Raw genomic sequence first — 288,358 nt, 5'->3', positions numbered from 1 at the left:
TAATCTCCGTACAGAAAAAAGGAAATGGGTTAAAACATGGCTTTCAGTGAGTCCTGGCCCTGCCCGCCTCCGCTATCAGCAGCACTATCTTCCAGTGATCCTTCTGGGCTACCTATTGTACTTCCCAGCTCTACAGCCTTTGGATTCTAGAGGTTCTCAAGGCATCTGAGGCTGTTTGAGTATTTAACCTCTTTTGTTTATGATATCCCTTCTTTCTGAAATCTTCTTGTCCAGTGGGCTTACTCCAATTTACTCTCCCAGCTCCTCCTTGATGGGACTCTCTAGCTCTGTCCTTCTACCACTTTAATTATACCTTGACCATAACCCTATTGCAGCACTCGGTCCAACTCTACTAAGAATATATTAGTCCAACAAATACATTCTGATTATATCCAATGTCTCAATTCAATAGCAGGTGCCAAAATTCTTTCTAAAAATCTCAGGTTTTAGTGTTTTATTTACATAAACTAATATGCTTTGTAAACAGAATAAGACTAAATCTCTTTGTAACACATTTAAGTGTACCTTTAGAAATAATAATTATTATTTATCTCATTAAAATATCAGCTATGCCCAGGATGTTTACCGCATAAGTTCTTATTCAATAGAAAATTTGTGAAATCTGTCCTTACACATTGAAAATGTACAATTTATGCTGAATAATTAAAATGGTTGTTTTTGCATGAAGGGAGGGAGCTGACACATGTAAAAACTTCTCAGTTTGTTCTTTCTAAGTCTCTTCATAATCCTCAAGTTCGTACAAACAGCCAATGGCAAACTGAACCTCGCACATCTTTTAATTATTTCAGAGAAGACACAAGACTCAGCTTAAATGACTCAAAACTATTACTGGCTTCAAAAACAAGCCTGTCTTCAGCAGTCATTAAAATAAGCACTATCTTATGTTCACGAGGACTAACAGACATCAAGGCAGGCTAATGAATATCAGAGTGTGAGTTTGATAAAAACCAGGTGGCAGCTCAAAAATCTATTTAAAATTCCCGACTTCTCCTTCCCATTTCCCTTTTTATTAGGTGTTTGTGGAGAAATACTGTCTACACAAAATTCTCAAGGATTGGGAAGTGGGGGGAAAAAAGAAGTCAATGATTAGGTGCTCAGAGTTTCTCAAAAAACATTCCGTTTCAACCTTGACCCAACCTACAAACACTACTGTTTGTTTCTCTTATTCAATAAAACCCCAACCAATTTGAAGAGTCTTTCCTCTTTTTTTTAGTTCTGATCTACCTACCTAGCTGGAAACTGAACTTTTATCAACAAAACTGATAACCATTTGAATGGAGCACTGGTACCAAACAACTGTGCAGTTTCCACAACTTAGGAAAACAGGACGAACGAATCAAATATTTTAACGTAAATAGCATAACTATAAAGCTATAACAATTCTGCTATTGCCTACAAATGAGTTCTTTAGTACACAATTTTGTTCTCTCCCTGCCCTAACCTTTCCTTTTAAATAATTGTATCCAGATTTGTTATCAGGAAATTCTTATCTTCCATTCTTGGTCCACGTGACTCAGGGAGGATTTGAACCCAGTCACCTGGCTTCAGAGATGGGCTTATAACCCAGGCCTAGCTAATGAGAATATTCTATCTCTTGGCCATAGTGGTTAGTTCATTGATAAGTATGTGACCCAGCCCCTAGAATCAAGATCATTCCTCAGACTTCTGTTAACTACTTGGAAAGTGAACAGAACTTTCTAATCAGATTGCCAACCTTAGCATACTATGTGCCTAGAACTTTTAAACCTCTTGCAGCCACCACACAGAAAGAACCATGAATGAAGCCAATGAGAAGGAAGAGAAGATAAATAAGGGGGAGGGCAGCTGCCTAGAGAGGGACGGAAGAAGGAAGAAGAAGAGAAAGAGATGGTTATGTCATTTTAGCTCCTAGATCAAGCCCTATCTGAATCTATCCTTGTATTTTTTAATTACAGGTCTTGATAAGTTACCTTTTCTTCTAATAAGTATCTGAATTTGTTTACTATCACTTGAAACTGAAAAATTCTTTTGAATACAAGCACTAGAAACAGAAACAGAAGATCAAATAAGCCAATTAAGTCAATGAACAATGTAGACTTATTCTGACAGATGCTTATCTCTTCCAGACCTAATTGCATAGATGGTCATAAAGAAATGAGTATAACTTGATAGATTTATGAGGACATTACCCAATAAGATTTTATAAGCCATGTAAAAATTTTGTGGATTATTTGAGTGTACTTAATAACTTGCAAAACTGGCCTGCATTTACATTTATTTATTTATGTCAGTTTTGAGCTAGAAAATAAAAATATAAGCTCAGTCAATGAAAAACACACAAGCCTTGATGCAACTATCTGGCAGTCCAGGTGACAGCATATCATATTCCTATTTTGTTTGTAAGAAACCAAGTTATGGCATTTTCTCTACATTTGTATTATGTTAATTTGGTCCTTGTCTTGCTGTGATGCTGCTATGCATATTAAAATGCAACACAGATAAAGTAAAATAAGAAAGGGTGTCTTCAGTGGGGAGGAGGAAGGAACAGAAAGTGAACAAATGGAGGCAGAATGATAGGCAATGAATCTGTTTTCACTCCCACACTTTTCTTCCACCGAGAACATTAATCTTATATTTTTACAGGTATTAATAAGAAATTTTATTTTGAAAATTTAAAGTAAATTTTAAAGTGCTAACTTTTGAGCATATTGAAATCTGTGCTTTTCTGACGATGAAAACAGTGAGATTCCATTCATTACATATTACATTATCTCTGGCAGTTTTTAGTACCGGAAATACTATTTTCAAATGAGAAACTGCATTGTTATGACACTAGACTTCTTTTTAAACAGGACCCACAACAAACAACAACAAAATATATGATATCATATATATATAATTGCTATTATATTTTTAGTATAATCTCTGTGTTTTTGAATTGAGGAGAGTAAAACATATGTAGAGCATAAGGATGGGTTCATAAAGAAAATGTCATGTTTTTCCTCAGGCATTTTCGGTTACCCGTCTATCTAATGGGGAGGTCTGGGATGTAAGAATAAAAAAAATAACAAAAAGCAGAAAATGAGAAACTTTCTTCCCCGGCCAGAATTAATTTCAAATCTATTTAGGCAGAGGACTTGGGAAAGCCAGTGAGTAATATAAATAAGGCTTCCTTGTGTTTAAATGTCAAAGATCATTTCTGGGTTTGGTCCTGGCGTGGTGTCTAAGGACTCCATCCCAAAAATATCACAAATTTTACCCACTTGCTTATTAATATTTTGTAAATGAACTAGAATAAAAGGTGGTAATCAAAAACCCAAATGCTTGAAATCAGTTTTGTAGGGGCAACAATTACTACTGATAACAGGGCCTAAGATTCGGTCACTGACGTTGGAAACAAAAGTGATTAGGAGAAAAAGAATTTTGAAGGTGAAATTAAGGAATTGGAAAATCAGTTAAATTTATTTCCTATGCAAAAGTTGAAATTTCTGAGAATGATGATGGCAACGGAGCAGAAAAGTAAAGCAGCAAGTGAGAGGCGAAAGTCATTAGGAGGGAGGATGAGTGGCTTATAGTCAGTAGATGAAAACAATTAAGAAGAGATAGTGGAGAAGAATGTTGTAGCTTCCGAAGAGCTAGGGTTTTGAAAGAGGAAGGAGATAGCTATAAAACAATGGAGAACCAAAGGCCATACCTATCCTACTGCCTGACCTTGAAATAAAGAGGTATAAGAGGAAAATTAGCTCCTCTTTGGTAGATTTTCCAAGGAAGCGGATGTCAGGAGGCTACCAAGTTTCAGTTAGTGGGTGAAGGGAATATTCAAAGAAGAGGCTGATGGTACAGAATGGCTTTGTTAATTACAGACTTGGAGTTCCAGAAGGTTTGGGGAGGAGGGAGGACAAGTGCGGGATTGGTTAGATTAGTGGGTAGAGGGTTCAGAGCTTTAGTGAAAGTGGGCAGCTCAGTGATAATAGACTGTTGGGCTTCTGATCAGAGATGTGAGACATGATAGTTCAGCCGGCAGCAGGGGGCTGCAGACGTGATTAGAGAGATGAGTTCTTGCCAATAAGAAGTCTAAATGAATCAACAGCCAACAGGTCATTATAATTTAGTTGCAATTGAATGAGCTTCTGAGATCTTATAATGGCAATCTCTCTTTCATTCTCTTCAAATTTCCTGAATTCACAATATGCCTTCAGTTCTGATTTATTCCAACTAAAGTTTATAGCATTGACTTTTAATCCTACCAAGGATTTTAATGTGCAATATAAAAGAATTTCTAGCAATACACTTATCTTATCTCCCTGAAGACATCTAGAGATCTTGCAAAGGTTAGATACCAGCACCAGCATGAAAATCGTCCTTATCCTTAGTATTCTTATGGGAGGAGAAGATAAATCCATAGAGGGCGCCTGGGTGGCTCAGATGGCTGGGCGTCTGCCTTCAGCTCAGGTCATGATCTCCAGGTCCTGGGATCGGTCCTGGGATGGAGCCACACATTGGGATCCCAGCTCAGCGGAGAGTCTGCTTCTCCCTCTCCCTCCCCCTCTCCCTCTCCCCCTGCTTGTACTCTCTCTGTCTCTATCAAATAAATAAATAAATTTTTTGAAAAAAATACTAAATCCATAGAGATAAAGTTTCCACCAAAGGTGTGGAGGGATATTTCATGACAGGAGCAAAGGGGTAGAGTGAAATTAGACTAATAGTGTTGGCACAGGCTCCTAGTAATAAGACAGACAAAAATCTTTGCTCAAAGGGCATATGTGTTTGACTCAGCCATCCAAATTTTCAGGAGTGTAGACCAAACATCAAGTACCCTGAGCAGCAACAACTTTAAGCTCCTGGTAACCAAGGAGTGACTGAACAAGAAGAAAATTCTGTCTTCAAGATTCACATTCCACACTTACTGACTTTTAAGCCTCCATTTACAAAAGGAAAAAAGCAATACCTTCTAGAACACACACATACACACACAAACACCCCAGATGTCACTGTTACCTCAAAGTTACATCACAAAGTTTTAGTCTCTGTTAGATCTGTGATTTGTGGTGTCCTCTCTGGGTTGTCTGTAAGATAGAAACAACATCTGTAAGTGAAGATGAGAATTTATGAGTTAATCTTTATTAGTATATTTAAAATTAGTTATAGGCGCTCCTGGGTGGCTCATTTGGCAAAGCATCCGACTCTTGATTTCAGCTCAATCATGATCTCAGCATTGTGAGATCGAGCCCAGTGTCAGGCTCTGCATTGGGTATGGAGCCTGCTTGAGATTCTCTCTCTCCCTCTCCCTCTGTCCCTCCTGCCCCCCCCTCTAAAATAAATAGATAGATGATAGATAGATGATAGATAGATAGATAGATAGATAGATAGATAGATAGATAGATGATAGATAGATAAAATTAGTTACAGAAGGGAAGTCCTAGAAATAAGTTAGTATTATTCCTGGAATATAGTTATTATATTATGATGGTAATTTTCTAGGAAGGATTTTATGAACTGAAATATAATAAATTTTTAATCAGCCTTTAGGGCTGTTTTCATATAAATATATTTACATTTTTCTTGAGTACCTGACCAAAGAAGTGGGCTTTTTCTAGTTTCTTCCCATGTTTCAGATATAGTTTACAGTAATAAATAGAAATAAAAGGTTTGAAGTCTTTTTTTGAGAGAGGGCAAGTCTTTTGCTTGCCCAGTGCTTAGACCATTTTATCCTTTTTTTGTAAATCTTAAGAAGCTCACTAAATGAAGTCCATTTTAAAAAGAAACTATTTAGAAATTACAATGTCAGGCCTAGGTCTGTTTCTATTTATTGTTAACCTGATATTAACAACTGTCATAATTAAAAGTTCACTTATCTGCTGTATTATTAATTTCAAGGCACCCCGCATCAATAACCTCATTTGATTCATAAAGCAGTACTCCAGATCAGCAGGGCAGGGCTTGTTATAATTTTCCTTTTATAGATGAGGAAACTGATTATTTTTTAAAGGTATAACTACTTCAAAAAGTTAAACCTGGAATTCAGATCATCCAAATTCAAACCTAGGACTTTTAATACTAAATCTTGTGACTTTGTCATGATAGTGACTAATTCATTGTATCTGTTATTCTTAAAAGCCTAAAGCTCGCATGGACACTATTCATTTCCCAGGGCTGTGGTAATAAATTACCACAAATTTGATGGCTTAAAAGGACATCAATTAGGGGCGCCTGGGTGGCTCAGTTGGTTAAGCGACTGCCTTCGGCTCAGGTCATGATCCTGGAGTCCCGGGATCGAGTCCCGCATCGGGCTCCCTGCTTGGCAGGGAGTCTGCTTCTCCCTCTGACCCTCCTCCCTCTCATGCTCTCTGTCTCTCATTCGCTCTCTCAAATAAATAAATAAAATCTTTAAAAAAAAAAAAAAAAAAAAAGGACATCAATTCATTCTCTCATAGTTCTGGAGGTCAGAAGTCCAAAATCAAGGTGTTACCAGGGCTGCACTCTTCTGAAGGCACTAAAGGAGAACTCTCCCTTGTCTCTCTCGGCTTCTAGGGGCTGTCAGCCTTCCTCACAGCTCTACCCCAGTCTCTGTTTCTGTCTTCACATGGCCTTCTGCTCTGGAGAACACCTTCTCCTCATCTCTTCTTATAAGGACACTTGCCATTGGATTTAGGACCTATCCTAATTCAGATGATCTCCTCATCTCCAGATCTTTAACCTAATTATATCTACAAAGGCCCTTTTTCCAAATACAGTCACATTCACACGTTCCAAGACATGGACATATCTTTTGGGGCACCACCATTCAACCAACTACTGATGCTTATCCCTAAATATCACTAAATTAAAATGGGACATATAGTGGTCCTATAAAATACCTGATAATTGTAATTGGAAAACGTTGAGTAACATGTTATAGTGTCTATTTAGAAAGTAAGTTGGAATCTGAAAAACTAGTAAAAGCCATTCACAAAAGTTATATTGAACCTTTTAAATACTTTAAAAATTTAATAAATATATAAAATTTGTCAGCTAGGATTATAATCATGCTTCTAATAACGAAGAAAAAAATGCTTATAGTAGTAGTTCAGAAACTAACTGATGAATGGCATTCCCATTCATCAAATCACAAAGTCAGGGTATTTGGCAGACATGACCTCTAATCCCTGATACCCAAATCTCCTTGCCTTCAGGACACATAAGATAAATATATATCCCTGCCTCTTAGAGTTAGGAGTGGCAGAAGTTACAATTGTCACATCCAGGAAGAAGAATTTTAATTACTGGCTCCCAATTCTGTACTTCACTTTGTCTCTGTTATAGCTATAGGAAAACCACATTGCTAAGACAGTACAACAAAGAGCCATCCCATGGAGGATTGTTCAGCTGCCCTGAGAGTTCTCTGGGTTCATAGTGCACTTTGCATGAAAGAGAAATAAATCTTTGTGTTTTAAGCTACTGAAATTTTGGGTTGTTTGTTAGTGTAGCCTAACCTAATCCATGCTGACTAAAACACTAATTTATACTAGGAATAGATGCTGCCATGACAAAAACTCTAAAATATGTGGCATAGGTTTAGTGTTGATCCTACAGGGGGTAGCAGGTGTGAATGGCCACCTCCTGTGGAGGCTAGAAGATGGAAACCAATCATATGCAGTGGCAAATCATTTGGTAATATTATCATCAATGATAATTTATAAGACAGATCTTATGCAAAAATATGTTGCTCTAGAAGAAAGATTAAATAGAAAATTAGAGTGTCTGCAGATTGATGTTAGCTGCAATTGGCAAGGTATCACAAAAAGATAAAAAGATGATCTCAGAGAAGAATAGACTGGTTTGCAATTAGGAGATTCCTCAAGAAGTTAAAAATAGAGCCACCCTACGACCCAGCAATTTCACTACTAGGTATTTATCCCAAGATACAAATGTAGTGATCCAAAGGGGCAACTTCACCCCAATGTTCATAGCAGCAATGTCCACAATAGCCAAACTGTGGAAGGAGCTGAGATGTCCGTCGACAGATGAACGGATAAAGAAGATGTGGTATACCACACACACACACACACACACACACACACACACACACACACACACACAGGAATATTACTCAGCCATCAAGAAGGATGAATACTTAAAATTTACACCAATGTGGATGGAACTGGAGGGTATTATGCTGAGTGAAATAAATCAATTGGAGAAAGATAATTATCATATAGTTTCACTCATATGTGGAATATAAGAAACAGCACAGAGGATTCATAGGGAAAGGGAGGGAAAACTGAATGGGAAGCAATCAGAGAGGAAGATAAACCATGAGAGATTCTTAACTCTGGGAAACAAACTGAGGGTTGTTGGAGGGGAAGTGGCTGGGGACATGGGGTAATTGGGTGATGGGCATTAAGGAGGGCACATGATGTGATAAGCACTGGGTATTATATGCAACTGATTAATTATTGAACACTACATCTGAAACTAATGATGTACTATATATTGGCTAATTGAATTTAAATATAAAGAAAGAAAGAATAAAGAAGTATGGGAATTAGTAGGATTAGAAAATGCTACTGCTTCTTAGAGTCTGTGCAAAACAGAAAAATGAAATCTAAATATTAAGCCTAGGGTAAAATCAAGGGATGGCTACCACACCATGTTTAAAACTGGAAACAGATTAAGTCATCTTAGAATAAAGATATGATTAAAAGTGGGGCACCCCATCTATCCTTTCAATTGGCCAAAATCTGTAAGGAAAGGAGACTGAAAATGTGACTCTCCTCCTGAACCGCGATAGACTTAATGGAAAAGCAACTGCAAATATGAAAGGGGGTGGGAAGGTTGGGGGGAGAGTTGAAAGAAGGTTCTTCTCCTTCCTCTTTTATAGAGGAAAAGGGAGAAAATAAGAAAGCAAATATTTCAGGAACCAAATCTCAAAAAAAAAAAAAAAAGAAAAAGAAACCTTGTGGGCATAGAATTGGTACATGGAACCATGTAGAATCAAATAGATAAGAAACCTATGAACCTTCTGAGAGAATTTCACTGCCAAAGGAATCCCATGACTGGACTCAAAGAGACTGTGGCTACTTATAACTTAAAATCACCCTTGACATGTATTGAATGGAGCACTCAGTGTTATGCGCAAGCAATGAATCATGGAACACTACATCAAAAACCAATGATGTAATGTATGGTGATTAACATAACATAATAAAATAAAAAAAACTAATGATGTATGGTGACTAACATAAAATAATAAAAGAAAAAGCAATAAATAATAAATAAACAAATAAAATCACCCTTGGTACCTAACACTTCTCAGGCAGGTAATGGGCTAAGAGAACTGCTTATTTCTCAATTCTTTATTCCTTATTTTCCCCAATGCCCATTATAGATGCGACAAAGAAGAATAAAGAAAGAACTGAGCTTTCAAGTGTGAAGTCACATGTCACCAAGAACAAGAGTCTGGGATCCCCCCTCAGGGAACAGAAGCCAGGCTTAACTGAGAACATTCCCCACCACTCAGTCTAAGGGGTCCTCACAATGACTGCCCATCAGCTTCTCTAAATTCCCACATTGAGTTTCAGTATCATCCTATTCCTTCAGAGTCTGTGGATTATGAAGGGAGAAAACAACTTTTCCTTTAAGTTTATATGTCTCCATACCAACAAGAGCCACATTCTTATCTGGGATCTCATGGACTCCATGCTGGATGAAGAGCTTTTGGATCATCTTTTGGAGGGCTTAAATGTAGGAATGGGGCAGAAGAGAGGAAAGAATACTTGATTATTGAAGGAGTGGTTGGTCTATGGCTGACTTTACAACTGTTTGTTAATACCAATTCCTTCTCCTTTCAAGTTCACGAGATAATTGTATTTGGCCCTGGAAGTTCAGGATAGCCCTATGACTTGCTTTGGCTAATTAAATGTGAGCAAAATGATGTTCGTCACATCTGAGTAGGAGTATTTAGTTGCAGGTACTTGACTCCCTAACTCCTGCTCCCTCTCATGACAATTCTGCAAGCACATATTGATAAAGAGTTTCCATATTAAAAAGCAAGTGGAGGAACACTGTTCTATAGGGTATCCCAGACCCATAGGATATTTACGTGAGAAAGTGTATCTGTTTTAAGCCACTGAGGTTTCTTTCTTTGTTGCTATAGCATTACTCAGCCCATCTCGACTAACCCAGGATCAATACTAAAATTTCAATAAATGTGTTCCTCAATTTGCTACTTGTTATTGAACTTATTTTTTTAAAACAGCTATTATATTTTGAAATAAAGTATCTAATAGATAATCTAAAAATTATAGCTTCATGCTGATACTCCATAATATGCTACATTATTTTATGCTTGGTTTATCTTTTCTTCAAAATAAAAGGGTAATTTTAACTATGTTAAGAGCATTCAAATAGTTTAATTTTTTAAAAAGATTGCATTCTAAATCCTTATATTAAATGACATTCCCTCTCAAAAAAAACCTAGATAAGAATAATCTTTTTGAGCTTTGTGTTTTTGTTTTAGTTTTTTTTTAGACTGACCATGCTTGGAACTTTAATGTCATTAGAGTCTACTTTTCAGCATGAATCAATCTACCTCAAACCCCAGGCATTTTACTTGATTTGGTGAGTGAAAAAGTTCCATAAACCAAGAAAATTACTTAGCAATAAAATATGTGAGAAACACTTTGACAGTTCTTCCTATCTTTTTTCCCCTAGCTATAAAATGCATTTCTTCTCCTCCCCAACTCTGCTGTCACTTTGAAAGCCATCCAATAAATTGGTCGTACCTATCATAGTTACCCGTAGGCAAAAAAGAGAAAAAGAGAGAGAGAGAGAGACATCGTTTCATGAATTGAGATTAGGGTACCTTTGCCAAAAGCCAATAAATTCCTTAAAGCCACATTAATACTTTCCAAAGCCGAATAAAAAATGCAAAGTTATCTTCTTATTAGTGTAGCTATTTGAAACAAACCCTCTGCAAATCCATTACTCTAAAAATGTCCTGTTGCCCAAAAGAGTAGATTCCATGAAGCCTTTGCTGACAAAGAAAACGCTCTGTAATATTGTTTGTCACATTTGCTTTTCTGCCTCTGTTTAGCTCAAGCCAAGAGACTAGGCAATTATCTGTTAGCTGATCTATGGTCCTAATCTGTGGTACATGTCTTAGTTATGGTTATATTTTCAGGCCATTTACCTGTGGGAGCCACCAGTCACTACCTGTTAATAAAGGTTTTCAAGATCCCCCAGCTTAGACCTGGACAGCTCCCAAAGGAAGGATATTTACACCTTTAAGGACAGCCTTACCTTGAAGGCTCACATATGGGTCACAAATGGCCAGGCGTGCACGTGTATACCAGGTCCAGTGTAGACCATACAAAATCATATACCAGCCCTTTGATTATGTACTGTCTTGTCCCTGTCTGGATGACTTTTCAGAAGCTGACAGAGCTTTTACAATTTAATTGGTGTTGACACCTTTTGAAGCCATGCCTTGAGGCACTAAGGGTCATTGGATGCTTTCTCTGTTTCTCTCCAATGCCTCCACTTGGCTACTTCACAGCCTGTGGTGCCTGGCTGGCCCCTGCACTTTTTATTCATGTTCATACTTGTTCTGGGTCCTGTTACAAGAGCCCTTGTTAAATGCCCAGCAGGCCGCAATGAATGGAGATTTTGACTATGTGGGATTTGAGGCCTCTGGCAATAATGGAGAATAAACTATAAATATAAAAGTATCCCTGTTGTGGACTGTGTTGTTATCACCAAAGATTTATTCCAGAGGACCTCAGACCTAAGGTACTTTCTGTGCATGCTCGTCTTACAATTAGGTTTCTGCTTTCCATGCTGGGGATTCTCTAACTATGACTCTTCCTCTATCATCATTCCCAATTTGGTACCTTCCTTCTCTTAGCAATGCTCCCTCCTAACAGTTGTTGGGATAGCATTACGATTCTGACTTGCCTTCTGACCTCATTACCTCAAAGTTTAAGGAAGAGACAAAAAGAATGAATCCTGCATTGTTTTCAGGCTCAATTCTGCAAAAGTGTCTTTTTGCCCCTGAACAGTCATGTTTATCAGGCAACTTTGTTCTTAGTTCCTAAGAGTGACAGGTTGAGTAACTGTCATCTTTTATAGCCTTGCTCAATTCTCTGTATTTAAAAAAAAAAATCAAGATTTCCAGTCACAGTTATCAACTGCCTATAAACTTGCAGGCTATCAAATATTTTTTCTTGTTCAAAAACCCCATTAAAAAATATTCTTACATATGGAAGGGTTAAGATCTCTGGAAAAGCTTTTTTTTCTCCCCACCATTAAATTTATATGGTCTACAGTGAATATAATAAATCAGACAGATGTTTGAATTTTTTAAAGTACATTAAAAAAAGACCATCAACTTATTAGGTTGCTGTTCTAGAAGACAAAACATATCAGAGAGACAAAGGGCATTCTGAAAATATTTGTATGGATGGTTACAGAAAATAACATGGATTAAACAAAGCACTACCTTAAATGTTCCTATTTTTACATAATATAATTCTACTGAATTTCAGGTCATTATAAAATCAATTAATAAGGAAATAAAAATAGGAATATCATCAGTAATCATTTTCTAGTGAACTGTGTAACTAATTTCCTCCAAATATGAACACATTTGAGGAAAGCTCAAATAGGCACGGACGGTTCTTGTTTAAAACCATATTTCTAGCACAAGATTTAGGTAAAGATCCTTTGTTTCAGCAAGAAATAATTAACTTTCTTTAAAACTAAAGAGACAGCTTTAAAAAAATGAGCTAAAAACATCAAAAAGGATTACTTAACTGGATGAGGAGACATTTGAAGGACAAGTTCATCTTTCCACCTGTGAAAAGCTCTTAAAACGAAAGATGACCTGCTGTTCTTCCAGCACACCAAAGCTGGGGGAAAATAAAACTGTTTCCAGTTATACGTAGTAACAAGGAGCAAAATTAAAAACAATTATGAACTTGCCAATAATGAGAAATAAATGGTATTTAAAATTACAGGACTGAAAATGGAGACAGGACTCAGGCTTTTAATTTTTTGCTAACTGTCAGATGTAGAGGGACAAGCAAGAATCATGTCTGCTCCTCTGTGTCAAGGGCCAGCGTTTCCACCGCCCGACCATGTCATTTGTAAATCCTGTGATTTGGAGAATGTACTCAATTCTTTTGAGGTGTGGGTAACTAGATAATATATGTGCCAGAATCTATGACATACCAAGGAAACAACAATTAGAATTTTATCAGATTTTTTTTGGTTTTGTTTTTGTGATCTATGTTGGTATTTTGAGACATAGCAAAATATTTTATCTTTTTATTACTGAAAGGAATCTCCAGAGAAAGAAAAGTGTTTCAAAATGCCAGGTATGGTATTATAAATAATGAAATACAGATTGATATTGAGAGAAATATACCATATCTGGAACAATAGAATAATGGATAAACAAAGCAAATCAATAGGACTTTCCTCTCTACTCCAGCATAAATAGCAGTGTGATGTTATTCATATATCCATTCCTCACATTCTTTTGAGTGCTTATTTGCATCCTGTGCTGGGAATATTAAGAGGAATAAGATATATATGATGTTCTTAAGCTTATACTTGAGTAAGCCCCTTCATCCTGGTTACCCCTACAGAGCCCCATATAGGTATCGATCAAAATAAATTACAACACTAGGGGCACCTGGGTGGCTCAGTTTGTTAAGCCTCTGATTCTTGATTTGGACTCAGGTCATGATGGAGACTTGCACTGGGCTCCACGCTGAGTGTGGCGTCTGCTTGAGATTCTCTCTCTCCCTCTGCTCCCCCGACCCCCGGACACTTGCACTCTCAAATAAATAAATAAATAAATAAATAACAACACTTTATTGACCTTATTTGCTTATTGATCTACCTCCTCACTAGACTGTAACATCCAGGGACAACAGAGGATGCTTTTATTCATCTTTGCATTCTTAAGCATTTTCACACTGACTAGTATTTAGTGGGCATTCAGTAAATGTATACGAAATGAATATTAATGAATGAAGGAGTGGATGAAAAAAATGAGAAGTAGGGATGACTCTATAGTTACTACGGTGAGTTACTCCTTTTTCAGATTTCAGAGAGGCCTTCTCTGACAGCACTAAACTGAACTCTGGTTACACGCCACCATGTAATTACTGTATGTATTTTCTACACTTACTTGTTTATTCCTTGTCCAAAAGTTGCATACCAGCAGGAACTTTGCCACTCTTGTTCCAACACCCAGCCAAATGCCTGTCATGTAGAGGGAGCTAAATCAATATGTGTTAAGTGATTTAATGGGTTGATTATGATATAAAGCAAGAATATGGGAGTACCTTTCAGAAGAAGAATTAGAAAGGACTCAGTTGGGGTATATAGGATTTGATACGAAAACTGCACAACAAGGTGAAGATATACCCTGCAAGTTGCTGTAAGATTTTGGGAGCCAGAGAAAAGGTCAAGGTTGGGAGTCTCAGATACAGATCTGGGAGTGCTCTCTGTTAGGTTCTGGACTTGTCTCAGAGCAGACATTAAATAAGTGTTTGTTGAAACGTTGTCGAGGGCAGAAATTCTTGAGAGAAAGGGATCAGGAGAGCAATGTTTTATTCCTCACTGTCACATTTCCTTTTATTACTGTAAAATTAATTAATTAATTAATTAATTAAGTGTAAAAATAAAAATCCAGATTAATAAGAATACAGAGAAAACTAAAGATACAGAAGAGGTGAAACTTTGCACCCAAACACTGAGTCAAGCTATGTGTATATATACAAGATATGCAACCAATCTTTAACAAAAAAATTGGGTCAACCTACTGGTTATTTTTAAATAATCACTGGTTATAATGAATGCCTTGATGGAATCTATTAAAACCACTATTTATTTGTGATTGTTTAACCTGTATTAACTTAGAGACCATCAGAATTCAGAGCATCTGGGCTGGCTTATATTCCTTCAGGGAAAGACCTTCACTCCACCCTGTCCTATGCCTTTATAGAGGTTTACAATAAGAAATGCCTTTTATGTTATTTTTGTAATATTATACTGAAGCTTATAAAATCATAGAGCAAGAAGGAAACTAAGAGACTACCTTGTGTAATGTCTTTATTTTGCAGGGTAAACATTTAAGCCAAGGGAGGAAAATAACCATTTTTATAAACTTTTCAATGTACTTTCTTTCTGTGTTAAAAAAATTAAAATCAAATGACTCAATAGATTTTCCCTTTGGATTTAGTTGCTAAAAACCTTAGAGCCACATTGTCCACACATGGTTCTTAAAATACTCTAGGCATGGTGTTTTCCTGATGAACTCTGCCCTATTTTTTAATGAAAACATTCATCCTAAATTGTGGCTTAATTCATAAACCACATCAATCCATTTCAAAAAGAAGGCAAGTCACTTAAAATAGTAATTATTTATTCAAAAGTGAATTACCATCATGTGCTCCGCTAATAGGGGCCATACTCTTAAAAAATATATTCTCTCCAAAATAATTAAGAATTATTCCAAATCAAGAACATCAACCAGAGAACAGCCAACCTATTCTTAGTGTCATATCTAAAAAGAATTTGGCTTCAAAGTTGTTGTAAATAGTGTGTGAGGAGAAAGGACACAGGAACATTTATTTCTGACAAATCCACATCATCCCATGGACCTCAAACATCCTGGATATCAACTGACAAGTTGAAAGAGAGTTCGATGTCCAGTTTTGGCTCTTTTACCCAACTTCTCTGACACAGTTTTCTTATCTTTAAAATGAGAGCAAAATAGAACTTATTCTTAAGTTTTCATGAAAATTCATAGGCTTTTAAACAATGTCAATAATAGTTATTATTATTATTATTATTATTATTCTGTATTAAGCCTCAACTACGCACAAGGCACTGAGGTTTAATAACCAGAAATAGTGTAAGTCCTTGACTTCAAAAGATAACACCTCCCAAAAAAACCATTAAGTTTACCTAAGAAGATGAGACTTTTGATTTTTTTAAAAATTAATAAATTTAGTTCAATGCTATTGTATCTCATTGCAATTGAGCTTTAGAGAGTGACATCACCAAGATGGCAACATAGGTTATTCCTGACTTCACTCCCCCTCACAAGAAGAATAACCAACAACTCTTCAAGAACAAGACGTTACTGAGAGAATCCTAGAACACGGTGTTAAGGCTGAAGCACTCCTCCTATACCACAGAGACCAAAACAGATTGCATTAGAATGGTAAGTGCAAGGGAGCCTGGGTGGCTCAGTAGGTTAAACATCGGACTTTTAGTTTTGGCTCAGGTCATGATCTCAGGGTCATGAGATCGAGCCCCGAGTCAGGCTCCATGCTCAGCAAGGTTGTCTGCGTGGGATTCTCTCTCTTCCTCTGCCCCTCCCCGCCAACCCTCACTTACACTTACTGTCTCTCTCACTCTCTCTCTCTTTCTAAAATAAATAAATCTTAAAAAAAAAAAAAAAAAGAAGGGTTAAGAGCAGCAGCTACCCCTTGACCACACTGACCATCCCCCAGTACAGGACAGTACTACTTGGACAGGTCTCCCCAGAGCTGCCAGTTACTCCAGTGGAAAAAGAGAACAGGGTGCGGGGCTGGGCAACCATCCTCCACTAGCACTGTGGGGTCACTTTGTGGGAGCCCCCACTTTGATCTTGCACCACAGGGATTGCAGAGGAATCTGTGGGGCTCAACCACTGGGAATCTGTGACAGAGAAGCTGGGTGGGACTTACCACAACCACACAAGGATCTTGGCAGACTGAATTCATACTTGCAGCGTCCAAGTAGTAATCCTAACCAGCAGTTTTGCTCATCTGCAAAACTAAGCCGGGGATGCAACTCATACCAGGGAACTTGGAGAGATGCAGATCTCTCTGATTCTGATCCTTAAATGAGGAGGTGTGCCAGCCCTACAGCCTTGTTTGTCATACCAGGCAAGGTGCTAAATCACAGCCCCAGCCACTGTGGGGGATGCCTTCCAGCCCCATCTCACCAGAAGGGCTGGTGACAACTCCTAGAAGCTGTGCCACTCCAGCAGAGAGGGGGGTAAACAGAGCTGATCACCCCCAGAGCAAAACCAGTACCAGTCATGGAGGTTCCATGCTAGGCACAGGTGGGAGATTAATTCATAGCAAAAATTGAGGGTAGGAGTTCAGTTGGTGGCTCAGGCAAATGGAGAGCCTCTTTGGGAAATGGAGAGCAGCTGGGAGCATTTCCTTCCCCTTCCCACGCAGGCAAGGGGGCTGAGACATAGCTCCCCCTACCGTGGAGAGCATCTTCTAGCCCAATCTGAGCAGAAGAGCTGGCAACAATTCCTGGAAACTCTGAGGCCCAACAGCGCTCAAGTGGAAAGAAGAGCAGACAGAACATTTTTGTCAAGAAGACAAAAGATAACAAAGGTGCACGGATGTGAAGAAAAGGGGACCCTTACACACTGTTGGTGGGATTATAAATTGGCATAGCCACTATGGAAATCAGTGTGGAGGATCCTTGAAAAATTAAAACTAGTACTACTCTATGATCCAGCAATTCCACTTCTGGGAACATATTCAACGGTAATGAAAACATTAAGTTGGAAAGGTATACGTGCCCCCATGTTCATAGCAGCATTATCTACAAGAGCCAAGACATGGAAGCAACCTCAGTGTCCGTCAGCGGATAAATGGATAAAGAGGTTGTGGCGTATACATACAATGGGATATTATTCAGCCATAAAAAAAAACGAGGAAATCCTACCATTTGTGACATGAATGGGCCTTGAAGACATTATGCTAAATGAAGTAAGTCAGACACAAAAAGGCAAATACTGTATAATCTCACTAATATTTGGAATCTAAAAAAACTACCACCACCACCACCACAATAAAAACACCAAACAAAAAAGAGATCAGATCTGTTTACGAGAGGTGTAGGGTGGGGGGAAGGGGAATTGGAGAAATGTGGTCAAAAGGCATAAACTTCCGGTTACAAGATAAATAAGTATTACGAATGTAATGTACAACATGATGACTAGAGCTAATATGGCTGCATGATGCATAAGAAAGTTAAGAGAGTAAATCCTAACAATTCTTATCATGAGAAATTTTTTTTTCCTTTCTTCACTTCTTTCTCTTCTTTATATTGTTTCTATATGAGGAGGGAGATGTAGCTGAACTTATTATGGTAATAATTTCACAACATATGTAAATAAACCATCATGCTATACACCTTAAACTTATACAATGATGCACGTCAATTATGTCTTTTTTTAAAAGATTTTATTTATTTATTTGACAGAGAGAGAGACAGCGAGAGAGGGAACACAAGTGAGGGAGAGGGAGAAGCAGGCTTCCTGCAGAGCAGGGAGCCCAATGCGGGGCTCTATCCCAGGACCCTGGGATCATGACCTGAGCCGAGGGCAGACGCTTAACGACTGAGCCACCCCAATTATGTCTTAATAACCTGGGAAAAATAAATATAAATTTATAAAAGTAATACCTACACTGTGCTAGAGTAGTTACAGTAGTTTCTTAAGAGAAGTGGAACTTAATAGGAATGTGATAGAGAATATTGAGCTATTATCTCACGACTCATTCATTATTTGCTGATTTTCCTTTATACTGGAGTTCTATTAATACTAAGGTAAACAAGTATTTGTTTCACTTAGTAGACACAAAATCAAAGATATTTTATTCTCTTTAATACACGTTAAAATTTTTGAAGTTTCATGATTAAAGATGTACTACTGTTCTACATTTCTAACTTTTAATTCTAATGTTTCTTTAAATAGTAAACACTTCTGATAGTAAATACTGTTTTTTTGTTTTTTTGTTTTTTTCATTAAAAGAGGTCACCTTCTGTAGTTACCATACTTCCCATGATGAAGTTCACACAACCTATAGCACCACAGCAGGTAGGGAACCTGCCTTACCCATAGAAATTACCTCCAGACAATCAGGTCAGAGATGGGTTCATGGGATTATTTAAATACGCCACATTAGTTAAGTTTTTAAAAAATGATAATTGAGTCCCTCATATGCCAGGGCAAGCTGTATATAAAATTAAAAACTTGATCTCATGGGGCTACATTCCAACAGCGAGCAAAAATGAATGAATGAATGAATGAATGAGTGTCATATCAAGTAGAGATAACTTCTAGAAAGAGGAATAAAGTAGGTGAGGGAACAGAGAGCCACGAGGAGGGGAACAGGTGCTAGAGAGAGAGAGATTTTCATTCCAGTAGTATGGTGACACAAGCCTGCAGACACACTGACAGAAGGCAGTAGGAAAAACTTAACAGAAGGTAAGTTAAGAACAAGCAAAAGTTACAAGGCAGTGGAAACAATGACTAAACAAAAGTAGAAGAGAGGATTCAGTTGATGGTTGACAGTAACAGAGATGTTCTCAGTCACTATAATGATTAGGATCGATTACCCCTTGATGCTAAGAGATGGTAAGATTAGGTCATAACATTATGGTGTAGCCAGACAGTTTCATTCTCCAAACCTGACTATGCAACTTTGATTGTAACCAGAATGTTCTTCCATTACTTGTGAAGCATAAATTCTGTGCTTATTAAGACTGTTTCCTGGGGTGCCTGGGTGGCTCAGTCAGTTTATCCTCTACCTTTGGCCTAGGTCATGATCCCAGGACCCTGGAATTGAGCTCTGCATAGGGTTCCCTGCTCAGTGGGAAGCCTGCTTCTCCCTCTCCCTCTGCCTCTTCCCTCCGCTCATGCTCTCTCTCTCAAATAAATAAATAAAATCTTTAAAAAAAAAAGACTGTTTCCTAGTCTTGTGAATCTTTCTCATGAATCAACCATTTTCATTGCCTAAGTATTTCCCTGTTCCTTGAAACTTGAAAAACTTCAAAACCTTGAGCTTTAAAGGCAAAAATGAGAGCAGATATTTTAACACAGCTAGCACGTGCTTCCTAATTCTCTTTTCCACTTTAAACGTCCATATACGCCCAATGTCCTCTTTGCAGAATTCTATTTATAAAATCTTCACTATCTAGTTATACTCTAATGTGTGTCATTTTTAAAAGGTAGAATATGATGGTAATATATATATTTTTTTAATATTTATTGAGTGCATCCTTCTTCTAACTCTTTTTCCTTAGCTTTTATGGTAGCCAGCCTCCAAGATAGCCCCCAATGATCAGTACCTTGTGGTACTCACACCCTTATTGAGACTCATTCCACATTGGACCAAGGTTGGTTTGTGTGATGAATAGCATATGGAAGAAGCAATGATCAATTTCTACAGAGTTCAGGCTTTAAGAGATTCCACTTTCAGTCTCGGGCTGTCTCACTTGTGCATTTTCTTTCTCATTCTCATCCTCTCTTTCCCTATCTCTCTCCTATCACATGCCATGGGGGAATCCAGCTACCAGATTGTGAGGTCATTCAGACCACCCCTGGAGAGGTTCACACAACAAGAAAAAAAAGCCTCCAAGGAACAATCAGTGAGGAACTGGGGCCTCTCCCTGAGATGGTTGCCATCCTGGCCAACATCTTGACTACCACCTTGTGAGAGACACTGAACCAAAACCACCCAGATAAGCAGCACCCAGATTCCTGACTCTCAGAAACTGTGTTGAGTGTTTACTGTGTTAAGCTGCTAAATTTTGGCTGTAATTTTTATATAGCATTAGAGAAGCAAAAGATAACTAATACAGCTACTATGACATATTTTCTTCTTATTCTCCACTTACCTCTCTAAATTCCATCTCAATCTTCTGTAAGTGTCCTCTTCCTTTGGGTATCATTTAAATGTTGATATTCAGCAGAAATATTGTCCCAGACTTCTCCTTTTCTTACTATTTCTGAAAGTCCCTATTTATACCCAAGACTTAGGGTCACTGATTCACTGATGGTTCCCAAATTTGTATTTCTGGTGATGATCCATTTTCTAACAACTGTCAACTAAGCATCTCCTCTTGGATGTCTCAAAGGCACATCAAACTCCATGGACCCTAAAACTAAACCTATTATTCTCTTCATACCTTTTCTATTTTTTTTTTTTCTTACATCAGATCTTAGAAGACAATTTATTTAGTGGCCCAAGTAGAAAACTTCCTCTTCCTCAGCATCCACTTTCAATCACTTTCTAAGTCACATAATTTCTAGCTTCATCATTTCACAATTCTGTCTCTTCATGTTCATCCTTAATACATTGGTTCAGGCATTATCTCTCTCTTATTTCCCTAGTTCTTTTCTTTACCCTAAAGCATTGATAGTCTTTCAAAACAAACTAGAGAAGTCACCATAGAAAAAAACAATTTGTGTATCAGTGAAAGACTAAGAATTGCCTAGAGGATACTAGCCAAGATTAGCTGATTCTAATTTTCCATTATCTTTAAATTACTTTTAAGCATTGTCAGTTTTAGATAACTGATAGATATACAAATTCTGGTCTATCTGGTAGTGATTCAATCGATTTCCCTTCTTCAGTGTAGAAAAGCCAGTTTTATCTCTGTTACACATTAATTTCAACATTCCTTTACTCCATATAAATTTGTGTTTCTTGGATTCATTCATAAATCAGTTTTAACATCTGCCTGGTTCCCTCATGAGTTAAATAAATTCTTAACATGTGTTCATTTTTAAACCTGTACAAGAGTCATGATTTTACTCTTTTTTTGAAAATTATCTTTTAACACCTCTGCTTAGATAGTGCCCCTAGTACAAATGGATCGAGTCCAAACTCCTTACTATAACCCATGGCCACTGACAAGCTGCTTCCTATTTAAATCCCCAGTCTTCTGTGCTGTCACTGCTACCCACAGCTTATGCTTCAGCAAAACTACTTGCTAAGTCTTGAACATTTTATGCTGTTTTACTGATATGACTTTTCCCACAGTATTCCTCTGCTTCTTGGTCTAGAAAATCCTGTAGGGGAGAAAATATTTTTCTCCAACCTCTTAGGGTCCCAGGCTGGGTCTGAAAATTAAACTGATTGACAAGAGAAGAGCATACAAATTTTAGTGAGTTTTTACATGTACATGGGAGACTTTACAAAAGAAGGAAAACCCAAAGAAATGACCAGATCAGGAAGCTTTTATAAATTTTAGACAAAGAAATAATATATCTGTGCAGAATTGACAAGACAAAGGGGTTTAGGCTAGGGTTCCTTAATGGTGAAGAGGTAACTAGGAAGATAAGGGTTAGTTTAACAAGGTCTGTTTATACCGATTTCCTAGCCCCCAATTCCCTGTCTCTGGTTATAAAAATGTCTTCCTTCCTCTTGATACATGGATGATCTTTTCACATGAGAGCTTTATGTCCTCTTTCAGGGAAGAAGTGGGAGGATGAGGAGGTCAGATTGACCTTCCGGCTTCTGATGTTCTCTCAGATTCTTTTAGCTTAAGATATTCAACATGCCAAGATGCCATGTATTAAATATGTGCTGAACCCCATCAATGCCTACTGCCCTGTCAAGCACTTCCCACCTCTAAGCAGAGACTAACTGCTTCCTATTTCATGCTCCATACACTCATTCTTTTATCATGCTCTATGGCATTGCTGTTTACAAATTTCTCAGTCTCAATAAAATACTTATACTCAGATTATGTTCAGTTTACCACAATAACCTCAGTTACCACTGTTTCAGTCAATAAAAGACTATTTATTGAACATCTGAGATATGTTAAGCCTATACAAAATGTGGTCACAGCATAATAAGTGAGAAATAGCCCTTGTCCCCAAGGAGGTCAGAGTTTAATTGGAGGCAGGACCCAAATCTCATGTTTGTAGTTAAATGATTATTAACGGCTATCAAATATAAAAATGTCCTGCCTTGTCTTTTTCTTTCTCTTAATTTCCCATTATCACTACAGTACCTTTCTAGCCTACACTAAGTAGCCATTTTTAATTGTTCCCCCAAGAGAGAAAAGACATCCTTTGCCTTAAGTAGATCATAGAAGCCCCAAGGCAAATACTTCCAAATTGGGTCTAGCCGCAAGTGGCTTTTGACAAACAAAAGAATGGGACTGCTTGTTTGAAGATTTGAGGAACCTGAACTATCTTGGCTCTCCCTTTCCTCACATCCAGTTCCAGAGAACTATAGATCCCCAGGGAACAGTTTGCTCAAATAATTAATCAATTAATTATTGGATGGATGGATGGATGGCGGATGGATGGATAGATGGATGAATGAATATGAGCCATTTGAGTGCTGGGCTATTACTTTGCATACTCTACAATATACCTCATTAGCCCAACTCAAAATATATTAGTTTCTATGGACCCATGACGTATTTCTGATTTTATGAGTTACAGTTAAATGAAACATCAAGATTTTGACGTGGGTTCTCCCGTCCCCAACCTCAACAAATGAATTAGTATTAGCCAGCCCATCTTCATTCTATACTTGTATGGTTCACTTAACTTTGTGTTTGACTGGTTGAATTTCACTTTATAACTTTCAATCAAGCCTAAGAATTTTAAAAAATATCTTCATTCCCTCATTTAATGTATCATAGGAAGTTGAGCTTCAGAATAAAGGCCATCTCTACAGCTTACTGTCTACATCAACGTAACTTTAAGACTCCAGGGATCTCTTGTTGAGAAAGAAGAGTTACAGATAACTCCTTTGCTGATTCCACAAACTTCCTAAAAATTCATCAGTTTTTGAATAGAAAGCATCAATGACAGTTTATATCCCAAAGCTCTTTGCCTCAAAGCTATGTCCACTAATCATAAGCTATTATGTTATTTCTCTGCATAGTTCTATCTAAGCCTCTACACAGAAAGACCTGCCTCAAACCAGACTTCAGCATCTCCATAAATGCCCCAATTTTACCCTCCCCTCTCTGAGAGAGTACTGATGCTCTCTCTGTCCCGGTAGTATTCTCTCTTACTGAGCAAAAATAAATTCAGCTTTGCTTCATCACAGATTGTTTTGGTGATATTTTATAGAACAAGAATTTGACACTTCAATCATGCATATAGCTTCTAGGGACACACATGGAACGAGAGAGAAAATGTTCACGTGCATAGATAGCTAGGTGAGCTGAATTATTTCTAATAGGGAGGAAAATCCTCTGCCAAGTCTCCTTCACACCCACAAACCAGCAGCGCTTACTCCCAGTTGTTCATTTTCCTTATAGTTGACAATCATGACTTCTTTTTTCTTTTTCTTTCTTTCTTTCTTTCCTTCTTTTTTTTTTCTTTTTTTGAGAGAGAGAGAGAGAGTGCACGAGGATAGGAGAGAGAATCTTAAGTAGGCTCCACGTTCAGCCCAGAGCCCGATGTGGGGATTGATCTCACAATCCTGAAATCATGACCTGAGCCAAATCAAGAGTCAGAGGCTTAGCCGACTGAGCCACCCAGGCACCCGACAATCATGATTTCTAAAGGATGCTCTAATTGTGGTTAAAAGCATTTACAAATGGTAGAATTTATCTATAAATGGATGAAATAACAATGTCTATTAATAATATCTACCTCTCAGGGTTGAACGAGGATTAGTTAATAGATGACAAGTGCTTAGAACAAGGCCAACACATAGCAGGTGCTTAATATATTATGTAAGAAGTATTCTATCTTTATTCAAATTAGTAACAAAAATATCGACTAGGACTAAATGAATACAAGCTTTTAGAGATGTTAGGAAAGGCTTCTCTAGTTTTATATAAATCTGTTAATCAACAAGCTTTCTGGTACAGTGTTCAACAAATTCCAAGTTCAACTATCATTTAGTTTATATTTCTCTAACTTATCTACAAAACCTATTATCTAAGCATATAAACATAATTATCTAAAGTATTTTCCTATTCTTAAGTGTAATAACCCTATCCAAAAAGGAAAAAAAAAGGAAACATGATTTGTGTTTAATTGAATTATTTTTATGTCTGCTGTCGCCTTGGAAAAATTTGGGGAAGACTGGAATGTGCTGTTAGCAAAAGGAAAAATTCAGGCAGTGGGTGAGGGGGTTGGCAGAACAAGAAGTCAGGGGCTGTGGGGCATGAGGATGGAGAAGAGTCTCCTTAAGGAGGTGTGAGGGGGTCTTCATGCAGAAGTGAAGAGTCACAAAGTCAAACTTAGGTAAATTAAGTAACTTAGCTTCTTTGCAAACACTGGAGATAGCATTTAGTTTGTCACTTTTTTTCTTTTATAAAATTTGGAGTTGGGAGAGAGACCCTAGATCAGCATTCCTCAGGGTTCTCATGTTTCTAAATCTGTCTGAAAGCCCAAAGGCAAGAGATCACCAGCCTGACCTATGGTTTTATGAGACTCACCTCACCATCCTGTGGCTGGGATTTCAGAATGGGCTTAATTTCCTCCTGGCTCTTGCAACTTTCACACAATCTCTGAAATTTACTTCCTTCAGGCTTAGTTTCCAAAAAGGATATTGAAGGAAAAATGTACAAAAAAATGCATGCAGAAAGTCCCAGGAAGTTCACAGTGCCTGCAAGAGTGAGGTGAATTACACATGCAAACCTGCAGTCTTTGTTGAGTCTCTCAAAAAATGTGACATTTCTAGTGGGATGCCACTATAATGATGACCTGCTTATTTTCATTTCATTATTGAGGCCTCAGCTGGAGCATAATGTTTATTGCTTATCTTTACTGTTATTTCTAGGCCTTAAGAAAAAGAAACTGTTTTCTTTTTACACAAAAGCTATCTCTAGAGTGCATATTGTGTTGTCTTTTCATAATGCTTTTTAAAAATACTGTAAGTATGAGCATAACACACTCAATCCATGAGAACCTTTCAACTCTCGAATGTGGAAATGTTTGTTAAGGCTATTATGGGTCCTACAAACACTCTTTTTTTTTATTACAAACACCTATTTTCACACAATTCCATGGCCCTTACAAATTAGGGAAATGAGTCTTTTAGTTACAAAATTATTCAAAGCTTTAAATTTAAAACACATGTAAGGTTATGGGGTTTGGTTTTTATTTACCCAAGGCAGAATGAAATTTTCTTGTCTGAAACATAAAGAAAACTTTTTCTCTCTATGTTTTTGAGGTTACTTGATGAACAGAAGTTATTCTGTTAACCATTTCCTGCTACCACTGAGGAAAATGTAAGCCAAAGAAGGAAGAGCAAGAAGAGAAAATGGAATAGAGAGAGGAGGAAGACCCAAAATCCAAGTATAATAAAAAGACTTTGAATATAGAAATGATACAGAATTCAAATCACAATGCAAAACAAATAAAGATACCTGTTTATGTTACTGTAGGTTGAGGATGGGGAGAATTCTCTTAACAATGTCACTGTGCAAAGCCATCATTTCTTATTGCAATTTGAGAAATAAATGCAATATGGCTTCCTCTTCTGCCTCATTTTTAAATAAAATCCTAATACAAGAATAATTGATCTGAGTACCAGAATGCCAGGTAGAAAATACAGACTATTGGATATATGTAACAAACAATACCCTCCTACCCAAATTCCTTAAGACAAGCACATTTTCCTCAAAAAATTAAATTGTTTCTAACTGTGCATTGTGAGTGTTTGAAAAGATACAAATAAAATGAAAAATAAAATTCCCTAGTTTCAAATACATTTATTCCAACCAAAAAAAGAATGAATTAAAATATTATAGTGTTAAATGCTAGGTTCGTAAATAGGAAAGAATCATTTGATGTTAACATTTTAACTTTTAAAAAAAGGAAACAGCCTACTTAAGCTTATTTGCCTTTAAAATTAAGTAAGTTTTTTCATCTTATTTGACCATAGTTTAATTTATTAAATCTGTATAGGCAGAGGAATAGTGCATCTGAGTCTGGCGTATTTGAAACATTACAGATTTTAGATGGATGGAATTTGATTCAGAGAAGTGCTACTCTAATCCTACAATGTAACTCTATGGAACCAACAAAACGAATAACTAATAAAAGCATGTATTAGCACTTATTCACACAGAGAGAAAGTATGAAATTTTTTGACTTGTATTTTCCAATTGCTTTATAGAAATTTTTCTTGTCTACAATTAAATTTAGATTTTACCAGCAGCATGAGAGAATGTCCATCTGCAACATACTTACCAACATTGAACATTATTGTTTCATTAATCCTTACCGGTTTAGGGGTGCCTGGGTGGCTCAGAGGGTTAGGCGACTGCCTTCGGCTCAGGTCATGATCCCAGGGTCCTGGGATCGAGTTCTGCATTGGGCTTCCTGCTCCGCAGGGGGTCTGCTTCTCCCTCATGTGCTCTCTCTCTCTCTCAAATAAATAAGTAAAATCTTTAAAAAAAAAATCCTTACTGGTTTAAATCCTTCCAATGGTGGTGTTGTAACTTTAATCTATAATTGTCCAATAAATACAAAGATAGCTATATAGAACTATTTTCTATTTATTTTTAGACTTTATTATGGCAAATTTAAAAAATATAGAAAAGTAGGAAGTACAGTGTATTAAACACAGTATATTCCAAATACTCATCACCTGGATTTAACAATTGTTAACACTTAGCCTTACTTTCTTCATCTATTTGTTTTACCTATAACAGATAAAATCTTTTTTCTTCAAAGCCATTTTCAACCCCCCCCCAAATTATAGTAATTTCCTAATGTAATCTAATGCACATACTCCATTTTCTCCAATTTCTCAAAAATGTCTCTTAATACTTGGTTTGTTCTGATCGGAATCCAAAGTCCACACATTCTGTTCATATGCCTCTTAAGCCTATAATAGACCATTTGAATTAATGCTTATTTGTTGAAAAAAACTGGTTCATTTGTCCCATAGTAATTCCCACAGTTCTGAATTTGGCCAATTATGTCCTCACGGTATTGTTTAACATGTTTCATTAGTCCCTATGTTGCTTGTAAACTATTCATTATATTTAAATCTTGATTAGATTCAGGCTGAACACTTTGGCAAAAATTACTTCAAAAATTGTGCTGTGTCGTGCATATATTGCATCACATCAGGATGTTTCTGTTGTCTGAGTGCTCCATTTTGAGTCCTTTATTTTTTTACTTTAGCTGCAATTCTTTTTTTTTTTTTAAAGATTTTATTTATTTATTTGACAGAGAGATAGAGCCAGAGAGCACAAGTGGAGAGAATGGCAGAGGGAGAGGGAGAAGCAGGCTCCCCACTTGAGCAGGGAGCCCAATGCGGGGCTCGATCCCAGGACCCTGGGATCATGACCTGAGCCGAAGGCAGACGCTTAACATCTGAGCCACCCAGGCGCCCCTTAGCTGCAATTCTTAATGCAAGTTGGTACAGCCACTTTGGAAAACAGTGAGGAGGTTCCTCAAAAAATTAAAAATAGAGCTACCCTATGACCCAGCAATTGCACTACTGGGTATTTACCCCAAAGACACAGATGTAGTGAAAAGAAGGGCCATATGCACCCCAATGTTCATAGCAGCAATGTCCGCAAAAGCCAAACTGGAAAGAGCCGAGATGTCCTTCAACAGACAAATGGATAAAGATGTGGTCCGTATATACAATGGAATATTACTCAGCCATCAGAAAGGATGAATAGCCAACTTTTGCATCGACGTGGATGGGACTGGAATAGATTAAGCCAAGTGAAATAAGTCAAGCAGAGAAAGTCAATTATCATATGGTTTCACTTATTTGTGGAACATAAGGAATAGCACGGAAGACATTAGGAGAAGGAAGGGAAAAATGAAGGGGGGGGAATCGGAGGGGGAGATGAACCATGAGAGACTATGGACTCTGAGAAACAAACTGAGGATTTTGGAGGGGAGGGGGGTGGGGGGATGGGTTAACCCGGTGATGGGTATTAAGGAGGACACATATTGCATGGAGCACTAGATGTTATACAAAAACAATGAATCATGGAACACTACATCAAAAACTAATGACCTACTGTATGGTGACTAACATAACATAATAAAAAAATAAAATTAAAAAAAAGAACATTCTCTTCTTAAATATTGTTTACACTGAAAAACAGCCCAAGGGAAAGGTAGTGCAAATGCTTGAAATTTTCCCTTTATTTATCATGTTTACTCTATAACTCCTATTTCAGCAAACACTAAACTCGACCAGTTAGATTTTATTTTGTTTTTGAGGATTATTGTGAATTCATACACTTTTATATATTTGATTTGATCAATCCTTTACAGGTATTTTTTGTCTTGGTGATGAAATTACCCATCTTTGGCCAGTGAGAGTCCTTTCAAGTTGGCTGTATGTCCTTTGTTTTGTACTATCTCAAATAGTTTGCATTATCCCAATAGTTTTTGATAGCTTCCTCACTATCAAGCGGCTTATTTTGTGTACGTTCTGTTCCTGGTTTGGAATCAGCCATTTTTCTGGGAATCCTTGGTTTCCTTTCATGGAAAATCATATTAAGGGATCACAATCTCTGCATTAGACATGTTTATTGCCATGATTTTGTTACTAATTATAGGTCTTTCAAAGTACAGAAATAAGAATGACATACTTTTGATAAAGATAAAAAGAAATCCTGAGTTCATTCTAATATTTTCAATTTGTATCAAGAATTATATTTTACTTGGGCGCCTGGGTGGCTCAGTTGGTTAAGCGACTGCCTTCAGCTCAGGTCATGATCCTGGAGTCCCGGGATCGAGTCCCGCATCGGGCTCCCTGCTCGGCGGGGAGTCTGCTTCTCCCTCTGACCCTCCCCCCTCTCATGCTCTCTCTCTATCTCATTCTCTCTCAAATGAATAAATAAAATCTTTAAAAAAAAAAAAAAAGAATTATATTTTACTTAACAACTGTATTTTATAATTGATCTTGTTTCTCTTATTCTGAAAACTATGATTCCTGAAAATATCACAATAATTATTTGTTTTATCATGATACGTATGTTTTCCAAAATAACAATATCAACACTACCACTAACCATAAGCCCTCTGACTACAATTTAAGACTTGTTGTTTTTCTTTTCTTTTGTCTTAGGTTTGTACAGTTAAAACACTGTTTTAAAGGGGTGCCTGGGTGGCTCAGTCGGTTAAGCGTCTGCCTTTGGCTCAGGTCATGATCCCGGGGTCCTGGGATCAAGCCCCATACCGGGCTCCCTGCTCCAGGGGAAACCTGCTTCTCCCTCTCCCACTCCTCCTGTGTGTGTTCCTGCTCTCGCTGTCAAATAAATAAATAAAATCTTTATAAATAAATAAATACTGTTTTAAAATAACTTGAAATAATTATTCTATGTGTAGTTATTTTAGCAACTTGCTATACAGTTAGGTTCATTTGCTACAACGGATTTTTGATTTGGAGGAAATTTTTTGGTTTTGATTTGATTGATTTGATTTTAACTCCATAAAACATTAAGTGGTTCCATACCCAAAGCAAGTACAAACAAAGTACAGAGAACTCTAGCTTGCTACTTTCTGTCTCTACATTCATAATCAGTTTTATTACTATTTGATTTATCATTTCATCTTTCCTTTTGAACTGCAGACAAAGAGATATACATATTCATATTTGCCCCCTCTTTTTACACAAACTACAGTATTCCATACAGTCTCTTCTGCTTCTAATAAATGTCTTTTTATAGTTGCATTGCTTGAGTTAGAATCCAAAGTCAGCAATTTCATTCCTAGGTATTTAGTCAAGGAATTATAAACATATGCTCACAGAAAGATTTCTACACAAGTGTTCTAGGCAGTGTCATTCATAATAGTCAAAAACTACAAACAACCCAAAAGTCCATCAACTAGTGAATGGATAAACTAACTGTGGCATATACATGGGATGGAATACTACCTAGCAGTAAAAGAAACAATCACTGATACATCCAATAATATGGACGGATCTCAGAAATATTTTGCTAAGTGAAATAAAAAAAAATAGCAGGGACACAAAAAAGATGCATATATATGGTCCCATTTACATAAAATTACAGAAAAGGCAAAACTCACCTGTCATATCAGGCAGCAGTTTGGGGCTGGGCACAGAGGAAAATGACTGCAAAGAGGCATGGAGAGCATTCGGGGGCAACGTACATTTTCCCTTGACTGCAATATTAGTTACACAAGTTTATACATGTGTCAAAACTCATCAAACGGTATAATTAGAATGTGTATATTTTCTGTAAATCATACCTCAACAAGTTAATTTTTAAAAAATGATTTTTACTGTGCTATTATTTGTATCATCCTGAAATATAAGCTAAAGAAAAAAAAATACTTTAATTCCATAAGGACACATCCACGATGGTTGAAGAGTGCAGATCTCTGATTATCTAGGTATGAGATAAACTTATTTGGAATAACTATGGAATTTTTCTTATAGGCAATCCCCCTAAATATTTTTATTTACAACTGAGCTTTTGAGCTTTTGGCAACACTGTGTGGCAGAACATTCAAGTTCACCTGAGAGTATAGACACGTTGTTGAACCCGTATTCTTTAGAATTCAGTTGAGTTAAGGATAAGATAAATATCTACTTATAAAAAAATATTAATAAAATGCACTAATTTCCCAGGTTAATCATATATTGCTATTTTGTATAGTTTATAATCGCTTGGGTCTTTTTTATGGAAAGAGAGAACGAAGAAATATTTATTGAACATCTATTTGGTAACACTTGGTTAAACATTGTAATGTTATGTATTCTCACAAAAACCCAGTATAGTATGTGATACCATCCTCATTATGTGTAAATACAGCATTATTATTTTATTTTCCAACTTTGAAGTTCCTAATAGCTTATTTTTTATCGCAGTACTTGATGTCCATTCCTATATAATCAGTTTTAATAAAAATGTTGGATAAGGGCCAGACCTAAAAGTAACCAAGACACTCAGCATAAGAATTCATTAATGCATTGAACCCATATTTCTATCGTTCACCAGTATGACTGGTAGTATAGTGCTGTGGTTAGAAGAATAGGTTCACGTTCAAATACTAGCTCTACCACTAACCAGCCATATCGCCTTGGGCAAGTCACTCAACATCTCCATGCCTCAGTTTCCTCATCTATAAAATGGGGAATATTTAATTTCAAAGCCACATACCTTGTAAGGCTTTTGTGAGGAGTTAAGAAAGTTAATAAGTGGAGTGCTTAAAATAATGCCGTAACAAACAGAAAACTACAATCATGAAAACAGACTCTGACACAGAGCCATGATCAAGGGAACAGATGTTGCCACTACAATGGGCATTTAAAGCAAAACACAGTGTTTTGTTTTTCTTTTTCTTTTTTTAAAAGGTTTTATTTATTTATTTGACAGAGAGAGAGAGAGACGGCGAGAGAGGGAACACAAGCAGGGGGAGTGGGAGAAGGAGAAGCAGGCTTCCCACTGAGCAGGGAGCCCGATGCGGGGCTCGATCCCAGGACCCTGGGATCATGACCTGAGCTGAAGGCAGACGCTTAACGACTGAGCCACTCAGGAGCCCCTTGTTTTGTTTTTTCATAAAAGTGATGGAACATCGTAAATGATAACAAGAAGGTAAGCCTTCAGCTCATATGCCTGAACGTTAGCTGTCTTTCCAACTTCTTCATTGACCCCAACATAGAAGATTACAGCATTTTTATCACAAAAATCTTATCACCGTGCTTCAGAAGCATAAGGGGTGCTTTTAGATTAATTCAGGTTTCTCCCATTTTTCTTCCCTGCAAAAATGTTCTGCTAAGCTCTCTGGAGCACTCCTACGTTGGCCTGGAGAAACTGCATTTTCAGATCTACTTCAAAGCTAAAGCTCATCAGAATCATTGGCACAGAAGTGATGAATCCTGAATCTAGGCAGCAGTTCTGAGAGCTTCGGTTTAGTTGGGTGGTGGGTAAACCAGACAGCATTTCACAGTTATTGTGACAGGTGACACAAAGGAAGAGCTAAACATAAGCTTTGCCAAGAGCAACTTCCAGCTGAGGTGCACTTAACAGAGTATCTACCAGCTTCACAGAGGAGGGAGGCTGTTTTGCCAAATAATTATAAGGCCTTGTTCACTCCAAATTATAAAGGTCTCAACAGAAGGCTTCAGCTGAGGTGAGCAGGTGTGTGTGTGTGTGTGTGTGTGTGTATGTTTGTCGGCACGCTTAGCAAGATCAAGAAACATGTGGGATAATTTGTACGTAAATTAAGTAATGTAGTTCTGATTATCTGACCAGATTATAGATGCAAGGATGAGGCAAAAGTCATACCCAAATGTAATTACTCAAAGGATCAGGTCCTAGAACTCTGTACAGACTTCCATCTCACTAAATAACTGACATTTGTATACACTGAATTTATAGAAATGATCTCTGCTGGACTACCCCAGAATCATGCTGTTGTTCTCCCAACTCTCCAATCTGTGGTTCTTAGCATTTATGGTTGACAATCTTACAGTAATACTGGCAATTGCTACTAGTATGGCTGAAAATCCAGGCAAACCCAGAAGTTCTTTATTCAACGGGCCCCCAGAAAGACAAGAGCTATTTCTCCAAACCTTGGTGTTAGTTACAATGACTGAGAACTTATTCAGATCAAAGCTGTGTGAAATAGGCAAAGTTTTCTGTTTTGAGATTATTCTCTTTCAGTGATTTTATTCTTCCTACTGTAGAATCATGACCCACTCATTTAAATGCCTTTATGCTACACCACCCATATGCTGAGTCTCTGGGGCTCTCTCCATGCCCCACTTTGGCTCCAGCATACCCTGCCTATTTCTCCCATTATTAAAACTTATCAACCATAATTTATATTCTATCACGATCCTTAAATGAATTTGCTGATCTGTAGAGAGAAATTTCACCCATTATATCATTCCGTGGCTGATAATATTTAATTTGCCACCTCTTAGGAGTAGTTGTGATTATACAAGTAGCTCCGGATGCTGAAAAATACAATGTCTTCATTATCAGCAACCTTTGGTAGAACTTACCTTGTGCTGGCCATTAAAAGATTTGAATGCATTTTCTCCATTTCTGAAAGATTTAGAAAATAGGATTTTCTTGTAGGACCAAGAATTTGAGGGCACAAGAGACTGGAGGGTACAAGAGACTGGAGACCATTAATCTGCTGGTGCGGGGCCAGAACTGGAACTAATGTGCTCTGGCGTCAGAGAAACATGGCGCGATGCCACCTACTGGAAGTCCACACAAACTCCTCAGGACTCTGTCATCTCCTCAAGAAGGTCTTGTGTGACCACCCTGCTTAAAAATTATAACCCCTACCAACCCTAGTCTCTTTCCTTGCTTTATTATTTTTCATAGTTTGCCAATATTAATTCCAAAAGTGAAATGATCTGAGACATTAACCTACTTTCACAGTATATATATATGCATACATATATATATATACACACACACACAGTATGCATATAATTGTAAGTGTGTGTGTGTGTGTGTGTGTGTACAGATTTATAAACACACACTAACAGAATAATAAGACCTGGATTCAAGACAAACTTTTACTTACTATATTTTTTGCCTTGCAGTTCCTGTAACAAATTATGATAAACTTGTTAATTTAAAACAATGGAATTTTATTCTTTCACAGCTTGGAGGACATGAATCCAAACTTGAGGTGTTGGCAGGGCCACGACCCCTCTGAAAGCTCTAGGGGAGAATGAGTTATCTGCTTCTTTCAGCTTCTGATGGCTCCAGGCATTCTATTTTGCAACCAGGTCACTCTAATCTCTGCTTCCACTCTAATCTCTAATCTCAGGTCACATTGCCTCCTGCCTTTCTCTGTGTGTCCTGTCTCTAAACTCCTTCTGCCTCTTTCTTGAAAGGATACCCGTGACTGCTTTTGAGCCCATCCAGGTAATCCTGGAGAAACTCCCCCTGTCGAGATCCTTAATTTAATTGCATCTCTTTCCATACAAGGTAATATTCACGGATCCCAGGATTAGGATGTGGACCTAGCATTTTAGGACATAGCATTCTACCCACTACACTCACAGAAGATGTTGTATTTGTTCCCCACAGGGAGACACAATTGGGTCTTCATGTCATTTCATGTATATTAGGGTTTGTTCCATAGAGGAAGTCAGGAATTATAAAAATGGGAGCTTATATAGGGCAGCAGGCACACCTACTCCCTCCTCCCCTTCAGAAATGGAGAGACAGCAATCTTTGCCCTGGAATGCAAACAAGTCCTCTGTGGAGAGCAAGAGGGAAGATTCTTAGGTTTATACTACCCTGAATTGTAAGCAAATGGGTCCAGGTTGGTTTCATTGTCCAAAGAATATAAATCAGTAGCTTCAAGGAGAGAAGATAAGTTGTTCTCTATCTCTCCAGAAGTCTCCATCTTCATAGTTGCTATTCCACCATGCATTTAAGCCAGGTTACCAGTAATTTTTGCTAAGAGTGCCCTGAGAGTACAGAAATGTGAAAATACTCATGGAGCATTGTTTCCTGACAGTTCATATTTAACACATTATATAGTTTATTATTGATCTTGTTTAAGATCTAACTAGAATATAACTACATGAGGGCAGGAGTCATGCCTGTTTTGTTCACTTCTGTGTTTCCAGAATCTAGTACTGTACTTGCAGCATACAACATGCTCAGTAATTTGTTCGGTGAATGAAAAAAGTATTGCAAATGCCCAAGAGAGGACCCTGAGTCTAAGTCACAAGTCAGCAGGTCTCCTGGAACCTTCATCTGTCTACACTAAGCCTCCAGGAGACAGCAACCTGACCACCACCAGGTGTATTCGTGTAAGGAAGCATTATGAAGAGGACAATGTTTACAACAGCTGTCATATAAAAAAATATTTTCTTCTTTCTTTTCTTTCCTAATGGGAGTATGAAAGAATGATTAATATACTCCCTAAAGCTACTATCCGCCTTTTGGGATTGTGTCTACTTAACCAGAAATATGGAAGAAAGTTGAGATTAGCTGAATAAATTAGGTTCCCATGCCCTTATTTTGTCATAATTTAGCATTATTATTAACCCCTATAATGTATGTCTGTTCTTTACCACCGGTGACATTTACCAAATAATTGTTATCTCCCAATTATATTGTTTTGAAAAGACAGGGTCTCCGGGGATGAATTTTCTTGATGGTATTTGTTTTGAACATATTGAGATTAGGGATCAAACGTCAGGTAGAAAGTGAATCAAGATTCCGTGAGAGCAACAGGAACCCTTCCAGTAGGTCTTATTCTACTCTGAATTTTACCAGTGAACACACAATCCTCTCTACTAAATCCCACTTCTAGGCATGACTTTGAGATTCTAAAAGACTGAACACCTATAGGCAGGGCCTGGTGACAGTTGTCAGGAGCTACAGGTAAGTCACTTCACTAATTCATTATATGCGTGCGTAGCACCATGTTCTGTTCTTCTCACAGCACTTACCACAGTAATAGTTCTATATGTACTTGTGAATATTTTCTTAAGTATGTCTTCCCAACTAAAACGTAAGCTCCACGAGGGCAAGGACTGTTTCTATTTTCCTATGATAGACCACATACATAGTACTATGCCTGGTGCATAACAGATGTTCAGAAAATATGCATCAGACAGAAGGAGAAAGATGGAAAGAAAAAAGGAAGGAAGGGAGAGAGGAAAGAAGGGAAGGAGGAAAGAAGAGACAGAGGAAAGAAAGAAGGAAGGAAAGGGGGAAGGAAGAAAGAGAGGGAAAGAGGAAGGAAAGAAGGGAGGGAGGGAAGGAGAAGAATCTTGTATGCCCCTATTGTCTTCTTGTCAGAGACAACTATAGCTAATTTCCTTTAAGTCCCAGAGATCTGCACCATTGCATGCTTTCTGTGGGTATTTGCTTCCTCGCCATGGCAAAATCTGGGTTAGAAATGTTGGATAGCTACCTAAAACTCTATCTAACAGGACCTCATAATCTGTCCCCCCATCCTATTGCACTGGCCTTCCTTTAAATCCAGGTATCCCAGCCTACAAGGTGAAGAAGGAGAGAAAGCCCATCTGCTCTATAAATTAAAAGTTCATAGCTTTTAACACTCGTGATTGATATAAATGCTGCAGTGAATAGGCTGAGGAATGTGGAAACATGGTTCGATTTCTTTTGCTACTCAGCAGCCAGGTCTTGCTATATTGTTCTTCCAGAAGTGTTCTTTGACGAATAGTACCCCAGTGATACTAGGGAGGCAATGGTAGCCCGAGCTGTAGAGGCAGTAGCCTGCCCTTCTAACTGGTTGATGGATCTACAAAGCCTGAGTGAGAGGGACCCAGGGTGGTAACTGCAGCCATCTTTCTCTTTTATGATTCCTCTTTCTTTTCATTAGGTTTGACATTTTTGAGATTGAGCTTTGTAACTAACTATTAGCCCAAGGCAAGGACTGGGAAAATGAGAATTTGCTGAGAAAGTGACCCCCATCCACAAACACGAAGTGTGAACCACTGTACTTATGACCTGCCATGAAAGGAACTCAAGCTTGGATTTATGGGCAGATATTGCAGTTGATTTGATAAAGTAAAATGAAACCAGCACCTTCTGCGCCTGCAGGCAGGCCTAGGGACTTTCCAAAAGAAATATTTCTATTATTTTTATCTTTTTGTGTTACAGGATTTGAAATGAAAGTCCGTGTCCACTCAGTATCCACAAAAGACTATCAGTGATGAGCTGGGAAAGTTGGATCATAATAAACAAGACAAGGAGAAAAACCAGCAAACTAAAGTTGCCTTGTGATGAGGCTGGGCTATGTATCACACAGTATGCTCATGCCATTTTCAACCCCTAATCAAGCTTAAGAACCCACCAAAGCAGTGTTCTGTCAAGAACAGATGTCTAGAAAGCAACCCATTTACCACTCAGGTGTCTATTTGTTTGTCTGGTTGGAGTCCTCATTCGTAATTGTTATCCTTCAGGTTTGAGAAAGACAGAATGACCCTGCTTCAGAGCTTTAGCTTCAGCTCAAAAGTTTTTCTCTTCAAACTACAGCAAACTACACACAGGGCTAACTCCGAGATAGAAAGAGCAACACCTTCATGGCGCCCGGGTGGCTCAGTCGGTTAAGCGTCTGCCTTCGGCCCAGGTCATGATTCCAGGGTCCTTGGATCGAGCCCCATGTTGGGCTCCCTGCTGAGCGGGGAGTCTGCTTCTCCCTCTCCCTCTACCTGCCACTCCCCCTGCTTGTATTTTCTCTCTCTCTCTAATAAAAAATAAAAAAATCTTTAAAAAAAAAGAAAGAAAGAAAGAAAGAGCAACAACACCTTCTCTCAAGAAATTCCCAGTAAAATTTCTTACTAAAACATTTTTAGCCATTACTTCCAGAGTAGGGGCGCACTTTTTTTCTACTTATTTTGTGAAGGGATAGAATTTCTGCACGTTAGACACTTTCCCCTCCTGCTCAGAAAAAACAAAAAAACAAAAAACCCCAAAGGGGTTGCTGCTGCCATGCCAAAAAAATCTAAAGGAAACAGCTGAAAACAAGAATTCCCAGCCCTGAGGGCCTGGGGCTCCGAGTGAACAAGAATGCAGTTTACTTTATTAAAATAAATTAATTAGCCTAATAAATGAGGGAAGAGGACAGAATGAGAAAGAGAATTTTCCCAGTTTAATGTGTCTATTCGGGCCCTGCGGGACATAGAGTCTATAAAAATTCTTAAGGGAATTAAAACACATGTGCACCAACTACGTGTTGTTTCCTTCCCCCACCAAAGGACCAGAAGTCTCCAGAATTTCATCCAAAACATTAATCTACAGAGAATCTCTTAGAAGAAATCAGTGATTTCTCCATTGTAGTGTTTCATTGTTTTTCTAAAAAAGCCGTAAAATGGGGCGCCTGGGTGGCTCAGATGGTTAAGCGTCTGCCTTCGGCTCGGGTCATGGTCCCGGGGTCCTGGGATCGAGCCCTGCATCGGGCTCCCTGCTCCGCGGGGAGCCTGCTTCTCCCTCTCCTTCTACTGCTCCCCCTGCTTGTGCTCTCTCGCTCTGTCAAATAAATAAATAAAATCTTTAAAAAAAAAAAAAAAAAAAAAAAAAAAAGCCGTAAAATATCCTTGTCAAGAATATTCCTTTAGACTTTAAAAAGTCTTTTTTCTCTCTAGAGAATTGTTTTGTCCTTTTTTTTTTCTTGGTATTAAAACCAACAAGTAGACACAAAAGCCTCAGACAAAATCTTTGAAAATGGTTAAGGACAAGTGTGTATTGAGACTAAGATCTGAGTGAGCTTAAAAATATTTTTAATTGAATGTGCTAATATCTTGGAAGTTTGGGTTATTGGGGGGAGAAAGGAGGTGGTCAGAATATTTATTCTCACATTTCTTATCAATAATTGTGGTAAACAGCCAATGAGATCCTTTTTATTTTATTTTTTAAAAGATTTAATTAATTTATTTGTTTGAAAGAGAGAGAGCAGGGGAGAGGGGCAGAGGGAATGAGTCTCAAGCAGACTCCCCACTGAGCATGGAGTCCCATGTGGGGCTAAATCTCACGACCCTAAGATCAAGAAGTCAAGACTGGATGCTCAACCAACTGAGCCACCCAGATGCTCCAATGAGATCCTTTTTAGATGAAAAAAATTATAAAATATTTTCAGTAATCAATGATTGATAAGTAATGTTTACTGAATACCTACATTACACAAACTCCTAGTTAGGCTTTAAAGAGTACATAAAGAGGGGCAAAAACAGTTCTTGCCTTCAACAAGTGTATAAACTAGTTAGTGGCTTAAAACTTCAACACACTGAAAAGTAACTTAATCTTTGCAGCAAATAATGTCAAGTAAGGCATATTAACAGTAAGTAGGATGACATGTCAAGAAGCACTCCTTCATGTGGACTGATCAACTGATCAAGGAAATGTTTTGTGTAGCAGTTGGAACTGAAGCTTGGTTTTAAAGGCAGAGTAGGCATAAGCTAGTGGGTGCTTTAGCTCTCTCTTTCTGTGTTAAAAAAAAAAAAAGAAATCCCATGACCTAGAAGATTAAAATAACAATGATGACTAAAAATAGCCTATAACTCTGAGGGTTGACTGGGCTCACATAGAACGTTCTGTTCCATTTAATGTCAGCTGGAGTTACTCACTCAGTTGCATTCAGCTGATCATCAGGCCGGGCTGAAAAATCCAAGAAGGCTTCCTTCACATGGCAAATATCTCAGTGCTTCCTCATGTGACCTCTCCACAGGGCTAGCTTGGACTTCCTCAAAATATGGTGGTCTCAGTCTCTTTATGGTACTCATGAGGATGACTTCTAAGAGTAAGGAGGTGAAAGCTGCCAGTCTGCTTGAAGGTCTAGTCCCAGAACAGGCACAGCCTTACTTTTGTCACATCCTGTGGTCAAAGAAAGCCACAAGACCATCCCAGACTCAAAGGGGGAGGAAATAGATTCTACTTCTTTATTGTTGGAGCAGACAAGGGGAAAGGCACGGATGACTCCAAATAGCTTTGGGGAGACTATTATAAGCAAATAGAAAAAGAGGAGATAGAATATAGATCCTCCCTTAGATAGTGACCTCTAAAACAAACAAACAAACAAAAAAACAAAACACACATTTTTTTTATTTTTAAGAGGTTTTCTATGTGTCTAGCAGTGTTACTTGTTACCCATAGAGAAAAAAAGAAATCTATTCCTTGGCACTAGAATTCAAACAGCTTTCCACCATTTTGTTGTTTTTGTGGTTTGGGGGTATTTTTCACACTGGTTCTTATTTCCAAATAAGGTACAGTATAAAAATAAGCAGAAAATAAGCCTTCACTCCTCAAGTAGAATCAAGACTACAACGGAGACTGTGTCTGGCACATAAAGATTATAGACGAGTAGAAAAAACAATGACATTCAGAACGCTACGCAGAGGACTAGAGACATATTTTATTCTTCAGGTAAGAACTTTCCTTTGAAGTTCAGTTGCTTTCCTTGCGAGTTCCAGTTACCCTAATTTAAGTAACATTTACATCCAAGTGCACGTGCCTACCAATTACCAAGAAGACACTGCTATGGTGATAAATCTAGATTATCAGCTCAATGGACAGAATTATGTCTCATATATTCTGCCCTGTACCTCCCCAATTCTCTGTAAATGTTTATTATTAATATAGATGCTGTTAGGGTTTTAAGGAGAAACAATAAATATTACTGGTTTCCCCACTTGAATTCTAAGTCAGTGCAACAGTAGACAAACAGTAATGCACAATGAAATAAAAATAGAAGCTTTATTATAGATGGAAACGGAGGCAGAAGATGTGGCTTCGGTCCACAGCAGTCCTAAGTTTGCTGACCCGGAGCTCGCCTGCCCAGGCTCGCACCTCCCTCAGGTGTGGGGCCTGCCCTCTGCAAGACATCCTGCATGGAAGACTAGACCAGACAGCAGTTTGCTGAGAAAGGTGGCCTCCTGGAAGGAGAGAAGAAGGCAGGGCTGAGTGATGCATGACTGCTTTCACCTACCAAACTGGCCGCTTTGCTCTCTTCTCCAGAGAGAAGTGGGTGAGAAGGCAGCGCAAGGCATTTAGAAAAATACCCTTCTTACAGAAGTGTGATGAATAGAGCTGAATTGTTCCCATGAACAGTTCCTTTAAATATATTATATATATTTAAAATATATTATATATAAACACACATATATACATAAATATATAAAATTATGGTAGAAATATACTATATATATAAACATGTAATATATATAATTATGGTAGAAATATGATATACACACATTTTGACCATCCAGAATCAAAGAGATGCTTATTGAGACCCTGACTTTCCATAGGTCACTTTCTTCCATTCCTTTTTTGAGTCAAGAAAAATCTCCAGAAGTTTTAAAATTTAGAGATAGCACCAAACGCACACACACAATGTAAAAATTAAAAGAAAAAAAAATGTGAATTAAGAGAAACTTCACAGTGGTCATCGCTCAATACAAAAAGCTGAGGGAAAATGCTAACAACCACACCTAGGCCTAACTGGAATTTGCAACATGGAGAGGAAGATAATATATGTGCTTGTAAGAGAGTAGGACTGGTTTGTAAAAATAAATAAATAAATAAATAAATAAATAAATAAATAAATAAAGCTTTTCTCTCACGAAGTTAAAACTAACAAAATAGTCCAAAGTTTCTACCCTTCGTCAAGATTGCAATTAACGTTCTTCAAAATCTCATCATTGATTTTTATAAACCAGTTTATCAGACCTTAAAAATCATGATTATTCAGCCCTCTGGATGCCACAAAGTAGAGTTTACAGGATTGAGAACCTCTGTCCGTCGAGCCCAATGACACAATCCCAAATTTACACCAGTTCCACTGTGGGATTTGAGCTGGTGGTTTTTCTTCTTTTCTTCTCAGGCTTAATGCTCATGTTCCCACTCTCAGAATTAACCTCTTAATGCCCGAGAATATACCGCGCTGTGGTCTGATCCTGCGTTTTACAGTCTGACAGATATTCATCTCCGGCTCACAGCTTGCAGGTGGGAGCCTCAGCCGAGGACCTTGGTGTCAAGAAATCAGCAGCTGCTCGTATATCACACTGGTCATTAGTGGAGGATCATTCTGGACCTTTGCCCACAGCACCTTGCTATGGCAGGAGAAGGGCTATAAAACCCTAGGCCCTGTCAGCCGTTGTCACTTAGGTGAGAATTTATCAGGTCTCCGAGTGCCCTCTGACTGGATTATTATGAATAATGAATGAAGCTTTATGCTACACTGAAGCATTAATAAGATGGGAATGACTGGGAGAAATTCCGAGCACCACAATCACGGTCGCTCTCCGGGTTAGCAAATCCGCAGCTGGTGGGCCTGCCCGATTGGGCCTCTGCTGAATCTGCGACTGAGAAGTGAAGTCCTCCTTTAATCACAGAGCCGAGCTTCACAGTCCGAGATCTAGCCTGTGGCTGGTAATAAAGAACCGGGCGTGAAGTTGTGTGTCCACCCTGTAAAAGTAGATGAAACAAATTTTAGATACCTTTACGAAAACAATTAGAATGTTTGATGTCAAGCATATGTTTTACTATCAACTTAAAGCAAGATTCTACTGTTGAAACAGAAGCCTTGTAGGAAATCTCTAATATATAAATGCAAGTGCCTTCCATGACGAAGATATTTGGGGTGTGGAGAGGAGAATTTACCCCTTTTCTAAATGGGGCTGGTCCTGCATGAGTCTCAGAAATACGTGGACTGAAATGAGGGAATGCTGAGGAAACAGAAGGACAAAGTGTGCCACTGATGTGATGGAAAACAATGTGTCTCAGCTATGTCTGAATAGAAATCATTTTCTAAAACCACGTGAGGGTTACGCGGTCCCTCCAGCAAAGCCAGCCTCAGAGCTGATACCTTCTCTAGGCTGTCGTGGCGATGGCAACTATTGCTAGACACTCCATTGACTTCCTTCTCGCCTTCCCAACTTTTACTAAAAAAATAAGGCCATCTGAGTATCTTTCTCAGAAAACATTGTTGGATTGAATGAGGTAAAGAACAACCTATGCTGTTTTGATTTTCCTTTTGAATCTCTTCCCCGGCTTCAAGGGCCAAGGACTAGACAATGTGTTTGTTGGTCTGTCTTCTTCAAGAGACTCACTGACCAGCTCCCACTGGATTCATTTCCATTCTTCAAACATCTTCTGAGCCCCTAAATTTTTCAGGACTGTGGGAAATTATTTTTTAGAAGACATTTCTTCTACATGAATGGACTGATACTTGAGAATAATATCCCTTTCTAAATGTACCAGGGGTAACCCAGACATTATACTTCAGTTCTCTAAGAAATTCTGTGACGAAGTTCCTCTTCCTAGTGATAAGAATAGGAGTTTCAAAGATGTAGGTCTACCTCAGGCTGTGTAGGTCCAGGGTGACCTGGAACATCCTCTCAACTTCTCTTGTCCTCAGCTACCGCATCGGTAAAATGAGGGAGGTAGAGATTACTTCTTAAACTCCATCCAGGTTAGAATTCTAGGACCCATTATTGACTTAGAGAGACTCAGAATACACGTACACCCCTGCTGTTATAGCCATGAGAAAGAAGAAGTCAGAGCCTAAAAAACATTAAAAAGTGGATCCCGAGGGAATCCTCCCCTGATCTTGGTACAAAGGAAGAAATCTATTCCCTGTTCATTCAGATGGATAGAAGTTATCAAGTATAATCACTTAACATCAACCTGACAACTTGTGCTCACCTTTCAATTCTGTTTTTACCCATGTAGATGGCGTTATTTTCCCCCCTCTTTTATTCCTAGACATTTTTTGTAGTCGAGAATTATAGAATCTTTAGAACTGGAATGGAATTTCTAGTTGGCCAAGTTTAATTTCCTCAAATTCTCTTTAATTTCCTCAAATTCTCTTCCTCTGAAAGCCTATCTGACACTCTAACCACCCCCAAGTGCTCTCTCTCTCTCCATTGATTGTATTACTTGTTTCATGTGTTAGGTAAGCTACATGGTGGCTTGGAGAATGCAATAGTCATGCATAAGACTTACCTTCCTAAGATTCCTCAAGACAGATGTTGTGTCTTAAATTTCGTTGAATTCTTCATAGACTCTAGCAGTGTCTTTCTCATCACGTTTATTGAATGATAATTTATTAAGTATTTATTGTGCGTCAGAAAATGTGATGGTTCTGGGCGCCTGGGTGGCTCAGTTGGTTAAGCGACTGCCTTCGGCTCAGGTCACGATCCTGGAGTCCCTGGATCGAGTCCCGCATCGGGCTCCCTGCTCGGCAGGGAGTCTGCTTCTCCCTCTGACCCTCCCCCCCTCTCATGTGCTCTCTCTCTCTCATTCTCTCTGTCTCAAATAAATAAATAAAATCTTTAAAAAAAAAGAAAATGTGATGGTTCTTACAGATACAAAGATGATTAGCACATATTTCTTGCCCTCACAGACTTCACAGTCTGGTAGATATTTAGTATTGAAGCACCGTGTTTGTTATGGCTTAGATGACAGCTTTGAGGGAAAGATGGAGCAATATAGATTGGATGCAAGAAGCATTAGTTAAGAAGCTAACAAGTTAAACTATCATATACAAAGGGCACTGAATAGTTACTGTGCCGATGTCAGTCTTAAAGTAGGTTCTCTGCATCATAGTGTTCTTGTCCCTGCTTCACTCATCATCACCTTTCATGATCTGGATGAAGATCTAGAGGGCATGCCTGTCAAATTTGTGGCTAAGAGTAATTGTCAGTTCCTTGAATTATTAAGTCATGATTCAAAAGGAACTTAAGTTGAAATGATGACCTGCATCTAGGAAAGTGAAATTCCCCAGCATGAAATAGGATCCTGGGTTTGAACACCCCAAACCACTTTTATGAAGGTAGAATAAGGAAATATGTTATATGTGTCCTCAGTGATAGCATGTTCAGTATGAAGCAATATATGGTTTTTAAGTCACCCCCGTATCTAGAAGAGACAATATCTTGCAACAGGAAACATGTATAATGTTAACTGAGGTGTAGGTGCCACAATTGATAAAGAGAAATATAGTTAAACAAGAATACACAGAGAGAAGGGGAACACAATAGTCAAAGTGACTCAAAATTATGTCATAAGAAGGGGTGCCTGGGTCGTTCAGTCGGTTAAAGTGTCTGCCTTCAGCTCAGGTCATGATCCCAGGGTCCTTGGGATCGAGTCCCACATTGGGCTCCCTGCTTCTCCCTCTCCCTCTGCCTCCCCCTGCTTGTGATCTCTCTCTATATATATCAAATAAATAAATAAAATCTTTTAAAAAAATTATGTCCTGGGCGCTTGGGTGGCTCAGTCATTAAGCGTCTGCCTTCGGCTCAGGTCATGATCCCAGGGTCCTGGGATCGAGTCCCACATCGGGCTCCCTGTTCGGCGGGAAGCCTGCTTCTCCCCCTCCCACTCCCCCGCTTCTGTTCCTGCTCTCGCTGTGTCTCTCTCTGTCAAATAAATAAATAAAATCTTTAAAAATAAAAAATAAAAAATAAAAAAAATTATGTCCTAAGAAGATGGAAGGGCCTAAGGTTGTTTTACCTGAAAAAGAATAGGAGTAGGGAACACGGCCATTGTCTTCAATTATTTGTAAGGCTTTGCAAGATGGATTAAAGTTACTCTGTGTAAACTAAATAGATGTTGGAAACTTCACAAAGATAAATTTCAGCTCAATATAAGAATGAATTTTCGGGGCGCCTGGGTGGCTCAGTCGTTAAGCGTCTGCCTTCGGCTCGGGTCATGATCCCAGGGTCCTGGGATTGAGCCCCGCATCGGTCTCCCTGCTCAGCGGGAAGCCTGCTTCTCCCTCTCCCACTCCCCCTGCTTCTGTTCCCTCTCTCGCTGTGTCTCTCTCTGTCAAATAAATAAATAAAAAATCTTTAAAAAAAAAAAAAAAAAGAATGAATTTTCAACCAACTCTCTAAATAGGCAGACCTGAGAGGTGGTAAATGTGGAAGAAAGAATTGAGGGAAACCCCAGCTCACCAGGGCCTCCAATCCCCAACCTTCTAACTACATATTACACAGTGAAACCACTCTAACTCTGTTTCAAGAGTGCCATGGATATTTTGTTTATGAGGGTGGGTTTTGTGTATCAGTTACAGATGAAGAAGCTGTTGGTGTTATTCAGAATGCATGATACCACATATGTGAAAATTTCACCTCCATACACCCCTTTGGAAGATGGCATGAGAAGGACCACTAGCTAAATATATTCTGAAAGTGAAGCCTAAGGTAAGAGCTGAGCTTAGTGCCCAAAGGGAAGTTTTCTGTAATTCTCCACAGAGAAGCAGAGAACGAGGAAGGGAAAGCAGTGGCCCCACATAGCCGAGTAGCCTGAGGTGGGGGAACAGACACCCCTCCCTCACCCAAGAAGACTCTGTGATCCCCGCACAAAAAGAACCCTTCCTTCACGGACACACTAAACTGACAGAGGCACCAAGTAAGCAGTTCTTTTTTTTTCCTTCCAGTTCTACCAGGAAATAATCAACATATAACACTGTATGGGTTTAAGGTGTACAGCATGATGGTTTCTCTTACCTCTGTCGTGAAATGATTACCACATGGGTTTAGTTAACGTTCATCCTCTCGTATAGATACAATAGAAAGGAAAGGAAAAAAAATTTCTCCTTGTGATGAGAACTCTTAGGGTTTGTTCCCTGAACACCTTTCCTGTCCAGCACACCCACGGTCATCATATTTCCATCCTAGTACTTACTTATCTTATAACTGGAAGCTTCTACCTTTGGCCACCTTGCTCCAATTCCCTCTCCTCCCAACCCCCAGCCCTCTGGTCACCACAAGTCAGAGCTCTGTTTCTATGAATGTAGTATGTTTTTGTTGTTGTTTTTAGATTCCACACACACGTGAGGTAGTACAATATTTGCCTTTCTCTGTCTGGCTTATTTCACTAGCATGATGCATTCACGGTCCATCCGTGTTGTTGCAAATGGTAGGATTTCCTTGTTTTTATGGCTAAATAATATTTTATTACATATAAACTATATCCACCACTTCTTTATCCATTCATCCCTTAGTGGACACAGGTGCTTCCATACCTTGGCTATTGTAAATAATGCTGCTATGAGTTATGGGGTGCACATATCATTTTGAGCTGGTGTTTTCATTTCCTTTGGATATATATCCAGAAGCGGAATTGCTGGATTATATGGTAGTTCTATTTTTAATTTTTTTGAGGAACTTCCATACTGTTTTCCATAGTGGCTGCACAACATAGCCAGTTCTAGTCCCTTCTCCTCATCACCACACACTCAGGGTCTAGAGAATACAAAAGAGGAGGAGAAACAAACAAACAAACAAACAAAAAGCATGCCTGGAGACTTTCAAACCTCAGTCTTTCCTCCCCAGAGAAAGCCTAAGGATTAAAAATGAGCTGCTACCAAAGAAAAGTTTAGGAACCAGCTAGTGGATTGAAACTGTGTCCAAATTGTAATTCAGTGAGTTCCCGCTCACCGGCAGCATTCACAGCGTCAGGAGGGCTTCGGGGAGACCTTGCCAAGGGGAGGGGACTCCAGCACCAGAGAGGGGCTAACCAGGGCAATCTTTCAGGCTCTTTCCAATTCTGAGATTCTGGGCTTGAAATGCACCCTGCAGTTCTGGCTGACAAGTTTCTGTTCTTCATGCTTCGGTCTCCATGAATATCTACAGGTCTAGGTAGGAATTTTTAAATGCTCAGCTAAGAAAAAAAAAGGTCCTTTTATTCACTCACTCAAGCTTCCTCGTCAAAATGAATCATACTTATGTGAGCAGGATTTTCTGATAATTGTGAGGAACTTGTGCAGCATAGATACTCCATGTGTGCACGTGTGTGCATGTGTGCAAGCCCATGCGCTCAGGCACATATGTTCTGTTGAAACATGTCTGCTCGGGCGGGGGAGGGGGGTCCTCCCACTGAGCCAACACAAGTTTGTTATGCAGAACATTGGCATTGGCAGAGTTTCATACCACCACTAAGCCATAATCTGCTTGGCAGGCATGAGGGAGGCCACAAAACCCCAAGGTTAATTGGGAACAAGACCGTAAACACTAGCTTCTCCCAGGACAAGCTTCATACTGAGAAGCTGTCCAAGGACATAGCCTACTTCAACTTTCATGGACAGAACTGCCATTTGAACCCTCAAAGGTAAAGACAAGCAATGTCAAGTTTATCAAGATTTTAAGAAAATTACATGGTCTTTTATTTTTAAGATGTTGAAAAGAATGTAGGGAGTTAGATGACAAATCACCTAGGATTCACAAACATGAGGGAAACATCTAGTCATGGAGCCACACACAGGCATTTCAGACCACCCTGAAATAGTTTTACATTCTGACATTTATAGGGTCTCCTTGCTCCTGAGGCTTGTTACACCCTTAATATGCAAACTTATGTTACTTCTGGGTGCAGGATTGACATCTTCATACTGCATTAGAGATACAGCTCACAAACAGGAGTCGGGAAATAAAGAATGAGTGTCGTACACCTAAGATCTTTTCAATTCACTACATGAATTTTACTTCAATAAGACTGTTAAAATGGAAAATAAAAAGGAGGAGGTGTGTGAGGGGAGGAAGGTATAGTTTGGGGTCAGAAAAGCATTAAACACAAGGAACATTTGGGGTCACAATAAACATGAAGGAAGATGATGACAGAGGTAAACCAGTGAATACCCTGATAAACAGAGTGAAGCTTTACTCAGGACTAAAGGAAAATGTTTGAACAGGAGAAAATGAAGAACAAAGATAAAAAAAAATGGGGAAATTAAAAACAATAGAGCCATGGAAAGATAAAAAATAGGTAATATATGAAAGAAGTTAAAAAGAAGTAGAACAAAATCATTTTAAAAAGTAAAAGAAATGTAAAATCCACCGTAATCAATGTTGCTGTCTTTGCCCCTAAGAGCTCAAACAAAGGAAGAAGAGATGCCCACAATTATTATTTATTCATGCCCCTTGCTTCAGTGGGGTTCTCCTGGCAAATTTCCAGCAGCTTTGCCATTTTGCAGACTATGGACTTCAGAGCGTAGCTGCTCTGAGGATTTGGCCCTATAATCTCCTTTAATGTTTCTGTTGCACCAAAAGGTCATTCTCAACTCAGATGTTCATAAAATTGACATGAGTTTGATGTCCCTTGGAGATCTGGAGCCAGGGCAGACAGGGGGATGCCCATGATGGAGATCATACTTTGGACGTAAAGAATTCCTTCAAGGGATTGTCATCTCCTAAGTTTTAATAATCGTGCTGCTACACCAGACCTACCTCTTCCATCTGACTATCTATGTCCTGCCACAAACCACAGTTTCAGTAGTAAGCCATAATGACTGATTTAGATAAAGCAGCACTCTCCCAGCCATGGTAATGGAGGATGCAGGCAGAAGTGGCAGGGCCCGTGTTAGGAACTTGAGGTATATTATAATTTCAACAATAACTTATGATGTCTCTCTGTCCCCAAAATCAGTGCCCTGTGACAATTTCCATTTATTAAGCCTCTGGTAGGTCCCAGGTCCTTTATATATATTATCTCTGATAGTTAGCCCAGCCTGTGAGTTATTAATATCCTCACCTTACATCTGAGGAAACAGTGTCTCAGAGGGCTTGATGTGTCTAAGAACATACAACTAGTGAACATTGTAAGTAGGCTCTGAACCTAGCTCTGAAGGAGGGCAATGCATTCACGCTTTTGATTTTGCCACATTGGTCAGATTAGTAAAAGTTATTTTACCCCTATTTCCAATCTTCTCTAGGCTAAATTAGAGTAGAGGATTTTAATAAGTTCAGGGTATTTTATTTTGTGCTGTGGTGTATCAGGTGCAGGAATAGAGACAGAAAGGAGAATGCAGAATTTTCTTCCTTTAAGAAGCTTACCAAAGGGGCGCCTGGGTGGCTCAGTCATTAAGCGTCTGCCTTCGGCTCAGGTCATGATCCCAGAGTCCTGGGATCGAGCCCCACATCAGGCTCCCTGCTCTGTGGGAAGCCTGCTTCTCCCTCTCCCATTCCCCCCACTTGTGTTCCCTCTCTCGCTGTGTCTCTGTCAAATAAATAAAATCCTTAAAAAAAAAAAAAAAAGAAGCTTACCATGAAATGAAGGAGGCAGACTCATAAGCAAAACTAAGGGTCCCAGCCCACTGGGGCTCTAGGAAGGGCTTCCCAGTCCTCCTGAAACTAATTCACACTGGCCCATTTAAATCCAGTAAGAATTATGTCTTGTTTTGTTTTGTTTTAATAAAAATTAAATAATTAATAAAATAAAGATTTAATAAAAATAAAAATTCTTTTTCAGGGAAATATTAAGGCTGAACCATTCTACCCAGTACTAGCCCTATCCCAAATAAGAAAGTTCACTTTGCAGATCCTTTTTCCAGGGCCACCGGGCCAGTTTCACGTAGTTCACTAGACTAAAGAACCTAAAATCTTACTAGTCTGCGTTTCTGTGATAGGAATGCATAGAGACTGGTCTTATTTCTCACATATGGAGACACAGGCAAGGCCATTAGATGGAGTCCTTATTTAGGCAGCCATAATTTCAACACCGCAGTGAGAGTCTTACTGAGTACTTCACTCCCATTTCTGTTTTTCCCCATATAATGTTACTGGCCAGGGACAGCCTTATACATGAGCAAAGTAGATGACTGCCCCATCGGGTTAAGACAAAGGGTGCCTGGGTGGGCCCTTACTCTAAACGTAGTTCTCTTCCTGGCTTATCTCAATGCCTAAAATGTCACCATTTTGGAGGAACAAGATATTTTTAATGACTTTTATTGTAAAACTAATGCACACTCACTGGGGAAAAAAATCAAACGTATAACTATGGAATAAAACACAAAGGTCCCCTTTTGCTGTCCTTACAACTCAAAACTCACAGGCATTTCCAAAGAAAATCATGAATGTAGATAAGTAGTTAGATAATTGTAAAAATGTACTCAATCCCCTGTTGATAGACATTTCATTTGTTTGTGATGTTTATGATTACAAAAAAGGTTGCAATTAATATCCCAACATATATATCCTTGGGCACATGTGGGAGCATTTCTGAAAGATAACTTCTTAAAAATTGCTGGGAGAATGTGCATTTTAAATGTTCACAGATACTTGTAGAAATTCTATAAACCAGGGAACTAAGTTATAGTAAATACACTGGAAATTAACTATATCGCAAAACCTTCTTCACTCGTGCTGCATCCCAGAAAGAAAAACTTGGGTACGTATTCATGAGCATACGTCATGCATTCAGATTACACCCATTAAATGTGTCCTGGAAGCAAACAAGAGTTGATCACTGTTGCTTTAAACCATTCTGAACCATTTGAGAGTAGGACCTCAAGACAGTGGGTCACAGAAAGTGTACCTGGGAGGCCAAGATGCATAGTATAGAGATGATGGATGGCATCAGAGGTCCAGGCACTAGAGAGCAGAGGTAGGCACCAAGAAAGGAGAGGAGATAACAAGAAGAAAACATGAAGGGAAGAGAGATAAGTACAATCCATTCACAAGATTACCTGGAACTGTTCGAAGCCATCTTCTTCGTATTTTCTCCATAATAGAGACTTCTCACAAGACAATGGAGTAGGGAGAAAGAATTAGACTGGAGGGGTTTGAAACCCATTGTCACAGGAGGAGAAAGTGAAAGTTCCAGAATAGTTGTCTCTGCTTTGTGAAAGAAGAGACAAAAAGTGCCTGGCCCCAGTGTTAGTTTCCTTCCTTTCCTCTCCTTCCTCCAAGGTTTCTGAGAGTCACAGTGAGAAATACCATGAACTGACACTCAAGTCTCTTCATGTCTTGTCCTTCTGACAGGTGGTGTAAGCCATAGGCCACTATCAAGTGTCTTGGCCTCATCTATAGCCACCCTCCCCTTTCTGGCATTTCTATACAGTGACTGCTAATCTCCTTTCCATTTCTGTACCTTTGCATATACTTTTCCCTGCACTGGGAATGCTCTTCGACTAATCCATTATCCCCCTTCTCTGGGCCAACAACCCTCATCCTTCAGGTTTAAACTTAAATGCCAGTCTTCTGGGATGCTGCCCTGATCCAACCCAGAGTTGTCTTCCCTGGTTTAAATATGTTCCATGTTCTTTTCATCCTAAACTCATTTGGCTTAAGTTGTTGATCTAAGAAAGTTATGCATGAGAGACCATTCTGTTCAGGAATGAGGGTCTGTCATGCCCTGAAACATCCCTGTGATTTATAATATATGAACTCTGTGTGAAAAAGGTAAATAAATTAAGGCAATTTGAAAACAGAGGGAAAACATACTGTGTATACAATTTATTGGTCACACAACCATGGGTATTATATTCTAATCCAATTTTAATTTCTAAAAATACTTGAATGACATGAGCAGAAACTGTCCTAAATATAACACACATACACACACACACACACACACACACACACACATCGAATATAATAAAATCACACTGGAGAAATAGTTTTTCTGCTTATGTACCTTTTAAAAATGAATTTGATTCTTTCAAATTCTTATTGGTGTAGTTAGGTAACTTGTCCTTTGTTAATATTTTTCATTTTTACTTTGATTCTTGCAAGCAATTTGCCGTTTATCAGTAACTTGAAGCCAAAATAATCTCTCTTGCTAAACTAGGAAAAGTTCGAACCACCCCAGTGAAAAGCAGAGATAGAGAAAAAGAGATATCAGTACAGTTCAGGCTGTTCTTGTGCATCAGATTAAAAGAATGGGCCATGCCTCTCCTTTGCAGAAAAGAGAAAGATGGTGCTGAGCAGAGGGCAATGAAAATTGCTGGGATAATTTCGCGGGTCCTCCTAAATTAGGATTATATAATGACTTAAAGTTTGTTTCCTGAAAAATTTTGAATGAGAACTCAGATGAACTCATCATCATAAGTAAATGGCAAAGTTTATTTCAAGCCAAATACAAATCAATTATTTTGGGGCTTTTCATAATTTAAGAAAACTCTGTACATTCTTCCTCTGCATTACTATGGAAAATCATGTCAGTTTAGGGTAGTAAAATTAAAAATCATTAGAGATGGTTGTCTTGCACATATTGTTTAAGTAGGAAATTGTCCTAAAAATTTAAATTCTCAATCATTCTCATGAGTTGGCTCACCTTTTCCCAAATAGAATCTGAGAGAGTTAATTAAAAAATACAATCAGCTAAAAAAAATAAACAGCTGAAAAAAGCTGGATGAAGAGAAAATGAGAGTAGAGAAATAGATGAAATTGGTATCATGAGTAATACGTGCTGTGAATCATGCATGTTCATATACAGTTTCCAGAATTACATTGGGAATTTGATTCTGAGCTCCCTAGCATCCAAAGCAAAGCTGCAACAGTTAAAATCTACCCAGCCATGCCACAGGATTGATTTTCCAAGGACTAAGAAAAATTCCTTCCCTGAATCTTCATAGAAAGGGACACTAGATACATGGTAACATCTTCCGCCATGTTTGGTACAGTGCCAGAATTCCATTCAGTAAAAGAACTTCACAAGGGCAAGTTCATGTCATCCCACCTGTAGCTTTCTAATAAACTAGGTGGATTCAAGGAAGAATTTTTAACTACCATGAATTAATAGACGGCATAACCTTTAGGCAAGCCACACAATGTCGCAACCAAACTTCTTAGCAATGGAAAAGAGTCAGCTCAAGGGTTTTTTGTTTTTGCTCTTTTTTTCCCAAGCTGAAACCTGAGTGTAGGCATTCCCTTTGCCGATTAATAGGAAATCCATGGGCTTTGACGATCATCCAAAGAGCAAGCAGGATTTTCATCATCTTTTTGTTAAAAATGCAGGTTCCTGACCTAAATATATGGAAGAAATGGCCACTCAGTTTCCACAGGTACCATCTACCTCATTGGATCAATTCTTAAAGATTTGCATGATGCATTCTCTGGCTGATAAATTACAACTGATTGTAGGTACCCACCATGCAAAGAAAACCATGTCAGATAACTTAGATCTGCAGATACAAGAAACAAAAATATGGTATTTTTAATGGTCTTTTCTGACCTCTCAGCACTTGGGAATTTTTCCTCCCATGTCCCCTAGGCATTTGCGCCTTGCCTACTACAGCATTTATTATACAGTATAATAAATAAATGTCTGTTCATTTTTCTGTTTGTATCCCAGGCAGGAACTATGTATGCTTTATTCACTTCTGTATCCCCTCAGGGCTTTGTCACATTGTAGGCACTCCTTAAGTATCTGTCAAATGAGTGAATAAATATCTCCTGGGCTAATTACAAAGATTAGAGTGAAATAATGTGAAAATGCATGGCACATAGTAGGAATTCAATAAATGTTTCTTTTCCTCAGTTTTCAGCAAAGGGAACTCGGGCAATTTTCCAACAAGAAGTTTTCCAAAGAGTCTAGAGGAAGGAGGGGCAGAATTGTCATCAAACATCTCTCTCATTTCACTATATTTTGCCTAAAAGTTTATCATGCCAGCATTGTATAGAGCTTTGGATTCAGATCTTGAATCTGGCTCAGTCAATATAGAGAAATGAATTGTTTAATTCTGCATTTTGTCATCTGTAAGATGTGAATGATATAGATACTTACTTATTTGAGTTATTATCCGAGAAATACATGAGATGCTGCATTTACAGTGCTTGGCACACAGCATGTCCTAAATGAATGTTGATCATCATTGTCTCTGTCCCCGTTTGGCACAACTGCCTCTACCTCTGTGGTCTCTCAGGCTGCCCCCCATCAGTCCCTGGACTAAGTATAGCATAGCCATTCCATCAGGAGTGCAGACATAGTCCAAAGATCCAATCCATAGCTCTTAGAGGTGGGAGCTTATATGTTTAGGAAGGGTACTGGGAAGGCTGAAGAGATGAAAATGCCTGGGCTTCTACTCATAAAGACAGGGTAAGAGCTAACAAAGGATACAAGAGTTGGAAAAAGGATAGCCCTAGTGAATTTCCTCTACACATCTGAGCCTTCCACAGACTCACGCTGTGCTTTATTCTCTGCCCCTCTTCTTAAAGAATACACGAAGAATGAAAACCCTCCTGTTTTTCCTAAAAAACCATGCACCCACACATAAGTGGTATTCTATACAAAATTAATGCCATGGACTTATTCACTCTCTTTTGTTAAAAGAATAAAGCATATATGTTAGAGCAAAGCATTTACAGTACTAACAAAATTCTGGCTTGAATAATCCATTTTCAGAAATATATTCATTCCATAAAGCAAGATACACTGAACCATTTGATCCCTGTTGTATTCATCTATTATCAGTCATGAAATCTGTCTCATACGGCAGCAACAAAGTATTTCTGAATGAAACAGAATGTTCTGGGGCATATGCTGGATGGAGAGACTAGAAGGCAGCTATGCTCACCACTATACCACCAGCTCCAGCCAGATGGAGAAATCGGATTCATCCTCACATTTAAAAGATGGAGTCAAAGTCCCCGGTACAGTGGGTCAGGGGCCACTCAAGTACTTGTGGGCAAGAGCAGTGACCATCCTCACAGGATCCAGCATAGTGCTTGCCACGTAGTTGGTCGTGCCTCTATATTTGTTATTTAACTAAACTGGTAATGAGGGAACAATGGACCTAGAAAAATGGAAATACATTGAGGACTCAAATCCAAACTCCTCATTTTATGCATGAGGAAGCTAAAATTTTTTGAGGTGACTTGCCTGAACTCACATTGTTAGGAAAGGCAGTCTTATGCATACAGTCTTTCGACCCCCACTTGGTGGAATAAAAGTGGACCTTCCACCTGGAACACATTCTTACCAAGAGATAGAGTCCTCCTAGTCTACGCTGGGCTTATCATCCTGTGTAGGAAAGTCTGTCCATGTTTCAGACTCAACATGTGCTCCTTGGTTCTACTTAAGTGTGTGTCTCTATGGCACCTGGCCAACCCCACTGCTCTATCTGTCTTTTGTGGGGATGAGGTCCTTTTGCAGCAGCACAAGAGCGATGTGAGCAGGCCAACAGCCCTACATTGGCTGCTGGGAGGGACCTGCTGCTCATGGGAAATCAATGCCCACTACCGATCGTGCTCTGTCTCTTCTCTAGGTGAGTAAAGTGTTGTTCTATCTAGTGCTCGACTGCACTGTATTTTCCTTGGCAATTGTGATTCCAAGATGCAGTGGGCAGAAGTGCTCAGACTTCTACTTCGGACAGTAGACAAGAGCTGCCACCTGCTCTGCATGCATAACTTACTGGTTTGCAGAATCCGATATGGTAGGTAGCTCCCTATGGTCGTTTCCTCCCAGTATTTATGCCTCTGTGCAGTCTCTTCCCTATGAGTATGGGCTGGACCCAGTGACTTGTTTCTAACACATAAAACACTTGCAAAAGTGATGGCATGTCGCTACTGAGATTGGTTTGCAAAAAAACTCTGGCTTCTGTTTTACCCACCTTGCTCTTCCTCTCTTGCTCTCTCACTTGACTCTGCTAGAAGCCAACTGGCATGTTGTGAGTTCCCTATGGAGAGACTTACGTGGAAACAGCCAGAGAGAACAGCCAGAGAGAAACTAAGGCCCTCAATTCAACAATTCATAAGGAATTGAATCTTGTCAACAACACACAAGTGACCTTAGAAGCAGATCTTCCCTAAGTCAGGACTTCAGATGAGACCACAGCCCAGGTCAAGATTTTGATTATAGCTATGGGAAAGACGATGAGAACAAGAATCCAGGTAAGATATGTGTGGACTCCTGACAGGCAAAAACCATGAGATCCTAAGTTTTTACTTTTTTATATCAGTAAGTTTTGGAGTAGTTTGTTATACCCACCATAGATGACTAGAACATCAGTATTAGGATTGGATCTGAGTGTTTTTCTGCTTCAACATAGACAAATTTGCTGATGATATTAAAAAAAAAAAAACTATCTTCTGAACATTATTTTCCCAGTTACTTCTATTTTTCTGTGTATTTTCCATTTATTTTAAAATTTCCTCTTTATGAAGTCAATCTGTGTATTTTACTACCAAGAGAGGTTTTTTTTTTTCTTTTACTTCTGTTGGCAAAGTTCAAGACCAGTCCTGTACTTTCAATTATAGACAATGGAAGCAAGGCACAGGATGCCAAAATGTGTATCCAGGGACCATTTTATTAGATACATGTCAGATACATCTAGCTTAGAACTCCATAAAGACTCAAACAAGCTGGAAAACAAGAAATAGAAAAGATCTAACATTTCACCCATAGGGTATATACCTCCTTCCTCATTTCCCATTGAAGCTGTGCTCTTCCTTATGTTTTCACCAGACCTTACATTTAGTCAAGTAGTTTGAGGCTTCCAGGTGGGGATTCTGGGTTTCCTCTCATTGATTTGTATCTAACCTTGGGCAAGTCTGTTAGCCTTGCTGTAACTCTTTTTTTCCTTCTCACAAGTAAAAATAATATATCTTGGGAGAGAATTTAGAAATCTTCGGAGAAAAATTATTGCTGAAAAAAAATCTGTTCAATTATCTTGCTAATTATATTATATTATATTATTACAGAAATTCATGACATTGTACTACTATGGTTATAGTCACATTCAATTGCTATATCAATTGACAGCCCCTACTAAATTTTTTGAAAAGATGAGAAGCTTCTTTTCCCTGTGTGTTCTGTATACTATTTACCACATTTTAACACAAAATGTATAAAAGCAGATTTTATCACTGACCATTATGTATCAATAAATTACATCAATTAAGAAGTTAGGATGTGTGATCATGATACATTTTTGACCAAGGTTGGCCCAGCCAAAAAAATTAGCATATTATTTTAATATTAATAAATAATAGTTGGGTTTTAGAATACTTATTGTTCAGATAATTCCAAAGTGACCCACTCCCTTCATCTATCATATTCTTTTGAAAAGTAAAGAAGTGGGGAATAAATGAAGTTTATTGTTGGAAAAGGAGATAAGAATAGATTTTAATTTGATTTTAAATACTTCAAAAAAGCAATTCTTGAAAAAGATCACCTCAGTTCATATAACCAATGTATTGACGTACAATATATCTGATTACATGGAACGTAATCACAACGCAATTTTATTTTCTCTTCCTCTGCCCCTTTAAAATGTATTCAGTGGAAATAGTTTTTTCTCTGTTCTCACTCATGACTTTTCTGGTCTATCTTGAGAAATAGAACAACCTACAATCACAAGTCAAAAGCACAGTCTTGATTAAGGCAAAAGTGTCCAGGCTCTGGTAATAATCATAACTTCATACTTGATATAAAGGAAAACTTTCCTCTTTCCAGGGTCCTAGATGTGGGTTTGGGTCCTACTGTGGGCCCGCCATTACTATAGAGGAAGGACATATGGTTCTTCCCTCTTTCTTGCTACCTCATTCCTACTAGTTGTTTCTGACCCATCCAGGGGCCGAGGAAAGGGAAGGAGAAGTAAAGGGGAGGCAGGATGTTCCTGACTGGGACTGTTAGAAGCTGCCTTGGTGCTCCCTGGGCTACTGTTGTCAAAGCGGACTTTCTCCCACAGTTCTTCTGAGTCCCCCTTGCTTTCCTGAGGCACAAGGCCCTGGTGCCAGAAGAGCATAGATGGACCCGTTTGACTGGCTGCTCCTAACATTCACTCTGTTTCACCTCTTCTGAGTCCCACACTGGGAAAGCCCTTTGAGGTAGGATCTCCTTCAAAAGGGACCTAACAATCAGGTTAAGAGTTCCCCATCTAGTCCCTGATATTCTCTCAGATTTAACCTGCTAAGGGAAGATCATGTTTGCACTCCCAGAGGCAGCCCTCAAATCTGTGATCACAGGTCCTTAGTGGGAGTCAAGCACCATTGTGCCCCCATGACTGCAAAAAACACATCCCACATTCTCCAAGTGGTCCCTTGAAGTCCCCTCACTAAGCTTGGTAAGCAGAGGGAAATGTCTCCTACCTTCCCCTTTGTCAGAAGACCTCAGAGCTCAGTTCCCTCTGAACAAGTTTTCTTTATAAAATCTTCATCAACCAAAACATTTTTACTCCCCTGGAATGGATGTGGGCCAAGAGTTGTGAAACTGTTTTTTAACCCAGTTCTTTAGAAGAAGTTGCATACTCACTTTGGAAAAATCATATATTGTAATTTGCTTCTTCATCAAAATTTCCAACTTAACATTCCTGATAGAATGAGCTGAACTCTAATGAAAAACTCGAGTGGTAAGGAGATCCATGATTCTATAAAACTCAGATGTTCTCACGTGTCCTTGGACATTGGAAGCTGCTCTACTGAGAACACACACATTGAAAAAGACATAAGGTTAGTACATACTTCTTTGAGCCGATTACAGGATAAACATAAAAATGCCCCCTTCTGACACTTTAGATACCAAGGTTCAGCCTCGGTCAAAATCTTATGGCTAAGTTATAAATTGCAGGAAAGCATTATTCTTGAAGCATTGACACAGCTTAAAAGGGAGCTGCTGAGCAGGGCAGTGGGAAAATAAGGAACACATCCAAAGCCATGCAAGAGTGATACGTATCTAACATTGGATTTTTAAAATTATAATGAATGCTTTACAGGCATCATATGTTGGCAGTCTCATTGCTAAAAAATACATCATTCAGGACATCATTTTAAGGCTGATTTAAGTAATCGTAAACGGGCTCTTGAGTGTTCCCATTATCCTGCTTAATAAACCACCTCAAAACTCAGTGGTTTAGACCACGAGCATTCATTGAATCATAATTCTATAAGCAAGGCTGGGCTCGGGAAGGAGTTTCTTCTTCTGGTCTAAGTCGTGGTCACTCATGTGGCTGTAGTCATCCAGTGGTTATAACTGGAAATACAAGATGGCCTCATTCACATGTCTGTCACCTTGGCTAGGGTGGTTGGAACAGCTGGCTATCTCTCTCTGTCCGCATGATCTCTGAAGCAGAGTGGCCAGAACTCCTTGTGTGGGAGCCTAAGTTTCCAAGAGAATATAGCTGGAAGCCACCAGGTCTCTGAAGGCCTCCACACAAAACTGGCACGTCCTCACTTTTACCACATTCTATTAGTGAATACAAGTCATAGTGCGAGCTCAGATTCCAGGGGATGGGAAATGGACTTTACATCTAGACGGGAAGAACTGCAGAGGATTATAGCCATCTTTATTCACCACTTGAGTTTTTAAAGAAAACAGTGGACTTTGTTATCTGTGGAAAATACTAGCATCAGTGTTGATGAATACTCTCTCTAAAATGCTGGCCAGCTGATGATCTCAGAAATCAATTTCAGCAGCATTTATCAGTAAAAAGGAGAGAGATGTTATACAAACATGGTGATAGTATGTGTGACACCTAAGGAAAAAAATAAAATACATACATAGGGAATAGCTAATACTGGAAGAGGCAAACAGTGCATTTCTAGCCATCTCCAACTCTGCTTTTCTTACACATTATCATTATCATCAAATATCCCAAGCTCCATCACCCTAGTAACAATATCCCACTAAGTCCTTAATCTCTCATTAATCCATCCTTCTATTCATCTGTCCACTGTGCTAGACCTCAGTGACATAAAAACAAACCACACACAGCCATGTCCTTCAAGAAACCCATAATTCTATAATTACAACAAAAGTTTAGGAGTGATGTAACAGAGATAAAAAGGGCTCTGTAGGGCCATGGTATTAGATTAGATTCCTAGAGTCCATAATACAGTCTTTTGAGAGATGAGTAGGAGTCTACTGGGCACGTAAAACACATACATAGTCAGGGAGGCAAGAAAAAATTTTAGTGCTCAGAAAACAGAGTAGTTCAGTGTGAAGGGAGGACATCGTATGTATAGGAAATAAATTGATGATAAGGCTAGAGATAGAAGCAGGATTTCATATGTCATTCTAGGAGACTGTATTTTAACCCATGTAGGTAAGGATGCACTGAACAGGAGAGCCCCTCCAAGCAACCTAGTTCTTGAGGTCATTTTCTTTCTTTCTTCTTCCTGAGGACCACCCGTCCTGGTGTCTCCCCCTCAGTGAATAACACTACAGACAGATGGTGTATTAAATGGTTCTCAATGCTATCAGTTGTCATTTAACTACTGCTCTTTAAAATCTTTTCCTAATTCTCAGTTTTAGATGATGGGGACGCTCTGACTATTCATGCACAGTGTGGGTTTACCTGGAGGCAGTTGTTACAATTATTAATGTCCCACATAGAACTGGAATCAGTGGAATGGAGGCAGAAAAAGTGAAAGAAGCAGATAAAATAGAGAGAAGGAGAGGGAAATGTGACATGCCTTAATGTCAAAGGCATAAAAATCAATTCCTTTGTTCTGCTCAGTGAAATACAGAGTTGGTTGTTTAACACCCCAGCAGAACAAACATAATGTGTGCAGTAAGAGTTAGTGAAGGGGTAATCGAGGAGGGCAATTCATAAAGACTAAAATGTAATTTACATTAATTAACATAAGCCATATCCGTCGTCTACCAACTATATCTCCGGCACATTAACAGACACGAGCCGTATGTATAGTGACAAATGAAATAGACTTGTTTCTGCTCTCTTGGTGCTTACCATTCTTCTCCCAATTGGCGTTTGATGGAAACCTTGGAATTCATTGTCAAGACCTGATTTTCTTACTAACAAAGTGAGAGGTAAGGAATGGCACTTTTCCTAGGGAACTTAAGAATTAACAAAATCTCCTCCTAACCTTGGATTGGCTGAGATGTTGTTAAGACTTACACATTGTCACTACATAGGGTTTTTCCTTTGTCTGGAATAGAAGACAATGACTTGACTAGGAGAAGGGAAAGTCAAGAAAACTATCATTGAAGGCTGGGACGGAATAAGGCTGAGGACTAAGGCTTCTCTTCTGTCCCCTATAGGAAAGAAAACTCACTCCGAGTGTTATGTAATTGCAGACCTAAACCTAAAGTACACAATGGCAAGATGAATGGGGTTGTTAGGGATGTACTCCTCTCTAGCACACATTATTCAATGGAAATTAAATACTATAAAGTTTCTCAGTCCAAGAAGTCTACAATTCTTCCCACTTCAAATGGAATTTAGAATCTAGTTTCAGTTTATTCTTTGGAACTCAGTTCCTAATTTAGGTACAGCTCATTGCCAAGACCTGTTTGCCCAGTGATTAAAGGTTAACTTTAGGGTAATGGTTCTAGAAAGCATCTTCCATTTCTAACCAAACTGCAGGAACCACAAAATTGGAAGCTCAATTCTGATGCTTTTTAAACATAGGTCCTGGGGATACTAGTTGGTTGAGAGCTTGAAGTGCAGGGCATCAATCAGTGGAATGTATTGAAGGACAGAGATGATCCTGAAAAACCACCCTCCTGGATCTTGATATCTAAATCAACACATGGGACTTAGCAGTCCCCTCAGAATTCTTCAGAATTCTCACCTGTAGGCTTCTCACCTCCTTTAGTTTATCCCACTCTGCTTGGATGTGGTCAGAGGGACATGTAGCTGCTTTTCAACCAGGCATTAAATATGAATAATCTATTCATTTTGGAAAGTTTGGGAACACAATGAGAATTTAATGACTCTGCTTAGATCAATTAAAATAAGACATTTTATAAGATTTTCATTTCTACTCCCAAGCTCTTTAATCTAGCCAATTTAGTATAGGACTCCACGCTGGAAGCCAAACTTGTAATTTGGAGGTAAGATGGGCTTTTCAATTTAAAGTCCCCCTCCTTCCCCCTTTTTTTATTACAGCCAAATGCAACATGCTGTTTTAAGATTCTCTGGATTATAAACATTTATGTCCAATCCTCTTTTAAAATTATTTTCTTTTCCAAACTTTAAGAGGCTAGACCTATTAAAAAGTTTAAAATTTCCTAAGTCTTAGTTTAGGAGGAAGAACAAAAATGGTTTCTACTATTCAACCTTTTGCATGTACAAATTCAAGGTTCTGTTTTTACAGAAGAACCTTTTTCCAAATTTATTTCCAGCTACTTTTGTTTTCCTTGAGGGACCTTTGAAACACTATATTGCTACTTTTCATGTTTTTTATTTGCCCTGTGGAACAATAAAAGCTCAAAGGTTCATAAATATGCATTCTGTAAATGTATTATGCTGACAAAGTGTTGCTCAGATAGCTGTTTTTGCCTTTGGGGAATGAATAAGTTTACAGCATGCTTAAAGAGAGAAAAGAAAAAAGAAGGAGAACAGAGGAAACGGAAAGAAGAGGAAGAGAGAAAACTGGAGATAAACATAAAAGAGGGAAAAGAAATGAGGGGGAAATTAAAGAGCTACAACAACAGATGAGGGGAAGAAGGAATCCATAGTGAATGAAAAATGCAAAAGCGAATTAAAGACCAAAGAGCAACCATATTTTATAAACGTTTTATAATGTCAAGGAAGAGAAAGAGATCTGTTTTTCTACCAAAGATCTGAAGTTGTTTTTTTTTTCCCCCTCAAAATGATTTGAACTGAGCAACACCCCATACCTATATTCTCATTTGTGTCAGGCTCTTCTTAAAATAAAATTTGAACACAAGGTTTTTGTCCTTATTAATTCTAATTCCCTCTGGAATGAATCTAGTTCTGCTTCATTCAACTCAAATTAGATAAACCATAGGTCTGATGATTATCAATATGCAAGGAATGGAAAGAGGAACACATTTCAATGACAGAAGTGAGAACACCTAAGTACACTAATCTCTAGTGAACTGTGCTAATGAGCATAAGTGCAGATATTAGTGAACTAAAGCTCTGATTTGGATTAAGTTAGTCAGGTGTAGAAATGATTATTGGTTAATCCTATGATAACAGTTTCTGCTCTCATAAGAATTAACTGTGCAATTTAGAAATTCTTTGCAATTTTGAAATAAAAAATTTTTATACAAAAAATTAATTAAGATTGGAAAGAAACGTGAACAAAATAACATTTTTAACTTAAAGGGGAAAAATGTCTAAGAAATAGTAAAATTACTGGGGAAGAAATTGACAAAATATTTCACTGGGCAGTCTCTAGCCCATCAGTAATTATTACCAACAGTTTTATGCCACAGACATTTTTATCACTGAAAATGATCAGTGAAAATATTGAAAAGTAGCTAGTATTCTTAATTTAGATTTTCAAAGATGAGCTAGTATTCTTAATTTAGATTTTCAAAGATAAATTGGCTAGATTAAAGAGCTTGGGAGTAGAAATGAAAATCTTATAAAATGTCTTATTTTAATTGATCTAAGCAGAGTCATTAAATTCTCATTGTGTTCCAAACTTTCCAAAATGAATAGATTATTCATATTTAATGCCTGGTTGAAAAGCAGCTACATGTCCCTCATCTTTGATTTAGATATCAAGATCCAATAAATACCTAAATTTAGATATTTAAAATTTTTTCACCCTCAGGACTAACCACCTATCATTTATCTACTTCACATCTTACTCCACCATGGGATTCTCACCATCATTGGCTGGGTAGAAGCTCCTTCCTGATCTAATGCCTTCAACGTGTTGCTTCCTCCAAGATTTCCTCAAAATCCCACAATTATGCAGTCAAAATGTTCTTTGATACTTTACAAAAGTTATTATTTTATTTGTGTTTCTTTTCATTTACTCAGTGGACATTGAGGGCCTGGCATCATATTCGGCTGTTCTCTGAGGAGTTTCTCATCACAGAGAGATGACACACTAAATATACAGGATGTGCTAAGTGCTTTGAGAGAGAGAAAGAGAGATCCAAAATGCAACCGGAAGTGCTTAATTCTGCCTGGGAGGAACATAGAGATGATGATATCTGAACTAGGCCTTAATGGTTCATCAAGCAGAGAAATGGGGTAGAGGCATGAACAAAGGCACCAAGACATAGAATATGTTCAAGGAGTGTGTAGGACAGAAGGCAGTTAGTAGGGCGCCTGGGTGGCTCAGTTGGTTAAGTGACTGCCTTCGGCTCAGGTCATGATCCTGGAGTCCCAGGATCGAGTCCCGCATCAGGCTCCCTGCTCGGCAGGGAGTCTGCTTCTCCCTCTGACCCTCCCCCCTCTCATGCTCTCTCTATCTCATTCTCTCTCTCAAATAAATAAATAAAATCTTAAAAAAAAAAAAAAAAGGAGGCAGTTAGTAATATGCTTAAAAGAATGAGGAGCAAGAGAGACAAGGCTGGGAAGGACATTTGAGAAAAACCCTATAAGCCAGGCTGAAAGCGGGCTTATCCTGTGGCTTTCAAAATTCTGATCACCAGGCAAAAAAGAAATTCTTAATATATGCAGCCCAGTATATATGCAGTAAGTACAGTAAAAGTTTCACAAAACAGAATGACAGAGGAGAGATGGTTTGGAAAATGGAAGAACTGGAATCAGGATGTCTGGGAAGCACAGTGGGTAAAATGGTCGGAGGAAGAGATCTAGAGTTAAAATAGTAAAAAAAAAAAAGCAGAGTGTTTCTTAATGTCATATTTGAAGAATTAATTCATACTAAGGGTTGGTGATTTGTTACATTGCTACTCCCGGGATTATTTCCATTTCAAAGTACGCTTTTAAGAAAGAGAATTGTTGGGCGCCTGGGTGGCTCAGTTGGTTAAGCGACTGCCTTCGGCTCAGGTCATGATCCTGGAGTCCCTGGATCGAGTCCCGCATCGGGCTCCCTGCTCAGCAGGGAGCCTGCTTCCCCCTCTGACTCTCCCCCCTCTCATGTGCTCTCTCTCTCTCATTCTCTCTGTCTCAAATAAATAAATAAAATCTTTAAAAAAAAAAAAAAAGAAAGAGAATTGTTAAGACAAAGGAATGACTCCTCAATAAGCGAGATAACTTGGGAGCACATCCTCCTGGATCTACTCAAAATTACTTCCTTAGGGGAGCCCAGGTGTGTGATCTGGGCTTGAGCTATGCACAGTTGGGGGTGGAGTGGCTGGTACTGGAAATAGGTATTTACAAGTAGGATGAAACCATGGTAATGCATGGTTTTCCCTCCCACCCACACCCCTCCTCCATCCCCCACCACCCCCCGGGGTTTTTCTCTAAAGAATCCATCTCTCCTGTGTTGGGGCAGAGGTCCCCCCTGACAAATTGTGAGTGTGAGTAATCTATCATCTCAATATTTTCAAACTGTGTGTGGAGTGAGGACTTGACTGAAGGAGGAAGACACCATCCTAGCATCTGTGTGTCAATTCTTTATCACCTTGTAAAAACTGTATAAATCCCATTAAAAGAATATGAAGAAAAAGATAGTCATTGTCTCTAACATCTCAATTATTTCCTCTTTTTTTTGAGTGGTAGTCAGAGGATATGTACAATTTGAATTCCTCTTTTCAGCACCTTAAACATTTCCGAGTTGCTGTATGAGCCTCATAGAATTGAAGCCAGAGGCATTTTCCAGTTTCCATTTACAAAGCATTTACGAATGTCCCCCATTTTTCTCAAACTCAGCTTTAAATGCACACATCCGTGCAAACCCCAATTTCCAAAGGAAGGAATAGATTTGAAATGGGAGACATACAATGCGATTCACCTAAAGTCTCTCAGAAAATTGGTTCTAGAATTTGAATTCGATGCCGTGTTCATATCACATCTTTCCAACTATAGTTCAAGGTTGAGCATTTTCTGCATGGCAGGTAAATAGAGATTTCAAACTAATGCTAAAGTCCATATGGACTAAATACAGTGGAAATTAATTCTTTATTATACTATTTCATCTCGTCTAAATGAGTATTTAGATCAAATGCGAATCCTCCTTGTCAAGCAAACAGCTCTCTTCTCTTCAGGATGCCAGTTTCTTCTTCAAAGGCCTTTTGTTTTATGGGGTCTTCGATATTTCTCCATTTCATCTCCATTTCATTCACATCCCATCCCCTAAGCCCAAATGACATTCCTTAACAGATGAGCCTTTTATTATAATTTTTTTCTTCTCTCTTACTTTGATTTCATCCCCTTTTACCTTTTTTCGTGCTTTCTGAAGAGAGCCATCCTCTTCTGAAGCAATTTCATCACACCACTGAGGCTTCTTTAAGGAAACTTTAAAAGCCAGCTTTCATGTGCTCCCCATCCACTGACCTCTAAGAACCCAACCAAATCAGCTACCGCTGTGGCTAAAAACAAATCAAAATAGGCCCCCGAGCAGATCTTATTTATTTTTTATATTTATTTATTTATGTGTTTTGCTTTGCATTTAGAAGTTGATTCCAAGAATTTTTCTTGATTCTAGGACAGTCCCGGGTATGGATATTGAAAGAAAATGTTACTAAATGAAGAAAAGAAAAAAAAAAAGTAAACTGTCACCCAGGATTCTATCAGCCAGGAATGTCTGTTAACAAGGATGTGCACATTTCTCAGTACACTGATAATCCATCCCATAATGATGGGTCTGAGCCAGTGCAAGTTCGCAGAAGACTGAGTAGTCAAAGATCATTACGTGCAACACAGTCTCACAAAGATGTTCTTAATTCCTTGAAAATTAGTTTTCCCTAGATCCTGTAGGTGAGAAATGTATATGATTTTATTGCCCACATATTCAGACACTTTTGTAAAAATCCAAAAATAGCAACAAAGAAAACATACCATGTATTGTGTGTGTACGGATTTACTCATTGACTCATTCATAAATTAAATGATTATGTTTATGTTAGTTTCATGCAAAGCTGTATATGCTCAAAGCTTTAAATGTAAAGCTCTCCATCCTTATTTCACCCTTATAATCTCATCTCTAGCACCAATAGTTTATTCTGTTCCCATAAACTTGGCAGGTTCTCTCTTATCTTCCACTGCCTACACCTTTATCAGCTCTGCCTGGAGCCCTGTTCTGCCACTTCTCCTTCTCTTGTAGGTTTTGCAGGCAGATTTCTACTTCTCCCTCATACCTCTGTCTCAACTAGGTTCCTTCATTAATACATTTTAAGTTTATACATTTTACGTTTATATATATATTTTTAACTGTATATGCATATATGCTATCCTCATCCTGTTGGAACTGAGATAGGTTTCACTGGGCTTCCTCTGTTATTCTTTTCCACTATGTATTTATATAATTATATAATATATGACCCACTGCATATTCATATAGTGATAGTGGCATTTTGAACTTCCCATTTACAAAGTATTTACCCATTCCCACCTCGGCCCACCATTTTCTCAAAACCAATCTTAAATTGACTCATCAGTTATAGGTATAACTTAGGTTTAAAAAAAAAAAATTCACACTAATCAGCAAAACTTATCCAGAGAATTGACATTGGTCTGCCATCAAAAGATTGCTGAATGAATGTACTTTTAGATATTTTAAGTAAAATTAAAGTTTTGTGTTGTACAGATTTTTTTTAATTTTTCCTCATATTAATTATTTTTTTCATTAATCAACAATCAGTGTTAATTGGATTAGATCAGAGGACTTCTTGCTATATTATTATTAATTAAGAAAATGAGAACCAAATAGCTTAAGGCGCTTGTCCAAGGATGTCATCTAGCATAAATGGGGCCAAAGCTCAGCCTCAAATCTCTATGGATCCAAAGCCAAAAGCTCTTTCTATTATGCCGCACTTTCTCTTGGTTTATAAAAACAACTTCGGCCAAGACTTACAGTAGCATGAACATAACTATTTCATCTTAATTCCTCTAAAAACACATTGATTTCTATAGGATTAATTCATGTGAACAAAATAAACCTAAGACCAATTTTCCAAAAGATAGCCTTCATTTACCACATAAAATTAAATTACTCTTAAAAAAAAACAAGGAAAGAAACCAACTGTTCTCCAGGTGCAATTGAATTTTCCCATTTGGCCATTTCTTTCTCATTTAGAAAATGTAAGCAGTCAATACAGAGCATAACTAAGCCCAACTATTGACCTCAACAGGTCGATATGGATGTTCAATATTAGTCAGACACAGCTCAGTTGTCAAATTTGCACTTGAGGAAAAGATTACTGTTTCAGTTCTTATTATTTATTCCAGGAACCAACTGATTCCCTATGGTCTTCTATGTAACCTATCTGTCATATTCAAAGCAAAGCTGCCTTCAAATGCAATATTGACCTTAGAGAGCAATCCTGTAGGACAGAGAAATTGTTCCTGGTCTGAGTATTTGTGCTTCAGCCACAGACTTATCCTAATCCTTGTCAATCACCTTGCTTTAGGGGACCAGATACATGCAATATACCAACCAGGCTACACAGCAGGGGGTCTGAGCCACAATAATGTAATCCTACATTTCCTACACTTATTATTTAATGAAATTTGACTATGCCTTTCATTCCAAAAGTCAGCAAATAATTGTAATATTCAAATGAAAAGACTATAGAAACTATTTAGATAGACCAATGAAAATGCATGCTCATCTTCGCGAAGCAGGAGGATGAAATTTCCTCTTCTACAGACATTAAATCTCTGGTGTGTAGCTCTGAGAGGAAGGCACCATGCATCTCTCTTTCCCCAGTTCACAAGCACAAACATGCACACAGGTACTCACTCAGGAAAACAACATCAAGGTGATGTACCTGCGCATGCCAAATAACACAGCGCAAATTACATGTTTTAAGAGAGAGTCATGACAGAAAACTATGCACGACAATGTGACTTACTCTACAAACTGTAATAGAAGAATTAAGTTTATTGTGCCAAATTTTGGAGAAGACAGGCAAGTTTGGGGAAGCATTCATGATGGAAAGAAAATATGGGTTCTAAGATATGTGTCCCCAGAGATCATCTCTTCCCATAGCCCTGCATGTAAAACTACCTGTCCTAAGTCTGCCTTCATCCTGGATCTCTCAGATACATCTGATGCTCACTGGCTGTTCCATCCCTTCCCATCAGAATGGGAAAAAAAAACAGGGAATGCCTCCCCAAATAAATCTCCATAATCTCAGGGTCTAAGTGTGACACTGGTTAGCTATTTCCACAGGATAGTTATGTAAAAATTAATAATAAAATAATCTCCTTGACGAGTTCAGCTGTGATTATGTGAAAGAATATTTGGCAACTAATTGATAAAGTGAAAACATGTCAGTTCATGCTCGTTAATGCCAGTTCATGAAGCCACAACGCCGTATGTTGGGTTTTTACTGGGCATCTAGTGTGTGCTGGTAATGAGATAGGACACAGCTCCAGGCCTCAAAGAGCTCCAAGTCTAATGCAAGTGGTACACATATAAATGTAGCATGATAGCGCAAAATAGGGGCATAAACAAGGTGGGAAAGTCAGGATACGCTTCAAGGAGGAAGAAAGGATTAAAATTAGATCTTAAAGAATAAGCAGAATTTGTCAATTGGAGAACAGATAAGAAGCACAGAGACAATTATTTGACTATGGACCTGAGAAACAAACAGGGTTTTGGAGGGGAGGGGGGAGGGGGGAGTGGTTGGCCCGGTGATGGGTATTAAGGAGGGCACGTACTTCGTGGAGCACTGGGTGTTATACGAAAACAATGGATCGTGGATCACTACATCAAAAACTAATGAGGTATTGTATGGTGACTAACATAACATAATAAAATTTTTAAAAAAGTGACAATTATTTGAAAAGACTTAGAGTAATGAAAAGGTTTGATAAGGTATGAAACAGTGGAATAGTGGTGAGGACTGACTGGTAAGAGAGAAGGTATAGGAAGGGGTGGGGAGAGAGAGGAAGGAAAGAAGGAAGGAAGGAAGGAAGGAAGGAAGGAAGGAAGGAAGGAAGGAAGGAAGGGAGGGAGGGAGGGAAAGAGTTGAGGCATAGTCTGAAAGGCCATATATACCAAATTGAGGAATCGAGTTAGACATTTATCCCAGAGCTTATGACAATGCAGCAGAAGTTTATAAGCTTGGGAGAAGGGGAGACATTATCAGATATGTTTGCTGAAGAGAGATCCCAACACCATGTTTAGCACTAACAAGGCACTCCAGATGTAGTTGATGATGGAAAAGGAATATGAAGTCTGTATGGGAGGGGAAATGCCCTGAAGAGAGACTAGTTTTACAATTATTGAACTACAGGTGGAAGAAATAAGGGCCTCCTATAGGCAGGAACTGGGCAAACTAGCAGGAGGGCCTGACCCAGCACATGTTAAAAAGTGTAACCGGCCCAACTAGTTTAGAGGTTGAATGTTAAGGAGAGAGGAAGAGAACTCCTGGATTTCATGTTTGTGGATGGCGTTACTTATAATGGGGAGAAGAAAGATAACAGAATGATCAAATTTCCATGAGAAAGTTTGTCACTATCCCTTTTATAATGCTATATGTATTTGTGAAATATCTTCAACGTGCCTCCCTGTAAGGTTTAAATTCCATGGATGCCATGACATATTGCTTGGTACAGACTAAGTGCTCAGTTCTATTTATAGAAGAGAGAAAGAAGGGATCGAGGGAGGATGGAAGGAAGGAGAAAGTTGAGAGATGGTAGTAGAGGTGGGTCTAGAGTTCAGGAGAGTAGTGCACAGGTCAGCAAATAGGATCATTCTCATAAAACCAAGACTTGATTTGAAAGCTATTGAATTAGTGCTGTTGAGTAAATGCAGCTTTAACTCCTCCATTCCAATATAGATTTTTGAAAATCAACAAATTTCTTCCTGGCTGAAGGGCATTTTTACATGTGCATATATATTTCCAGTGAAGTTGCATCTCCACCATTAATTTTTTTAAAGATTTATTTATTTATGAGAGAGAGAGAGTAGAGAGAGGGGAAGAGAGAGAATCTCAAGCAGACTCCCTGCTAAGCATGGAGCCTGCTGAGGGGCTTGATCCCACCACCCTGAGATCATGACCTGAGCTGAAACCAAGAGTTGGACGCCTAATGGATTGAGCCACCCAGGTGCCCTACAGGATTAATTTTTAAAGTACTATCTGTAACTGAAATAGATTCTATCTCAATTTTAAAGCATCTGGAAAATGAGTGACCAATTAATGTTTCCTTGCATTCCCATATGGAGAACTGCAATGTCCTCAGTAACACATTTTCACTGTCCCATATCAAATGATAAGATATAAGTATTCAGTAAACCGCAGACATTCTAACAGACACAATCTGAGAAATGAATCCCTGAAACTAAAGTTTTCAGGATCTACAACAAATGCACCCATACCATATTTAAGCAATAACCATCACTTGGCTAATTTGCTGCTTAAATATTGAGCTCATCTCTGATCATTTTGATACTGTTTTTACCAAGAATGTTTTAGAATAAGGATAGAAATTATTAGCATATCATAAGAAGAAACAAAGAAGGAAAAATTACACAGGGTAAGAAACACTCTGAATGTTTTTTAATACGTAGAGTCAAATATTCTTTTACACTTAACTCAATTTTGTCTTTAATATAGGCCCGACTTAATATGATATGACTGACGTACTCTCCTTATTTCATCTATTGTAATGTTCTTCAATCGCCCGAGCATTCCTTAATCAAAAGAAGAGTTCCTTACCACCCTTGGATATCAAAAGAGAAGGTTTCTATAGCTATTACTGAACCAAAGAATGATTTTTTGAAGAACCTAAGGTGAAACATTGAAAAATCCTTTTGGGATACATCTGAAAAATGCCACATGTGTGTTTCCTCCAAGTATCTGGTGCAATCCATCAAAAGACTAATAAAAACACAGGCCCACACTCACTTGATACACGTATTCATTTCTCCTATTCTCTCTCATTTTCTGTGTGGCTGCAGATCGACTAATCTTACTCATGCGGAGTATAGCAGAACTGGGTAAAAATGCCAGCCCTGATTAACGAGTCAGGTGAGGAAATGACCTCTGAAATGCTTTCATTTCAATAAACCTTTTATGCTAAGGAGCCAGGCCAGGGGAGGAGAGACATCGTCATGGTAGAGCAAAAGATATGTAACACACGAACAATAGTTACGATTTCCCGCATTGAGGCATGTCCTATCTGTGGCCATAATGTTACTAGGGGAAAGTTATTTAATTACTTTGTTCTGGAAACCCCAGCCTTTTTGGTTCAAAAGAAGGCATTTATAAAGACTACTTGGAATTAAGATAATTAGCACATATCTCATTATTCAAAAGCTCAATCCTGTGAGAATAAATAATTATAAAATTCAATTCAGAAATGACTAGACTTTTTTTTTAACTGTGGCTGGTGAACAGAGTCTTTTTTTTCTTTTCTTTTTAAGATGGAAACCTACCCATTTGAAAACAGAAGTTGTTAACTTGCTCCTTGAATTTAACATCTGGTAACATTTTCATCTTTTGCAAACTAGTAAAATGTTACAGTATTTTTGACAGTGAGAGTTCAGTGCCAGAAGAAATTTTATCAGTACAAAGAGACTACAAAATAGGTTTCTTACTGGGCCACAGGGTTTCTTAATCCTTATCTTACAACATAAAAAAAGCACTGCGGGGAAGGTGCTATGTGCCCATAATTTCTCTAGGAATTAATTTAGGGAGAACTTAATGGCAAAGAATGGGATACAACTATTCCCCTAGACTGCGTTAATGCGTGGAGTGAAGTCTGCTGTTGTTTGAATCTTTTAGTGCTTCAAAGATTTTATGAGCACTACCACTTTGGCGTAATCATTTCTCCCTCTTATTCTATCAATCGCATCTATCTTTTTTTGGAACACATTTATCATTCAGTGATTTGGTTTTGAAAACCACCTTATCCTCTATTACTGTGTGATATCCAAAGACAAACATATTACATATGACCAGCAAACTTTTAATATGGAAAAAAAAGGGGTGCACCTGGGTGGCTCAGTCGGTTAAGCATCTGTCTTAGGCTCAGGTCATGGTCCCGGGGTGCTGGGATCGAGCCCCCCATCGGGCTCCCTGCTCCGCGGGGAGCCTGCTTCTCCCTCTGCCTGCAGCTCCCCCTGCTCGTGCTCTCTCTCTCTCTGTCAAATAAATAAATAAAATCTTTTTAAAAAGAAAAATGAACACACGCGGGGACCACTGAGCAGAAAGCCATGTGAGAGTGCTCAGCTCCGTGCACACCGTGAATGAGTAGGAACGTGTGACAGCCCACGGAGCTGGTCGCAGAGGGGTGCTGGTGAGGAAGCACATGCTATGGATAGAAGCATCAGGCTGTAGATTCTGGTTACAGAGACTTGCTCCAGTCCTTTAAACTCTCTGAACCTTAATTTTCTCATCTGGAAACTGGGGAAATAAGATGTAGTCGTTAACATATTTTGTGAAAAGCAACTAGCAGAGAGCCTGGCAATAAGGCTCACCAACAGACGTTATTTGCGTTATTCCTGTAGGGGGCGCTGTCTGAAGCATAAATTGACAGGAACTATTTTAAAATACAGACCTGTACCCCTGAAACAAATAATGTTATATGTTAATAATAAAAAAAAATTTTTAAAATATCAGCCTCTTATGATTTTGAGCAGAAAGAAACTAGAAGTGCATGGGTGAGCACACACACACACACACACACACACAATGAGTTTATATTTGACCATAGTCATATAACATAAAAGTGAAACATTTGTCTATTCAATTTTTCAAAGTCTCTGTATACAAATAAATTATTCAGCAAGGACTTGGAAGCACAAATTATTTCTCTGAGGACAAGGAGGGTTATATCCAATAAATGTTCTGATTAAAAGGTTCTGGGCTAGGTCTGATTTGTCTGCGGTATTATAGAAACAACTTAGAGGGCAGAATGAAAAATGAAAAACTTAAAAATGTGCAGTTAGGTTTGTATTTACAATAGACAACAATCACAGGAACAAAGCGTGCCAAGAACTCACGTCACTAAGTTGGAGAATGGGGATAGATAAGGTTAAACTTATCTTCAGAATGTTGTAACAAAAACAAGACGGCTTGCATGGAAAGCTTTATCAAAACCATAGATCTATATAAATCCGCCTTTCATGTTACATCAATAAGAATGAAACTTCCCGGGGCGCCTGGGTGGCTCAGTCCGTTAAGCGTCTGCCTTCACCTCCGGTCATGATCCTGGGGTCCCAGAATCAAGCCTTGCATTGGGCTCCACGCTCAGCGGGGAGTGTGTTTCTCCCTCTCCCTCTGCCACTCCCCCACGTGCGCTCTCTCACTCTCACTCTCTCTCTGTCAGATAAATAAATAAATTCTTAAAAAAAAAAAAAAAAATGAAGGGCGCCTGGGTGGCTCAGTCGTTAAGCGTCTGCCTTCAGCTCAGGTCGTGATCCCGGGGTCCTGGGATCGAGCCCCACATCGGGCTCCCTGCTCGGTGGGAAGCCTGCTTCTCCCTCTCCCACTCCCCCTGCTTGTGTTCCCTCCCTTGCTGTGTCTCTCTCTGTCAAATAAATAAATAAAATCTTTAAAAAAAAATAAAAAATAAATCTAAAAAAAAAAGAATGAAACCACTCACTGATTTCACAACACAAAAGAGAAAACTATTTGTATGTCAAACATGAGGGAGGGAAGGGAATGCAAAAATAGCATTTTAGGCTGGGAAACTGAGGAATCCCTGCACCTGTGCTGTCCTTCATCAATAACCTCATTTTACAGAGAAGAAGCAGAGTATCGTGGTAAACGGCTTGGGAGGGACTCCCAGCTCAGCTCGTACATGTGTCATTTTTGGCAAGTTACTTACCCTCCTTGTGTGTCAGTCTCATAATTTATAAAATGGAGAAAATAATAGTATCCACCTCATGGGGTTTTACTAAGACTTAAGTGATTCGTAAAGCACTTAGGACAATATTCAGCCCAGGGTAGATTAGTTTTCTGTTAAAAAAATATTTTGAGTTGCATATCTAAATAAGAAATATTTGAACTCTTGCTAATAATAACTAAAATGTATTGACTGCTTGCCATGTGCCAAGTGCTAAAATAAGTCCCTCGTATAGGTTAATTTTTTTAATTCTTACAATACGTTTTTGAGGTAGGTACTCCTCAGATAAATGAGATAACAGGGTCTCATGGCTGATAAACTGTAGAACTCAGAGTCAACCCAGGCCATCTGGCTCCACATTCCCCATTTTTAATTAGAAAACATAATTATTCTCCCAAATACAGGAAGGAAATCTCATCATTAAAGGCAGAGGGGATTGGTTAATGATAAGTATCAAATGAGTTCTTAAACTGGCTTATTTTTACAATTAATCAAAATAAACTGAGACAACATCTTACATTGTCTTTAACTTAAAAGGAGTATGTGTGTTCTTAATTTGTCAGAGATCATTTATGTGAGTCCAAAATATATATCCAAACCCTTGCACTTCCACTATTGATTTAGTTCACTATAAACAGACAGAAAGAAAGTAGCCACATAGATTAACTGTGACCTAATTATGTTAGCCTTGTTCCCTACAGGAACTTTCCATCTTAATTATTAGCTCTATATTGGACTAAAAACAAACCCTTCTATCCTTTGTTATCCTCAAGCTGTGCTCTTGGAAATCCACAGATAATAGCTATCATTTACTGAAATCTATCATGTTCCATGTGCTACACTAGCCCAAGGCTTCCCAAACAACGTTTAGGTAAAAATATTCTATGGAATGTAATTAGGTGACCCGCAGGAAAAAAAAAAAAAAGTCCCACACAAAAACTTGATATGTTTACCTGTTAGCCAGGTTTCCTTCTTTAATGCACATTTTCTCAGAGCTATTAATATATTTGCCAGCATGTGTATTGTGAACCTCCAAGAAGGGGATTTAGTAAAGTAGTTTTTCCTACATTTATATGACCATAGAGACTTTAGTTGTTAGAGCTCAGATTTATATCTCCTGAAAGTAAGTGATCTCCAGAACATACTTTAGTATAATGGCACTTTAATATTATCTCTGTTTTACACATTACAATTTTCAAAGATAGGTAGTATTATCTCCATTATGCAACTGAAACTACAGCTAGAGATGTCCAATTACTTGGCTGAGGTTGTATTTATGATGTGCTGTGACAGGATTCAAACTCAGGTCTAACATGGTACAAATGGTTCTGCTCTTTCCATGTCCCCGTACTGCTTCCCCCACAAAGAAATGGAGCAACATGCTCCAGAAGGTCAGCTGCCTCCACGCTCCCCATCTTTCTCCCTCCCAGAACTTCCCGTTACCACCAGCATGAATCTGACATTTGCATGAAGAGAAAGAAAACTTATTTCCTTGATTCTTTCCTCCTTGTCTTCCTCACCCTCTAGGGGAAAATATGCCCCATAGATGTGAAATATGACTCTGAGATGGAAGATTTTAGAAAAAGTGAAATTTTGATCCACCAGAGCATGAGTTCAAAAATCCCTTTCAAAGACCACGAGGAGCCCCCAAGCCTCCCCCCTGGAGAAATTCAGGCCTTTTGTTGCCTGGTTGAATTATAACAGTCAGACCTTGCTATTAGTGGGGAGGTTGGGATGAGGCAGAATGCAATCTAATGTCACTTAGGAGCTCATAAATCATACATTTACCTTTCATAGTTGCAAGAATCCTATTTATCCCTATGGATATAGCATTTCCTTCCTTTGGATAAATAAAAGTAGCCCTTCTTTTTCCTCTAGCACATCAAGACTTCTTCTAATGAAATTGGACCCCTATTTCACACCACTCAAAAATAACTCAAAATGGATAACACTTAAACATAAGACCTGATAACATAAAACTCCTAGAAGAAGAAAATATTGGTCTTGGCATTGGTTTTTGGATATGACACTAAAAGCACAAACAGCAAAAGCAAAAATCATCAAATGGGACTACATCAAAGTCAAAAGTTCCTGCACAGCAAAAGAAACAATTAACAACATGAGAAGACAACCCATGGAATGAGAGAAAATTTTTGCAAACCATATGTTGGATAAGAGGTTAATATCCAAAATATATAAAGAACCAATTTAGTAACAAAAAAAAAAAAAAACAATACAAGTAAAAAGTGGGCAGAAGGACAAAATATAGATTATTCCGGAGAAGACATCCAAATGAGCAACAGACACATGAAAAGATGCTCAACATCACTAATCATCAGGAAATGTAAATTAAAACCACAATGAGATATCACCTCACACTTGTTAGAATGGCTATCATCACAAAGAAAAGGGACGGCAGATGCCAGGGAGGATGAAGGGAAAGGGAACTCATATACACTGTTGGTGGGAATGTAAATTAGTTCAACCACTGGGGAAAACAATGTGGAGTTCCTCAAAACATTAAAAATAGGTCTATCATACAATCTAGCAATTCTGTTTTGGGGTATATATCCAAAGGAAATGAAAATAGGATTTCAATGAGAAATATGCATTCCCATGTTTATCTCAACATTATGCACAGTAGCCAAGAGATGGAGACAACCCAAATACCCATCAGTGGATGAACGGATAAGAAAGATGTGGTACATACACATAATGGAATACTATTCAGACATGAGAAAGGAGGATATCCTCCCATCTGCAACAATGTGGATGGACCTTGAGCTAAATGAGGTAAGTCAGACAGAGAAAGACAAATATTGTATGATCTCACTTATATGTAGAATCTAAAAAAGTTAAACCTATAAAAACAGAGAGCAAAATGGTTACTGAGGGATGGAAGGCAGGGATAAGAGTCATGGTGTTTAAGGGGACAAACTTGTAATGAGTAGTACAGAAGGCGTAGAGATCTAATGCATGGTATAATATAAATATAGACAGTAATATTAAACTATAATGATGTAATGTGATAAATATTTTAACATCAGCAATGATATTACAATATATAAATGTATCAAAATAGCATGCTGTACCTTAAACTTGCACAATGTTACATGTTAAATTTATTCAATTTTTAGAAAGACTTTTTCTAATATGCTCGTAAGTGGACTGTTTATTGCATATACAAGAATCACATAATCAAGGTGCCTGGGTGGCTCAGTCGGTTGAGCGTCTGCCTTCGGCTCAGGTCATCAACCCGGGGTCCTGGGATCAAGCCCCGCATCAGGTTCCCTGCTCAACGGGGAGTCTGCTTATCCCTCTCCCTCTGCCCCTCCCCCCTGCTTGTTCTCTCTCTCCCTCCCTCTCTCTTAAATAAATAAATAAAATCTTAGTAAAAAAAGAATCACATAATCATTTCTTTCACTCTAATATCATCCAAACTTTTCTTCTTTCTACTACTTTCATTCACTCATTTAATACTATATTAGCAATGAATTTGTTGAGCTTGCATTGTGTACTTTACATATTTTTTCTAATCCTCACAACAACTCTACAAGATATATAAAAGAAAAGAATTTATTTATTTTTTTTTAAGATTTATTTATTTGACAGAGAGAGAGATAGCGAGACCAGGAACATAAGCAGGAGGAGTGGGAGAGGGAGAAGCAGGCTTCTTGCTGAGCAGGGAACCTGATGCGGGATTTGATCACGGGACCCTGCGATCATGACCTGAGCCAAAGGCATATGCTTAATGACTGAGCCACCCAGGCGCCCAAAAGAAAGGAATTTCTTAACCCTCTGAGTAAATTAGGATTTAACTTACTTGTGAAACATTTTTTTTAAGATTTAATACTTGTCTCTTCTACTCCAATTCTTGATTTTTGTGGTTGTTTATTACAGGAAAAAAAAACTTATAATAAAATACTTAAACAATTTGTAAAAATGAACAACACAGATTATTTTCATTAACGAAGCAAACCTTATGGTCATTTCCATGCATACAAGTAGTAGTATTCATTTCTAGGTAACTGGTATAAGGGCATGGAATTATTCAGAGTCTGAACCATCCACACAGTCCTAATTAAAAAGTATCCATCCCCTTCCGCTCCCTCTCAAGTTTTCATTGATGTATTTACTTCAGTCAAATCAATGCAGTCCTTTCTAAACTGCAAGGTAACAAGAACCAGACCCTAAACATTATGTAATAAAATAAATCATTTTCCCTTCTGTTTAGTTCTTGTCCCATGTGTCTGACATGGCTTCGCCATATAAGGAGGTGACACTTCTTGTTTTCCACCACTGATCTGTCCTCAGCTTCTGAAATTTTTGAGAGCAAAGCCTCTTGAAATTAGATTGGGAGTAAAGGCTGGGAAAACATTTAAACAACCAAACTAAGCACAGATCCGTTTCTCAAACTGCTCACTTTCAGGTTGCCATCTAAATATCTATGGCTTATAATACACAAAAGAATTAGGAAACAGAGTTTGCGCTCCCTTAAAGGTAAACACAAAATATTTTAAAATTTGTCCAACAAAAAAACAGTCCTATATTTGGGTGTTTGCACAGTAGTCAATCATTGTGTGAATATAATTAAAGGAGTACTTTCCATAAACACTATTGTCAACACCTATACATTCTGGTAACTAATAAACATTGCCCAAAGATACTTCTTTTTTCATTTGCTGATGTCAGCTTTGGGGAATAAAAGATGTCAGTCAGAATAGTGTTTGAACTTGCTTAAGTGGGTGGAGAGGGAAAGGGCTGGATTCAGCCACAGTTTGATGAAAGGTTGGAATATGCATTCTGGATTGTTCAGTTAAAAGAATGAATAAAAATAGTAAGGGTAAATGGCAGAAGGTAGAAATGAGAAGTACAGAAAGAAGCCATGAATTTCAACAAGGGATGTTGACAGCTCCCACTAAAGCTCTATATTTAATGAATAAATTCCTATACTCTTAGGATTTATAAGTCTTCAGGCAAAAATTTATTTTAAATAAATTCATGTCCAAATATATATATTTATTAACTAATGGTAATTATTTTTTATTTACCCAAGAAGACATGTGAGCCATTCATGGTAATCTCACTTTCAGTACATAACTGGTATGTTCCCTTTTTTTTTTTTTTTTTAAAGATTTTATTTATTTATTTATTTGACAGAAAGAGACACAGCGAGAGAGGGAACACAAGCAGGGGAAGTGGGAGAGGGAGAAGCAGGCTTCCCACTGAGCAGGGAGCCCGACGCGGGGCTCGATCCCAGGACCCTGGGATCATGACCTGAGCCAAAGGCAGACGCTTAACCGACCGAGCCACCCAGGCGCCCCATAACTGGTATGTTTTCAAACCCAGGAGAGATTTGTTGACATTATAACAACAGATTTGCAGAGGCGGCAACAACGCTCCCCAGGGCACACAAACCTCAAGAGTAAAATACTTTTCTTAGGGAAAAAAAAAATTCTGAAGATTGAGAATTTTCAAATGAAAACATGAGATATTCCTGTTTTTTCATTGGGAGAGATCCAGAAAAAAAAAAGAAAGAAAGAAAGAAATAGATAAAGGGTAGCGGAGGTGATGGGTAAGCAGTCAGAAAGGTAACTTTTGCTTTTTTATAGGATTTAGTAAAATTGCCAGGATGTCTACTCCAATTTTTCCTTCTTCTTCCTTTCACTTTCGAGCCAGATGGCATGGAGTGGTTGCGGGCATTTTTAGGGGAAGTTAAGGTGTTAATTACATTTAAAAGTTAAAAGTTAGGGGCGCCTGGGTGGCTCAGTCATTAAGCGTCTGCCTTCGGCTCAGGTCATGATCCCAGGGTCCTGGGATCGAGCCCCACATTGGGCTCCCTGCTCAGCGGGAAGCCTGCTTCTCCCTCTCCCACTCCCCCTGCTTGTGTTCCCTCTCTCGCTGTGTCTCTGTCAAATAAATAAAATCTTAAAAAAAAAAAAAGTTAAAAGTTAATTACATTTAATTTGGAGTATCAGTCTGGGTCAAATCAGGAGATAAAAATTACAGTAGTTTAAAGTGGGAAGACTTAATATAAAAAATTATTAAGAGCCCAAGTGGATTGGAGTGAAAAGAGATTGGCCAGTAAGAAAGAAAACTCTAAAAAATATAGGAATGGCAGATACAAGGAACCACCGCTACCCCAGGGCTGAGATGGAATGCCCAAGGAGGAGCCTTCCATAACTGAGGTCCAGACATTGCTGGAAAGGGCCTGGTCGTGGCGCCCTGTATGGCAGAGAATCACCATGGTGCCACATTGGCAGAACTTACAAGAAACTAACCCTCAAGAGTGCCAGGGAAGGCTGTTTATGGGAAAGAATCTTGCTGGAAGCACTCCACTATGAAACCCTCAGGGAGGGAAGCCATTAACTGCTGGGGGAGAATACTGAGGAAGCCTCTTACTGCTGGGTGTCGCTGGTCACTGTGCACGCAGGAGAGCTCCGGGAGCCTGATGGGCAGAGACCTTTGCACCGCAAGAGCTGAGCCCTGAGGAAACTGCCCAGGGAGCGTAACAGAAACAGGAAGCAAAACCCTCTCTTCCTATAATGTCTCTCCAGCACCCTCTACTGATGAAGTTTAATGTTGTGCCAGCTGGCGTCGGAAAAATAGAAACAAAGGGCCCAGATCCATTTTTATAAAGCAGGCAACTAATTTGGAGCTGAGAAGTAATAACTCAGTAACTAGCACAGTCAACCCCTTTGGCTGTTCAGCTTCTATATGCGCTCTCCTTTGCCCACGTATTTGAATTCCTGTGTATCAGCAAAACAACTTTGTATTTCCACCTAAAACAAGATATCTTATACATAAAGATGTTCTCACTCCTTCCTCAAAATAAGAACCACGGTCCCAACGGTCATAGTATCCATTTTTGCTGCCTATATTAATTATTGCTCATATTCAGTCCCAGTCCCAGTGCAAATTCCATTACCTAAAGACTAAACTATAAAATTGACATTCAGCAACCTGTATATAAAGTCAAAATGGAAAGGAGAAAAAAGAAAAAAAAAAATGATAGGTACCCGCACATACACATGCACATGTAAAGAAGAGAAAATCCAGAAAGCTGCTAGAGTCCTTGTTTCTGTACTTGTCCATGAGGTCGTAGTTGCTATCTCTGGCTTCTTTCTTCCGAATCTACTCTATATTTCCCTTGCCTTCAGCCAGAACCTCAGCTGTTCTGTGTTCATTACCTGGTGGAGTGATGCAAACCTTCCTTCCATAAAGGTCTGAGCACTTAGTTGCCCCACCTTTTTTTGGTTGCTCTGGTCTTCCAAGACCCCCGACTCTTGGGTATGGAAGTACTGAAGGCATCCCAGAGTCTCCTATGGATTCCAGAGTGCCCACAATCCCCCATTCTGTAGCAGCCACCTAAGTTGTCCTGGCTAAACGGGTATAATCCCTTTAGCTAGAAAATGAACCCATTCTTGTGTGCCTGTTAGTTCAATGCAGCAGGAGCCCCACATGGCCAGGCATCTATTTCACTTTCCAGTTCAGTGGCAGAATTGCTGTGTCCCCCGCCCCCCATGGAAGCATTTCCCTTTTGTGGACTAAGAGCTCTAGAGCAGCCGAGCTCCAGTTTCCTTCCTATCTACTCCAAACTGCCAGCGCTGTGAATGACTCCTTAGATGAGTTGAAGTAGCACATTCAGATGTGATATCCAGTGCCTCCAAGATCCAAAAAGGCTTCTGTTTGTCATAGATGGCCCAAGGTCCAGCAACTCGTTTTTCACTTTGGAGAGAATATCTTGGCATGCTCCAGACTATCAGACTCTTGGAAACTTTAACTGAGGTGGTGAGAGCCTGAACTTTGGTGGGGTTTCCACCCTCTCATTCACAGCTGTTTTAGTAAAGCATTTCAAGTATTTACTAATTCCTGCTCATCAAGTTCAACCAATAAAATGGTGTCAATAGAGTGGCCCAGGTGGTATTTTGTGGAGTGACTAGATATACTTATGTGGTTTTCAGTCACTTCCATGTTTATTTGGCTGTCTGACAATCATTCTTTTAAAAATGACTCTCAGGACTCACTGTGCCTCTTCACTAAATGTTGTGACACAAGGGTGCGTGGCCAAATACCACACAAAATGGGAATTGTGGCAACCAGTACTGGAAGTGAGTGAGCCGTGAGAGGTGAAGAAGCTACAAGGTGTAAAACACACAAGGGCAAGCTAATCTGTGGAGAAGTAGAGGATTCAGCTCTCATAAATTACTTAGTCACAACGGAAGTTCTCTTTATTATTTGATAATGAAGCATATACAATTATAAAGCACCATGCATAGTTTTTTTTCTTTTTGATGATATCAAAATGAAATAGAATCTGTAAGAATTCTTTTGTTCGTAGGGCACAGGCCTGTGACAGTATACACAGCAAAACATTTATCTGTGAAATCCCATGTTCTACGCATCTCATCTAACAATGATAGAGAAGTTTTACTAACGATGTAAGAAAAAAGACCAAATTATCTTTCTATTTTCTCAATTAGAATTGTGACAAATGTTTGTCATTTGAAGAGGAAAATCAAGAGTATCCAAGCAGCTAATTAATAAAAATAGTCTGGTTTTTCTGGATTTGTTGATGTCGGTGGTATTTGTCAACATTTTAAAATTTTGTATTTCCAAAAGGGCCAGTGTCATTATCCCCATGGAGTAATAGAATCCATACTGCCAATTCCAGAAAACATCAGGAGTTTGCTGGACGTTTGAACTCTGTTATTACAGAGCTGAATTATATCAACATCTTAAAGAGGAAAATGGGATGGAGACAACCGCAAATGGCAAAGCCAGCTGGCGGTGAAGAATGACTCAAGGAACTAAAGTTTACTATATTGCGTACATATTTGGAGCAGAATTTGATACAAGATTGTGTAGTTATGTTGCCTGGACTGGTTTTTACATTTTTAAAATACTTCAACTATCTTTTTGTTATTAATTGTGAAATTGGCACATATATAAAAAAATATACATTTGAAATTTGTCCTCCCAAATCACACAAATTTGTTTTATGGTAAAAAGATGTTCCCTCTGGAAATGTTTTTTGAAAAATTCCTAGGCTTCTCTTTGCCAAATAAAACTATTAAAATTTCAACAAAAAAAAATAAAAGAGAATTTTGTATTTCTTGTATGTTCTTCATTCAATTCTGGATACATATTCACTTTTGTGTTTAACTCTATATTGATAACTTTATACATTTCTATTTCAGTTTCCCTAAAGTATACAAGCTTCAGGCCCACCTAAACTTGGATGGACCCCTGAGATGAGACGAAGACTGGTCTTGTGACTTGCCAAATTAAATGTGATGTTTTAGTACTAACATACATTTAAAATCAAGCATTTTCTAGATAAGTATTTACATACTAATGCTTTTTTAAAAAAAAAATCCTAAAGCCACAGGAAAAACAAACAAACAAACAAAACAAAACCTAAAGCAAAAGAAGCAAATCTGAAACTTCTAATTGTTATGGAAATACAATGCTCCATCAACAAAACTATACTCTGCACTGAGACCAACTCACAAAAACAAAGATCTTAGATCTTGTTACAGTGCTGTGTTTATTAACAAGAGAATTTAAACTTCATTAAAATCTAAACTAAAAAAACTTGGGTTTTCAAGCCTCACCTCAGGGCCCCCATTTATAGATTTGCATACTATTATATTTTTTCCAGTAGGTGGCAGTAAAGAGTCTTGTTCGAAATCAATTAGTATATTATAACAATTTCTGACAGATGAAAAGAAAATGTCTTGAGGACAGGGATTCCTTTTTTTTGATATTGACAAAGGTGCTTATATAGGCTTGCAGTCATGCCAAATTGTTTCAGTTATATGAAAATTCTAACCTAAAACTCAGATGCAAATTTAACTCTATGACCTGGGAACTTGGAAAGCTACTCAAAGTTGGGGATTAATCTACCTCAGAACACCTGGGAGGAGGAGGAGCAGGGACACAAATTGGCAATAACGTAGTGTTTCTGCAGAAAGAATCTTGTAGCTTCCCTAGTTGGGGGGGTGGGGTGTATTTTTCTGGATCAAGTTAATAACTCTTGGAAAGACTAATCTGTTAAATTCTGATGGTTGATAGCTTTCAACCAACACATTGACTGAATAAGATTAAAAATATTCAAGACTATGTGATCTAACTGTGATATCAATTTGGACCTGCTATTGGTTTTATTTAAAGCTCTCATCTTCCTTTTCACATATATCTGATTATATATACACATAGAACGATATGGTCAGGAGATATATGGCTTAGAAACCCAGAATTTTCATATGCTAATAATGAATGCATGGTCCTATAAAAATCAGTGTTTGTATAGTATTATTGTAAAGCAATGGAGTAAGTACTGGGAGAACAGAAGAGTTAAAAACCAAAGCTGACAAACAGCAGGAATGGCTCACAGGTTGAGACTTAAGAGGCACAGTGCGGCTGAGAGCTTTGAGAATAACATCAAGTGGAAACAGGAACAAAATGATTTTGAATAGTGCAAAGGCTTACACATCAACCTTAACTAAAAGACCATGAATGGATATGCTGGCTCAGTTATTCTTTTAACTGGAGATTAATACAAGCTCCTCCATTATTTTAGCTGCAGAAGATACCAACATATTTGATAGAGCATTTGCGGGCCTGCAAGACTTGACAGATTAGACTAAAAAGTCTCATTTCAAACTAAAAAGCGTTATAATCCACATTGAAGATATTTGACAGGGGAGCACCTTTTTGTGAAGTCATTTTTCTTGTGTCTTAAAATTTAAGAATGGTACAAATTAGACTGTTTGTACTTAATTTTCATCTTTGGGAAACTTTAAGAGTTTAAAGAATCTATTTGCCATTGATTCAGTCTGTCAGTCAATAAAATAGACTTACTTCGGGGAATTCTCTGTTCTCTCCCTGCTCTTTTATGATTCTATACCACACAGGATTCTTAAACATCAAAAATATATTTTTTTCCTGAATAATCCACCCATTCCATTACTGTACTCTCATTATGCATACACAGTGTGAATTTTTGTTATTGTCTTTTTAGGATGTGGGGGGCGTGTGTGTGTTGGGGTTTTGGAGAGGGTTAGTTTCTTTTCTTTGGGTTATTTATTTGAAACAAGTGCTTTAGCCACATGTGAGATTTTACTAAATCAGCCTGACGTTGTGGTCATGAATAAACATCGCCTTCCAAAGACTACTACCTATTTAAGTGTGACCCCATCTCTCCCAACAAATAAAAAGTTATCCAATGTAAAATTACCTTAGATATGCTTACTTCATGAGTGCTCAGCAACCAAAGGGCAGTGAAGTTAGAAATATGAATGCAAGTGGCAAACTGTGTGCCATTGAACAGGGAAGGATCACGGATAAAACAGGAAAATAAAGATATTTGCAAAATATTTGAGATAGAGAATGATTTAATGAAGGGCTACTTACTAAAGGCAGCTGAGAGAGGGCTGGATCAAGGGGTTGCTCAGCATGCCAGAGCTCCAGAAAGGATTGTCTTAAAGGTATTTATCAGGATAGGAGAGTTGTCAATATCTGCTCAGTATGCAAATAACTGGACTATATGATATTTAAGGTTCTTTGTTTTGTTTTGTTTTTTTTAATTAAGGAGCTCCTTGGGATGCAAAATGGTCTATCTTAAAGGAAGAAGACATAAGGAGAGAGAAGTGGAGGACAGTAGAGACAGAGGAGAGCAGAAGATAGGGAAGAAAAGAGATCTGTAGCATGGACAGAAAATAGAACAAGTTATTGCCAGAGTCCAGCTCCAGCCGGGGTGGGTCTCTCGTAGGAAAGGACGGCGTTGGCGAATGAGGAGACACAGACACAGGGTCAGGTTGCAAGCATCTCCTCCTGACAGCCTTGGAGGAACTTTATTTATATGTTAGGATATTTTTGTTTTTCCAAATCTTAGATCATTTTCTGGATTACAGCCATAGCCTTCTTTCATTTTTCCTTTGTAATGATTAACATGACCTTTATTGATTTCTGCTTATTGGCTTTCGCTAAAACTAAAAAACAGTACGCAAAGAGAAAGGTGCTAGACAGAGCGTGACCGTCTTGTTATTTTTTTCTATAGAAACTAATTCTTCGTGGAATTAGTTTCATTATGATTGCTTAGATAGGCGTAACTAAGATGAGTAGTCACTTTATCATGAAACCCCAGAAATATTCCCACAATTATAAAGATTGCCATAAACAAAATGAAAGAGAAGAGCAGGAGCCAGCTGTGGAGTCTCCTGTTTTCAGGATCGTCCCCCATACTTGGACTTTGTCAAACAGCATGAGTAGCTTGGCTCGCGCCAAGTTATAGAGAGTGATGGGTCTATAAATTCTTGATTAATGTGTTAAATTGGGCTGAAAATAAGACCTGGCTTATAAATTATCTTCTTCTATTATCTTGAGATCGGCAACTAAGATCCACAAATGAAAGACACATCCTGAGATAAACACCAACAATTGGAGACAGATACCACTTCAAGGACGTGCTAAGAGCTTCGGAACTAGCCCTACTGCAGTCAACGCTCTTCGCAGCTCCCACCCTCATCTCTGAAATTCATAAGTGAATGGTTGAGGAAAGAAGGAAAGAACCACCTGAGTTACAGGTGTTCAGTCTGGTAGAGAATTCTGAGGCAGACAGGTGCTTCTCTTTTCCTCTCCCCCAAAGCACAAGAGAGCGATTGGGGAAAATTAGGATGTCTGCAAAAAGAAGAGATTGGCATTCTTTGTTGATTGGAATCATAATGGGTTTGTTCATCTGTGCCCTGCACTTACTTGAGCGAAGAAAATAAGAAAAGAGAATTAGAGAGAGAAAGAGTGGAGACGGAGCCTGGGCCAGCAGCTGATTAGCAGCCGGCACATTCTAGACAGTTCTATGAAGTGATCTTTCCATGGGTCAAGTGGACAACAAGGACAGCATCATGTCTTACAGGATCCCTGCCCTATCCATGAGGACTGTCGAGTCAGTGAAGAGCTCACCATAGTAGGGGACTCTGAGGTAGACCACCAGAGGCAGGCACTAGCTGGGAGTGTGGGGAAGTGGCATCAAATCTCCAAGGCTGTAAAATGTGGCAGTTGGTTTGCTCCGACAGGCCCCTGAGAAAGTCAGTATTTGGATGCTTGTCACCAGAAGCACATTTTTCATGAAGTTAATAAAGCTTTAGCTTCCAAAGTCTGCAAAGGGGCTGAATAATATATTAACAGAATCATGTGGGGCTCTTTTGTTTTGTTGTGTTGTTTTTTGTTTTTGCCAAACTTAACAAAAGTAGGATATTTCTGCAAGAAAATGTAAGGTTCATGAGCTAAATAAATGTTGGGATTAGGAGGAGAGAGCAGTTGAGGATGATGACATTTCTAGCTAAGAAAACTGCAAGAGATGTTGGCATTATTAAATGCTACAGAGATAAAAGGTAGAATGCTGGGTTTGGGAATATGACTAATGAGTTCACATTTGGATATGTTGACAAGTTTCTTTCATGTCAACTCATTTTCATTTATTGGTTTCCTCAGTCCTTGGTCCTACATCACCCCCATTGTTAATCTTTACTTACTAAACACACCCTCAGTGACTCGTGCTCAAAACTTAAGCAGAGAGTGGCCGAGGTGGGGGGGCAGTGCTGCATGACCGTAAACACTGGCTCAGTGTGCTAGAGGTGCTAAGGTTCCACCCGAGTATTTAGAAGTCTCATCTGAGTGGTTGGTTTTGTGCTTTGAGGATGCCGGTAATTGTCACCTCTTAGACATGAAAGATACAGCCATTCAGCAGTTGCTAAAGACCTATGTCATTTCTGTGCTCTTCTCCTACTGAAATACTACAGAACATAGTCACCCTCAGCGAATGGGAAAATGTTCATGGGTTGTCCCTAAGATTGAGTTTGGAGACGACTGTAGGAACTTCACCTGGACTTAGTCCCCAGAAAAATATATAGTAAAAATCTGAGAAGGGGGGGCAAGTTGACTGTGATCTGCTTGACCTATCTTAAAAGCAAACAAGTTTCTAGCTTAACCAGTGATATAACAGCTACTGGGCAGAGGGCTTGTGTTACCCTCACAACCAAACTGTGAATTAGGGATTTTTAATTCCCTATTTTAGAGATGAAGAAAATGAGGCTCAGAGAAATGACCCAAGCCAAATAGTTCAAGGTGGCAGGGAAAGAAGAAAAAGCCCAGCTTGTCCAATTCCAAAACCATGCTTTTTCCATGATAGCCTATTAGAAATGTTTAGCTGGTGCTAAAAAGGATGACATCCATATATTAGTAACACTTTGAGAGTATGGGTAACCATTTGAATCAAGTGCTTAATTTTTCTGATTAACCCTAGTTCTATAATAGTAACTCCTAACTATAAAAGTTTTACTCTGATTTTCCCATTGAACCTATTTATAAAGACCAGAGCATTTTGATAACACCTTTGGCATAGCACAATCATTAAAGAATGTACGTAAATTATTTTAAAGACATAATAGATCTCCAAGGACATTCTCATAGATTAAATGTCAGAGATGAAATATTGCATTTCAACTTCATAGGTCTTTTGGAGTAGATGTGAAGACAGTAATTGAGAGTCCTGTAAAGTGCAATTTATGATACTGCGATTCTGGAAGCCAGTCATTTTTAGTAACAATTTAACAAAACGTGTGATCTGACCCCGTAGAATTGACTCTGTCTCAGCCCCTGTCTCCTGATGATATCCCAAGCAATGAGATTACATTTGTAAATTTAAGGGGAGTGATGCCAATGAGCTTCATCACCGCAAAAGTCTCCATGCTTTACAAAAGGATATAATCTGTAGTGGAGTATTTGGCAAACCACTTGATCTCATTTCAAAACGAAAGGATTCTTTGGAGACATTGATGCTAAAAAATAAATGTGTCTGTAATAAGGGGTGGTTGACTTTGGCTTGTGGGCTGGTCTTCAGAATGCCAATCACCAGCATGGCACCTTAGATATAAATGGGTGAAATTATCAAAGAAGAAATAAGGTCCATTCCAGCCTCCTACCCAGCAAGGCAAAAGATGAATGCCTGTTTGCTCAACTTCTCTGTATTCAGAAATACATACACAAAGCCCAGTAGTCTCTGGGCAGCAGGTGATCTGTAAATTCCCTCGTCTGTTTGGTTCTGCTCTAAGAGCAGCCTTATTGAGCTCTGTGATATTGCTGTTTCACAATTTCCTATACTACTTCTTAGCTCTTCAAAGAATAAGGAAATCAATAAAGTTTCTTCTGTTTGTTTATTGCAATTTGGTATACAGTCACTTCAAAACCTCCTTTCCATGCTGGCTTTAACAGCTGAGGGAGGGTGGACGGGTAGAAAAGCATTTATTTCTTCAGGAGCTTCGTTATTTCTTTCCCTATTCCCTGTGGCTGAGTACAGGATGATTTAGCAACATAGCGCAGTGAGGGGGATGTCATGATGGGCTCTGACATTGCCTGCCTGGGATGAAGGCAAGGGCCTGAATCGCCGTGATCGCTGATCACACGGGAGAGAGGGTGTGCAAGCATCTCGACAACTGGACTGGTTTGCCAGCAAATCTTTGGCTCTCTTTTGGATTTGGGAAGATAGCATTTCTAGCAGTAACTTTTTATTTTTATATGTTGTCAGGTTATTCAACCAAATAAACAATCATTTTTGATTGTTGCTGAGGACTCTGCCAGCCTATGGCTAGCAGAAGCTTTAGAATAAAGGAACCACCAGAGCAAATGGCTACTGCTTATAAAACTAACCCCCTTTTTTTTTTTCCTGTAGGGTTAAGTTTTATGCCTAAGTCCCACTTGCCATTTTAATTTTAAAAATGTAAAATCTCATCCTCTGAGGAATTCTTTCTTTGGAAATAAATAAATATACTTGACTTTAACCTGAAGTTAATTTTTCATGAAGAATGGGGGCAGGAGGGAGAAACCATGGCCTTGCACCAGTAAATAAAAAATGAAGAGGGAGATGTTCTCCCGGAGAGAGACATGGCACTTCCTGCCAAAAAATCTGCTCCAATATTCAGTGTTGGCGGCTAGCAACATAAGGTTCTGTATCTTTGTGGGGACGGAGGCCGACTTACTATGCACCTGTCTCTAGCTACAAAAGGAAGACGGAAAAGGTTTTCTCCCTTACCAATAGTTCACCATAGTCATGTATAATTCGTAATTATATAACCTGTTTATGCTTTAACCAGCACCTAACCGTTTTCCTGAACTTCATCTTAATTCCTTAGCTAAGGTCTTCCAAAGCTTCACCCCCCTATCTCCGTGATTAGCACTTCTCCTAGGCAGGGACCCCAGGCTTCTAGTCAATAAAATAGTCAAGATTTCTGTCCTCCTGTCTCTGGACCTTTGTGTAGTTCAATTAAAATTAATGGGGGCGCCTGGGTGGCTCAGTTGGTTAAGCGACTGCCTTCGGCTCGGGTCATGATCCTGGAGTCCCTGGATCGAGTCCCGCATCGGGCTCCCTGCTCGGCAGGGAGTCTGCTTCTCCCTCTGACCCTCCCCCCTCTCATGTACTCGCTCTCTCTCATTCTCTCTCTCTCAAATAAATAAAATCTTAAAAAATAAAAAAAAATAAAAAAAAAAAATTAATGGTGCTTCTTCTGCCCGAAATCATATTCATTTCTCAAAATGCGCCATAACCCTTGAGGCTCAGTTCAGATGCTCTTTTTCATGAAGCATTCCCTGACCTTCTTAACAAGTTTCAATGATTATTTCCTCCTACACTTCTAAAGTTTTCATTTGACCCACTTTAAAACACACACATTCTTCCTTCTAATGTATATGATCAATGTATGATATCTCCTGTGGTTGAAAATAGATCCCTTGCCAATGATGCCATGCCTTACCCATTTTGGAAATGTCTATAATATCTAGAACTAATTTGGTCATAATGGGTTCTCAAAAAGTGTTGAATTTCATCTTATAAGAAACTTACTTACCCATGTATGTCACGGATTTAAAAAAAAAATGTGGTGGAAATACTGAACAGAGGGAGACTCTGTTTTAAAATTTACATTTTACTATAATCTAGGCATGGTGAGGCCAACAGATTAGACGATTCCTGTCATTGGAAAGATAATTTGTTACTCAAAGTTCCCAAGAGAAGGAGGCACTCTCCTGCAGCCCATCCCCCCCGAGCCCCCTTTTTTCAAAAACTGAAGCATACCATATACAGAAAAGAGCACTCATCCTGCATGTATCCAGCTCTATGAATTACCACAGGATGTATGCAAGGGCCACACACGGAAGCGCTGGGGGGCAGTGAGGGGTGAGGTTGGAATCCTGAGCAAGAAACTTATTCATGGCTTTTTCAGTAAAGATTGGAAGAGGCAGGGTAAACAGCTAAGCAGATTTAAGATTGGCTAGTTTCGGTAATTTCAGTAGGTATAGGGGTTGTCCCTAGTTGCCTGATATCTAACCAAGAGATGATTCGAGCAGGGAATGGTGACCCCAGAGTGTAAGAACCTGACAAGGATGTTTGGGGGGTTATGGGCTCTGGATTGGTTAGTTTGCATATGAAAGTCACCCTAGCTGATGAGTCATTTGCTATCTCTAAAAACTGGCTAGCAATAAAAGAGCAGTCTATCCAGGGTCAGCAAGACCCCAGATGTCAAAGTGTTGGAAATACAGAAACTGAAAAGGCACGACTCATTCAAGGTCTTCCCGCCCACTGGAACCTACTTCTTCTTCACAGACACCAATTGCCTATCTCCGTACCTCTCCATCTGCTTGTGAATAAGTATAGTTCAATAGTACCATCAGGAAAATATGTGTTTTTCCAAAGAATTTTGGTTAACTTAGATTTAGCCTTTTAGGTATCATGATACTCCTCTTATTTCAAAAACTGAAGCATACTGTCTACAGAAAAGAGCATTCATCCTGCACGTATCCAGCTCTATGAATTACCACAAGTAACGACATTTCTTTTTACTCTAACCATTTCATGAGACCCTTTTTGAAATACATCACACATTTTCTGTGAATGTTGCACCGTGCTTAGCGGGGGAGAGTCTAGTCCTAGAATGTCTGGGTTCAAATCCTGGCTCTGCTGCTTCCCATCTGTTACCATCAGGCATGACACTTAACCTCTCTGTTCACCTTTATCAATTTCCTCATATATAAAATGGGGATAATAACACCAGCGGCCTTGTAGGATTTCTGTGAGGAATAAATGTGCTTAGGACAGTCTCTGGCATATAATCAATCCTCAACAGTAATATTTGCTTTTATTATTACTGAGAAGTAGTACATAGAATAACGATCTAACTTTTCTTCACGACAATACGCAATGATGATAGAGACTCAAAAGATGTCTCCGGCTATAGCCTACTGTCCTTGTCTGATAGCTATGCTCTTGGAATTCTACTCGTGGCTTTCTGTAGACTTTATGTCTTTTTAATAAAGCCGGCTGTTTGTCAAAAATCCATTTTTGTTTCTTCTCATTTCTACGTCCTTAGTACCAAGAATAGAGCTTAGAATTTAATACCTACCCAACAAATATTTTTGAGAATAAACTCTTTCCTTGTTTTTGCCATTATACTTATGTCCAGCACCAAACGATAACATTTGCCGCTTGCAATCTGCTAAGGGCAGGAAAATGGAGTATCCCAAAGTGGGAAGGTCCACACATGAGCCTCAGCTTGTATACAGACATGTCCAAATACAACCAAAAATCTATTTTTCCAGTAAAAGAAAAAAAAATCTCACTGTCAGAAAAGGATGAATCAAACACAACAAATTGATCTATTTATTAAGCTTGACAGCATTTTTTTGTGTTTGTAACTTGATTCTGACCATGATCCAGTCTCATAGACTCATGTCAGTGTTCTACAGAGCTAAAAATAAATACCAGCAATGCTATTTACTCGAAACCCTGTACAATAGAGGCCAACAACACAGTCCTTTCACCACGTATAGCCCAAAATGGGGAGAGGGGGCCTTCTCTCTTTCCTCCACTTCTCTCCCATTTTGTCACACATCCCTTTGAAGCTCTGGCACTTGGAAGATTCTCCCCTATCCCCATTTATTGGTGATAGTGACCCTTAATGGTAGACCAGTGACCTGGTGGAGTAATGATGAACAGAGGCAGAGGTACACAGAAAAAGAGGGAGCAAGACTCATCAAAGCAAGGGATTCTTAGGAAGATTGGCAGAAATGCCCACTGGAAGTGGTGGTGTTCAGCTGAGGTGGTAAGTGTTGCTTAACTAATGGTTAGAAGTAGCTGACTGGATTTGGTGATGAAAATTAATGAGGTAGTCACAGGAATGTTTTTCACCTGACAAACACTGTGGTAGGTTCCCAAGGATGTCCATGCCCTAGTCCTTGGAACTTGTGAATATGTTATGTTACATGGTAAAAGAGACTTTGCAGATGTGAGTAAGATTAAGGAGCTTGAGATAGGGAGATTTTCTTGGATTATCCAGGTGGGTCCAATCTAATCACAAGTCCTTAAAAACAGACTTTCCCAGCTGCAGAGAGATGGCAGCATGAGAAGGACTCTATGTGCCATTTTGGGCTTTTAAAGATGGAGGAAGGAGCCACCCACCAAAAAAAGTAGGCAGTCACTAAAGAAGGAAAAAGAAGGAATCAGATTCTCCCCTAGAGCCTCCAGAATAACACAACCCACTGAGACCTCAATTTTAGACCCATGACATTCACATGAGACTGCTGATCTATAGGACTGTAAGATAATACATTTGTATTATTTAAACCACCAAGTTCGAGGTCATTTGCAGCAAACAATAAATGAATACAGTGTTTATGGAGTTCCATCTTGGACCAACATCAAACTAAATACTACAGCAACAACAGTGTACAAAGTATATTCAATTTCTGCCCTAATGAGGCTAGGGTCTAGTATTTGCAGGGTTCTAAACCCACTGATAAGTACAAATAAGTATAAGGTAGAGAAGGAGCATCTTGTTAAGGCACTTCTACCATATTACTATCTGTATTAAGTGTGCAAACCATGTTCTGAATTATAAGAATAAACAATTTCTGAATCAGCCTTTCCTACCTATAAATTGTGCTCTTGACAAAAATATACTGTATTGGTGTAAATAACTTCAGAATGTTTTACTACTGAGATAAAGTAGTACTCAAAAACTAATTTTTTTTTTTTTAGAGATTTATTTGAGAGAGAGAGAGAGCACAAGCAGGGGGAGCAGCAGAAGGGAGGGAGAAGCAGACTCCTCACTGATCAGGGAGCCCGATGTAGGGCTTGATCCCAGGACCCCAGGATCATGACCTGAGTCAAAGGCAGCCACTTAATCGACTTAGCCACCCAGGCATCCCTCAAAAACGAATTTTAAAAATGGTAAACAATTCTATAATATTGTTTAGTAAAAACTGCCAGAGGCAATGAGTGGGATGAATAGCCAACAATTAACTTGGCAGAGGTAGTAACAAGTGACATGTGGAATTAAATACAGATGACTGCCAATATTTGTCTAGTTTAGTTAATTGGTTATTCGTAAACCACTACAAAGAACTATAACTGCATATATACTTATAATACATTAATTGACTTCAGGTTACAAACAACTTAAGAAATGTTTATGTTTTCCATTGGATTTAATGCAAAATATTAAAGTGGATGATATTTCCTGAGAAATAAAATTCCTTCTTTTTTGGTTGTCACCAATAACTCACAGGAATGAAAGGTAGGTTACAATGGACAAAGATACTACTGCCTATTCATCTGTTAGCTGGAGAGACAAAAAAAAATTGAAATATCTGGTTATTTTTTATTTAACTTTTTGCTGAAGATTAGCATTCTCAACCATACCATGTCTCGTTGTAGACATGCATCCTGATTTATCCAAAGATAAATTTGAAAGGAGACAAAGGTCCTTATAGATGGTAAACTTTGGAGAATGAGCCTTCTGACTTTAATAAAAGACAATTTTGTTTCAAGGACAAGTACAGGAACCATTCTATATCAGCTCTCACTCTGATAATTTCTATAGACACTCTCTTCATGTAGGAATCCAACTTAGTTTCCAATTTCCAACCTTCCATGATGCCTCTCTGGTGTCCATGAGGATGTCTTAACCTCAATGTTATTGACATTTGGGGTAGGACAATTCTTTATTGTTAAGGGCTGTCCTGTGCATTACAATATTTAGCAGCATCTCTGGAATTTACCCACTCAATGCCAGTAGTATCTCCTCCCCACTCGCACCCCCACTCCTAGTTTTGACAATCAAAAATGTCTTTGAGACACTGCCAGTGCCCTCTGGGGGGGCAAAACCTTTGCAGGTGAGAATCACCAGCCTAAGTGATGACTAGTGATTAATGTAAACTAAAATAACAGAAAAATATCTTTGAAGGTATGAAGTCACTTTGTAATTCATGGTTGTACTTCCTGTTACTGACTTAGTGAATAAAAGAGCTTCCATTAGCAGAGCATGGGGGGATTTTCGCAGGGTTAACTTCCTAACGTATTGACCATTAATGTAGCGCAGACTGATCTTTCATTGCAATGATCAAAGTCTTTTATCTTCATAGCCAGAATTAAAATAAAACTTTAAAAATACTATAATTTCTAGGGGGAAAATACCATAATATTCTGTTAGCCACTCTCCCAAATCATTTTGTAGAATCCATTTTAGTTCAATCAAAGGACAGCCATGTATGACTTACACAGATAAAAACTGTAATTACATGAATATTGTATACATCAAGAATGACGATTCAAAACATCGCCAAACAGTAGGCACAGAGAGACGTAGAATGACCAAGTTTAATCCCTTGTAATGACATAGGTGGATGATTCAATTATGTGGGATGCCAGATGTGTGATATCACATAAAATGTCAAAGATACAGGAAATTCCATTTTTATTTTTATAAATTTACTTACAAAATGCTTAGTATCCAGGGAGGGAACAGTACGGGGCGGGGGGAGGAAAAAGCATTTCTAAAGGAACTGCTGAATTATATATCATTTCTATGCCTTCTATAACCAGAGCAACTTTGGAGTTTATTTACAACACATAAAGTTTATTTACAACACATAAAGACAAGGGTTTGAACAGTGGCTTGTGCCTGGTGTTTTAAAAGAAATATTATTAAAGAATCTCTGGGTTCTTTAAAAGGGGAATAACAGGGGCGCCTGGGTGGCTCAGTCGTTAAGCGTCTGCCTTCGGCTCAGGTCATGATCCCAGCGTCCTGGGATCGAGCCCTGCATCAGGCTCCCTGCTCCGCGGGAAGCCTGCTTCTCCCTCTCCCACTCCCCGTGCTTGTGTTCCTGCTCTCACTGTGTCTCTCTCTGTCAAATAAATAAATAAAATCTTTAAAAAAAATAAAAATAAAAATAAAAAAAATAAAAGGGGAATAACATATCCTGAAAAGGAAAAGTATCATCATATAAAATTTGAGTCTCTAAAATTTGGGTCTCTAAAGACACAAACCATTGAATCAACCTGCATAAAAAGCAAGAACTGACTTGTGCAGTTGAACCGGGTATGCCTGTGAAACATTACGGAGAAAATGTCTTTGGCTTATTTGAGCACATGATATATTCAGGAGAAAGGATAAAGTATATAAAGCTCAAGATAAGCTGACATAGTACTACCATTTTCATCTCGAGCTGTCCTATATTCACTGCAGTAAGATTAGTATCTAGATTTGTTTTCCTTACTGGAGTCTCACAGAACAATTTTGGGGAAGGTGTCTTTTATTTGAAATTTTACTGAAAGAAATTAGATTCCTAGACTGATGACTTAGCAGAGATCACGCTTTGCCATCAAATATACACAAAAAGGAGAACACGGTTTCTGTAATGATGTGGATACAATTTATGTTTGCTCATTTTACACCGCCAGCATTAAGCGTGGAATCCTACATTTTAAGGAATAGTGTGGTATGTTTAAAGAACACTAACCCCACTTCTAAAGAGCAAATACTTTTTGAATTCCTCATTTTTCAGTTACCAGGTGAATTCCTGTGGTTTAACCTATGGAAAGACCAGATCTTAGAGCACAATGCGCGCACGCACACACAAACACACACACAGACACGCACACCGAGACACGCACACACACACACACACACACACACACACAAGCTACATGTTCTTTTTGCCCTTAGGAGATTGAAATTTGATTTACCAAGCTAGTGGACAGGTTGGCAATTGAAATCAAACTGCTCTCTGCTTCTCAAAACACTAGGCATGAGGGTCATTTCTTCTGATTGGTTATCCCTGGAGAGAAGTAAAGAGCAGAGGGAGAAAATATTGTGGCCAAATGCACCTGAGCTAGCTGCTGGATCAATGGTCAGTATCAGCGGGGCTCTATTTAATGAAGCTTACACCAGTGTCACCGCCTTGCTGACAACAGTGGGTCGCTCTGGTGCCAACGCAGAGGAAGCGGAATCCATTGGAAGACAAAATAATTGCTTCATTTTGTGGTACAAAGATATAAATCTGATTTTTGTGTACATAAGAGCTAGCTTTAAATCCTTAACTGGAAGAGAGCCTTGCACAGAACACAGAGGAAAACATGACAGAAAGAGATTGTGCAAGGCTGTCTGGTCCACAGAACTCCGGGAGAATCGCTAAGAGAGCTTTATAGTCAAGTTGCTCTCAGACCGTCCACAAACACCCACCCAAAAGCATGCTGTCTCCGTTACAGAGAGAAAATCGTTGTTTTCGTTTGTGCTTTTCCGTGATAAAGTGTTTTGACAGATCAATAGAAGCAGGTAAAAACCCCACTGATGTGATTTACACCTAATGTAACTCATTACTGCCTCATTATTACGGGGGAGCCTCAGCAGGGCACGTCTCCCAAATGCTGTATCTGGTACACACTTGAGAGTAAAAAGGAAAATAGAAGTGACGGTCCTAACTCAGAATATCCGTGTCATGTTTAAATTTTCTTGAATTTCCTTGAATAGCCTTTGTGCTAGCAAGTAAAATTATGAGGCAGTTATGTCCTTTTAAAGACTTGTTTCTAAGTGTTGGTGAGATTAAAATTAAGGCATGATATCTCTGAAACGTTAACACAATGCAGCCTAAATTAAGGAATTCAGACGGTATCTCTAGCATGTATGCATATTTCAGGTTTCTACATCATAATCCACCTTACAGCTGATAAAAAATGCATTATGCTAGTTTTTAGGCAGTAGGATAAATCCATTCTTCACTAGACAACTGGCAAATAGCTAAAACAGACCTGTCTCCAAAGCAACCTCATTAAAATAAGTAAAATAGTAGAGAATCATACCTGTTTTTACAATCTTAGTGGAACAGAATGTGAACTCACGAAGGCACAATCAACACTTTAGAGCCATTGTCCTTTTAAATGAACCAATTCCCTGAAACTTTTATCAACTTCCCAATATTTTTTCCCAAGTCCCCCTTTTTCTTGTCTTCCTAAATTTTTTTCATGCATTGATTTTCCTCACAAATATTTGCTTTGAGTGTTTCATGGACTGGCGATGATTTTCTCCCACCACTTCCAGGCTCTGTGACCTTGGACAAGTCAACATTTTGAGCTTAATTTGATAATTTGTTAAAATTGAAGATAATATTGACAACTACTTAAGTAATTGAGACAATTAAAAAAAATTAAATAAGGGATGTGTCTGAGTATTACACTTAGCACTTAGAATATCCCTACCGAATACAAGTTAAATGTAAATACACTCCATTTTTTAATCTCTTTGATCACCATTAACAGAGATCTTCATGGAACGATAAAGAAATGCCTTATTGAGCTTTCTTCTCAATTCCCTGTTCCACTAGCTCAGTCTTAAAGCTACCACTTCTCCACCCCCAGGTCATTCATTAATCAAGTGCTGCATCCAACACACATATGTGAGCAGGCTTTCCTCCCTCCCAGGAGGCCACAAATAAGAGAAGGACAATAAAGAATAAAATAAGTGTCTTAACTCATCTATATTTTAGCTCTTTCATGCAACTCTGGATTTTTGCAGAAGATTCCTCTGTAGTCAACATGACAACATGAGACTTTGAGCAGAAGAACTAAAATAAAATCTGATTCAGTGACCTTGGGAAAACCCTTTATCTTGTCAGGGCCTCAGTTTTCTCAACTGCTAAATGGGGGCAATGACATCAAACTTGCTGGAATATTTTAAAAAATACACATAAATGAGTCCATGTATGTAAATATTCATTCCACGAGTATTTATTGGGTACTTACTATGTTCTAGGTGTTTTGCTAAGCACTGAGGATGTAGCAATAATCATGACAGACATTGCCTCAGCTAATTAGGGAGCTTATAACTTTGCATGAAAAGCAGACTCAAAATAATGACAGAATATTTCATTATAAGAGTGGCACATGCTATAAAAGAGAAACACGGTGTGTTAACAGAGTATATGCCAATGGTTAGGAATATCAGGAAAGGTTGGGTAAAACAAGGATTTGATTTCAGCCTCATTTTTAATACTTGATAAGAGCAAGGTATATAAGAAATGAATTTTATTTTTCTGGATCCAGGACTCATATAACCATTAAAATGGAGAAATGTCTCCTGATTTCTCAATTTACTCCATTTTTGTTAAAAAATGCATTATGACGTGCCTGCGTGGCTCAGTTAAGCTTCCGACTCTGATTTCCTCTCCAGTCATGATCTCAGGTGGTGAGACCAAGCCACACATCAGACTCTGCACTAGGCGGGGAGTCTGCTTCTCCCCCTCTCTCCCTCTGTCCCTCCCCCCACTCATGGGCGTGCGCTCTCTCTCTCTCTCTCTCTCAAATAAATAAATCTTTTAAAAAATAAGAAATAAAAAAATTAAAAAATGCATTGTTTAAATTGTCGATAGCATCAAATACATGCATGATGATTGAGGTATTCCAACATACATTTCAGGCTGTTGAGGATATGTAAGTAAATGATAAAGAAAAATATAAACATTGGCCAATAATATATATTCCTTATGCATTGTTAACCAGGCAAATTTGATTGGCAGAAGCTTTCAATATGTCATGCATTCATACATTTATCTATTGAAAAAGTATTAAGTGCCTCTCTGCCAGGTACTTCATCCCATCTTTAGCCAAAACAGCAGAGACATTTATTCTGTACACACTATTAATTACAAAGGAAAAAAGAATAACTTTATAATTAAGGTCACCAACTTAAGTGATGAAAGTTTGCACCAACAGTAATGGAAAAATTGGCATTCTTGCTTCCTGGCATGTTGTATGCAGATAAACTCGGCCTTGCTTCAGTAATATTCCATTTCATGAGAAAACATCAGGCAAACCCATATTGAAGGTCATTCAACAAAATAACTGGTTTGTACTTTTAAAAAATGCCAAGGTTATGAAAGATAAAGAACAGACTGAGGAACTGTTCTTACTGAAGGTGACTACAGAGGCATGACAACTAAATGCAACACTTACTGCTTAGATCCTGGATGAAAATTAAAAAAATAAATTCTGCTATAGAGAGCAATTGTCTGAAATTTGAATGTGATTTGTAGGTTAGATAATAGTAATGAATATTGCTTTCCTGATTATTATGGTTGTACTGTGATTATATAGGAGAGGGTCTTTTTTAGGAAAGCGACAAATATTTGGGGGCAATACGCATCATGTTTGCAACTTTCAGTTGGCTCAGAAAAAAATCTATATAGACATTTAAAAAGAAACTATAAAGCAATTGTGGCAAAATATTAATATCTGAGAAATCTGGGTGAAGAATTCTAAATTTGTACTAATCTTGCAATTTTTTTGTAAGTTTGAAATTATTTGCAAATTAAAAGTTAAAAAAAAGAGGTATAGACTCAACATAAAGTAAAAGTTATTTTAAGTAGGAAAAAATGTCCACGCTTTTGTACTGAACAAAAGAAAAATATAAAGAGGTATAAGAACTTAACTATATTGGCTTAACTGTCTTTGTTGTCCACACTCATATGGTAACCAAAGTTAGCTTAGTTTGTGTTCTTCCTCACCTTTCTCCATGTTCAAATAAATGTACACAAACATATACACCTTATAGTTTGTTTTTAAAGATTTATTTATTTTAGAGAGAGAGACAGAGACAGAGAGCATGCACACCAGAGGAAAGGCAGAGAGAGAAGAAGAGAATCTCAAGCAGACACCCGCTGAGCAAGGAGCCCGATGGAGGGCTCAATCCCAGTACCCTGAGATTGTGACCTGAGACGAAATTAAGAGTCAGTCGCTTAGCCAACCTTTCCTCTTTCATATATCAAGTTCACATAATACTTCTTTGTGTATTTGATCTTATTTTGTTCCACCATTCTATTCCCTTGTTCCTCTTCCTCTTAATACTGCTTAATTAAAGTATTGGTAAGTTTTAATACTTGGTAAGTCAAGAGCAGCATATTTTGTTTTAATGTTCTTGACTATTTTTATAGATTCATTTTTCCATATGCACTTTGACATCATTTTATCTGGTTCCAAAACATGTGAGATTCAAATAGACACTACATTCCTAATATTATAGAGTACTTGATTTTTATATGAAACTTCCCATCTGGAACACAGCCTCTTTTTCCATTTGTTCAGTATTTGCTTTGTGTTCTTCAACGAGATTTTATAATTTCCTTCATATATATTCTGTGTGTTTCTTGCTCAATTATTTCTAAGTATTTTATAATTCCTAATATAAATTTTTATATTACTGATTACATTACTATTATATTACTTTATATTACCCATTACTGATTATTGCAAATACAGAGAAAATATACATCTCTAAATCTACCTTGTATTACTCCATCCCAATTCACCCACTCTCATCTGTTGCTTCTCAGAGAGCCCAGCTAACTTCCCACAGGCCGGCAGGCTCTTCCCCTTGTTTGTTCTTTGGCTGACTCCTTTTCATCCTTTAGGTCATTTTACTTCAATGTCCTCTCCTCAGTATCTCTTTTCCTCCATAGCACCCATAACAATTTGCATTTATATATTTCTATTTCTGTAGATGTGTTTCTTCCTGACTTGATTTTAAATCCATGAAAACAAGAAACATTTTGCTCAAGACTATATATAGGATCTAATATTATGAGGATACACGGTAAACATTTGTGGGCTTAGTGGATAAATCCTCTCTTTCTTATCATATATACTCCCTGTCCCTTCAGTTTCTTCTCCACATGCTACCTCTCCTAATCTTCAAACCATTTTAAGTTCACTTTATCTTAAAACTTGAGCTATGACTCCTTCTGGTTACCTTCTATTTTTCCTTCATCTGCCATCATCATTCCTATTTTTACCCGAATTTGTTTTCCACTCCAGTCTCCTACTGAACCTGTATCACCATGACCTCCTCAGGAAGTCCAGGAGCCAGGTGTCAATCCCTATTACCTTCAACTTCGTCATTTATGGCAACTTGTAACTTAAAATTTTTCTTCTAGTTTAGCTTGTGTTTGCTTCTCTTATCCCCTTACTTGCCCTCGCCTCTCCTGATTTCTGCTGGTTTTGCATTTCTGCACAGTCCCCCTGAAGTGCTCAACTCCACTTACAGCATTAAAATGTCCATTTATTAATTCAACAAAAATAAGTTGAGTGACTACCAATAGGGCATTGTGTTAAGTGTTGGCATCACATTAAACAACACAGCAAGTACTTGTCCATCTAGAGTTTAGGTTCTAGTAGGGAGATCAAAAGTAAACAAAGAATCACACAAGCAATCATTTGGCTACATACAGTTGGGTTAAGTGCCAAAAGGAAAAGTACAGGATGTGGTCTGTGTGGCTCCTGAAAAAGTACATTTAATGTCAGTCATGAAAGATTGATAGGATTTTTTTTTTTTTTTCTAAACGGGAGAGCTATTTAAGCAATTTTATTGGCCCTAAGGTGAGAAAGAGCTCGGGATCTTTAAGAAACCATGCAGTGGCGCTAGAATGGAGAGAACAAAGCAAAAATAGATGAAGCTAGAGCCAGGGAAGACATACGTGTGTTCTTTTCTACACTACAACACTACACTGTAATAGTTCTGTTGAACAAGCACCCACTTGGTACCGGGCATCACATTCAGTCCTTTATAAAAGGTATTGTAATTCTCTTTAGAGTTAGGAATTTCTAGAGAAATTAAATAATCTATCCATAGGATTATGCTTCTAGAAAGGAGTGGAAAAGATTATCTTTATGCATTGTAACACGGTGAAAATAATTTACCTTTTTTTTTTTTTAAAGATTTTACTTATTTATTTGAGAGAGAGAGAGACAGCTAGAGAGGGAACACAAGCAGGGGGAGTAGGAGAGGGAGAAGCAGGCTCCTGGCCGAGCAGGGAGCCCAACGTGAGGCCCGACCTCAGGACCCTGGGATCATGACCTGAGCCGAGGGCAGACACTTAACGACTGAGCCACCCAGGTGCCCTGAAGATAATTTACTTCTAAAAAACCCCTGGTCACAAAGCCAAACTTTATAAAATTTCCTTTTACTTTATTTTTACCTCCTAAGGCTTAAAATTAGAGACCCAAGTGAACAAGAAATGGGTAAGAAAACTAGAAAGAAACTCCTTCAAATAAACCTCTCAAAGACAAGATACACATTGCAAACTTTTGCATCTTTCTCTGATAATTAATCTGATGAGTCTGTTTTAGTTCGTCGTTAATTGTATTAGAGACCTACATGTAATTAAAAATAGATAATGTAACAACTCCATGGAAGTTTTTTGATTAAGGGTTTTATTGCAGTTGTCATCCTTTTGTACCAATTCAGTGGTAAATATTGCTGCACCAATTAATAATACATTAAACATATATGCCCAGTACTGACTTTTTAAATTAACAAACATACTTTTGAAATAAAATTTGTAACTAGTCAAACACTTTCTTGTGGCTAAAATTTACTATTACTATGCGCACACGCGCGTGTGTGTGTGTGTGCGTGCATACACACAGTCAGACTAAAGGTTCTTTCATACAAATCACAGGTTACAAAATTAGCTTTTCTTCACCACAGTCTATTTGGAATGTGATCCTGATGTGAAAGATAACCCATCATTCTACCATCAGCCTGGAGGATTTTACCCCTAAAGATCTTTTAGCCTCAACATTTCCAGCTGTAGAAAGTAATTTTCACTTTTTATGTGAAAAGAGCATTCAAACTATTTCTAATATTGTTAGCAGCATATTACGGTGACAGGAATGGAATCTGTTGCCTAAATTTTGGACTTATAATTTTATAATTTGAGAAAATTTTTCTTATTCAAAGACAGAAAATGATGTGCTGAAGAAGAGCAGGAACATGTGAAGAGGTACCTTAGTTTAATGCATATTTATTAAACTACTTAGCATCTGTCAGAGCGCCATTATCACCCTCAACTGTTTCAATTCTTAGGCCTCTCCCAAAATGGTAAAGTCATGGAAATGAACAAGAACTGTTTCTTCTGTAGGTTAAATGTTAAGTGAAATAAACAACGGCCGACTTTAGGGGGGGGAAAAAATCACAGATACATAAAAATTTTATTGTACCCATTTTCTAATTTTATATTTTTATTTATATTAGGGTATTATACAATTTTCAAAGCTAACAACAGAATCTTTTTAGTATGTGTATCTGAAGCATAACAAAATAAAAGTATTTCACAAAAGAAGTCCATATTACAGTACTATTGAAATATGAGGCATAGGATAATTACGCATTTGTGGGTTATAACATAATACATTCATTTTAAAGAAAAAACATTTAATATGAATAACATTTTGGTTAAAATAAATATCATGTAAATGTTAACAGCGACACCTGAAGTATATTGATACAAGAAAGGTGTTTTGTAATAGGTACTATGTAAAATGGTAAAGCATTCATGAAATGGCTGTAATATCTTACTAAATTTACAATCATTGCACATTGTTGAGCACTTTATTTATATAGGAATACCCTTCATCCACCATTCCTAAACCTAAGCATACAAAACAAAGTTACCCCACATTTTCTTCTGGGGAACTGGTACCAATGTCTAAATAAGGTTTAGAATCACATGTACCTTTCATTTTACTGTTTCCTAATTCAATTCAAATGTTTTACTTAATCAGTACAAAATTTGCTTATAAACAGAAATATAGAGAGAATATTTCATAGGTGATTACAAAAAATTAAAACTTCCAATCATCTTCATAATTCTTTGAAATGATCTCATTCAAAATTAAAATTTGTTGTTTACACAGTGGTTTCCTCAGGAAAAAATATGAACACTTAGATAGGAAAAAGATACAATATCCAAAACAAAAAGTTTCCACATGTAGAAAATAATAATGGATTTCCCTGATCATTAAATTCTTCCCAGCTATTTCCTTCTAGCAGAGAGATGAACTGAAAAGAAAAGCTTAAATCTTTGCTTAAAAGTCACTGTGAGGGGTTAAGCAAATGAATTTTAGATTCATGTATTTTTAAAGATTGCAAGAAAAAGGGAGATTATCTGTTCCAACTACAGAACAATTTCCTCTCAATTATATTATAATAAGATGAACATATGACACTAATGGTCAACAAGAACAATTCTACTTGCTCATACTTCTGGAGACAAATCTATGGGTGCTCAGCGTAAAAGCTGTAAAGTAACTGGAATCTGGTAAAAACAATGTATCTGGCCCTCCACCCAGGTGCCTTCTGTCTATCCCAAGATAAAATTACCCTTCAGATACCATAACTGATTACATTCTGGAAGAAAAAACAGTTTATGCTTTTGCCCTTATAAAGTTTTACAAATGACTTGAAAGTACTCAAATGAGTGTAAGAAAAATACTTATATGAGAAGACGAAACCAGCAGTTACATCAGCTAAAGGTAGGTATTCTCCAAACATGAGGCTTTCACGCCGGCAGGATTATCCATCCCAGGGTTTTATAGGGTGGCGTGGCGTCCTTGAACGGTGACTGCCACTCGGCCTTTTGGCTTTCACAATTCTGTGAAGAACTGGTCACTTCAGGGAAGGCACTCAGGGAAAACGTCTCCACCACAGCATTTACTAAACTCGGCCTACTTCCTTAAACTAAATGAAGCGTTACCACCTCTGTCATCTTCATGCATGAATACAGTACTTTGCTTAAAAGCTTCTCCACAGAAATGTTATTCTTATAAAAATTCTGGCTGTGGTAATGGCCAGTTCCCATTGCTTTAAACATATTCTCAAGTTACAACCTTGTCAAATGCATTGAAACTGTGTCAACATTCACAGGTACAGTGCAACACACATCCTTTCTTCTCTCTAACAAGACAAAATACACGCATACAGGGTGGCCCAAATTTTAAAAAGTTAAAAAAAAGATGTTTTTAATCCAGGAAAAGTGTTGGTATACTAAATATTTTTTAAAGGGTACTATGTTCTCAGAAAATCTGAAACATAATGGATAAAATGCACATACAATATAAATAGGAAAGTAACTTGAAGAATACAAAAAAATTTCTGAAGGGGACCAATCGGAACTTCAATAAAATCTATGAATAAAAACATGCTTACACGATAGTGTGCAATTATGAAGAGAGAATTTAAATTTATAAAGAACTTGAAATATAGTACTACAAGATTATTCAAAGATTTTTCAAAAGTACAAACAATAATAAAAACACACACAAAAAAGCCTCGGGCAATGTGCAACTTCCAAAATTACTATCACACCAGCCAAACAAATCCTTAACCACTTTTTAAATGGATTCATTTATACCATTGTAATGCAAAGAGACTATCAGAGATATTAAAACAAGACAAAACAAAGCAAAGAACTCTTCAGTGTCTGACTCATATTTTGTCCCCCAATTTTTTCACATTTAAGAGTTGCATTTTGAATGTATAAGCTAAGAATTTTAAGTGTTTCTCAAATAGTTTATGTCTACATTTACCTTAAGAATTATATTTGAAAGCTACAATGCTAAGAACTAAAACACATACTTCAAACTTTTAAAAATAAAATAATCACAAAAGTTCACAATTGTGTTAATCTCAAATGTCCATAAATGATGAAAAAGCAAACAAGTCACATGTTCAGATACTTTTCCTCAGGTTACAAGTCTATCTTGATGAGTGCCAAGCTGCACCTTCAATATTTGGCACTGAGAGTCTATCTGAACACAATTTATCAGCAAAAAAAAAAAAAAAAAATCTAAATAATTCTAAAAACCTTTAGCCATTAAAAACCATTAAGTTTCATTTACTCTCCTAACATGCAATCTGACTATCCAAAGTCATTTGGGGTTTGCAAGAAGGCGACTTAAACTGGTACAAAATGAAGCTTATATGAAAACTGGTTAAGGATTCAAAGCACATTAGCTCTGAAAGATTCATCTTAACACCCAGACAAAAACAGGGAGGTATGATTTGCACAAAAATACTTTAAATTATTTTGGTTATGTTCTTCATGATCTTCCACCTATTTAGCTGCTTGCGGTGCACGCGTGCATCCTCTTGGCTACGTCATAAACATAGGTGATGTCTGGTCGCTTCTCTGGATCTGGGTTGATGCACATATTCACTAACTGTCGTAGCTACAGAGAAAGAAAATACAAAATGCTTTAAAAAACCATTTCAGTTAGTCATTAAAAATATTCTGACTAGATACAGATTTACAAGGAAAGTGCATTTTGTGACTAAATACCCATATGTGGAATTTGGGAATCAAAACAGATGAGCAGAGGGGAAAAAAAAGACAAATCAAGAAACAAACTCTTAACTACAGAGAATACTGACGGGGAGGTTGGTGGGGGGATGGGCAAAATCGGTGAGGGGGATTAAGGAGTGCACTTATGATGAGCACTGAGTAAGGTACAGAATTGTTGAATCACTACATTGTACACCTGAAACTAATATAACATTGTATGTTAACTATACTAGAATTAGAATGAAAAAACTTAAAAAAAAAAAGAATATATATGACTACTGTCAATGATTTTACAATTAGTTGAAAAGTCTAAGAAGTATGTATAGTCATTGGTTGAGTATTAATGTCAAGCAAAATGTAGTGTCTACAATCAGAGGCTTTAAAATGATTTTACTATTTTTCAAAGAAGTTTATCAGAAGACAGTAGTCATGAAGGACAACAGGTTTTTAACTCTAAGCCTCTAAATTAACTGTAGATATATTATACACATTTATTTGATCTAGAATGTACTACATTAGCCTTGATTGTAAGTTTAAATTTTCATAATTATATACACTATATCTATAGATCTAAGCTTATATGAGGCATCGGGTAGGTTAGCTATCATATGCACTTATCATAAACCATTTTATATAAATACAAAATGTTTTTATTAGTTTCATATTAAAGAAAAAGCACTCTTCTAAACTTAGAATAATAAATTATACGCAAGGTAAATTACAAATAGTATTCTAATACTCAACTGCATGAAGCAGTATTAGCATCTTCACTTTATAGATGAAAGAGCTGAAGCTTACTTATTTACATTACAGAAAATAAGCACACTTCAATAAATTAAAAAAGAAAAAATCCTTCCATCTAGTCCTAGAGCCACTGAGTAGAAGTATATGGAACTTCATTTTCAATTCCAACTGCCATCAGTTTATGACACTATGTGTCTTCGTAACACTGTATGTGGTCTTTCACAGATGATAAGCCAAATAAAGAGGAAGAGCCAAATTCTTTGGCTTTGTATGCATGTCTTGAGGAATAATTTAGATATTTTGAACACTTGCATTAATTCTTTCTGGCCAGTTATTAGCATGTAGTAAATGTTAATGGTAATATTATACCCACTGAGAGGGTCTGAGGATTTCAATTTATATTCCTTGCAAAGCAGCAGACAACAGCATTAAACATCCTTAAGGGGTACAACAATACACAAGGCATTTTATTATGGCGATCTAAGAGAAATTTAAATCAGAAAGAGGTTGGCATTTTACCCATTAAAATAAAAACAAATACATTCAATTATACACAATACAGAAAACAGGAGGAAAAGCATTTATAATGATACTTGTATTTAAAAAGATAATGTATTCTAACAGTCACCCAGTTGTCAGATATTTTGTTTAGAGATAAAAATGACAAAAGCAGCAGAAAAGATGACAGAAAAAGATAACTGTGGTACAAAAATTCATTCTATTTAACCAGAATACACATAGGTGTAATGGCAATTTTTGACTGAATAAAACTACCACATCCTTCAAACTGGTCCAGAAGCCTCATCTTTCCAGCCTAATAGGTCAGAATTGGGTGAAACTTCCAACCTACTGTAGCAAAGGGTCCTCAAGTTCTCCTGCCCAGAAAAGAAAGTGCCCAAGAGGGGCGCCTGGGTGGCTCAGTAGTTAAGCGTCTGCCTTCGGCTCAGGTTATGGTCCCTGGGTCCTGGGATCAAGCCCCGCATCGAGCCCCACATCGAGCCCCACATCGGGTTCCCTGCTCAGCGGGAAGCCTGCTTCTCCCTCCCCCACTCCCCCTGCTTGTGTTCCCTCTCTCGCTGTGTCTCTGTCAAATAAATAAAATCTTAAAAAAAATAAAATAAATAAAATTTAAAAAAAAGAAAGTGCCCAAGATTAAAGATAGCTGGATATAAATTTAGTTGAAGAGGACAAAGATTCTCTGGTTCTCCAAAGTGGAAGATGAGAACCAGATGTAGTAAAGAATACAGTAAATGGGGAGGGAGTGGGGATGGCACCTGAGCCGCTGCTTTATTAGCCCTCCTTCAGGACAGCCTTCCTAAGGACTGACAGGAGAGTCAGAACGCTACAGTAGACAGAACCAGAGCAATACCGCCTTTGCTTTTCCTCTTTCTTATGTGGTTCGATCTCCATCTGAAGTGTAGTTCATTGTGTCATAAAGATTTATCTTTTCCAGAGAAGTTTCTAACAAGTCACGTAGTATAAAATCATATACGATATAAAATATGCATACCTCAGTATATTTATGAATCAATCTGTTGATAAATTTTTTCCTAAATTATCTAATAAGCAAATTAATAAACTATGAAAATAAGATCCTTTAAAATTAAAATATGCTTGAGTAGCGATTCTCACTCATCTAGAGTAGAGCACTATGCTGGCATCTGAGGACACTGAGGGTAAATCAGGGTAAAGAACCGGCCCAGAAAGGAAGGCCTATTGTCCAGGATGGGATGTGAGAGAATGACTCATTTTCCTTCCTGACAATCTGACCCTATTTCCTTTCTACCTCTCCCTTCTCCATTCATTCATTCATTCATTCATTCAATAAAATCTTATTGAGCATTTATTATGTGCCAGACACTTTATTATAATGGTAGTAAGGATAAAGCAGTAAATGAAATCTACATGGCACCTGCCTTTGGACAGCTTACAATCTAGTGGGGGAAGAAGGACTGGCAAAGAAGCAAATGTGGGACTGAGGGAGACTGAGGAAATCATATAACTAATTCTATTATAAACTACAAAGTGATAGGTATCTCAAGAGGTATTTGTGAGATAGTTAGAGGCAAAAAGACTGTAGATGGCCGCCCAGAAGAGACAATCATTACTTTCCTCTTTTTCCTTCCATCTACCTAACTCCGAGTTGTTCCATCTCATTCACTGAGGACATCCAGCTAACAGCATTCTTCATCCCAAGTACAACAACCACATCTTTGGTCACTGTGACGCCCATGTGGATCCTCTATCCGAAACAAACTTCTTGATGACCTGGCCTTAATCTTCACTTTCATTCCATTTTAGTCTCTGCCTCCCAGGGGCACAGCCTAAGTCTTACAATGTCCTATGTCACATAAGAAATGTGGGCACAAGCTCCTGTCCTTCCAGGGCTCACACCTGTCTCCCAGTATGGTTGTGCTTTGATTTGAGACCATTTCCAATACCTTTCCACCTCGTCAATCATCTGCTTCTGGATTTACGTCATTCATTTCCAGGCTAGACCTCATAGCACAATCCTTTAACCACTTCTTTGGCAGCACCATTAATAATCCTTTGTCTTTTCACAATATCAACCCTGACAATTGTTTTGTTTGCTTCTCTACCAGGATGTGAAGGACTGCTGGAGAAAATTGCAGACTCCATATTGTCTGGAGTCACCAGATTCATGGTTCCAACTGCAGTTAGACCATAAAAGCTGTTCTGTAATCCAAATGTTTTGCCTGATAAACTCCATTTCCCACAATGGCTAATTTCAACCTTCACTAATCTGTAGTCACCGCCCTCAATTCTTTTTCACCTCCTACTTCACAGAGAAAAATCAATAGTTAGGTTTAAGCTTTCCTCAGTATCTCAACCTAACCTATCAATATCTGATCCATATCATCTCTGTTCTAGCATCAGAAGAATATTGTTTTCCTACTACTCTCAATTCTATCACTGGGATCTCTTCCAAGAAATTATACATTATACACCATTATACATCAGTACCTGAAATATAGTTTGCTATGAATATTTAATGAGTGAATATTCTATTATTACTCTTCCATATTTTCAACCTCTCCTCATTTGCTGATTTCTTCATCATAGTCTATAAGTATAGTCAAGTTTCTCTTCCTCATCACTGCCCCATCTAATGTATTTGCTCCACAGCCAAATGTCTTCGGGGTGGAAAAAAAAACAACCCACTATCCTTACTATATCAACTTCCTTAATCCACTTATTTAAGCCAACTATAATCACTTTTTCATCTCCTCCACCCCCAAGAGTACTTCACTGAAATCGCTCTGGCAAAGGTTAGCAGCATTTCCAATTTGCTAAATCTAACAAACTCTTTTCTGTCTACCACTTACTCAACCTTTCTGCCTGGCTGATGCTTCTGATCACAGCCTTGCTGGGAGTTGCCTCCTCCTCTGGCTCCAAGACTCCATATTGGTTCTCCTCTCATTTCTCTGACTTTTCCTTCCTTTGTAGGTTTAGCTTCCTCTGGCAGTCCCTCTATTGTCAGTGTGCTCCGAGGTTCATTTCTTTCCTTACCTCTTTTGTCTTCTCTCTCTACACCTTTCTATCCTACACAACTTTACTTACTCCCATGGCTTTAATAACCACCAACACAACATGCTGAGGAACACACACACATACGTATCTTCAGGCCAGACCTCTTCATGGGCTCTATTCACTTATTTCTGCCTGGCTTCTGAGCATATCTATCTAAGAACACCTCATATTAAACATGTTCGGAACTGAGATACTATTTTCCTCCCCAAACCAGCTCTATCTTGGTAGTGCCTCCAATTTCTCAAGCCAGAAATCTGAAATTCATAGGAGACACGTCCTCATACTTCCTCCCCCTGGCCCAACAATCACCAACCAAGACTTACTGTTTCCTGACTGTATTTCTTCTTGCCTTAGGCTCCACTGCTTACATTCAAGGGATAATCTTCCCACTGACAGTTTTACCTCCAGTGTCTTCCAATCTCCCTAGCACTGCCTGTAAACACCAAGCTGACCACACTTCAACATTAAACATCTCAATGTCTCCCCACTGCCCTTTACAAAGTCTAACCATTAGTATGGTTTATTATGGGCTTCTAACATCTGGCTCTTGCTTACCTTTCCAGCCTCATATTTAGCCCCAAACCCCTCCTCCCTTCAGCCCCACTCTACACTCTAACCATAACAAAGTGTTCAGTTCTGTGCTCACCAAACTGTTTTATGCCCTGAATCTTTGTGTATGTTGCTTCTCTGCTTATAAAGCCTGCCTCAAAATCCCCTACTCTCTTGCCTGTCACCTACTCATTCTCTAAAGCCTTTCTTAACAACTCTGTTGCCATGCAGAACTTAAACATATACATATATATATATATAAAGTAGGCTCCATGCCCAGTGTGGAGTCCAACCTGGGGCTTGAACTCCTGACCCTGAGATCAAGCCTGAGCTGAGATCATGAGACAGATGCTTAATCAATTGAGCCATCCAGGTGCTCTCAGAACTCAGTATTTTCTATTTGCCCTCCATCATACCCTTCACATACTTTTTTTTTTTTTTTTAGGTATAGCTGACATTAACATTATATTAGTTTCAGGTGTTCATGTGCTTTAATTAAAGCCTTTATAACACTTTATTGTACTTCATTTAATATCTGTGTTCTCCTATTAAACTGAAAGACCTGGAGGATGGATATTATATGAACAGTAAGTGCTCACTGACATGTTAAATGAAAGAATGAATGGGTAACTTCTGAGTGAGGGAAAATGGAATGGTTTTGTGGTTGTGGCAGCTGAGCGAAGGTCCAAAGCATGAACACAATTTTGATATATAAAAGGGCAGGGAAGATTCTAAGCAGAGGTAACAGACTGAACAAAGGTGCTGAGCTAAAGAAAGTGTGAGATGTGTGAAGCAATGGCTAGTACTTCTGCATGACTGGGGAGCAAGCAACAGGGATGAAATGATAAACTGAGGCTAAGTAAAGGAAAGGCTTAAGGAGTTTAGAATCTATTGCTATAGGCCACAGGAAGTCAGTACTTAAGCCACGAGGGAGAGGTCATTAAAGGTGCACTTCAGTCCGTATTTTCTTGGAATAGAGCAAAAAGAGAGCAATACCAGCAGAACACTCAATAATGTTCCTGTAAGATTTCAGGCAAGAAATATTGTTCATCGAAGTTTTCACCAGGGAATGTGAAAGAATACTGTGTCCACTAACAGAAGTAGGTGACAAAGAAGGAAGAGTGGCTTTTCAGGGGCAACAGGGCCACTAAGTTTTGAAGGTATCACATTTGAGGTATGAACATACCGCAATTTGGGTGGAACTGTGAATTCCTGAATTTGGGGTTTAATTCTGTATCTATATCTAAATAACTGAATTCTATATATTAAACAATTTTTGTGATTCTTCCTATATCAAGATCATGAAGATAAAGGAGACAGCTTTAGTGAAACGTTATTACCTATACCGAACATAATTTTGCACCACACAGTTCTCTTAAATATTCATATGTTAATTTAGTTTTACTTAAAGGCAGGTATCATTCTGGATTTTAAAAAATCCTGTATTTATATAGGATTTAATATTTTACAAAATCTTCCATATCCTTTTATTTTTAAGTATTGTAATCTCTCATAACAATCTCAATTTAGAGAGGAAAAAAAAAAAAACAAACCTAAGAGCCAATTAAAAAATTAATAGTGAAACCTGAACTGGGCCCAAGTCATTTGATTTTTAATGCAGGCCTTTTCCATTTCCCATTGTTAAGAGCTTGCCTACTTTTATCTAACTTGGCCTTTTGGTTTGAATTCCTCATTACGACTAATACAGATCTGCATGCATAATGATTTCTAACTGGTTGAATTTCAAATCATTACCACTATAGAGGGATATCACTTAGTCTGAGGTATTATCTGAGTTCCCATCAAGAGAGATGAGTTACTAGGTATCGATAGAAAATACTAGTTATGTGGTGGCCATCACGGAGTAGAGAAGCTAGCGTCTTAGGTACTTTATTCAAATACTCAAGAGGTTGGTCTGACTTCCATCCAATGAACACAGTGGTGAGATGCCTCGGCTTTAATCAACGGTGTCAAAGCTGATTTGCTGTTTGTTTTCTCTTAAGCAAATCAGAAGAATAGAATCCATCATTCTAAGTCCTTGTCAAAGAATATTTAACGGTGTATTGAATACTGAAAAATCTGAATGTTCAAAGAGTACTGAAAGGTGTGCTACATAGCTCCTATCAAACTCCTGCTAAAAGAATGAAAATTTAGGGAAGACCCTGTATAGGATAAGATTCATCTTTATAACTTTGGATAATCTTAGCTCTACCCTTTAATCAAATTAGGCCACGAGAAGCTACATCATGGGAGCACAATGGTTTATCCAGCTGCCAAATTGCCTTTCCAAGACCATGCTTTAATGCTTGCTTTTGACTTTTATCAAATATCACGTAGGTATTTTCTGTATAGTTGCTACTAAAGATACTGCCTGGTACATTACTCACAGATCCTTATAGGAGATATTTCTATTATAATTTAGTGGGAGAAAACTTTGTCTTCTCTGAGGAACTGGTATATTTCCTCCCTAAAAACAGAAATAGCCCTTTGAGCCCCGACAGAAAGGAAGCAATAACTAGATGAACAGCTCAACCATGGCAACTCTGCTGGCCAGTAAGATAGGTGTGCCTACATCTCTTTAATCCTTGGTTCTGAATTTGTACTTCCATTTCTATTTTAATAACTTATTAAGTCATGTCTTTTTTTTTTATTTTACTTTTTAATTTTTTTTTAAAGATCTTATTTGAGAGAGAGAGTGAGCACAAGTGGACGGAGGGGCAGAGGGAGAAGGAGAAGCAGACTCCCTGCTCAGCAGAGAGCCTGACATGGGGCTCGATCCCATGATGTCCTGGGATCATGACCTGAACCAAAGGCAGACGCTTAACTGACTAAGCCACCCAGTGCCCCAAGTCATGTCTTTTACTGTAAGTTATCTCAAATCCTTTTTGAAAAAAAGGCAGATTGGAACACAAAATAGGAGATTTACATATAGACCTGCATTCTTAAATGGATGCAGTTTTCCTTGATATATATGAGATAACTACTGGTTGTTCTAAAGATATATCTAAATAGACATGTTAACGTAGTGGAGGAAAAATCAGCTACAACAGTCTTTGGCAATGTAAAGGGAAAAAAATCAGAACATAAAACTTACTTTCATGTTACAAACAGCCATGGACTAAGTTTGATGTCTTTAATAATTTGGTTTAAAATTGCAAATTTATATGGATCTATGGATGGTCTCTTGTCATACCAGATAACAACAATTCACATTATATAAATAAGGTCACATCTCATCCTGTCTTCTTTGAATGTATACAAAAGTACAGTTTCACTTTACATGGTAGAGTTATTTGTGCTCCTGCTATCATGAATAGGAGGATAAAACTGTCACCTACATATCAGAAACCAGAAACATTAAGAGACAGAATAAAGAGTTTAAAAGTCATTAAGCAGAGGAAGAGGAAAAACTCTTACCTTTGCCAGACAGTTTCCAAATTTTAAGTTGTTAAATAACTACCCATAACAGGTTCATTTGGTTACTCATAGTTTCATTTTTCACAGCCAGGAGACACGTCTAGAGGCCACGTTACTTAGATGGAGATGCTCGATACAACCAGTAGTTAGTTTTCTTAGGTTTCCAGTGAAAAGCTGGAACACAGTCCCCTGAACATTTTCATGTTCTATATGGTAAGATGTTTATGCTCTATAAGGTAACTCTGGGGCTTTGACTATATGTTATTTCTAGTACCAGAGCAGAGAGAAAACCATTTCCTAAAAGCTGGTATTTATTGAGTTCTTATCATGAATCAGGCACAATTCTATGCATTTGCACATGGCTTAACGATTCAGTCTTAATAACAACTCTTTGGGGTAAGAGTAAGCACTACTACTATGACATTTTACAGAGGAGTAACATTCCCAAGGTCACAAAGGCAGTAAAGAGAACAGCCTGGATTTGAACTGAAGTAGTCTAGCTTCAGAGTCTGGGCTTTTAAAGTTACTGTGTTATACTGCCTGAGAAAAATCCTAATGTGGTCTGAGTTCCCTCATGGCCACCTCTGCACAAAAGTGGGAGACCTTCCAGATAGACAAAGACAGTTTTAGACTACTTAATTCTCAAAAGAATGCTAGCTCTAACCTTGGTTCATCTAGTTTCTAAATTAATCAATCTGCCCTCATATTTCATAGGCCAACTTTGATCAAAAAGCAAACCCAAAAATTTTCTCTAGCGTTCTACAAAACTCACAATGAGATATAGGCCTACTTTATCCGTAAGAGATACATTTAAATGATAACACAAAAATATTAAGATTACTATTATGGTTCGAGTGACAATTTTAATGTTATTTCTAATCTGACTCATTGATTAAAGTGACAGTAACTCCCTCCAAACAAATAAAATGTAGTTGAATTTTAACATGGAATGGTTTCTTTATGCTAGATTATAAACTTACATAGTGACTTGATGAATTATAAAAAATGTCTCTAATTTTTCTATCAGAAAGTCAGACATTAAATAATCAGAATGTGGTAATTATCTTAGCGATTTCCCTCAATGTTAGTCTTTATATTTTAAAAAAAGTTCCTATAAGCCTCCGGAAGAAAAAAAAAAAAAAAAAACCTTTAACATTTAACTAATAGTCTGCAAAAATTCTAAGTACTATATTATTAACCATGTTCGAGGAAAACATGTTCATACAATCACTTTAAGAATTTCCTATACATTCCTGTATGTCAGGCTTTAATTCTAATAACATCATTGGGCAACTTGCTCAAAAAAAATCTTTGTGTTTGAATTGCAGGCATTTGTTTTTCATTTATTCCTTCAAATTAGAGAAATAATGTCAAAATCAGTAGATATTACAACTTTGATAAAAAATAAATAGAAGTAAAGAAACATTTCATGGTTTACATTATGTCAAAAAATTTAGTTTGCATTACTTAACACATGTTTATAAAAATATGTACTTTGTTTTTTTTTAATTGTTTTATATAACAAGATAAAAATAGGCAAAACAGAGGTCTGAATATGCAAAAGCCTTTACAAAATCAGAGAAAAAAAAAACAGCTTAATTCAGATGCTTAAGGGAAATTTAAAAAGCAATACAGAAACATTTAAATGAGAAAAAGCATACAGTAAAAATAAAATGAATTCTCTATAACCTTTCTAAAGGATTATGAAATCACAGTCATATGGAAATTAATATTTGTTTTCAATAAATAGAGAAAATAATAATATACTAACATAGACTGATCTATATATTTCCAAAGAAATATCAAAGCATATGGGTTAGTACCAGAAATATTAAAAAGAAGAGAGTGTGAACAGTCATTGTTGTCAGGGCGATAACCCAATTACGTATCAAGTTCAGTCACGTACAGGTAATAACAATAGGGCTCTTTGTGCATTATAGCTTTAGGTCACTAACACAATTCTCAACAGAATAATAAAGACTGGTGCTATTGGTACTGTTTCTTTTTCACCCCCATCTTAATCCCTCTGAGACCAATTATGTTATATCAGCCTCCCAGATATACCCAATTTCCATCTACCCAAGGACACATTTTAGCACCCCAAAGTGGGTCTAATACATTAAAGTACACTATATTTTGGAGCTTTAGATATTTATACAAAATGATTAGGCGTATCCAACTTGTACACCAAAGCGTCACTAGTGATTGACTTGGGGGTAAGAGGGAAAAGGGGAAAAAAAAGCAGTCTTACACAGATATAAGGTAGTGTAATGTCTATATTTCACAACTGAAGATCATTCAGTGTGTCTTTTGAAAACTGTGAAAGTCTTACAGAAAGTTACATGGTTTTATAGGATCCCACAGGATATGTGAAATATAGGGCACCGTTTTGGATTTGTGTCTTCAAGGAGCAAGTCCCCAGTGTCACTTCAGAAGCATAAGTGAACAAAGGGCCTACTTAAATATATTTTTTAAACAAAAATGGAACATTCAAAGCTTAAAGATCTAATCTTATATGGCAACTCTAAGTAAGGTGGTCAATTGACATTATAAGTGATATGAATATCTAACTTACTAAACCCATTTTTAAGAAGGAAAATCAAATATTATTAAGTGTTTGAGATAACATCCAATGTTAAGTTAATCTTAATAAATAATGGCACAGTTACATATTTATTATTATAAACAGTCTCGTCTCACTTAGCATTGGATTACATGATTATAAGGAGTACAGAAATATTTGTGAAAACAGATTTAGCGCCAAACATTAATTGTGCCATTTAATTTAACATCTCTCATTTAAATATTCTTGGGATAGTGTATTAGGAAGAATCTTCCAGTACCAATTTAAATAACATTGGTTAATTTCAACTAACAACTCCAGGAATTTATATAGTTCTATTAAAATTTGTGAATCTAGCAACTATAAAGTAGAACTATTTAGACTGCTCAAATAAAAAAGCTTACTAAAGCTTAAACTTCAAAATATGCAAAAATAATCTGTACCTGACACTTTCAGTTTCTCCCTTATATACACAAAGTAGTTCTTTTATGACTAAAACAAAGGTCATGTTTTTGTTACTGACTCAAATTTCATGATAAGCTTCTTTAAACATATTCTGAATTTATTTTTCTTTTAAAGATTTTTATTTATTTGAGAGAGAGAGAGAGAGTGATAGAGCGCATGAGGCAGGGGGAGGGGCAGCGGCAGGGGGAGGGGCAGCGGCAGGGGGAGGGGCAGTGGCAGAGGGAGAAGCAGGCTCCCCCCTGAGCGGGGAGCCAGACCTGATCCTAAGGCAGACACTTAACTGAGTCACCCAGGTGCCCCAAACATACTCTGAATTTAAATATAAACAAAAATTATTAGGGCGCCTGGGTGGCTCAGTCATTAAGCGTCTGCCTTTGGCTCAGGTCATGATCCCAGGGTCCTGGGATTGAGCCCCACATCGGGCTCCCTGCTCAGCGGGAAGCCTGCTTCTCCCTCTCCCACTCCCCTGCTTGTGTTCCCTCTCTCGCTGTGTCTCTCTCTGTCAAAAAAATAAATAAAATCTTAAAAAAAAAATTATTTATAAATGTTAGGTAGCTGCCTGGGTGATTCAGTCTGACTCTTGATTTCAGCTCCGGTCATGATCTCAGGATCCTGGGATCCAGCCCCACATCTGTTTGTCCCTCTCCCTCTGCTCTTCCCCCGCTCATGCCCTTGCTCTCTAATAAAAAAACAAAATCTTTAAAAAAAAATGTTAGGTAAAAAATTCAGTTATAATTTCTAAATTGTTCATTTAGCAGTCCCCTTTCTTTTTTTTTATTATGTTATGTTAATCACCATACATTACATCATTAGTTTTTGATGTAGTGTTCCATGATTCATTGTTTGCGTATAACACCCAGTGCTCCATGCAGAACGTGCCCTCTTTAATACCCATCACCAGGCTAACCCATCCTCCCACCCCCCCTCCCCTCTAGAACCCTCAGTTTGTTTTTCAGAGTCCATAGTCTCTCATGGTTCGTCTCCCCCTCCGATTTCCCCCCCTTCATTCTTCCCCTCCTGCTATCTTTAAGGGTAACCTTTTGGAAAATAAATTGTATCTTACTAGTAAAATTGTGACAAACTAAACATTTTTTGATTAGCAGATTATGGATCAACATATCTGCTATCTTACTGGACACATATGCAGTGTCTACATACTCTAATATGTAAGAATAATGCTACCCTTCTGCAAATAGCTTCCTCATTCTTTCCTTTCATTATTACATGAGCCCCCAGTTATCACAAGGCAGAGGGAAGGAGATTCCCAGTAAACATCGTGGGTGAGAACAGAGAAAAGGAAGATGAAGGACTGCTAAGTCTAACAGTGGAAAGAAATCATGAAACGCTCACTCACACAACACCTGAGAGTTTACTTCAGGTTGTGTGATCTTGTAGGGTACGCAGTGGGATGCTGTGAGGCGGAGGCGTGCTGGAGTCTACGAGTGGCTCTGGCATTACCTGGCTCTCTATTTGCCCATGTGTGAAATTGGAAGAATGCCACCGCCCTTATTTCTTTAATGGGAAAGTTCTTACGTGGCTTTAAAAAAAAATTGTGATTTCTAAAGTTGAAAAAGAAATCAGTATTCCAATTTTATTTAAAACCATGTAAATATATTTATACTCTACAAGAACCTAAAAATATCTGAAGTCCACTGAGTTCAACTAAAAATTTATTTTTATTATTATTATTTTGTTATTCATATATCATCAAGCATAGAAAAAGCACTGTGCTCTTTAATCCTTATATTTAAAACACTCTGGAAAAATCAATACTTTTCTTGTCCCAAGAATAACAAAAATGGTGCTAGAAATTCTTTTTTTTTTTTTAAGAATTCATATTTCTTCTTCTTTTTTTTAAAGATTTTATTTATTTATTTGAGAGAGAGAGCAAGCTGGAGAGAGAGACAGAGAGAGCACAAGCAGGGGGAGTGGCAGGCAGAGGGAGAAGCAGATTCCCTGCTGAGCAGGGAGCCCGATGTGGGACTCGATCCCAGGACCTTGAGATCATGACCTGAACCAAAGGCAGACGCTTAACGACTGAGCCACCCAGGCGCCCCTAGAAATTCTTAATTAATGCATTTAAGTAAAGCAGCGGGCTGCACCACTAAACTATTTCTGGGAAGGTGGAAAGATAGAACAAAACCCTCCCCTCCTGCCTTCCATTTCTCTTAAAAAAAAAAAAAAGTGGGGGGAGATTAAGGTAAAAAGAAGTTTGTTATTTGTGAGGTAAAAGTTTATGAGAGTTCATTCATTCTCCATTAGTTCTTTGATTGGATGTGACCTTTTAGGTTGATATTTAAGAAGATAATTGTGTACTTGAGAAGTAGTCCCAGTCATTGATTTTTAATAAAAACAGATACCTTTCTATCTGTGAGCTGGAAATATAAAGTGACAAAATGAACACATTTAATGCACAAGAGAAGCATTAAATAATCTGAAAATTGATTACTGGCGCAATAATTCTATTTCCCAAATTACATTTTGGTTTCTCCAGGAATAAAATGAAGATGACCTACTGAATTAGCAAGTTCTCAAAAATATAATTAGAAGACAACCACAGATATTGTGTCCTACAAAAGTTTTTCTTATTTACAATGAACTTAAAATGACCCCTAAACAGATAAGTATCTGCTATGGCAATCAGTTCAGATCAACAAGCACTGCTATAATAAAGCTGACTTCATTGAAGAGCTTTTAACCCTCTCACTAATGCGCTATAGGTGCTGAATTTCTTTTTCACACAAAGCATTGTTTTTTCAAATCCTCAGTTTAATTTCTCTCTATTTTCTCAAACCAAGATCACCCTATTCTCCCCTACTTATTTCCGTTTTTCACTTCCATCTACAAACCCTTGACTCAACTTTTCAGTTTCCATTCAAACTTCTCTGTTCAAATCTAAAATGAAGACAAATCTGCCAAAAACAACCACCAAGGTACAGTTCTGCTCAATCTTTCTCATGTCTTCTCTATTTAAATTAGGAATTTTTTACAATAAATAAAACGTATTGAAAGAGAATCTATATTCTGCAGGATGTTAATGCTCAGATTTTCAAAAAATATGTTGACTAAAAAGGACCCAGTATAGAGTTGCATTCTGTACTTTCTAAATAATTGTCAATATAACTATATACTGGGTTTTTTTTTTCAACTTAAGAGTCATGAGATAATTTAGTGAACAACAGTGAAAATGCATACTTTTTTTTTTTAAAGATTTTATTTATTTGACAGAGAGAGAGAGCACAAGCGGGGGGAGGGCGGCAGGCAGAGAGAGAGGGAGAAGGAGGCTCCTCAATGAGCAGGGAGCCCGATGCGGGGCTCGATCCCAGGACCCTGGGATCATGACCTGAGCCGAAGGCAGACGCTTAACTGACTGAGCCACCCAGGCGCCCTGAAAATGCATACTTTTGATGACCACTCCTGTGACTCTCAAAGAAATTAAATACTGAAACTGAAGGAAAAAATCTGTTTGTCTTATTTTCCAGTAAATGGACCCTGGGCATTCCGGAAATGACACTGCTTGCTGATCAGAATGGAAAGTCATATAGTGGGTAATATCATTAAAATAAAATTATCATAGCTTCTGCCTTTTTGGGTAATTTTCTACCTTTCCTGAATGGAGAGTTCTTTGGAGAAGTTTCCCTCATTCATTCAATTGCCAAATAATTGGTGCATTTATTTGTTTTTTTCATTTATTACTTTAATCTCACTCTTTCACTTCCTCATTCCCTCAATCAATCACTGAACTTTTTTAATATGCCAGGCCCTAGAGATACACAGATAAAAAGCAGTTACTGTTCCTCAGGGGCAGGAGCTAGACAGGGGTGAGAGAGGTGTGTGTGTGTGTGTGTGTGTGTGCGCGTGTGTGTGTGTGTGTGTAAAGAAACAAGTGCCATGCCGTGTACTGCCAAGGTGTGGGGTTGGGGGGATATGGGGAGAGAAGAAAGGGGAGCAGGATAACTTCATGCAGAAGATGATGCCCAAGCTTTTCTTCGAAGAGAGAAGTTTGCCTGGTAAAGAACAGGGGAAGGGATGTTTCAGAAAGAGGAAACAGCATCCATAAAATCACAGAAATTTATGGAAATTTTAGTAGAACGTATACTGGTAGAATGAGGAAAAGAAGAGGGTCTCCTGAGATCCATAAGTCTGGAGAGGTAAGCTTGGATCAGATTACAAGCGGCCTTTTGAGTCATAATTCCTTGTACATAGTAAATGTTCAATAAATGTCGGCTTCACAGATGTTAATTTCACAATCACTGATGATACCAGTTTTAATTAAACTTAAGAGATATCTAAGGAAAAATACCTATCTTTTCAACTCAAGATATTTAGGGTTAAGTACAGTAGTTCCCCACTGATATATGGATGAGATCATTACTGGAAAAAGAAAGAATACTGAACACCCAAAGATACTGTCATAAACAAAAATATTTTACTAAGCTACAAAATATACGTATCTTAAGTATCATTCATGTACAGCTGACATATTTCAATCTAGAATCCTAATCATTTGTACATAATAACAATAATAGCATAATTCAAAAGGAAAGATTTGACATACAGGCTTATTTCTCCAAAGGACACTATTTCTCATTTTTGGTCTGTAACGCTTAAGTGTATCCATGTTTTTTAGGATATAAGAAATAAAAAAAACTCCCAAGCTTTTAAACTCTGAGTTCTTCTAACTGGAATGACTATACCCAGAAATAAATCTTATAGAGTTCCTTATTCCTATTGATCAAGGCTGGTTGGGGGCATAGCCACTATGTTCATGAAATGTTCCCTTCCAAACCTCTTTGGGCAGTAGCCTTAAAAATTTAGCAGTAGCTAACTCAATTTGATAAGCTTTCAAATAGATATTTAGTGGAACATTAATTTGCTTAAATTTTTTCATTCTTCAAACAGTTACAGAGACTGCTACCATTTTCGCTGTAAAATCGACACTTAGTGAAAGTTTGCTATTTAAAAACTTTATACTTCACTTTTCATTGTTTCCTATCTTCTGCCATGCTAAAAAATCAAATGGCAATTTGAACTTTGAAAAGATTGAAAAAGCTTACTATATAAGGAAATATTTAAGATACCCTTAAAGTATGGCAGCATCAAATCTGTTCAGGTTTTTGCTTCCATAAATTCTGAATAATTATTTTACAAACAGAGTTCCTGCTTAAGGAGAGAAAATATTTATTAGCACATCTGCATTTCAAAGCTCTTGTTCTGAGAACTTTTCTACATAACTGAACAGATTAAAATTAACATTATTAGTCTGTATTTTTCATACCTCGTTTCTTTCATAAGATTTAGTTTCCATGTTTACCTAGTTGTATAGCCTTCTATTTCCCCACAGGACAAGGACAGATTTTTACCAATATGAGGAGCTGCTCCTCATATTGGTAAAAATCCTGTCTTTTTTGGAGAGTACGCCATAGAACATGTTTTGCTTTGTATCTCTTTTCGAAACTGGTAACTCCATAGAGTGAAGTAAAAAGTGGAATCTTATTTTCCTCTCCCAACTCTAAGACCTTCTATCTGGGCCAGACTTTGATATTTGCCCCTTGGCTGAGAATCCGCATATCCAACTTCACACTTAGCTGCAGTGAAGTAGCCCTGCAGGCAGGCCGACTTCAACGAACCACTAGTGGTATCATCATTAAAATCCTGCTGAAGGTCACCATGGTAACCGCCTGCTGAGGCTTCGCTGCTGCACTCGGCATCTCCTAATCAGCTACCATGTGAAATGCAAATTCAGACAGTCTGAAAATTAGTCAAGAAGAATAGGGGATGAGGATGCAGATATGTGAAATATTCATGCGCTTCATGGAAAAAAGAAGACAGCATGAATGACACAACAAAGAGCGGCCCCTGACATTCTTGCCATCATTTTGCATTATTGTTCACACCCTACTGTATTTCCAAGCCTGGAGTTCTGAAGTTGGTTTTGTGAAATGCCATATTTATATTCTATACCCAAAATAGTAATTAAATATGGCTAACATAATAGCATTAACATCAAATAAAGATAATACTTCTAAATTATGGTCACTGCCTTATGAGAGTTTATTTTAATTACCTGAATACAAAGGCTATGAAACAAACAACAACAACAACAACAAAAACCCAGGCACCATTGATTATTAGTATCAAAACCACAGGAAAAAAAAGGTACTTATAACATTCTAGGGCCTCAAGTGCTCTCCATATGGTAAAAATTCTTTAGAGATATTTATTATTCAAGTTACACTGACTCAATTTTCCTTCTATAAGACTCAAACCGATTGCTATTCATTTCAAGATAGAGTGACAAGACTACCTAATAACTGAATGTTATAATTGTTTTATATTTTTCCTTTGCTCCTTGCCATCTCCCTTGGGCAAAAAAATCTGTTGCTCGTGAGAGGGTGAGATGTCCTAACTCAAGACAGTGTTTTCTCTGGGTAGATTCCCCAGTAAGCTTTCCAAAAAGAGTTATGTGAACACATTTAGTTAACCCAAGATACTGCTGTTCTGCCTACCTCCACCTTAAATACTGGCAAAGTTAAATACTGGGCTAAAATTGGAGATGTTTTGTTCAATAAAAAACCGTATGTTGGGTAGAGCCAAAACAACTCATTTCAATGGGTTACCAAAGCAAGCAAGGATTCAGACTCAGATTTTAATACAGGAGAGTCTTCTAAAATTTTCAATCCCATCCAATATATGTTTTAACATGTCTGCTAATGATAACCTCAAAACATTTCCCACAGGAATCGGATTACAACAGTGAGGTGGTGACGGGGCAGGCGTGGTCAAGGGAGGGAGGATAGAGCTGAAAGAACGAGGTGGAGAGACACACAGCTAAGAGATGGAAGTTTCACACTTTGGAAAACACGGATGAGAGGGAAGTTCTGCAAAGCAGAAAGTTATAATGGTTGTTCTGAGGCTGTGAGAATGAGGAGTGGCCTTATTAAGAAGGGCACCAGACATGCTGGTCAACTCGAGCTGGGGTCTGAGCATGAATTTTGCCCTTCGCCGTGTTCAGGAGGCTGCAAAGTCAGCTCTCCTTCTCCTCACACCTAGGAAGTGACCAATTTCACACCACATGCTGTGCTGTGCTCCGCTCCACATTAGGAACTGCAGAGTCAACTCTTTAAACAGTAAGTCTCCCAGAGAAGGGAAACAGAATGAAAAGTGCTATTTCTGCCACCATATTCGTCATTTGTGTTTCTGGACAGAAAAAAAAAATTCTTAATAAAATGCAAACGTTAGCAAAATGAACAACAGACAAACACATGGACTGAAAAATGACTTACTTCCTCTGAATAGTGATCTGAAGGAAGAGGTGGGTAGTCACACTGTTCTATCTTCTTACACAGCGAGTACAAATTCATTTTGTCACCATAGAAAGGACTCTGTAACGCAGCCATCTGTAAAATGCTCCCAATGAAACTGATATAGTTACATGGTAACTTTTAAAGGTGATTTCATCAAGTATATTACACTCGGGTAGAAAATAATTACAAATACTTTAAATAAAGTTATCTGGGCATTTTGATTGTTTTGAGTATTCCTTTCTGAGAATTATTCAGTAAGTTCTAAAAATCTTACTTCAATTTTTGGGGGTTTTTTTCAATATTTAAAATTCCCTAAAAGGGAGAAATGGTTAGCACATATTTACATATACATATATATATATATATATATATATATATATGTATATGACATAAAGTAACATTAAGAAAAAGAACACAGAGTGACGTAAAACTCTGTGAATATAATGCCATAAAAACAAGTAATATATCTCATGACTAAACAGACATCGCTGGTATACATCAACCATGCAATGGTCAAAATATCACTAAAATGAAACAGAAATTGAAAATGAATTATAATCTAAGCCATGGTTTAGGGAGTAGAATGTATAGCATTTTATACAACATGACTGTTTCTGTAGGGAAGGGTTATTTTGAGATTAAAAAAGTCTTCTCAATCTGAATGTTATAACTGACCCTCAAGTGGTTTACAATGAACTAGAACTTCTTTTCTTTTGATAATGCCTCAAAAACACTGAATATGTTCAAAAGCTCTCTGAGTCATAGCCGCTATTTCAAGGCATCCGAATGAGATTTCTATGCAGAAAAAAAAAAAAAAAAAGACTCAAAGAATGATCAACTTTAAAAAAGACATTATTGAATTTAAATTTATTTTAAGACAAGGTTCTAACTTGACATTTAAAGTGCAAGCAAGTACTGTGGTAAGCAGGGTTACAAACTAAAAAATTCAATTTAAAATGTTCGCATCCTGTTCAAAACCTTCTAAATCTTTGAACCGCAGCGGCAAGAATACAACACGGAGTGCGAGGCTGCCCCAAAGTCAGTCACCCTTTTCTACATGTGCTAATAAGTTTGATTTTGGAAGGACAATGTGTACATTCCCCAGACAGGCAGAGTGTGTGTGAAACACGCTAGTCCATGCTGTGCTACTCAGTGAGCGTCAGTGGGGACAGGACAAGCTGAAAATGGCTCTCATCTGTCTTCTGGTGCTCCAGAAAGAGCTTTAACTCCTTCAGAGCCTTAAACGAGGAGGGGATGGCACTGGAAATCAAACCTGCGAAGTAGCTTGGCATAGTTTTACTTAGCCTACATTTTATATGAAACCTATATAAACCTATATGAAACAACCTCAGGAATGGCTGTTCCACATGAGGAGAGAAAAGTAAAAACAATATAAATGGCCCTAAACATGTAAAACCCTCCATCCGAGAGGAAATTTCTAGAAGAGGAGCTATCAGTAATAAAACATTTTTGTTTTGTTTTGTTTAAAATGCAAGTACACTTTATGACAGAGTATTATAAAGGCCACTTTAAAAAATACACTGTATATATAAACTATAGTCTTTCCATATTTGCAAAAACCCTACGTAAATGTACATATATTCATTATCATATGCTAGGAGTTCATTATAGTACTTTTGTCTCAATACTGCAGAGTGTTAAAAAAAAAAAAAATCTGAATGTCCCCTAAGGAGTTAAAACAGGAATAGTATATTTTCATGCATCTCCTGCTTTGACAGATGAAAAATGTCAACTGTCCTGTTTTTATTTTCAAGCTTTTGCACTATTCATCTGGTTCATTAGTGCATCTCGATGCTGCCCCTGACAGCTGCTCGCCCTCTCCTCCCAGCAGCTGAATTTTTCAGGCTAATTTGATCCTCCACACTGAGACGATCACTAGAATGATTGACTTGCTCCCTGACCTCCAGGGTCTGACTTTCCTGATTAGTATTCTGGGGGTGTCGGAGGGACGAAAGCCCACTGTCTGTCTTCGGGGCTGGTGGCAGCTCTCTTTTTTTTTGAACTGTAAGCCACCAACCTACAACCCTGTAAGGATGCAATTGCTGCGCTGAACAATAAAGGAAATGTGTAAAACCTACTTTTCCATGTAAAGGTCCATGTAGCAAAAGCACAGCATCTTGATTTTAATTAGTAAAGTCTACTTTGTTGCATATCAATTAAAACTGTACTGCTAGTTTTTTTTTTTTTTTGAGGTTTCAGGAATATTTGAAAGTCTAATTTTCTGAGTTTAAAATACATTTTCAAAAAAGCTTCCTACTCCTTCATTGTTAATAGTAAATTCTTGGAGGGATATAATATAAAATGTCCATGAGAGGTTGTGGCCAATTTTTTAAGGCTAAGTTGCTGGGTATTTCTATTAGCACTATATTGAAACATAACTGGAAGGAGATAGAACATAAAGATAAATTAAATCTTTCGAAAAATTTTAGTTCTTTCACATGACTTGCATAGAGGAACTGAGAATATTCACTGAGATGAAAACTAATGTTATCATGATAAATACTTTAACTCAAAATCATCCATAACACATAAAACTCATGGATGTAGGAGTGTCCAAAGAAATAATTTCTATTTTGGTGATCATTTTAAATACACATAAAAATGGGACACTGCCTCTCAAAGGCAAATCCAGAATGTGAAGAATTATTTCAGTTTAGACATAAGAATCCAGTTGCCCTAAAAGAATTTGCAAACTTCTCAAAAAACATTTATTACCTTAACTGAACTTTTTCTTTTTCATTGCTAAATTTCATCTTGTTAGTGCAAATCAATTTGCTGTTTACTTTTAGGTGTTTAAAGGAAAATGCCGCTTTGATAATATTAGACTATGGCCTGAGGAACCTAATGTTACCTAAATAAATATGAAATATTTAAAAATGTACAAAGTGACTTTTAAACATTATAGTAATTTAATATAATCAAATCAATTCTTTTCAGCATTGTATCAAATTAGTAACAGAATGTAATATAGGGAGCATAATCTCTTTTAATCTCATGTGCATACCTAAAAACATGTTTTGTCATATCACTAATTCATAAAAATTATCCTACAGATGTTATTTAAGAACACTTAAAAATCTGTTCTTTTAAAGTGGCCATTAGTGACTTTACTAGCAAGAACAAAATAAATAATCTCAGGTTCCTTAAATTAAGGAAATCTGTAAACCATAATATAATAATTAAAGATCATGATACACATTAAAAAAAAAAAAAAAAAACCCTTCTAATGCTCTACTTCCAAGTAATGGTTGGGGAATTAAAATAGCTGATCTCATGATATATTTCATTTAAGTCAGGAGGATAAGAAACACAAAATATAGAGTAAGAAATACATTGGTTTCTATCTATCCACTTTAGATTTCTTTTGTATACATTAAAACATGAAAATGATTCCATGTATTATTTTCCTTCATTTTATTTTATAGTTACTCAGATGCAGACTAACCTTTAATTAGCAGCTCTGACTTAAAGCCTGTATCACCAGGAAAATTACCATTGGATTAAAAAATAAATTTACATAAGTCACTAGTCGTGAGTGCTTTTTGATACCATTACTCTATAACATGGATGTAAAATGTGCTTTTATATAATATGCCTTTTTTTCTACCCATCCAAATTACCGCACTGAAATATTTGTTAGAGGATATACCTAGATGATTCCATTTTCCTTTGATAAATTATCACCAGTAGAACAGGAGAGAGAGAATTTCACTAAGCTTTACCAATACAACTGTTACTCATGGAAGTGAAATTAAGTGGTAACCTAGAAAAATTATCTATTTACCTACTATCCTTGAAGCTAAATTACTCTATGTAAGAGCAAAAGAAATATTGAAAAAGATATTTACCATGCTTTCATGTTTTAAATCCATTCCATTATACCTCTCCTGCTATGCATGGATAAGCAAGTTATTTTACAAATGTTCAAATGTACATTTTTATAAATAAGATATGCAGGATAACATCATATTAATATCAAAAACATTTTTAAAAATAAAATTCTCACTAAAAGGAAACAATTTAAAAATATTAAGAAGTAAATATGCAGGAATGTATAGTTACCATTACAAAAGCAGTTACTAAGTCAAGAAATTAACCCTTCCTAATTAAAAAGCTAATTCTTAAACAGCATCCAGAAAAAAATAAGTGTATACTATAAGGACAGAGGAAATATATTACAGTAACTAAAGATACATCAATATGTGGACTTTATCAACATTACCTACCTCATATAGTAGACAACCAAGAGACCAGATGTCAGATTTGAAGTTGTATCCATTTTCATGTATTCTCTCTGGAGACATGTAATAAGGTGTACCCACTGCAAAAAACAAACCAAACAAAACAAGAGGAGTATAAAAATGAAGATGCAGCTGTGGTAAGAAATTTTACACACAATATTCTAGATTAAAATATGTCACCAAAATCATTCATTTAGAATCAGGAAATTGTTTTTGTGAATACTTAAAACTATTTAATTTCTTCTATTCCCTGACCCTTAAGCAGCACATCGACATCCATCCTATATTAAAAAGGGTGTGGTGAGTTTGTGGTGAGTTAAACTTTTGATTGATTCAGGGAGAATCTCGGGAGCTTAACTAAAGGAAAAACAAGGAATTCTAACATGAAAATCTACTTAAGTGATTCACATTGGCTTCATTTCATTATTTTGAAAAAATATGGCTTGCATATCCCAAGCAATTAAGCATGATCATATAATCATTTACTTAAATATAAACATTAATTTATAACAATTCGGTAGTGTGTATAAATAAACCATGCTCATTAGCTTTAACAGAAGCATTCCTTAGAACACAGTCGTAGCTCTTAAAATTAAGAGTGATATAATCATTAACCTTCCATATCCTACTTACTACCATTTTAGAAAGAATACAACAGAGTTTTGTACATCAAAGGGTTATATAATAACATATGTTAAAGGTCAGTGACATTCTGGAAAAATGTCTGAGTAATACTACTGAGACTCTTTTAAAGACAAGATACTCTAGATAATTTTTATTTTTGTTTCTTTTGATGTGCTTATACTTGTTTCCCTTTTTTATGGCCATTTTAGAAAAGGCTAACATAATAAATGATAACGTAATAAATTAATATTTATTAAATATTTTAAAATAGGCAAAGCATGTATGTTATATTTTGAAGGGTAAAAACACTTAAGTGGCTTTCAACGTGAATATCTTAAAATTTCAAATTTAGATGGCTACTTCACCACCATTAGCCTAAGACTTTTTGCCAAATAGACAAAGTTTGAGAACAGTATTTTGGAATTTTACTTGCTTGAGGCAAAACCTACCAAGACTATGCTGCTACTCACAGAGAGAAGGACGTTCTCCTTTTTCTATTAATTTTCAAGAACTCCCCAGATATTTAGTGTAAATCTTAATGAGACTGTAACTCCCAGTACTGAACTGCGAACAGGAAGAGTCACACCAATAATCAAAGCATTATCCTCAACGGCAGGACTCAGTTTTCCAAAAGAATAAGGTTGTAACCTAATAGTTGTGTATGAAAACTAGACTGTGCTGAAGGTGAAAACATCATGAACCGTGTATTCACAAGAAATCCCATCTATACTGGAACCCATTTTTACTAATAACGGGGACAGTCCTAGTCAGAATGTACAAAAGAGAAGTATTTATGGAAGTGAAGAAGTGAAGAAAGAACAGGCACACAGGAGGATAAAATAAATTTAAATAAAATATGAACTATTCACGTAGGCAATTAGTAAGACAAACCTTAAGAAACAAATTATTTCAGTGTAGCATTTACTTTGAAGATGGGTAAATCTGCCAATCCCTGTCAGGGTCAGAAAAGCCAAGAAACTTTCAGAAATAGCTAGGATTTTAAACAATCTGAACTGTTACTGGGTAAAATAAACACAAGCTCTCTAGCTTTGGGAGTTCCAACCACTTCCCTTGTAGTTTGCATACACGACACCGATTACTGGAGGTATTTACACCCTTTCTCCATTTAAGGAAGGGTGGTGGGTACAGCTGGAATAGTCAGGGGGCTCTGCACAGGCTCTTGGTTTCAGGACATAAAGCAAGTGACTGGCAGTGAGGAATGTGCAGAGAGAGGCTTCACGGAATCCACAGGGGGCAACTGAAAACACTGAGGCTTGAAGGTTCAGAGTTTACCAAAAGCAAAGGTAATTTTAACCAGTAGCTCTGGGAAACCTGCTGATACATTAGGGGTTTGATATGAGTGTGAAAGATTGATGATAGGGAAAAAGAAGAACAAATGCTAGCATTTTACAGAGATTAGCCCCAGCATAACACCTTAACTGCAACACAACTGAACTCATGGATGACCCGCAAGTGAAGGAAGCAGAGGAAAAGAATGATTAGGAATTCCACTAAGCTAAACTTATAACGTAAAAAATTTTAATGTGAAGAAAAGCCTTTTCTAGTGAGCTGCTAGAGGTCATTACAAAGAGGGGTTAACGCTGCTACTGTAAACTCAGACACTGATTCTTCTTCATATTATAAATAACAAACTTCCTTATGCTAAATATGCATATTTTATTTTAATATTTAAATTATACAAATCTTGAATGTATATTAAAATATAAATCTAAGGATGCTACTCACCTTTTTGACTGACACATTTCCAAAAGAGTCATTATGTAGGAAAAGGAGAAAGTTTGTATCCTGCACTACAATTATTAATTGGATCGATTCATAATTAACTGCTGAGCACAGCGTAAGAGGGAGTTTCCACTTGCTCCCTCTTACATGATCCCTAAAGTGCGCCTCCGCTGTGGACACGGGCTCTTCGGCTGACTGACACGGAGCAGAGAGGTTGAGCCCCATCACATAAACGGGCTCGTCCTTCCTCTCTACCTAGTACAGAGGTCGAAAAGTTTAAATTGCTCAGGAAAATCTGAAATACATTTAAATGCAGTGATAGGTCTGCCACATTTCAAACTTAATGGATATATAATTATTTCCTAAAAGTTTTTTTTTAAATCCACGACAGCTGTGTCTATTATTACTACTGCCTCAAGAATGTTGTGACTTCTTTTAACAGCTGTACAAGAAAAGGGAGAGTTGTACAGTGATATGATTAGACATTAAAACAATCATGCAAATTACTACGTACTGAGGGGCATGGAGACGGCAGGTTGCGTAATTTCACTAATCTTTCGAGAATTTATGGCTGTAGCTAAAATGGGAATGTATTTTACTATAGCAGATATTTATGCCATTTTAACCTCCTGATATGCATGAAAGTGAGTAAGAAATGGATGATAACATCATAAAAAAACAGAGAAAGAATGATATCAGGGGAAAATTGCTAACAACTGAAAATGCTATCTGAACTTTCTTTAAAATATACTGACAATCATTCAAATATAAACAAATTTTAATTGCATTAATCGACTTATTCTAGCTATATGAGAAAAGTTTTACACTGTGTATACTCTATTAACAACAAATACATTCTAAAATTTATCCTGAACAAAAAGAAGATTGATTTTCAGAAGTTCTACATTATGTTTAGGAGAGTCAAAAAATTCTGCTAACATGCTATTAAGGAATATATGACTAAATTAATTAATAACTTCCCTTTTATCAGAACAAGTCATATGCAGACTTTTTTCAACATTCAGTAGCACAATTTCTGCAAAGACTTGAATTGAGAAAAACAATAGCACTACCGAGGCATCTGTTTATATGGTTAGAGTGGGTTACTGGTTTTTTTGTTTCATTTTGTTTGTTTTAAACAAGGAAGGCAGAGCAAAACCAGTCAAAGGTCAAACACTCTGTTTCACATCTTACCTCACTAACTAAGACCACTTAACTTCTCTTTTTGTTCACTTTCCTCACCTCTAAGATGCAGGGATGAGAAAGAGGAGATGATTTCTGACATCATTTTGCTCTAAATTCTGCAGCACTCATAAAAACCCTACAAAAATCCATATGGAAAGTGAAATGGAAAGAAGTAATATATTCCTTTTTAAAACTATTACATAAGACAGCTGAGCGAAGTGTTTTAAGTCAGAGAGTACAAACAAGCAAATTCAGTTTAGAAATGTTGCTTTTTCTCTCTTAGAATTAAAGCAAACTGCAGAAAAGAAGCTTTGAACCTGCCTTGTTGGGAACTTTAAAAGGACATGAGTCACCTTATACCTCAGTTTGATTTAAAAAAAAAAAAATACAGATACACACAACTTCGGGGAATAAGAATTAATTTTCATTCTCTCCTTCATACTCTTCAGTCCAGAAATAATGTTGGCAGACTTCAAAGAGAGAAGCCCAATGTATTTAATTTTAAGGAGTATTATCTAAGGTTAATACAGAATGGCTGAGCGGTAGACTAATATTTTTTCTGCAAAAGACAATTCTAAAATAAAATTTGTCATATTTTAAATGCACCTGATGACATTTAAGAGCTTTAATAATGCGGAGGGAGAAAAACCCAGGAAATTGTATTGTTATTGTTAGTCGGCTCTAGGCACTGTGTTAAATGCATTGCATGTATTATCTGGCTGAACTTTTAACAAATGTTTAGCGGGTCCCTACTACAGGGCACACACTGTTCTAGGTGCTGGGGAGATAGAAGTAAACAGATTAAGTCCTGACCTCATGGGGCTCATGCACTAGTGCAATGAGGACTACTATTTAGCCTCAGGAGATGTTACTACTGTTACCTTGTTTTAGTGTCCAAATCTTTTTTTTTTAAAGATTTTATTTATGTATTTGACAGAGCGAGACACAGTGAGAGAGGGAACACAAGCAGGGGGAGAGGGAGAGGGAGAAGCAGGCTTCCCACTGAACAGGGAGCCCGATGCGGGGCTCGATCCCAGCACCCTGGGATCATGACCTGAGCCGAAGGCAGACGCTTAACGACTGAGCCACCCAGGCGCCCCTCTACTGTTACTTTGTTTTAGAGAAGAGGCTTTGGGAGTTCAGCTAATTTGCCAGAGATCACAAAATGGGTAAATTGTGAACTTAGAATTCAAACCAGGTAGTTCTGTCCCTTGCATTTAAATAGACGGTTATTCCATTAAAACTCTCCACTGTGAAATATAACTAAACAATAACAACAACAATAACAAAATTCTGTATCCTTCCAAATTAGGAAACAGAGAAATCTTCTAAAAGTCAGGATGTACATATGAAAAGCCAGGAATAAGGGCCTGGGCTCAATGGGCTCCATGTGGAAATTATGCTCTTTGCAGCTACTCTGATTGTTTTAAATACATACTCGTTACAGTTGACAGAGAGGTTAAATGTGCACAGTTTAAAATTAGATAATAGCTTCTTCCTGGAGCCATTACTTAAGTCTAGAAAGGGCTGAAAGTTAAAAATAAATCAGTGCAAGTAGCCTATCGCACTGACTGAACACATGCTGCCCTTTCCGGCCCCAACCCACCTTGGACTATGACGGGGAATAAGCCAAAGAAAGCTCCACAGAGAGGTGCTAGGGAAAGGTGTGGGGAAAACCAGTATGTGACCACAGGTGGCACTTGGCACCAAAAATGAAACTGTTTTAATGCCTGGTTCAGGAACACTAATTTCCCAAGTTGAAATCAGAAGCTATATCACACTTGGAAATAGTGTGGGGAACATGAATTGTACACTCAAGAGACTCCGGTGTGAAAATGCTGATATCTGGTTTGAGTGACGGCCATGCATTTACTCTTCTGGTAATATCACAAAATCTGAGAACCATTTGTCTCATTGTGTAAGGTAAAGAGGGTTCAAACAATCTTATAACAACAACAAAAACAACAATTTCCCCCCAAGGGGTTTCAAATATTATCTAGCACAAGGATCAGTATCAGAGAGTCCTAGTTTTTTTTTGTTTTTTTTTAATCTATGCCATTTTCAGGATGTACAACAAACACACGTAATAGCTAAAGTCACACACGTATATGCAAAAAGAAAATTCTCCATCTTTCCTCTTCGGGGGGACATTATGAAAACCAGTAAAATGGAAATTGAAACATTATTAATCTAACTACTCTCATTTGTTTTTCTCCTTTCCAGCAGTCAGACAGGAAACACTTCATTGTGTATAATAAATGCAACTCTGATGCAAATAGATTTGCTTAAATAGCAGCTAACTACCCCCAATTACTTATATACACCTTTGGAGTATATAATGTGTTTAGATTTTATAGAAGATTAGCTTTTCTAATTAAGTACTGTTAAGATTACTTTTTATCTCCTATATTCTAGTCCGTGAAGGAGTAAGCCACTCAAGAAGCAGGACTGGAACTGAGGAGAGAAGTCCCTTGAGAATTAAATAAACTTTTGTTAAAACACACACACACACACATAAAACAAAACAAAAAAGTGCCAATAAACTAACAATAACGACAGAGAGAACTTGTCTGCAAAATCTGTATTATGCCAAGTATGGTATATTCTTCCCTAAAAAGCAAATGTATATCACAATGCAATAAAACACCTACGAAGTTTATAATAAAAATGTGAAATTTTAATGTCAAAGTATCTGTCCAAAAAAGAAAGTGCTTAGTTTAATGCAAACTTTCATTAAACCTGACTTTTAAACAACTTCACCTTATGAAGTCTTTAAAGGAGGACAGAACAAACTCTCCATAAAGTCTACTTAAATAGTGGTAAGCAAAATTCTGGCCCCCATAACCTTTGCCCTCTGGTGCCATACCTGTATATGCTATGTTACCTGGCGAAAGTGACTTTGCAGATGTAAGATTACGGGTTTTAAAATAGAGATTATCCTAGATTATCAGAGGGAAGGGGTAGGAGAGATTTGAAGTGTGAGAGGAATTCTACCCACCATTGTTGGCTGTAGAGATGGAAAAAAAGGATTTAAGCCACTAAATTTATGGTAGTTTATTAGGACAGTAATAGAAAACAAATACAAATGTGTTAATGATTCATGCATTGCATGGGAGAATGGAACATTCAATTCAATGTGCTGAGAACCAGTTATGTACCAAGAACTACACCAGGCAATGGGGGGCTAAAGAGAGAAGCATATATGGTTTGAAAAATGTTTGACCCCTAAAAGCTTACTGGATTATTTTGGGATGGGATGAGTTATGTTTTGGGGAGTTTTTTTTAGAGGGGGAGGGAAGTAGGAGAAGCCAATACATTTACCATAAGAAGAGTAAAAGAATAAATTGTGGTCTTTTGTAATTTAAATGAATTCTGGCTTGTTCATTAATTGATATGACACTAATCTAGGTAACCAAACTACCTTAATGTTGAATTAGAGATATAACAATAGAAAACAGTTCATGTGCTACGTGGCACTTAACCCATAGTTGGTATTTGAACCTTGATTAAGTAATAGTTGTTATTATAAATTTTTTAAATTGACCAAAATAAGGTCCCTGTCACAAATACATCCAGCAGGGATTAACTACAGAGTTACTGATCAAGAGAAACATCACGAGGGATCAATACTCTGGTAAACCACATGAATTATTCTGATTTTAAAAATAATTTCTCTAAAAGAAAAATAATCCTAATCCCAATCCTAATAATAATCTCTGTTCAGAATTTCCTTTTAGAATGATGAAAATTCCCTAAGGCAATCTACGGCTACTTCTTCATTCACCACTACCACATATTCCCATTGAGAGAGTTAATTATACTTTAGTTGCAACAGCAACAAATAGATCACAAAAATAAACAAGTAGGGAAAAAATACAAAACAAACAATAGAAAATATAAATCAGGTAATTTTTGCTTCATCTCATGGCCATGGACAATGCTCACATTTATTATTTCTGGTTCTCCTCTTCCTTAACACATGGAAGTTATGCTACCCCTTGAGATAGGTAAGGTCGTGAAACTTGTTTTGGACAATAAAACATGAATGGGCATAATCTGTGTTACAAAGAAGTAGAATGGGTTTAATTCAGAGCCAGTAAGTGATTGGCCATGTTCTCTTACCCTCATAAGATCACAAAAACTTATGTTGATATGAAGACAACTCAAGACTGAAGCTGCCTGAAATGCCAAGTTGCCACATGGAGAGAAGGCAGCTACCCTAGAGAGCCACATGAGGCCCACAGTGGACTTCGGGTGACCAGACAGAATACACTTTAGTGCCAAGCAACTGAGATTTTGGTATTGTTCCTTACTGCAGCATAATCTAACCCACACTTACTAATATACTCAGTTAAATCCATCTTCTGATGTGTAGCCTGTCTCTATGCCCATTCATCATTTAATCAATGCTTATTATCTATTATGTGCAATGCCCTCTTCTAGGTGTTTGGAACACATCAGGAAACCAAAAACACAAAGATCCCTTTCTTCATAAAGGTTAAATTTTAGCTGGAGGAGAGAGACAAAAAGTACGAAGCATAACAGATAAATTATATAGCATACTGGAAGATAAGAAGTACCAATGAGAAAAGAAAAATTATACAAAGTAAGGATCAGGAATTCTAGGGATGTAAGAGGAGCGGAAGTCAGGTTCAGTATTAGAGAATCTCAGTTTCCTACTTTATAACAGCCACTCTACCTAGTTACAGAACATTGAGGAACAAGGAGAAAATGTGCTTTAAAACTGCTTGTAAATTATACAATGCTATATATATATTCGTTCTTACTGCTGTTGCTATTTCATAGCAGTAGAGGATTCCTCTGGGTCATTATTATAGGAAATAAGGGTAGTATGATATGATTTTACTAAAAATCATGTATTTGGGATACATAAAAATTATTCTGTGTATTCTGCTGTATTTTTAAATATTCAAAGGTAAAGATACTTGATCCCTTGGCAAGTTGCCTCTGGGTCAGAATATCTGCTGAAAAAAGAATTTAGAGTAAGTTAAGAAAGTGTAACAGAAGTATATTCTGTGTTTTGTGACGTGAGAAAAATGTACCCTGATTGCCATGTTCCTATTTCACAGGTTTTGGTCCAACTGTAGTTTTCAGTTAAGAAAAGCCACTTCCTTAGAAATATTAGCCAAAGTTGCCGGTAGACAGAATGGCTGTAAAGAAAGACCTCAATATTCTAGAGGTCTATTTCCTGTTTATTTCTGAATCTTGGAGCATCAAGAGCAGTCAAGTCCAGGAGAGAGGGCAAACTCTGCTCTCATATGTGAATTCCTAGACAATGTACAGAACAGAACAAGGTAATTGCAGACGGAAATAAAAACAACAAATAAAACATTAATAGAGTAGGAGAACATGCCACAAGGTACTGATGTGGTGAAAAAATCAGTTTTGTTGGGAAAGTAAGCCCAGAGTAGGAAGCCACAGACCCACTCACTATCTCCTAGGTACAGTCCATTTACCTCTCTGTGCCTTAGTTCTTAGGACTCTAGAATGGGAATAATCCATACCCACAGCTCACATATCTCGGGAAGGGTCTTAGGGAATGGAAGGATTTGCAAATTGTACAGAACCACCATGCATGTTACTACCCACCCCCAGAAACACAGAGAACACTATAAATGACTAATTTATGATAGATCAACTGACCTAATAACCAAACAGCAAGTCAGGAGAATGTCTAAAAGTAGGTAGAAAAAGGGGAATCTGTCTTTAAGTAAATGGAACAGCATGAAAACACTGTAGGGGTGCCTGGGTAGCTCAGTCAGTTAAGCATCTGCCTTCGCTCAGGTCATGATCTCAGGGTCTTGGGATCAAGCCCACGGCAGGCTCCCTGCTCAGCAGGGAGTCTGCTTCTTCCTCTCCCTCTGCTCCTCTCCCCAGCTTGTGCTCATGCACTCTCTCTCTCAAAATAAATAAATAAAATCATAAAAAAAAAAAAAAGAAAAGAAAGCATTGTAAACACAGACCAGTGTTTTCCAAACTGCAGGTCATTACCAATTAATGAGCTGTAAAATAATTTAGTGGGTTGCAACTAGCATTATTTTCAGTAAAATAAAATAGAACAGACAATATAGTCGTAATGTAAAGCACTGTTACATGAAACTTTTGCTTCAATTATATATGGTTATGTTCCTGTGGGGTCACAATGCTGCTGGGTCACTGTCAAGAAGTGTAAAAGCCACTTACCTAGACTGTAAAGAAGTTTGAGTCAAGGGAGACAGATGTGTCCTGAATTAAATTTTAAGATATTGACATATATATATAGAGAGAGAGAGAGAGAGAAAGATATATATATATATATATATATATATATATATATATATATGATTTTCTAAGACACCTATAACATTTATAAGGTTGACAATATAAAAAAAAATGGCAAGATTCACAGGGATATATATAATCTTACAATTAGTCTCCCTAGCAACACCCTCTGTCCAAATCAATACAAAAGGACTAAATGAAGATCTGACTTAACATAAATTCATGTACCAAAAAAAAGGAGGAGGGGGACAAAAACAAAGGAACGGTCTAGATCATAGATTATAGGCAGTGACGAACTTTCTGTTCTACGGGCTAATGAGTTCATGCGGTATCTCTGCTCAGTTTTGGGTAGCACATCCTAAGAGGCTCTCAGAGACAAAGGAAGGCAACCACCGGACACAGAAGAACCTGAAAACAGCAGACAATACTGGGCATGATTATCCTGAAGGAGACGAAAGAGGCTCATGGCTGCAGTCTTCACAGCATATCGTGTTGCTCTCCAACTACAGCCTTGCAGAAGCTCGCCACGGCACTTGGAATGAGATGTGAACTTTTCCCACATCTGCCTAAGACCCTTCCTTCACCCCACTCCAGCAAACTTTCTACAGACAGAGCTGATCCTGTGTGTGCCCCTTTGTGTAAACTGCCCTTCAGTCAGCCTGAGACACTGTTCCCTAGGTCCTGTGTAGCTGGTTCTTCTGCATCCTGACCTCAGTTCAAACATCACCTCCTCACCGAGGCCTTATCTGACCATTGTCCCTTCTAACATAATTCTCCTCCTAGTCGTGCTCTGTCACATGGCTAACAAATAAAAAAACGAAGACATAAGATGATTATCTATTCCCTCCCCCAACAAGATAAGATCTATGAAGATGGCTGGCCTTGTTTGGGCTTGTTCCTGGTCCCTAGAATAGCACATGCATAATAAAGGTACTAAAACTAACAGAACAATAAACAGTACATAAATTCCTTCTCCTTCTTCCCCTCTTCCTTTTTCTACATCCAACACCACCTTCATGTTCACCTAAGCAAATTAACAGCACATTACGGTGAACAAAAACACCTTTATGTTCATGTATTATTAGAGGTAATTGTATTATTAGAGATTAGGGCACAACATAGAATAGTTATTATCCACATTTCTATTTTTATAAATTGGCAACTGAAAAGTCAGAAAAGTTAATAAATGGCTTGATCAAAGTCCTACAGTACAAGGGACATGTAAATCCAGATGTCTTCCATTTTCTCCAAAACATCATGCTATTTCTCACATTCAGAACAAAGCAAGAGGAAAAACATGGCTGACACATGAGGGAGGGCTGTGTAGTCAATGGCAAAAATGGAAAGTAGAAGACATCAAACTCTAGAGGACCCCGACTACTCAGCTAAGGACTTTGCATGATATTCTTTAGGCAACAGGGAACCATCAAGGATTTGGGGGAAAGTGACATAATCAGATGCTCTCTTTTAGGAAGATAACTCTGCTGGGAATATATACAGTTGATTTTTTAAAAATACTAGAAACAAGGGAGAATATTTTCCCAGTTTAAACATAAAGTCACTATGGATTAAGGAAGAGGGAACAGAAAAGAGAGAGACTGTGATTCAAAGTATGTGGTGGGAGCAGGGAGGGAGTAGAAGGAAAAGTGAAGGCCTCTGAGAATTTTTTTTCTATGCTGAGGATTTAAACATTGTTTGAACATCCAGCAACATCAGATTTTATATTTGTAATTTTTAAGCCTATTCCTTGTTGACATACTTTTAATTAAGAAAAATAGTTCTGAAAACACTACAAATGTGACCACCTGTACAACTTTATTCACTACAGAAAATGTGAGAACTACAGATTCTATTGCATGTTGATTTGTTATCACGAAATGAAATAATACAAATAAGTAATGCAAAATGAATAGACAATTGAAAAATTCAAAGGCTTGCCAATCTTTTAAGGATTGTTAAAAATACAAAAATTTTGGAGTATGGGTTCCTATTAGTGAATCAAAATAAGTAAAAACAGTATCCTTTACTTCATTTCTGAATAGTAATATATATTTTGGAAAAAAGAAAATGTAAGTGTAAAATTGTAGCAAGGTGTTTTTAAAATCCTATTAATTTTTACCTTTTTGAACTAAATTCCTAAAAACATCTTCTTTACAAAGTTAAATGAAATTGGGCTCCAAAATCAACTTCATTTAACGTAAACTGAACTACATACAGATCTCACTTATTTGTAGTTTCATTAAAATTTAGACCTTCTCTGAGGATAATTCATGCCCTACAGATATCATTCTTAGTAAAATCAGAAAACAAATCAACACAGAATAAAATCTATAATTTTATCATATTTTCTATAAGCAAAATAAATTTGTATAGGTGCCACATTTTCAATTGCTTTTTGTAACCAACTCTTAGAAGTAATCTTACAATTTGCTCTTAAAAATTAAAAAGGGTAATAATTCTTTAAAAGTAACGTAAGTCAACAAACATAAGTCTATGTCAGGTTTTATATCCTTGTTATTTTATACATATTCTTGATTGGCAGACAATTTTTCCTGATCCTTCTCAATAGGTTTCCTATTGGGTCCACCTAGCCATGGTAGGCCAGAGTTCAATCTTTAATTCTTGATGTTCACTACAGTTTGCTTACTGAACTTCAGTTTCAGACCATCAAAATCTACACTTCGCAGAGAAGACAAGCAGGAATAAAAGAAATTTTCTTATTTTAAGAATTTTTTTTTTCAAAATAATATGGGAAAAAATACTTGTGAAAGAAATTATTTCTCTACCGATTCATCCGTCACAGAAAGTGTCTCGTTGCCACTTCCTCACTGGCTGCGCTACAGGGAGTGTCTCAGAATGTTCTGTAATTATGTGCATCCCCATTTGTTTTATGTACCCACACACATATATACTTACATATACAACATAAAACCCACATGACCCTAAATAAACTGATTTAGATAAAACCTGATATTACAGAATTTCTTAATGAATTTACTCTCCATATCACATAATTTGGACTAACACATTACCTAAACTTGAAGATGCATGTTTGTCAACCCTGTTTAGAACTTTTGTACAGGGCAGTGGCAGGCAAGCTAAAGAAGTCCATTTCCAGAACTGTTACGATCTTAGTTTCATTTGCTGGATAATTCAGGTGACTACAATATGCTCAGAGTGACAGTCTGCAAAGCAGCATTTAAAAAAATACACGTGTGTGCATGAGCATGGGTATGTACAGATGTGTGTGTGTGTGTGTGTGTGTGTGTCTGTAAGTGTGACAGCATTTCTAGGTAAACAAGTGACAGAATGCTGTTAAGACATTCAGGTGAGTAACAAAGTGAAAACATGTTACTTTTACTGTGAGAAATGACAATGACATGGAATAGTCTACGTTTTCTTCATAGAAATCTATTATTTGCATTGTAAGAGTTGTAACTTCCAAATAAAGCTTGTGAAAGTGCTACTAAAATTTATGCATTTCTTATAGAACTTCCTATCAAATCTTCTTAACCAGAAAAATTTGTAATGCTTTCTAAAAATAAATGTAAAGTGAAAGGGAACAAGACAGTATTACTACTCAACATCAGTTGTAACTTTATTTTCTTAAAATAGTTGACAAAATTAAAACTCTGCAAAAAGGGTAAAGTATTGTCTTTCTATCACTCTTTAACCCAGGATCCAATATTTTGTCATTCAGCAAATAGTGATCAGGTGCCTACATAATGTGCCAGATACTGTTCTAGACATAAAAAAAATTAAATGACAGGTTCAAGGTCACACAGAGTCTTACTAACAAAGCCAGAAAAACTTAAAAAAGTCTAGTCAAGCAATTCAGAGGCTCGTTTCACTACTGTACTATTTACTATTTAGTGTAACTCACTTATTCTTCACCAGGCCATTTTAAAGTTTTTTATTTCACATTTAAACACAATTTTATAAAAAAAAAAAATTAATGGTTTTCAATGAAATTAGGACACCGAAGATGGGGCACCATTAAAGTCAACTTATTTTTATCTTAATTCTTATTTTATTTTGGTTGTTACCGTTTTATCTAAGTTTTATATTTACAAGAAATGTGATTTCAAGAGTATTAAGAGAAGCTCTGTCACTCTCCTTAGGTTATTTGATTTAAAAATTATTTCTTCCTAGTAATTTCTATTGTTTGAAGTGGACAACTTTCCATCGTTAATATAATGTTGTAATAGCTACATTCAGTTCTATCTTATTTTTTTATTTTTTTAAGATTTTGTTTATTTATTTGACAGAGAGAGAGACAGCGAGAGAGGGAACACAAGCAGGAGGAGTGGGAGAGGGAGAAGCAGGCTTCCCACTGAGCAGGGAGCCCGATGCGGGGCTCGATCCCAGGACCCTGGGACCACGACCTGAGCCGAAGGCAGACGCTCAACGACTGAGCCACCCAGGCGCCCCTCAGTTCTATTTTAGATATAAGGGACACTGCCATATTATTAGTTCTAGAATGAATAAACTGCAGATATCTTCTATATAATTTAGGAGAATATTTTCCTCATTAGTTGTAGACCATCTTTAGGTTTTCCCCTCTGCAGTAATCACAACTATACGTGTTGTTTTAATAAATAAACATTTACAAATTTCTATGGTATTTTTAAATAGTCAGATGAAGTCCTCTTTCAAGATATGGTTTAATCATCATCATATCTCCATATTATCTCAATATTGTTAAATGAAGATTAGCATTTTTTTTTCCCCAAATGTCTACCTGCGGTCAAATTAAGAGAAGGAGCCAACTGTCAGGTGAATGGACACATTATGTCTACTAGAGAGCGATAGGGATCGACTCAGGATCTGATGATTTTAAAAATAGTTGTCTTTAGAATTAAGAGCTGGCATATAATTAGTACATCCCTTATGCTGTTTTTCACCACACACATACACACATGCACACATGCACACACACATGCACGCACACGATAACGGAGTGAAATTATACTGTGTCTCTTACCTAAAGAATGTGCAGCTGTGGTTTTGGAGCTGAAAAACCGACCAAGCCCAAGGTCCCCAAGTTTGACCACTCCAGTGGCTGTAATGAACACATTAGCTGGTTTTATATCTGTGAACAGATGCAGGAATCAGGTGAAAGATGATGTCAGCTTAGGTATTTTCAAGGGATTAAAATACTTTTCATGACAGAATTTAAAATCTATCTTAAAAATGAAAGAAAGTCAGTTTGAATTTTGACCCAATTGTTTTATTTTGAATAATTTTGATATATTATCCTCATTATTTCTGAGTTCTCAGTCCTCTGCTAGAGAAATAATCAATGCAGCATGATGGAGATTGCTACTAATTTTCATTTAAAATGCATTTTCAAATAAACTTTTGTGAAATTCAAAGCACAAAATAAATTTATGCCCATTTATACCAACATTAAATATCTTATTAAACATTAATTTATTGATACATTTATATAAAATATAAAATCATAACTCTATTATGAACATAATTATTTAGATGACCTTAGAAATCATAATTGCTTAAATAAACTGTATTGAAATTTTTCAGACCCCAAAATCAGAGGATCAATTCCTAAGTGATGTCATCTCTGCATGCTATGCCCAACTCTTTGATTGACAATCAAGAATATATTAAGAGCTAATGTTAAAAATTAAGAAACAAAGTGGCCCTAATATACGCTGTTCGTTTGAAAAAGGAATCTTCCTTACGCACATTCAATTGCTTTCCTGCCCCTTTTCTTTTTTTAAGTTACCAACATAATCAGTAAGATGCTCAGAAGAGGCAAGCAGAACAATAATTCTCATTCTTATTTAAAACAAGTAGGGCTTTAGTTAAAGGTTTTCATCCTAGTAAACGATAATTTGGAAATAAATTAGCTGAGAATGCATGATATATGCCATGACTGGAAAGTATTTATTCTTAAATTGCCTAATAACCTGCATCATTTAAAACAACATTAGAAATTATTTGTGATTTTTATCCTACCTCTATGCATGACTCGTCGAGAATGCATGTGTTCCAAAGCACTGCAGAGTTGAACAAAGTACTTCCAAACAGTCCTTTCAGGAATTAGCCTCTTTTGTTTCTTAAAATGCTTTTTAAAAAATTAAAAATAGGAATTATTAGGAATTAAAATATCTTAAGACTAGATTCTGACATGCAAAATGCCTTAAGTCAGAAAAACATTACCTTTTATCTATCTATTGCCAACTAAAAAGCATATGATTTCCCACAGTGAATGATTCCAAGAATTTTACCTGACATATTAGCTTAAATTTCTCACTATTATATCTAAAGTTAGCACACGCCATATAATTCTACATCTTTGTGATGTCCAATATTTCAAAAAATTAACATCTATGTAAAATAATTTCCTATCCTAAAAGAATGATGTCAAATTTCATTTTAAGGAAACCCAGGATAAAATAGTCTGGAAACCTGAAGGTAATTATGCTCATTAAAAGACAATTCTTCTCCTGACAGAAGGTTTCACGATAGAATTCCTTTTAAATATTGAACCACCCTGGTGATTTGAAATATCAGTTAATTTATTAAAAATTTAAAAAAAGAGATTTATGTAAAAAGTTTTCATGAATATTTCTATTGCACATTATAAGAAACCTGTACTTTGAATGGATGAATCCAAACTTCATGGAAGAAAAACATTATAGGAAGGTCTGGGCAAAGAGCTGAGCACCAACAAACGAGTTGGGAAAGAGTGGGCCATCATGCATAAGACAGCAATCACCAAAGGAACTGCATAACCAGAGGTATATATTTATGCCCATTTTCCTATATTACATTTGCTAGGAGAATATACTTCCTTCAAGAACAATGTTCTTAGTTTCCTAAAATTTGTAAAGATTATATAAAAATTATTTTTCTAAAACTGCAATTGGTTTCCTATTTAACAATATTTATAAGTGACTAACATGAAATACTACATTTAAACAAGTTTTTATGACATTTTCTGATAATTTTAACTTTTTAAATATACAAATAGTTATTAACAGATATCAACATTTAAATGTGTACTGTAGTGCATTTTTTTCTGGAAATGTTTTTGGAAGTTCAACTGATTCTATTTGTTATTGAAAATGGAGAAACTGTAATTCGGATAACTCCAAAACAAGTTTCTCTGTCAATTTTTTACCCCTGTGACCAGTTGAGGGCAGGCTGAAAGGAAAAACAACACAGGGAAATCTGATGATATCCCTACTTCATACTTAGCAAAAGATTATATCCACTGTCTCATATGTACTCAATATACCAAAAGGATAAATCTTTAAGGAAAAGCCAATAACTTTAGGTTAATGTTTATTATAACACATACTATAGAAATGAACTTAGTAATTTCAATGGCTATTAATATCAGTAGCAAAAAGCAAATAACAATTAGATGACCAGGTAATTAAAAAGCAAAAAAGGGTATTACAAAAATGCTGAAAACCTCCCATATCATGTTTCAATATTAAGTATTTTTAATTGCAGACTGTGTCAACATCACTTTTCATTCTAAGGGGGCCATGCTGCAAAATCAGTTCTATACACATAATTTTCTTACAGATTTGGAATGAGTCCAAATAAAGCCTGTCTATGTGCTCTCCCTGACGCTGGATTAGCATATCAGAAGACTGTTTGATGTCAACAGGAAGATGGGGACCAGGTTTCTTTTCATTCAAAAATAAATACACTGCATCATGTAAGCATCAGACCATGAAAGGAAAATTTTATGCTTTAATATAGATTCTGGAATCATCATAATCATAATTAATTTGGCAGCTTACTTTTTAAAGTCTCATTGTTTAAAAAATAAATCACATATATAGGAAAAAGGCGAATGAAAAAAATGGCCCTCAAAATGCACATTAGGGAAAATGTTATCAGACCAAGACGGTCTGATCATTTTCACATTTTTATATTCTTTGAGACTGTCTCTTTGAACAACAAATTGAAGATGAAGACAATAAACTGACATCAATATAATGCTACCTAGACAGAATGACCTGGCAAAAATATAAGTGTCCAAATTAGTAACAGGTTTCTGAAGAATTATTTCATGAATTTGATTTGCTCATAAAAGAAATCAGAGGCAGCTTCATTATGTCACTGGTATCTCACAATATGTTTTATCTGTTTCACCACATGCAGTTTTCCACCACTTCTCATGTGTAGGGTTTTTTTTTTTTTTTTATCAAAACCAATACTTATGATGAGAAAAGCCTGTCTGTTCTGATGGTGGCACTGTTGGCCATCTCTTAAAAAGAGGATGAACAGAAAGAAGGCAATGAAAATTTGAATCCTTTCTACTACTGGTAAAATTTATATTAGCATTACAGGGCAGAAACTTCCATAATGCCAAAGTATTAAAAAAAAAAATCTTTTCTTGAAATTTATTGTAATATACACATATCTGTTAATTCTTTAGTCAAATAGCATTATCGTTCAAAAATCCTACTTTTCTCTAAAAAAGACAGCCCTATATAACTATTTAGCACTAGATTAGGAAAAAAATCTAATGCCAACATAAATGAAAAATGCACATATATTTGTCATGTGGTAAGTTTTTAATAAAGCAAGAAATAATGTAGCCAAATTTTTTAAAGGTTAGTATCAATAAACATTTATGTGAAAAGGAAGATTGTATAATATGGCACTTTACTATATTTATGTTATAAAATAGAACTTCAAGTTTTTTTAACCTGAAAATAAAATATCTAAAAATTTACAAAGAGGCAGAAATTGGTACTCAGGTATACCTGATCACTTAGAATTAACTTTTATTTAGTCTTTTTTAAAAAATAGGCTAGTCTTTTCACTACACAAAGCTTCAAATACTGTTTACTTTAAAAACCTATTTACTATCTCCATCAACATCATTCAAGTAAACACTGAACATTATTCAAATTCAAGAAACAGATGTATCAAATAGCTAGTCAATGTACATATAAAACATCAGAATATATTATATTCTCACTTAAGTGTAAGGTGAAATTCAGCATACCTGGTAAAATACAGTCACACTGTCACTTAAGCGATGTATATACGTATGTATTAATATAAAAGAGGACAGCTAAGGCAAGTTGCTTCCATTTGAAGATGCCGGAAAACAGTCATACCTTTTAAAAAAAAAAATCATCTAACCTCCTCCTCCAAATTAAATACCCAAGACTAAATCCAATTATATAGTGGACAACTCAGTATTTAAGGACCAGTTTTTAGACTGAACTAGATCACTTGGTTCCTGCACTCTAGATCATCACTCCAAATGGAACATATATATTACTTATTTCTTACTTCTAAGTAACATACACATTTCTTATTTCTAAGTTTTGCAATTCTAACATTCCTCCTCAAGAAATTTTGGGAAAAGCTTCAATGATATTGCCTATAACAAACTCATCCACAGAGAAAAAGCGAAAAATTTTATTATTGTTTTATTTAAAAAAATTAATTTCCATGGTGTTTCAAAATATTTTTTGGTATGTTATTCTTTAACGAAGAAAGTTTCAGACAAAACATCTAGAACAAGCAGGGCTGGCTTCATGAGCATGCAGCCTGTGTAGTCACACAGGGCACTATGTTTAGCTTAATGCTCTGTTGTTGCCATCCTGAAATTCTCAACAATTTTACAGTGAAGAACCCACAGTTATGTAGCTGGTCCTGGGAACAATATACACAGAATCTTTTAGAAATGTACTGCTGTAGTTAAAACAAAGACAAAAAGCAGCAAATGTGATCCCCAGTATGCAAGGCATTCCTGAAGAAGATTAGGAAAAAAGATAATTAAATAATGAGAAATTACGAAGTAGTAAGAGAACTAGAATTAAAAGCACCCGCTCCATCTCTTCCAAGTATCTAACAAGAGGAAGTAAATAATTTATGTTAAATATAAGGGCATATTTCCTGCTTAGGAATGTTGTCAGATGTTTAATGTGCCACTAACATAATCTAGTTTATCACCTTTTATAAAGACCTGATTATGAGCCTTGAGCATGTCACTTAACCTTGGTAGACCACAGTTTCCTCTCTATATTGAACAGAGTTTGGAGATGAGCTATAAGGTCCCCAGTGCCTCCAAAATAGAATCTATGGTTCTACAATCTCAAGTACAAATAAAACTTACAATTTAAGAAATGCCTACATGGCACATTTTCACACATAAAGATAATGCTACTTTACTGGTATGTCCTATCCTTTAAATCTCCAGTTAGTAAAAACAAAGCAAATAATAATAATAATAGTAATACCTCAGAGATCCCCATAGGTCCAGTTAACACTACAAATGATCTTCACATGAGATGACAGGTAGTTAGAGAAACTTGCAATAGGTCAAACATTTATCATCAGAAGGGATGTTATGTTCCCAAACATATCTCTGTAATTATAATGCATTTTCATAAGACTACATTTTGCAGTGGTTGTTTCAGAGAAATTCAAGGCACAGAGACTGGGTGATGGAAAGGATGGGATGCTTCTGAAAGTGTAACTGATGGTTCTAAGCGCGATTTGTATTATATATTAATCTTTCTGCAGAAACATTTTTCTTCTGAAGGTATAAGGATGTCTCAACAGACTAAATCTCACAAATACTTGCTATACACAATTTTGAGAATATATAAATGTGCAAAATAGTTATGTCTCAATTAGAATTTTGGTTTTGTAATACTAATTTGCAGCATGTGAATATTTTCACTCTTGGCACTCTGAATAAAATTCAGCAATCTGAAGTCACTCTAGAAGGTGTGATGTGGAATGGGACTGGCAGCCATGAGACCACTGAAAATACTTATCACTGGCATCTGAGTTTATCCACTTTGATAAAATATTTCCCGTGCAAGCTCCACTTGTCTTTTTCCTTTCATGTAATGTTGGAAAACCCACTAAGAGTATTCAGCTGTTTCTGGATTATAATTTAATAGAATATCAATATAATCTATTCATTCCCCCATATCAAAATTATATGGGTTATTAAGGAAGCTGAAATAGGTTTCATCTTAGGGTAGGAAGGGTAAAGATTTTTCTCTGAGCAATTAAGCCTTGGGGAAAAAAACCCTTAAGTTATTTAGCAAACAAGAAAAATAAGCTCCTATAAAGTCACAATGTTTTTCCCCCAAAGAAGTTGCGTTCGGAACATTAGCACATTGATATTGAGGAAACTTAGGACATTAAAAAAATCAATAAAAAATAAATGAATGCATCAGAATTACTACAAGGAATAATTCCTGCATTGCTGTCACATGGATAATTTTTAAGAGAAGCTTCCATGTTATTAAAACTAATAGAGAAGATACTTGGAAATCTTTAAGATGTCTTCTCTGCTGCATCAGAGTACTAGAGACAGAAAGAGTGAGACACAAAAGCAGAAAGTTAATCTTCAGGAAGACACAAGGTCACAAAGATAAATGGAAACATTTGCCTCTTTAATACATTCTTTCTGGTTCTGTTTTACGAGACATTGGTAAGATAGTTGGAAAGATATTTCAATATTCTTAACGGACAAGGGAAACACAGCAGAACAATAATGAGACAGTAAAAGTCTCTTGGCAGAAATCCATTTAGGGGAAAAAAAAAAAGGACAGGAGTCTGTGTATCTCATTTTTACTTAACTGTTACAGCTCTCCCAGTACTACTGCTCATGATATTATAGGATTTTTAAAGGCAGCTTTAGATCAGTATTACCTTAAAATGTAAAGAGCAAGACGTCCCTTGAAAATTATCTTCTAATTATCCCAAGTTCAAAAGTTATACATCACCTTTAGTTATGCTCACAGAATTACATAATGGCCATTAGGATATATAATTTTTAATTTACTAAAATCCCTAAGTTCTATACTACTTTACTATCAAGCTACTTAAGTATCAAAGAAAACCCAGGTGATATTTTATCAGTAACACTGCTTTTATACAAATAATTCTGTATAACACACTACGCATATATACCAATATAGACATAAATCTATATGGATACACAAACACATGGTTGTTCATGCAATATGAGTAGGTAACTATGTACATATACATATGTATATAATATTCAATTCTGTATGGATTTTTGTCAGATAGTGCCACTGATTTGTAACCTTAAACTTCCAAATAATTCTAAGATCATAACATAGACAACAATCTTATACAAAAGACTCAGAGGGAACAGCCCACATTTGGAATCACTGGCAATTCTCATAGTTGCCTGGCTTGGATGATACATTTTATGCCAGATGCTGAAATGGAAAGTGTAGGTGTCCTTGTAAACTATAAATCAGAGTTATCCAAGATAGATGGTACTACTGGGAAGATTTTATTGCTTTAAGGATTCAAAGGTCAAAAGTGTAAAAGACACTTCAAAATGATTTTATTTCCAGTCTAGCCTCTAAATTTGGATAAGTAAAAATAAAAATGTGTCTGCAAATGTAAAAAACAACCACATCAAAAAGGTGAACAAGATTTATAAGTTCTAATATTTGGAGATAATAATTATCTTTAAAACACTGTTAATATTTTAGTTAATATATCAAAGCCTGTGGTATGCAGAACTGTAGGACAAACTTCACCCCCCAAAATCCCCAAGTTCTATATATAATTCCCTCCCTTTATGTGTAAGTTGGGTTGTGAATATGATGAATTATCATTCCTCTATCATGTTGTCTTATATGGCAGGAAGGATTTTGCTGATGTAATTAAGGCTCCAAATCAGCTGCTTTTGGGTTAACCAAAAAGGAGATTATCCTGGGTAGGCGTGGCCTAACCTGGTAAACCCTTCAAAAAAGTTAAGAGATTCAAAGCCAGAGAGACTTGACCACTGGCCTCAAGGTAACAAACTGCCAGGCTATGGAGAGGGCCATGTGGCAGGGAACAGCAGGAGACCTCTAGGACCCAAGGATTGTCCCCAGCTGATAACCACAAAGACAGTAGGGACTTAACTCATGTAACTGCAAGGAACTGAATGCTTCTAGCCAACCAGCAAACAAGGAAGAAAACCGTATCCTCAGATGAAATCACAGCCCCAGCTGGCACCTTCATTTTAGTCTTCTAAGAGCTTGAGCAGAGAACCCACTAACTAGTATGTGAACTCACTGACCCATACAAACGGTGAGATAATAAATTTGTGTTGTTTTAAGTTGTGAACTTTGTGATAATTAGCAATAAAAGAAAAATACAATGTGCATTTCTAAACACAATAAAAAATCAACATATAAAATTAACTTTATGTGTAAAGGAAAGGAGTCTTAAGGTTTCTCCAAATTTAAAGGGAATGCCATACAAGGGGTAACAATGCAGAAAATACAAGTTGCATATTAAAGAAGACAGCATATATCTAAATATATTAAGAAAAGATACCCTAGATCAGGAACAAGACAAAGATGCCCACTCTCACCACTCCTATTCAACATCGTAGAAGTCCTGGCCAGAGCAATCAGACAAGAGAAAGAAATAAAAGGTATCAGAATTGGAAAGGAAGAAGGAAGAAGTAAAATTGTCTCTATTTGTAGATGATATGATTTTATATACACAGAAAATCCTAAAGACACAACCAAAAAAACATTAATTCTAATCAATGAATTCAGTAAAGTTACAGGAAACAAAATTAATGTAGAAAAATCAATACTGTTTCTATATACTAACAATAAGTTATCTGAAAAAGAAATAAAGAAAATGATCCTATAGCACCAAAACCAATAAAATACTTAGGAACAAACTTAATCAAGGAGTTTTCTACTCTAAAAATGGTAAGACATTGATGAAAGAAATCAAAGGAAGCACTAAAACAAATGGAAAAGTATCCTGTGTTCAGAGTGGGAAGAATTTTAAATTGTTAAAATGTCAATACTACCATAAGCCATCTAGAGATTCAAGGCAATCCCTATCAGGATTCCAATGGCATTTTTTTTATGGAAGTAGAAAAAATAATTCTAAAACTTGTATAGAACCACAAAAGACCCCAAATAGCAAAAGCCAAAGCAATCCTAAGAAAGAATAACAAAGTGGCAGAGGCATCATACTTCTTGATTTCAAGCTATACTATAAAGCTATAGTAATCAAAACAGTATGGTAATCTGTGTTGGTGGTATAGTGGTGAGCATAGCAGCCTTCCAAAACAGTATGGTACTGTCATAAAAACAAACAGATCAATGAAGCAGAATTGACAGCCCAGAAATAAACCCAAGCATGTACAGTCAACTAAATACTGGACAAGGGAGCTAAAAATACTCAATGGAGAAAAAATAGTCAGTCTCCTCAATAAACGGTGCTGAGAAAAGCGGATATTCACATGTAAAAGAATGAAACTAGAATGAAACCATTAAAACCATGAAACTCCTAAAAAAGAAAAAAAATAGGAACAAACCTTGACATGGGTCTTGACAGCAATTGTTCTGACACCTAAAGCGTAAGCAGCAACAACAAAATAAACAAGGGTCACCATATTAAACTAAAAAGCTTCAGAAGAAATGATCAACAAAGCAAAAAGGCAACCTATGGAATGGGAAAAAAAAAACTGCAAACCATACATCTGATAAGGCATTAATATCCAAAATATATAAAGAATATATCTCAATAGCAAATACTAATAATAATAACAATAATAATAATGATGCAATTAAAAAATGGGCAAAGACCTAAATAGACATTTTCCAAAGAAAATACATGAATGGCCAACAGGTACATGAAAAGATGCTCAACAACACTAGTCATTAGAGAAATGCAAATCAAAATCACAATGAGATATTGCCTCATGCCTGTCAGAATGGCCATCATCAAAAAAACAAAAGATAACAAATGCTGGCATGGAACTCTTGTACAGTGTCGGTGGGACTGTAAACTGGTACAACCACTATGGAAAACAGTAAGGAGGATCCCTAAAAAATTAAAAATGGGACTAGCATATGATCCAGCAATTCCACTTCCAGGAATATATCCACAAGAAATGAAAACACTAGCTCAAAAAAATATCTGGCACCCCTATGTTCACAGCAGCATTATTTACAATACCCAAGACATGGAAACCACATAAATGACCACTGACAGATGAATGGAAAAAAGAAGTTGTCGTGTATATATATATATACACACACACACACAATAGAACATTATTCAGCCATTAAAAAAAAAAAAAAAAAAACAAGGAAAACCTGTCATTTGCAATAACAGGGATAAACTTTGAGGGCATTATAAGCTAGACAGAGAAAGGCAAACGTTGTGTTGTATAATTTTACTTATATGTGGAATTTAACACACACACACAGACTCATAAAAAAAGGTCAGATTTGTGGTCTCCAGAGACAGAGGGTGGGCAGAGGGGGGATTGGAGGAAGGTGGTCAGAGGTTACAACGTAAATAAGTACTAGGATGGAATGTACAACATGATGACTCCAAATAATACTACTGAATGGAAAGTTGTTATAAGAGTAAATCCTAAGAGTTGTCATCATAAGACTTTTTATTGTATCTTTGAGATGACAGACACTAAACTTATTGTGGTAATCATTTCACAATATAACCATAATACTGTTCACCTTACACTTACAGTAATGTGTGTTAATTATATCTCAATAAAACTGGGAGGAAAAAAGAGCCTTACCTTATTATTTGGAATTGTGCCAAACTCTTGACACAAAATAGATATCCATTTAAATCAGTAATCCATATTTCACTAAAAAAAGTTTCCAAGTATAATGTTGACCTACTTTTTAGCCAGTGTGCTGTGGTATGAAAATCTTTTGGCAGATAGCAAACTTCTACGCTTCCCCCTAAGAGATTTATTACATTGGGTTATATTGTATTTTATTGACATTTTAGCAGAATAAAGGTTTTTACAAATATAACGTTAAAGATATGCACTTTTTTCTTTTGTCTCAAACTGACTTTTTAAGAGGTAATTATAAATATAAGAAATTGTAAATAGTTCAATGAATAAACTATACGTTAGAAAAATGGGCTATGAATGACAGATGTTGGCAGGGATGCAGAGAAAGGGGAACCCTCCTACACTGTTGGTGAGAATGCAAGCTGGTGCAGCCACTCTGGAAAACAGTATGGAGGTTCCTCAAAAAGTTGAAAATAGAGCTACCATATGATCCAGCAATTGCACTACTGGGTATTTACCCCAAAGATACAAATGTAGGGATCCGAAGGGGTACATGCACCCCGATGTTTACAGCAGCAATGTCCACAATAGCCAAACTGTGGAAAGAGCCAAGATGTCCATCGACAGATGAATGGATAAAGAAGAGGTGGTATATATATACAATGGAATATTATGCAGCCATCAAAAGGAATGAGATCTTGCCATTTGCAACGACATGGATAGAACTGGAGGGTATTATGCTGAGCGAAATAAGTCAATCAGAGAAAGACATATATCATATGACCTCACTGATATGAGGAATTCTTAATCTCAGGAAACAAAGTGAGGGTTGCTGGAGTGGTGGGGGGTGGGAGGGATGGGGTGGCTGGGTGATAGACATTGGGGAGGGTATGTGCTATGGTGAGCGCTGTGAATTGTGTAAGACTGTTGAATCACAGACCTGTACCTCTGAAACAAATAATACATTATATGTTTAAAAAAAAAGAAGAAGAAGAAGATAGCAGGAGGGGAAGAATGAAGGGGGGGAATCAGAGGGGGAGACGAACCATGAGAGACTATGGACTCTGAGAAACAAACTGAGGGTTCTAGAGGGAAGGGGGGTGGGGGGATGGGTTAGCCTGGTGATGGGTATTAAAGAGGGCACGTTCTGCATGGAGCACTGGGTGTTATACGCAAACAATGAATCATGGAACACTACATCAAAAACTAATGATGTAATGTATGGTGACTAACATAACATAATAAAAAAAAGAATAAAAATTAAAAAAGAAAATAAAATAAAAAAGAAAAATGGGCTATGAAAATTTTAAATACATTTTAGCAATATTTCTATTGATACCTAAAAAAAAGAAAACAAAGCTTTTGTTTATACCTTTCTGAGATTTGTCTCTCGTCTTCTCTACACTAAGTCTAAGTCTCTATCACCAAATTTGTTTCTTGATGTTCAAAGAGTGAAATAAACAGTATTAATAAGGCATACTGCAAAATAGAGCATCTATTGGTCCAATTTGGGGTATGATAAAGAAAATACGAAGTATATAAATCACAACTTGATAAACTGAAATCTGTTTTTTAAGAGTCTATTTTCCTTTAAAATTCTGATTTCTGATGATAAAGAAATAGATGATGAAAAATTCTAGATTTCCTTTTATCCTAAAACTCATCTGGGAAGTATTTCATCTGACCACAGCCTCAGGTATTCCTTTGTCACTAATTAGAGAAATACTGAATATTTCAACTATAAATTGCTTAATTATATTTGTCAGCTTGCTCTAAACCAATTAATTATTTACTTGTAAAAATCTTTGATGCAATGCTATCCAGAGGTTCATTTCTGGAATACAGACCAGGAGCTATATTTTCTCTTCTACCCCAATTAAGCTGAAGACTTGAGACAGTGAAATATACTGTTGTGATGCATTATGATTTACAATATTACTCACTATAAAGAAATGAATCATTTTCTTACAATTCAAGTATCTACTGCTGTCCTTTATAAAGCATTAAGTCACCGTCATGTTCCTTCATAAAAGAAGTTCCTATGACTTTTTTCTTAATGTAGTCTCTTTTATAAAGAACAGCTTATAGCACAAATAAGAATGTTTAGAAAAGAATTTTTGAATTTCTTGGGGAAAAAAATACCCTTCCTGTATCAGCTCAGAACACCATCTTCTGTCTCGCCAGCATACCACTCAATATCTTAGCAACTCCCCGTAAGACCAGAATGAAACTGCAAGAAACAACCACCCATATTCACCTACTGGTCCCTGGAACAGAGAACCATAGCAGAGGTAAAAAGAATCAACCTGGAATTAAGGAAGGAAGGAAGGAAGGAAGGAAGGGAGGGAGGGAGGGAGGGAGGGAGGAAGGAGATAATCACCTTTTATGCACTCATTGACCACATGTTTATTAATAGAGCTACTACTATGAGCCAGGCACCCCCCTAGAAACTGAAGGTGTCTACACCTTCTACAGCAGATATCTGTTGAGCATCTACTCTGTGCGGCCCACTGTCCTAAGCACTAGGGATTTGTGAGGTGACAAAACAAACTAAGATTTCTCCCTCTGAGATCTTATATTCTGCATCACACAGGTTTAGTAAATCTTGGCAAACATCTTTACCATCAACAGGAAACTTAAGAAGGATTTAAAAAGAGGTCTTTCTTTTTTTTTTCCTCCTTTCTCACCTCTCTTGAAAAGACTGATGGAGAAACAGGTGCTGGAAGGTTAGTTTAAAAGCTCCCGTTCTCTAGGTGAGAGATGATGGTACTTCACACTACAGGGAGAGAAATGGAAACAGAGCTGGGTGGAATATTTGAAAGTCATTTAAGAGAAAAATAAACTGAACTTGGTGACAGACTGAAGTGGGAGGTAAGGAGAGAGAAGTGTCAAAGAAAAGTCCTGGGCTCCAGCGTGCACGACTGGGCAGACAGGTGCTGAACTCTGAGTTAGGAAATGTGGGAGAAAGGTAGTCTGGGGAAGATAATGAATTTCTTTACAGGGGTGTTGAGCTAACCTGAATTCAGAATTAGAAGACAGCTCCAGACTAAAGATAAAACATTAGAAAACAAGCATACTGAAAGTAACTGAATCTACGGGCATGAATGACATCAACTACAAAGAGAGTATAAAGCAAAAAGGAAAAAAAAAAGCCAGGAACACAACTTTTAAAACTCCATCATGAAGGGCTAAGACAAAAGAATGACTCAGTTAAGAAGAATCAGAGCGTCCGGAGAGACAGGAAGGAAACAAGGCACGATGGGACTCAACAAACCAGTGGAGGAGTATTTTAAGGAGGAGGGTATGAAAAGCAAAGCCAAATGCAGCTGAGAGATCAAGTGGAGTGAGCACTGGATGAAGCCCCCTGGATTTAATGATAGAGGTCATTCAAGAGCCATTTCTTGTGGTTTTGGGAACAGGGTCAGGAGTGAGTGAGTGTCTGCAAAGAAAAAACAGAACCGGGACAGTAAGAAGGAAAAGGCAGGTGGGGGTGCAAGACTTAAGTCAGGAGGGTCTTCTTTCATCCCCTTACCTAAAACAGCAACACCCCTCTCTCCTCATTGTCCTTCTTTATTTATTATAAAGACATACATAAATGTAACCAGATATAAAAATAGTCTACTCATGTGAAACTTCTTAGTCAAACTTTCTTTTATGGACACTGGAATAACTTTCTGTTATGGCCATTATGCTGAGACTATTCTAAGATCTATAAGTTTGACAATATAACTTTCCACCTTTAGGAGGGCTCCAAGAGGATCTGGGAAATCTGACCCAGAATCTTGTATATCTTGATGAGGTTGACTAAGGGTACCTACAATAAAGGATAGGATCATTAAAGGCTTATATAATAATGTCTACTAGATAGGAAGGAAGAATGATATTACCAATTCTCTAAAGAACTACTTCAGTTCTATCTAAGTACAATGCATTGCTCTATAAACATATAATTTACTAGCAATCACTTTTAAAAACTTTTAAAAAGTTTCCTAAGTAATCTTTTACATGATAGATACCTTCAAATTTTAGTCAGAAGCCCTAAGGATACTTTGAGAGTATAGTTATCAATCTATAACAGTACATTACTATTCATTACCAAACAGAATCTGTTGTTCTGAATGGATCTTACTATATCTACTGGGTCAGTTGATAAAAAAAATTCCTTGAGGGGCGCCTGGGTGGCTCAGTCGTTAAGCGTCTGCCTTCAGCTCGGGTCATGATCCCAGTGTCCTGGGATCGAGCCCCACATCGGACTCCCTGCTCCGCGGAGAGCCTGCTTCTCCTCCCACTCCCCCTTCTTGTGTTTCCTCTCTCGCTGTCTCTCTCTCTGTTAAATAAATAAATAAAATCTTTAAAAAAAAAAAAAAAATTCCTTGAAAATGTCAACTGATGGCAAGAGCCATTTAAATAAGGGAGCTGAGTTAATCACCACAATAAATATAAAAACACAGACAAATTTTTCCTCCCCCACTGGTCTAAGAAATCCGAATCTACTAAAGATGCAGATCACAGGGCTTCTTCTATAAAGCACTCTGATCTTGCCCTAGTTTTCTCAAGTGGTGAAAGGACAGGAGTATTCTTCCAAGGCAAATGTTATGGGCTCAGGCATGCCTTGGCAATGGGCTAGGGACAGCAACGTCTAGGTGTGGAGGAACAGTAGCAAAGAAAGAAAACTAGACTGGAAAAGAGCAAAAAACTCTAGAAGAGAATCAAAACCCCAAATCATCAACCTCTCAATCAGGGGCAAGACTTGATAACTGAAACTGTTTTTTATCTGCCTTCAGCTGGTATTTGCCCAATGAAGATTTGCTTTCTTTGCTTCCTACTATAAGTTTTAAACAACTCTTGCACTTAAAGTTTAAGCCAAGAATTGTATATTAGTTGTCTCTCTTATAAAGACAATTTACATTGGCTTTTATATGTCTCATCTTGATGGTTATTTTATAAATTTTGCATTTGTGTGTTTGCATTTCTTTTTAAAATTAAAACCACAAATTTTTTATTTATTATTATTATTATTATTTATTTTTTTTTTTTTAGTGTTCATTAATTTGCAAAGACGGTACTAGTGTTGGGAAGTCCCTAAAACAGACAATCAGATAACGGATTAGAAGTGAGTCACTCTCACCATGGGACTTTAAACAGAGTCAGCTCGATAGCATTCTGTGATAATAAAAATATTACCTCCCTGTCATGTAGTATTTTTATAATTTAGCAAGCAATCTTAAAACTGCCTCCGTCTTATGGATGAGGCAACTAAGACTAACAGAAGTTAAGTGGCAGGAGAGCTGACCCGCTGACACCAGGCTCACACCAGAGAGCAGGGTTCCTAGCTACTGCCAGAGAACCAGTGAGCACCTTGATCAGAAAATCTGTGAAGGCTTAGTGATGGAAGACAAAGTGTGTATGCACCAACATCTCTCTCGGCAGAAGGTCAAGGGTTTTCATCTGACTTTTCAAAGGAGTTCTGTGATATAAAAATCTTTAAGTGCCACTAAAGGAAAACACATGAAATTTTGCATCAGATAAACTCTAATTTCAAACATCAGTTCTTCTATTTACTAGTAATGATGGTTATCTTCTCTAAGTGTCAAATTTAGCCCCAGAATCCTTTTAAACAGTAATATGGTAATGTGTATAGCATCTAACGTTGTTTTTAAGAACGCCCTACAATAATTCCATGTAGCAGAGATGACTAGCTGTGCTCCTGTATCTGTCGAGAGACTGAATTTACAGACAATGCCCAGATCATATAAAAACAGAACTTTGATCCACAACCTTCAGCAACCTGACCAGAAAACCAAGTTTTTATCCATAACAAACGACCCAGGACGCCAGCCCACCATGTCTGGTGTGCAGGAAGCCAGATTGCCATCTCTAGCAACAATCTAAGAAGCTAAGCAATAACTCTGTATCAATCAGCCCCAAATGCCCAGGACTTGATGAATACCCAACAGCTTCCCTAATTGGTCCAACTTAGGACCAATCAGAAAAAGCCAGGTGAGATGCCCCACTTCTAAGAAGCTCATGTAAAGCTTCTTCGTCCCAACAGCCTCGAATCAGGTCATACCTAAAGGCTTATTTTTCCCATCATAAAGATTTCCTATTCCTCTGCCTGCCTGTGAATCTCTGTCAAAATGTTAATGACAATGCTTGACTCCCTTGCTGTAGGAAGCTCAGAGTAAAGAGCCTTGCTTTTCTCATTTAGTTGGTCTTCACTGATTTCCACCCTGTTCAACATGTCTTCCTGAGTAACAGAAGTTCAGCTGGCACATGACCAGCCAAATGAAGACTATATATTCCAGCCTCCCTTGTAGCTACACATGTTCATAAGACTAAATTCTGGCTGAAGTGATGAAGCTAAGAATGTTGTGTGGCAGTATCCAGGAACGTGCCTCAAGATACAGCCACCAAGTGCCCTCTGTCCCTTCCTGCCTCAGAGAGGTGGCTTGATCAGCTGCAAATAGGCTTGGTTTCTGAGAATTTGATAGATCAGAGCTGCCATATCAGCTCCAGAATTTTATGTAACAGAGAAATATAATTAGTAACAATAATAATATATCAGTAGCTTCCATTTGTATAGCCTTATTATGTGTGAGACAGGTCTTAGGTCTTAATAAATGTCAAATAATTAATCATTTACAACAATCCTATGAAGTAGGTTCTATTATTATTTTGTTTTTGAGAAACTGTCATACACAGAAGTAACCTGTCTAAGGACAAGCAGTTTTTAGAACACTCTAATTTGGGGGTTTCTATAACTTGTAGCTGAACTTAAACCCAATTAATATGCTGTTGGAAAAGAAAGTTAAATAAACGTTAAAGTGGTTGAATTAGGGTTTGATGTGCAAGGTCTGAATGCAAAGCTCACTTTATTCTTTGATGAATCCCTCCCAGGAACAAGTCAGGATTCTCTAGAATCTCTTTCTGTCCCCCTCTGCCTGATGTCCAGAGATACAGGATCAAGGGTGGTCTGCTCAGAAAAATCAAGTTGCAAAATTTGAACTTCAGCTTATAGAAGACAAATCTGTTGGTCTATTTCCAAGTTGGTTTCAGAGTGTCCACACATCTCAGCTGAACAGAGTGAGCTTTACCAGGTAAACCAGTTTCATAATCATAATTATCACTACTGTCTATCATTCATTACATATCTACCATATTTTAAAGCATTTCACCGAGGTCTTTAAAATATTTAATATACCTACATGTTTAAAGAGCAATTCTATCAGAAAAAAATAAATACTTAGTTTAAAAAAAGCAAAACAAAACCTTACCTTTATCATTCTGGACAGATCACCAGCATCAGCTAATTCCAAAACTATGTTAAGTTCATTATCTTCAATGAATGATGCATAATATTTAATTACATTTGGATGGTTGAGTTGCTGATGGAAAAACACACACACACACACACACACAAATACAGACACCAGAAAGTTTTCTTATTGTAAATTCCCAGGAATCACTTACAGTTTCTTAACTTAAAAATAAACTTAGTTACTGCGTTTCATTTTTAAGTTACAGAAATCTTAACATGACAGTGTATTTTTCTTTAGTGAATTTTAAAACAAGTATTGAAATACCAGATACCAATTCATTTTATTTTAATACTCTCTATTAGAAATAGAGTAAATTACACAGTTATATTTTTTTGAAGTATGTATTGCTATGTCCAATAAATATATTAACATAAATGAATGGCAGAATTACAGCACCAATTGCTAAAAATTATATCCTTCAAAATGGGAACTGTCATTAAGGGCACTCAATGGTAAATAAAGTATTCCTTTTACTCCTATTTTGAAGGTGGCCTGATCCTCATATAACTGCAGCCAGTGGTTTAAAACAAAACAAAATGAAAGGACATATTCTACCTACACATATATTCTACCTAAACATAGCTTTTACATCAAATATTATAAAACATACTGAGTTTACCTATGGGGTTGATGCGTTAAGTGATCCTAAGAAAAATTTCACCTTATAGAAATATATGCATCAGTCTCTACACACTGACAATCCTTTTGTACAATTTGCTTTCTGTTCAATCTTTAAACAAGTTAACATAAGACAAATAGTTTCTCAAAGAAAATTATTCAAGAATTCTCCCAGAGGGTATATACATGATTTTCTTCTTTTCTTTCTACTTACAGGTTTTTCTTCTACATCTTCTATGATAATATATTATTTCTCTAATAGCTATTTATATATATTTTTAAAGCAGTTACTTCATGGCCCAGGAAATAACTACAACTAACAGAACAGATGGAAAGCATGGTTCACTTTGATCTTACTCTTATCTTTTTTTGATAAATTGGATTCATTTTAGGCACAAACAAAAATGTATGGCATATAAAATATCTAAGTCTTATCTAACAGTTAAAAATATAACATAAGCTACAGCACTCCTCAAAGGAAATTTTACTAGAATAAAAGCAGTGCAGAGATAACTGAAATTTCAGTCATATTCTTTGAGTGGATGAAAAACCGAAAAGCTAATTCTGACATACTCTTTACATCAGCCTTTCTAAATCTGGAAAAAAGATACAGAAATAATATAAAAAGCATGTGCCCATTTGGATCAGTCCACATTCTCAATATATTACATCTTGAGATAATACTAATATTCATTTATGTTACTTAAGCTTTAGAATATGTCTAATTGGGACAGTCAAGAAAAAATTTCTTCAATGTTCTTTGCCAATTTTATCTATTTCCTAGTTTGAAAGGCAGGGGAGGGGAGCTAATCCTACCAAATGACCTGATTAAATTATTTTACAATGAATTCAAAAAATAACTACATTCTTCCATATACTGAGATACATATTTGTATAATGTTGCTTAAAACCAGTCTGACAGGGGCGCCTGGGTGGCTCAGTCGTTAAGCGTCTGCCTTTGGCTCAGGTCATGATCCCAGGGTCCTGGGATCGAGCCCCGCATCGGGCTCCCTGCTCGGCGGGAGGCCTGCTTCTCTCTCTCCCACTCCCCCTGCTTGTGTTCCCTCTCTCGCTGTGTCTCTGTCTGTCAAAAAATAAATAAAAATCTTTAAAAAAAAAAAAAACCAGTGTGACATAAGTTTTAAAAATCTTTTTGCTTGTAAGTGTAATATTTTCATAAATCACTTTTATCAACATGCTCATCTATATTCAAAATAGTCAACAGTTCATTTATTTACCTTAAGGAGATCTATTTCTTTGATACAATCAGCACGTGCTTTGGCATCCATTAAATCAAATATCTAAAAAGAGAATCCAGAATTATTTAATAAAATAATAATCTATGGTTCAAGACACCATGTAAATGCATTATAATAGTTTACAAATAGTTACACACATACTAAGAAATTTTCTTCTCAATTAGCTTTTTAGGAGCTATGAAGAACTATAGGTATTTTATCTCATGTTACCTCTAGAGTTGACATTTTTCCTTCCAAAGGCAGTCAGTATTAAAAATGAGAAAAGAGGGACTCCTGGGTGGCTCAGTAAGTTAAATGTCTGCCTTCAGCTCAGGTCATGATCTAGGGGTCCTGGGATCGAGCTCTGGGTTGGGCTTCCTGCTCAGTGAGAAGCCTGCTTCTCCCTCTCCCTCTGCCCCTACCCCTACTCCTGCTTTTTCTCTCTCAAATAAATAAATAAAATCTTTTTAAAAAATGAGAAGAGAGAACTGCTAGATATTTCAAGTCTTAGGTTCAAATGAAACAGAATGGATACTGTGGTCATAATATAATGAGAGTTAATACATATTTAACAATTAATATGTGCTAAACATATTGCATTAACTACCTCATTTAATTGTCATTTAATCCTTAGGAAGACAACAACATTAGTATTCCCATTTTACAGATGAGACAAAGCAGGTTTAGAAAGCTTAAGAAACTGACAAAAGTTCACACAGCTAATTAATGGAGCAGCCAGAATTCACTCTCAGAGTTATCCAACTATATTCCAAGCTCTGAACCATTATCTATACAATCAAATCATGTCTAAAAGGTCTAATGTACACCTTGACAGGGATGATGCACTTCAAGGAGATAAAAACTGGTTCTTTGGAAAGAGGAGAGAGAGTCTCACCCTTATTAAGGATAAAGCACAGATACACATACAACATATAAACAGATATAGTCTTATCTGTGGAATTAAAATTTCATAAGGGAGTGGGGTAATTAGGAAAAAAATATCTAAGAAGGTTCCTTAGGGTGATAATGAAGAAAAGGTTGAGAAATATTGGTCTAATGTGAAAAATATTAAAAAAAAAAAAGATAATGTAATCAAAAGGATATTTAGGATGTCTCTGAAAACAATTCAATGTATAGAAAATAAACAATAAATAAAAAATCAATATGCTAAATATTATAGAAAATATCTAGATAAGTCACTACTATGAACTGATTAAAACCCTAGTCACACAACTTTAATGACATTTATAGTCATCAATTCACCAAGTCTTCCTGATTCAGACAGCCAATATGTTCCAGGAAAAGTAGCTGTGTAACTTGAAAGGAGGGCATGATCCAAGTCTTTTTGACTTGAGAAGAAATTACTGAACACCCACCAGAGGGTGTAGCCTCTTTACATACAGATGTTGCTATAATCTTCCCCATATTCTTATAAAGTAGGTAGTACTGGCTCCAATTTAGAATGAGGACTCAGGCTCAGAGAAGCTAAACATATGCTTATGGTCATAAAATTAGTAAGTGACAGAACAAAGACTTGGATCCAGATCATTCTAGCTCCAGAGTCTGCATTTTCTTCAATGTCCCAGGCTGTTGTGAAGTCTAACACATATACAACTAGCTAATAAGTACTAAGATACATGTATGCACAAAGTGCAGTATGAGAAATCTAAAGAAGGAATCCCCATGTGAGGAGTGGGTAAAGCTGAACTTTGAAGAAATTGTAAAATCTTCTAGCCAGAAACAACAGATACCTAAGGCATAAAAGGAAATACAGAATATGGGGATATAATTACAATCTGTAATATGCAACTTTTGCTCGGCAACATTCTTAATATCCAAACATAGATGTAGTTCTAATCTTCCCCTTATTAAAAAAAATAAGAAAAGTATAAATAAAATTTTTAAACAAAAAAAATCCACTAACTCACTTCCTTAAAGAACTTTAGCTTAAAAAAAAAAAAAAAAGAATTTTAGCGTTTGCTCACTCCCTTCCATTTCTTGTACAAATGTATGTGTGTCAGAAAGTGAAAATAGCAGCAGGGTGCAATATGGTATATGCATTTTCACCTAACACTACAGCAAAATACTCCTCCTATTTCTATGCAGTCTTCAACTTTATTTTATTTATTTAATTTTCTAATGAAAATTTTGAGTATCATTTGTTTTTCAAGTTTTAATGTGAAACAGCTGAGAACTGCATAATGTTAAGATTTGAAAAAAAATACAGAATCCTATCCTATTTAATGGGCTTAAAAAAAAAAAAAGATTTATTTATTTATTTGAGAGAGAGAGAGAGTACATGGGTATGTGCAAAAGGGGGGGAGGGGCAGAAGGAGAGAGAGAATCTCAAGCAGACTCCCAGCTGAACATGGAACCTGATGCAGGGCTCGATCCCAAGACCCCGAGATCACGACCTAAGCCGAAACCAAGAGTTGGACCCACACTCAACTAAGCCACCCAGGCGCCACTCCCTCTACTGGTTTACCAAGAGAGTGAGATAAACAAGGTGGCATCAAATTTCCTCCCACTTCATTCAAATACTAGAAAAGGAAATGTGTGTGCTAGTACATGTATTAGAGAGCGTGGCTTCACTTTTTCCCATTAGTAGTACTTCTAACCAATTTGACCATAATCAACTTGCATTGACTACTATGATTTCAGAACAGAATGAGGAAGGAAGGAAAGGAAAGAAGGAAAGAAAGGGCTATGAGTGACAAATCACTATCACAAATGTTACATAAAATATCTACTAAGAAATTTTTTGCAAACAGCAAGCCCTCATATATATCAAACTTTGGTAATATATTAGCTACAAATGGATACTAATTGTAGGGGTAAAAAACAGAAGAACAGCAATGACCAGCACTAAAGCACAAACAGTGTAACACTATCTACTGAAGGAAAAACCTCATGTAAACACAAACCTCTTCAAGAGCATCACAGTTTTATTCTATACGGAGATGATTAACATAAATAACATAACTTGTTCATGTTCTTGCTTTCTTTTATTCATAAAACCACGCTGTCAACTTGTTAATAGATTTTGTTATAGATACAAATAAGAAAACAAGCTTGCATGCTGTCAGATGCAGAATGAAGACTGGAACACAGAACACGAACACACAATCCAATAAGTACTGCTTGTACAAAGTGATGTGAGAACCTCAACAAGGTGGAGTATGGCTGGCAGGGATTATATATGCAGACTTTATATATGCAGGAAAGTATAATACACTTCAGAAAGATTTCTTACAGAAATAAGTAAAATCAAAAGATCATTACTTTAAAGGAGTAAGTCTTACACCTAGCAATTTCATATAGAAAAGCCACTCATTCCCCAAATTGCCAAATGATGCTGGAAAAATTGACGTTACTAATGTAATATGTTAAATAATAACAAATATTAATGTAAACAAAATTTTGAGCTTGATATTAGTTACAGTTATGAAATACACACACACACACACACACAATTTATGCTTAAAAATCAAAGTGGCAAGAGAAATAACAGATTCCCTCCAACTCATGAATGTTGATGCTATTCTCAGGACCTACTAGTCACAATGGACTTGAGATAATTCAAAGAAATGCAGGGAAGTACAAAATTTTAAATGTCTTTCACCTTGAAGGAATTCCTGAAAACTTTTTAAGGAGAAAAAGAAAGGATAATTCTGGTACTAGTGACTAAAATGAAGAAAATCACAAACTTGGAGACATGTATAAATTTAATCTCCCAATAATCAATGTCTCTATGATGGGGAAAATATTTAAAAAGCAAAAGCTAGTGAATGAGATGAGAAAAAGATGTGTACAAGAGCTTTAGGAAACCCTAACTAGACACAAAATACTAAGATAGAAGTGTGCTCCATAGAAATCATGAATTTCCGGGGTGCCCGCGTGGCTCAGTTGGTTAAGCGTCTGCCTTCAGCTCAGGTCATGATCCCAGGGTCCTGGGACCAAGCCCTGCATTAGGTTCCTTGCTCAGCAGGGAGTCAGCTTCTGCTTCTCCCTCTGCTCCCCATGCTCATACTCTCACTCTTTTGCTCGTGCTTTCTCTCTCGAATAAATAAATAAAATCTTTTTTAAAAAATCTAACTCAAGTAATTTAGTATTACAAATTAACTTTTATTTTTAACTGAATTCTCAGTAATAGCAAAATCTCTCCTTTGTTACCGAGAGATAAGTACTGCTGGCACATTTGAGGCAAAACTAAATTCTGAACCAAATACATTTATAAATACATTTAATTTGGAATTCAGCAGTACCTTATCTTTTGTTCTTAGCGAGCAAGTTAAGACAAAATAAAAACTGGATCTTTAGATTAAATCATTCCCAGACACAGATTCAAGACTGATTTCATGAGCAAGAAAAGACAACACATAAGGAAAAAAAAATTTGGATTTTGTAAAAATATTTTTCTTAGAATATTTACAAGCTTATCTTCAGAAGGCATCTTTCTGGGCTCTACCAAAGTTTCTTTGGGTTTTTAACCTTACTGTGTACCTGGTAAGAGCAAAGTTAATAACAGCATTTAGGCAAGTGTTGGCTAATAAGTTCTTGGTACTTTCTGAATCATTTTAAAAGTTAAAGTTCCTTTAAGGAAATGTCCTTGAAAAGGCATAGGTCAGTCTGTTAGAAGAAAAAAAACACTTAAAATGTAGAAATGATAGTACTTAAAAATGTATACTAGAAAGTGTGAAATGAAAATCTTAACCAAATTATCTCCTGGGCCTCCCCAGCTTTATAGAGCCTGAATAAATGAACTGAGCAACTTGTCCCTAAATTGAGTCCCTGTATTCCATGTGACAAACCTCAGTCCCCCCTGGATTATGCCATTCTTCATCCCAGTGTTCTTGCCCCTCTTGACCCGGTGCCCAAATGATGCTTTCATCCCTTTATTCCAACTGACCAATGCCTGGAGAGACGGTCCCCTAACCATTGTTGGAGTGAGGGGAGAGGAGCTTTAAAAAATGTTTTTGCTATCAGCCTGCAAATTTCTGGTTCTCCTACTTGCTGACTGGTAGGCAGACTTTCCCTTACAGAGCCTCTCTCTTTTATTTGAAGGGATAGAGGATGGGTGAGGGGGGTGGAAAATCCATAGCAGAAGGGCTGTGATATCTTCTAGATATAAATCACAATCACTGAAAGAGTTACGTCCAAATAACTAAAGTCTCTACCACCAGCACTTCTACTGACTAAATAAATCCAGAGGCACTCTAAAGGGTGGAAAGATTGGGCTGGAGTGGGCTGGGGGGCAAAACTTAAGCAAGGTGAGTACAGGAAAGTTCTACATCAGTGCCAGAAACCTTGCTCCCTTTACAACGCCAAGGCCTGCAATCTAGCTTCTGTCCGCCTTCCTCTCTTAATAGATCATGTCTGAACTGCAAATGACAAGACAGGCCTCGATTTCTTTCTTGTGGATTCCTTAAGGTCCTGGCAAATGATGGTACGGAGCCAGGTATCAGTGAGTGGCACTCATTATTCTTTAACTTTTAAAAAACTTTTGTTTCCAAGGAAATGCCTTTTAACTCAACAGGCTAGAGGTAATCCGACTCAAGTACATCAGGGAGCCCTGTTCAATAGGCTTCCCTGTAATTAAAAAAAAGAAAAAAGGAAAAAAATCTCTAAAAATTATCATAGGAAATGCACTTTCGTTCAGATTTTATGAGCGCTTAAAGCTCAGCAAAGCTTAGTCAGGGCTTCTACCGATTAAGAAGCCACCCTACAGAGGTATATTGGAAGCTGTGAGTGAGAATGTGGCTAGAGAGAAGCAAAAGATCCAAAATTAAAACTGTGAGACATAACCCAAAAAGAGTAAGGAAAAGAGGAGTGATTCAAGGGGACGGAAAAGAGAAGCGATTGAAGGCCACAGAAGAGGGATACCAGCGAGGGAGGAGAATCAAGCACATGGAATCCCAGAAAACACAAGAGGCAAGCCTTCAGAAGCTGCAGGCAGGTGCTGACGCAATAGGTTGTATAGTGGGAAAGTCAGATGATGACATCACACGCAGAGATGGGAGGCTGATGTGGGAGAAACGGGCAAATGGTGAAAACGTCTCAAAGGAAAACAGAAAAGGAATACTCCTTCCAGAGCACAGGTAGAGTTAAGAGAAGAAGAATCAGAACAGTTATGTGATTGTGAAAACACAATGGACACAAAGACTGTTTCTGTCAAAGAGGAGATGGCCTTCTCCTTTGAACGTGAATGCATTCTGGTAGAGGCTGAGGCTTCCAGTAGTAGTTTTTAACTTCCACTGTGGACATTATAACCACATATCTGCTGATTTGGGGTTCTTTTTATACTGTGGTTAAAATATATGCAAGTGGGAAGTGTAAGAGAGTGCACGTCCAAGCAAACTACAACAAGAACTCCAAGACATACCCTGAACCCTTCTGTGCTATTGGACACGGAACAATGATTACATTTGAATACAGAAATGAAGAAATACACAGTGGAGATTAACCATGACTGGGGATTAGCAACACAGGGAGAGATTCTAAAGTAGAGGCATCTGCATTGCTCAAATCACTGACAAAGGTCCAACGAAGTGAACAACTTTTGAAATCAGACCTTAAATAAGAGGTCTAGAGAATATGGAATAGTGTGTCCCTGGTAATCAAGATGAGGTCAAAGAACAAGTTTCACTAGAAAGAGGGAATAGAAGAAAAAAAAAAGAAAGAAAGAGGGAATAGGAGAAAATTGGGAATTTAATCAGAGAGGGAATTTTGAGAGTTTGAGGTAGAATCAGTAAAGTGTAGGGTATGTCCTGATGATGGACTGAGAGAGCTGACTGAGTACCATGGAGTGAGGCATGTGAGAAACTATGAGGCCTGGTCTCAAGAGAGTCAACATGGTACCAAGCAATGGGCAGAGGAAAAATGAGAGCAAGGGGCTAAAAACATTAAAAAAGAAAGAAAGAAAAAGTACTTTAACAGGCAGACAATGGACCAAGATGGGAAGAAAGCATTTAACTTGATGACACTAGTTTCAAAGATGGAGGAATGACAGATGGTTGGGTGTAGAATGTGGTCTGAAGTGGCAGGGAAAGCAAGCCCTAATGAAGATGATTCCACTGTATCGCAAGTCAGGAAGGAGAAGCATGTGACATTGGAGAGGGTTATGAGGAAAGAGTAAATGTCAAAGGAAAAGCAAGATTCATTTAAAGAACAAGAACTAAAGAACTATTTGTGGAAAAAAGGTCACACATACTACCTCTTAAAACCTGCCTCCTATGTGAAAGCTATCATATGACTCTCTTTGCTTTTATACATTCTTTTAGCTTTAATGTTTACAAAGTTTTAGAAATCTCTTATTTTGTAATTTTTGTTTATATTGACAATAATATTATTTATTTAATAGCTAAACATTTTTCAATTAATAATGTTTGGTCTTATTACTGCTGTGTACTGAAGAGGGTGAATCCATGTTCTACAAAACAGTCTGTGCAGTCTTTAAAAAATACATCAGACTTTATCATCACCTGCTTAAGCTCCTCCAATAGCTCTTCCTTACCCTTAGAACAACATATAACACATAAATAGTATATAGACCTCTCTTCATGGCCTACAAGCAAAACTCTCAAATTCTGGCTCCTGCCACTCTGGGTAACCCCATGTTACTTCTCTTCCTCACTCCATTTATGGGGGTCACAACAATGTGTTTTTAGTAAATTCTATGTCAATCCTATTGTTCAAGGCTGTTCTCTGTACCTGGAATCCTCTTCTTCCTGCTGTTCAGACGGCTGACTCCTTTTCCTCCACTTCAGCTTAAATTTCACATCTGCAGAGAAGCCTTTGCTATTTTTAAATACTATATCTAAAAAGTCCTCCCCCCACCCCACCCAATCTGTCTCTCTTGTCACATGATAGTCACTTCCTTCTTGGCTATAATTATTGGACTTATTGTCTATTCCCCCCACCAAAAATGTTGAACTCAATTGTTGTATCTCAGTGTCCAGTACACTGTCTGCCACACAGTAGGTCCTCAGTAAATATTAAATGAGCATATCAAAAATCTTCAACAGCATAAATAAAAAGTTACTTCAACTATATTTATTCACTGAGCTTGGCCACTAGAAGAGTTCACCATTTAAAATTTTTAAGATAAACCCACATAATCAAAACTTATATTAGCATAATAACAACCCTGAGCCACCATAAGATGCTAAAGAAAAAAACAATGTGAAACATCAAAAAAGGACAAAGGACTAAATTATTTCATCGATGTCCTTTGTCTCATTTAAATATTTTAATGTTGATAATCTATTTATTCCATGTGTGGTAATTCATTATAACCCTAAAATGTTGTTAACTAAAATGTCCTATTCTCTAGACCTTCAATAAAACTAAAAATTTTCTCCATTTCTTATATGACTAAGAAATGCCTAAAATAAAATTGCAAGTACAATAAATAAAATTAAGAAGCTTTCATTTTAAAGATTAAAAGCCTGTGTCTCCTTAACAAACTAACATCAATTACTAAATTATTCTCCAATTAAAAAATATATATATAATGTATAGATTATTCTTACAAGTGCTTCCTACTTTTCATTTGTCCAAATAACTATAAGAAGGTCTAAGGAAAGGAAATCTATAAAGATTAAATAATGAAGCTGACAAAAACTGCAGGATGAATTCAGTAATCACAGTGAACACTGAAATAGAGACCGGATATACAGTTGTAGAGATTATGAATGTGTTCTAATCTGTATGTATTATGGAAGAAGCTATCATGGCTCACAAATTTCTAAATGCATGCAATCCCAATTTCTAATACAGGAATACATGCAGAAGCTAGAAACTAAAATCAACATACGTAAAAAAAAGCAAGTTAAACTCAATATACTTTAAAAAGTGATTTTCTTGATGAATGTTTTATTATAATAATCAAATACAAGTAAAGGAATAAACATCAAAGAATATTTGTCCCTTCAGAAAGTTGTTTTGAGATAACCTGTGTATCAAAAGGGTGAATTTGAACAAAATACATTATCACCTTATCTTTGTTAGTACTATACAAAAGTACTTTCCATTCTAATAAATGTCTCTGATAATGAATGTCCCATAGGAAAACAGTATTATCTAGACATATAATTTAAGACTAGGCAAAGAAAACTAAAGATCAAAATATTTCACCTACAACCAGAAAATTAGGGTAACAAAGATCAAAGAACTGAGACATAGTGAGACCCAAAATTCATATTATAGTACCATGTCATAAGACTGATAAAATAAAAATCAATTCTAATTACATAGCTCTAATCAATGAACTAAGCATAATAAAATAGCGATTACATGTACCAGATCAAAACAATTCTTTGACAGTCTTCCAACACAAAGAATTGAGCTTCTGAGACCCAGATCACATCCTTTGTGAAGACTTATCCCAATCTCCCTCTCACCATGTTCCTGGAGACTGCTCTCATTACAGTGCCTATCTTGTGATTTCAGGCGTGTCTCTGTTGCACTTCTATTGGAATCCCATGAGTCCTGTTATTTGTTTACCTTAGTATTCCCAAAGCCTTCCACACTGACCACTGAACATAAGGTGATCCATATTACTAACACGAGGTGGAATGAGTGAATGAGCAGTAAGAAGGGAAGTGTCAAAGAAGGCAAACAGGGAGAGACAGAAGCAAAAGTGGTTCAGGGGATTTCAAAAATGTCACATCAGTTAAAGCACCATCTTAATTTTGGAAAACGAATCATGACGAGATGTGGGTACATTTTCGAAAAGATTGGTTAATGTTGCTATATACTGTAGGCTCTCAGATCTCTTTATGAGATATGCACTCAGGACACACACTCTTCTTTCCACACACAGCTAACAGGCAAACCTATAGGAAAGTCACTAGAACTTAGGACACTTTTTTTTTTTTTTAAAGGTCTTGAAAAAGTGAAACTTGATGGTGTGGGACAAAGTCAAGAAATGCCTTGAAAACTAAGCTGAGGAATCTGGATGGTAATTCTAAGGTATCTCCTTAATGATATGTAAGCAGACAAATGAACTGTAAAAGCAGCACTTCAACCGATGAACCCAAGCACAGTATTCAGGAAAGATTCCAGAAGAGCCGGGAACAGTAATACAGATCTTCAGACAAGAAACAAGATGCATGAGGAAATCCAGTATTTGATTCTTTATGAATTTTTTGAAGAAAGGCTAAGGTTCTTCAGAAAGGAAGACAGTCTGGTTAACAATATTTTTAAACATTTTCATTTTAAGCTACAGAGATTTTTTTTTTTTAAGGAAGAAGCACAGGATTCATTGTTCAGCACAAGTGTAATACATCACAAAAATCAATAACATACCTGAAATGCAAACACATTTCTCCTCACGAAGGTTTAAGACACCATTCCCTAATTAAATAAGCTATGAATATCTTTACAACATCTCTCTCTTCTATAAAGAAGCTACGTTTAAACTGGAAGATGCCACAATATTAAACTTTATAAAGCAGAGAAGAACGGTCTAATCCATGAGGACAAACTGACTCCACACAGCAGGAGACGGTTATCTGAGGCTTATCACGGTGCAAAATGGGAGCAGTTAGAAGGGCATCTAATACTGAATGGAAACAGGATTGCCCAAATTAACTCGCGTCCTTTCAAATTTCCAATCAAAAGGAAGAAAAATTCAGATGGAATGGAGCCCTGTCTCTTTCTCTACACTCGGAATCAGTTGGAAGGTGGAGAAGGAAGCTGAGAAGCCTGGAGACCTCCAAGTAATTTCTCAATCCATCTATCCTCTGGCATTCGCCACCTGAGGCCAATAAGCAGCTGACTTCTTTCTAGTCCGTTCTGTGTGCTTGGTTTGTAATTTTACTTTTAAAAGAATGAATTTTGAGGATTATTACTCTACTCGAGGATCCATAGTGAATCCTTACTTTCCTATTCTTCAAATTCCTGTTCCTGGTTTCAATGCTCTCCAGAATCTGGTCTCACACTGAGAGCCTGGCCTATGTTCCGATTCCACCAACAGCTCAAACTGACATCTCCATTCTGTAAACTCCTATTTAAATCAGGAATCCATGCCACAAGGCTTAACATTTAATTGTTCTACAAAGACTCTTTTTCCTCTCGAATGCAGGAATAATATGACTAGCTTCCTTTTTATTCCCCTCAGTGCCTAGTAATGCAGAGTAGAAATTTCATAAATACATTTTAAAAATGGAGCAGAGTTCTTTTGTAAGGGAATCATCCTTCCAAAAGTCATCTGCTTCATGAACATTAATCTCTGCATTCTATATTATATTTTCTTAAGCTGTAAGTGGCATATTAAATGAGAGAAGACTGCTACTCTTATAATGCTGCTGGTGAGAAAGTCAACCGGTGCAACTATGGAAAATAACTTGCTATTAAACTTGTCGAACCAACCATGCACATCCCCTGTGGTTCATCATTTCCATTCTTAGGCCCAGACAAAAGAGAAATGCTTGCATGTCACATAAGATGCTTGCAAGACACATAAGACTAGCACAGCAATACCGCTTACAATAGTAAACAACTTATAAACAATCCAAACAGCAAGCAACACGTAACAAGAACAACTGAATACAATACAGCAGTGAAAAGGTTAATGTACAGCCACATCGACCAACACGTGATGACACTGACGTAAAGCTCCAAAAATGCAAAGGAAACAATAGATTTATTTAGAAATTTACACAGATGTGGGGAAAACTATAAAGAAAAGCAAAGGAATGTTAAACACAGAATTCCAGACATGGTTACCTCTGAGGGAAGGTAGTGGTAGATATAAATAAAAAAATTTTTAATGTTTTATTTCTTAAGCTGGGGGGTGGATACAAGGGCATAATGTCTTTTATAAACATTTAATATTTCCTTAAAAAGGTGAGTGAAAACTGTTCATCTCTGTAATGGTTATTGCAAGTACACTGATCCTTTAAGAAGTCACATAAAAAAAAAATTGAGGGAACTTTGGTCTCACAGGTCACTACAGAGAAATGATACCAGGTTGCAGAGTAAAATAGGAAGTCTGTGGGCAGGTGTGAACAATAACTACCTTATCTGAAAAACGGGAAGCAATACTGTGTGATGTCAAACATACTCTGAGACAGAAAAACAAGTACTTTCTAGACCAGAGGGCAAGTGAAATTAGACTTTCTAGACTCACTAGGGCAAATGAAACTTTCAGGGCTGTTGCAAGTACACTGCAGGGTAGCTCAGTGGGACTAGTCCACTAGAGTTAGGGTAGGACTTGGTAAGAGGAGCTAGAACAAGATAAATGAATCTGAGGGAAACAAAAGAAAAGTCAGGATTGGAGAGCAAAGCTGATTCTAGAATGATACAGATACAAGATGGAAATTTCAAACAGGTCATCAATCCTCTGATTTAATCAATCGACTTCATTCTTTTTTTAATTTTCCAATAAATAAAGTTAACTTCATTGTTCCTTCATTTATTGCCAGTGTGGTTCTCCACATTAATTTAATAACCCATCCTAACCTTGACTGCCACTTACTAACTCTAGGCAATACATTTTGTAAAGTCTATTTTCCTGTTGTGAGGCCTATACCTGCAGCTGAGAGTTACCTGTCCAGTGAGGAGCAAGTGGTGAGAACTCAAATCTGCCTCTTAAAATCTAGAGTTGTAAAAGCTTTTCTAGGATCGTTCCAGTCACTACTAAATCTGGGTGAGCAAAACCAGCTAAATTTTTAAAGCCTAGAAGTAATACTAAAACTAAAAACTAATTTCCACTGTGTACTACACTCAATTCAAGCTTTTAAAGTATAATTTTTATTCCTTTCTATTATTTCTTTCTTTCTAATTTTTATTCATTTTCAACTTAAGACTGTCATTATCTAATCATTCAGGACATACTTTCCTCTATTATTCATATAGTATAATTTTACATTTATTTACATAATTAAAATCATCTTACCTGCACTTTTTTTAAAGCTACTGGTACTCCATCCAAGAGACAGGCTGCTCTATAAACTTCACTAAATTGCCCGCGACCAATTTTCTTTTCTATTCGAAAGTTGGCTAATGTATTATAGCCCATATCCGGTCGTAAAGCCTTCTGTAATTAAAAAAGTCAGAATAAGTTTTCAATCACACAATATTCACACAATCATTGATTGTTTTCACATAATTAGGTGATACCTATGGTAAGCCTGCAGACATCTATTCTATTCAACAAATATTATATCGAGCCATTCATGCTAGGCACTGTTCCATATACTGGGAATACAGCAGCAAACTAAACAGATGATAATCCCTACCCTCAAGAGAAAAATTCTGGCAAGGAAGAAAAATAACAAACAGGGTAAACATGAAAAATATATATACAGTGTGTGAGATAGGAAGGGCTAAAAAGAAATCAAGGAAGAAGGACATGAAATGTCAGGGAATGAGGAAGATTTTGAAATTTTAGATAGGAACTCTATAAAATTATCTTCATAGAATATAAACTTCTCCCACTCAATCTAGTACTCCTTTGATATTTGTTTTCTTTTTCAAAGAATCTTTAACTTGAAATAGAATGTGTGTAAACACACACACACACACACACACACACTTAGTCCAACCTGCCAACTAATGTATGAAAATCTTCTGAACTTCTTGAGAGTTATTTAACTTCTACAAAGAACATTTCCAGTGGCAGGGAATACACCACCACATCGTTATTTTTTTTTTAAGACATTTTTTTAGAGCAGTGCTGGGTTCACAGCAAAACTGTGAGGAAGCCCTTGCCCCCATATATGCATGGCTTGCCCCATCCCCCACCATAATGGTACTTTTGTTACAATTCATGAACCTACACTGACACATCATTATTACCCAAAGTTCCTAGTTTTACATTAGGGTTCACCCTTGGTGTTGTACATTCTATGGCTTTGGACAAATGTATAAATGACATATATCCATCATTATAGGATCATACAGTGTATATTCAGGGCCCTAAAATCCTCTCTGCATCTCCTATTCATCCCTCCCTCCCAAGTTAACACCCCCACCCCCACCTTCCGGGCAGCAACTGATCTTTTTTTACAGTCTCCATAGCTTTGCTTTTTCCAGAATGTCATATAGTGGAAGTCATTCAGTCTGTGGCCTTTTCAGATTAGCTTCTTTCGCTTAGTACATAATTACATTTTTTTTCATTTAAAAGATTTTATTTATTTACTTTACAGAAAGAGATCACACAAGAGGGGGGGAGCAGCAGGCAGAGGGAGAAGCAGGCTCCCCGCTGAGGAAGAAGCCCGATGTGGGACTCGATCCCAGGACCCTGGGATCATGACCTGAGCCGAAGGCAGACACTTAATGACTGAGCCACCCAGGCACCCCCATAATTACATTTTTAAACAATATTTTGCTGTTACTCATGAAAAAAAAAGTCACTTCTTTTAACTAAGACTTTTTAGTACTTACTGTGTACTAGCTGCTAAGAAAATAGAGATGAACCAGAAATGTTTTCTGCTCTGAAAGAGCTTACCCAAACATATGGAAGAGGCTCTTAACTGCTATGAGAGAAATAATTACAGGGTATTGGGAAGGGAGCACAACTGTCATTCCTATTTTGAGACAAAGCCCAACTCCTTATACATTTTATCCATTTACTAGTCCTTTTGTTTATTTGTTTATTCACGGACTCTGTCAGTCATTAAGTCAGTCACATGGTAAACATTACCTGAATACGCACTACAGTCAACCACTGTCTGTTGCTGAAGTTACAACACGTACCCAAGAAACACTGCCTTTTAAGCTCCTGAGGACACTCACGATCTATTCCAGCACCTCCACCTATATAACAAACTGTAACAAAAGAGTCTAGTTTAGCTATCAAATGCCCTTATATCCTCTCTTTTTTGGCTAAATATGCATAGGCTTTTCAAGGTGCCTGGATTATTGGTAAGGATACGCTTCCAAGTCTTCACCATTCTCTTCACATCCTTCTGGACCTCCTCTATTCTCTGAGCCAACTTGGAGTACACATGACATTCTTGTGGGGTCTGACTAGTGCACCCTCTAATGAGACTGAACATTAAATGCCTATTAATGCAATCAAAGACAGCACTAGTTGGTAAACACACTAAATTGAACTTGAACTCTTAGTCCTTCAAATAAACCTCTATTAAGACTGATGACCCCATGACTTATGCAGAAGGCTATTTTGACATATGGGTAGTACTCTACATTAACCCCAATACTTTCAATATTGTTGATTTTACTACATCTATCATGCTAGCAAAAACTCTAAAATCTTGCTAAAGTTTCACTGTATTTCAAATACAATGTTTCACAAAAAGAGAAAAAAGTAGCAATGATTTCTGTTGCTGTACACTGATTTTCTTTCTCTGGAAGTCCAAATTATTGTCCAGAAAAATACCATTCTTCCTTTAATACATGCAAAATAACCAGAATATAAGAAATTTCACAAATCCATTTCATAAATATAATACAATAACTGGTATAATAGAATAACAGTAGCAACTACCTTCTATAATAATAGAAGGTTCCATTTTCGTACCTACAACTTAACAATTCCTATATATTACAACTTTATATGCCATCTAATTCAATTCTCATGACAATCCTATACATGTCATCAAACCAAACCTATGTCTAGTTGATTCCCAAGTATAGCCTTTGCTATCCTACCACACTTACTAAACAAAATCATCTACAATATGATCCAATATTATGGGATCCTACATGATGATTCATAAATATTTTCAATTTCAGATCTTTTGGTTTTAAAAAGCAGAAATAAAAACATATTAAGAATTAAAACAAAAATATACACCATAATAAGAAAAATTAAATTATCAAATACAGGGAGACAACCAGACATGCTGTTCATTTATAAGATTTCTTTTTGTAGTCACTGAGATTAATTTGTAATTAAGTGCCACTGTGACAACATGGTACTTATTTAAGAAAGGAAACTTAAAGTACCACTTCTTAGATATAGTCAATAGATAGTAGCAACTTTTCTTAGTTTTTTAACTGTAAATAAAAGTTTCATTTGAAGAGCAGAGATTTTTTTTAACTGCTATGCTTTCCTAAGAAATGTTTTCTTTAAATATTGACACACTAGGATAGTCTGCAACATCAAAGAAAGAGAACTCCTTCTTCTGCTATAGATGTACATACCATTTTTTCTCCTGATGAAAACTTGCCAATCTCAACAGTAAAATACAACTTCATCATTAGGAACACTATCATACAATCCATATACTTTAAATTTGACTGGGAATTCCATCTTCTGTCTACACAATAACTGACAAATATTAGCGTGAACTGCTAAGACAGTGTGACAACCGCATGCTGAGAGCAAAGTCTCACTAATGTGTTTTGGCATGCAGGTTTGTAATCACACATTTACATATGCAATGACCTACATTTGCATGTCAGATCACACACTGTCTTGGTTTATTAAGACTGGGCACCTCCCTGTGCTTGGCGGCCAGAGTGGCGAGAGAGGGCCAGAGGGCGGTGTTTTCTGGCAGTTGAGGGATGAACTGCCACCAAGGATTAGGTTGATATGGCCTGAGCATTAGACACTTCATTAGACGTAATCTGTTTAACAGTGGGCAGTGTATGTAAACTTCACAGCCCATTTGCGGCACCTTTTTCCCCCTATGGCCTTTCTTCAAAGGGCAGTATGGGTGAGTGACAGCTTGTCTCATCTGCTCCCATGTCCTGTCACCCAGTGTAGACATGGAGAGCTGACATGAGAAGGAGCATAGCTGCACATCTCCAACTACCCCTGGGTCTCTTTGCCACACTGCAATTTGTATAAAAATAAGCTTGTGTAGTAGGAGATCTCCTTTAGGAGATTATCAGACAGGTAATACATATACTTCAGTAATGATTCTATTATATTGTATTCAATGCCATACCTCATTTTCATGAATTATATCCTATTGTAGGTAGCACTGTATTAGGTGCTTTAAATAAAAAGATGATATCATCAAATGAGTGCCCACTCAAGTAAAGAACTATTTTTAGGAAAGAGCTATATTCTTTTTTGAATGATGTCCAATTCCCCATATTTTTTTTTTTAGCTTAGCATTTGAATTATATTGGGAATAAATAACCCAGCAAAATAATGAGATTCAAATCAGTATGAAATATGGACCAAATAAAATCACTTAAATTGCTTTTTCCCTGGTTGCAATTTGGTGTATAAACTGCACCTGTCTCCTACAGTCCCTTAATGACCAGGATATTTTTCTGAGCTGCACAAAATGGCTTTTGGATTTGATATGAGTCACTTAAAGGATCTTAAATTTTTATAAGAACAAAAAAACCTCCTCTGTTTCTTCCACTGAAATAAAGATAATAATGCCTTCCCTAAGACAGAGGGCCACGTAATTTTTATACCGAGCCTGGGCCTCATCCACCAGCCAAACCAAGTGTTCCCCAAGTGCGCCATAAGCTTTGGCCTCTCCATGCAAAGCATGTGCTTGTCCCCACGCCTTCTAAATAACTTTGCTCTTCACACCTGGCAAACCACAATTCATCTTTGAGATTCCACTGCCAGCCTTCTAAGGAGTCATCTTCGGCTTGTGGGCAGCTCGACCGGCTCATGCCTCTGCGCTTCCGTAGCAACTGACAGCAGGCACTCAAGTCTACACACAGCTGTGCAAACTCAGGCACTGAGCCAGGCTCTGGATCTCACTGGATTTAATTATTTGTTTACATATATGTATTTTTCCCTCCACATAACTGAGTTTCTCAAAGGCAGAAACCAAGTTTTATCTTTGTATCCAGATGCCATGAAGGCAGTTTGACGTGAACTAGATAATAACTATTTACTAAATAAGTGAATGTAACTGAAAGAACTTGATGTAAAAGGCTTTAAATACATACTGCACAATTATAACTATTGAGAGGCTCTGAGTAGAATCAGGTAGAGAAGCAGTGCAGTGCAGTGCAAAAAAACTTCTGTCCCACAAAGCAAGACAATTGTCTCTGCCTCTTACAGTTTCCCAACAGGTGAACTAGAGAATTCCCTTACTCCTCACTATTAAAGGACACTTCGGTAATAATCCACAGTCTGGGTTAGAGTGATACGAGAAGCACTAAACACTGTGTTTCAAATCAATCTTGCTCCAAAGCCTGACTAGGCATGGCATTACAAAAGAATCCACGGAGTTCCCAAATAGCCCCTTAGAAAAGGCAGAGGTTCTGGAGTTAATCAGTAAGACATTGGCTCAAATCCCAGCTCTGATGCTCGGTATCTTTTTGAGCTGGCAAGCCACCCAAACCTTGTTTCCTACTTCTGTAAAATAGGTGTAAGCCTAACCAAAGAATTGTGTCTGAGTGAGATTATGATTATAAAGTACCTAGGACAGAGCCAAGCACAGAGCACGTACTCAGAATCAGAGAAGACTTTCCCTTCCCCAAGAGTACCAGCAGTGACAATGTTCTACCAACTCACTCTCATAACAGGGCTCTTGTGTTTGAAAAGCCTCCTTTAATATCCTCTCGTTTGTCTCTATCTGTTGCTAGACTTCCCAATGCCAAGAGCACACTTACTAGGAGTTCTCAGTATCACCCAACCCTGGGCTCTGCCTTCCAACTGGGATACCTCATTTATCATGTGGATTATCTGCCTGATTCGCAAATGAAGCTAGCCTAACCCCTTGGGTATGAGGCTACTTAGGTGACACTACAGTGGATCTAACTATAGTTATTCTGCCCACTGTCCTTCTAATAATTTTTGTGAGGAGGGCATTTAGTACAAAAAAACCACCATGTTTGCAATTTGGTTATCTGGTTAGAACATGCTTAAAATGAAGTTTAAAACTGCAGGCACAGTAAAGAGGAGACAAACTGGTTCAAAGCCCATAAACCCTATGAGTTTGAAACTGCCTGGCTTCATGACAAAAGAAAACTGAGAAAGGGCATGGCTAATTCAGTACACAGCATCTTCTAGAATTACTGAAATAAAGACTACATACCCCACAGAAGTATTTTCAAACAGATTAATTTTTGGAAGAAGTTTTAAAACATAACTAATTAACATGGATAACATAAGTATAAGCCTATGTAAGTTGTTTCTCAATGTTACTTTATCTCATAATTATTAACCATAAGATACCCGTAACTCTTGACTTAAAGGCATAATTAAAACCGTTCTTGGAAGCATTTATATTACATTTTTCTGGTAAATTATTATGTTTAGCCTCATAACATTTATGAATCTATATACTAACAGGTTATAATATAAAAGTATTCTGAAATACCAAAAACATAAAATAAGTATTCAGAATTATAGATAACAACTAAGAAATCAAACCCTAGAGTGAATCAAGCTTTATATAACACCTTAAATGTTCTGGTTTCTTACTAATGCATCTCTTGTTGATCTGAATGCACTCTAATCATGTAACACCAGATCTTGCTAACTAATTGGGATTAACTTCTACATGTCAGTCTGTGTTTACTGCTTCCTTCATATAAAACTTTTCTTTTTAAAATAAAATTCATTCTGTTGTACCAGTGGTTCTTATTCTCACAGTGCAGACTCTTTAAACAATGATTTCCTAGGACTAAATTAATTTCTTTAATTTGCTTTAAATTTGAAGGCAAGGACACTTAATGAGCAATAAGATAATTCAGGATAACATTATGATGACAATTCTCTCTCGGGAAATTAGAAGAGTCACAGCATGGACTCAATAAACTCCCCAGGGAGAAAATTATATCCTGATAATTCCTAGTGGTATTGTTATCAATGATCTAATACACAAGCCAGTATTAATTACAATATTTAACATCATTAATAAGGTCTTCATTGTTATTGCAAATTTATCTCTTACTGGTGGTTTTCATATTACCAATTATGCAAGTTAGTAAATTGCTTTATATTATATATTAATGTTACTGGATTTCTCCAAAATTTAAGAGTAACAAACTCCAAAATGCCCTTCAATTTTACTTAGCAATAAAATTCATGCTCTGGTCTCAAAAATGATACTCCTCATCACCAAATTACTCAAAACTAGAATAGCCTTTTAACAATATTTAACACAGCTCTGTCAAATATTATTTTCTACAAACTTCCTATAAACCTCACTAGAAACCAGAAAAAAACAGAACAACAACACAAAAAAACACCACATGTGCCAGCAAAGTCTAATGATCCATGCTTTTTCACATTTGAACAATTATCTCCCTAAAATTTCTTGAACTATTTCAAAGGTAACCAATTCCTAAAGATACTAAGTGTTGGAGATTTGCACCAGTTTGAGCAATATGCCATTAATCATTACAACTGGCTTTTTATCAAAGGAGGGAAATTCATTATAGCAAAAGAAAAATGAGTGACCAAATATAACTAATTATCTAGTTAGACATTTATAAGACCCTAGTATTTGTATCATTTAATTATCATTATTTATACTACCTAGCATAATAATTACTATATCTAAATTATGTAACCACAAATACTATCTTTCCCACCTTATCATGAGCAGAATAGTTGATTAATGACAAAGATACTCCCATCTCTCCCACTCCTCCCATGAGCACCACCGGCTATACCTTGAAAAATTAAATATGGCAAGGAAAAGTCTCTAACTGAGAGAACACAGAGATAGAGACAGGGAGAAATAGAGGGAAGAGGCTTTCTAAAGTTTATTCATTTATTCCACAAGTATTAACAGGGGACGGGATATAAACAAATGAATACATAATACAAAAACAAAAAAAAAAGAAACTAAACATATACATAATAGTTCTAATATTTATTCCACATACTTAAGTACTATGCAGAGAAATATATAATGGAAAATGAGTGGATGGTTATTTTAGATTGGGTAATTCAGGGATGACCTTACAATTTACACTGTAATTAAAAGACCACAAGGAAAGGAAGCAGCAGAAAGAACAGCTGGAGAAAATGTCTCAAGAATGATGGTGTGAAAAGTACAGTGTGGCTGTCAAGGGGGACAATGGTAAGGAATGAGGCTCAAGAGGTAAGTAAGCACTGACAAAATTACATAGCACTCTGATGGCTAGAGTAAGGAGTCTGAGGTTTACACAGAAGCACTGTGCTCTGATCTACTATACCTTTTACAAAGGTAACTCACAGTGCTGTGTGGAAAAGGAACTAGAGAGGAGGATGGTAACTCACAGTGCTGTGTGGAAAAGGAACTAGAGAGGAGGATGAGTAAAGCTAGAGTGGAAGCTGGGGGTCTGGACATAGGTAATGGACTTGACCTGGGAATTACAGTGAGATATGACAGCAGCTGGAATCAGGATATGATCTTGACATAGTCAAAGGAACTGCTGATGAACTGAATATGAGAAGTGAGGAACAGGGAGAAATCAAGGATAAGTCATAGATTTTTGGCTTGAGCACACAGATGGATCTTGATGCCATTTACTGGCATAAACAAGGTGAAAGGAGAGGCAGTTTGGGCAGAACATAGGCAATAAAAATGTAATAAAGATTATAACGTGCTATACAAACAATCAGTGGGCAGAGAAATCTGTGGGCCGAGTAAGAAAGTTGTCACTATCATAGTCACGGTGGACATGGTCATCATCACCATCAACTAATGAGTGCTATGTGCTAAGCACCATACTGAAAGAAAGCTCCCTATCAACTCTATGGAGTAAAAAATAATTATTCTTCTCATTTATTGATAACTAAGTTTTATAGATGTTAAATAACTTGCTCTCCATCACATAGCTAGAAAGTGGGAGATCCAAGAATTCATCCTAGACAATGTCTTCAGAGCTCATGTTCTCAACCACCACACTACACAGCCAGTCCTTCTGCTTCCTTCCAGCAACTCTACAGATAAATGCTGGTGTGTTCCAAGGGTACTATCCTTGGCCTTCTCTTCTCACTTTACTCATTCACTCTGGGCAATTTAATTCACTGTTCAATCTCACCCATTTATTGGTTCCGGAAGTTAGTATTAGTTGATTCCAGGTATCCCCCACACCCTCTACTGGACACCCCATCATAACTCTCCCAGAAACTCTTCCCCCATCCCCTTATTCTCCCTTGATCTACATCCCTTTGATCTATACTTAATGAGATCCAGTCAGGAAAGAAAAAGAAAAGATGCATAATTAAATTTATCCTATATAAATGTGCCTGATAAAAGAGGTCCTCATCAAAATTTCTAAATCTAAGAAATATTTGCTTTATGAATACTTAGTGAGAAAGCTGTTTGAAACATAACCATAGTCACATGAAAAAGTCATAATATTCACATAATAATGATATAAAGGAAGACAAAATATAAAGATATCCTAAATGTAATGACAATTTTTTAAAATTTTGATTCCAGTGTACTTAACATACAACGTTCTATTCATTTCAGATGTACAAAACAGTGATTCAACAATTCCATATATTACTCAGTGCTCATCAAGATAAGTTACTCTTAATCCCCTTTACTTATTTCACCCATCCCCCCACACTCCTCCCCTCTGATAACCATCTGTTTTTGTTATCTATAGTTAGGAGTCTGTTTTTTTGTTTGTCTTCCCCCCGCCTTTGTTTCTTAAAAACCACATATGATTGAAATCCTATGGTATTTGTCTTTCTCTGACTTATTTCACTTAGCATTACATTTTCTAAATCCATCCATGTTGTTGCAAATAGCAGGATGTCATTCCTTTTTATCACTGAATAATATTCCATTGTACATATATACCACCTCTTCTTTATCCATTCATCTACCAATGAGCACTTAGGTTGCCTCCACAATTTGGTTATTGTAAATAATGCCACAATAAACATAGGGGTGCATGACTCCCATTAAATTAGCGTTTTTGTATCCTCTGGGTAAATACCCAGTAGTGTGATTACTGGATCATGGGGTAATTCTATTTTTAATTTTTTGAGGAACTTCCATACTGGCAACACCAGTTTGCATTCCTACCAACAGTGCAAGAGGGTTCCTATTTCTCCACGCTCTTGCCAACTCTTGTTGTTTATGATTTTGATTTTAGCCATTTTGACAGGTGTGAGGTTTTGTGGTTTTGATTCGCATTTCCCTGATGATGAGTGATGCTGAGCATCTTTTCATGTGTCTGTTGGCCATCTGTATGTCTTCTTTGGAGAAATGTCTGTTCATGTCTTCTGCCCATTTTTTAACTGAATTATTAGTTTTTTGGGGTCTTTCTGTATCCCTCAGGTATGGGTGAATTGTATAAGTTCTTTATATATTTTCAATACTCTTTATCAGATATGTCATTTGCAAATATCTGTTTCCATTCAAGTAGGTTGTCTTTTGGTTGCTATTTCCTTTGCTGTGCAGAAGCTTTTTATTTTGATGTAGTCCCAATAGTTTATTTTTGCTTTTGTTTCCCTTTCCTCAGGAGACATATCTAGAAAAATGTTGCTATACCTAATGTCACAGAAATTACTGCCTGTGTTCTCTTCTAGGATTTTAATAGCTTCAGGCGTCACATTAAGGCCCTTAATCCATTTTGAGTTTATTTTTGTGTATGGTGTAAGAAAGTGGTCCAGTTTCATTCTTTTGCATGTTGCTGTCCAGTTTTCCCAACACCATCTGTTGAAGAGACTTTTTCCCATTGCATGTTATTGCCTCCTTTGTCAAAGATTAATTGATGATATAATTGGGGGTTTATTTCTGTGTTTTCTATTCTTTTCCATTGATCTATGTGTCTGTTTTTGTGCCAGTACCATACTGTTTTGATTACTATAGATTTGTAATATAATTTGAAGTCTGGAATTGTGATACCTCCAGTTTTGTTCTTTTTCAAGATTCCTTTGGATATTCAAGGTCTTTTGTGGTTGTTCTACTTCTGTGAAAAATGCTGTTGGTATTTTGATAGGGACTGCATTAAAACTGTAGATGTAGTATAAACATTTTAACAATATTTGGTCTTCCAATCTATGAGCATCAGTGTCTTTCCATTTCTTTGTGTTGTCTTCAATTTCTTTCATCAATGTTTAATAGTTCTCAGAGTACAGGTCTTTCACCTCTTTGGTTAAGATTATTCCTAGGTATCTTATTATTTTTAGTGTAACTGTAAATAGGGTTGTTATCCTAATTTCTCTCTCTGCTGCCTCATTATTAGTGTATAGAAATGCAACAGATTTCTGTATATAGATTTTGTATCCTGCGACCTCACTGAACTCATTTATCAGTTCTAATAGTTTTTTGGTGGAGTCCTTAGGGTTTTCTATATGTGGTATCATGTCATCTGCAAATAGTCAAAGTTTTACTTCTTCCTTAGCAATATGGATGCCTTTACTTCCTTTGTCTTGTCTGATTGCTGTGGTTATGACTTTCAGTACCACTTTGAATTAAATGGTGGGAGTGGACATACTTGTCTTGTTCCTGACCTTAAGGGAAAGCTGTTTTACACCAATGAACATGATGCTTTCTCTGCATCTACTGAAATGATCATATGGTTTTTATCCTTTCTCTTATTGATGTGATATATCACATTGATTGATTTGCAAATATTGAACTTGCATCCCAGGAATAAATCCCGCTTGATCGTGGTGAATGATTTTTTTAATGTATTGTTAAATTTGGTTTGCTAATATTTTGTTAAAGAAGTCTGCATCTATGTTCATCAGAAATATTGGCCTGTAGCTCTCTTTTTTGTTGTGTTTTTATGTGATTTTGAAATCAGGGTAATGCTGGCCTCATAGAATAAATCTGGAAGTGTTCCTTTCTCTTTTATTTTTTGGAATAATTTGAAAAGAACAGGTATTAACTCTTCTTTAAATGTTTGGTAGAATTCGCTGGTAAAGCTGTTTGGTCCTGGACTTTTGTTTGTTAGGAGTTTTTGATTACTAATTCAATTTCTTTGCTGGTAATCGATCTGTTTAAATTTTCTATTTCTTCTTGTTAAGTTTTGGTAGGTTATGCATTCTAGGAATTTATCCATTTCTTCTAGATTGTCCAGTTTGTTGGCATATAATTTTTCATAATATTCTCTTACAATCCTTTGTATTTCTCTGCTGTTGGTTATTTCTCTTCTTTCATTCCTGATTTTGTTTGAGTCCTCTCTCTTTTGCTTTCTTTCTTTTTTTTTTTTAAATGAGTCTGGCTAGAAGTTTATCAATTTTGTTGATCTTTTCGAAGAAACAGCTCCTGGTTTCATTGATCTGTTCTATTGTTTTTTTTTTTTAGTTTCAATACCATTTCTTTATTATTTCCTTCCTTCTGCTGGATTTGGGTTTTGTTTGTTCTTCTTTTGCTAGCTCCTATAGGGGTAAGGGTAGGTTGAGATTTTTCTTGCTTCTTGAGGTAAGCCTTTAGAGATTAATTTATTTAGAGATTAATTCATTTATCCAACAAACATTACTGAGTAGCCATTACCTACTATCACTGACATAAAATATGATCCACAAAAGTGAACACTGAACTGCTAATATAGTATATTATTTTTCTTAATTGAAGTATAATTGATGTACAATGTTATATTAGTTTCAGGTTTATAACACATTAATTCAACAATTCTATAGGTTACTTAATGTTCATCACAGTAAGTATAGTCACCATCTGTCACCATACATTATTACACTATTATTGGCTATATTCCCTATTCTATACTTTTCATCTCTGTGGCTTATTTTATATAACTAGAAATCTGTACCTCTTAGTCCCTCCACCTATTTTGTCCATCCCCTCACCCACTTCCCCTCTAGCAACCACCATTTTGTTCTTTGTTTTTAAGAGTCTGTTTTTTTCTTTATTGTTTGTTTATTTATTCTGTTTCTCAGATTCCACATATAAGTGAAATCATACGGTATTTTTCTTTCTGTACTGGACTTATTTCATTTAGCATAATACCCTATTAAGTCCATTCACATTGTCATCAATGGCAAGATCACACTGCATCTTTTTTATCCATTCACCTATCAGTGGACACTTGGGTTGTTTTCATATCTTGGCTATTGTAAATAATGCTGCAATAAACATAGGGATGCATATATCTTTCCAAGTATAATCTTATTTATTGGAAGCATATGAGTATAAGGAACTACCCAATAATCATTATTTTTTCTGAGAGTACTCTTTTTGTTGTCTTCCAAATTATATATTTCCTCTACTGTAACACTTTCCCTAGTATCTCTATCATGAAATGTAGTTTATATAACATTATAATGAGCTTTTATGCTCATTATGTTCCATTAGTGACTAAATATCCTTGAATACCATTACCTCACTACCTTAGACTTGGAGATGAAAAATAGCATAGTATAAGCAAGACATGACTGAATCTGAGTCCAAAATAAAAAATGACACAAAATTTAGTTGGAAAAGTAAAACGAGACCAGATGATGCAAGACCTTCTAAGTCAGACGAGGAAATGCAGAATTCACCCTAAGAACAATAAAAAAGCAGCCCTTTAAGGAGAGTGAGATAATGAAACGTACACTTTAAAAGGATAATTCACACTACAATGTAAAGAATGGATTAAAAATGGTAAAATGAAAGGTACAGAGCTCAGTTACACAAAGTTTCAGTTACACAAAGATTATTTGCCTGCAATAATCCAGGCAAAAGGTGACAATAACCTAAATGTAGAGAATTAGCAGATCCGATAGTTTTTTAGGAAATAAAATCAAGAGAACATGGAAATTGCCTAAACATAAGATATGAGATTCCCTTGTTTGTAGTTCAGGCAACCAGAGGGATGATGGTAATAATCACAAGCAAAAGTGCAATCTTGGGCAAAATAACAAATTTCATCTTAAAGACTAAGAGCTTGAGGTACCTATAAAAATATCAAGGGTCGTGGTGATTAAGATCAAACTGGCCAGGAAATGTATGAGGAGCTTTCTCTGTGAAAGCTAAAGAATCACAGGCTTGGAGTCAGACAACCCTGGGTCAAAACCCAGCTCTACCACTTACTAGCTATGTTACTGTGGGCAAATCTGTTAATTAGTCTGAGCCTCAGTCTCTTATTTGTAAAGTGCGAAAAATAATGCTTTGTATGTTATCTGTTAGAAATAAATGAGGAAATGTATTCAAAATGTTTAGCACAAGATAGGCGTATTTTAAGAATTCAATCATCAGTAGGTGCCAATAGTAGCAGCCGTACCACTACCCCGGACAAAAGCAGGATGAAGGTGGTAAGACAGTGAGCCAGGTGGTCAACTAATGCGAGGAATGATGAGGAGGGTAGAAGATAACAGCTATCAGAAAGGTGAAAATCCTTTAGATGGGAAGCAGGAGTCTCAGTACAGCAGGTTTCACCCCTTCCCACCCCCAAGAGAAAGTAGTGATCAGAAAGAGGTACTGTGGATGGAGAAGGCTACTGTTGCTTCCTCCTGATCCTCATGGTTTATGGCTATTAGAGAACAAGTAGCCTCTACTTGAAAGGGTTATGGGGTAAAAGCAGTGTCCTTGGGGGAAAGAGGTACATTCCAGTTAAAAACAAAGAAGTGAAAAAAAAAAGTTCTATAAGAAATGAGGGATGTAGGTGGTTACTCGTACAATGAAAGAGAAATTCTGTAGGTATTTGTATATTTTGATATTCACATTCAAAAAGGTGGTGCTTAGAAAGAGAATTGACTGATTTCACACCAAGTTTATATGCATTCAACATATATTTGCTGAATGTCTACTATGTGCCTGGGTTCCATTCTAGGGACTAGGGATAAAGCTTATACTCTAGGAGAACAATGATAACAAACAAAATAAAGAGTGCTAAGGTGATAAATTCTATGGAGGAAAAAATACAGCATCAAAGGCATACTGTGTTGGGGTGAAATTTCAATTTTCATTGAATGATCAAAGTATGTGATATTTAAATATATACTTGAAGATGAGTGAGCAAGCTGATAAACTACTAGAACATTTTAAACAGACATCATTTGACTATAATGTTATATTTTATATTTAAATTTTGTATAATTTTATAATGGCTTCTGTGTTGAGAGTAGAGTGAAGAGGGGCAAGGGTGGAAGCAGAGACCAAGTGGGAGGCCATCACAATAAGGTATGTGAAAAATTAAAATAACTTTGACCAGAGTGGTAGCACAGAGTAAGAAGTATTCCGATTCTAAATATATTTTAAAGCTAGAGCCTATGGAATCTATTAACAGATTAGATATTAGATGACAGGGATGGGAGGGAGTCAGGAATTTCTCTAAAAATTTTAGCCTAGCAACTGAAAAAATGGACTTCCCATTACTTGTGGTAGAGAAGACTATAGAGGGGCGCCTGGGTGGCTCAGTCGATTAAGCATCTGCCTTTGGCTCAGGTCACGATCCTGGGGTCTTGGGATCGAGCCTCATGTCGGGTTCCTTGATCAGCAGGGAGCCTGCTTCTCCCTCTCCCCCTGGCTCATGCTCTCTCTCAAATAAATAAAATCTTAAAAAGAGAGAGAGAGAGAAGACTGTGGATAGAACAGTTTTATTTTTTTTTAAGATTTTATTTATTTATTTGAGAGAGAGAGCACAGCATGGGGGAGGGGGAGGAGGGAGAAGGAGAAGCAGGCTCCTTGCTGAGCAAGGAGCCCCATGTGGGACTCGATCCCAGGACCCCAGGATCATGACCTGAGCCAAAGGCAGATGCTTAACCACCTGAGCCACCCAGGCACCCGTTAGAACAGTTTTAGGAGGAATATTTAGAGGTCAGTTTCAGACATGTTATGTTTGAGACATGCAAATCTGATGTCAAGTATGCAAGTGGATACATGAGTTTGGAATTCAGGACAGAGGTCTGGACTGAGATATAAATTTGAGAGTCCCCAGCATATAGATCATATTCAGAATCTTGAATTGTTTAGAGATTCAGGAGGTGAGGAGAAATCAGCAAAGGAGGGACCACTAAGACAACAGAAAAACAAAGTTCTTAGAAGCTAAGCAATGAACAGTCTTCAAAGAAGAAAGGATGATCAACTCTATCAAATGCAGCTGGTGACTCAGGAAGATGAGGCCTGAGCCCAGACAGCTGGACTGAGCAACAGGGGAAGTACAATCCTGGCAAGAGCAGTTTCAGTGGCATAGTCAGGGAGGAAGCTGAATTGGAGTACATTTCAGAGAGTGAAAGGAGAAATGAGACAAAACTACAAATAAATCTTTCTAGGAATTTTGCAATAAAAGGCAGCAGAGAAATAGGTCAACAGCTGGAGAGAAGAAGGACTTCAAAGGCTGTTTTTTGAGTTTGTTTGGTTCGGTTGTTGTTTGATGGAAGAAATACCAGCACAATAGTATGTAATGGGGAGGACTCAGTAGAGAAAGCTGAAATAAGCACGGGATGAAGATGGGATCTGGGGCTCACGGGAGCGCTGGCCTTTGAGGACAGCTGGCTCAGTTCATCTGGAAACAGAAAAGGCAGGTCACGGGAGTACAAGGTTCTGGGAGGAGGATATCCATGGGAGGAGTCTGTGGGCGATCTCTTCTGATTGTTTCAGTTTTTTTAAGGGAAGTAGGAAGCAAGGGCATTAGCTGAGAGTGAGGGTGGGGGAGAAAGTATTGGGGGCTGAAGAGAAAGAAGATGATGTAGTCATTGAGGAGGCAGGGGAACAAAGGCACTCAGGGTATGGCTGCTGACATATAATCTAAGGGTTACTTGAGGTCCATGGTCATGAACTTAAATTATGGCAAGAGTCTTCTTTCCTCAAAACAGCTGCTGCTTACTTTCCTGTACCTTTATCAATAATGTTATTCAATGAGCTAAAATGTTAAAAGGAGAACAATACATATAAACTTGTATAAAGACTCCCCAAAATAGAAGCTCTACTTGATGCTATATGATAGGTGCTTTGGCAAAATCAATTTATCAAAAGAAGCTACATGATGACCCTTATTTCACAAAGAAAGGAATCCTATAAGATAAGCTAAAGACAGGGGAAGGTAATACAGTTATCATGTGCAAAAATCCTATCCACTCAACAGTCAACTGGGGGCTGAGTCACTCTGGCCCATAATGCACCTGGATTACTAGCTTGACATGCTATGAGGTAAATCTCATCTCACCTCTTCACGCTACTTTCCCAGAGAAAGGACAAGGACAAGTGGATTGTAGTTTGGGCTGCCATGAAGCTTTAAGGAATGGTCTACCTTACTGCCTGGATTGGAAAACAGCAAGACAAGATTTTCATACCTTCCAAACTATTTTTCTACCTGTAAATGTGGGATGCCCTCTTTCACAGGTAGCCAAAGTGTTACACTAGTTATCTACAAATTTACAAGTAATAATTATAATCTAAACCCTGAAGATTATTACAATTAAAATTAATCCTCCTTCTAATCACTCCCAGAAATCATTAGAACTGTATTAATAATTGTTTTATATTTATATTTATGATAAACTTGTGAATGTACCACAGCCCTCTTCAATCAATGACCATAAATCAAAATTCTCACAAAATGTTAGTTGTAAACTTCCCTTGTTTAAAATTAGTCTCATAGTAGAAAGCAAACATTTTACTATTTATCCGTCACTATCTTGTACATAGTCTGCATTTTTTAAAAAAATTAAGCCAAACCCATTGTTCCACAAACAAGAGTCCTAAAACAGTAAGAATATATAGAATAAAAATCTAGGCAAAATATCCTTGCAGTACCTTCTAGGCTTTAATGGAGGGAATCAAAGAAGGAAGAGAAGGGAAAAAAATGGAAGCTGATAGAACAAATTTTCCCTAAGCTCAAGAGAATAACAGTAATACAAAAACACATTTGAAAAGATACATAAATCTCACAATCTAAAACTTCAAAAAAAAAAAAAAGAAAGAAATTCCTATTCTAAAAATGAGACCATGCATTATGCATTATGGGGTTAGAGTATTCATCTCGGAACAAGGAAAGGAAAGATATGCCAAGAATATACATCACTCATCATTATAACAGGGCATAATTGGTATTTGACACTTGGAAAGCTGACTTCCCTAGGTTTCTGTTTATGTCCACACTGTTATTAGCATTACAAAAGTGGAAGAAGTCACTTGGCTACGTATGTTGCCATATCACCCCCGTTACTCAGGCCAATGGTGTGGAACAAAACAAAAGAAGGTTGTCAACCCCGAGCAGACACTGTCCTTTCCCAGCCCTTTAAAATAATGCTACTGAGAACAGTAACATTTTTCAAAGACCTAATAAGCAGTAACACCTATAAGCTCTTGTCAGGTAATCTTTCTTTCATGATCTCACACTATCAGTCCGAATGCAGAGAGGGGGGAAAGCCTTCTCCCTTCCCCCACTTGCCACAGGCAGCTAGAACCTAGGATGACACTTGCCCGTTTCCAACAGGGAAAATGGTCCAGCCACACAGGAACAGCAGCAGGGGGCATACACGAAAGGGACCAGTGCGAAAAGAGATGCAGAACCACGTATATGATCTTGAAATTTATGCTGTGTGGCAGCCTTGTGTCTCATAGGAAAACAGGTACTTTCATTTTTGCCTCCTACTGCCACTCGACCTTCATGGCTGGTGACTCAGTAGGAGGCAAAAATGAAAGTGCTTTTTCCCCCCCTTTGAAACTAGGGCTGTTCCAAACTGTGGATTTCAAAATCATAACATGAACCACCTAATTTTCCGAAGTACTTCTTCTACTGTCTTCACTAGAAACAGTAAACTATGAAACAACAGTGTTTGCCTAGATGTGTAAGATTGGCACTAAGATGTGTTTATATCTATCTGATAGTTAGAAGTTGCTTAGTATAATCTTGGTAATTTATGACCAGGACACAAAATATAGACAGATTTTAAAAAACAACCGTCTTGAAATTAAAATATTGGACACTGTATATTAACTAACTGGTATTAATTCAAACTTTAAAAACTTAGGTAAAGGGTTAATTTAAACATCTTCATTTGAACGAGTCTCTGGTTGGTTTCAATTACATATTCTTATTGAGGCCCTGCTCCACGTGAGGAAGTACAGTACCCAAGTAAGAGACAGTCCTCTTCCTCAAGGAGAGCTTAACCCAGAAGAGAGAAGAAAATATCCACATAAAATAACACAAAGGTGTCAGAAATACCATAAGACATACAAAGAATGTGTATCATCAGGTTTCCAAGAAAAGATACTACGTTCATAAAATCAGAAAAAGCTTCATGATAGAAATGGCATTTTAGGTGGTGCCTGAAAGTGGGATAGGATTTCAGAAGTTGGAGAAAAAAATGAGGGTGCAAAGTGAACAAAATCACAGAGGCAGAAAAGGTAGTTTATGTATAGGCAGTATTTTCTGAACTGTGTTTTAGACACCAATTCTGGAAGAATTCAATAGATGCACTTAAAAAAAGGGGGGGAAGGGGAGCCCCACAGTCAGATAAGGGTACAGTGTTATTTTAAACACTACACCCTATGTTCTCCTCTTGGAAATTTAAAATGCACATTAGAATAAGAAAGGCTCTGAGCAAGGTCATAAAGTAACTGTTAGCCCAAGTCCCCCCAACCTATAGAACTCATTTGAAAGAACATCCATCAATTCTTCAAACAATTTCAGAATTACTATCTAAGCAAAATTGAGATAAGGTAAGCAGAGTAAATTTGAGACATATTACAGAATGCCTCATACACAAAACTGAGAAATGTGGTCTTTATGAATGACAACAAAATGAGGTTTTGCCCCTACATGGGGGTGTTTGTTATTCAAACATATCATTACATACTGAGCTTAATGGGAAGCTTTGTATGAAACATTTTTTTTTAATTCATCTTATTTTACAAAAAAACAAGCAACCACCTAACAGGAGAAGCATACTACTAGTCAGAGAACATGAGAAAAACAGCAATAATGGAAGGCAGTTGTGGAGAAGGCAGGATCAGCCAGCCAAAGCAAAGACAGGTACCAAATACACAGGCACCCCCACAAGCTAGACTCAGCCTCACGTGCGTTCTTTTTTCCCTAAGTCTAATATTAACTCTCAAAGCCTACAGGTCATTCAATTAAAGTCAAAATCTAAAGCTGCCTTTTTTTAAATATTTGTACATGAGAACTAAGTTTTCTAAAACACAATTTAAAAATATACACAATTCTGACTACAACTTGGAAATTCATAATTAGCATTTTTTGGCTTTTATTTCTTAAAGGAACTTTTACACACACACACACACACACGGACGCACGCCAGCCTTCATTAGAAGAAATTACCTGTGGTTGGAACTGGGGAACAGGTGGCCCTTGCATTCCTTGTGATTGCTCATCCATTGTCTGAAGCAACAGGAACTTTAGAACTCTGCAAAAATATAAAGTTGAAATTTAAATAATGTAATCATTACCAAGTCATGTTGCTCATCATATGCCTGAGGCTTGCATTCAAATATCAGATTTACCTAATGGTTCAAAAAGCACCCATTAAGATATCCCATATTCTTCTATCTGTCATTTGCTAAATCCAAGCTCTGTTTAGCTAAAACAAAAGGTATTCACTGTCTCAACTAAGTCCATTTCTCCAAAGTAGTATTATGTGCTTAGAAAATCCTATTTTATGAGATGAAATTCTCTCTTCTCCATTATACCTTATAGACCAAACAGGCTTCCCCTTCCCCATGCCAGTGTGCAAAGATAATTACCATAAGCTTCCCATAAATGTGGTAAATGTTCTACAACTCTAAAATGCACCTCATCTTCATATTCTAAAAATGTTAGTACTTTTGTTATGTATGTCCAACTATAATTCTTACTGTAGTTTTTAGGTTTAAACTTAAAAGGCCAGTCCTCCTATGAGGGTGTTTACGTTTTTATGCATACTTTGCTTGTAATTAAAAACATTCAGCCATCAACTCAGTTAACATAAGCTGAAGACTAATTCTATGTCACCTACTGCACAAGGCTCAAGAAGTGAACTACAAACAAGACACAGCTATTGCTCCACCGAACAACACTTTTTCTACACAATGTCAATTATTTCTAGGTTCCTCACAAGTGTTATTTTTTAACTAAAATATAATGTGTGGGTTGAAAAACTAGGATCCATTTAAATGGGATTAACAGAGAAACTAAAACACATCCTCACTTCATTATACTCTTTTAGAAAACAGTTAAAAAATGACATGGATATTTGTATTGTAAATATTCCCTTCCATTCTGTAACTTGTCTTTTTAAAAACCTTTCTAATGGCATCTTTCAATTAACTAATGAACAGAAATTCATAAATTTAATAAGGTCTAATCAATCGTTCCTTTACAATATCTTTGTGTGCTATTTAAGAATTATTTCTGTACTCCAATTTCTCACACATTATCTTCTAACATAAGCTTTGTTGTTTTACCTTTCAAGTTTAGATCCATAATTGACCTGGAATTAAATTTTTGTATGACAAGGTAAAGTCAATATTTAGGTTTTTTTCTATATGGATATCCAATTGACTTCAAATCAGATATTGAAATGATCAGGCTTTACCCCACCCCCCCCAACACTACTATGTCATCCTTGCCATATATTAAAAGACAACATGTACATAAACACACACATACCCCCACACACATTGCAAACTTGCTGAACTCACTTATCAGTTCAAGTAGATTTTTGGGGATTCTTGCCTTATTTTAATGACTAGAACTTCCAGTACAACGAACCTAAGTAGAGAGTAGACATCTTTTTATTGTTCCTATCAGGAATAAAGTGTTGGGAAGGAAAAATTTCCTTTCACTGTTCAAGGTTCTTCTAGCTGCTGTAAGAACCAAATTGACACGACAGTAACAGGAGAAAAGTTTGATAACATATATCAAAAGTAAAAGGAGAAAAGTTTGATAACATATATACCTTCTATAGATATATATATATATATATATCTTATATATATATAAGCAACTCAGGAAAACTGAGCAACTCCCCAAAATGGTCAAAGCCATCAACATAAATACCATCTTCAGCCAAAGACAAAAGATGTTGGGAGTCAGTTACGGGAGGTTACCAGGAAAAGCACAGTAAACAATAGTAAGGTTGTTATTCAGATTAACTCATTGCCATCTCTATTAGTAATAGTTTCTAGAAATTGAGTCAAACCCTCTTCCTGGTACAGCAAGGGAGACACCTTACAAATGGAGATTTTTTCTTACAAATACAACTGTCTCATACAAAATGGTAACCTATACTCAGGTTCCAGAGCTTCTCCTGTGTTTGCAGCATCTTAAAAATAACCAGCTTAAAATAATCAATATGCCGGGGCGCCTGGATGGCTCAGTCGTTAAGCATCTGCCTTCATGAAGCTCGGATCATGATCCCAGGGTCCTGGGATTGAGCCCTCCATCAGGCTCCCTGCTCCGTGGGAAGCCTGCTTCTCCCTCTCACACTCCCCCTACTTGTGTTTCTCTCTCTCTGTGTCAATAAATAAATAAAATCTTAAAAAAAAAAATTAATCAACATGCCAAAGAGGCATATCTTAGAAAAATATGCTCCCTTACAAAAGCATTCTTCACATGAATGAAAGATGTACATTTTTCAAAGATGTCTTAATTTATCAGGTTGAGATAGTGCCCTTCTATTCTTACTTTGCTAGATTTTATAAAGAATAGATGTTAAATTTTAACTCAAATGCTTTTTCTACATCTGAGATAATTATATAGTTTTTTTGTTTGTTAAAATGTTCAGGTATGGTGATTCATTTTTGAATGTTAAGCTGGTATTCATTTCTGGGATGAACCTCATTTGGTCATAACATATAACTGTATTTTCTATTTTTGGATTGGATTTTATATAGTATTAGATCCAAGGAGAGAAGGAGAGGGAAGGAGAAAGAGAACTCTAGTAATGAATTAGAATATCTTTTACTGGGGCACCTGGGTGGCTCAGTCGTTAAGCGTCTGCCTTCGGCTCAGGTCATGATCCCAGCGTCCTGGGATCGAGCCCCGCATCAGGCTCCCTGCTCCGCAGGAAGCCTGCTTCTCTCTCTCCCGCTCCCCCTGCTTGTGTTTCCTCTCTCGCTGTGTCTCTCCCTGTCAAATAAATAAATAAAATCTTTAAAAAAAAAAAAAAAAAGAATATCTTTTACTGTGAAATCCAAATAATTAAAATCAGCATTTCACATCTAGTGTTGCACAGATAGTTTCACAAAACATTCCATGAAAAAAAGGGTTTCCAGGTCAAAGACCTCTGTGAAATATTACTCGCTATATAAATCACTCTTAGAGCATCATAATAAATACCAGCATACTAAAGGATCCAACTCAATCTTCTAGATTATAAATTCCATGTTGCAGGGACCTATATGTGTCATCCACAGCTGTATCCCCAGTGCTTAGGTCAATGCTTGGCACAAAATAGGTGCTGAACCAATATTTATTTATTTAATTAATGCATGTATGTCTATCATAAAAACATCAAATAATTATGGTTACAGTTTAATAAGTCTAAAGTCAATGATAAGAAAAATCATGATCAAATTCAACAAATCTGGCAACCTTCAATCAAAAAAGGTGCCCAAAGAAGGTGCTGCCTAAATTGGGTTTTAAATAATGAAGAGGAAAAGTTAACAAGGTTTAGATGAGCCAAGCAAGAGAGGAATCCTGGGAAGAGGAAAAAACACATCAAAATACTCAAAAGCAGAGCACAACACCTTATAAAGAGCTTCAAATTAAAGTTGGCAGGTAGTAGGAGATAGGGGGTGGAGAGTTAGTAGCAGGTTACCTTAACAACACAGAGAAGTGTCAGTTCATGAAAAAAATTATGGTATTTACTTTATTCAGTTGGTACCAGAGAGTTAATGTTGGATTTCAAGCAGCTGAGAGAGAGGATTTCACTGTTTGTGAAAGACAGTCTTTCTTGCCACTTGACAGAGTAGAGGAATTCACAACCATAAGGAAGATCAGTTAAGAAGCTATGGCAACAAAGATGTCCATCGACAGATGAATGGATAAAGAAGAGGTGGTATATATATACAATGGAATATTATGCAGCCATCAAAAGGAATGAGATCTTGCCATTTGCAACGACGTGGATGGAACTGGAGGGTATTATGCTGAGCGAAGTAAGTGAATCAGAGAAAGACATGTATCACATGATCTCACTGATATGAGGAATTCTTAATCTCAGGAAACAAACTGAGGGTTGCTGGAGTGGGGGGTGGGGTGGGAGGGATGGGGTGGCTGGGTGATAGACACTGGGGAAGGTATGTGCCATGGTGAGCGCTGTGAATTGTGCAAGACTGTTGAATCACAGATCTGTACCTCTGAAACAAATAATGCAATATATGTTAAAAAAAAAAAAAAGAAGAAAAAGATAGCAGGAGGGGAAGAATGAAGGGGGGGAAATCGGAGGGGGAGACGAACCATGAGAGACGATGGACTCTGAAAAACAAACTGAGGGTTCTAGAGGGGAGGGGGGTGGGAGGATGGGTTGGTCCGGTGATGGGTATTAAAGAGGGCACGTTCTGCATGGAGCACTGGGTGCTATGCACAAACAATGAATGATGGAACACTACATCAAAAACTAATGGTGTAATGTATGGTGATTAACATAACAATAAAAAATTAAGAAAAAAAAAGAAGCTATGGCAACAGTCAAAAGATGATAAAGCCCTTCACCAAGGTCCTCCGTTTTTTTTTTTTTAAGATTTTATTTATTTATTTGAGAGAGAGAGAATGAGCGGTGAGGAGGAGCAGAGGGGGAGAGAGAGAGAGAGAAGCAGACTCCCTCCTGAGCAGGAAGCCTGACATGGGGCTCGATCCTAGGACCCAGAGATCATGACCTGAGCCAAAGGCAGACATTTGATGGGACTGAGCCACCCAGGTGCCCCCCATGGTCCTCTTGACCTCACCCAGCTTTCAACACAACCCTCTCACTTTCCCAAAATGTTCTATGATCTCTTATTCTTCTTGCTTTTCTCCTACACTGTAGCTATTCTAAGTTCCTTTTTCTATCTAACATTTATATTTGAGTGCTCTAAGACTTAAAGCTTTTTTGGGGGGTGCCTGGGTGGCTCAGTCAGTTGAGCATCTGACTCTTGGTTTAGGCTCAGGTCATGATGTCACGGGACAGGGGACTGAGCCCCACCTCACACTCTGTGCTCAGTGCAGAGTCTACTTGAAGATTCTCACCCTCTGCCCCTCCCCCAACTCATGTGTGCATGCACTCTCTGTCCACACCCCTCTAAAATAATCTTTTTTAAAAAATCTTTTTTTTTTTTTAAAACTACTATCTCTGCTGAAGTCATACCATCCAGTCCCATGACTTTGAATACCATCTCTATATGATTACTCTGAAATCTGTATCTCTACCACAGGTGTATGGTCTGAGCTCTGAGCTATCAACACCAATATCCAACTGTCCATCTGATATCTCCACCTTGATCGAGGATTCCAACTCCCATCCTTCCAAAAAAATAAAATAAAATAATGCTTTTCCTCTAATATTCTTTATCTCTTTTTATGTATCACCATCTATTCAGCTGGTCCGGCCCCAAAATTCTCAAGCTTCTGGGTCTCTGGACCTCTTTATCTGAGGACCCCAAAGACTTTTTGTTCATGTGAGTCATGCTCTATCAGTATTTCACATAATTGAAATTAACACTAAAAAAAAAATCATTAAAATACATACTAATTCATTTACAAATAATAGCAATAACACTATTACATGTTTATGCATATTTTTATAAAAAATAACTACATTTTTAAAAATGAGAAGAGAGGCACTGTCTTATATTTTGCAAGTTTCTTTAACGTCTGTCTTCAGAGAAGCAGTCTGTTCAAATACATTGTTTTGGCAGAAGTATATTTCAAAAAATCTGGTCTTACACAAATATATAGTTGAAAAATAGAGGAATATTTTAATAACCAATATGGATATCACTGTGGATATTCTCCTTTGATAATACACCAAACTTGAGAGGTGGCAAATTCTGAAAGGTTAACTGCCATGTAGACTCTCAAATCAATGAAATTTATACTCTGTAACGTTAAAATCCAATGGTCTCTCTTGCTCTTTGAATAGATCTTTTACTCATGCTTGATTTTGTAACACCATGCATTGGTCATCTGGAAAATTTTAGTTCACTGGGTTACTCAGATCATCTAAATGTTGACCACTTCATTATATGAATTAAAAAAAAAAAAAAAATCCCTTAATACCACAACTAATCTCATCAGAAAAGTCTTTAAGTACCAGGAAGATGTCAAGGTTATAGTGATGAATATAACTTCTCCAAAATTCCAATTTTTACTTTACAAGTTCTAATCTTGTCATTAGTGACAAATAATATCAATTGTTTTTCTTTAGATGATTGGAACTTAATTTTCAAGAAAATGTCTACAAAACACCCAAGTCTGAAGAACCAAAGTTTGTCTTTCAGTCATTCTTTCAAGTAAAAATGGTGCTCCATGAAAATAGCAGCTGCTCGGCTTGCTCTTGAAAGAACTGCACAAATGCTTCTCCTTGATACAACTTTGATTTGCTGCAGTAGTACTAAATTAAGTATACTTCCCATTTCATCACCTATATTAAAAGACATGTACTCAAAGGTTGAGATTTGATTAAAAAAAATAATAATACTCTTTAACTGCTTCACCAAAGACATTTAAAAATGAAAGTCGCATTTTTATTATAATTCAGAGCATGTAAAGAACACAAAGACTAGTACAGTCTAGTGTGTACATTGATTCAAGCTAAGACATCAGTGGCTTTACAAATGTCTTAGTATTACAAAAATTGTCTGATCTTGCAGACCACTTGAAAGAGCCTCAAGGTCCTTACCCAACCCTCCACCCCCACCATCCCCAGAAATCTGGAGATCACACTTTCAGGAAGAGATGGTCTAATTAAAAACCTAAAATTCATTCTTTCTTCTTATTTTCCCCCCTCACTTCCCAGCTCCCCATATCTAACACATCAGTAAGTGCCATTTGTTCTATTTCCAAAATATACCTCAGATTTGTCCATGGTCTTCTAGCACCACAAATAAGACCCTACAAGGTATCATTTTATCTCCACCAGGAACTACTACAATAGCCTACTAATTGGTCTTCTTTTCTGCCATTTTCCTCATAGTGGTATTCTGAAAACATAAATCAACTCATGACACTCATTGCACTTAGACTAAAATCCCAACTCCTTGCCAAACACTACAGGGCCCTGTAAATAACCTCCTGCCCACCCCTTCTACGTTTGCTCATCCCAGCCTCTCTCATTGCCTACCTTCCAGCAACGCTGAACCCCCTTCTCTCTTCTTAAACCTGCAAAGTCCTTCCTAGCATCAGGGCCTTTGTACTTGCTGTCCTCTAGGCCCAAAATCCCTGAAAACTGGCTCAAAATCAGGCCTACCCTAACAACCCTCTCCAGAGCAGTATCCCCCATTATTGTTCATATCATCACTCGTTTCTACTGAGCAATTATAATAATCTATAATTATCTTTTTTTTTTTACTTGTTTATTATCTATCTCCTCTGCTATAATGCAAGTAAACATGAAGACAGGAACTTGTCATTGTATTTCCTGTTATATTCCCCACCAAGTACCTGACAAAAAAAAATGGGCACTTAATAAACATCTGCTGAATGAATGAAAAATGAATAGAAATGAAGAATATAGTACATATTTTAGAGTTGCTTATGTTTAGACTTTTAGGACTTGTGACTGATCAGATGTGTTTGGTAACAGAAAAGGAAGTTAAAGATGACACCAAAAGTCATTTTTAGCATGAGGTGGAAGGGACTATATATGGTGGTAGCATCATCCAAACTAGACAGCGAGGAGAAACCAGAATAGGGTGGGTGTTAGGACAAGCAAGACACAGGATGAGGATGGTACAGGAAAAACTAATTGTGAATTATTAGGAGAGAGACTGTAAATATAAAGTTTTTAACACATAATTTTGCCAAGTAGAATCTCTAGAGAAGGGGAGTTCAATACATTGTCTTGTAATTCTCATACCAATTAGTGATTAAGTGAAGGCTTTTCAGTGTGTTTGAAAACAGTTCTCTTAAGCATATTACAGGTCCCCAAAATCTTTCAAAAACTACAAATATTTTCACATATATCTACAAACTCAGTGCACATTAAAGTCTTCCACTATCCTTGTGTGTAGTTACATATTTTGCAGAAAATAAAACTACAAAATTAGGAAACTGAATTTCAGATGTAAAAACTAACTCAATGACAAAATTATTTAGTTTTTAAAAATTGTAACTGTCAGTGTAGTAAACCTCATAATTCATATGACCCTGGTGAGAAAATTATTAAGTAAAATATACTGTATATATTACAAAATAATCTATCCCTCAGTGACACTATATCAGATAACTATCTTAATTTGCTGAAACAGCATTATAGCACCATTCCCTAAATAAAAACACTTTTCTTAGTTCCCATTTTAATAAATTTATAAAATTTAGAAATCCCTGAGATAATTATAAGCAAATTAAATCATGCTAAGTGCATACTTTTTTCCCTAATATCTGAATTGAATAACACATTTATTTTTTAAAAGATTTTATTTATTTATTTGGGAGAGAGAGAGAGCCAGCATGAGGGACAGAGGGAGAGGGAGAAGCAGACTCCCTGCTGAGCAGGGAGCCTGATGTGGGGCTGGATCCCAGGACCCTGGGATCATGACCTGAGCTGAAGGCATACGCTTAATGGACTGAGCCACCCAGAAGCCCCTGAATAACCACATTTAATGTATTAATTTTAGCCAAAATCCTAATCAAAATGAGAAGCTTTATTTTATGCCTATAGACATCTTCAATGAATTTCACCTTTAAAAATTTAGTATTTTTTACAAAGGTTGACTGAAAATAAACCAACATATATTTCTCAACACTAACTTGATTCTTTGTTAATTATAAAATGTAATATTAAAACTTATGTAATAGAATAAAAAAGATGAGATTCCTTATATATTTGTAAGAAAATCATTTGGTGCATTTTATTTGTGATCATAATTTGTCTCAAAAAAATTATGACTAGCCATTAGACAGAAAAAAAATTTCAAGTTATAGTTAATATTAAAGAATGCTTAGCTCAAAAAAATTTCCTTCATTCTACAACAAAATTACTTAACAGTAAAGTCATAAAGTCAACAAAGCCAACCTTGCAACCTTTTGAATTCAACTTCTAAATTTAAAGCTTAAAGACGCTATTCATTAAAAAAGACTGTTTCCAAATATTCTGATAATCATGCTATCCAGTTTCTCTGCAACCCATTCTTGACAGCGTGTGAAATCTTAAATATGAAATTATGTACATACCAATCTGAAGAGGGATTTTAGATAAAGCTTTAAAGTTTTTTTCTTGATATTTTAAATTCTAAAGAGTTGAAGTACACTAATCCAAACTTATTTAATAGTTTTCCTTTTCTTGAAATAAAGTTTTCCTTCAATCATCAAGGTTATTTATAAAATCTCCAGTATTCTTTCTAGTTATATGTAACATTTAAATATTCTATGAGAAAATGTTAGTAAGATATATTTCATTGACCAAAACAGCTATAAGTTATAAATAACAAAAAAGAGGGTCAATTGTATTAAAATAGCAATACCACTCTAATCCAAAAGAATGCAATTGGTTTAAGTGTATTTGATTCCTAAAAAATAAAAGAATACCATGGAAATTTTAGGGGACTGATACTTGGCAGAGTCTAAATACTCAAATCCAGAACTAAATATTTTTATTTGCCCCAAAGTCACCATTCAACAGTAATATTCCTAACCTCACCCTTCGGTCTCCATTTAACTGAATATTTCCCATAATCAAGCAAGTGACATTTACGTATCAGGCAACACAAAGAAAATTAAGTAGAAGTACTTAGCATCAATAGTTCATTCATACATTTCTGTGTTAACATGAGTAAGTTTTTAAGAGCTACTAAGATAACTATCAGATCTTTGAAGAGAATGACGAATGCTTCTAGAGCGTTACAATCTCAACATTTGTAATTAAAAACATTAAAGTAACCTAGCACCCAATCTTGGCTTCTAAATGCCATTCTTCACTTAGAGCTCTGAGTCTGGGCTCTTGGAGAAATGGTTGATTCCAGTGCCGGGGCTGGGAAAGCACAAGCTGAGCCTAAACCTCATGTTGTGCCAGAAAATATGGTAGTGTGTAAAGAACAGTGTGGACATGTGAAAAGGACATAGGAGTTAGCATGAATAGATTCCTACTGGCCACATTTGGAACAATTTGAGAGTAACAGATGATAGCCCACTGAATAAAGTAAGAATCTGTGAATCCATAAAGATATAAATTAATAAATGTGAAAAGTGGGAAGCTATTCCTTACAAGATGTTACCTCACAGAGAAAGATGGAAAGAATGATGGAATTTTAAAAAATCACTATTTGCCAGTGATCGGGGAAATAACTGACTCAGGTAAGAGTCATCAATGGATCCTAAACTAGAGGAACAAGTTATTTTCAGTGTCTGAAAGTATCTAACCCCCCACCAGACACACACAATTATAAAAAAATAGTAATTACAAAAGGATAAAGAATAATTCTATAGTAGAGAACCTAACATCACCAATAATGGAACATACAGACATCATGTGTTTCCAAATATAATGCACTTAGAAGAAAACATAACTTCTGTGATATTCCTGCCAAAAATGCAAACCTTGAATTTAAACGTAAGGTAATACCAAATAAACCTAAATCAAGTATACCTATAAAGTAACTGGCATGTACTCTCAAACTGTCAATGTTCTAAAAGGCAGAAAAGCACTGAAGAACTGTTCCAGACTCGAAGAGGCCAAAGAGACACAACAAGTGAATGCAAGACAAAATCCAAGATTTTCAATTCCTATAAAAGCACATTATTGGGACAATCTAAACAATGAAATTTCAATAAGGTCTGTATAGTAGTAGTAATACTATAACAATGTCAGTATCCTGATTTTTAAAATTTTACAGTAGATATGTGAGTGAATGTCCTTGTTTTAAAAAAATACACAATGAGGTACTTAGGGGTAACAAGGGCATCATGCCTACAACTGATCTCAAATGTCTCATTTTTATATTTTTTATATTGTTATATATATATATGCAACAATACAAATGTAATTAAATCTTAACATTGGGGGAATCAAGATGAAGATTATATGGAAATTCTTTGTTCTATTTTTATAATTTTTCTGTAAATCTGAAATTATATAAAAATTAAAAGTTCAAAAAACAAACTGAAAGATACAATATAAAAAAGAACATTAAATTATCTATATCAGTGTTAACAAAAAAAAAGCAGATACATACCTTTATCACAAAACTTCACATGTCTTTTAATTAGAACTGCTGTATTACTACCAGAAAATATGTTACTTAATGAACTCTTCAGCCATTACTATACTTCAATAATTTATTATTTCTCAATTTTGGAAACTCACTCTTTCTATAAATTTGTCCTAAGATAGTCTCTTAAAATATTATTTACACTAGTTTTGCTACCAAAAAAGTTCCTATAAATACTAAATATCTCAAACTAATGAAAAATAAATACATGTGTATACATATATCATAAATCAAAATGGTTCATCTTCTGGAATGGCCCAACATTCCAAGGAGATTTAAAACTACACAATCTGTGAAAGAGATCTGTGCACAGGAATTTCATATTTCATCCTTTTGTAACAATGATCAACCATATTGTTTCTTATCTAATACTTACTTTTCTGTGTTATTAAACTCTTAAAGCTATTTCCTGCTACTTGTTACAAAACACTTGAGTATTCTCAACAAAGGAACAAGTTAAAAATGGCATTCCAAGTATAAAATAATAAAGTCACAGCACTGCGAAAGAAGTAGAAGATCTAATTCCAGTTTAAATCTAACCCTACAGTCTCCCTCAGAAAGCAGAGTGTTCTGTCTTAATTCTGTTAACAGTCTAATAGGCACAAAGAAATGTACATTACAAATAAACAAAACATTTTGAAAATCACTGATAAAGAAATACAAATTCAAGCAACAATGAAATATTATAAAATTGATAAGCCTATCAAAATGACATGTATTTTTAAATTATATGTAATGCTTATATGAGTGTAATAACCTCCCTAGAAAATAATATAACAAACATTAAGAATCTTTCATACATTTTCACTCAGTACTCTGAATCCCACAAATCTATCCTAAAGACATTAATCAGTGACTGAATTTTGGATTACATTCAAGAATGTATATTAGAAAAGCACTTATCATAGAGGAAAATTAAAAACAATGTAAAGATCCAACAATATAAAAATGGCTAGATAAATTGTAGTGCATATGTAAAACAGAACACTAGACTTACAAAATGTTTATTAAAAATTTTTAATGATATTTAAAGATGTACCCAGTATAGGGGTGCCTGGGTGGCTCAGTCAGTAAAGCATCTGCCTTTGGCTCAGATCATGATCCCGGGGTCCTGGATTGAGCCCTGAGTCAGTCTCCCCGCTCAGTGGGGAGTCTGCTTCTTCCTCTCCCTCTACCCCTCCCCCCCAACTTGTGCTCTCTCGCTGTCTCTCAAATACAATCTTAAAAAAAAAAAAAAGATGTACCCATATTATAGGTACTCAAAGGATACTTTTCTTATCACTACCAATTAGTTAATTGGTAACTAAGCTTTCTATCTTGCCAAAATATAAACTAAATAATGGTAGGAAAGGTGTGCCTGGGTGGCTCAGTTGGTTAAGCAACTGCCTTTGGCTCAGGTCATGATCCCAGGGTCCTGGGATCAAGCCCCTCATCAGGCTCCCTGCTCAGCGGGAGCCTGCTTCTCCTTCTCCCACTCTCCCTGCTGTGCTCGCTTTCTCTCTCTCTGTCAAATAAATAAATAAAATCTTTATAATAAACAAACAAATAAACAAATATAGGAAATTGTCTATTTTATATATCACTGTACTCCCACAGTGACTGGCACAGAGTTAAACATTAAGAAAATATGTATTTGCCAGGGCGCCTGGGTGGCTCAGTTGGTTGGGCGACTGCCTTCGGCTCAGGTCATGATCCTGGAGTCCCTGGATCGAGTCCCACATCGGGCTCCCTGCTCGGCAGGGAGTCTGCTTCTCCCTCTGACCCTCCCCCCTCTCATGTGCTCTCTCTCATTCTCTCCCTCTCAAATAAATAAATAAAATCTTTAAAAAAAAAAAAAAAAGAAAATATGTACTTGCCTATGATTCTAATAGGAATTCATAATATACAAATAAAAAATTGCAATATAATAAATGTATAAAATATAATAAAATGATAAAATTATCTTAACACTGTTTATAAAAAAGTATAAAATGTATAAAATTATCTTAATAATAAAATATATGTAATAATAATAAATGTATATAAAATTATCTTAACACTGTTTTTGTATATATATATATAATAAATGTATAATAAAATGTATAAAATTATCTTAACACTGTTTTTAAGAAAAGCACGTTTGGGGGTGCTTGGATGGCTCAGTCAGTTAAGCGTCTGACGTCGGCTCAGCTCATGATCTTGGGGTCCTGGGATCAAGCTCTGAGTTGTGGGGGTAAGGGGGGGGTCCACACTCAACAGGGAGTCTTCTTCTCTCTCTCTCCCTCTGCCCCTCTCCCCTACTCATGCTTGCATGCACTCTCTCTATCCCCCCTTTCAAATAAGTATTCTTTAAATAAACGAACAAACAAATACATAGAAAAGCACATTTGTATACCCATACGGGTATGAAAAAGGATACGGGCAATCTTTGCTTTCATAATGGCAAAATGATAATTCAGACTAAACTTCCCTCTGAAAACAATTAGTTACACAAAATAAATATTTTTTAAATCTTCTTTAATACATCATAAAGTTATGGAAGTAGTAAAGAATTAAAAGATCAGTATCTGAGGGTTGAAGAAAACCAGAAGTGAGTACAACATCTAAGTGTTTTTTTTTCCACCTAAGTGTTATACTGATTGTGAAGGGGTGCTTATGATGCTGAGATCCTGTACCGTATATCTTCAGCCTCTTGGCTGAGAAACAGAAATTGTAGTCCATGGCTCCACAAAGGGAGGTGTTCACCACATTTGGGTTGGGACCTTGAAAGCCTTAACCCTAGTACACAAACCTCATCATTAAATCATCTGCAATCCTGATACTGAATTGAAGTGATCTCTGAGAGTTAGTATCCCCAGGCACCTTGCAGAAACAAATAAAAATACATTCTGGAGAAAGTATCTTAGCCTTCAAATTATTTCTACAAACAATTCTACACATATTAATATCCAACACATAACAAAAAATAACCAGGTGCTCAAGCAAACAAGACCACATGAATAAAAATCAGCAGAAACAATAGGGGGCAGAATGAAAATGATCTCCGATAAAAGGCTGAAGGAATAAGGGATAAAGGCAACAGGGCAAATTTAAATATTATCCTCATGAAACAACAGATGAAAGGGATTATAGAGTTAAATCTAGAAGTGAAAACTTTAAAATCGATATATAAATAGAAGGGCTAAATGGAGTTACAAGTGTTCTAAGATTCCTATTAGAATGTCTGGGACAGGGCGGCTGGGTGGCTCAGTCAGTTAAGTATGTCTGACTCTTGATTTTAGCTCAGGTCATGATCTCAGGGTTGTGAGATCGAGCCCCGCATTGAGCTCCATGGTGGACACAGAGCCTCCTTAAGATTCTCTCTCTCCCTGTCCCTCTGTCCCCTTCCTCTCTCCCGCTCTTAAAAAAAAAAAAAAAAAAAATGTCTGGGACAAGGAAAAGTACAAATTAGCATTATCCTTATCCTTAATTTATTTTTCTAGTCTACAGATCTTTTTAAATGTTATTTTGGCACTTCTTTTTTGTGGTATAATTTATATACAGTAAAACTGCCACTTTTCACGTGCAATTTCTCTAAGTTTTGACAATGGTAGTCATGTAACTACCACCAGATTCAAAATTAGAACAGTTCCATCAGCCCATACAATTCCCTTGCGTCCCTTTATAGTCAAATCCTCCTCCAATTCCTGCAACTACTGGTCTGTATTCTATCCCTATAGTTCTTCCTTTTCTAGGATAGCATATAAATGAGAGTCTTATAGAATATAGCCTTTTGAGTCTGGCTTCTCTCACTTAGCATGATGTACTTGAGACCCATCTATGCTGCTGCATGCAGCTTGTTTGTTTATATTGCTGAGTACTACTCCACTGCATGGATGTACCATAGTTTATTGATTCACTCTCCAGTTGAGGTACATCTGAGTTGTTTCCAGTTTTGAACAATTACAAATAAAGTCACTATAAACATTTGCATACAGGTTCACACATAAGTTTCCATTTCAAATGGGTAAATATCTAGGAATGGGATTGCTGGATAATACTAGATTTTAGTAAGTTAAGTATGCATGTGAAATAGGTCTATTTGGTAGGACAAGGAATAGGAAAATGACAGCACCTCAGATCATCTTGCATCTCACATACCTTCCTTGTGGTCTCAATGATGTTCTCCTTACTCATTCTTTCATTGTTTATTACTCTAGTAAGATTATTACAAAATACTGGATATTGTATTTGTCTACTGGATTTGTATTTTTGTCAAGTCATCAAGTGAAGAGGAAGGAAATAAGAGATAGGATTTCTAATAAAAATTAAAGTAAACCAAGAAGTGTAATAAATCTTTCAATTTTGTGAAAAAATAAACATTACTTCCCCTGACTATTCAATAATTAGAATAGGTCTAAAATAAAATAGCTAATTGTATGCTGGAAGAATAAAAATGCTGTATTTTCATTGCAAAATTAAGGCCATTATGAGGACAGCTGTTTGAATTCCTACTCCTAGTCCTATAAAATGCATATGGTTAACTGGTCAGTAGGAATGGAATATTGAAAAAAGTAGAATGCAGATAACCAGAGAAATGTGTGAACTGTTTAAAGATAAGCTTTTTTGATTTGGGATAATTTGTGTGTAATGTTTTTTCAAGACACTGAAATGAGGAAAAGTTCATAGCACTTGGCAAACATCTTTTTCTTCGAACTAAATCTTTTTGGAGCTGTGGCTATACTTTAGGCATGTTCCCTAAAAGAGTTGAAAGAAGGATTCCACATTAAAATGCAAATTAGTATCCAATGAAATATCATTTGAAAGTTGATTGACATTGAAGCATCCCTGAAGTAACAAAATAAAGGTTGAGATAAGCAGGACTAATATTTTTATTATGGTTCCTGCTGACACCTGCTGGTTCAATTTTATCTTCCTCCTTAATATATATTGATGTGTTAAAAGTCTCAGATATGAAGCTTTGTACCACATAAAACAGAATCCTCAGATTAATCAAGGGACCACCAACTCAAAAACTAAATGAGCACACATCAGTCAACTAATCACTTCCCATATCCACTGACTTACTGAAATCAGTGTTGTGGCTTTACTGTAACTCACTTCCCAATGAATTTAATTAATTAATTAAACTATTACCTAATATTTTGATTCTGCATTCTTTAATTCTGAGACTTAATTCTAAGATTAAAGTTACATTTTTTACTTAAACTGTAAAAGCTAGTGGATCACATTATTAGAACTCAAAAATGCCAAAAAGTGGATGTCTTTAAAAATATACAGGTAATTTTTTGGTTTGCTTTAGCAAATCCAAAATCCTATACTTGTAAAATAGTAATACATGGCACTTACTAAGGCCTCAAAATTTTACTCTCTCCACACCCTCCTCCTTTCCCCTAAACTCATTATAAAATAATATGGAAGAGAAGTGGCACTTTCTTCCTCCTTGAAACTTCAGTGTTTCATATTCTTAACATTAAAAAAATAATAATTAAATGTCTCTTTAAGAAAAACAGATACTACATAATAGTAAGCCACCTTTTTAAAAAAATTTTTATTGTTATGTTAATCACCATACATTACATCATTAGTTTTTGATGTAGTGTTCCATGATTCATTGTTTGTGTATAACACCCAGTGCTCCATGCAGAACGTGCCCTCTTTAATACCCATCACCAGGCTAACCCATCTTCCCACCCCCCCCCCAGAACCCTCAGTTTGTTTTTCAGAGTCCATAGTCTCTCATGGTTTGTCTTCCACTCCGATTTCCCCCCCTTCATTCTTCCCCTCCTATCTTCTTTTTTTTTTTTTTAACATATATTGCATTATTTGTTTCAGAGGTACAGATCTGTGATTCAACAGTCTTGCACAATTCACAGCGCTCACCATGGCACACACCCTCCCCAATGTCTATCACCCAGCCACCCCATCCCTCCCACCCCCCACCACTCCAGCAACCCTCAGTTTGTTTCCTGAGATTAAGAATTCCTCGTATCAGTGAGATCATATGATACATGTCTTTCTCTGATTGACTTATTTCGTTCAGCATAATACCCTCCAGTTCCATCCACGTCATTGCAAATGGCAAGATTTCATTCCTTTTGATGGCTGCATAATATTCCATTGTATATATATACCACCTCTTCTTTATCCATTCATCTGTCGATGGACATCTTGGCTCTTTCCACAGTTTGGCTATTGTGGACATTGCTAGTAAGCCACCTTTTTACTTATCTTTTTACTTGTTCTTACTGTTTCTCTAGTTCAGCAAACCTAGTAAGAAATAGACTCCATATATCACTATTAAATAGAGACCGTACCTAAGGATACATAGGAGCAAGCCAAAAACAAAATGTGCAGGGGAGGCTGAATAAATACTTTTCCTTCATTTCTTAATTATGCATTAATGTATTTTTCCCATAGTAAATAATTATTTAAACCTAAATATTAGTTATTTTCTAATATCTGATTTTGAATAAAATTAATCTTGAGTACATGCTATGAATCAGCCAACCCTGGTTGGCCATCAGGATCATGTGTGGAGGTTTATGGGTTTTTTTATTTGGCTGCTTGCCCACCCCACCCCCACCCACCCAATCCCATCCTCTGATTCTGACTGGACAGGTCTTGAGTGAAACCTATACTTCTCCGTTAAAAACCAAATAAATAAAATGGCAGATAATGGTGATGCACAGCTAGATTTGAGAACTACACAGTGTTTGAATGTAACAGGTAGTGGGTTCGGTCAATATGCAGTTTAGCTCTTTGTGTCCAGCAGTGTCACTGTGGCTGAAAACGATGAGCGACAGCTGCCAAACTGCCCCCTGCATTGGCCCCGCAGATAAGGCTGTTTCAGACTCAGGCAAAGCACATGAAGGAAGCGGCTCATGCTCAACTTCTTTCTGAGTCTAAACCGGATCCAAACAGAAACAAGCAACAGTGCTTTTGTTGAAGGCACTGACTGGTAACTTAGTGGAAGGAGGAGAAAAGGGGAACAGCAGCAGCAGCAGGACTTCTGGACGATCCCAATGGGTTCCTGCTGTTGTCAATACTGTCATTCTCATATGTTGTTACGTATTTTTAAAAAAGGAAAACTGAGGCAGAACGCAAACACCTCAGGCACATACAGAAGTCTCTTGTGAATATCTCCTCCTCCTTTTTTAAAACTGATCTGAAGTCCTCCACTAGTTTCAAATTCATATATAAACTGATTTACTCCCCAAATTAGAATATTGGAACAGTTATTTCAGACAATATCTATACATGAGCTTATTTTTAAAATAATAAAGATATAGGTCTAAGCTACTGAACTTAAAAAAAAATTAAGCATCTTAATATTTGCCAGTTTAAGAGACATGTGCCAAAGTACATTACAGCACAGCAAAAAATAAATACATGCTCTCATCACTAGAGTTCTCTATTGTATCATCAAAATATAAAGACTACTACTCTTCTGAAAAGGATCTACGCAAAAACAAATTCAACCTCTGTCACTTTCTGACCCACGGATTAAACTAATGCCTCTTTTCCGAGCTCTTGTTATTAGCAGTCCCTGCTTTAGGCATTCTTCTATTATTTCTGCCACTACTGTTCTTGCCATAGTATTTTACTGATTAGGAAGTGTTTTCCTATACATAATGTTACTTACCTACCCCTTTCAATCCCCCCTTTAAAAACAGGGGTTTTGCCCCCCAAAATCCAGTAAACCTGACTTGAGTCAACAACAGGATCATGTTCCCTTCTTTCGTAGAGTTAGCAATGTCCCACAGACAGAAATCCTTGCTTCTCTTGGGCGTTAAACAGAGTTCTTAAGTGTTTGTCTAAAACACTGATTCTCAAACTTTTCCATGAGCTGGAGGAGAAAGCCTACTCCTGAAAGTTGGGAATGTGGCTAGAAGTCCACGTAAAGGAGAAATCCGTTCAGAGTTTACTTTCTCTTTTTAAAAGATGAGGAACAGTTTTCATTCCCCTCTTCATTATATAAACCATTTTCCCCCCAAAAATCTGCAAGTGTAACTGATGCCCCAGGAAGAGGGTTTCAAGCACCAGACTCATGAGGTACAGCCCTAAGTGAACAAGACCTGTAATAATGGACACTCTATCCCAAATCTCAGCATTGCAGAATCTAAAGGGATGTGATACATCCTCTATTTCAATCCCCTTCAATTTTATATAATAATTCTAATTGCAAAGATTAACAGACTTCAGAAATTACTGGCAGGAGGGGAAAAGGGTTACAAATGCCATGTGAGAGTTTGGAAAATTTCATCTTAAGTATTTTATTTTAAAAGCACTTGTAATTCCAATTTGTCAGTTCTAGCTTAAGAAAAAGAAGAAGTATTGGGAAGGCTTTTTTACCAACAAATTTTTGTTTTGTTTTGTTTTTCTTGAGCCTCCTCATCCCTGACCCGAGAGTCTGTTTGGATGAGGGGGAGCTCGGAGGGCACAGCAGGAACCCTGCCATTGCAGGGGCTCCTGGGGAGCCCACGCAGTGCAAATGGAAGGAAGAGCATGGGAGCTGAGCACCGCCTGCTTCTGAGGCTGTGCGCACAACACTCCAACCCAAAAATAACACCTTCCAGAGGAGTAAGTTTCCACACTGAGGGCTGGGGCGAGTGACTCAATGATTGACAGGGGATTGCTAAAGAGAGGAGAGCGTCAGACCATCCCTCTCCAGTCATCCTTGTGAACAAAGACTGGGTCACATTTTTTTCATATTCCTGACAACACCTACAATGGCACTAAAACTCTAATATGATGATTGATGCCTGTGAGCACTGAAATCCTCAGCCAGTGTAACTAATGTGGAACTCTAGTGCTGCTGCGGCCACGTATGAGTTATTTCTGGTTTGGAGAGATACGTGGCCGAAGTACCTCTGACTTTTTAGGTATAGCCAAAAAGAGTCAGCAGACTGGATGCCCTAAGATGAATGATTGTAATAAACTGTCCTCAGACATGAAATTTTAGGTTGGTGCTAAATCCAAACTGCTGTGTTCTTTGTGATTGTCACAGAGTTTATAAAAAGCCTTTTGCTGAACAAAGGGCTCCCCAATTCTGATGGCTTTGAACCACAGTTTGTCTCAAACCAGTTGCAATATATGACCTATTTTGAAATAAAGCTTAAATGTGACTTTTCAAGTGTTTCTTGTTAATGGTCACTGTGTGGCAAGGCACACCTCCCACCCCTTACTGCTTCCTCGACACTTAACACATCTCCAGTGCAGAAACCCTGAATGTCTCTCAGTGTCACCTGCATTCTCCCGACACACCATCAACAGAGTGAGGTTCCAGAGAGAGAAGAAATGGGAGCAGAAAAGCAATTTTAAAAATCAAGTGAGGACAACAAGAGAGAAGACAGAGAAAAAATGCATTTTTTAAGCTATAGCTGATTCCTTAGAATATTAATGATGGATTCTATAAAAAGAACTGAATCTCTTAAGTTTGATCATCTAAAACAGAGATCAACAAACTTTTTGTATAAAGGGCCAGATGGTAAACATCTTAGGCTTCAAGGCCATACAATCTCTGCTGCACTCACTCAACTCCATAACGGCAAAGCAGCCACAGAGAATATACAAAGGAAGAGGACTGGCTGTGTTCCAATACAACTCTATTTACAAAAAAAGGTAGTGGCCACATTTGGCCCATAGGCCACAGTTTGTCAACCTTTATTCTGAAGTAACGTTTGTTACATTTTGGCCCAATGAAAATCTGGGGCCTCAGAAATACTGTATGGATCCTTGTTATCTGAAACCCTCTGTACTGAGCTTAGGGCTTGCCCATTTCCAACATAAATTCCTGGTTTTTCAAATGGAATTAATAAAATGAGTCGCTATAAAACAAAAGACAGACCTATTAAATTCATACTGATGTAAGAATAAAATATTTTGTGGTTATCCTAAATACTTCATAAATTTAGATACGCCCCATGGAATGATTTCCAGTGGGGCTCATTAATTTACACTTCTGTTATTCCCTCCTTACCACAATGCACACAAATATAACCCTCTCCCACTAAAAAATCTACAAATTAATAAAATTATATATGGAACATACCCCATGCATCACATACCACAAGCATCACTATCAAAAATTCTATGGATCCCAACAACGCAATATGACTAAGTACAAAATCGGGGGAAGGCACCCAGTTAGTCTATTATCACAAATAATTCAAGAAACCAAAGAGAAAGCAGTTGACAAGATAAAAAGCAAAGCAGAGATTTTGGCAGACTCATGGTGCTGGGGAATTCCCACCTGAATAAAGTGGGAACAGAAAGCACGCAGAGGTCTGGGTAAACACCCCAGACATTCAGCCAAGACCTCTAAGATAGACCAGCCTCCCCTTGATCAAGATAAAAGGCGGTATGCCCACCAGGAAAAAAACTGAATCCTCTCTGGAGATGGTGACACCATTCAGAGTCTCTACAAGTTTTCATACACACCTGACATGCAATAAAAAAAAAAATCACCAGGCTAGCCAAGAAATCATACATAGAACCTAAAAAAAGGGCGGGGTGGGGAGCAGACAACAGAAACAGTCTACAAAGTGAACCAGATTTTAGAACCATCAGAGACGAACTTTAAAACAATTTTGATTAATATGTTCTATAGATTAGCTGCAAATAAGGAGAATTTCACCCAAAAACAGAAATTTATAAAAAGAGACAAATGTACTATCCACGACAGAAACAAACAAAAGTCCTGATTTAACGCTGGCTCAAACAGATCAAAGATGTGTGGCAATCTCCAGGGTGTTCACTAATAGAATAGTGAAAGAATATATAACTAGCAAGGTAACAGGGCAGGGGGTAGAATAACAACGACAAAATCAGAACGGTTAAAAAAGGAAAGCAAAACGGGAGGGCAAAATAGGAACAAAGAACTGAACAGCTGAAAATAAATAATAGGCTTAAGTCCAAATCTATCAGTAATGACATTAAATGTAAATGAACTATAAGCTCCAATTATAAGACAAAAATGATCAGATTTTTTAAAATTCTAAATGCTTCTAAGATATGTCTTACATAGTGGAACACAGGAAGATATTTTAAAAGAATGTAAAAGAAATACTATGTGAACACTGGCCCAAAGAAAGCTAGTGTAACTAACTTTATATTAGACAAAGTAGTTGTTAAGACAAAAGGCATTGTTAAAAATAAGGAATATTTCATAAAAATAAAAGATACAATAAGACAGTAAGACACAACAATTCTACATTTGAATAACACCGCCTAAAACTATAAAGCAGAAACTGATAGAACTAAAAGGAAAAAAGACAATTCTACAATCAAGAGTTACCGGTTTTAAAATATCTCTCCAAGCAACAAACAGAACAAGCAGACCAAAAAACTAAATAGCATGTGTTGGAAAGAGTTAAACTGCCCAATAACTAATTAATAACATTAAGTGTATGCACTGGAAAAGAACAAAGTCTGAAAAATCGATATCCAGCATCTGCAGTGGATGCTGTGGCGCGCCCTCCAGAGAGCTTTTGAGGACTGAGGCACTCGTTCTCCAAGCTGCAGGGAGTAATGGCTGCTCGGGGCTCACAGCTGAGTCCCTCTCTAGGCAGCTGCATCCAATGACTGGTCACTGTGAGGGTACAAAGATCCAGACCCCTTGCATCAATCTGAGACAATCCTGAAGGGCTATGCTAGCTCCTGAACGGTCCCATGGGACTGGTTGAAGCCTTTGTTGCAAACCACACTGCAATTCAGCTCCTTCTGCCCAGTCCTGTTTCCTTCCCAGCTTTCACTGGAACAAGAGTCTTTTGCTGATATTTTGGAGGGGGGGGGGGGGTTGACAAGAAATTTAGCTTACGTTTGGAAAATAGGTCACATGATCAATCTTAGCTGAAATATAGGCTGGGAGATGACTAATTTGCTCTTTAGCATCTGTGGCAGAAGTATGCAAGGGAGAGGGTGGGAATGGATGTGGGGTTGGTCAGTCTATGGTGTCCGCCTCAGTGACCATGGGTGCCAGAGCTAATCTGAATAAGCCTCAGTGTCCTCTTGGGGATAGCAGTAGCACCCACTAGGTGGGACTTGGATTTTTCATGTTTTATTAAATCTTTCACATCTAGAACAATATCTTATAAATGTATTTATTCAGAATTAATAAATGAAGATCATTATGAGAATACATGAATAATGCATTTAAGGCACTGAGTCCAGTGCTTGACATTTAGTAACTACAAATGATATCTACTTTTGTTTTCAATGTATGCAGTGATTAAGTGTATCAATTTATTATATAAGCATAAATAGAAATTTTCACAATTTGATTGTATTTGTCATATTTTGTCACTTAATGTGTAATTGAAGGTTGTTTTCCTGACAATTAACATTTCTAAAAGAATAGTTTTAATTAATATGGTATCTGCCTTACTATATAGATATAGAGATAGAGATACATGAGTGCTGTTTCTGTCCTACCCCCTTTCTCCCTGCCTGCAATGTGGATGTGATGCCTCATGCTCAAGCAGCCATGTTGTTCCATGAGAAAGACAAAGAATCAGAGAGATACCAGCCCTGACCTCGATGAACATTACACCAAAGCCAGCAGCCATCTACACTTCCAGATTTCTCATTATCTAAGAAAAATAAACCCCCTTTTTTTTGTGTGCCATTGTTGTTACTTGAAGCTAAATGGATTCCTAACAGATTTGTCACACAGCTAGTGAATAAGTAACAGAGATTCAAAACTAGATCTGTCTCCAAAGCATAAAACTGGATAATTTTTCTAGGAAAGCTTATTCCAAACTGTAAATACATAGATTTTCCACATATAAATGCTTGTTTCAAAGATAGCTATAATTTGTAAAAAATCAAGAAGATAAATCATCCAAGCATTCTGTTCTCTTGTCATTTTTCTTACTTGATTGTTGCACTGAATAAACTTTTATGACCCTTTCCCGACTTTTAAGGATAGCTTTTTACACACTATCTTGTGAACAATAATGCCCTTGAGCTGTTTCAGAAGCATTAAGCTTTAGAATTAATAATATTAAACTTCTTCCAATTTTCCTAGAATATGGGGGTGCATAAGAGTCTGGAGTATTTTTAATTGGCAAGTTATTAACTTTTAATCTTCACATTAAGACCTAAATCTGAGAAGATAAATCCTTCTGGAAACAAGCAGTAACAGAAGATACATCAGTAGATACCTTTTCATTAAAAGAAGTATCTCTGATAACTGAAAAATTACTTTTCCTCCTTAAATATGGTAGATTAATAAATGTCTTCTTCAAATAAAAAATACTTATATTCAGGTTAAATTTAAAAATCAAATTAAAATTTGATTTTAAAAAGTCAATACTTGCCCTCTTTCAGTTTACAACCATAAGGGAAATATTTTTAGTGGTTAAAATTGGTAACTGTCTCGATTCCTCTAGAATGAGCATCCATAACACATTCCTGTTAAATCATGTATACATGACCAAACTCAAGGACAGTCAATAGGGTCGATTCCACAAACACATATCCAATGCTTTGACTGCACTAGGTCCTATGAGGAGGTCAAGATGCCCTGTCCTTTCAGTCTAGTGAGACATACAAACATGTCAATTATTGCAAATGTATGCACAAGTGCTCCTGGAAGCACAGAGGCCTTTAAGTTGAATAGAAATAGGGATGGTGACGGTATTACCAGAGCCAAGAAGGCTTCCCACTGACCTCCAAACATTGTGTCTTTCCTTCTTCCCACTACTCTCCACTGACTATCTTTACCAATAGCAAATAGCAAATCACTATCTCAGGCCCAGCCTCTCCTATAAACAGCTCCACCTGGATTTCGTATAGACACCACAAACTCAATATCCAAAAGTGAGCTAAACATCTTCCCCCACAAACTGCCTCCAACTATTTTCTACTTCAACTGATAAACACTACCATCCACCTGGTCACTATGATGGAACCTGGAGTATCTTTCATTCAACGCTGTCTCCCCCACATCCAATCACAAATGATTATTATTAATTACCAAGTGATAACAATAAGAGCAAAAATAAATAGAAAATAAAGACTATAAAACTCCACAAAACTAAAAGCTGATTCTTAAAAAAAAAAAAAAAATTAAGAAAGACAAACTTATGGCAAGATTGATCAAGAAAAAAGAACGCAAAGATAAATAAGAAGACTCTCAGGGGGCATAACTACAAATCCAGTAGAATAAGAAATGTGGGGAGAAGGAGAGAAGAATACAAGTAATAGTAAGAAGAATTATTGATGTCAATTAATCTAAAAGCCTTAGATGAAATGGACAGTTTCCTAAAAAACGTGTGTGCTTGTATGTCTACAAAACTAATTCTAAAATATGAAAGAAAAAGAAACCAAAAATAGCCAAGAGATTTTTGAAAAACACCACCAAGGTAAAAGGCCTTTTCCAAACAGATATCAAGACTCATTGAAAGTACCACTGAAGCAGGAAAAAACAAGACCAATGGAACAGAAAAATAGCCCAGAAACACAACTGCTCATGTATGAAAACTTTGTGTCTGACAAAACAGGCATTACACTTTAAGTGAAAGAAATACAGACCATTCCGTAAGTGGTATGGAGGCAAATGGTTATCAATTATTGTAAATAAGAAAAAAATACACTTACATGCTACATACATAAGAATTATCACCTTGCAGGGGAATAAAGACCTAAATGTCAAAATTAAAACTTTAAATTTTTTTGAAGAAAACAGACAATTGTCTTCATGGCATCAAATTAGAAAGAAATATACTTCAGGATAAAAGGTACGACCATTAGACACTGATAAATCCAGTCTATTCATCAAGAAAAACAACCAAAAAAGTGCAAAAAGAAGTCACAGACCAGAAAAAAAAAAAAAAAAAAAGACTCGTAATACATACAACCAACTTAGAATTAGATTTGTAAGGAATTCAATAAACAAAAGATAACCCAATTTTTTCAAGACTGGCAAAAGACACAGAAAGGTAATTTTCCAAAGAGCATTTGAAAAAATATTCAATCTCAGTACAAATCAAGGATACGCAAATTAAATTAACAATAGAATACCATTTTGTATCCACCATCAGGCTAAAAACTTTACATTCTGGCAAAATAAAACCAAGCTATGGAGCAACTGGAACTCATATACTGTTAAGTGGAGGGCAATGTCCCCATGACCCCTCAATTCCCCTTCTGGGTAATATATTCCAAAGAAACTCCCACATGTGCACAAAAGATATACACAAGAATGTTTAGGGCAACAATGTTTATAACAGCAACTGTTGGAAAGAGCATTGGCTTTTGCCAGCCCCTACCCACCCCACCAACCCCAGAGGAGAGTAACAGCTTGAGACTGCTTCACGGGTTAGGTTCCCAGTTTGAGGGCTCCTAATCCACCAAGTTAAAATAAAAGTGACTTGCAAACTTGAATGTTGATCTCTGTTGGTGTTTCAAAACACTTTAAAAATATAAAAGTGATATTGTGAGATACATCAAAGAAAATAACAGCTAATGCACCAAAGAAAATACTATATAAAATCTACGACTACCCCTTTACTATTTACTTAATAGAAAACACAGCAAAATCCTTCTGCGGACTTAGAAAAGTCAATACTCTAATAAGTTCCACTTGTTGCCAATGAAATAAAAATTATCATCCTTCTCTTCTTGGACCAACCTCCTAATATATGGTGGAATTAAAGAACAAAATAAAATATTTTCAGGAAGAAAAAGACTAAATTTCTAAATTTATAACGATGATAATAATTATTCATTTAGAAAAACTGTGTTTTAATTCTAGCATTTAATAAAACAGCACATTCAATTAAGTATGAATTTTGTTAAATCTTAAGCCATCTAAAAGCATTAAAGAAAACTAACGGCATAAAAACTCCACAGGGTACAGATTTAGGAAGGTGGAGGCATGCTGAAATTTAGAGGAGTCTCTAAGAGTCTATTAAATTTGTTACAACGGACTGAAAACTGGCAACAGGTTCCCATATGACTACCCTAAAATGAACTAAACTACAGGTTTTCACAGTGGATTTTGATGGCAATTCTGATATTAGGGATTTGGGGTATTTTTTATACATTTTCAGGGGAAAAAAAACAATGCTCAAGGAATATTTTCATCAGAACATTTCATCTGTTTCATTTGTTTCAAGTATAATACCAGCACTTTTGGAAATAATATGACTAAGAGTATAGGAAAGAATTATTCACGGTATTTGGAATGGTTAATTTCATGTATCAAGTTTACTGGGTCATGGGGTGCCCAGATACTGGTTAAGCATTATTTCCAAGTGTGTCTGTGAGGGTGTTTCTGGATGAGATTAAGATTTGAATTGGTAGACTTGAATTAAGTAGACTGTCCTCCCCAATGTGGGTGGGCCTCAGCCAATCCTTTGAGGACCTGAATAAAACAAAAAGGCTGAGCAAGGAAGAATTCACCCCTTCTGACTGATGACTGAGCTGGAACATTGGTTTTCTCCTGCCCTGGGACTGGGGCTTATACCATGGCTCTACTAGTTCTCAAGCCTTCAGACTTACACTACAAGTTATACCACTGGCACTCCTGGTTCTCAGACCCTAGAGTTTGTACTAGAACACACAAAATGGGTTCTGGTTCTAGGTCTTGGACTCCGACCAGAACTGTACCATCAGCTTTCCTGGGCCTCCAGCCTACAGATGGCAGATTTCAGAACTTCCCAATCTCCATAATCATGTGAACCAATTCATTACAATAAATCGTGTGTGTGTGTGTGTGTGTGTGTGTGTGTGTGTGTGTGTGTAGAGCTAGAAATACAGCTAGTTGCATAGGTTGAGGTAACCACATATACAGAGAGAGGTATATGTGCATGTGTGTAGGTGTATCCTATTGGCTCTGTTTCTCTGGAGAACCCTAAAACAATATTGTATTCTTGAATTAACATTTGTTTGCAGAGCAATACAAATCAAATAATTAAGTAAACACAAAATAATGATCCCCCTTTTTTTTAAATAATTGAAACCTAAAGTTTTAACTTTTAAATCAGTTAGTATACAAATTCTTTATTCATTCTGACAACTTCTTAAAATCAATTAAATGCTATTCAATTTATAATTTTTAAAGGCCTATCATCAGAGCTTAGTAGCTATTCTGAGTATAATTCTAAAAATACAATGCAGCCTCACAAGGAATGAATAAAATAATTTTAAGTTGTTGACTCTAAAAGAATAAATATTTTGAAATATTTTGAAACATAAAATTAGCCTTCATCTTAAAAGCCCTTAACGTTAATCTGAATGTTTAAGGAGGTCTGTAAGTGGGTCATGAGATATTTGCTCCCAGGCTGAAAATCTGTATACAAATTGTTCCCTGGAAAGAATTTTCAACCAAAAGTTATAAAAACCAAAAGAAGGATTAATAATGGAAAGTCTGACCTAACATCAGCCTGACTGCTATGATGATATTCTACTCAGCACTAGAATGATCCTTAGTTCTCAGAGTATGAATGATCCTTGGTTCTTTCAACTTGAGAGATGCCGATAATCTACTTTTTCTCTCAACTGTGCTTTATGTATAACTAATCAAATTATAAGATGTTGGTTCATACAATCAGGGATTTACTATATCATAACTAACAAAAATAACAAAAATTTTAAATGTCTATCATTTTTCATTCTCTTTTCCAATGCAATACTAGCCACATTTAAACTAAATTTTAACACTGATATACTTCCTAAGCAAATCGTTAATTTAGGACTTTGAAAAAAGACTCAAGAGAGTAATAATTTCACTGAAATATCACTGGCATACAAATCTTATTTATAATCTACAAATGATTATTTTCTACTCATTCAAGTAAACTTGGTTCAGGGTAGTAAAAAGAAAACATGAGAGTCAACAGACATGGATCCAAGATCTGGTTCCACTACTTACACATACAACCTGCCACATGTCACTGAACCTCAACAAGCATCAGTTTTCTTCTTTGTGCAAAATGGAGATGGTGACACTTCCGTGACCTACATCACAGATGACTCGATAACATAAATTATGAATATATTTTAATAACTCTGAAAGCAGAACTTAAATGTAATAGATTACTGTACTATGACATGTGTGTTATTTGAAAAATACCTATTCTTATAATATTTTAGATATTACCTAAAAAATAACGTCAAGAAAGCCAGTCTGTCATGGGTCCCACATGTCCCTGTATGGTCTCACTGAGTACACCAAACTACAAGGTGCGCTGACCTTGAGCCCCTTCTATATCTAGTGACCAAGGTAACCACAGTGTAACTTCAGCACAGCTGCTCATTTCCTAGGTGACCGTTGACACGTTTGGTTGCTACTTGCTACAAAAGGTGCTGAGCCCTCAGTCCTATGTTTCTCAGCTGCAACTCAACTCCCTGAAAGCACAGCCACCATCCAGGTGCATCACGTCTCACCATGGTACTTGGGAGCAGGAAAACCAGCACTACCCGGACAGATGCTCTAGCTGTTTGTGTATTTTAAAAACTGTCTTGCTCTTATAGCTAAGTCTCACTGCCTACTTTCACACCTATGAAGCTGTGGCAAACCAATCTGCTTGCTTACTTAGTCATTTCCTTTGGGATCTTGTTACTTCATGCATTCTCTATGTGGTTTGGGTTCTTCCTGAAATATCTTGGTGCAAGTAGTATGCTGAGATATGAGATAGACAATGATTTTTTGGAACTCCTCCAAAAGGGCCCAGCTAGAAGACAATGTAGATATAACTGTTAAAACAGGAGTCCCCTGAAAAGAAATGGATGGAATCAGGGGCGCCTGGGTGGCTCAGTCAGTTAAGCGGCTGCCTTCGGCTCAGGTCATGATCCCAGGGTCCTGGGATCGAGCCCCACATCAGGCTCCCTGCTCCGCGGGAATCCTGCTTCTCCCTCTGCCACTCCCCCTGCTTGTGTTCCCTCTCTCGCTGTGTCTCTCTCTGTCAAATAAATAAAATCTTTAAAAAAAAAAAAGAAAGAAAGAAATGGATGGAATCAGCACCAAAGAAATTCGGTCCAGAAACTGAACTATGGGAGCCCCAAAGCATACACCTGGTTGAAACCAAAGCAGTCTGGTTGAAACCAAAAATGCCTCTACAGATTCAAATTTCTCCATGGAAACTACAGAGGTAAGTGGCAACCTTAGAACACATTACTCCTTCAGTACCTTCACGACCTAACCTTGTGCCCTTGCACCATGATTTACCAGCCTTTTAAGAAAAGGGGGACCAGAGAGAGACCCATTCCCAAGGGAGGACTGCAGGGGAAGAAAAGACAGGGTGGGAGACGGAAGCTTTTCTGGCTTTCTTGGATACTGATGCTTAAGTAGGTATCTCGTCAACTTCTCTTGAAGGGCAGAAGCCACACATTCAATTGGCTGAAGTTGCAAACAGAATAAAAGTAGAAGTTCCTGCAACAATGCAGGTGGGGACATTTGGATCCTTGTTGTGCACTGCTGCCACTGCTCCTCTCATTGCTGAATGTACACTTGCTACTGATGTCTGATGTACTGTAGTTGTACTGTGAATGCGCATGAAATCCAAGGGGTCTTTTCTCAGCGTGGAAGATGTGCTTGTTGGAGGGGATCGTAGGACAAGTGCATAACAGATTCCCTAGTCAGGCAGTCCTCTCCCATGTTACACAACAAAAACAATATGGAATTCCAGAAGGGAAAAAAAAAAGAAATCACCATTTTGATTAAAAACCTCAAGGCAGTAAGAATTTTGAGAGATGTGATATTTCAATAAAGTCACCTTGTGTGGCCTTGTGAAAAAGACTAATGGGAGCTGGAGGCCTACAGTGGATTGCCAGCAACTGAGTTCAGTTGTGCCCTGTTGCTCTGGTTGTTCCCAATATTGTGACTGTGACTGAATCAACTGCACAAACTGAGGACACTGGGTATGCCTTCTTGGCCATTGCTAATGCCTTCCTCTCTCTCTCTCTCTGCCAATGCCTCTTTCCTAATCCCTTTGATACTATAAGATCAGTATGTTTACCTTCACCTGCAGGTTCCAAGACAGGTTTACTATGTAGCCTCAGGGGTACCTGAATTCCCTTGCTGTTTCCACCAATGCAGTGTGGAAGAAGCCCTTGCCCTTCAGGAAAGGCTTGGTTCCACTACATTCGTGATATCATGCTGACTGACAGGCTCAAATAAACAGCAGGTGGCAATGGCTTTAGAACAAAAACTGACTCACATGAAAGCCCAGGGGGTGGTTCATTAATCCTGATAAGACACAGGGACTTGCAAATTCCAAGGCAAATTCTTGGGAGCAACGTGGGCTACCCTGAGTCAGTAAAGGAAAAATTACTCATCCTCTGGCCTCCAGCTACCAAAAAGGAGGCCTGGCAGTAAGTTGGACTGTGGGGACTAGAGACAACATGTGCCCCAACTAGGCTATCCTACTAGGGTTACACAGACTTGTGGTTCCATAAAGCAGTACAAGTACTGTTCCCTGGCAGGAGAGTTCATGCCCTACGGCAAATGGTCAGGAACTGATCCTTAGTTTTAGCCAATGAGACTATGCAAGCTCTAGAAGATCAGTAGGTCAGTTTAAACTCTTCTTGCACAAGCCACAATGGGTAACACTCTAGCCTTAAACTATACCCTGGCGGAACAGAATATGTATAAATTAATACCACTAGACAGCGGAACAATCCACATATCCCACAAGAAAGGAAGTTAAATGATTACCTGAAATAAGACCTATCAGTCCTCTCTGGGGCTTTATTCAATTGGCTGAATCCAGAATCCTGTGGTACCTGATGGAGATGAAAACTGCAGGTTGGCTTCATCCAACTGATAATCATCCTTATCAAGTGTTGCATGAGATCATGTGAATGGATTTGGTCTCAGCATATTTAATCTGAATTGCTGACGGTGTGGCATACTCATGTGAAATTTGACTTCAGCCTATGTTTAGGGCCAAACGGTAGACTATTAGAAAAGGCTATCTATCATGGGTCCCAAGAGCCCCTATACATCCTCCTTACCAAATGCACCAAACTACAAGTACACCAACCAATCCTCTGTCCTTCGGCCATATCTGTAGCTAATCATGTAGGGCAGGCAACCATAGCATGACTACAGGGAGATTGCTTGCTCCCTGCCTGATCCCCAGTTAGGGGGACAGGCTTGCTTACACTTTCTTCCAATGGTGTTGAGCCTTTAGCCTTGGGCTCTGACACTTTGACCCAGCTAGCTCACTGAAAGCACAGCAACCATCCAGACCCATCTTACTACTCCATGGGACTTGTGGGCAAGAGAATCAGTGTGATTATGCCAATGCTCCTGCTGTTTGCTGTGCTACAACGAACTGTTTTGCTCTGATCTCTGAGTCTCACTGTCTACTTTCAGGCCTACAGAGCTGCAGCAAGACATCCTCCTTGCTTGCTTTGTCATTTACTTTAGAGTCTTGGTACTCTTTGCCAACCTGCATGATGGCCGGGAATAACAATACTAAGCAACAACACAGTAACAACTTGTTCTATACACAGTAGGCCAGCATTTCAAACCATTAAAAGAAACTGTAAAAGTATGAGAAAGTTCAACAAGTCAGGATATTTACTTTGATGGATTTAATTTTTGATTTCACCAAACATCACAATCGATAATGCCTTAACATCACCTGAATGCATTACCAAACAGAAAATTAAGTAAGCAGAAAGATAGCATGTCAAATAGCTAAGGAAATCATTTCAATTCTATCCTTTCACAAGTAAAAATAATTTCCACTAATCATTTTACTGTTCTAAACACATTTATCACAAGTTTAAATACAATGAACATTAGAAAAGTGATCTAGTAACATAAATCTTCCAGCTAGTTAATCTTGCAGCATAGATTATCTCTTTCCTGCACTGCACTCCTTTGAGATAAGGTCATCTGCTAGGGCAAAGATACTGTGTACATGTTTTTAAAAGGAAAATGATCTTAGAGATTTTCATTTTCACTTTCAATATTCAGTATGCACCCACTGGTACAGCCTCAGGAAACTGAAATCAAAATGACATCTGGAAGACGACCAGCAACCAATCACCAAACTAAGTCCTTCCTTTAACAAAACCCAGCTTTATATATTTACACATAATTTTCTTATGCAAACTCTGTTGAAACAAATAACAATACTACCTTTCTCCTCTCTCTGGCTCCTTTCATCCATTGTTATTGCCTCACCAATATGTAGTTAAGACTTAAATACCTATCATAAAATGTGCAGAAAACAATTGCAGTTCAGACTATATGAGGAAAGTATCTGTTTTCTTACTAAATTCAACAACTTTCAGCTTTCTAAGGCTGTTCCCCTGGGTGACACTTGAGTTAGCATGAATGCGTTGGTCTCAATTTTTAAGAATACAAGAAAAAATACACACATAAATTAACCTATACTTCACGTGTGTTGCTCACAGGTATGTTTTGTACTCAGTACAACACTCTCATTAGTGTGAGAAAAATTTCAGAATAACAGTCTTTAATGTTTAAATCAGTTTGGGCACATTAAGAAAAGGCACATTTAAAAACGAAAAAATCCCTTTGAGGCATGCTCCTGTTATATCTATGGTATCAAACTTATTCCCACCACTCCAGGAGACGTCAAAAGGTCACTATACAAAGCAGTAAACAATAACAAAATAGCTTCTAAATCCATCATACCCTGGGAGAATGGGGAGAGCAATGTTTTCCAAGAAAGGAAACAAAAATCAGCCACAGTGTTAAACTTTTGTGGAGAATCTAATCAGTAAGGCAAAGCCAAAATCATACATGCTAAAAACCCAGAATTAGTTGTTAGGAAGGCAATTTAGCTGTCACCTTAACACATTTAATGCATAGATGGCCACAAAATTAGGATAGATAAAAATAAAACAATCACAGCTGATTTGGAGGAAGGCCCTGGTAAATTTATTTTTAGGTCAAAATGCACAATGGGAAGCAAGTCAGTATAATTATAGATCAAATCTCCTAATATAATATATCTTTTCCAATTTTTGGCAATTCACATACCACACCACCTTTCTCTTCTATTGTCTTCAGGCCCACTCAGTTTGTGTTTCAATTTCATTGACACTGACATCGTCAATGACACAGATCTAACTAAAAACTTTTAACTTAATCCATTTGAGTATTTTTATATTTACAACCTTACCACATTATTTAAGGGCCTATTATATGCCACGGACTATTCTAGACTCTGGGCATACAACCCGCACAAAACTGACATGGGCTCTGCCCCCAAGGACGACCTTGTGATCTAGTTAAAAAGACTGACTTTGATGGGTGGTGTGGTAAGTTTGACAAGCGAAAAATGCAAGGTGATAAGGGAGCATATAACAGAGTGTGGGGTAGGGGGGTATCAAGGAACTCTTCCCACTGAAGAAGTGCGCAGAGGCCTTAGGGATAAGTAGGAGTCCTTTCAGTAACAGGACACGTCGGCAAGGGGAAGAACCGGAGCAAAGACGGCATTCCGGGCGGCACTGTCTCTAGACAGGAGGTATTCTGTCTGCTCCTAGTACTCGTTATATACAGAAAGGTTACATTTCATGGACAGTCAGAGGTGATTGTTAACTTTCAATGTCAAAACTTGGTATTTCTTAAATTTCTTACGTTTTATATTAGACTACTATAATTCAAGAAATGACATTCTTAGTTCAAGTCAGAACAAGACTTGAATAAGACTTTAATAGATCTATCAAGAAAGCTTTACTGAGGCACATTTTGAATGGGGAGAAATTCATTCCCTCCCTCCCAGGGAGGTATAAAGTGAAAAATTTATGTCTAAAGTAGTTTCACAAATCTGGATCACACACAAAAGGAGGCAATCATTGATAACACTTCTTTAAAACAAAATATCTGCCAGAAAACCTGGCTTATCTCAACGGATGGACACAAATTCCCAATCATAACGAAGTTGAAACACAGATTAAGCAAAAAAGCTTCTCTTTTGAGAAAAGAAAAATAACTGCTAAGTAAAAGAAACACCTCAGAGAGGGAAGGTGGAAATCTATACTAATGTACCCAGTGTCTCCATTAGCATGCATGTTTGTATTTTGGAAACAGAAAAATCAAGACATTCTTTTTAATACAAATTTTCTTAGTACCTTTCAGAAGTGTCTTGTCCCCAGACTCTCCCAGAACCACCAACAATATTCTATTTTGGCTTAGAATGCTTTGTCATTGTATTAATGAAGATAAAGATAATCTTGTTGTTATCATTGTTGCCATCATTGTTGTGTTGTGTGTATACATGCTTTAAAGTTGGTAAAGCTACTTTAAACACAAACCAAATTTAAGAATTCTTAAGTCCACCATTAGTCACAAATCATCTAGATTTATGAATGATCTAGAACAATAATGCAACAGCTCTATAAATATCCAAGTGATAAGGGAAATCTGTGTCCTAAGATGGCCGACCCAGCCAGCAAGGGAGTCCCAGCCCCTGCCCCGGGGCTCTGCTTCCCGTGCGCACCAACCCGGGTTCCTCTCCCTGCCCCACTTCCCGCACACGCCAAGAGTGCCCAGTATGCAGAAGAAGTGTATGAATTGCCCCCTTTGTTTGTGCTCGGGGCTCAGACCTTTGGAGACCACTCTCCTCAGAGCCCGCAGTTTTAAATAAACCTCCTATCCTCCAAGATCTCTGAGTGCCACTTGGTTCTTCCATCAGGCGATCCAGTCCAGGTTTGGTAACATTTGCTTGCCTGACCAGGAAACCCAACTGCGCTGGCCCATTGTTGCCACAGTTTGGGGGCAACAGCGGGGCAGTGACGGAACGAGAGATGGTAAGGGAGAAGGCACGCGCTGTTTCGCTCCCATCCCGGTCACCTTGGGCCGGCCCCGCTCCGCTGTTCCCGCCAGACTCAAGGAGACTTGGCAGGTGAGGACCTGGTCCTGACATCGGATTCCGGTAAGGCCTGGGGCCCCAGGACCCAGATAGGCCCACACATCGGGGTGGAAGGGGAGCCTGATCACCTCCCAGGGACCTCTTAGAGGTCTCACAGGTAGGGATTCCCAGGGAGTGAATGTAATAACTTCTGGAGCGTGAATGTGTGAGTGAATGTGCAGTCCGACCTGGCTTGCTCAAGCAGACTGATTCTGTGACTCCACAGGTGGCGGGCACCCTTAAGGTCCCCAGAAGTCTATGGAGTCTGAGTGGGCCCGTCTGCAATTCCGTGGTGAACAGCATACAGTCTATGGCGGCATCGGAATAGTTTCCGATTGTAAGTCACGACACTGAGACCGCTACGGCTAAGCCTCACCTAAGCTCCTTCGGGACACGGCCAGACGGGCATCTGATTGGTCTCTGCACCTCAGGGGGCACCCCCCCTTTTGTCTGTCTCTGCGCCACCGCACATGGGGACATCACCATGGGGTCAGGGCAGAGTAAACCTACGGTTCTAGAGACCAAGATCAAAAATTTAAAGAAGGGGTTTTCGGGAGACTATGGAGTCAGGATGAACCCTAGCAAGTGGAGAACCCTATGTGAATTGGAATGGCCCAACTTTGATGTCGGGTGGCCTTCAGAAGGGACACTGGATGTCCCAAAGATTTGTCGAGTGTGGCAAATCGTAACAGGAGAAACAGGACACCCCGACCAGTTTCTGTACATTGACTCCTGGCTAGGAATTGCTCAGACCCTTCCCCCCTGGGTGCGATTCGCTTGCAATAGGCAGGGACAGGCCAGGGTCTTAATCGCCTCATCCAAGAGACCTAAAGAAAAGCAGCAAAAGCCCCAGTCGCCACAAATCCTAGCCAGAGATCCCGAGGATGAACTGATCCTGCCCCCACCGTTAAGTACCCCCAAGACGTCTACACCTGGCCCTTCAGCTCTAGACACTCCACCACCATCGGTTTCACTGGCATCCCCCAGGCCCAGAGGATACACTGGTGCCACCAGGCCCAGAGGCTCCATCGGCGCCCCCAGGCCCAAAGATCCACTTTCTCCAGGGCCAGCAGCCAGGCTGCGCCCCAGGCCAGGCACAAGTGCCCTCCAAATGCCAGTCCAAGAGACGCGGGGACCCGAGAGGCACGATGAAGACGGGACAGTCCAACCCAGCTGTTCCATGATGTATTATCAGCCCTTCTCCACCACCGACCTCCTCAACTGGAAACATAACACCCCATACTACTCTGAGAAACTGCAGACTATGGTAGACCTCATAGAATCCCTCTTCCAGACATATCCGCCAACCTGGGAAGACTGCCAACAGTTACTCCGCACCCAGTTTAACACAGAGGAAAGGAGGAGAACAATGAAAGATGCACGGCAGTACCTAGAAGAGCACGCACCAGCAGGAGTCATCAACCCTGCTGCTTGGGCTAATACGACCACACCCGAAGATTGCCCAGCATGGGACTTCACCACAACCGAGGGACAGGCCCACATCCACTGGTACCAGGAGGCCCTCCTCCAGGGAATCCGGGCAGGAGCTAAGAAATCCATGAACATGACTAAGGTATCCTCGGTCACTCAACAACCAGGGGAGTACCCCGGGGACTACTACAAAAGACTATGTGAAGCCTACAGAATATACACTCCATTTGACCCCGAGGCACAGGAAAGCCAACAGATGGTAAACACCGCCTTCGTGGCTCAGGCCGCCCCAGACATCAGAAAAAAACTTCAGAAACTAGAGGGTTTTGCTGGAATGAACATCACCCAGCTAATAGGGAAGTCGCAGCCGAACGGGAAGCCGACAAAAAGACGAAAAAGAAAGTCAGCCTCCTCGCCGCCGCCCTGAAAGAAAAGGACAACACAAAGGCAGGGAGACCCGGACCACCAAAAGTGGGGAGACCCAGAACCCCCTTGGCAAGGGATCAATGTGCCTACTGTAAGGAGAAAGGCATTGGAAAAATGAATGTCCCAACCGGGGAAAGGCTCAGAAGTCCAGCCGCTACAAGGAAAACCCCGAGAGGAGGACCTCATAGGCCTTGAGGGAATGGACTCAGACCGAGGGGGACCGGGCTCTTTCCTCCTCGGCCCCATGAGCCCACAGTCAGAATGAAGGTGGGGGGCCAACCAGTGACTTTTATGGTTGCTACTGGGGCCGAGCACTCTTGTTGTCACCTCCCCAGTGACCCCTTTCAGCAAAAGGACTGCAACCATCCTTGGTGCCACCAGGACGCAGGCGATACAACAGCCTTTGTGCCAGGCTCACCAGTGTGAACTTGGGGGCCACAAGGTCTGACATGAATTCCTTTATCTGCCTGACTGCCCCATCCCTCTCCTGGGCCAAGACATACTCTCCAAGCTTAGGGCTCAGATAACCTTTGAGCCCACCAGACACACTAGCCTCCAACTGAACCCAAGGCAAGAGGAGACAGGGTCTCTGGTACTAGCAATTACCATGCCAGGGGAAGAATGGAAGCTATTCTGTGCCCAGGCCCAACCGAGCAGCCCACTGGAGTTCAGACTCGCCTTCCCTTCAGTATGGGCTGAAAACAACCCACCTCGACTAGCCCGGAATCGGGCCCCTATCATTGTTGAACTGATCCTAGGAGCCCAACCTCAGAGGCAAAGGCAATACCCCCTTCCACAAGAAGCTAAGATCGACATCCAAGAACATATGGACAAACTCAAAGAAGCAGATATTCTAGTCGAGTGCCAGTAGGCCTGGAATACCCCACTCCTGCCAGTCAAGAAGCTAGAAGGGGGCTGTTCAAGTCTTGAACTGACCAGTTCAAGACCTGCGGGCCACCAACAAGGTGACCATCTCTCTGCACCCAGTGGTCCTGAATCGATGTACACCCTCCTCGGCCAAATCCCAGGGTCGGCCAGATGGTTCACTTGCCTAGATCTGAAGGATGCCTTCTTCTGCCTCCACTTAGCTCCCCAGAGCCAGCCACTGTTTGCCTTTGAATGGTCTGAACCTGATACAGGGCGCCAGATGCAACTGACTTGGCCACGCCGCCCGCAGGGGTTTAAAAACTCACCAACCCTCTTTGGGGAAGCACTGGTCGCGTACTTCACCAGCTTCCCAAGAGAGGCCACATGGTGCACCTTCCTCCAGTATGTGGATGACCTCCTCCTCGCCAGTGACACAAAAGAAGACTGCACAAAAGGCACAAAGGCCCTCCTACAGCTCCTGTCAGACTCGGGATAACGAGCCTCATGGAAGAAGGCACAAATCTGCTAACAGCAGGTCCGATACCTTGGTTTCCTCCTCACCCAAAGGAAAAGAGAACTAGAGCCGGAGAGGAATAAGGTCATCATCTCCCGGCCATAGCCCCAGACAAAAAGGGGCCTATGAGAATTCCTGGGGGCTGCAGGATTCTGCCACATCTGGATCCCTGGATTCTCGGCAATAGCAAGACCCTTTTATGATCTCTTAGGGGGACCAGATCGAGAACCCCCTGCCTGGACTGAGGAAGCAGAAGCCGCTTTCACAGAGATAAAGACCGCCCTGAGGCGGGCTCCAGCCCTACGCCTACCAGATATAGAGAAACCCTTCAATCTCTTTGTACATGAGAAAGAAAAGATAGCGCTCGGGGTACTCACCCAGACTGTTGGGCCCTGGCAATGGCCAGCTGCATATCTATCAAAGAAGCTGGACTCCGTGGCAGCGGGATGGCCACTGTGCCTCAGGGCGCTGGCAGCCACAGGCCTACTCATCAAGGAGGCGGACAAACTTACTCTGGGGCAAGAACTTAATGTCAAGGTCCCTCATGCAGTTGTGTTCCTCATGAATGCACAGGGACACCACTTCCTTTCCAACTCTCGGCTAGCACAATACCAAGGGCTCCTCTGCGAAAACCCGCGGGTCACCCTCGAAACAGTAAAGACATTAAACCCAGCAAATTTCTCCCCACGGAAGAGGGGGAACCAGACCGTGACTGTTCTGAGGTAGCTGATGAGGTCTACTCGAGCCGTCTAGATCTGCGGGATCAAGCCATAAAGAATCCAGAGCCCACACTGTTCAGCGATGGCAGCAGTTACCTACAGGAGGGTGCCCGGAAAGCGGGTTATGCAGTAACCACAACCACTTAAGTCCTAGAAGCTAAGGCATTACCAGCTGGATAGTCAGCTCAACAGGCTGAATTATATGCCTTAGTCCGAGCCCTCACCCTCGGTGAAGGCAAGCGATTCAACGTCTATATTGACTCTCGGTATGCCTTCGCTACTGTACATATACATGGGGCCATCTACAAGGAAAGGGGCCTCCTAACTGTCGCAGGAAAAACTATCAAGAACAGGGAGGAGATACTGAGACTCCTCGAAGCTGTCTGGCTTCCAAAGGAAGTAGCAATCCTGCATTTTAAGGGACGCCAGAAAGGAGATGACCCCATAGCGTGGGGAAATCGTCTGGCAGATGAGGCAGCCAAGACCGCAGCCAGTGAGGACATGAACAGAGCCCCTTCCCTCACCATGGCCCTGACACCCCCGGAAGAAGTCCCTCCGCCCAATTACACTGAAAAGGAGAAAGAATGGGCCATGGCTGAGGGAGCCACCCTGACTGAAAAAGGATGGTGGATGATGCCAGACGGGTACATCTTTGTTCCAACAGCAACTGGAGGGCATCTAGTCAAGGAACACCACCGACTCACTCATCTGGGGAAAACTGCATTAGAGGCCCTTCTCAAGAAGCACTACTACGTCAGTCAGCTGCCAGCACTACATCGAGCAACGAGTGAACGACGCATAACATGTGCTAAAAATAATGCTCGGTCTGCACCACGGCCCCCGCCAGGTGTCCAGAGGATGGGAGCAACCCCCTTTGAAGATCTAGAGGTAGACTTCACAGATGTGCAGCCAAGCAGGGGGTTCAGATCTCTCCTAGTAATAGTATGCACGTACTCTGGGTGGGTCGAAGCCTTTCTGACCAGGACGGAGCAAAGCCGGGAAGTAGCTGAAGTCCTCTTGTGGGAGATCGTGTCCCGATTCGGCATGCCATTAACAATCCATGGTGACAGTGGACCCGCATTTGTGGCAGACATTGTACAGGTCTTGACCAAATCTCTCAACATCACCTGGAGACTCCACACCGCTTACCGGCCCCAAAGTTCAGGGAAAGTAGAGCAAATGAATCACACCCTCAAGGGAACCTTAGCAAAGTTTTGTCAGGAGACTAACCTCCCATGGCCAGATCTGCTACCCCTAGCTGTCCTGCGTGCTCGCTGCATGCCCGAGACATTAGGTTTCTCCCCATTCGAATTAATATGGACAGCCTCCCCCGTGCTTGGGAAGCCTTCCAGGAAACTTGCATCAGGTTGGAGATAAAGGGATAAAGGAGCAGCTTCAGGCCCTGGGGGGCACCCTAAATAAATTACAAAAGTACACCATGAGAGGGCCCCAATCTCCTTAGGGTCTCAGGTACACTCCTTCCAGACAGGGGACTCAGTTTGGGTCAAAGACTGGAAGAAAGACCCCCTCAAAATGCAGTGGACAGGGCCCCACACTGTTGTTCTAACCACCCCTACTGCCCTCAAGGTCTCAGGTGTCACCCCATGGGTCCACCACTCAAGAGTGAAGAAAGCTCATCATTTGGACGAGGAGCTGCACCAGTGCAGAGTCCAGCCAGACTTCACAAACCTGCTCCGGCTTCACCTTCGACGAGACCCCACCGACTGATGGACACCTGCTCACCGTGGTCCCTGACTCTCATTGGCATGATTTCCCTCATCCTGGGGGTCGGACTCTACACTGTTGCCCCTCCTGATTGGGCTTTCCCCCAGAGGCTTACTATTGTCATTGCTTACTGGGTGTCCCTAGGGTGTATTACTGCACTTACTTGTCCACAGGTTTCATCTTCTGTCAGGTTAGCCACGATGGCTCCCTCTACCTAAGGTCATAGACCTCACTTTTACTGGCCCTCTACTATCTACTCCTGAGCACATTTCACCGTGGTTTTCCTGGCCCCAGTCAATCCCGGTCTTCTGCTACCTGGTGTGCTGTTCTTCTGCACTGCCTCTAGCTTGCCTGGCCAGGCAAGGGGGGCAAACGCTCGTATCACCGTTACTGGCAAATGGGCTTTCCAGCTTATCCCCCTCAATCCTGCACCAGAGCCCCCACTGACTTCTTCCACCTGGGGTGGGCACTCACCAAAGGTTGACCTCCATTTTGATGGATGCCAGCTTCTTGACACCTCCTGGGAACCTCATAGACAGTGTTCCTACCATGGCCCTCACTCAGGTTACCAGCTGGTAGATATCTACATCTGTGGGGGCCCTACACCTCAACAGCCAAACACCTGCCCTCAGTTCTGCTCGCAAGCCTGGGGATGAGTCATGGCTGATGACTTGGCCAGGAATGGAACAATAGTCCACCAGGAGGCACCTCAAACAGCACAGTGACATCCAGATTTCCTTGTCATGCAACACCACGCCATCCTCTTGCCCTAACAATCACTGTATACCGCTCACTCTCTCAGTCTTAGACCCCAATGCCACATCATGGGCTACAGGAATCATTCTCCTGTTGGGCCAATATCACCCTATGGAGACCAACCCCATGGCCAAGTTTATGATTAAGTCCATGTTCACTCCAAGCCTTACAGTCAACTCCCAGAGTCAGACAGAAAATAACTCGTCCTGGCGCATCCCCGGGTCCTCCATCCACACGCAGCAAGCATCTATAGCGCAACTGTTAGGTATGATTAACGCCTCCCACAAAGCGCCTAACCACTCAAATCCACCCCTAGCGTCTGACTGCTGGATCTGTATGAAGCCCGGTCCCGGCCAATACCTAGGTGTCATCCTCAACCAGTCCACCGTGTCACCTCCCACCTCGGCACCGGGGACCTCAGACTATCCCTTTCTGGCTCCAGTACCACTGTATGACAACTCTTCCTCTCCCGTCACGGGCCACGGTCGGGTCTGTGCGCCTAACACTTTTCTGGCTTGTGATCAAGGTGTATACACCTGCATCACCCCACGCTATCAATCATGCACACTTGTCAGTCTCTTACCCGATCTTTCAGTCCTTCCCGGGAGCGACGCCCCACTCATATGGAGACCTCCTAGCTACCCTCGACGCTCCCCCGCGGCCATCCCTCTTATCGTGAGCCTGCCGGCCGCATCACATGTTGCCCTCAGTGCCACTGGCATCGGGATGTCTCAGGCTCAGTACCAGGGGTTAACTCAACAACTCACGGCAGATTTTTCCACCCTCACTCAGTCGGCCCTGGCCCTGCAGTGCCAACTCGATTCACTGGCCTCAGTGGTCCTCCAAAACAGGTGCGGGATCGACTCACTCAAGGCCGTGCAAGGGGGGCTCTGCTGCTTCTTACAGGAGGAATGTTGTTTCTACGCTAATGAGTCAGGGGTGGTCCAAGAAACTCTGACCCAATTACAGGAACGAGTACCTCACCGATGGGAAACACTCCCGTGGACAACTTGGTGGGATACCCTCTCACAGTGGTTCCCTTGGTTCACCCCCCTCGTCGGCCCCCTCCTATTGCTTCTCCTCATAGTAGCATTTGGTCCTTCTCAGACGCCAGTTGCTCCTTACTCACTATCGCCCCTTAGAAGATGAAAATGATGCCCTCTAAACTAGGTGTTTAAAGGGGCATCAAAGGCGGGGGGGGGGAGGGGGGGATGATAAGGGAAATCTGTCCTAAGATGGCCAACCCAGCCAGCCCCGGGGCTCTTCCAGGTTCTTCTCTCCGCTCTGCTTCCCGCGCGCGCCAATCCAGGTTCTTCTCCCTGCCCCGCTTCGCGCACACGCCAAGACTGCCCAGTATGCAGAAGCAGAAGTGTATAAATTACCCCCTTTGTTTGTGCTCCGGGCTCAGACCTTTGGAGATCACTCTCCTCTGAGCCTGCCGGCGTTAAATAAACCTCCTATCCTCCAAGATCTCTGAGTGCTGCTTGGTTCTTCCGTCGGGCGATCCAGTCCAGGTTCCATAACACAAGCAGTTTAACTATTTAAGATGGAAAATATATTCTGAATTTTCCAAAAATAACCATGTAAAATTGGTCTCTCAGTCAAACAGGTTGAGAGGAAGTGAGTCAAGCCTATCAACTGATGAAATAAAGTTCAGAATTGCACGGTGTTTTATCCACTCATTCAAAAAATACCACTTGGTTAGAAGGTCAGAAACCAATTATTATAAAGAATTCTGATGCCTAAATAAGTAAAATATTATGCACATTTATTTATAATGTATCTACCATTTGGAAAACTGCCCAATGAATAGTCAAAGCCTTGCATACTACTAGAGTACTTACTATACTGTGGATAATCAAGGAATATTAAGCTGCATCAATACATTTTTTAAAAACTAAAATCTGGCATGTGCGTATCTCATTTTAAAAAATCATTTTAAAAAAGGCTATTGTTAATTAAGCATCAAACTGTTAAATGGAACAGGTACCACCAATACACACAACGTCCAAATAAATCCAGGAGAGGCCTCTAAACTCCCAGATTTCTATTTGTGATGTCCTCTTACAAAAAAAAAAAAAAAAGAATACAAGAAAGAAAAAAAAATTTATGTTTTCTTCACATGATTTTTGAACTACTTAAGGGTTCCTGATGACGTTAGACTATTTAAAATGCCTTCTGAAGTCCTTTGCTATGTTAATCTTATGAACACTGTGTCCCCAGGGCTTAAAACCTGTTAGACACACAGTAGGCACCCAAGTATTTGCTGAATGAAATGAAAAACAGAAGGCCTACCTAATCTTGCTTTGTCTTAGTGAACTTAAAAAACAGTGGCTACAAACTCTTTTTTTTTTAAAGATTTTATTTATTCTTGAGAGAGAGAGCGCGAGAGCGCATGGGGAGAGGCAGAGGCAGAGGGAGAAGCAGACTCCCTGCTGAGCAGGGAGCCCGATGCAGGACTCGATCTCAGGACCCTGGGATCATGACCTGAGCTGAAGGCAGACGCTTAACCAACTGAGAGTTAAAAAAAAAAAAAAAGCATCAGGAATTTGGAATTTTGTTTCCTGAATTGACTACTACACATGTTTAGGACAACATTAACTGTAAATGTTTATTTGCTGTAAGTCAGAAGTACTTCAGAGTATAATGTTTAGAAGGCTAGCGTGTAAAATAACCAATTCACTTCAATTAATTACCTTAGAATACCTTTCACTATAACTTCCACTATGTCATTCTCTTGTTTAAAAATTTCTAATTGCTCTACACTCTTTAGAATAAAGTCCAAATTCCTTAGCTGGGACTGCAAGCCTCTATTTATTCAACAGGAACATACTGACTTCCTTCTTTGAAGCTGGCAGGTACTAAGGATAAAAAGATGCACAACAAATGGACCTTTCCATTGAAGAGTTCATAACCTAGTGAAGAGGTATTCAGAAGCATCTGGCAGAGATATGGCCAGTAAAAGTCAAGAAAAGTCTCAAGTTTCAGGCTATTAGGTACAATCTCAAGATTGGTTCTCAGATGGAGAGTTACAGAGCTGGTTTTTCATTTTACAAATACCATTTTGGCATCTATAAGGGAAATGAATCAGAGCCTCATGTCCCACTATTTTTGCCAAGCTGGCCCATTTTTGAGCTTTAGAAATCCTAATTTCGTCAACTGCAATGGCTTCCCCTCAAAGCCCAGCACAAATCCCCATGCTCCCATGGGACCTTCATGGAGTCCATTCAAATCAAAAGAGAACTCCCCTTCCTTTGACGTCCCAGTAGCAGCCCTCTACTAGGGCATACTTCGGAGCCTGTAAGGACCTTCCTTATATTGTTAATGACACTATCAGTCCAGATTATAAAGTCCTTGATAACAAAGGCTGTAGTAGATTCCCCTGAATCTCCCACTGTATTTAGCACAGTTCCTTTTCCACAATACGCCTTCACAAGGTACAACGAATAACTGTTGATTATCAGTTGGATTATATCTACTGAAACATTATAGAGTGTGTGAAAGTCCATAAGTAGATGGTAACAAAGAACAAAGAGTTTAAAAAATCTGAAAACATAAGTACTATTTCCAAAAAATAAAACCCTAAAGTCCTTGCATTGTTCTTTTCCAGATGGCTTAGTTACTCGTAATGCATATAGCAATCAAAGCCATAGGTCTATCAGCAAGAATACCAACCAGAAAACCAGCCTTAATTCATGATTATAATCTTGGGCTATAATAAGAAAGCAGGCATACACAAATCTCTCTCTCTCTCTCTCTCTCTCTCACACACACACACATGCACACACACATTTACTCATACCCATTTCCTTTCTTTCCAGTTCAAAGCCTAAGAGATTAAACAGCCTTGTCCACTTAGAAACAGACACCAAACTAACCTACTTATTATTTAATATACAATTAAAAGAGAAAAATCCAGAATGGTGAAACCATTAATGTATGTCCAGCAATACCTCCCTAACTGAAAGCTGACCATCAGATTATGTACATATCTAATTCTTCTGGGACTTACAGTTTTGTAGGCAAAAATCTTCATTACGGTCAAGTATATAGAAGTATATTATACTGATACCCTCTATTGACTTCTCTCTGTTGCCTATCTTTTGATTATTTCACTCTTTATTTCCATCAGAGATAAACATAAAGAACACCTACCCATATTTTGTTTAATATGTCAAACACATAAAGACATTTTTAAATTGCACATTTTACCATTTTTTATATTAGAACATAAAACCCAGTGTCCCAATTATTTCATTAATTGACATAGTTTAAAAAGGTCTCTACTTCAATTCAAGCACTTACCCTGTCACATGTTATCTTTAAGAAACTGATTTGCTGGGGCGCCTGGGTGGCTCAGTCGTTGGGCGTCTGCCTTCGGCTCAGGTCATGATCCCAGGATCCTGGGATCGAGCCCCACATCGGGGTCCCTGCTCAGCGGGAAGCATGCTTCTCCCTCTCCCTCTCCCACTCCCCCTGCTTGTGTTCCTGCTCTCCCTAGGGACTCTCTCTCTGTCAAATAAATAAATAAAATCTTTAAAAAAAAAAAAAAAAGAAACTGATTTGCTTTATACAGTTAACTGTTAAAATATAGTTTAAATTCAATTTGTGGATTAGTCCACCATCCAGGTAGAATTTTCCAAATAATCATTTCTTCCATTATGGCACTGAATGAATTCTAAGAATCATACAACCCTGCTAATTTAGAACTTTATTTTTGTTGTTACTTACTTCTTTGGTAATCTTATCGATTATTGAGGAGAATCTCACAAACACAAATAATACAAGGGGAAAAACACCGGAATATGACACAGAGATACAACTCTTAACCCACTTTTACCAAGAACTTTCTTTGTGATGTGTGACCAATCCCTCAGAGCCTTAGTTACCTCAAATATCGTATGAAGGTACTGGATTATATGATCTCCAAAATCCCTTCCAGTCTCAAAAGTCCACTCAATCCTAATTTCTACTGAAATAAACAAATAAGTCATGTTGTATAAATGCAGAGGTTTTTTTATTCAAGTGGAGCAGCAGCTATAGATTAGTTACTACTCCAGAGCAGAGCCTCCTAGCAATATACGATTAATTCCCAAGAGATCCCTTAATTAAAACCTCATGGAAGACAGCACTATTGGATAACAGTAAATAAATGATCAATTAATTTGAAAAATAAAATACCAAGAAGGAAAAAGGTTTGATTTGCTTCGAATGACATATCAAGTATATAGCTGACCTCTCAAAAAAAAATTAAGTTAATGGGGGCACCTGGGTGGCTGAGTTACTAAGCATCTGCCTTAGGCTCAGGTCATGGTCCCAGGGTCCTGGGATCGAGCCCCATGTTGGGCTCCCTGCTCAGCGGGGAGCCTGCTTCTCCCTCTCCCTCTCGTGCTCCCCCTGCTTCTGTGGGCTTTCTCTCTCTGTCTCTGTGTCAAATAAATAAAGCCTTTAAAAGAATTAATTTAATGCTTCTGGGTTTGTTGTTTTCTGAACTACTGAAAGATGATGCAAAGCTCTAAGATTCCAATTTATAATTACTTATCTCCTCAAAGTAGCCTGGGAATTATCATGCGCTTAAAGTTAATGGAAAACTGTATATAAAATAGGTGACATTCTCAGTTTCATAACTTATCCCCTTTTAACCTTTCCCGCACAGATAGTTCTCTCATATTAAAAGTCAATCATGGGGCACCTAGGTGGCTCAGATGGTTAAGCATCTGCCTTCAGCTTGGGTCATGATCTCGGGGTCCTGGGATCCAGCCCCACATCAGGCTCCCTGCTCAGCGGAGAGTCTGCTTCTCCTTCTCCCTCTGCATCTCCCCTCTGCTGGTGCTCTCTCTCTCTCTCTCTCAAATGAATAAATAAAATCTTAAAAAAATAATTTAAAAAAAGTCAGTCAGGTGTATGTTTAAAGCATCATTACATGAAGTATTCTATACAGTTTTTCCTATTACAAATCAACATTGAAAAACGTGTGAGCTATAAGCCCATTTTCACACTTTTACTTTTAGTAAACGATTGTATGAATATAAATTATTTAATAAGCCTGAGAATTTGTTTTCTGAAAGTGAAAATTATATGTCCTCTTGAAAACACCTCACATGGGTTCTCATTTGATAAGAAAAGCTACATATCATCTGACTATCTTCCTAAAAGATTATGATAATTACCAAAAATTACTACAAAGTCATAATTATCAACAAGAAAATGCTGGTACCCAAAGGGGAAAAATATGTTGGGTAACAACAAAAATTATGAATTCTAGCCCTGCCTCTATCATCACCCAGCTAATGCAAGCTTAGGAAATCCATTTGCCTTCTCAGTGCCCTTCCTATGCCATCTGTCAAGTGAGGAAAAGCCTGCCCATCCCTCAAGCAAACTGTTACCAAAAAGAAAACTCATTCAAACCTCTTCTGTCATATTTTCATCTAGCTATACAGTTAAAACAACAGGTTTCAGTGTACATCCTGAATAAATTACACTTTACAATAAGTAACAAAATGTTGGCAACACAAATGCTGATTCTGAATTATTGCATAATTATACTGCACATTAATTATCTCTCTGTAATGCAAAGGCTTCTAAATATTTTATTTATTGAGAGAGAGAAAAAGAGAAAGCGCGCCTGTGTGCAGGAGGTGGGGGAGCACATGGGCAGAGGGACAGGACAGGGAGAGAGACTCTCCAGCAGAAGACAGTGCTGAGCAGAGGACCGCCCACGGCCGCGCTCAATCTCAGAGCCCTGACGCCATGACCTGAGCCAAAACCAAGCGTGGGACATTCAACCCACTGAGCCACCCAGACGCCCCTATAATGCAAAGGATTTTAAACGTTAGTTAAAACTGCATTCTTATTTGTAACTGAAAACCCAAAAGAAAAAAAAGTAAAAAAAAATCTTCATGTTTCCCTATTGCCATGATTTTTAGTTTCCAAATTCTATGTTTACAGGTACTCTTCCAGCAAAATGAGTACCAATATGCTTTACTGACATCTTACACACTTACAGTTTTGTACATTTAAAAAAGTTTTCACAGGTATCTTCTCAAAACTTCACAGTGGAGTGAATGGGAAAGAATTTCCAGATTACAGACGAGAAAACTCAAAAGAGAAAAGTTACAGGACTTATCCAAGATTACATAAGAAGAAAAAACCAGAACTCAAGATTTCCTGACTCCTCTAACGCAGTACCACATCCAGGCTATTTTGTGTGTTTACACACAGACACACGCTCACCTACACATGCCAAGCCCTGTAGAACTGCAGCTGCTTCTTGGAAATTGAAAAATGGCAGAAATCTGCATATGAATGAAATTTTCTCAAGCCCTGCAAAGCCACATTTCAAGGCTAGGGTTTCATGGGCTGCAAGGCAGTCCTAAGGCCATAGAAAAACTGTTTAGCTCAAAACCCAACCACATCCTGAAGAATTCTGAACCAGCCTCAGGTCCCAAATCCCCTGACTTCCCTACATGAACAGAGAGCTCTATCATTACGACTCCTCCTCATGCATCCCACTTTACCAAGGATAATACTTCTGACCAGGATAACCTTGGGTTTCCTCCAGTTTTGCTGAGCAGTAATTGACACACATCACTGTAGAAGTTTAAGACGTACAGTATGATGAATATACATATACTGTGATGTGATAAAATGATCATCACAACAGGTTCAGCAAGCATCCATGATCTCATACAGACACAATAAAAAGCAAAAAAAGAAGAAAAAAGGGAAAAAAAGTTCTCCTTGTGATTAGAACTCGTAGGATTTACTCTTTTAATAACTCTCCTATATAATGCTAACCATAGTCAGGTTGTACATTACATCCCTAATATTTATCTTATAACTGGAAGTTGGTAACTTTTGACCACCTTCCTCCAATTCCCCCTCCCCTCACCTTCCTCTATCTCTGGTCACCCCAAGTCTGATGATCTCTTTTTCTATGTATTTGGTTGTTTTTGGTTTTGGTTTTGGTTGTTTTTAGATTCCACATATAAGTGAGGTCATACCATATTTGTCTTTCTCTGACTTACTTCACTGAGTATAATGCCCTCAAGGTCCATCCACATTGCCGCAAATGGAAACTAAAACCACAGTAAGATATCACCTCATGCCTCTTAGAACAGCCATCATCAATTAGGATGGGCATCATCAAAAAGATGAGATAAAAAAGGCTGGCAGGGACGTGTAATAGTGGGAACCCCTGTGCACTGTGCACTATGAGTGGGATTGTAAACTGGTACAGCCACTATGGAAAATCCTCAAAAATTAAAATGGAGGATGGAGGATCCTCAAAATATTAAAAACAGAACTACCATATGATACAGCAACTGCACTTCTGGGAATATATCCAAAGGAAATGAAAACCCTAACTTGAAAAGATATCTATACCCGTCATGTTCATAGCAGCATTTGAATTTATAAATATAATTTGTATAATTATTACATATATACAATTAGATGATATTTAATGGAGTATTACTCAGCCATAAAAAAACCAGAATAATCCTTTTTTAAATAGTATTTATAATACCCCTTCACTTTTCAAGAATCTTTATAAATTTCCTGTCACTTAACCATTAGACCAAATTTAAAACAACCTTAAGTCAAAGCTTGCTGGGTAAATAAAACAAACATTAAGGCTATTTCAGTTTCAAAAAAAACATGTTTTATGTTTAAAAAAGTATATGGCTTACTCCTTTAAAAATATTTTATATGAAGAAAAATATCATTTTTAAATCCATTTTAAACTAAAAGTTACATAAGGATATGCTTCCAAATATTTTCATTTAACAGCTACAGAATGCTTAAAATGCAAGGTTCTATATCAAAATGGGTGACAAAAAATACATAAAAATCAACTTATTTCCTACCCTCAAAGAGCTTAAAATATAGCAAATAAGAAGTAATAAGGACAAACTTCCATGGAATTGCAATAAATTATGACATTGACTATATTCCATACTAAATGATATTCCCAATTTTCTAAGAGGCTTTTTTATATAAAAGGGCAGGGGATTAGGTATCAAATGATATCAAATGATTTTCTGCTCTACTAAGTTCATCATACAAGTTTTCTTACTGAACCAAATGAGGTAATGAATCATGTAACTATATCTGTTCTGTTAAACCATCTTTAAATGCTCAGATAAGAATTTCTTAGTCATTGGGGTGCCTGGGTGGCTCAGTCGTTAAGCGTCTGCCTTCGGCTCAGGTCATGATCTCAGGGTCCTGGGATCAAGCCCCGCATCGGGCTCCCTGTTCAGTGGGAAGCCTGCTTCTCCCTCTCCCACTCCCCCTGCTTGTGTTCCCTCTCTCGCTGTGTCTCTCTCTGTCAAATAAATAAATAAAAATCTTAAAAAAAAAAAAATTCTTAGTCATGATTAATGACTTTTTAACTGTTCCATTAGTCTTAATTTTATTAGATTTGTACAGCAATATTCATAAATATTTTCCAAACTCTGTTCCTTAGAACACCAGAATCCCATAAATCGTTCATCGATAATCCATGACCAAAACAAAACAAAAAAAAAGAGGAACCTGTAAAATACTGGGCTAAACCGCTCAGGGATCCTAATACGCTACAGTGCCCTATGAATCTCCAAAACAGTTCCTTATGCAGATTTTTCCAAACTTGTCTAGCCACAAAATTCTTCCATAGAACTTCTATTAATATCTAGGACAACTCTAGTAATCTGTTGAACACAGCTTAGTCAATAGTTGACCTAAACATTCTCCTTCAGTATAATTTTTGATATTAAGAATATACTAACACAAGGACATGGATAGGAAGATTCCCAGTCATTTAATTTTAAAAACTAAAAATTTAAAAGGCAACTCGTGTAACTTTAATTCCTCCATAGTTATTGGTCTATTAAGTTATTACATTTTCAGTCAATTTAAAAAAAGTGTTCATCTTATTTAGTTCTTTTCTTCATTTAATTCTACTTTGGAATTCGTACTGTTACTCTTCTGTCTTTTCTGTGGTGTTTTCCCTATAAATCTTGACCCACCTTTTTTTACTTTTAATCCTTCTAGGTTTATTTGTGCTAAGTATACCTTTAAAAAACAGCAAATAGTTTAGGATTATTTTTTAGTATGAGTTGGTCTTTTAAAGGGGAAATTTAATATACTACATGTAAATTGTTTTACTGATACTTGTCTTTTAAAACCTTGTTTCCTTGCTGGGTTTTTTTTTTTTTTTTTTCCATCTCTTGCCATAATCTTTAATCTTGTCTAATTTAGGAAACAAATATCTATCCTCTCCTATTTTAAATTTTACTAATGGTGACTTCCCAGATTTTTTTGTAGTTTTCTTTAACCACTTTTTGGCTGATTATCAAAGGAAAAATGAAATTCATGTTAGGATACACAATCTGATGCAGGTTGGCCAAGGACTGATCCCGCCATGACACCTGCCCCTCATATTCTACCCCCAAGTTCTCAGATTATAAATCTTATAACCACAGCCTATCTTTCTGAGTTATTTCTGGCCCTCCGTACTATATCCAATCTTGCATAACAACTGTTTAGTCTTGCTTCTACGGTTAATTTGTTTCAATGCTTATTCCCAGTGCTTTTGGACAAAGATGTCCTTTTCCCTAATTTGACTTTTCTCATTTGACTTTTTCTCATTTAAAAAAAAATTTTTTTAAAAGCACACATGCAATACATCTTCTCTAATTCCTGAAAATCTAAAAATATCCTTCCATCTTCCTCACACATGAACCATAATTTGGCTGCGTATACAATTTTTTTGCCACAACCCTTTGTTTTGTTCTCTGCAGACCTCTGAAGCAATTGTTCCATTACTTCTTGCACTTTGTGTTGCTGTGTTCAAAGTGTTCAAAGAGAATACTTTGATCCTTTCCAATTTCTTGGATAGACACTGGTTCCAGTGACTTTTGTCAACTACAGTTAAGAAGTGTGTATGTATTTGCTACTACTTAATCTAGTATCAGCTTGAATAAATCAGGCTAGCAATGTGAATAGGATATTCTTTTATCTGCTTTTTTCATTTCTACACCAAATATCTCTTGTGCTCTATGATCAATAAGCAATTCTGCTGATTCTCTTGCTCAGGTTTCCTTTAATGATTAGTCCCTTGGTTATTTAAATCAATAATCACGCATTTTCAGCTGGCACATAACCTGCCTCCTATACACTGATGATTTATGAACCAGTAGCTCCAGAATCTCATTTCCAACTCTACTGGATCTTTCTGCCTGATTGCCAAAACAGACATGTCTAAAATCTTGAAGATCTCCCACCCATTCTACACTGTATTCCCTTTCTTAGTGAATGGCATTGCCACCCAGTCATCCCATATAGTTCCTAGGTCATACCAGACCCTCTGACTCCCTCACCTCCATGTAGGTCCTCCAATCCTTCTACCTCCCAAATGTCTCTCTGCTTATCCTAGACCCTCATGATTCTTGCTACTATTATAACCTATTAACTATTTTGCCTGACATTGTGATAATATAATTTCTACTCTATACAGTCACCTAAAATGAAAATCTAATCATGGCATATTCCTGCTTAAAACTCTTTAACAAATGAAACACACTTTTCTTAGCCTTGCTTCTTGTTTACCAGTGCTTTCCTTCTTATAAATCCTGTAGTCTGATCTTAAAACCATTTATCCTTCCTCCAAATTCTAGGCTATTTCATACCTATGTGCCTCTGACAAAGGTTGCACTATCTTACTGATAGCACCCTTCCCAGCTAGTCTGCCTGGCCAACCTTGCTTCATCATCAGTGGCCCTTTTGCTTTGGGTGGCTCAGTCAGGTAAGCATCTGCCTTTGGCTCAGGTCATTATCTCAGGGTCCTGGGATCAAGCCCTGTGTCGGGCTCCTTGTTTGGTGGGGAGTCTGCTTCTCCCTCTCCCTCTGCCCCCCCACTCGTGTTCTCTCTCATGCTCTAATAATTTTTTTAAATCTTTAAAAAATATAATAATTGGGGCTCCTGGGTGGCTCAGTCAGTTAGGCGGCTGCCTTCGGCTCAGGTCATGATCCCAGGGTCCTGGGATCCAGTCCCACATCGGGCTCGCTGCTCAGCAGGGAGCCTGCTTCTCCCTCTCCCTCTGCCTGCCTCTCTGCCTACTTGTGTTCTCTCTGTCAAATAAATAAATAAAATCTTAAATAATAATAATAATAATAATAATAATAATAATAATCAGTAGCCCTTTGTAAAATACCTTCTGAAATATTTGTCTTAATGTATTCTAGTGAATCAGTTATCTGTCCATCTGAGGTCCTGATCATTAACTACACTAGCAACTACTACTTAAGGGCAGAATCTATTTCTTCCTCATTTTTTCTTTTACCTCCAGTACATATTAAGGTCTAATAAGTACTTGTTGAATAATCAAATCTAGAAAATAAGAAGTTATCAAAAATACAGGTCTAACAATCAGTACCTAATTAATTCAAACTTACATGAGCATCTACTTCTGAATAATTAAAAACTAGCTATCCTCCCTAGGTCTCAGTTTACTTCCCTCTAAAGGAGGTTCATAATAAGCACATAGCACGTGATGACAGAGCAAGGTCTCAAATCCTTATCTTAGAGTAACAAATGGGAACTCTTCTATGGCAAACAAATAGTTGGAAGAATAAAATATTAATGCTTCTCACAAGTGTTAAGTGGTATACAAATGCAAGATAGTATTATCTTTTCCGTTTATCTTTACAGAAGAATCTCCCTAAGAGGATGTTAAAGACCTACTCAGCCATTTCCAAGAACTTTGCCCAAAAAGCTTTTCATAGACTTTCTGTTTGTTTAGTTTAACTGCTGGCAAACGAGGCCGTTACAAACAATAAATTTTCCCTTATATTTCTGCCATGTCATTCAGTTACTCACATAGCAACAACTAACCCCTGGCAAAAGCACGTGATTACTAAGCTAACCATTCAGTTGTAACACTAGAAAAATCATGGCAACCGAACGATACCATCCATAGCAAAAGACTGACACACATAAAGAGCTATGATAAATAGGTTGGATCCATCTTCCCAACCTGATTATAAAAAGCATCCTACTGAATTCAATAATTCATAGTAGTGAATTCTGTCATAACAAAGCTGAGAAGGCCCTATGGAATAGGCTAGTAGTTGGAAATGCCTTCATTTCTGTGAATTATTTCTTGTGAGGTCATTTGTTTTAACAGACTTTGGTCTGTACCAAGCACTCACTAACCAAAAACTCATCACAAAAAAATTAAAAACACTTCTCATTTAAATAAAATAAAGGGAAATTTTAATAGATTTTTTCAGAATTAACACATCCTTATTTCAAAAAGCTTATTAATTGCTGTTTATTCATGTTTTTTTCACATACCTACTCTATTAGACACTGTTCCTTGCACTTATTCCTGAATTTCCAAAATCCTCTTTTCTTTACATACTACAGTTTATAGGAACCATAAAATAGTTTTAAAAAGATCTATCAATTATTTCTTTTGATGGTCCTACAAACTAAACAGGTAAACTGACACCTAGAACTAAGTAGCAAAATAATGACCCCAACGCAGGTCCTCTGATGCCCTCTCCAGGGAACTTTTTCACTCAATCCACACCCAGACCCTCACAACGTTCTTGAGATCTGAGTCAGTCATAACAACAGAGTCCGTCTAATGGATAATTAGGTTAGTAGGACATAATCAATGTTTAACAAAACAAAGCTAGTGTGTTACTTTACTTCTGGGAAAACTCCTGCCTTTTCCCTCTTCCTGCGCCCCTCCTCTCCACTCAAAAAAAAACACAAAACAAAAAAAACTGTATCTCTGAATTTTCTTCATCTCTTTTTCACTGTGCACAGACTTCCAATGCAAACCAAATTAAGAGAAAATTAAGAAAGGAGGAGAAAAAGCAAGTACGTAAAAGCCATTCACTCATAGGTTACACAAAACTGTCTTTTTTTTTTTTTTTTAAGGTTTTATGTATTTAATCAATAGAGAGAGAGACAGCGAAATAGGGAACACAAGCAGGAGGAGTGGGAGAGGGAGAAGCAGGCTTCCTGCGGAGCAGGGAGCCCAATGTGGGACTCAGTCCCAGGACCCTGGGATCATGACCTGAGCCAAAGGCAGTCCCTTAACCAACTGAGCCACCTAGGCGCCCCTGTCCTAACTTTTAATAAAAATATTTTTCAATGTACTTACTTATAAGGTAAATCATGGTTATATTTTATACTTCAAAATTGGCCTTCTAAGAAACTAAATGCAGTTGCTGCTATTTTTGTTCTTGATATCACAGAACTGAACTCGTCTTTAAACGGATTATACAAAGTTAACCAAGGCAGCTGCTAAGCAAACTTTCTCACCAAACTCTGCCAAGTTATTTCAACCCTGACCTACACTATCCTGCAATCCCTCTCCTGATCTTTTTCACAGACCACAAAATCATGCCAAACTGTGTGCGTGTGTCTTTTAACATACACGAACAGATACTACAAACAAACGTACTTTCTCTGGCACACTTACTATGTGAAACTATGATTTTAGGGAGATACTATCCAAAGAATAAAGACTGTTATTTTAAATTAGCAGTAGGAATAACAAACATAATGTTGTTTGCTCATCAGAAGCTATCTGGGATGTTATATGACAGACTTTAAATATAAATAACTCATAAAAAAATTGCAAATCGAGTTAATAGTGATTACAGACTTACAAACACTAAAATAGTTATATATAATTGATGAGATCTATCTAAATTTTATTTTCAGAAACCTTCTGAATATGTGAAAATCCATTTCTCTAAAGAATAAAATCTTAGAAAGACAGCATAGAGTAAGAGGCTTTAAAAGCACAGTTTTATTAAGGATGTAAATGGCATTATTTGAGTTTTCCCAAGAAAATGTCTTACATAGTATATACTTAGAGCTAAAGTCAGACAGCAACACATGAGTTAACTTTTAGTTACTTTCAATATTCGTTGAGTATTTACCTTCTTTTAAGTGAGCAAGGATGAACAGGACCCCTGACACACCTTCTCTAAACAGACTTACCCGCTACCACACATAACCCGCTGCCCCTCTCTACTGATGACACCAGAGCTCTACACCAGGCCAGACTTTGCTGCTGAGCTCAAGCTCCATATAACCAATTGCCTAGATAGGGTCACTTGTATATCCCACAAACAGCCCAAACTCAACATGAGAGGCCTCCTCCTCCCACCACACTCGGTCAGTTTTGATGAATGTAGTGTCAATGAGAACTGAACACGTTATTCTCTACCTCTGCTTAAACAACAGGACTGAATTTTAAGCTGATCTGGTTAAGATTTCTTTTTTGTTTTTCATCAGCATTAGGCACTATGACAACTTTATCTATAACTAAAGCAAAACGTATTCCCTTGTATCTTAGAGTACTTCAACTCTCACTTTCCCTAGCCAACAAGTAGAAATTTATACCATTTGATAGCCATGTGATTTGCAGGTACTCTGCATGGGAAGATCTATATGATTATCTCAACACTAAAATGACATGTAAAGGCCAGCTGCAAACACATTTTGTAAATACATGAGAAGGCTTCTAAAACCATACTGGGACAAAGTTTGTTCTTCCTAACTCTCATGATCATACTACTACTGCTTATTAAAGACTATAAAGAGAGTCAAAATTGCAAAAGAATTAGAAAATATGCCAATAAAAAAGGAAGACTATACCTCTTCACATTTAGTGAGAGCCATCTATATATACCCATGCCCTCAATGAGGCAAGAAATACCATGGCATAAATAAAATGTCCTAAGAATCTTCAAGAAAGTTAAGTCTCTAATTTCTTTATTTCATCCTTTTTAGTAAAAAGCCACAGCTACTCAAAGGTGGGGGTGAGTGGAGTAGGGAGAAAAAGGTGCTAGAACTGGTGCTAGAACCATCATCTACTCGGGCCCCCTGCCAAAACTGTGGGCTCTCCTCGACTCCTCCTCTCTCTTATCTACTCCAACTCATTCACTGGGTCAAGTTTTGAGCACAACCGACGTGTCTACTACAGCTGCTGGGAATACAAAAAGGATTCAGGCAATTTGGATCCCTCAAGTTATTCCCAGGAGAGACAGAAAAAAGCAGACTTTTACAGCCCACGGAAGCAAGTATTCTGACAGACACCATCCCAGGGAACTGCTACAAGAGCTGGCAAGAGAGATGCCTAAGCAGGCTGTCAGGTCAGCAAGGCTTTGCAAAGGAGACACTGGAAGTGGGTTCTAACGAATGTGTGGGGGCTACACAGGCAAAAAAGAGGGCGGACACTCCTGACTAAGAGCAGGGAGCGACGAAGGAACCACAAGTAGCGCGGTAAGACAGGAGCGTCAGAGACAGCAGGGGCAAGAGCCAAGGCCCAAATCATAGTTTTAAGAGACTAAGGGATTGGAAAATTATTCCAAAGATAGTAAGTGAAGGATGTTAAGCAAGGAAAAAACCAAAAATAAAAAACAAAACAACAACAAAAAACCTAGAAGTGGGTAGAAGGTATTGAGGGTGGTTCTTTAAAAAAATAAAAAAATAAATTTAAAAAAAAAAGCATAAACAGATTGAATAAGGACATAAATACATAAATAAATTTAACCCCATACTAAATTTTAAAAGGGAAAAAAAGAAAGCAGATACTGCAATAGGCTCTGTTTATAAAGAATAAAATAACACTTTCTTGGTAAATTTAAAGTATACTGTACTATCACCAGAGCCTGGATTTTCAAGTCTAAACTTAATTTTTTCATACATCCCTTAACACATTTTCTTAATACATTTTTAACACATTTTCTTAATACGTTTTTTAACAAATCTACCTAAGGCTGCCTTTATAATAATCTTGATTCAATTCTGACACTAGTTCCTGATCTCTGGTCACCTAAAAACCGATAAAAAGATATCAAAGACCTATAGCTTTTATTGCTATTACAACCAAAAGTTGAAAACATAAAGGTACAAATAACTCTTTACAATCGTATTACAGGAGAGGAGGGGGCCAGTCTTCTTAGTATTGTATGTGGGGCTTTCATAATGCAGTATCTGGGTATTTTTCCAGGCTCATTTCCTACGTGCTTCTTCATTAATTCACGAATATACACTGTATCTTTGGCCCACTTGGCACAGGCCTTTTTGTAAGTACTTTAAATGTTTTTTTTTTAAATAATTATTGACATTGTGATTGTTCTTTTAAACTTCAGCAATGAAAGCTATGAAAAGATACTAAATAAAATATATCTATTTTGAAGCAGAACAACCTTTCTCTAGGTCAGCATTTGATGACACAAATCAAAGGATAACCTTCATCAATTCCCAATTAGTAGTTATTCTTAAGAGGGGAATAATTTCCAGTAGTAAGCTAGTTACTTCTTTATTTAACTCAGTTCAGCGTTTTCCTCATGAGGGGCCTGTCAGAACATCAAAACGGGATTCATTTGGCAAATACAGTCAGCAATTTTTTGGGCAGAGAGACGTTGCTACCCCTTTATAAAAAGCCAGGCCACTGAACTTGAACAAGGAATGGGCTTGCCTCTAAGCAAGGGAAATATAAGGATACTTAGTAAACGGCTTAGTAAATCAGCCTCAAATCAATTTAATCTGACCGCTGATCCTGTTTTAACCTCACGTCCTAATTCCAAGAACTTAGTTCTTTGCTCTTTGTTGCCCGAGCCTCTAACTTGTACCTAATTGCCAAACTTACCTCTGCCTTGACTCCATAACTCTTCTCATTTCCACCAACTTCATGTCTGGCATCTCTATCCATTTTTCCTAGTCCTGGTTCCCATGTCATCCTATTCTGAGATCTGCCAGAACTTAAAATTCAGAATTCAGATACCAAACCCAGACTCTCAAACTAGATCTCTGAATATCCCAACATTTACCACTGACTGATCAACCTTTATCTATATCACATAGTAAGACCTTCCTCATAATATGCCCTACGGGCCCTGCAGAGACATGCACCTCGCCGTCATCACAGACTTCCCTGAAACCAACTGCTCAGTTGTTCTGGACATTCTTTCACTCTAGGATCTGCCCAGACCTTCTGCCCCATATCCTCACTAGGAGGCAGTCACCTGTCATTCCCTGAATGGCTAGTTCTGACAAAAATGGTCCTAGGCCCTGCAGGAAACACTAATATGTACAGGACATGATTCACACCTTCCAGAAGCTTATATTCCAGGAAGGAAGTTAAGACAAGTAACTACAGGGAGAGCCAATAGGTACCAGAGGCTTAAAAGAAGCAGAAGGATTTCTACTAGGGCAAACCCTTAAGGGATGAAGATTATTTTAATATAGTGAGATTGAATAGCTGAAGCAAAGAGAATAGGCATTAAAAGAAGTGAGAAAAGCATAAAGATAAAGCAGTGAAGCCAGAAAGGGTACAAATTTTTTTTTTTTTTAAGATTTTATTTATTTGACAGAGAGAGACACAGCGAGAGAGGGAACACAAGCAGGGGGAGTGGGAGAGGGAGAATCAGGCTTCCCGCCGAGCAGGGAGCCCGATGCGGGGCTCGATCCCAGGACCCTGGGACCATGACCTGAGCCAAAGGCAGACGCTTAACAACTGAGCCACCCAGGCGCCCCGAAAGGGTACAAAATTTAACCAAAAAAAAAAAAAGTAAGTGGTCAGACATGACTAAAATATAGAAAAGTATAAAGAAGTAAATCTAGAAAGATAGGTCAGGGTCAGGCTGAAAGCAGAGGTTCCAATGCATAGCCATTAAAAATAATTGAGCCAGGCAATATGATGCAGCATTTGGTCATTCTTGTGCTCCTATATTCTGTGATTAATAAAAACTGAAATATTTTTAAAAGCATAAAGCTAGATCTTTGTTTGTTTTCTTTATTACTCACTTCCAGCTACCTAGCAACAATCCCCAAATTTCTCTTTCTTCAACCCATGAATTGGCGGGACCCAGTAGGAAAATGGGGAGAATAAAGAACAAATGGAAAAAGAAGAACCATAAAGTGAACAGAATCACAGAATCATTCATCTTACAAATGCTGGAGATCCCCAGAGATCAAATGGTCTGTCCCTCAGCTTTCAGGCATGTATGTCTTCCAATTTCAGAGAAACTTCATCTCATTGTGAAACTAAGTTTAACATCAAACCCCATCCAATCCACTGGATCATCTTCTGAACAGCATATGCAAATACCCAACAAAGTTCACAAAAAAAAATAAAAATGGGCATTCATGTCTTACTGTGGAAATACTGACATTCAAAAGATGACAACCCAACACATGAACAAAAAAGGCCTAGGAATCGTAGTAGCACTGCCTTATCCGGGACCACACACCCAACATATACCCTAAGTCAACATCATCAGGGCATCGTTAACAGTCCCGGCTCCATTTTATTATCTGAACCATTCATCACATTACCAATGCTCTCTCCTAGGCCAGACACTCAACTCTTAAACTGAGTTGTGTAAATATTAATTTAGCTTACACTAAGAGCTGGACTCTGTGCTTGGCATCTGAAAAGATATAAAAATGAACCTGGACTTAATCCAGGACTTCAATACCTTCTTTATCGAGCTGCCTCTTCTTATTATTTGAAAAAAGATAGGGATAGAAATGGTCATAAACAACAAGGGCCTGAACTGATTTGATGAACTCCAAATTAAGAAAAAGGCATTAAAAAACACTGGTAGAAAGTAGTTTTTAAATGACCAAGCATATCTTAAATGAACGAATGAATGTGATTGACCAAGGAGGCTTTCTTGAATAAAGAACACAACTTGCATGCAAAGATCTGTATCTAATGACAAGGAGGGAAGTTAGAAGCAACTCAAGTACCAGAGACACTTGTTATCAATGGAAATAAGATAGTCATGGAAAAAGGAACAGGTTACTCATCATGATGTTCTTGAATACTTTCCAGCATGGCTAGATATGCAAGACATCAAAGCTTGGTACAGCCAAGCCCAGAAACAAGACTGAGAACTACAGGTGGAAGTAAGGTAATGGTGACTAGAAGCAAAATCTCTAGGTGCAGGCAAAGGGCTTTTAGCCTTAAGCAAAAAGCAAACCATCTCAGAGGTAAGGGAAGTGGTAAGCTTTCACACCTAGCTGAGAAAAATACCGTAGAAATGCCAAAAATGGTGACAACAGCATACACTGTAAGCAGTACATTAACAAGGGACCACTTGTTGGGATAGGACGAAAACTAACACTTAGATGTAGTATTTTCTTTTACTTGTTCGAAGTGGAATTTTCTCTTCTGTTATTACTTCAATTGTTGTTTATAAGATATTTATACTTTATCTAAATGATTTTAATTGATTTATAACCATCATTTCAGCAACACCTATGCCCTGTTTGAGCTGAGACACAGGTTACACATGCTGGAAGAATCTAATTATTAGATATAAACTGCTCCAAAGGGCTGCACACCCCAGGCCAAAAATGTTAGCAATAGGAATGGGCTCTCATTATAAATAAATTTTTTTTATTATGTTCAGTTAGCCAGCATATAGTACATCATGTTTTTGTTGGAGTGTTCAACGATTTATTAGTTGCGTATAACACCCACTGCTCATCCCAACACATGCCCTCCTAAATATTTTTTTAATTAAAAAGTATTTTTTTAAAAGACCACGTGTCATTTCTTAGTATGGCCTGAGGAACACCTGCATTAGGATCACCTGCAGTACTTATTTTAAACGTAGGTTCCCATCACAGACCAGTGGCTTTCCAAATCTGTGTTTATTATAAAAATCATCTGGGATACTTGTGTTTTATTTTTTTAAAGATTTAATTTTTAAGCAATCTCTACACCCAACATGGGGCTCAAACTTACAACCCTGAAAGCAAGAGTTACATGCTCTACCAACTATCCAGCCAGGCACCCTAGGGTACTTGTTTTTAAATGCCAATGCTCATACTTATCAGATCAGAATCTCTGACACAGACATTCTGAGGACCACAGTTTGAGAAACATAGTAATAGGACAAATGCTTTGAAAATACAACCTATCTTGGTGGTAGCAAAAAAGCCACCCATATATTCTTGAACAGCTATACAAATTTTGTAAATCATCTTCAGTGTACAAATAGATGTAACTATTTCAAGGAATCATGAAATAAATCCTTTAGGATTCATGTGATTAATCTCTAATCATTCTGCTTTGTAAAGCAGAATTTTCACTGAAACAGGGAACGTATATAATAAACAAACTGAGAACCAACTTCTAAGAGAGGGGCATGGCTACAGAAGTAAAGGAAACAGAGCCAATCATGATCTTTGAATCACAGCAAGAGAAGGTATTAGAGGGAGAAACTGGTCAGTGGCATTGCCGAACATTTCAGGCATATATACATGAAGCAATGGGGGCACACAAGTTATTTTCAATATACCAAAATGACAAACAACATGAAGGCTGGCTTTTATGAGTCAAGGTGTCTAACATAATGAAATATGTATTTATGAAATATTGACCATACGACCAATCATGAACTTTCTAGCCTTTACTGTCTTATGAACTGCCTCTAATTAAGTGCTCCTTCCTGGGACTGGCCTCCATAATGGTAATTTCTTGTCCCACTTGGATCCTATTAAATAGTGAGGATATAGCAATCCACCCTACTGTTCATCATTTTAGAGGCAAAAGAAATACTTCACCCCTGCACAATCAGGTACTCAAATATTTGCTGACTTAAATCAAGGCCCTGATACGGGCAATCAGAGGTACACTGTCATCACTCCATCAGCAAGTCTTTATTGAGCATGTACCATGAACACAGCAAGATTCTGCTAATTCAGGAGAAGTGAAAAAAAAGAAGAAAAAAATCACTGTGCCTACCATCAAAAACATTACAAAGGTAACACAAGGCAATATTGACTATTATGGAATCTAGCAGAGTGTATATTAGCAAGTTTACATCCTTGGATTTTAGTTTATTCTTATTATAAGAATAAGTTTATTTTTATTACTCTCACAATAAATGAAAAGGTCAGTTTAGATAATTTATAAGTTTCCTTCCAGTTCTGAAAATAACTGATTTAGTGAATCATACACTTAGGTCTCCTAAGGGAAACTACAAGACGATAACAGTGAATGGAAAACTTGAGTTTGGAACAGCTGTTTTGTGGTAGCAATAGAACACTAAGTACAGGGGTGCCTGGGTGGTTCAACTGGTTGAAAGGCTGACTCTTGATTTCGGCTCAAGTCATGATCTCAGAGTTATAAGACAGAGCCCCGCATCGAACCCCACATCAGGCCTGCATCTGCTGCATCAGGCTCCACACTCAGCGGGGAGTCTGCCTGAGATTCTCTCCTTCTCCCTCTGCCCCCTCCCCCCATTTATGTGCACATGAGCTCTCTCTCTCTGAAATAAATAAAATCTTTTTTTTAAAAGATTTTATTTATTTACTTGACAGAGAGAGAGAGTGAGAGAGGGAACACAAGCAGGGGGAGAGGAAGAGGGAGAAGCAGGCCTCCCACTGAGCAGGGAGCTCGATGTGGGGCTCGATCCCAGGACCCTGGGATTATGACCTGAGCCGAAGGCAGACACTTAACAACTGAGCCACCCAGGTGCCCCAAATAAGTCAAATCTTTAAAAAAAAAAAAAATACTAACAGCAGATTACATATGTACAGGATAACCTGGGTGCCTTTATCTCTTAAATATAATTTCTGCACAATCCTAAAATTCTGTTCAGAACAGAAAGATCAGAAATCTATAATCTGTATGCTAAAGAATCTGAAAGAAAAAGTATAGATTTAGCTTATTAAACTTTAAGTGTAAGAGTGACTGCTGTCCTTAAAAGAAGAGGAGAGACGCATACAGAGACACATAGGAAGACTGCCATGTGACAGAAGCAGAGATTGAAGTGATATATGTCTAAAGCCAAGGAACATCAAGGAATGCCGCCAACACCAGAAGCAGAGAAAGCATGGAATACATTCTCCCCAGAGCCTTCAAAGACAGCATGGCCGTGTGGACATCTTGATTTCTAATTTCTGGCCTTTGGAACTACGAAAGAAGAAAATTATGTTGTATTAAGCCACTCAGTTTGTGGTAATTTGTTGGGGCAGCCCTAGGAAACTAATAGAGGGGTTAAGAGCCAGTGCCCAGAGCATCCATTTCCTGGACCACGACAGTCAGAGTATGGTTCTGGGGACACCAAAATAGCAGCATCTTCCTTATTGTGGCCATGTCTTCATCAGGACAGCGACTGTGTACTCTCACACTGGCAGCTTTATGATCATGGATGAGGCAGCAACTCCCTTGGTGGCCTGGTATTGGGAAACTTTGCAGAAGATGGAACTCCACCCCCACCCCGTGCCCCACAACCCTCAAATACTGTTAAATACAGTGTAATAAATTCCTTTATAAAAACAAAGAATGATTACAGGATAGGAGAACTGCTTAATAAAATACAACTCTTTATCAACAGCTAGTATTTGAAACACTCAAGGTCATAAAATGATAAAGCGAAGTTGAAAACATGCCATTCAACAATGAAAATATTTATCAAATGTAGAAACCGTATTAAAACTTTACTTTAGATATATGTTGAAGATGTTAAAAAATGCCAGTTTTTACTGAATACATTCCCTGCCACTATACTATCCTTAATGTGTTCTAACACCAAAGACTATAAAGAAAACAAAAGAAGTTAATAAGAAACTGAGAATAAAACATCAGTTTTTTCCCATAAATTCAATCCATCAATAAGCATTCTTCCTGTCTATCTTTCAATTTACTTGTATTTGTTAAGTAACAAACCATGCCTGGAAATAAACTGTTTGGATAAGGTCATGCCATTTGCCTTAAAAAAATTACCTACTGTCCAGTTCTGGGAGTCTTTTGTTTTGTTTTGTTTTGTTTAAAGATTTTATTTTTTGACAGAGAGAGACATAGCGAGAGCAGGAACACAAGCATGGGGAGTGGGAAAGGGAGAAGCAGGCTTCCCGCAGAGCAGGGAGCCCGATGTGGGACTCGATCCCAGGACCCTGGGATCATGACCTGAGCCGAAGGCAGACGCTTAACAACTGAGCCACCCAGGCGCCCCAGTTCTGGGAGTCTTTAAGACAGTATGCAAACATATCACAGTATTTTACTATGTGGTCCACAGTTATATATAAAAAGCAATGGAAGATTTGCAATTCCTTACCTTTTAGAAGTACAATAACTTTTCTAAACAAATCTATTCAATTTTCCCAATCATAATGTAATAGAGAATATGTGGCTTTGTTATGGTTACAACCACAACAAAAATTACATTAATCTGCCAGGTAAATATGAGAATATGAGGAAAATATTCTAATGATTAAAAAAAAGCAAAACTGTAAGACTATTAGAAATAATATTTTTAGTTTTGCCATTTTTACTTAGTATTTAAGGATCTCTTTACAACTCCCATTTTTTACTGTCCAAAATATAACCCCCCCAAGCCTCTTGTGTTTTTCCTGTCTGAGGAACCAAGGATTAATGCCTTCTCCCCATACTCCAAAAAACATAAAAACATGAACTCAAACAATGGGAACCACTAAATTATGAATATGGAAATCACAGGGCAAAGAGGAAGAAGAATTCAAGCAGAGAAGGGAGAAATGGCATAGAGCTAGGTAGGAGCCTGATCAGACAAAGCTGGGCCCCAGCAGAATGGGCAACAGGGCCTGTCATCAGAAAAACTGAGAACAGCAGATGCGTTTCCTACCGCTGAACGTCCTAAAAACAGAAATAGGTGATATGAAACTAACACTTAGAGCCTACTGTGGTATTTTTACAAAGATGTTTTCATTTATTCCTCAAAGCAATCTTACCTGAGCTGAGAAAACTATAGTCCCAACAAATCAAGTAACTCAACCAAGGAGACAAACCTGGGCTTAGTCTTTTTCATGATAAACACAGAAAATGATATTTGTGCACAGGGTCTGATAAAGAGGCTCGTTGTAGCTGGTGGCAACTAGCCTGGTAGCTGTGAATGCCCCGGGTGCTACCTGACCACGCTGAGAGTCAAATATTTTGGCACACCCAGAACCCACTCCTGGCCAGGGCTAGGAAACTCTACTGAGTGATGTCAAAACTGCTGCATTTTCCATTCCATTCTCAGGCTTCTCAGTAGCTGCACCCAGGTAAGCCTACAGCCAATTCTTCAAACAAAGGGAGGAGGTACCCCACACATCCCCAGGCTACACACACCCTGACTGCAGGCCCTCCCACAAACACAAGCCCTTTCCAGTATTTTTTTTTTTTTTAATTAGGGGAAAAAGTCTTCTATAAAAGACTTTTTTCTTTAAAAAAAAAAAAAATCTGCCCACCCTCTTGCTCATGACAGAAACTTCTAAAAGAAACAAAGGCGGTCATTCCAATAGGTTTAAAATGAAAACTATGAGTTAAAGAAACACACCAAAATATATTTATATTAGTGTTATCTGTCAATCAAGCAAAGATTAAATATATGACATCAGATTTCATCTTGGTTTAGTAAGGAAGAAGCTAGACAGGTTACACATTCATTCAATGTCACAGGATGGGTGTGGGACCCCCAAGGAGCAAAGAATGGTAGAAAACCCTGAAAAGGTAGATAAATCTAAAAGAGGTTCATATACTTATGAAGTCTCTGAGATGAAACACAAAATTGGGATATGAATAAGTGGCATTATTCTTAGGGGACTGGGAAAGATCAAGAGATTGTCACAAATGTCTAAAACCAAAAAAGGCCAGGGACACCGGGGTTGCTTGGTTGGTTAAGCCTCTGACTCTTGATCGCAGCTCAGGTCTTGATCTTAGTTCAGCTCTTGATCTCAGGGTTGTGAGTTCAAGAAACAAAAAAGGCTATAAAATACTGCTGTGGAAAATCCACATCAAGTCAAGCATCAATGGCCCAGAATCATATTTAGATCTTTGGTATTATCTTCTAAAGCTGGGGTGGGCCTCCAACCTATTTGTATAAATAAAGCTTTATTGGAACACAGCCATGACCACCTGTTCAGGTACTGGCCATGACTACAATGATAGAGACTATATGGCTCACAAAGCCAGAAATATTTACTATCTGGCCCTTTACAGAGAAAGTTTACTAACCCCTGTTCTATACAAAAGCAGCCTGGAATGAAAAAGTTACCCTCAACTACTTACTTACACTGATTATCAACAGAAGACCAGTGGCAAGATTTACAGAACGGTCTACTTTCATTAAGTAAGAGAAAACATTTATTTCTAAAATTTTATAGACCAATTAAGTAAGTTCCGTTCATTTATACACTGTTTTGATTAACCCTGGATAGCTATTACAAAACAACTCATTGTAAGCACATTATATAAACAGTATAGCAGAGCAGTTATTTTGACAAAGGTTAAAAAAAGTTTTCTTGCACAAGAAAATTAAGAAATGCTTCATGATCATCTGTCCTTCTCATTCCCACCGCTCACTAAAAACCATGAAATACATTCTTTCAGTGTTTTCATCAGAATGAAAAAAATATTTTATATAGATATATAATGTATCATACAGAGATAATCAAGCTATTAGTCACCAAAAGAGGAATAAGCAATTTAGAAGTTTTATAACTCTAAGAGTGAATCGTTCTACATTAGTTTTACATATATTTAAAAATTCTCAACTGCCATTATATCCTGCAAATAAATACATTTCATTACAATTATATAACCAAATGTTACTCATCTATATTCCCTATAAAAATGAGGGGAGGAGGAATTAAACTAAAATAATCAAAAGGATGAAGAAACACTTCTTAAAACATCTAGCTATATATTTATGGAACTGTCAATAAAGTAACTGTTGATAAAACAATTCAGAGCAAACAATAATCATATATGTCATTTCCAAGATACCCTCAAGTATTATACTAAGTATCCTACCATGTTTTATGCATACTGTACTAACTATCTGAAGGGACAAATATTTTAATTGAAGGAAACCAGGAATGTGGACAGAGTGCAACTTTGTGCAACTGCAGCTACACTGCAAATGTTTTAAATACCAAAGCCTATTTAAAAAAAAAAAAAATCAAAGGAAACAAAACCTGAAAGGAATTTTGCAACTTATTATCTAATTAAGCAACTTCTTTTCCAAAGTTGCATTTACGTTATCACTATCCTCTCCTGTCCAGATACGCTGGCTACGTTAGTAACACTTCAGAGATGCATTTTAAAACATGAGACAGTTTGGTTCCAGAAACTCAGTAAAAGTCTCTAATGATATCTCAGACCACATATTTAAGTGAAAAAAAGAAATCTACATTTCGGTAAAGGCACAACAGATGAGAAGAAAAGAATACCTAAATTATGGCGATAAATCAGAGCCCAAAACTGTCTATTGGAAGGAAGGTGAAGGGGAGGGAAGTATGAGGTTAAATACTTACTTACACAAACTGAAAACTGCGCTTTCGGTCATTTAAAACGACAATTTTGATTTTTATTATTGGGGTATGTTATTATACTGGCCTTAAATCTCCCCTCCTCCACCAGTATGTTGCCATCATACCAGACGTGCTTTCCTCCTTCTTGGAGTAAGTGCTGTTTTATTGGGCTGGGAAAGAGCTCTGGAAATTGTCCAGCCAGGAAAACGTCTAAGTGGGAAAAGGAATGGAGGGTGCTACAGGTATGATCTTCATAAATAAACCTAAATACTAGTTTCAAGTATAGAATAAATCTGCACTCAAGTTACGCTCTTCACTTTTTAAATTGATAAAGATTTTTACGGTGGCAAGATTCCCATGTATTGTGGAAAAGCTTAACAATTTAGTTTCTGATATTCCTTGGTTTTCGTTTACAGAAAATTTCAGAGTAAAACTCCATCCACCTGGACATTTAGTTCGCTGACCACCTTCGTTTCTTATCAACTATAAAGCTTCAAATGCAGTGGTGAGTTCAAGATGTAGCTCAATTATGAAACGAGACGGGCATGAGGAGTCAGAAGAAACTGGAACCTCCTCCCCTTTATTTTTACGTATTTCTCATCCCGCACACTGGAGTCCTCCACCAGCCATCCTTCGAGGAGAAACTTTCTCTCCCTCCTCCAAGCCTAGGGCCGAAGTAGGAAGTACCCGCCCTCCCGAGCAGGGAACCGCAGTGCCCTCGCCGCTCATTGGCTGCGGAGGCCGTCAGTGCTGCAGAGGGCGGGGCCTCCCGGCTGAGAGCAAACTCTCAGGCCCGCACTTCGCCGAGGGTCCGGGGAATCTCCACCCCAGAAAAAGCAGCCAGCGTCCACTAGGGGTTCCTTCTCCTCCTTTTTATTTTGCGGGCCCTCCTCTCAACGTCCCCATATAGTTTCTGCCCGTTTGACTCCTCCACGCGGCAATTTTTCAAAGCTCCAACATCTCATCCCCACCCCAGCAAGCTCCAGTCTAGGACCAAACAGAAAGATGCTGCGGTTTTAGGAGTGAAGCAAGCTGTGGACTGGATCTCCCAAGGGTAGCAGAGGATTCCTTCCTCTGGAAATGATATAATTGCTTAAGTTTTCTGTTAACTGTTGTAAGTGCACTGGCCTTCGCCAAGTATTAAAGCCAGAAATACTCGGTGTCCATTCAGTAAGAGTTGCCACAAAGTATTACAGGGTTAGTTGAATCTCTTGTTGAATTATCCACCGTTTTCAGTGTTTTGTCCGGTTGCCCCTAATACTATGCCATTCTTCGACCACACCCGCAACAGCTCAAGCTCCTATACAGATTTACCACACACGCATTCTGTACTTTATCTTGTAAAGCAACCTGACAAGACACACTGCTGTTGTCTACAGGGAGTGTGCATACTTCTTGAAACTACAAACTCTTTGGAGGAAGAATTAGGAACAATGGTGCTAGTTATGATAGGTACACAAGGCTCTACAAACTATGCGCATTCAATTCTTTCAACAGCATCCTTATGATCAGTAGTCAGAGGAGGAAAATCATTTCGTTTTTGTAATGCTTTCAGACTTTCAGTTCCGTCACCAGAACTGCTCAAGGATGGGAGATAACCTACTGTAAAATAAGTATATTTTTAGTATTTACCCCTAATAAGGACTACAGCTATGAGAGAACACGATTTATGTGTTTGACACATCATCTCCCGAGGCCTGCAGTACACAGGAAAGAGGCAACAAGAGTTCTTTAGATCTCACTGCAGCATCCTCTAGGTTGTGTTGCTTCCTGACACTATCCTAGGGCAATGTGGTCTTCTCATTTTTCTTTTTTGCGGTCCCCTTCGTCTCTCTGACTTTGGCCTCAATTCTCAGTGTATTTATTTTCCATTGCCACCATCACCATCTCTATTGCCTTGCAATCTCCCTCACATTTGCTAATCCTGACAGGGTCCCACGAAAGCCCATTCTCCAACAGGTCGGCCATCCTCCCTGTACTTCTCAAGCCACTTCAGCTTCTCCCTTAGCTTCACGGCTCCCACCACCCACTCTCTCCAGTGAACTTCACTCCTCTGAAGTCTGGCTGCGGCCGAATCCTGACAGCTGGGCCTAACCAATCCGTGAGGGATAAATAACCGACGCCGCCAATGAGCAGCAGCCGGGGGGTGGGAGGCGGGACTTCGCCTAAGTTCCTCGGGTCCTGAAACCAAAGACCTGTTGCCGCCGCCGCGGTGGCCGCGGAGTTTCTTAGTTACCGCGGCACCCACGGCAGCCTCGGGCCGCCAAAGCCCGTGCCAGGCACCAAGTTCCTGCCGCCCGCTCCCGCCACTGCCAACGAACCGGACCGAAACCCCCACCCAGCTCGAGCGCGGCGCACCCCGCCCCACCTCCCCCGGCGCGGGGATCCCGGAGGCCGCCCCGCGCCCTCCCGGCCTCCGCCTCTCCGCCCGGCTCCCGCAGGCAGCCCCACCCGGCCCGGGCCACCGGGCCCGGGAGCCCGAGACCCCCGCAGCCACTCACCAGGAAGTTGGGAGTTTTCCGTTCTCCTGTCCGCGAGGGACCCGGGGCGGGCGGGCGGCTCGGCCAGGCGGCCCCGCGGAAAGGCCCGCTGGGCCGGGGGCTGTGGCTGCGAGGCCGGGAGCCGATCGCCACCTCCCGCCGCGCCGCCCCCGCGGACGCTGCAGGCGCGGGCCCCCACCCTGCGCAAGGCGAGACGCGTCCCGAGTGCGAGCCTAGTGGCGGCCCATCCTCCCGCAACTCCCGCTCCTCCTCCGGCGGCCGCCGCTGTCAGGAGTGTAAACATCCCGGCATCCCCGAGGAGAGGGGCGGGGCGGGCGTCGGCCCCTCCCCGCTCCCGGAGCCCCGCGCCGCCGGTCCGGCCGGCTGCGCGTCGGGGCTGCCCGCGGGCCCCGCACGGCACTCTGCGAGTGCAGGGAGCCCCGTCACCTCCCCGATGCAGCCGAAGCCGTTCTGGGGGGCCCCTCCGGCATGTGGCTCCCTGTTGTCAGACCCAGCGCGGCGTGGAGTGCGTCGATCTGCCCCCTGAGCCCCATTCCCCTCCTTTGCGCCAACTTTCCTCTGGGCTGGGGTGGGCTGCTTTTTGAGAACTTGTCTTTTCCTCACTTGCATTTGAATGCCCCCACTTTCAAGCTGTAAGCTCAACTGGTGACGTCCCCTTTCTTCTGGATCACAGCGTTTTGATCCCATCCTCTCTTACTAGGTGGTTTGAACTACCTCTGCGCGAAGCACACCTTACATTAAAGTAAGAGTCCTAGTTACCGTTCTAAGGAATGAAAAAAAGTCAAGATCTCAAGAGGAGATGTTGATTCTGTTGGCTCAAGAAGTAATAAATGTACTAGTACCATTCTAAGGTACAACAGTTACCAAGATACAAAGTCCTTGCTATCATGGAGCTTACATTGTAGTAGAAAGGCAATAATCATCATCATAAGCCAGTAAATACATACTATGTCAGATGGTGATTCATACAAAAATAAAGCAGGGTAAGGAGACAGGGAAGGGAGCATGCTGTTTGAAATACATTTATCTGGGAAGGCCTCTCTGACATTTGAGCAAAGACTTGAAGGAAGTGAGAAAATGAGCCATGTGTCTGTCTAGGAGTAAAGCATTCGACACAGAAGGAACAGCAATGCAAAGACCCTGAGTGGAAGTGGGCTTGGCATGTGTGAGGAATAGCCAAGAGATAAGTGCGGCTAAAATCCAGAAGCAAAGGGAGTGCACTAGCAGATGTGATCAGAAGAGGGGATGGGGTACAGGAAGGGGACAAATGTAGAACCTTGTTAAGTTTTAGAATTTATTCTGGATGAAATGGAGAGTCCTTGGAGGAGTGAACAAATCAGACTCGGTTTAGGATATAATAGCAGCACTGTGGAGAATAGACTGCAAGTTAAGAACAACTAGAAGAGGAGATTATTCTAAAAGTCAGGTGAAAGATATTGATAACTTAGAACATTGTGCATATAGTGGAGGTAATAAGAATGGTCAGATTGCAGATATATTTCTAAGATTTGCCAGTGGGTTGGATGTGGGGTAAGAAAGGAGGCAAAGATGAAGCCAATGAAGTTGGTATTTGAACTAGATCATTCTGTCACATCACAACAAATTAAAATCAGTCTGTCAAATAAGAAAAGTGTCACCTGAGTCATACACAAGCACACCTTGCAGGAAAAAGAACCAGATATTCCCAGGGTGAAGACATTTCAACGTGAAATGGTACAGGAAGTACGATTAAAGGTTTTGGGGGGTTTTGTTTATATTTTACTATCTTTTGCACCACCTTTTAAAAAAATGTAGATAGACTGATAGATAATAAAACATCCCAGTTTAAATAAATTTCAGATTCATCTATAGACCAGATACTTCATTGGCGTGAGGAAAACTTACATACCTTATGAACACTGATAGGCAAATAAATCAAAATGAGCTCCCAAAGCCTAGTAGCCACAAAGACTTTGTCTAAGAAATATCCTGTTAGTGGCTCTATGGTGCCCAAAGTACTGAAATCACCTGCATGTGTCCTCTTCTTTCACCTTAAAGGACTACAGAGCTACAGCTATATAGTAGTAAAGTGTTTTAAAAGTTGTTAAGACTGTCAGAAATGAATCCACTGCACTTTCTCATTGTGACTTTTTATTGCCCTGTGTGGACATAAGGGAGGGTTGCCCCAGCCACTGGCCCTTGGCCTGGAGCAAATGCTAATGGAAAAACTGAGATCTGGCCAAAGAGGCTCCTCTGGCCCTGGGGATCATTACAGCAGAGCCTAGCTTTAACTGCTTTTCTATTCATCTCCCGCCAACCTTGCTCCAAAAATGCTGTCTGGCTCCATGAAACGCATTAATTACAGTCTTTTCTATGAGCTGTGTTTATACCTAATTACCACACAATACATACCATTAACTATCAGGTTAACTTTGCTGTAAATGATATTTGATTATGTCACTTAAAGCCTGTCAGCTTACACCAAGGCTTCCTATTTTATTATTCATACAGCTTCACTGGCCCCACACAATTTAAAATAAAAATTAAATGTAGAATTGATTACCAAAACCATTTTTATCCATAGTCTAAACCAGACCAGATGTTATATACCATGTTCATTGTAAATGCAACTTCTCTGTAAGGAGAGAAGCTTGCTAGGAAAAAAAAAAAAAAAAAGTGTTTTCCCAATGAAGGATGGTGAAGTAATATTAAAAATAATTTTCCTTTGAAAAAGATCCTAGCCACTGGGGTAGACCAGAAATGTCTAGTCTTCTTGACTCACAAACATAGTGCTGGCAACAGGTGTACTTAAAAAGCTACTAGTGATATTGGCAGTCACTGAACTTGGCAGCTAAATGGTGATGAGGCTTAGTCAAGCTGTTGAAATGTCTGGACTGAACTGGGCCAAGAGGAGGAAGTCCAAGTGCAGACTGCAGACAACCCAAGGGAGATCACTTTTCTCTAGTCCTGGCTGTGGTCACTGTACAGTGTCTGAAAATAAATCTTTATCTTTCTTTGAAAACACTCATGAAAAATATTAGAAAGCTACTTTTTCACCCTGACAGCCCCTCGCATTTAATTTTTAGTGGATCACATAGATGAGCTTCCCATGAAAACAATAAAATCAGCCTTCATTTTATTCTCACGCCAAATCCCTAGAGCTCAAATTCACAGAAAGGCAACTCTGCTGTCCCTAGCATCTAGTTATGGTATTTTGAGAATATGGTTCATAGTTTAAAATTGTGGCATACTTATGGTGGCTTTTTCCTGGCTATTTTTGTCATAGTTACAAAACGGGGGAAACATTTTCAATACACTATATGCATATTTTTAAAATATATACTCTTAAAATGGAGGGAAATGTAGTAGTTTATACTGCTTGCAAAATAGGGAAGAAACAGTACCACTGGTAGTTCATGTTTATATTACAATTTTCTTTGTTTAACAGAATCCAGTTGAATTTATGCGTTTTGTCTCTTACTATAAAAGCCAAAAGGCCAATATGCAGTGGGCCAAAAGTCAAAGCAATGAAGGAACTATATTCAAAAATCACTTCCCTTTCACACTTGTACACTCTACCCTTGACGTGGAGCCAAACAGTGAGTCCGTTTCACAGGACACACTCTCCTCAACAATGGTAGCGTTTTCACAGAGCATTCACGAGCTCCTCTTTATTCTCTATGTTCATAGAGAGTTGTGGTGATACAGCAATCAAACCCCAAAGATAATTTTTAAAAGTACAGGTTTCTCTGGAATATTTTGTGTGCATGCATCTACCTGAGAAAGGGATGTTACAAATACTCTGGGATTTCACAAAGCTGAATGGATAGGTCTAGAAGAGGTCTACCTAATTTCTGCCTCCCTCTACATCTTCTGACTCATCAAGTCCTCTTTTGTGCTGTTCGCTTAATCTTGGGATGCACCAAATCCATTCAGGTTGGAACAACTGGAGCAATTTTCTATTTACTAAATAGGAAAAAAAAAAATGGCAAATAATAAGTATTTCTGTTTACTTTTAGTATTCCTGCATGGTTAAATTGAGAGAACACTCTCAGGCTATAGATCCAAAAGCACATCCTAACAATGTCAACACAAGAGGTGAAAAGTTGCAGTCACTATTGTGTTCACCTTTCTAACCCTCTTTGCTCATACTTCAGCCTTTCTTGCTCAAAACATACATCTCTTCATCTTTTTTTTTTTCCAACTGTTCTATTTAATGTCCTAAGTGTACTTTAAAATACTTCAGTAATTATGTCTTAAGCAGTTCAATTGCACTGTTAATGTTCAATCTATTTGGAAATACAGGATGTGAGTAAAACCAGATTGGGGATCTTGCCACATCAAACTCAAAGATATACTCAAAGCCAGCTCTTACTGTCTTTATGACAATAAGCCTAGTTAATCATAAACAGCCTCAATATCCTCCATAATTCTGCTACTGAATTCACTGTTGGGTGAAATTCAAATTATGGGGACATTTTATTTCTTTAATAACTCTGTCATATCAACTTTTCCATCTAAAAGTTAGCATTATGTAGAGGAAGGAGTACCTAGAACAACACTTTGCAGGATAAAACAGGATCATTTTCAAAGCTTGAGAATTTGGGGGCAAAAATCAGAGATGTGCTTAAAAATTAATGAAGTGCCTGTTTTCAAAGTCAGGGCAAAAACCTTTAAATTCATAAACCATTCAAGTACTAAAGAAGGCAAGCCAATATTTACCTATGGATTTATGGGCTAATCCATTCTTTGAAACTGTGGGAGAGGACTAACAGTGGACTGTCACCCATGGAAACTGCAAACAGTCCTAACTGGACAATATTGTTACATTTGCTCATCAGTGTTATTTAATTATTTATTATTTATTTATTTATTTATCTATTTATTTATTTGAGAGAAAGAGGGAGAGAGCAGGCAGTGGTGAGAGGCAGAGGGAGAGGGAGAGAGAATCCCAAGCAGACTCCACACTGAGCCCAGAAACCCTGTCTTGGGGCTCATCTCGCAACCCCAAGATCATGACCTGAGCTGAAATCAAGAGTCAGACGCTTAACCAGCTGAGCCACCCAGGTGCCTCTCATCAGTGTTATTTATTGTTACATAGCTAACAGGTTCATGTAATCTGAACTTTTAAATTGTTTTTAAGTTATTCATATATAAATATATGATTATTTTTGAATATAAGTTAATTATTTTTAAAGTTATTTCAAAAGCTTATTTTAAAGTTGTATACACATTTAAAATTTATTTAAAGGTTTTATATATGTAAATAACTTTTAAAAATAATTTTAAAGTATATAAATACACACACACACACACACAATGTATAGTTTGGGCAAACAAAGTATGCAACTATTTAAAATTCTGTTGTTTTTCTTTGTTCTTTCCTTGCTCAAATTGAAAGATAAAAATAATCATCATTTTTCTGAAGACAAATGCATAATAAAAGTATTCCTTATGTTCTAAATTAAATGAAATTAATACTTTATCAGGTCTAAATCCTATAACTCCTAAGTAGGCAGGTATGTTTCACTCTCTACAAGAGGAAGTTTGTAGAAATAGCATAATGTAAATTAGAGATGACTGGGAAAAAAAAACATAAAAATGACTTATGTCGGGATTTAGTTTCAATTTCCTACATAAATTTTTAAAATACATTTCTGTAGTCACTACATAACCAAGCCTTTATTTCTAATACCTAGCTAGTGATATTTTAGGCTATTGTACTGTTCTAAAATCTAAATATGTAAAGAGATTATATTAAGTCAGAACAATCAGTATCATCTGAATCTTTGCTCCTGATTGTTTAGCCCCTAAAAGCTAGAATCTTTCATCACTTTCATCACTTTCATCACTTTCAGAATCTAATATTTTAATTCCTTTTATGGATATTCTATGTATTTCCCTATTTCACAGTTCTTTAAAGTTATGTGTACATAAACTATACAAAAATCAAAACCAATACTCCATCTGTTTCTTAACACATACGGAGATAATCAGCTGCGATATTAAGAGATTTTCACACCTATGATGAGGCAGCAGCTCATGAACAGGCTCTGGGACCAGTACAGCTTTGGGATAGAATTTCATCAGTATTCCACCTCTGGGTTCTACCTGGGATGATAGAGTGTGATGTGATGCAAAGGAAAAGATGGTGGGTCTGAGGTAGGAAATGAAATATAACAAAACAACATGCAGGTTTTCCTGTTATCACATCTCAAGATGGCAAAGGGAGAATGAAACTCCTGTATTAATAGACTTACTCTTCTCCTTCTCTAGTAAGGACACAGTAGTAAAGTGTCCTAAAGTGAAACATGAAAAACTTACAAAAGATACAGCCTAGAATTAACTGTAAGAAGGAATTCCTAACCTTGCAGAAATAGGTTCTCAAATACCCTTCTCTAATAAAATTTTAAAATGGAATTTAGCTCATATCTCTGGCCTGGTTTAAATATAACCTGCCCAGACACAAGAAGATGAGCTAGAATCACATACGTTTACCTATTAGTTGACATAAACCATAATAAGCTTACATAGTAGCTAATTAGCAGTCCAGCTCCAGGAAAACATGGAAGCAAGTCAAAGTTTGTCCTTATTTCACTCTTACTGCCCTCAGTAATGCCCATTTACCATCATGGATTAATCATACATTTTCAGTTTCACAGTTTTAAGAGTACTAAGCGTTAGTGCATATCTCTGTGTTTATTTTTCAATCTGAATCTTGTGATTAGTATGTAGGCTTCTATTCCCTGGGTTCTTAAATGTGTTTTTATCTTTGCTAAAGTATATATGCTTTTGGAAAGAAGTTACACCTTAATGAGCACCTTGTGGGGATGATTAGACACTCTGAAGAGAACAAAGGATAAGATGCTCTATGAGGGAATAACAAGAGGGGACGCCCTTTAGATTGGGTAGTCCAGGAATGCCTCTCTGAGGAAGTGACATTTAAATGACAGCTAAAGGATATAAAGGGGCCAGCAAGGCGGAGCACCCGCACTAAATTCCAAAGGCAGCCACATCTGTTTTCCCTCCCTTCCACATGGAAGAAAAGCAGGCAGGAGCTTACAGGCTTGCATTACAAAGATGTCAGCTCAGTGGCTTCATTTTTATTAACTGAGAAATGGATTACTATTGATATAATAAACAAAGTTTCCATCTGTGAAACGGAAAATTGGAAAATTTTTCTACCAAGAAAGCCTCAGAATTAAGCCAATGCTTTATGAAGGATACGTAATTATTCTTTGCCACCCGTTTTCTTGCTTTTCTTCCTCTCTTCCTTCTCCCCCCTTCCCTCCACAATCTTCTTCCCTGCATGCTTCCTTCCTGCCTTTCTTCTTTCCTTCCCCAGACTTATTTATTAAATGTCTCCCATGCATTAAGACTCCAGTGGATTCTGCAAATACAGCATTTTCATTGTTTCTACTTTTTTTTTTAATATTTAACCTCTGTGAGTTGGAATGTATATCTTAGAATCAAGGAACTAGGATACAATGATGTAAGCAGTAAATCTCTGTTTAAAAAAAGCAGAATAGTTTTATCGAAATCTGAGTATAAAATACAAATTTTAAGTAAATTACATGCAAGGATGAGGAAGTCACTGAATCAAATCTTTCATATTTCTTTGCAAGTTCTACTTAGAATTACTTTACAATTCAATATTTGCTATTTTCATTGTTTTAATAATTTTAGAAATCTGAAAATAATGGGAAAATAATTTTGACTGGATCTCAAAAAGCACATCTGGTAACTGGCCGTTATGAATAAAGCACTTATCACCACCAAGTGGCTGAGTAGCTTAATTGCAGGAGAGAGTATGCAAGAATGAAAGAAAGAGTTGCCAAGCAAACTCTTAAGCGTTAAAAAAAAACTCTTTCAGGTAATAGCAAGTAGAGGGTAGTGAGACTGGTTATAGTCTCCACATTTCCAATAAAGGAATTGAGAAAGAATAATAAGTGCCCAGAAAAGGTGAAGAAAAAGAAAAAAGTATTCCTTTATATATTTTGTGATTGTATTATCTTGGAAAAGAGTCCCATAAAAACATGTGTGTGCACACACACTTACACACACACACACACATACTCATAAGCCCAATCAGATGGATGTGAAATGCATGCATTTGGTAATAATAGATGTCCAAGGAAAGATACAACTCAGGGGTCTCAACCTTGGCTCTGCCAGAACTCAGCTGCACAAATTTCGCTTCAGTTAGTTTGAGAAGTCTTTGATAATTCATATTTTAAGAAGCTCTCTAAGTGATCTTAATGTTGAGCCTATGTTAAGAACCACAAGTAACTGATAGTTATTGAGTTCCTACTATGGCTAAAGCTCCATATTAAGTACCCTTGGAGGATATAAAGGATTAAGGAATATAAAGTTAAGTACTCTGAGGGATATAAAGAATATGATATATAAAGAACTCACAACAATATGATCGTGAACCACCATAAACTCTACCACTATCATGCTAAGTATTTGTGAGACCGGTATTAGATTAGTAGTATCATCTTTAGGTATTGGCAGGAGGCATGTCACCTTCCATGTCAATACACACACACATACTCAAATGGCACATTAATAAGACACATACAAAAAAAATTGAGAGTCTCATTATCTGTTTCACTGTGCTACATGAATAGTACCCTCTACCAGAGTTTCTCGAAATGTGGTCTGCATTAAAATCATGTGGTGACTACTGGGTATTTACCCCAAAGATACAAATGTAGGGATCCAAAGGGGTACGTGCACCCCGATGTTTATAGCAGCAATGTCCACAATAGCCAAACTGTAGAAAGACCCAAGATGTCCATCGACAGATGAATGGATAAAGAAGATGTGGTATATATATATATATATATATATATATATATATATATATATACAATGGAATATTATGCAGCCATCAAAAGGAATGAAATCTTGCCATTTGCAATGACGTGGATGGAACTGGAGGGTATTATGCTGAGTGAAATAAGTCCATCAGAGAAAGACATGTATCATATGACCTCACTGATATGAGGAATTTTTAATCTCAGGAAACAAACTGAGGGTTGCTGGAGTGGTGAGGGGTGGGAGGGATGGGGCGGCTGGGTTATAGACACTGGGGAGGGTATGTGCTATGGTGAGCGCTGTGAATTGTGTAAGACTGTTGAATCACAGATCTGTACCTCTGAAACAAATAATACATTATATGTTAAAAAAAAAAAAGAAGAAGAAGAAGATAGCAGGAGGGGAAGAATGAAGGAGGGGAAATCGGAGGGGGAGACGAACCGTGAGAGACTATGGACTCTGAGAAACAAACTGAGGGTTCTAGAGGGGAGGGGGGTGGGAGGATGGGTTAGCCTGGTGATGGGTATTAAAGAGGGCACGTTCTGCATGGAGCACTGGGTGTTATACGCAGATAATGAATCATGGAACACTACATCAAAAACTAATGATGTAATGTGTGGTGATTAACATAACATAATTAAAAAAACTTAAAAAAATCACGGGGAGAGCTTTTTAAAAATATCATTGTCCTACCCCAGGACTACAGAATTTCAGAGAATAGGCCTAGGGATTATAGAAATCTGCATTTTTAATAAGTTCCCTGGTGATTCTAATTCACAGAAAAGTTCCAAACCCTTGGTATAAACCAGCATTTTTTTCCTTCTGGGGATAGCGTTTGCCTGTGTGAATGTGATCTTGGGGGTTAGGGGTAGAGAATGATATTATATCTAGGTATTGAAATAAATTTTCCCTGTAATTAAAAACATTGCCTTAAGTCTTAATTACCAAATGTATTGATGACACAGCCTTAACAGTCATTGTCAGGTGCAGGGGCATAGATTAAATAGGTTGTTGACTGTGTACAGTCCCCACATCCTAGCTGCTTCCCTCTACTACAGAAAAGAAGTCCATGAGTGAGTGGTATTGTCATAAAGATAACTTTGGATACACTCTAATTTTTAAGAAAATGCTTGATATCCTCAGTATTCTAACTATTGTTGGTAACACATTATTTGCTCAAACTGTATTCTCATCACAGTGAACTCATATAGGAATATTTGGGGATACTTTATTTTTTATTTTTTATTTTTTTAAGATTTTATTTATTTATTTGAGAGAGAGAGAGAGAGAAAGCACATGAGAGGGGGGAGAGTCAGAGGGAGAAGCAGACTCCCCGCCAAGCAGGGAGCCCGATGCGGGACTCGATCCCGGGACTCCAGGATCATGACCTGAGCCGAAGGCAGTCGCTTAAGCAACTGAGCCACCCAGGTGCCCCTATTTGGGGATACTTTAAATATTCAAGGGAATCACAGCAATACTGGAGACATTTGTCAGACATCTTATGAACTACTAACTCTAGGCAGTTCACTGTTTGGACATCAAATAAAGCTACATTCCTTTTCATGACAGCATATCTTTGTGCAACTAAGTTTTGGAAGACTGCTGAGGTTAAAAAGCAAGTAGCACGAGAAAATCACTATAGAACCAAAAATGATGAGAGGCTGTCCAATCTGATACTGAGGTTCAAGAAGCTGTGCACTGCCCAGCACACAGGCACATCTTATTAGTAAGCAATTGTGAATGTTCAAGAATGAGATAAAAATAGCATTTGTTCTTTCAAATTGTTATGTATTCTTTTTCAAATGGCTACTAAGTTGCTAAGACATAAATACTAAGTTGTTAGGGCATGAGTTCTAAGTTGTTTAGATTTAACTACTTGGTGAACTAAACTGCTAGGTTTTGTTTGTTTGTCTGTTTGTTTTGCCAAGGGCTTCAGAAAAAAAATTACTGATACATGAACTGAGAAAGTTTGGAAATCTCTGCTTATGGTATATCTGATTGCAACATACCAGTGAATTGCAGCATTAGAGCTGAGAATTAGTGCTCTTGATGGTCTGAATTTTAATATACCTGCATTTGCTTTGTTTCCATCTCAACTCATCTATTTATTCAACCAGTATTTATTGAAAACTCACCATAAAGTACAAAGTATCCAGGGGCATGTACTGATTGATGAATGATACAAGACTTCCCTTCTAAGTATCCTTTATATCTTCCTACACAAATAGACTTTCTACAAAATGAACTATTTAGTTATAAGATTTTTCTTCTGTGCAACATATGTAAAAATACCATATCCGTGAAGAAAGAATTAGAGCAACTATTAATTCTACCATGTTACCATTTTCAGCTTCCCCAAATTATGCAGATTTATCAATAATTCAAGAAAACTTCATGTGCCATATACTTGACAATTTGAAGCTGTCAGAGCAATAGCTTTAGACAGAGTAGCAAGATGACATTTGTGGCTGAGGAACTGGAAGGCAGACTCAGCATTCACTAACATGATCATCACCCTTCAAGGGTGAAAGATTAGTCACTTCACCTTTAAGAGAGATTCTACCGGATGTGCTAGGCAGCAAGGAAGGAGAATTTTAACTTTAGAACAATCTGATCCCACAGGATAAACACTCTTGGAAAAGTTCTACTAGTTATTTTTTTCTTTTTCTTTTTTTAAAACAAATAATACTACTAGTATTTTAAATAAGGAGACTCCAAATGCCAGAATAAAGTGGTAAAAATCTAGTACTAGAAAATGTCTAGGTGTTTATCTATAGAATTATTTTATATTTTACCTCATTTGCCAGAACTACTATGCCATCGCCAATGCATGCCAAAGGGGCACTGAAAAAATTCAGGCCCTCAACTATTTTAAAGTTCTGCATGATTCCCAAATTTATTATGATTTCTTTTAGTGAGACAGATTTGGGCTTAGAGTAAAGCATTGTGGAAAAAACTTAAATTTTTAAAACATTCTCTCCTATTTCTTCCACTATTCCCTAACTAGACTTTGAATTATTGAATTATCAAGAAAATGGCAAAAGAGGGATGGCTCAGTCAGTTAAGCATCTGCCTTCAGCTTAGGTCATGATCTGGAAATCCTAGGATCAAGCCCCACATCCTGCTCTCTGCTCAGTGGGGAGCCTGCTTCTCCCTTTGCCCCTCCCCCTGCTCATGCTCTCTCTCTCACTCTCTCTCTGGCAAATAAATAAATAAAATCTTAAAAAAAGAAAAAGAAAATGGCAGAAGAAGGAGAAGAAGAAGGGAGAGGAGGAGAAATATGTAAATATAATTACAGAAGAACAGGATATAAGCAAAATTTACAATAGTTATTCAAGTTGAACACTGAACCTGACATTACAAAAGTTGCTCTTATGCCAAAGGATTTCCACCAGTAAAAATAGCCATCCTTCTCTGGCTTAGAGGAAAGAAAACAACCTCATTTTACATAAGTCTTCTTTGTTGAAAACACTCACTGCATTAAATGGAAGACCGTCACCTACTGAGGCCCCCAATAACTAAGGGGGGAAATAATAAGCAGTCTTCACCACACGTCTCTTTTGCTCCCCATATGTGTCCCAAATATGTTATTTCACCATTCCCAGGTTTCTTCGTTCTTTCTGCCATTCATCCATCAGGTGGAAAAATGGTTCCTCCTTCACTAACCATGAGCTGGTGGATTATCTATTTTGTAAATTTGAGGATAAATTAAACATATTCATTTACATAGGCAATTCTAACTGCTAATCATTTAGAATGTTTATAATCATTTTACCTATACAACTTCCTAAGGTCAACTGGTACTCTTTTCAATTGAGTGACATACGTAGGTAGTGGGGGTGGGGGTGGACATTGAGAAGGCTATTTACAAAACTATTACTTATATTCTGACATACTGAGCTGGCTTGGCATTTGTGATGGGCTGAATTGTGACCCTCCCAAAATTCACATGTTGAAGTTCTGACCTCGAGTACTTCTGAATGGAACTGTATTTGGAAATAGGGCCTTTAGAGAGGTGATTAAGTTAAAATGAAGATGTGAGGGTGGGCCTTAATCCAGTCTACCTAGTGTCTTTAAAGGAAGAGGATATTTGTACACACAAAGGAGACACAAGGAACGAGAAATGACCATGTAAAGAGGAAGCAAGAGGGCAATCATCTATAAGTCAGGGAGAGAGAGACCTCACAGGAAACCAACCCTGCCGACATCTTGATCTTGAATTTCCAGCCTCCAGAACTGTGAGAAAATAAATTTCTGTTGTTTAATCCACCTAGTCTGTGGTATTCTGTTATGAGGGCCCTAGCAAACAAATACGGCATCTTAGACAATAACAAGAGTATATTTTAAATCTTACGCTATTAATCATCCATGTTTTAGTCTGTCATAGAAGGTTCCAAAAAACAGAGGAGATTCAGGTTTTTAAGGAAACAAAATGGATCATGGTTTTTTAATAATTATAAAAATCTTCAATATTCTCCATCGATGATAATGCTGGATAGAATTTTGGAAGAGAAATAAAAATGATTCTAAGTTTACTTTTGTTTTAAAACTCCGTGAGACAAACAGTGCTCTGCAAATTCCAGTGGTATGTGATTTTTCTCAACTCATTTAACAAGTGTAGTGTTTTTTGAGGTATGCTCAATTTACAGTGAAGGGTAGTTATTAAATTTGAGCTTAGCTGGCCTTTTACCTATGTCTAGTTAAATTTTATAGTACGTTCTGATGGCTCTTTTTAATTTCATAGCTTTCTCTGATTTTCTATTTGCACAACATGTGCAAGTTCATATAAATCCAGTGCTCGCTTCGGCAGCACATATACTAAAAAAAGTTCATATAAATCTGATCAGTTTTGGCAGTATGTTCCCATGAAAATGAGATACACTTAGAAAAACATTGCTAGAGCTCTTTGTCTGTGGAGTCCTTATATCTATCTCAATAAAAATCATTAAATTCATAAAGTTTGTATTTTGTAAACAATGAAAATGTAATTTAAGTTCTTAAAAATGTTAAGGTGACATTAAGATGGGTATGAAGCACTGAGGTTCCCACAAGAAGAAAATAAATGCTTTCTTATATCTCTAACTAAATATTGGTCCTTAATGTGAGTTTAGTAAAATCTGGAGTCAAAAATTGTAATTCCCAAGGGTTTTATGTTAATATGTTTCTGCTGAGAATTCACTAGAGAGTCCACAGGACCACTCTGCTTAGTAACTACTTTCTCTGTTCCTATAAATTCTACAGTTGACAGCTAGCTTAAAACCTAGGCTGTCTCTCTGAATCACTCATTAGGAAGGACAGTAAACAAGTAGGAAGAGTTAAGTTGGTAAGGTTTTTCTTCTCATATTTTTGAAGGTTATATTGGTCAAAATGGTTAAGGGTGCTAATACTAATTGTGCTCTTATTGAAATAGGTTATGCTCTTTTTTCCTTTTTAACTAAACTAGGCTTCTTTCTCTAAAACCTACCTTTCAGCCATTCATCATCATGACAGCATTGCGAGAACTGCGAGAATTGATCACACACTCTCCCCTGAGGCAGGTGGTAATACAGCTCATTAATTTGGTGAGTAAGACAGATTGAAGAGTGATGTGGCTTCCTCATTCCCCAAGTCAGTCAGCTGATGCCCACTGTCCTCACTGAGTGGTAGATTATAACCAGGTAAAAGAAATGTTTTAAAAAGTCATTAAAAGAGCAATTTAAAACAATATGGTATGCTGGGGATAACATTATGACACATTTCTTATCGAGACTACATTATACAGAACAGATTAGAGACAGGGCTGCAAATTTCAATGGAAATAACTGAGATTAACTCCTATTGTTATTCAAAGGATGAAATTGGCACCCAGCAATTAGATTTCTAGAGCTATTAATTGAGTTTCAGTTATGCACAAGAGTATACAACATCTTCGTAGAGTAATTTTCAGATCCTGCTCTCCCACTTACGTACATGTCCTATATTCTTTTGTGTTTTGTTTGTTTTTTAAGATTTTATTTATTTATTTGTCAGACAGAGAGAGAGGACAAGCAGGGGGTGCGGCAGGCAGAGGGAGAAGCAGTCTCCCCAGTGAGCAAGAAGCTGAATGCGGGACTCGATCCCAGGACCCTGGGATCATGTCCTGAGGCGAAGGCAGATGCTTAACCAACTGAGCCACCCAGACGTCCCTACGTGTCATATATTCTATATTATTTTTGAGTTGCCAGGAAAAAAAAAAACTGTTTTTGGGATTTGACTGGTATTTCTTATTACATAAAATTATTTAGAAACACAATTCTGAACTATATTTTGCCCAGCGAAATGCAGCAGCACTATTCTACTTGTAATTTATAAAATTCCTTTCAGAGTAGCACATGGGCTATTACTTTTACCATTAAGAATGTGTAGAGTCAAAAAAAAAAAAAGAATGTGTAGAGTCGTTGGTCAATATTTTAGTTGCAAACCCCTTACTTAGTTCATGAGCCATCTATACCCATATTTGGGACTCACATCAGGCAAATCAAAGAATAGGAACCTAAAAATAAGGGTCATGTTAGGATTTGACAAAGCTAAGAGATAGACACATGTATATTCATTCTTTGTTCGAGATTAGTCTTTTTTTTTTTTTTAAGATTTTTTATTTATTTATTTGACAGAGAGAGAGACAGCGAGAGAGGGAACACAAGCAGGGGGAGTGGGAGAGGAAGAAGCAGGCTTCCCGCTGAGCAGGCTTGATGTGGGGCTTGATCCCAGGACCCTGGGACCATGACCTGAGCCGAAGGCAGATACCCAACAACTGAGCCACCCAGGCACCCCTGCTCGAGATTAGTCTTAATAAAAATAAAAAATTTAGCAAGACATTTTGTCCAAAAGAATGTTGAAATCACTTTATTATTTTTATTATATTTATTATGTATGGTTTTTACTTCTGTTTTAGTCAGTTGGGGTTGCTATAACAAAGTACCATGGACTAGGAGCAACAGAAATTTATTTCTCCCAGTTCTGGCAGCTGGAAGTCCTATCAGGGCGTCAGCATGGTCAGGTTCTGGTGAGAGCTCTCTTCCATGTGACAGACTGCCAACTTCCAGTTATATCCTCACATGGCTGGTAAGAGAGAACTCCAGGCTCTTCATGCCCTTCAAAGGGTACCAATCCCATCATGAAGGCTATACCCCCGTGACCTCTTCCAAATCTAATTATCCACCTCAAAGACTCCTCCTCTGAATACCATCACATTGGGTATTGGCCTTCAACACGTGAATTTGGGGAGGGGGCGGGGAGACATAAACATTCAGCCCTATCAACTCCTCATTGTAAATTCTGCCTTTTACTGATAAGGAAAATGTAGTAATTTTTTTATTATTATGTATTTAGAATTTTTTTTAATTTTTAAATTTTTTTTAATTAACTTACAATGTATTATTTGTTTCAGGGGTACAGGTCTGTGATTCATCAGTCTTATACAATTTACAGTGCTTGCCATAGCACATACCCTCCCCAGTGTCCATCACCCAGCCACCCCATCCCTCCCACCCCTCACCACTCCAGCAACCCTCAGTTTATTTCCTGAGATAAGAGTCTCTTATGGTTTGTCTCCCTCTCTGGATTTGTCTTGTTTCATTTTTCCCTCCCTTCCCCTATGATCCTCTGTCTTGTTTCTCAAATTCCTCATATCAGTGAGATCATATGATACTTGTCTTTCTCTGATTGACTTATTTCACTTAGCATAATACCCTCTAGTTCCATCCACATCGTTGCAAATGGCAAGATTTCATTTTTTTATGGCTGCATAATATTCCATTGTATATATATACCACTTCTTCTTTCTCCACTCATCTGTTGATGGACATCTAGGCTCCTTCCATAGTTTGGCTATTGTGGACATTGCTGTTACAAACGTTGGGGTGCATGTGCCCCTTTGGATCACTACATTTGCATCTTTGGGGTAAATACCCAGTAGCGCAATTGGTGG

The 288,358-nt window shown here is 37.8% G+C and overlaps 1 protein-coding gene and 1 long non-coding RNA gene across 7 annotated transcripts; both read right to left on the bottom strand.

The window, feature by feature from the left end:
• Nucleotides 1–105,867: 105,867 nt before the first annotated feature.
• On the bottom strand, nucleotides 105,868–271,872 carry NEK7 (NIMA related kinase 7). 6 transcript variants are annotated; one of them, XM_036121902.2, is made up of 11 exons: nucleotides 271,609–271,872; nucleotides 231,186–231,404; nucleotides 199,479–199,563; nucleotides 179,350–179,490; nucleotides 166,449–166,511; nucleotides 164,548–164,658; nucleotides 147,676–147,784; nucleotides 146,678–146,785; nucleotides 131,845–131,939; nucleotides 127,577–127,732; nucleotides 105,868–108,887 (listed from the first exon to the last, which is right to left on the bottom strand). In XM_036121902.2, exons 2-11 carry the CDS (start codon nucleotides 231,317–231,319, stop codon nucleotides 108,777–108,779), a joined length of 1,113 nt encoding a protein of 370 aa, XP_035977795.1. In that variant the 5' UTR covers nucleotides 231,320–231,404; nucleotides 271,609–271,872; the 3' UTR covers nucleotides 105,868–108,776. The 6 variants fall into 6 exon arrangements, with proteins under 6 accessions (XP_035977795.1, XP_035977841.1, XP_035977804.1 ...); XM_036121948.2 differs by having other exon boundaries at nucleotides 231,186–231,253; XM_036121911.2 differs by having other exon boundaries at nucleotides 127,577–127,690; nucleotides 271,609–271,869.
• LOC144382610 (uncharacterized) lies at nucleotides 155,068–157,478 on the bottom strand. The gene is made up of 3 exons (XR_013449910.1): nucleotides 157,374–157,478; nucleotides 156,035–156,069; nucleotides 155,068–155,091 (listed from the first exon to the last, which is right to left on the bottom strand). It is a non-coding gene; the product is annotated as an uncharacterized LOC144382610 (long non-coding RNA).
• Nucleotides 271,873–288,358: the final 16,486 nt, after the last annotated feature.

Source organism: Halichoerus grypus, chromosome 7 (genome assembly GCF_964656455.1).
Source record: "Halichoerus grypus chromosome 7, mHalGry1.hap1.1, whole genome shotgun sequence".
Taxonomy (NCBI): Eukaryota; Metazoa; Chordata; class Mammalia; order Carnivora; family Phocidae; genus Halichoerus; species Halichoerus grypus.
This window is presented reverse-complemented; position numbering and strand designations above follow the sequence as displayed.

Coding starts and splice junctions, on each gene's coding strand:
- NEK7 (XM_036121902.2), bottom strand. CDS start 231,319: ATGCAACACTTGATAAGGATGATTATCAGTTGGATGAAGCCAACCTGC. Junction 127,733..131,844: donor TTGGTTGTCTACTATATGAG/GTAGGTAATGTT, acceptor CACCTTTAAAAG/TTACCATGTAACTATATCAG. Junction 108,888..127,576: donor CAGATCACTATTCAGAGGAA/GTAAGTCATTTT, acceptor CTTTCTCTGTAG/CTACGACAGTTAGTGAATAT.